Source organism: Ranitomeya variabilis, chromosome 1 (assembly GCF_051348905.1).
Source record: "Ranitomeya variabilis isolate aRanVar5 chromosome 1, aRanVar5.hap1, whole genome shotgun sequence".
Classification (NCBI taxonomy): Eukaryota; Metazoa; Chordata; class Amphibia; order Anura; family Dendrobatidae; genus Ranitomeya; species Ranitomeya variabilis.
In genome coordinates this window covers 706,000,157-706,238,857 of record NC_135232.1, presented here as the reverse complement: position 1 = coordinate 706,238,857, position 238,701 = coordinate 706,000,157, and the positions used below count along the sequence as shown (strand labels likewise).

General features: G+C 44.4%; 1 protein-coding gene across 1 annotated transcript; it reads right to left on the bottom strand.

The window, feature by feature from the left end:
* Positions 1 to 47,852: 47,852 nt before the first annotated feature.
* On the bottom strand, positions 47,853 to 187,299 carry CCDC85C (coiled-coil domain containing 85C). Its single transcript, XM_077267350.1, has 6 exons — positions 186,167 to 187,299; positions 78,552 to 78,628; positions 67,542 to 67,646; positions 58,840 to 58,935; positions 56,949 to 57,047; positions 47,853 to 48,568 (listed from the first exon to the last, which is right to left on the bottom strand). The coding sequence occupies exons 1-6, from the start codon at positions 186,873 to 186,875 to the stop codon at positions 48,479 to 48,481; spliced, it is 1,176 nt and encodes a 391-aa protein (XP_077123465.1). The 5' UTR covers positions 186,876 to 187,299; the 3' UTR covers positions 47,853 to 48,478.
* Positions 187,300 to 238,701: the final 51,402 nt, after the last annotated feature.

The following is a 238,701-nucleotide window of genomic DNA, read 5'->3' as shown; positions in this document are numbered from 1 at the left end:
TGTGCGAAGTGACGACAGAAAACATCTGTGATATATCATTTAAGACCAAGTGCAATCACATCATGAAAAATTGATTATATATAAAGCTACACATAATGTATATCAAATAATGTGCATGTGCAGAAAATAGAAAAATTGGGGAGAAAAGGAGGGGGAAGGAAGGAGAATATTGTCTGGTCACAGAGTGATGATCTAAATATGTGCACAGAAGTGATAGAACACATGTGCCACAGAGACTCCTAAATATATATAATATAAAGGAAATATAGCTGTATATGGGAAGAATTACGACATAAAATGGTGAATGAACAAGTGGTATTAAGCCAGATGCATAGGCAAAAAACAATAGAATACCTGGGTGTATTAGAATCACCGTGTATGGCACACCCTGACGCGCGTTTCGGAAGCATGTTCTTTGTCATGAAGTGTAATAACATGCACGGAGCGGGTACAGATCATTATCCGCACTCCCCAACACTTTGATCAACAGCTCGTGTTTCAATGCATCCGTGTAGAGCGAGCTGTCAACTAAAGTGCCGGGGCGTGCTGTGACTAGAGCCGCTGCTCGCTGTACGGAGCAGTGACTGTAGCCACTCGGGGAACGTTCCAGTGACTGAAAGCCACCGTCTTCCGGGAAGGAAAAAGTGAATTTCTATGCCTGGCAGCATTGCCATGTGGTTTACTTGCAGATTAACCCCATATCTGCAGGTTAATATAATATTCCAAAGTCACGGGTTCCTTTAAATCCACAGCACATGTCAAACCTTCCTCAAAACAGATGAGATTTGTGGAAATCTCATCTTAATACAGTACTGCAATGCAGATTTTCTGCATGCACCTCCTTGCAGAAAGTCTGCAGCAAATATCCAAAAGTGCCAACATATTCTTCCAGTCCTACTAAAAATTCTGGCAACCAGAACATCAATGATACCAGTGACCATATTACAATTTTATTTTATTTTTTTATCGTCCCTCAACAGCTTTTTCAGATTACAGAACAGATAAGAAGATAAGACTCTTACTTCTTCATCATCTTCTTGCTCTTACTTCTTCATGTTAAGTGTCTAGCATACAAGTGTGAAGATCAGAATTAATTACAGAATTGAACGAGTAGGGAACTGAAGGTAACAGGATACAGTCACTGTTTCTGTTTGTGCTCACTCTCACCCCTATAGTCCTTCACCTCCTCCTCAGAACCGTTCCTCAACATACAATCCTCTGTCTCCAAACACAGACAGCCCTCTCCTCCCACCTGCTAACACTTTCTCTGCTCCTCACTGCCGGTGATATTGCTCCAAATCCTGGTCCTCTGTTGTGAATTAGACTTTTTTGGCTCCCTCTAGTGGTTACTAGTGATATGACTCTGGGATTTCCTTCCCTCTGTTTGCACCCAGCTGGGTCGTTACTTCAGGGGTGTTGCTCTATAAACCTCCTGGAACCTTAGTCCAGTGCCTGGCATCGGTGTTATCAGACACATTCTGTTTGCTCCTGTTTGCTGGTCCTAGTTCGTGCTAAATTAAGCTAAGTCTTGCTTCTTTGTTTTTTGGGTTATTTGTTTGCTATCATTTTTGTCCAGCTTGTACTAAATGTGATTCCTGACCTTGCTGGAAGCTCTAGGGGGCTGGTGTTCTCCCCCCGGGCCGTTAGACGGTTCGGGGGTTCTTGAATTTCCAGTGTGGATATTTTTGATAGGATTTTTTGCTGACCATATAAGTTATCTTTCTATATTCTGCTATTAGTTAGTGGGCCTCTCTTTGCTAAATTCCTAGCTCATTCTTATGTTTGTCTTTTCCTCTTACCTCACCGTTATTATTTGTGGGGGGCTTCTATCCAACTTTTTGGGGTATTTCCTCTGGAGGCAAGAAAGGTCTTTCTTTTCCCTTCTAGGGGTAGTTAGCTCTCCGGCTGGCGCGAGACGTCTAGGATCAACGTAGGAACGTTCCCCGGCTGCTGGTATTTGTGGTGCTAGGATTAGTTATATGGTCAGCCCAGTTACCACTGCCCTATGAGCTGGTTTTCTGTATTTACTGACTTAGCATTATTCCTGAGACCCTCTGCCATTGGGGTCATAACAGTCCTCCCTGATACATTCCCACAGTCATTTCTACCTCCCATCCACGCCCTATCACAAATTTCCGTAACCTCTCTAACCTTATACCCATTCACCTAGCCCCCGCTTCCCCAGTCCCACTAAGGGGAGCCCTATGGAATGCTCACTCTGTCTGCAACAAACTGTCCTACATCCATGATCTTTTCATTATTAACAAACTTTCCTTCCTCGCCATCACCGAAACTTGGCTCACCCCCTCTGACACAGCCTCTCCTGCTGCACTCTTGTATGGTGGATTCCACCTTTCCTACACTCCCCGCCCCAGCAGCAAGCATGGTGGAGGGGTTGGTTTTCTCCTGTCAGATAACTGCTCCTTCACTCCAGTCACCACTTGGCTATTTAATTTCCTCTCCGCTAACATCCCCACTATCATCTTGGGCGACTTCAACATCCCCATTGACACTTCCCTCTCAGTTGTCACTAAACGTCTATCACTTCCTCCTTCACCCTCAATCAATGGTCTTCTGCAGCTACCCACAAAGATGGCCACACACTGGACCTCATCTTCACCCGCCTCTGCTCCCTATCTAACCTCTTTAACTCACCTCTTACTCACCACAACCTACTTACATTCTCTGCTCTCTAGGTTCATAATCCCCCACCCCACAAACTTGCAAACCCTCGCAGAAATATTAAACACCTCACTCTCTGAATCCCTTCTCCCTCTTACAGACATAAGTTCCCTACACAACGCGGATGCCGCTCTATATAACACCGCAATAGCTGTAGCTCTGGAATTGGTTGCTCCTCTCACAGATACCAAAGCTCACAAAATCAACAGACAGCCCTGGCACACTAGCCTGACTGTTGTGAACTCTATTTTTAGGCTCCCTCTAGTGTCACAAGCGGTACTGTGTAGTGTTGTCTTTCTGCAGGTTGGCTGCATCAGCTGGTTCGTTATCCTTGGTTGGTTTCCTATTTAGCTCACCTGGATACTCAGTTCCTTGCCTGCTATCAATGTATTCAGTGCTCTTCAGATTCCTTGTGACTACCTTGCTCCCAGTCTCTCCAAGACAAGCTAAGTTTTTGTTTGTTCATTTTTTGATTATCAGCATTCATCATGTTTCTTGTCCAGCTTGCTAAAATGTGATCTCCTCGCTTGCTGGTTGCTCTAGGGGACTGAGTTTCTCCCCCCACACCGTTAGTTGGTGTGGGGGTTCTTGACATCTCAGTGTGGATATTTTGTAAGGGTTTTTTACTGACCGCACAGACCCCTTTTCTATTTTCTGTTATCTAGTATTAGTGGGCCTCATTTGCTGAATCTGTTTTCACCCCTGTGTATGTGCCTTCCTCTTACCTCACCGTTATTACATGTTGGGGGCTTCTATATCTTTGGGGATTATTTCTCTGGAGGCAAGAGAGGTCTTTCTTTCTCTCTAGGGGTAGTTAGTTCCTCAGGCTGGCTCGAGATGTCTAGGATTTTTAGGCACGTTCACCGGCTACCTCTAGTGTGTTTGGATAGGTTCAGTTTTGCGGTCAGTCCAGTTTACCACCTCCCTAGAGCTTGTCCTATGTTTGTTACCTAGCTGGAGTAATTTGTGATCCTCAACCACTAAGGATCATAACACCTGACCAAAGAACGAAGACGGGCTTCCAGGGTTGCTGAGCGGAGATGGAAAAGATCCCACTCCAACGAGGACTTCATCGCATTCAAACAGTCCCTCACTACTTTCAAGGACCTACTCGCTGTAGCAAAACAAACCTACTTCTTATCTCTCATATCCTCCCTGTCTCACAACCGTAAACAGTTATTCAACTTTTTTAATTCCTCTGTCCCCAGCACCTCCTCCATCTCATGAAGATTTTGCCTCGTTTTTCAAGCAGAAGATTGATAACATCAGAGACGGTTTTGGTTGACAACCCCCAGAGCCTTTCCTCCTAACTACTCGGCCCTCCTCCAAAACCAACTTCACAATTACAGAAGTTCGACTCTACTCTCAAGATCACATCTCACCACCTGTGCACTTGAACCGAACCCCAACCCACTTAATCCCAAACCTCAACATAGTCTTCATCCCAACCCTAAACCATCTATTCAAACTATCACTAACAACTGGTGTTTTCCCCTGAATCTTTAAACATGCCTTGATCACACCTATCCTCAAAAAGCCCTCTCTTGACCCATCCTCTGTATCTAGCTATTGCCCTATATCACTTCTCCCCTATGCCTCAAAACTACTGGAACAATACGTCCATCTGGAACTGTCTGCCCACCTCTCTTCTTGCTCCCTCTTCGGCCGCCTACAATCTGGCTTCCGGGCACACCACTCCACAGAAACTGCCCTAACTAAGGTCACCAATGACCTATTAACCGCCAAGTGTCACTACTCTGTCCTCCTCCTCCTGGACCTGTCCTCTGCCTTTGACACAGTGGACAATTCCCTATTACTGCAGACCCTCTCTTGGCATCACAGACTTGGCCCTATGGATCTGCAATATCAAGATAGGTTATTACACTTGGGGCTATTTAGTTTGGAAAAACGAAGGCTAAGGGGTGATCTTATTTTAATGTATAAATATATGAGGGGACAGTACAAATACCTTTTTGATGATCTTTTTAATCATAGACCTGAGACAGGGACAAGGGGGCATCCTCTACGTCTGGAGGAAAGAAGGTTTAAGGATAATAACAGATGCGGGTTCTTTACTGTAAGAGCAGTGAGACTATGGAACTCTCTGCCGTATGATGTTGTAATGAGTGATTCATTACTTAACCCCTTCGCGACATGCGCCGTACTAGTACTGCGCTGCCGGCACTGCATTTGTGCCAGCCGCAGTACTAGTACGGCGCATCGATCACCGCGGTCTCGCGCTGAGCGCCGCGGTGATCGGGTGCGGGTGTCAGCTGTATATGACAACTGACACCCCGCAGCAATGCCCACGATCGGCGCTGTCGCCGATCGCAGGCAAACCCCTCTGATGCCGCTGTCAATAGTGACAGCGGCATAGAGGGGGATCGCGCAGGGACGGGGCTCCCTGCGCTCTCCCACCGGAGCAACGCGATGAGATCGCGCTGCTCCGGTGACCTGGAAGGAGTCCCCGGATCCAAGATGGCCGCGGGACTCCTTCCGGGTCATGAGATGACCCTGCTTGCCGGCGTCTGCTGAGAATTCCTCATAGCAGGCGCCGGCAAGCCTCTGCAATGTGCCTGTCACATCGGTGATCTGACAGAGTGCTGTGCACACTGTCAGATCACCGATCTGTGATGTCCCCCCCTGGGACAAAGTAAAAAAGTAAAAAAAAAAATTTTCCACATGTGTAAAAAAAAATAAAATAAAAAATTCCTAAATAAAGAAAAAAAAAAAAATATTCCCATAAATACATTTCTTTATCTAAATAAAAAAAATCACACAATAAAAGTACACATATTTAGTATCGCCGCGTCCGTAACGACCCCACCTATAAAACTATATCACTAGTTAACCCCTTCAGTGAATACCATAAAAAAAAAAAAAAAAACCGAGGCAAAAAACAACGCTTTATTCTCATACCGCCAAACAAAAAGTGGAATAACACGTGATCAAAAAGACGGATATAAATAACCATGGTACTGCTGAAAACGTCATCTTGTCCCACAAAAAAAAAGCCGCCATACAGCATCATCAGCAGAAAAATAAAAAAGTTATAGTCCTCAGAATAAAGCGATGCAAAAACAATTATTTTTTTATATAAAATAGTTTTTATTGTGTAAAAGCGCCAAAACATAAAAAAATTACATAAATGAGGTATCGCTGTAATCGTACTGACCCGAAGAACAAAACTGCTTTATCCTTTTTACCAAACGCGGAACGGTATAAACGCCCCCCCTAAAAGAATTTCAGGAATTGCTGGTTTTTGTTCATTCCGCCTCCCAAAAATCGGAATAAAAAGCGATCAAAAAATGTCATGTACCCGAAAATGGTAACAGTAAAAACGTCAACTCGTCCTGCAAAAAACAAGATCTCACATGACTCTGTGGACCAAAATATGGAAAAATTATAGCTCTCAAAATGTGGTGATGCAAAAACTATTTTTTGCAATAAAAAGCGTCTTTTAGTGTGTGACGGCTGCCAACCATAAAAATCCGCCCAAAAAACGCTATAAAAGTAAATCAAATCCCCCTTCATCACCCCCTTAGTTAGGGAAAAATAATAAAATTAAAAAATATATATTTATTTCCATTTTCCCGTTAGGCTACTTTCACACTAGCGTCGGTACGGGGCCGTCGCGCTGCGTCGGCCCGACATACCGACGCATACTGTGCAAGCGCCGCACAATGGGGGCAGCGGATGCTGTTTTTCCACGCATCCGCTGCCCCATTGTGAGGTGCGGGGAGGTGGGGGCGGAGTTCCAGCCGGGCATGCGCTGTCGGAAATGGTGGACCGTCGGCACAAAAAAAGTTACATGTAACGTTTTTTGCTGCTGGCGGTCCGCCACAACATGACGCAACCGTCGCACGACGCTTGCGACGTGTGTCAATACGTCGCTAATGTTAGTCTATGGGGAAAAAACGCATCCTGCAGATGACTTTGCAGGATGCGTTTTTTCGCCAAAACGACGCATTGCGACGTATGCAAAAAAACGCTAGTGTGAAAGTAGCGCTAGGGTTAGGACTAGGGTTAGGGCTAGGGTTAGGGTTGGGGCTAGGGTTAGGGCTGGGGTTAGGGTTTCAGTTAGAATTGGGGAGTTTTCACTGTTTAGGCACATCAGGGGCTCTCCAAACGCGACATGGCGTCCAATCTCAACGCGTTTGTTTGCGTTAAAAACGCATGCGTTTTTATAGAAAAAAACCAGAACACACACTGAAAAGTCACCCACCACCATCAAGGTGATAAAGGGATCCAAACCCTAACCCTACCCCTAAACTCACCCCTAACCGTTTAATGAACATTTTCTGACAGTCATAGTGCCACTTATTTCAGTGCCACGTATTTCAGTGCCACGATATTTCAGTGCCACGTATTTCAGTGCCACGATATTTCAGTGCCACGTATTTCAGTGCCACGTATTTCAGTGCCACGATATTTCAGTGCCACGTATTTCAGTGCCACGATATTTCAGTGCCACGTATTTCAGTGCCACGTCTTTCAGTGCCACGATATTTCAGTGCCACGTATTTCAGTGCCACGTATTTAAGTGCCACGATATTTCAGTGAAATACGTGGCACTGAAATATCGTGGCATTTACGTGAAATACGTGGCACTTATATACGTGGCACTTATATACGTGGCCACTGAAATATCGTGGCACTTATATACGTATATACGTATATAAACGTATTTCAGTGCCACGTATTTCAGTGCCACGTACTTCAGTGCCACGTATTTCAAGTTAGGGTTAGGGGTAGGGTTAGGGGTAAGGTTAGGGTTTTTTGGTTTTTTCTTGTTTTCTTGTGTTTTTCTATAAAAACGCATGCGTCTAAAAAACGCATGCGTTTTACCACGTTTACATGCGTTTTTTTCACACATGCGTTTTTTAAAAAACGCATGCAGATAAAAACGCAAGTGTGAAACCAGCCTTACCCTTGGTAAAATAAAAACATGGGGGCTAAAATATAATTTTCATGGAAAAAAATATATTTTTTATTTTCGCGGCTCTGCGTTATAAACTGTAGTGAAGCACTTGGGGGTTCAAAGTTCTCACAACACATCTAGATAAGTTCCGTGGGGGGTCTAGTTTCCAATATGGGGTCACTTGTGGGGGGTTTCTACTGTTTAGGTACATCAGGGGCTCTGCAAATGCAACATGACACCTGCAGACCAATCCATCTAAGTCTGCATTTCAAACGGCGCTCCTTCCCTTCCGAGCTCTGCCGTGCGCCCAAACAGTGGTTCCGCCCAATGTATGAGGTATCAGCGTACTCAGGACAAATTGGACAATAACTTTTGTGGTCCAATTTCTCCTGTTGCCCTTGGGGAAAAAAAAATTGCGGGCTAAAACATCATTTTGTGGAAAGAAAAAATGATTTTTTAATTTTCACAGCGCTACATTCTAAACTTTAGTGAAACAACTGGGGGTTAAAAGTGCTCACCACACATCTAGATAAGTTCCTTAGGGGGTCTTCTTTCCAAAATGGTGTCACTTGTGGGGGTTTCCACTGTTTAGGCACGTCAGGGGCTCTCCAAACATGACATGGGTTCCGATCTCAATTCCAGCCAATTTTGCATTGAAAAGTCAAATGGCGCTCCTTCCCTTCCGAGCTCTGCCATGCGCCTAAACAGTGGTTTATCCCCATATATGAAGTATCAGCTTACTCAGGACAAATTGCACAACAACTTTTGGGGTCCAATTTATCCTGCTACCCTTGGGAAAATAAAAAATTTTGGGCAAAAAGATCATTTTTTGTGAAAATTAATATTAATTTTTTTTACGGCTCTACATTATAAACTTCTGTGAAGCACTTGGAGGTTCAAAGTGCTCACCACACATCTAGATTAGTTCCTTAGAGGGTCTACTTTCCAAAATGGTGTCACTTGTGGGGGTTTCCACTGTTTAGGCACGTCAGGGGCTCTCCAAACACGACATGGGTTCCGATCTCAATTCCAGCCAATTTTGCATTGAAAAGTCAAATGGCGCTCCTTCCCTTCCGAGCTCTGCCATGTGCCCAATCAATGGTTTACCCCAACATGTGGGGTATCGGCGTACTCAGGACAAATTGTACAACAACTTTTTTGGTCCAATTTCTCCTGTTACCCTTGGTAAAATAAAACAAATTGGATCTGAAGTAAAAATTTTGTGAAAAAAAAGTTAAATGTTCAATTTTTTTTAAACATTCCAAAAATTCCTGTGAAGCACCTGAAGGGTTAATAAACTTTTTGAATGTGGTTTTGAGTACCTTGAGGGGTGCAGTTTTTAGAATGGTGTCACTTTTGGGCATTTTCTTTCATATAGACCCCTCAAAGTCACTTCAAGTGTGAGGTGGTCCGTAAAAAAAATGGTTTTGCAAATTTTGTTGCAAAAATGAGAAATCGCTGGTCAACTTTTAACCCTTATAACTCCCTAACAAAAAAAAATTATGTTTCCAAAATTGTGCTGATGTAAAGCAGACATGTGGGAAATGTTGTTTATTAACTATATTATGTGATATAACTCTCTAATTTAAGGGCATAAAAACGAAAAATTTGAAAATTGCTAAATTTTCATAATTTTCGACAAATTTCTGTTTTTTTCACAAATAAATGCAAGTCATATCGAAGAAGTTTTACCACTATCATAAAGTACAATATGTCACGAGAAAACAATCTCAGAATCACCAGGATCCGTTGAAACGTTTCAGAGTTATGACCTCATAAAGTGACAGTGGTCAGAATTGTAAAAATTGGCCGTGTCACTTAGGTGAAAACAGTCTTTGGGGTGAAGGGGTTAAATTTAAGAGGGGACTGGATGCCTTTCTGGAAAAGTATAGTGTTACAGTGTATATATACTAGATTCCTTGTTAGCGTGTTAATCCAGGGAACTAGTCTGATTGCCGTATGTGGAGTCGGGAAGGAATTTTTTTCCCCAATGTGGAGCTTACTCTTTGCCACATGGTTTTTTTTTGCCTTCCTCTGGATCAACATGTTAGGGCATGTTAGGTTAGGCTATGGGTTGAACTACACTCACTGGCCACTTTATTAGGTACACCATGCTAGTAACGGGTTGGACCCCCTTTTGCCATCAGAACTGCCTCAATTCTTCGTGGCATAGATTCAACAAGGTGCTGGAAGCATTCCTCAGAGATTTTGGTCCATATTGACATGATGGCATCACACAGTTGCCGCAGATTTGTCGGCTGCACATCCCTGATGCGAATCTCCCGTTCCACCACATCCCAAAGATTTCATGTTGTTTACGCCAAATTCTGACCCTACCATCCGAATGTCGCAGCAGAAATCGAGACTCATCAGACCAAGCAACGTTTTTCCAATCTTCTACTGTCCAATTTCGATGAGCTTGTGCAAATTGTAGCCTCAGTTTCCTGTTCTTAGCTGAAAGGAGTGGTACCCGGTGTGGTCTTCTGCTGCTGTAGCCCATCTGCCTCAAAGTTCGACGCACTGTGCGTTCAGAGATGCTCTTAGGCCTACCTTGGTTGTAACGGGTGGCGATTTGAGTCACTGTTGCCTTTCTATCAGCTCGAACCAGTCTGCCCATTCTCCTCTGACCTCTGGCATCAACAAGGCATTTCCGCCCACAGAACTGCCGCTCACTGGATTTTTTTTCTTTTTCGGACCATTCTCTGTAAACCCTAGAGATGGTTGTGCGTGAAAATCCCAGTAGATCAGCAGTTTCTGAAATACTCAGACCAGCCCTTCTGGCACCAACAACCATGCCACGTTCAAAGGCACTCAAATCACCTTTCTTCCCCATACTGATGCTCGGTTTGAACTGCAGGAGATTGTCTTGACCATGTCTACATGCCTAAATGCACTGAGTTGCCGCCATGTGATTGGCTGATTAGAAATTAAGTGTTAACAAGAAGTTGGACAGGTGTACCTAATAAAGTGGCCAGTGAGTGTAGATGGACTTCTTCCTTCAACCTTAATTACTATGTTACTATCTTGAATCTCGTAATACCTAACAGACTGGACATTGATCGTCTCCCACTCGCACACCACCTCCTCACCTCGCCCCCTATCTGTCGGAGTCCTGCAAGGTTCAGTCTTAGGGCCCCTCCTCTTCTCCATTTACTCCTTCTGCCTCGGACAGCTCATAGAATCTTACGGCTTTCAGTATTACTTCTATGCTGATGACACATAGATCTACATCTCTGGACCAGATATCACCTCCCTACTAACCAGAATCCCACAATGTCTACCTGCTATTTCATCCTTCTCCGCTAGATTTCTAAAACTTAATATGGACAAAACAGAATTCATCATCTTTCCCCCATCTCACTCGACCCCCCAACGGACCTGTCCATTAAAGTAAATGGCTACCCACCCTCCCCAGTGTCACAAGCTTGCTGCCTCGCTGGGGTAATCCTTGACACTTATCAATCCTTCAAACCACATATCCAAGCCCTTTCCACTTCCTGCTGACTAGAACTCAAAAATATTTCACGGATCCGTACATTCTTCAACCAAGAATCTTCAAAAACCCTAGTCCATGCCCTCATCATCTCCAGCCTTGACTACTGCAACCTCTTGCTCTGTGGCCTCCCCTTTAACACTCTCGCACCCCTCCAATCTATTCTAAACTGCTTCCCCACTAATCCACCTGTCCCCCCCACTATTCCCCGGCCTCTCCTCCCCTCTGTCAATCTCTGCACTGGCTCCCTATTACCTAAAGACTTCAGTTCAAAAGCCTAACCATGACATACAAAGCCATCCACAACCTGTCTCCTCCATACATCTGTGACTTCGTAATCCGGAACTTACCTACACGCAACCTCCGATCCTCACAAATTCTCCTTCTCTACTCCCCTCTTATCTCCTCTTCCCACAATCGCATACAAGATTTCTCCCGCGCATCACCCCACTCTGGAACTCTACCACAACATATCAGACTCTAGCCTGCCATAGAAACCTTCAAAAATAACCTGAAGACCTACCTCTTCCAACAAGCCTACAACCTGTAGTAATCACCGGTCGACCAAGCCACTGCACGACCAGCTCTACCCTCGCCTACTGTATCCTCACCCATCTCTCGTAGATTGTGAGCCCTCGCAGGCAGGGTCCTCTCTCCTCCTGTACCATTGTGACTTGTATTGTTTAAGATTACTGCACTTGCTTTTATTATGTATACCCCTCCTCGCATGTAAAGCACCATGGAATAAATGGTGCTGTAATAATAAATAATAATAATGTTCTGGGCTAAGCTCTACCCCTCGGGGGTCTGATGATTCCTGCAGTTAGGTGGGCACTAACTCATTCTAGGCCTTTTTTGAGATGCACTCTCCCAATGCTTTCATGTGTTTTCTATGGGTAGAGAGGAGTAAGATGCTGCCAAACTCATCTGGCAGTGGCTTATTTGGCCGCAGAATTGAATTAGTAAACCTCGGCACCCCCTATCCGTATTTTCCCCCATATTACACTTAAAGAGCATTGTAAGACCCCACATAGCTTGCGCAATCATCTGAAATCAGGTTCTGAAGATATTAATGCGTATGGAGGGACTCATTACAAGTCTTGGTGTGCGGGGTCCACTTATAGGACTTCCATTTTTAGAGGGGAATCTCAGTGCCAGGGAAATACAGCCATAGTTGCTCAATCCATTTTAGTTCTAATTCCAAATCAATGTTTTTTTATGATTAGACTGACAACTCCTTATATCACCAGACAAGGAGGGACCAAATCCAAATTCTCGCTGGTCTATTGCCCATCATCTTCTAGATATTACAGTCCTCCACCCTGTTCTTCTGCGTGGCTAGAACTACAGTATGTTGGTGCTGTCACTCCATGAGTCGATGAAAATGGGTTCTGAACCAGGAAGTCTTCAGCGAGATTTCTCTACAATGATGAAAACCATTTATAGATCTGTTTGCTAATGGAGTTAATGGAAAATGCAAGCCAGGCTTTCATGGAGCACACCGGAACCATGGGTGAAGTCTACTAGGGCTAAGAACATCTTTAAAAAAAAGAGTTGCTCCTTCCCAGCCTGCTACATATCTGGCCTACTGCCATTAAGCTACTTAATTTAGCTTAGTTAACTCATCAGTAATTGGATGGCAAAAATTATCAGTACAGATAAAGCATACCAGACAAGGGTAACAAGCAACTCTAATTTTTCTTGTAAGAGAAATTTATATACTCAATTGTTTTCTTTTGTCAGTAAAAAATATTCACAAGGCGATAATTCTCAGCATCTCTATTCCATTTCTTTCTTTAAATGTCCTCAAGTTCATCCCTAGTTTTTTTCAAAACATGAATCAATCATATCTTTTGTTTCCAAAGATCTTCACTGAGATGATTTTTACGTTCAACTTCAATGCAAGAAATGTCCTTTACACGATCCTGAATTTCCATTTGATGATATCATGGAGAATGTATTTGATCAGAACATCATATCGAAAGTCTTTCTGGACAATATCAAGAAATTCAAACCGAAACTTCCTACTTTTTATTTGATACCAAAACTTCATGAAAATCCAGCAGACCCTCCCGGACGCCCGATTGTTGCAGGTAATGGCAGGTTATGTGAACTCATTTCGGATGTCATTGATTATTTTTTGAGGCCCTTAGTAGTCTCTCTCCATTCGTATATCAGGGACACCACGTCGGCCCTTCAACGACTGGACCAGTTATCCTTGGACGATAATATGGTAATAGTCACGGCCGACGTGAAGTCCCTGTATACATCTATTAGACATCAAGATGGTTTGGAAGCCGTTAAACTACCGTATTTCTCCTTTCCAGTAATTTGGATGGTCCCCTTGCCAATTTTATTCTTACCCTGTTAGAATTTTTGTTACATCATAATGTGTTTGATTTCAACTCACAGAATTTTCTTCAACAACAGGGTACGGCAATGGGGGCCTCCTGTGCCCCTGCTTATGCTAATCTTTTTCTAGGGGCATGGGAAAGGGGGATTTTTCAAGATGGCCTCATCCAGGAAATGAACTTTGTTCATAACTGGATGAGGTACATAGACGATATTTTGTTCTTTTGGGAGGGAGACACTGAGGGTCTGTACAGTCTGATGTCTAAACTAAATAACAATAACCAAAATATTAAATTAACTTTTGTCTTTGGTAGACAGATTGATTTTTTGGATATTAAGATTTAAACTGACAATGAGGGCAGAATCCAAACGGATATACAGTTAGGTCCATATATATTTGGACAGAGACAACATTTTTCTAATTTTGGTTATAGACATTACCACAATGAATTTAAAACAAAACAATTCAGATGCAGTTGAAGTTCAGACTTTCAGCTTTCATTTGAGGGTATCCACCTTAAATTTGGATGAAGGGTTTAGGAGTTTCAGCTTCTTAAAATGTGCTACCCTGTTTTTAAAGGGACCAAAAGTAATTGGACAGATTCAATAATTTTAAATAAAATGTTCATTTCTAGTACTTGGTTGAAAACCCTTTGTTGGCAATGACTGCCTGAAGTCTTGAACTCATGGACATCACCAGACGCTGTGTTTCCTCCTTTTTGATGCTCTGCCAGGCCTTCACTGCGGTGGTTTTCAGTTGCTGTTTGTTTGTGAGCCTTTCTGTCTGAAGTTTAGTCTTTAACAAGTGAAATGCATGCTCAATTGGGTTGAGATCAGGTGACTGACTTTGCCATTCAAGAATATTCCACTTCTTTGCTTTAATAAACTCCTGGGTTGCTTTGTCTTTATGTTTTGGGTCATTGTCCTTCTGTAGTATGAAATGACGACCAATCAGTTTGGCTGCATTTGGCTGGATCTGAGCACACAGTATGTCTCTGAATACCTCAGAATTCATTCGGCTGCTTCTGTCCTGTGTCACATCATCAATAAACACTAGTGACCCAGTGCCACTGGCAGCCATGCATGCCCAAGCCATCACACTGCCTCCGCCGTGTTTTACAGATGATGTGGTATGCTTTGGATCATGAGCTGTACCACACCTTCCCCATACTTTTCTCTTTCCATCATTCTGGTAGAGGTTGATCTTGGTTTCATCTGTCCAAAGAATGTTCTTCCAGAACTGTGCTGGCTTTTTTAGATGTTTTTTGCAAAGTCCAGTCTAGCCTTTATATTCTTGATGCTTATGAGTGGCTTGCACCGTGCAGTGAACCCTCTATATTTACTTTCATGCAGTCTTCTCTTTATGGTAGATTTGGATATTGATACACCTACCTCCTGGAGAGTGTTGGTCACTTGGTTGGCTGTTGTGAAGGGGTTTCTCTTCACCATGGAGATTATTCTGCGATCATCCACCACTGTTGTCTTCAATGGGCGCCCAGATTTTTTTGCATTGATGAGTTCACCAGTGCTTTCTTTCTTTCTCACGATGGACCAAACTGTAGATTTTGCCACTCCTAATATTGTAGCAATTTCTCGGATGGGTTTTTTCCTGTTTTCGCAGCTTAAGGATGGCTTGTTTCACCTGCATGGAGAGCTCCTTTGACCACATGTTTACTTCACAGCAAAACCTTCCAAATGCAAGCACCACACCTCAAATCAACTCCAGGCCTTTTATCTGCTTAATTGAGAATGACATAGCGAAGGGATTGCCCACACCTGGCCATGAAATAGCCTTGGATTCAATTGTCCAATTACTTTTGGTCCATTTAAAAACAGGGTGGCACATGTTAAGGAGCTGAAACTCCTAAACCCTTCATCCAATTTTAATGTGGATACCCTCAAATGAAAGCTGAAAGTCTGAACTTCAACTGCATCTGAATTGTTATGTTTAAAATTCATTGTGGTAATGTCTATAACCAAAATTAGAAAAATGTTGTCTCTGTCCAAATATATATGGACCTAACTGTATATAGAAAGCCAACAGCCACAAATTCCCTACTCATGGCAGACTCTTCACATCCAAGATCCACAATACGCGGGACCCCAATTGGACAATTTCTAAGAGCAAAAAGAATCTGCTCTAAGGAACAGAGTTTTGAAAAACAATCAGCGGATCTGGCAGTAAGGTTCACCCAAAGGGGTTACAGCAAGAGACTGATAAAAAGAGGATACCTGAGAGCCAAAAAGACTCCACGAGATCAGCTATTATATGGGCTCCCAAACCGCGTTGATCACAAAGAAAAGACAGATCAGGTACGTTTCATATCTACATACAACAACAAGTGGCAAGATCTTAAACATTGGGTTGTACTGATGAGTGACCCCATTTTGAAAAGAATCTTACCTCCAAAACCTTCGTTTGTAGCCAAAAGAGCGGCCAACCTAAGAGATATTTTGGTGTATAGCCACTACGAACCAATGAGGAATGTTAATAAAACAAAAAGAAAGAAATCGAGTTGGCTTTTTTCCTTGTGGTCTATGCAAAGGATACCTTAATCATGTGAAGACCTCTACTTTCACAAACCATGATGGTACTCGTAATTATGATATACGGAGGCATTTAGACTGTACTTCTAAAGGAGTCATTTATCAGGCCAAATGTACCTGTGGGAAAATCTATGTAGGCTTAACAACCAGGGAACTAAAAATAAGAACCCGTGAACATGTTAGGGACATTCAAAAAGCAAAAACCATTGATGACATTAATACCCTCAAGTCTCTCCCAAGACATTTTAAAAAATACCATGGGTGTTCCAGTAATGATCTTACTATTAGAGCCATAGATCAGATAGATCTAGGAATTAGAGGGGGTGATTTGGGTCGGGCTCTGGCACAATTAGAGAGCAAGTGGATTTTTCGGTTGGGAACTATAAGCCCACAGGGACTTAACGAGAATTTAGGATTTGCAGCATTTTAAGAAGTGAGAGGATTAATTTCATCTTATATTATTTGTTTTTAATATGCACATATATATGTTTTCTAATTTGTTTTATTCCTTTTATTAGATGGTTTCTTATGGGTTATTGTACTGGGGTCAACTGTGATGGCTTGCTTCCACTTTTCCGTATGCATCAACAAAATCCGGTTCGTCAATATGTTATCAAAGGATTTCGGCTTTTAGTGAACTGTCTCATTACAGAAGAAAATGACATAAAGAACAAGGACAGAACAATAAGAGGGATGAAGAAAAGCAAGAATATTATTATCAGTATCATCATATTATATTAAAGGGACTGTAATTAGGGCAGTTTAATTTTTAGGCTCATGGTAAATATTATATCTATATTGGCCAATAAGTTTATTCAAAAATAATGCCTATCTATATGAATTGTTTGAAATTTTAGAAATATTAACTTTATGCTTTCCTTTCCTTATTCTTTGGTCATATGATAAATTGGACTGCAAGTAAGGGCATATTTATATTATTATAATAATTTTTCTGGGTTACAGATATTTACACGTATTAAGAATGTATTGTAATCTAACACCTTTTAGTATAGCACTTGGCACTTTATTTTAGAATATATTTTTATTATTAATGGGCACTTTAGCACTTTATAGAGTTCTATTGAACCTTCTATTAATTGAAAATTATTTAAAATATTTTACAGTGTTCACAATTACTATAAATAAAGACACCTATTTTATGCATTGTTTAATCTATTTTGTCACTATTGCACTTTGATATTCAGTCGGCTGCACTATGTATTATCGCACTCAAAGATTGCAATTATTGCACTTTTATACGCGGTCGGCTGCCCCTGTTATTCATATACATAAAGACCTTCTCTTATATGCCTATCTTGCGGAGCGCAGTACATCTCAGGTCCTGGCGCTTCGAGATGCGCTCATAACAGGTAACGCTTGCGTGCCACGCAGCGTTCCATGGAGCGCAGACTCAGAAGCACCTGTTCATCTAGGAATGAGATGGAAGCGGGATGCGCCATGGAGCTTGATTGACATCCGTATTAGTACCTCCCCCTATGATGCACCGCTATTTGGTTGGTTGCATGTCACATAAAAAGCCATCCCTTTTCTCACTGGGTTACGCCCCCGGAAGAAGCTTAATTGCAAAACGCGCGTCGGGGCGCACGTGGAAGGATCAGTGGGCCCTCACCTTATACCGCTGCCTTTTGTGGGTGCTTAGATTTATGTAAGTAACCTATGGATTTGGCATTGTTATAGCCGCATATCATCCTGCTGGGTCTGATATCACAGTTACATGTTTTAGACAGTATTTAATTAGTATAATATCATTGATATCTAGCGGATGTAGGTATGACTTTGTTATATTCTCTGGGATATATATTGTCCTCTAATATATGTGTAATGTATCACAATTAGAGATTCTTAAAGGACACTATTAATGATACCACATTTGGCAGTGATATGTGCATGGATCTAAATTGGACTATATATCAATATTATATATAGGTTTGTGCCTATCTTATCCATTCCATGGACACTTTGTTTGTTTGTTTGGTCTTGTTGAAAAAAGTATTTTTAAATCGGTGTTAAATAAAGAATTAACTTTTACATACATTTCTATGGGTCTCTTCATGCGGCCAATATAATGTAAGTCCGCAATTGGTAGGATATTAATTGGAAGTGCCATAATTGGAGATTTTTTGAGGACTATTTGATAGTATATCGTTTGATTTTGCAGACACACGCTGCAGCTTTGATCCCCCTCACCACCCCTCCTTCTCTCTCTCTCTGCCTGCGTGTGTAATCCTATACTCCTTTCCTCCCTCAAGAATGTGTTAATTAGCAGAACCCAGCTCTTTGTCTGCATCCATGTGCTCCACGTGTGTATAAGAAAGTTATTCAAGATGAAGTAACTCGACCCCAAGTAGCGATATAGGTGTGAAAATTACATGTTTGGGATGCGCAATGATAGCACTACACACAAGTGCTTTTTCTAAGCTCAGCGCCTGGCAGAATTTGAGAAACACATTACTTCTTAACCGAGGCACATAGCCAAGTCATGTTTTGGACTTAAATGAATGCCAATGTCATGCTGAAAAAAAGGATAATTTTGTTGTCCATCTATGAGCCTCACAGACCGAATTAGGATGGCTATGAGCTATTAGAAGGTTTTCCATACCTTTCCAAGGGGGGCGTAACCAGACCCTTAATGAAGTCACTAGCAGAGGGTATAAAATATGGGACCTCATTTTAGTAGTAGCTTTTTGCCTATGAGGTTAGCTAACAGAAACTCTGCAATCTGCCTGATGAATTGGGACATATGCTCCTCCTCCCTGCTGCATGGCTTACCATGGAATGAAATAAGACAAATGTAAGTTTATTTTCATCTTTAATCCCTTTTATTTTGTAATTGTTCTGTACATGCTGTAATTGTCTCATCTTTTAATATCGTTTTTATACCTTTTGTAAACACTGCTTATTTCTTTTTGGAGTAAAAATTATAATGTTTACTAGCTTCGTTTTCCTTGCTCTAAAACGTATCTCCAACATCCTCTGAAGTAAATTACGCTACTGATTGGGATGGCTCTTGACCCGCTATTAATCATAGGAATAGGAGCTGGTGGCAGCAGAGCTTACTGACCTTGTTGGGTATAGCTAGCAGTGACAGAATGGGGTTTATAAGAGTATTGCCCAACTGTGGCAGGGAACAGATATCACCCTCACTGCAGCGTGCCCAATAGCCAGTTCACGACCGGGGCGCCAGAGAGCTGCAAGTTTGAAACCGGAACTGGGAAGTGGGATATAAATAAATCCCTGAAGAAAGAACTGGGGCAACCAAACACCTCTGGTTCATGACAAAGAGGATATGTGCTTCTGTAACATCAGACAGATGTATATCCAGACAGCCAAGCGATTAAAAAAACCAGGACTCTTAACAAGACAGCAGTCAAGACATCATTTCTCCATCATGAGGGACAAGGATTTGACATTCTACAGGATGCCAGCTTAGGGGACCACAGACCCAGCTGAAAGAATACAGATCAGCTCCAATGACCATCACTGAACAATGGATACATTTGGGGTAGTCAGGATTTGGACCCACCAATCACCTGAGCCCCATGGATACGTTTGGGAAAGCTAGAAATGGGACCCACTGGTCACCTGGCTCCATGGAGATGTTCAGAGGAGCCAGGTTTTGACCCTCCGGTCACCTGGCCTTGTACCTCAATGAACTGACATCTTTCTAAGCTTGTCGTTACCTCCTCTCTGTGCGTGCCACATGTGGGGAAAAGTCAGCCCTGGAAGCTCTGAAGTCACAGCTGCTCTTATCCCAGCGAGTCAGTGAAAAGAAGAGACTGTAATTTTGCATCATCTTGTTTTTTTTGCTGGGACTGTTCTAGGTGTTATTTGCCTGTTTTGTGGTACAATAAAGTATTGTTACAGTGTTTTACACTCACTCTGTTGTCTGAGTAGTTCTACACCAATGGTAAAAGGAGAGCGGGCTTTCGATGGTATGATCCCCGGACTTTGCGGTTTTGGCTTGCAGACTAGGGCACCCGCTGACCCTCCCGTGTGTCCGCAAGTGTACTCATTTCTGCTGAGCACTGTACATTTTATGCTTACAAATACACACACACACTGTATATACAAGGTATATATATATTGATAAAAATAATGGTAAATTGTAAAAAACTAAAAAAATTGTAATATATAAGTACAGTATATATAGTGGGATCTCTATAAGCCAGACCTGAGCAAAGTGCGGCCCGTGAGCCACATTCGGCGCTCTGGCTGTTCCAGCCTGGCTGCCGGACCAAGACAGCTGAGGGGCTGAAAACAGTGGCCCATGGTCCGCACTGTGCCCGCCCACTCACCGCTATCTTTATCCACGCTGACTGCATTGGTGGAAAAGGGACCTCCGGCCACTTCCTCCACCAATCAGCGTGTGAAACAGCTGATGCGATGGTGTCATTTCATCGTGTAAGCTGTGTACTGCGGCCGGTTAGCGCACCTGAGACACCGAGACAGGAGACACTTACTGTGAACATGGGGAGACTATGGGGGGTCTTACTGCGAACATGGGGAGGCTATAGGGTACCTACTGTGGACATGTGGAGGCTATGGGGGTCCTACTGTGGACATGAGGAGACTATGGGGGTCTTAATGTGGACATGGGGAGGCTATGGGGGTCTTACTGTGGATATGGGGAGGCTATGGACGGTCTTACTGTGGACATGAGGAGACTATGGGGGTCTTACTGTGGACATGGGGAGGCTATGGTGGTGTTCCTGTGGACATGGGGAGGTTATGGGGGTCTTACTGGGGAGATGAGGAGACTATGGGTATCTTACTGAGGACATGGGGAGGCTATGGGAGTCTTACTGTGGACATGAGGAAGCTATGGGGGTCTTACTGTGAACATAAGGTTATGGGGGTCTTAATGGGGACATGAGGAGGCTATGGGCATCTTACTGTGAACATGGGGAGGCTATGGGGGTCTTACTGTGAACATGGAGAGGCTATGGGGTTCTTACTGTGAGCATGGGGAGGCTATGAGGGTTTTACTGTGGACATGGGCAGACTTTGGGGGTCTTACTCTGGACAGGGGGAGGCTGTGTTGGCCTCATGCTGCAAATAGATAAATGGCTGCACTCAATTTTACTGTGCTAAAGCAAGGAAATGTGCGATACATGAAATGTGAATAGCATAATGGCTTGTGAAATCTATGAAAAAACACATGAGATGCTTAGCACAAGATTTGGCCAAAAAATGTGAGCCCATCCACCAAACATCAAGGTAATCTCAGATTGGATGGGTACCTGACCTGTCTGCCTAGTGTGAACACTTACCTATGGCTAATAACATGGTAAAGCCTGCATTTATAGGAAGGTCGGAACCAACTGTGTTTGGATGTAATTAAAATCACAGCATGGTGAAGGGCGGGGCGTTCAAGTCAGAAAAAATAGTACATAGTAAATATAGGAAAACTGACTGAACAGCAATCTAGTCTAAACTGGTGCATAACCAAAAAAGACATATAGCAAATAGATAAATGGCTGCACTCAATTTTACTGTGCTAAAGCAAGGAAATGTTCGATACATGAAATGTGAATAGCATAATGGCCTGTGAAATTTATGAAAAAACACATGAGATGCTTAGCACAAGATTTGGCCAAAAATTGTGAGCCCATCCACCAAACGTCAAGGTAATCTCAGATCGGATGGGTACCTGACCTGTCTGCCTAGTGTGAACACTTACCTATGGCTAATAACATGGTAAAGCCTCATGCTGGACATGGGAAGGCTGTGTGGGCCTTCAAACGATTTATAGGGGAATGTCGGCATACTTAATTCTGCTCTGTACTTTGTATCTCCCCCACCTCATTGTAGATTGTAAGCTCTCATGAGCAGGGTCGTCTTATTTTGCTTTAATTATTGTATTGTTAATGTTGTTACTTATGACTGTTGTGTTTGAAACTGTTAAACTGTAATGCGCTGTGGAATATGTTGGCGCTATATAAATAAAGATTATTATTATGATTATTACACGGCGACATGAACATATCCAAACAAATAAGGTATACATGACAATAATTACAGATCAATAAAGTAATCACTTAACCGGAACGTGTTTGAGGTACAGGGAAGTCTCTGTGACCCCCTACACTTATCTCGCAGGTACCATAGTGGGTCAGCAGAAAGCACTATGCATTTGAGTCCTGGGTTCAGATCCCTCAGGGAGACGTATGCCAGGAGTTTGCATGTTCTACCTGAGGGGGAGCTTCCCACTTGCTTCAAGGACACGCTGGGCTGTTTTTGACGCATCCTCATACAACGCATGTCCCTGCGTACCCAATGTTAAAGATAGGTACACAGGACTCATGCAGAAGTAGGTGGAGCTTAAAAGAGGATGTACACAGCCATTTGCAGACCAGCCAAACACAAGTGTGAAACCAGCCTAATAGCTTATCCTGAGTTTAGCTTTCAGGTGCCACAGTGACTCAGTGGAAAGCACTGGTTGTTAGGGCTGACGGAACGCACCAAATAATATTAAGGAAGATATAAGGTGCGTTCGCAGCCCAGGGTCCACCATGCAGAGATGACACCTGCTGCTCGGTAATGGCGGACAGTATATGGCGGTGTAATGTGAACACACACGGGTTAGCTTCACCCGGTATGCAAGGAGGTGAACCCTGTTGTGTCACAGGGCCGCAATGCCGCAGAGTGAATGGTAGTGTTTGGTCACAGGACTCAAGCCCAAGGACATGGGGTTAGAGTCCTCCCCAGACCCACTAGTGCTCAGCGCCTCAACTGTGGTGCCAGGGAAAAACTGAATGCTAATAGATTTATAGATTTAGCGCACTAGGTGAGCGCAGCGCCGCTCTGGCGGATGCCACTAACCACCCTAACTAGGGCCTGGAAAGCGCACTAGTTGCGCACGGTGCCGAATGCTGCTGAAATGACGCAGTATTTTGTGCTCTTGTGCTGGATTGCATTATCTGGCGCTAGTCAGCTCCAAACACCCTACCACATACAACAACACTAGGGACGGGGATCATTAGGAGCTTTCACCTGATAACATACACGCACCCACACACACGATATTAGGTTTATACTAGTGCATGGCTGAGCGGCCATGCAAACCTTTTGTACAGTACAGACCAAAAGTTTGGACACACCATTCTTGAAGCTCATCAAGAGAATGCCAAGAGTGTGCAAAGAGTCATCAAAGCAAAAGGTGGCAACTTTGAAGAACCTAGAATATAAGACATATTTTCAGTTGTTTCACACTTTTTTGTTAAGTATATAATTCCACATGTGTTAATTCATAGTTTTGATGCCTCCAGTGTGAATTTACAATTTTCGTAGCCATGAAAATACAGAAAAATCTTTAAATGAGAAGGTGTGTCCAAAGTTTTGGTCTGTACTGTAGATGCAGCTTTGCGGGACCTTCCCAGTGGTCCAATCAGAGCTGCTACAGGACCTGAGCATGTGACCTCCGGCCTCCAATGAGAGGTCATCCCACGGGCATGCTCAGTAGATGAAAAGCAGGACTTGCCGCTGACCAATGCTGGTTACAATGGCTGAACCTGGGATGGCAGCAGTAACCAGACACACAGTATCAGCTTAAACCAGATGCTGGGACCAACATCTCTGCTGAGGAAGAATGGGAGACCATAGAGGACATGGTTCGAGATTCTCCCTGTGCAGTGGCAGGAACTCAACACCTAACATTGACCTCACTACGTTCAAAAGCTGCAATGAGCTGAGGAGCTTGAATGTGCTCAATAGGTTCCCAGGTCTGGTCCTATGGGCCATGACCCTTCCAGTCCACCAGATAGTATTTTTTGCCACGTACCATCTTTCACCCAACAATAGCGTTCACCTCATAATTGTCCATAGAAGAGCCCGATGTCCTCGCAGATGACCGGGACAAGTGAAGGGGTTTTAGGAGGGACACATGAAAGGTGTCGGTGATACCTAGGCATGGAGGAAGGGCCAGACAATAGACCACAGGTTTAACCTGTGCCAGGACCTTGAAGGGACCTACTGTATATAGCGAGGCGCAAACTTAGTGGACTCAACTCGCAGCCTGTTGTTACAAGCGGAGAGCCACACTAAGTCACCAGAAGCAAAGTTCGGAGCAGTGACTTGCGCTGGCGTGTACTCCGGAGGACAGAGAAGGAACTTCAATCCAATATTGCGGCCAGCATGCAGCCAGCGGGTAAGGAAAGGGTGAATCAACCACCTGAAAACCCCGCCCATATGACCCAAAACTGGTCCCACCAAATTCAAGTGGCAGGTTCCCTTTAAGGAGGAATGGGGTCTGCCCAGTAGAATCAGCTACGGCGTTGTTCAGTGCAAACTCTGCCCACGGTAGCAAGGATGCCCAGTCATCCTGCCTGGCCAAAACAAAATGTCGCAGATATGTGACCAGGGTCTGGTTGGCCCTCTCTACCAATCCATTTGTCTCGGGATGGTAAGCTGAAGAGAGATTCAGCTCAATGCTGAGTAGGCGACAAAGCTCTCTCCAGAACCAAGACGCGAACTGGGGATCTCGGTCACTGGCAATTTTGTCAGGCATACCGTGTAGATGAAAAACATGCTGTAGCGAACTAAGAATAAACTAGAGTGGACCCTCTGGACCGTGGGGAGACCTACCCCTGGGCGAGCGGACCTAAGGTGGAAACGACCCCTATACAGGGACCGCAAGGAGCAAGCCCAGAGGTCACTTACCCACGGTGAAGATACCAGGAGGGACGGCTCCAGGAAGGAGGGAAAAAGAGGAGACTGGATACAGGAGGATAATTCGTATATCCGTGGGCGAGTCTGGAGGACAGGGAGGCCGGAACAGAGTAACCGCTGAGGAAACAAACAAAAACAAAAGGAAGGTAAGAACAAAAGCAGGATGAGCAGCAATAGCAAGGTAAAACCAACAGAAGGCAGGGACGGAAGGGACGCGTGTGAACAGACGAAAACGGAGAGAGCACGCTGAGGAGGGAAAATGGAGAGGGCCGGACGCAATAGCAAAAACGCTAAAACAATCAGGCACCAGAGAGCAACAGAACCTACCTCTTATAGTAGAGGCAGGAACGGGATTGGGTAAGAGGAGACTGAACTAATGACCTCAGGAAGAGGTAACAGAGAAGCTGCGCCTGCGCCCCTGGGGAAACCAAGAGCGCCTGCGCAAAGAGAGCGAACCTGCCGAGGACCTGGACACCGGAAGTGCTGGGGAAGCACAGAAGCGCGCGGACCCGGAAATGGATTGCCGGGGACGCGCAGCAGCAGAGGAGGAGGATCCGGCGCTCACAGGGCCAGGAGCAGGACGGGCGGAATCAGACCCCGGGACAGGGCGGTGAGAGCGGCGGACCCCAGACAGAGCAGCGGCGGAGGAGCGACGCAGGAGAGCGGCGTCGGTAACACATGCTTAATGAACAATGCCGCCAAGGCCCATGCAGAAGGTACCCACGGAAGAAGCACCAGGTGCACCATTTTGGAAAAATGGTCGGTGACTACACAAATAACGGGGCAGCTACGAGACTTCGGTAAGCCCACCACAAATTCATCCCGACCATTTCCTGTCCGCCATCGGCAGGGGGTAAAGTAGCCCAGCAGGCGGTTGCCGAGGTGACCTATTTTTGGTGCAAACCAAACAAAAACCTTTCACATAAGACCAAAATACATTAAAAAAATATGTCTTTATTAAATGCATATAGCCATTAAAAACAGGGCAATTACCACAAATACAGGAGACAGAATGGTGGGACACCCACGAAAAGGCCCCCCCCCAAAAAAAAAATAAAAAATTATTGTATACAAAGCATATCATAAAAAAACAGTGACAAATAGAGTGTCAGATATGGTAGTATTACAAAAATACATTAACCAATTTGCCTTCAATATGCAAACCAGAATATCAGAGATATAATAATTGTGCATAAATAAATCAAAATCTAGTGATAATAAAGATACATATCAATAAGTAAAGATATATCTAAGCTGAAGCTGTATCCATGTTTGCACAAGAAGAGCTAAGAGAAATCAGACAACAGTGTCTAATAGTAACCACCAACATATGCATAGATATACAGAACTGTATTGGAATAAACAAGGCATAGTTACCAAGGAGGCGCACCCGGGGATCCCACCACACCCAACACGTGTTTCACACTGAAATGCTTCATCCAGAGGTGACCTATTCTTGGTGCATGAGACACAAGCCCGAATAAAGTCACCGACGTCACAGGCCATATACGGCCACCAGTATGTCCTCGCCAGGAGCTCAGATGTCCTCTTGGTCCCAAATTGTCCACCCACTCTGGACGAGTGTGCCCAAGAGAGAACCTCCGGTCGCAAATTACATGGTACAAAAGTCTTGTCCGGGGGCACAGACTCTAGCGAGACCGGGCCACAGTTCTCAGGCTCTCATAGGGACAATTAGCCGAGGCTCCTCCTCCTCTGATGACACTATGGAGTGGGAGAGAGCGTCGGCACGAATGTTCTCCCCGGAGAGAAAATGGAGGGTGAAGTGGAACCGGGAGAAGAACAAGGACCATCTAGCCTGGCGAGAGTTTAGCCGCTGGTAAGTTTGAAGGTACACCAAAGTCTTGTGGTTGGGGTAAACTTAGAAGGGAAAGCAAGCCCCCTCCAGGAGGTGACTCCACTCTGAGAAGGCCAACTTCATAGCTAGCAAATTCCTGTCTCCGATGGAATAATTCCTCTCCATCTGTGTGAAGGTCTTGGAGAAAAAGAAGCAAGGATGCTTCCGACCTTGAGCATCCTTTTGAAAGAGGACTGCTCCAGCACCGACGGATGAGGCATCCACCTCCATTTTAAATGGTTTATCTACATGGGGGTGATGTAAAATGGGAGCGCTAGCGAAGTGAGACTTGATAGAGAGGAAGGCCTTGGAGACCTCCTCCGATCACAATTTTGGATTTGCTCCCTTCTTGGTGAGGTCTACCAAGGGAGCTACCAAAGTTGAGAAGTGGGGTATGAACTGGCGATAATAGTTAATGAACCCCATAATGCGCTGCACTGCTTTGAGAGAATGGGGTTCCTGCCAGTCCATCACAGCTTGTAGCTTGGCCGGATCCATAGCCTATTCCTGGGCAGAGATGATATAGCCCAGGAAAGGCAAGGACTCCTGCTCAAACACTCACTTCTCCAACTTGGCATAGAGTGAGCTTGCCTGTAGGTTGTCGAAGACTTTGCAAACATCTCTCCAGTGGGAGTCTATATCTGGAGAGTAGATGAGAATATCATCCAGATAGACTACGACCGAGGTGGTGAGCATATCCTAGAAGATATCGTTTACAATGTCCTGGAAATTGGCAGGGGCATTACAGAGCCCTAAGGGCATCATCAGATACTCGTAGTGGCCATCCCTGGAGTTAAATGCCGTCTTCCATTCGCCCCCTTAATGGATGTGAATCAGGTTGTTAGCACCCCGCAGATCAAGCTTAGTAAAAACCCTCGCTCCCCACAACCTATCGAATAGCTCAGATATCAGGGGTAGAGGGTACTTGTTCTTAACGGTGATGGCGTTAAGACCCCTGTAATCTATGCATGGACGCAGTTCTCCATTCTTCTGCACGAAGAACCCCGCCCCTGCAGGAGACACTGACTTCCTAATGAATCATCTTGCCAGATTCTCCTGGATGTACGGAGTCATTGCCTCTGTCTCCGGGAGAGATCGTGGATAGACTTGACCCCGGGGAGGCTCAGCACCAGGCAAGAGGTCAATAGGACAGTCATAGGGGCAGTGAGGTGGAAGGGTCTCCGCAGCCTTCTTGGAGAACACATCAGCATAGGGCCAATAGTGTTTGGGGAGTGAGGAAAGCTCTGCGGGTACCCCTGTAGTAGCAACCTGAACGCGCTCTCTCAGACATCTGCCCTCACAGGATTCACTCCATCAACAAATTTTCCCTGTGGACCACTCTATATGAGGGGAGTGGTAACGTAACCAGGGTATCCCTAACAGGACCTCATCAATTCCCTCGGGAATGACAAGCAGGAAGATTATTTCCTGATGGGACGGTGACATAGAAAGGGTAAATGGGATGGTCTAATGCAGAGGTGTCAAACTGCATTCCTCGAGGACCGCAAACAGGTCATGTTTTCAGGATTTCCTTAGCATTCCACAAGGTGCTGGAATCATTCTGTGCAGGTGATTAAATTATCACCTGTGCAATACAAGGAAATCCTGAAAACATGACCTGTTTGCGGCCCTCGAGGAATGCAGTTTGACACCTCTGGTTTAATGTGTTATCTGTGAGGGCAGTGTCGACCCGTTTACCACTCGTACGGTCACTGGTTTGGTGAGCATCACCAGGGGTATTGCGTGCTGTTGGATGAAGGCAGATTACATGAAGTTGCCCTCCACCCCGGAATCCACGCAAAGCTTTACCGTATGAGTGGATGGACCTATGGTCATTGTCCCCTTGAAGGACAGTTTGGAGGAAAACGCTGCTGTGTCTAGTGAACCACCTCCTATGGTCACTAAACGGGGACGTTTTCCCGACCGCTGAGGACATCTGGAGGCAAGATGTCTTGACTGATGGCAGACATGACAGACCTTGAGTGCACGAGCGGTCCAGGACTTAGATCCCACTCGTGACACCTCTATGGCCTCATGTGGCTCATGCGCCTGGATCGGAGATTCCAGAGGTTTGGCGAAGGTGGGAGCCAGCCGAAACCTCTGCCTACACTGGGCTCGCTCCAACCTTCCCTCGTTAAAATGAAGGTCGATGCGAGTTGATACCGCTATTAGTTCCTCCAGCGTGGCAGAAATCTCCCAAGTGGCCAAAGTGTCCTTCACATGGTCAGCCAGTGCCCTCAAAAATACAGGGATGAGGACTTTATCCTGGCCACTCCAGCTCAGATGCTAAAGTCCGGAAGTGGATGGCAAAATGGCTGACCATGGATGAGCCCTGTGTCAGTGCCAGCAGTTGGAGCGCTGTATCATGGGTGACTCGAGGTCCCAAAAAGACCTGTTTCATGGTGCTCAGAAACCACGGAGCAGTCTGCACCACATGATCACCGCGCTCCCACAGCGGCGTGGCCCATCCAACGCCCTGTCCGACAGGAGGGATATTATGAATCCCACCTTGGCCTGCTCTGAGGGAAAACGTGCAGCCAGGAGCTCAAGGTTTATAGCACACTGGCTCACGAATCTCCAAAATAACTTGCTATCGCCAGGAAACTTACCTGTCAGTGGGAGGCGGGGTAAGGTCAGAACAGGGGTGGCAGTGGACAAACTAGTTGCAGCCACGCTAGCAGCCTGAACAGCAACTGTGGTAACATCCACAGCTGAGGTTGTGTGCTCGAGAGCCGCCAACCTGCCCTCCAGCTGCTGGATGTACCCTTTGCAGTCAGTTACTAGCCAGACCCTGGCGCTGGTATTATGTTAGGGCTGGTGGAAGGCACCAAATAATATTAAGGAAGATATAATGTGCGTTCGCAGCACGGGGTCCACTGTGCAGAGATGACACCTGCTGCTCGGTAATGGCGGACAGTATATGGCGGTATAATGTGAACACACAGGTTAGCTTCACCCGCTATGTAAGGAGGCATACCCTGTTGCATCATAGGGCCGCAATACCGCAGAGTGAACGATAGTGTTTCATCACATGTCTCTACCCCAAGGACACATGGTTAGAGTTCCTCTAGATCCACTAGCGCTCAGCGCCGCAACTGCGATGCCAGGGGAAAACTGAATGCTAATAGATTTAGCGCACTAGGTGCACGCAGCACTGCTCTGGGGGACGCCACTAACCATCCTAACTAGGGCCTGGAAAGCGCACTAGTTGCACAGTGCCGCATTGGCAAACGCTGCTGAAGTGACGCAGTATTTAGTGCTCTTGTGCTGGATTGCACTATCTGGCGCTAGTCAGCTCCAAACACCCAACCGCATACAACACTAGTGAAGGGGATAAAATAGGAACTTTCACCAGATAAGATACACACATCCAAACACACACGATATTAGGTTTATACTAGCGCATGGCCAAGGGGCCATGCGAACCATTTATAGATGCAGCCTTCCGGGACCCTCCCAGTGGTCCAATCAGAGCCGCTACAGGACCTGAGCATGTGACCTCCAGCCTCCAATGAGAGTTCGTCCCACGGGCATGCTCAGTAGAGGAAAAGCAGGACTTAGTCCCTGGAGCATCTGCTTTCCACTGATCAATGCTGGTTACAATGGCTGAACCTGGGACAGCAGCTGTAACCAGATGCACAGTATGAGCTTGAACTAGATGCTGGGACCGATGTCTTTGCTGAGCAGGCTCCACTGTAGCTGGGGAAGAATTGGAGACTGCAGAGGACATGGTTCGAGATTCCCCCTATGCAGCGGTGGGAACTCGACACATATCACTGGTGCTTTGCATCATGGGAGTCCTATGTTCAAAACCCTCATGGGAGACATCTGCAAGTAGTTTGTATGTTCTCCCTGTGCTTTAGGGGGTCTCCTCTTTGCTCTTAGGACACATTGGTCTACTATTTCTAGACCGTCCCATAGGTGCTGAGAGTCATATTAATGAGAGAGAGAGAGACTGAGAGAGACTTTTTCCCAGGGACTTGAAAATCCTTCCGGGCATGCTCAGAGGGGAAAAACGTGATACATCACTGGATTCCTGTGTGTGACGGTCAGCAACGGATCCTGCGCCCATAGGCTTCCATTGTAGCCGACGACAGGCAGCGCAGGATGCGTCGCTGACTGATTTTTCGACGAGCACAAAAAACGTTCCTATGAACGTTTTCTCTGCACGACGGACCGCTATTTTACGATGGATGAAACGGATGACCATCCGTCACAATCCGTTGCTAATACAAGTCTATGGGAAAATGCAGGATCCTGCAAAAAAAATTTGGATTCACAAAAAATGACGGATTGTGACGGATTAAAAAAGAAACAAGTGTGAAAGTAGCCTTAGGCATCTTTCACACTTACGTCTTTCATCTCCCGTCACAATCCATTGAGTTTAGAGAAAACAGGATCCTGCAAATTTTTCTGCAGGATCCTGTTTTTTCTCATAGACTTGTATTAGCGACGGATTGTGACGGATGGCCATCCGTTTCATCCGTCGTGCACTGGATCTGTCGTAAAAAAAAACGTTCCGTCGGGCAGAGAAAACATTCAGAGTAACGTTTTTTCTGCACGTCAGAAAATCGGTCAGCGACGCATCCTGTACTGCCCGTCGTCAGCTATAATAGAAGCCTATGGGTGCAGGATCTGTTGCTGACTGTGAAAAGCAGGAATCCAGCCACGTATCACGTATTTCTGTTCTGAGCATATCTCTCTCTCAAATCTTATACCTGAAAATCCAGGCAGGAAACTCCTTCAACGCAGCCGTCATAACACTGGATGCGTTGCACACGTTTTCCGCTACTTTCACAACATCCGTCGATACGTCGCTTCACTGCATTACGACGCACCCACAGCGACGGAAGATTGAAAGAGGCCTTAGCTGGAAGTCAGCTCTTGTGCACCACAGTAGCTGGTGATTTGCATTATTGGAGTCCTGGGTTCAAATCCCTCTTTGAAGACATCTGTCAAGAGTTTGTATGTTCTCCCTCTGTCTAAGGGAGCTTCCTGTTATGATTCTAGTGACAAGGATCGCAAGTTTGACTAGCTAAGTAACTAAACCGACGACCAGCTCTTGGGGAAGTGGTATCTGGATTGACCGCAACCTGATCCTATCCGCAAACAACTATAGGCAGCCGTGGAACGTTACCTGGAAATCCTAGACGTCTCTTCACGGCCTGAGAAACTACCTATTCCTAGAGGGAAAGTAAAGTCCTTACTTGCCTCAGAGAAATGACCCCAAAGATATAGAAAAGCCCCCCACAAATATTAACGGTGAGTTAAGGGGAAAGCACAAACGCAGAGATGAAATAGATTTAGCAAATGAGGCCCGCTAACACTATATAGCAGAAAATAGGAAGGGAGCTGTGCGGTCAATAGAAAACCCTAAGAAAAATATCCACGCAGAGATTGCTCGAGTGCGGGTGAAGCAACTCCGTACCCCAGAGCTTACCAGCAGCAAGAACTCACATATTAGCAAGCTGGACTAACTCATAATACACTGAAATCATATTGCAGACTGATGAGCAAAAAATAATCAAACAGAAACTTAGCTTCTCCAGAAGAGACTGAAAACGAAGATAATCAGGGGAGATCAGAATAGCACTGAATACATCGACAGCCGGCAACAAGTGGAGGTGAAGCAGAGCTAAATAGGGAACTCCCTAGTGCATAACGAGGCAGCTGATCCAGCCACAGATCCGCAGGATAACAAACAAAGCCACCAGGGGGAGCCCAAAAACAAAACTCACCCAATACCACCCGTGACCACAAGAGGGAGCCCGAGAACAGAGTTCACAACAGTACCGCCCCTTGAGGAGGGGTCACCGAACCCTCATCAAAAACCCCCAGGGCGATCAGGGTGAGCCACATGGAAGGCACGAACCAAATCAGCCGCATGAACATCAGAGGCGACAACCCAGGAATTATCCTCCTGACCATAGCCCTTCCACTTAACCAAATACTGAAGCCTCCGTCTAGAAATACGAGAATCCAAGATCTTCTCCACCACGTATTCCAATTCTCCCTCAACCAGCACAGGGGCAGGAGGCTCAACCGAAGGAACCACAGGCACCACATACCTCCGCAACAACGACCGATGGAACACATTATGAATAGCAAACGATGCTGGGAGGTCCAAATGAAATGACACAGGGTTAAGGACTTCCAAAATCTTAGAAGGACCGATAAACCGAGGCTTGAACTTGGGAGAGGAGACCTTCATAGGAACAAAGCGAGAAGACAACCACACCAAGTCCCCAACGCAAAGTCGGGGACCCACACAGCGACGGCGGTTAGCAAAGCGCTGAGCCTTCTCTTGTGACAGCTTCAAATTGTCCACCACATGATCCCAAATCTGATGCAACCTATCCACAAGATCCACTCCAGGACAGTCAGAAGGCTCCACCTGACCCGAGGAAAAACGAGGATGAAACCCCGAATTACAAAAAAAAGGCAAAACCAAAGTAGCAGAACTAGCCCGATTATTAAGGGCAAATTCGGCCAATGGCAAAAAAGCCACCCAGTCGTCCTGATCAGCAGAAACAAAACATCTTAAATAGGTTTCCAAGGTCTGATTAGTTCGCTCGGTCTGGCCATTCGTCTGAGGATGGAAGGCCGACGAAAAAGACAAATCAATGCCCATCTTAGCACAAAAGGTCCGCCAAAATCTAGACACAAACTGGGATCCTCTGTCGGAAACAATATTCTCAGGGATCCCGTGCAAACGAACCACATTTTGAAAAAACAGCGGAACCAACTCGGAGGAGGAAGGCAACTTAGGCAAGGGCACCAAATGGACCATCTTAGAAAAACGATCACACACCACCCAGATGACAGACATTCTCTGAGAGACAGGGAGATCTGAAATAAAATCCATGGAAATGTGCGTCCAAGGCCTCTTCGGGACAGGCAAAGGTAACAGCAAACCACTGGCACGAGAACAGCAAGGCTTAGCCCGAGCACAAATTCTACAAGACTGCACAAAGGAACGCACATCCCGCGACAAGGAAGGCCACCAAAAGGCCCTGGCCACCAAATCTCTGGTACCAAATATTCCAGGATGGCCTGCCAACACCGAAGAATGAACCTCGGAAATAACTCTGTTGGTCCATCTATCTGGGACAAACAGTCTCTCCGGTGGACAACGGTCAGGTCTATCCACCTGAAGCTCCTGCAGCTCTCGTCGCAAATCTGGGGAGATGGCAGACAAAATCACCCCTTCTCTGAGGACACCAGCCGGCTCAGAATCTCCAGGAGAGTCAGGCACAAAACTCCTAGAAAGAGCATCAGCCTTCACATTCTTCGAACCAGGCAGGTACGAGACCACGAAATCAAAACGAGAGAAAAACAACGACCAACGAGCCTGTCTAGGATTCAGCCGCTTGGCCGACTCGAGATAAATCAGATTTTTGTGATCAGTCAAGACCACCACACGATGCTTAGCTCCCTCGAGCCAATGTCGCCACTCCTCAAATGCCCACTTCATAGCCAACAACTCCCGATTACCGACATCATAATTCCGCTCGGCAGGCGAAAACTTTCTTGAAAAGAAAGCACATGGCTTCATCACAGAGCCATCACAGCTTCTCTGCAACAAAACAGCCCCCGCTCCAATCTCAGAAGCATCAACCTCGACCTGGAAAGGAAGAGAGACATCTGGCTGACATAAGACCGGAGCCGAGGAAAACCGGCGCTTCAGCTCCCGAAAGGCCTCCACAGCCGCAGGAGACCAATTAGTAACATCAGAACCCTTCTTGGTCAAATCCGTCAAAGGCTTAACAACACCAGAAAAATTAGCGATGAAGCGACGGTAAAAATTAGCAAAACCCAAGAACTTCTGAAGACTCTTAACAGATGTAGGCTGAGTCCAGTCATGAATAGCCTGAACCTTGACTGGGTCCATCTCAATAGTAGAAGGGGAAAAAATGAAACCCAAAAAAGAAACCTTCTGGACTCCAAAAAGACATTTTGAGCCCTTCACAAATAAAGCATTGGCACGCAGGACCTGAAACACCATCCTGACCTGCTTAACATGGGACTCCCAATCATCAGAAAAAAACAGAATATCATCCAGATACACAATCATAAATTTATCCAGATACTCGCGGAAGATGTCGTGCATGAAGGACTGAAAGACAGAAGGAGCGTTAGAAAGTCCAAAAGGCATCACCAAGTACTCGAAATGGCCTTCGGGCGTATTAAATGCAGTTTTCCATTCATCACCCTGCTTAATACGCACAAGGTTATACGCACCACGAAGATCTATCTTGGTGAACCAACTAGATCCCCTAATGCGAGCAAACAGATCAGATAACAATGGCAAAGGATACTGAAATTTGACCGTGATTTTATTTAGAAGGCGATAATCAATACAAGGTCTCAGGGAACCATCCTTCTTAGCCACAAAAAAGAATCCCGCACCCAGAGGGGAGGAGGAGGGGCGAATAAGTCCTTTCTCCAAAGACTCCTTTATATAACTCCGCATAGCAGCATGCTCCGGCACTGACAAATTGAAAAGTCGTCTCTTAGGAAACTTACTACCAGGAATCAAATTTATACACAATCACAATCCCTATGAGGAGGTAGAGAACTGAGTTTGGGCTCATCAAATACATCCTGGTTGTCCGACAAAAACGCAGGGACTTCAGAAGGCGTGGATGAAGCAATTGACACCACAGGAGCGTCGCCATGAATTCCCTGGTAACCCCAACTTGACACAGACATTGCTTTCCAATCCAGGACTGGATTATGAGTCTGCAGCCATGGCAGACCCAACACGACAACATCATGCAAACTATGCAGAACAAGAAAGCGAATCACCTCCTGATGAACAGGAGTCATGCACATGGTCACTTGCATCCAGTACTGAGGTTTATTCATAGCCAATGGTGTAGCATCAATACCCCTTAGTGGAATAGGGAATCTTAAAGGCTCCAAAACAAAACCACAGCGCCGGGCAAATGACAAATCCATCAGGCTCAGGGCAGCACCTGAATCTACAAAAGCCATAACCGGGTAAGATGACAGGGAACAAATCAGGGTAACAGACAAAATGAACTTAGGCTGTAAAGTACCGATGGTGACAGATTTATCAATCTTTTTTGTGCGCTTAGAGCATGCTGAGATAACATGAGCTGAGTCACCACAGTAAAACCACAACCCATTTTGCCGTCTATAATTTTGCCGTTCACTTCTGGTCAGAATTCATGACATTGCATAGACTCAGGTGTCTGTTCAGAAGACACCGCCAAATGGTGCGCAGGTTTGCGCTCCCGCAAACGCCGATCAATCTGAATGGCCAGAGTCATTGACTCATTCAGACCTGCAGGCGTAGGGAACCCCACCATGACATTCTTAATGGCTTCAGAAAGACCTTCTCTGAAATTTGCAGCCAGGGCACACTCATTCTATTGAGTAAGCACCGACCATTTCCAAAATTTCTAGCAATACACCTCTGCTTCATCTTGCCCCTGAGAGAGGGCCAACAAAGCTTTTTCAGCCTGGTTCTCAAGATTAGGTTCCTCATAGAGCAATCCAAGGGCCAGAAAAAACGCATCCACACTGAGCAATGCAGGATCCCCTGAGGCCCATGCGAAGGCCCAATCTTGAGGGTCGCCGCGCAAGAAAGAAATAATAATCTTAACTTGCTGAACGGAATCACCAGAGGAACGAGGTTTCAAAGAAAGAAACAATTTGCAATTGTTCTTAAAATTCAGGAACCTAGATCTATCTCCAGAAAACAACTCCGGAATAGGTATTCTAGGCTCTGACATAGGACTGTGAACAACAAAATCCTGAATACTTTGTACCCTTGCAGCAAGATGATCTACACTGGAGGCCAAACTCTGGATATCCATGTCAGCAGCTGAACTCAGAGCCACACCAAGATTAAGAGGAGGAGAGAAGCTAGACACACAGCAGCTAGACACACGGCAGCAAAAAAAAAAAAAAATTCCTCAAGGCTTCTCTTCTCCTGCTTCTGCCATGCAATTAACACTTTATGGGCCGGCTGTACTGTTATGATCCTAGTGGCAAGGATCGCAAGTTTGACTAGCTAAGTAACTAAACCGACAATCAGCTCTTGGGGAAGTGGTATCTGGATTGACCGCAACCTGATCCTATCCGCAAACAACTATAGGCAGCCGTGGAACATTACCTGGAAATCCTAGACGTCTCTTCACGGCCTGAGAAACTACCTATTCCTAGAGGGAAAGAAAGTCCTTACTTGCCTCAGAGAAATGACCCCAAAGATATAGAAAAGCCCCCCACAAATTTTAACGGTGAGTTAAGGGGAAAGCACAAACGCAGAGATGAAATAGATTTAGCAAATGAGGACCGCTAACACTAGATAGCAGAAAATAGGAAGGGAGCTGTGCGGTCAATAGAAAACCCTAAGCAAAATATCCACGCAGAGATTGCTCGAGCCCCCGCACCAACTAACGGTGCGGGGGAAGCAACTCCGTACCCCAGAGCTTACCAGCAGCAAGAACTCACATATTAGCAAGCTGGACTAACTCATAATACACTGAAATCATATTGCAGACTGATGAGCAAAAAATAATCAAACAGAAACTTAGCTTCTCCAGAAGAGACTGAAAACGAAGATAATCAGGGGAGATCAGAATAGCACTGAATACATCGACAGCCGGCAACAAGTGGAGGTGAAGCAGAGCTAAATAGGGAACTCCCTAGTGCATAACGAGGCAGCTGATCCAGCCACAGATCCGCAGGATAACAAACAAAGCCACCAGGGGGAGCCCAAAAACAAAACTCACCCAATACCACCCGTGACCACAAGAGGGATCCCGAAAACAGAGTTCACAACAGCTTCCCCCTTGTTCTAAGGACTCATATATTTTGTTTTTCTAGACCTTCCCATAGGTGCTGGGAGTCCTATTGATGACTAGTTGGAGGATGACCCTCAGGCAGCGCTGTGTCTCACGGGTTATCTCCATGGCACTGGGGTCCTTAACCCCTTCCCGACATTTGACGTACTATCCCGTCGAGGTGGGGTGGGCCCGTATGACCGCCGACCGCTCACGGGGGGAGCGCGGCCGATCGCGGCCGGGTGTCAGCTGCATATCGCAGCTGACATCCGGCACTATGTGCCAGGAGCGGTCATGGACCGCCCCCGGCACATTAACCCCCGGCACACCGCGATCAAACATGATCGCAGTGTACCGGCGGTATAGGGAAGCATCGCGCAGGGAGGGGGCTCCCTGCGGGCTTCCCTGAGACCCCCGGAGCAACGCGATGTGATCGCGTTGCTGCGAGGGTCTCCTACCTCCTTCCTGGCTGCAGGTCCCGGATCCAAGATGGCCGCGGCATCCGGGTCCTGCAGGGAAGGAGGTGGCTTACCGAGTGTCTGCTCAGAGCAGACACTTGGTAAGCCTGCAGCCCTGCACAGCAGATCATCGATCTGGCAGAGTGCTGTGCACACTGCCAGATCAATGATCTGTGATGTCCCCCCCTGGGACAAAGTAAAAAAGTAAAAAAAAAATTTTTCCACATGTGTAAAAAAAAAACAAAAAAAATTCCTAAATAAATAATAAAAAAAAAATATATATTATTCCCATAAATACATTTCTTTATCTAAATAAAAAAAACAAAACAATAAAAGTACACATATTTAGTATCGCCGCGTCCGTAACGACTCAACCTATAAAACTGCCCCACTAGTTAACCCCTTCAGTAAACACCGTAAGAAAAAAAAAAAAAAACGAGGCAAAAAACAACGCTTTATTACCATACCGCCAAACAAAAAGTGGAATAACACGCGATCAAAAAGACTGATATAAATATCCATGGTACCGCTGAAAACGTCATCTTGTCCCGCAAAAAACAAGCCGCCATACAGCATCATCAGCAAAAAAATAAAAAAGTTATAGTCCTGAGAATAAAGCGATACCAAAATAATTATTTTTTCTATATTTTAGTTTTTATCGTATAAAAGAGCCAAAACATAAAAAAATGATATAAATGAGATATCGCTGTAATCGTACTGACCCGAAGAATAAAACTGCTTTATCAATTTTACCAAACGCGGAACGGTATAAACGCCTCCCCCAAAAGAAATTCATGAATAGCTGGTTTTTGGTCATTCTGCCTCACAAAAATCGGAATAAAAAGCGATCAAAAACGGTCACGTGTCCGAAAATGTTACCAATAAAAACGTCAACTCGTCCCGCAAAAAACAAGACCTCACATGACTCTGTGGAGCAAAATGTGGAAAAATTATAGGTCTCAAAATGTGGAGACGCAAAAACTTTTTTGCTATAAAAAGCGTCGCTGGTTTCACACTTGCGTTTTTGTCTGCAGCGTTTTTTGCACAAAAAAACGCATGCGTTTTTTCCCTATATTTAACATTGAAAACGCATGCGTTTTTTTTGTACGCGTTTGGTCGCGTTTTCAAACGCATGCGTTTTTTTTCTGCATGCGTTCATTTTCAGAAATACAACCTGCAGTATTTTCTTGCGTTTTTAAGCACATGCGTTTGTTTGCGTTAAAAACGCATGCATTTTTTCGAAAAAAAACAGAAAACACACTGAAAAGCCACCCACCACCATCAAGGTGATAAAGGGATCCAAACCCTAAGGCCGGCGTCACACTTGGCGTAAGACAATACGCCACGTATTATACGTCCGTACTACGGCCGTAATACGGAGAAATGTTCCCAAAATAGTGATCCGTAGTCAGGGTGTGTCAGCGTATTTTGCGCATGGCATCCTCCGTATGTAATCCGTATGGCATCCGTACTGCGAGATTTTCGCGCAGGCTTGCAAAACCGACATCTAATGGATTTATGTGCTCAAATGTTCGGGAAAACATATATACAGTATATATATATATATATGTCATTGTGACACATATATATATATTCTGTATTTAGATTTCAATCAGCGCGATATCTGTGAACAGCCGGTAATTCAATTGCCGGCTTTTCATTTCTCCTGCACAAACCCGACAGGATATGAGACATGGTTTACATACAGTAAACCATCTCATATCCCCCTTTTTTTTGCATATTCCACACTACTAATGTTAGTAGTGTGTATGTGCAAAATTTCAGCGCTGTAGCTGCTAAAATAAAGGGTTAAATGGCGGAAAAAATTGGCGTGGGCTCCCGCGCAATTTTCTCCGCCAGAGTGGTAAAGCCAGTGACTGAGGGCAGATATTAATAGCCAGGAGAGGGTCCATGGATATTGGCCCCCCCGTGGCTAAAAACATCTGCCCCCAGCCACCCCAGAAAAGGCACATCTGGAAGATGCGCCTATTCTGGCACTTGGCCACTCTCTTCCCACTCCCTGTAGCGGTGGGATATGGGGTAATGAAGGGTTAATGCCACCTTGCTATTGGAAGGTGACATTAAGCCAGATTAATGATGGAGAGGCGTCAATTATGACACCTATCCATTATTAATCCAATTGTAGGAAAGGGTTAAAAAACACACACACACATGATTGAAAAGTATTTTAATGAAATAAACACAGCGGTTGTTGTAATAATTTATTGTTCTCTCAAATCCATTTGCAGTCCCTCGCTTGGCAACATAATAAACGCACAAGATACATACCTTCTGATGTCCTATCACGTCCAACGAGGTAATCCATCTGAAGGGGTTAACTAATATTACAGGCAGGAGCCCTGCTATAATGCAGCTGTGCTCCGTGCTTGTAATTCCCCTGCGAATGAATGAAATGTAGGTCATTGACCTACATTTCATTCATTCGCGGTGAGGCGCCCTCTGGTGGATGTTCTCATGAACTGCAGCCTGGGAACTTTTTCCCACGCTCCAGGTCATATGAGGACATCCACCAGAGGGCGCCTCACCGCGAATGAATGAAATGTAGGTCAATGACCTACATTTCATTCATTCGCAGGGGAATTACAAGCACGGAGCACAGCTGCTGCTATAGCAGGGCTCCTGCCTGTAATATTAGTTAACCCCTTCAGATGGATTACATCGTTGGACCTGACAGTACATCAGAAGGTATGTATCTTGTGCGTTTATTATGTTGCCAAGCGAGGGACTGCAAATGGATTTGAGAGAACAATAAATTATTACAACAACCGCTGTGTTTATTTCATTAAAATACTTTTCAATCATGTGTGTGTGTGTTTTTTAACCCTTTCCTACAATTGGATTAATAATGGATAGGTGTCATAATTGACGCCTCTCCATCATTAATCTGGCTTAATGTCACCTTCCAATAGCAAGGTGGCATTAACCCTTCATTACCCCATATCCCACCGCTACAGGGAGTGGGAAGAGAGTGGCCAAGTGCCAGAATAGGCGCATCTTCCAGATGTGCCTTTTCTGGGGTGGCTGGGGGCAGATGTTTTTAGCCACGGGGGGGCCAATATCCATGGACCCTCTCCTGGCTATTAATATCTGCCCTCAGTCACTGGCTTTACCACTCTGGCGGAGAAAATTGCGCGGGAGCCCACGCCAATTTTTTCCGCCATTTAACCCTTTATTTTAGCAGCTACAGCGCTGAAATTTTGCACATACACACTACTAACATTAGTAGTGTGGAATATGCAAAAAAAAGGGGGATATGAGATGGTTTACTGTATGTAAACCATGTCTCATATCCTGTCGGGTTTGTGCAGGAGAAATGAAAAGCCGGCAATTGAATTACCGACTTTTCACTAACACCGCTGCGTATTTCTCGCAAGTCACTCTGCTGGTCCGTGTGGAATCCGTATTTTTCTCGCCCCCATAGACTTTCATTGGCGATTTTTTTGCGCAGTACGCTGACAAACGCAGCATGCTGCGATTTTGTACGGCCGTAGAAAGCCGTATAATACTGAACCGTAATATACGGCTAATAGGAGCAGTCCCATTGAGAATAATTGTGCCGTATGTTATGCGAGTTTTACGGACGTAGTTTCTGCGCTCTTACGTCCGTAAAACTCGCCAGTGTGAGGCCGGCCTAACCCTAACTCTACCCCTAACCTCACCCCTAACCGTTTAATGAACATTTTCTGACAGTCATAGTGCCACGTATTTCAGTGCCACGTATTTCAGTGCCACGTATTTCAGTGCCACGTATTTCAGTGCCACGTGTTTCAGTGCCACGTATTTCAGTGCCACGTATCACGTATTTCAGTGCCACGTATCACGTATTTCAGTGCCACGTATCACGTATTTCAGTGCCACATATTTCAGTACCACGTATTTCAGTTGCACGTATTTCAGTTGCACGTATTTCAGTGCCACGTATTTCAGTGCCACGTATTTCAGTGCCACGTATCACGTATTTCAGTGCCACGTATCACGTATTTCAGTGCCACGTATCACGTATTTCAGTGCCACATATTTTAGTACCACGTATTTCAGTGCCACGTATTTCAGTGCCACGTATTTCAGTGCCACGTATTTCAGTGCCACGTATTTCAGTGCCACGTATTTCAGTGCCACGTATCACGTATTTCAGTGCCACGTGTTTCAGTGCCATGTATTTAAGTGCCACGTATCACATATTTCAGTGCCACGTATTTCAGTGCCACGTATTTCAGTGCCACGTATTTCAGTGCCACGTATTTCAGTGCCACGTATTTAAGTGCCACGTATCACATATTTCAGTGCCACGTATTTCAGTGCCACGTATTTCAGTGCCACGTATTTCAGTGCCACGTATTTCAGTGCCACATATTTCAGTGCCACGTATTTCAGTGCCACGTATTTCAGTGCCACGTATCACGTATTTCAGTGCCACGTGTTTCAGTGCCACGTATTTAAGTGCCACGTATCACGTATTTCAGTGCCACGTATTTCAGTGCCACGTATTTCAGTGCCACGTATTTCAGTGCCACGTATTTCAGTGCCACGTATTTCAGTGCCACGTATTTCAGTGCCACGTATTTCAGTCACGTTTAGGGTTAGGGTTAGGGCTAGGGTTGGAGGTAAAGTTAGGGTTGGGGCTAAAGTTAGGGTTGGGGCTAAAGTTAGGGTTAGGGTTTGGATTACATTTACGTTTGGATTAGGGTTGGGATTAGAATTATGGGTGTGTCAGGGCTAGGGGTGTGGTTAAGGTTACCGTTGGGATTAGGGTTAGGGGTGTGTTTGGGTTAGGGTTTCAGGTAGAATTGGGGAGTTTCCACTGTCCAGGCACATCAGGGGCTCTCCAAGCGCGACATGGCGTCCAATCTCAATTCCAGCCAATTCTGCGTTGAAAAAGTAAAACAGTGCTCCTTCCCTTCCGAGCTCTCCCGTGCGCCCAAAAAGGGGTTTACCCCAACATATGTGTTATCAGCGTACTCGGGACAAATTGAACAACAACTTCTGGGGTCCAAGTTCTCTTGTTATCCTTAGGAAAATAAAAATTTGGGGGGCTAAAAATCATTTTTGTGGGAAAAAAAAGATGTTTTATTTTCACGGCTCTGCGTTATAAACTGTAGTGAAACACTTGGGGGTTCAAAGTTCTCACAACACATCTAGATAAGTTCCTTGGGAGGTCTAGTTTCCAATATGGGGTCACTTGTGGGGGGTTTGTACTGTTTGGGTACATCAGGGGCTCTGCAAATGCAACGTGACGCCTGCAGACCAATCCATTTAAGGCTGCATTCCAAATGGCGCTCCTTCCCTTCCGAGCTCTGTCATGCACCCAAACAGTGGTTCCCCCCCACATATGGGGTATCAGCGTACTCAGGACAAATTGGACAACAACTTTTGGGGTCTAATTTATCCTGTTACCCTTGTGAAAATACAAAACTGGGGGCTAAAAAATCATTTTTGTGAAAAAAAAAAAGAATTTTTATTTTCACGGCTTTGCGCTATAAACTTTAGTGAAACACTTGGGGGTTCAAAGTTCTCAAAACACATCTAGATAAGTTCCTTGGGAGGTCTAGTTTCCAATATGGGGTCACTTGTGGGGGGTTTGTACTGTTTGGGTACATCAGGGGCTCTGCAAATGCAACGTGACGGCTGCTGACCAATCCATTTAAGTCTGCATTCCAAATGGCGCTCCTTCCCTTCCGAGCTCTGTCATGCGCCCAAACAGTGGTTCCCCCCCACATATGGGGTATCAGCGTACTCAGGACAAATTGGAAAACAAATTTTGGGGTCCAATTTATTCTGTTACCCTTGTAAAAATACAAAGCTGGGTGCTAAAAAATCATTTTTGAGAAAAAAAATAAAAATTATTTTCACGGCTCTGCGTTATAATCTGTAGTGAAACACTTGGGGGTTCAAAGCTCTCAAAACACATCTAGATAAGTTCCTTAGGGGGTCTACTTTCCAAAATGTTGTCACTTGTAGGGAGTTTCAATGTTTAGGCACATCAGGGGCTCTCCAAACGCAACATGGCGTCCCATCTCAATTCCAGTCAATTTTGCATTGAAAAGTCAAATGGCGCTCCTTCCCTTCCAAGCTCTGCCATGCGCCCAAACAATGGTTTACACCCACATATGGGGTATCAGCGTACTCAGGACAAATTGCACAACATTTTTTGGGGTCCAATTTCTTCTCTTACCCTTGGGAAAATAAAAAATTGGGGGCAAAAAGATCATTTTTGTGAAAAAATATGATTTTTTATTTTTACGGCTCTGCATTATAAACTTCTGTGAAGCACTTGGTGGGTCAAAGTGCTCACCACACATCTAGATAAGTTCCTTAGGGGGTCTACTTTCCAAAATGGTGTCACTTGTAGGGAGTTTCAATGTTTAGGCACATCAGGGGCTCTCCAAACGCAACATGGCGTCCCATCTCAATTCCAGTCAATTTTGCATTGAAAAGTCAAATGGCGCTCCTTCCCTTCCAAGCTCTGCCATGCGCCCAAACAATGGTTTACACCCACATATGGGGTATCATCGTACTCAGGACAAATTGCACAACATTTTTTGGGGTCCAATTTCTTCTCTTACCCTTGGGAAAATAAAAAATTGGGGGCAAAAAGATCATTTTTGTGAAAAAATATGATGTTTTATTTTTACGGCTCTGCATTATAAACTTCTGTGAAGCACTTGGTGGGTCAAAGTGCTCACCACACATCTAGATAAGTTCCTTAGGGGGTCTACTTTCCAAAATGGTGTCACTTGTAGGGAGTTTCAATGTTTAGGCACATCAGGGGCTCTCCAAACGCAACATGGCGTCCCATCTCAATTCCAGTCAATTTTGCATTGAAAAGTCAAATGGCGCTCCTTCCCTTCCAAGCTCTGCCATGCGCCCAAACAATGGTTTACACCCACATATGGGGTATCAGCGTACTCAGGACAAATTGCACAACATTTTTTGGGGTCCAATTTCTTCTCTTACCCTTGGGAAAATAAAAAATTGGGGGCAAAAAGATCATTTTTGTGAAAAAATATGATTTTTTATTTTTACGGCTCTGCATTATAAACTTCTGTGAAGCACTTGGTGGGTCAAAGTGCTCACCACACATCAAGATAAGTTCCTTAGGGGGTCTACTTTCCAAAATGGTGTCACTTGTAGGGGGTTTCAGTGTTTAGGCACATCAGGGGCTCTCCAAACGCAACATGGCGTCCCATCTCAATTCCAGTCAATTTTGCATTGAAAAGTCAAATGGCGCTCCTTTCTTTCCGAGCTCTGCCATACGCCCAAACAGTGGTTTACCCTCACATATGGGGTATCAGCGTACTCAGGACAAATTGTACAACAACTTTGGGGGTCCATTTTCTCCTGTTACCCTTGGTAAAATAAAACAAATTGGAGCTGAAATAAATTGTGTGTGAAAAAAAGTTAAATGTTCATTTTTATTTAAACATTCCAAAAATTCCTGTGAAACACCTGAAGGGTTAATAAACTTCTTGAATGTGGTTTTGAGCAGCTTGAGGGTTGCAGTTTTTAGAATGGTGTCACACTTGAGTATTTTCTATCATATAGACCCCTCAAAATGACTTCAAATGAGATGTGGTCCCTAAAAAAAAATGGTGTTGTAAAAATGAGAAATTGCTGGTCAACTTTTAACCCTTATAACTCCGTCACAAAAAAAAATTTTGGTTCCAAAATTGTACTGATGTAAAGTAGACATGTGGGAAATGTTACTTATTAAGTATTTTGCGTGACATATGTCTGTGATTTAAGGGCATAAAAATTCAAAGTTGGAAAATTGCAAAATTTTCAATATTTTCGCCAAATTTCCATTTTTTTCACAAATAAACGCAAGTTATATCGAATAAATTTTACCACTAACATGAAGTACAATATGTCACGAGAAAACAATGTCAGAATCGCCAAGATCCGTCAAAGCGTTCCAGAGTTATAGCCTCATAAAGGGACAGTGGTCAGAATTGTAAAAATTGGCCCGGTCATTAACGTGCAAACCACCCTTGGGGGTGAAGGGGTTAATTCAACTCTGACAGAGGACAATGAGATTCCACCTCCCAGGTTTATATTAGAATTTGCAGAATTTGCAAACAGTAAAAATTTCAATAAAAAGTTTGGAAAAAGAAATTGCAATCAGTAACTGCTCATAACCTGTCTGTGTGTGAAGGGAGTCATATTAATGACCTGGCCATCATGTAACGGTAGCTCAGTGGTTAGCTCTGCTTTGCTAATGTTGGGGTCCTTAGTTCAGTGCTGACTGACATTCAGGAGCCTTCTCCTCTCTGGGATCCTGCTCTTCCTTTCCATGACCATCCCATAGGTGCTGGTGGCATATTTATAACTCAACCTGAAAGTAGCTTTCAAATAGCACAATATTTCAGTGGTTTTCCCCACGGCCTTAGAGTGCTGCGGTTCTTAGGTCAACTTTGACTAAGGCCAATGTGTTGCCACTAGTGATGAGTGAGTGTACTCGTTGCTTGGGTTTTCCCGAGCACGCTCGGGTGGTCTCCGAGAATTTGTTACTGCTCGGAGATTTAGTTTTTGTTGACACAGTTGCATGATTTACAGCTGCTAGCCAGCCTGAGTACATGTGGGGGTTGCCTGGCTGCTAGGGAATCCCCACATGTAATCAAGCTGTCTAGCAGCTGTAAATCATTCAGCTGCGGCGACAAAAACTAAATCTCCGAACACTTGTTTATTTGCAATGCAGTGATTTTAAAAATGTATTTTGTTGGTTTTATACCACCTGATTTTTGTTTTTTCTTTTGGTGGGTGTGGTTTATTCACCATTGTATAAATTGTTGGTCAATTGTGTGTATTGCAGCTTTGACAAAGAACACAGCCCGTGTTCGAAACGTGTAGCTGCGCATTTGGGTGCCATGTAACCATTTTTATGAATTTGGAATAAAGACAAGCCTTTTTTATCAGCTGGACTCATCCTGCTTTTTTCATGTTCATAGAATCCTGGTTGAGACAATCAGGTCACTAGGCCTCGTACATCCATGGACTGTCATCTTCCTAAGCTTGTTGTTACCTCCTCACTGTGGGGGGCCGCCAAAAGTGGGATGCCACTGCTGGGGGTTGTCGGCACTGGAATCCCCAAAGTTGCAGCTACTCTAATACCGGGGAGTCAGCGGAAGAGTAAGACTCTACAATTTGCACTATCTTGGGTATTTGCTGGGACTGTTCTATATGTTATTGTTTGATGGTGTTTCAATAAAATATTGCCACACTGTTTTACCCCCACCCTGTGTTGTCTGAGTAGTATTATGTGCACAGTAAAGGGAGAGCAGGCGTTCAGTGAGATGATCCCTGGTCCATGTGGTTTTGAGCCAGCGAATGAGAGCACCCACGGACACCCCCCCCCCCACATGTCTTCTAGAATACAAACAATATTACCTCCTGTGACATTACACACAGGAGCTCTGTAGCGAATAGCGTAAATGTTCAGGTAACGCACTGATGACATCTCCAATTGAAGAAATTCATTTTCTTCATCTCGTGCAAACGGCAATGAATTCCTGCAGCCAGGACTCGTCTGCAAAATGGATGACAACATCTGTGGCTGATCACTTGTTGAGTGCCCTCGACACTTTCCCCTACTTTTAGACTGTGCTGGATGAAAAAGAAAATTGCAATAGTGCCACCCTGGTGCCCTGACCAGTCAGTGTCCCCAGTCATAAAATGCATTACAGGAGTGATGTCCCTCTTTGTGACCACCTAACAGTAGAAATGTCATCCCTTGGGGCCCCCAACAAAAGTAATGCTCCTTCCCCTGTGTCCCCCATACAGTGGGCACATTTCTGCCCTGAAATAATAACATCCATCTTTTATGCCATTAGTTGTTCCACTCCCGTATTGGCTGCATTGGATGATGTTACCAATGCTCCCTTTGTCATTCCATACATTAGTATTCCCCCTCCATGCATTATACTTGTAATGTCCCCCATTGTGCTCCTCTTCGCTTTTTCTATGCTGTCCAGATGTCAGCCGCTGGTATATGAAATGGTGAAGAAACGACACTTGACAATTCACATATACACAGGTTTTTATATGCCGACATAAAATGAATATATTCTCTACATAATCTAGAACAGCATCGTAACAAAATAGAGATCCGTCCACTTTATATACAGAAATTTAGGAGGAAAAAAACAAACTTATTTTGGTCTTTACATGGATAGAAATCTACAAGTTCCTGAAAAGTTTTACAGTTGTTTTTGTTCTTTTTTTTCTCCTAATACAAATATTGATCAGAATAAAAAGCAATGAAGCAGCTACAATGATGGAAAGTTCATAAAACGTGGGGAGAGGAGCCTCATCTTCTATACAAAAATATCCTGATTTGTTCTCATCCCATTAAATAAAAATCCTCGTTACAAAATTAGAATCCAGTGTGTAATACTAATGGGGTCTAGTTTATGGAGCCCATCCTATGGACCCCGCTGAGAAACCCACCGATCTGAGCTCAAGGATAGTGGTCTATTGCAGGAGGTATCGGAGACGCCTCCACACCAACTATGTATCTACTGTACACAAATCCGCCGTACATCTATATACATCGTATTGCGTCTCCAGCTTATGGATGACCTGGAGTCTCCATATATACATCAGTCTTTTATTTCAAGTGCTTCCGACGCCTTTAGCTCCACTCGCGTCTTTTTACAAGGGTCCTTTAAACTGGTTTCCAGAAAGGTGCTGCCTGATTGAAGGCTTAGAATTCGCTGCGTCTCCAAGTTTCCTCCAAACGACCTGTAGAAGAACGATATTAGAATTATATCTATTTTTTTTCCACAAATATTAATTTGGCACAAAAAAAAAGCATGAGAACAAATGACAACTTCTCCCTTATTCCAGTTCTTACAGGGTTGTCTGGAGGAAGAAGAGGGAGAATGAGAGCACAAGTTTTCCGCAAACACCCCAAACTCATTCGCTAATTTTCCCCTCCAGTTATTAAGACTCTATACTGCAAAGAAGAGATATATATATACTTCATGATCATTTCTTATTTGAGGACCTTTCACCAAAGTTTTAATGCTGAACTGGACACACAATGTAATAGTGGCTGCAAAGCGGGGAAAAAATGTTTCTTTTTACTCTTTTTAATTTTGCAACTCTGGTGCGGAGATATTTGCAATCAAAGTATTTAGCACCTAATAAGATAACTTTCGTTAAGTCCAAGTTGTCGTTATCAGAGTTTTCACTGTGGACATTGTACTTTTCCCTGTATGAGTTGCCCAATCATAAACAGGCTTCAACAGAGGAGAAAAATAACACCCCCCACCATAGCTTATAGCAGGCTTCACAGTGTGTGAGATCCAATGACACAGCTCTGATGTCCTGGTCTCACCTCCTGCAGGATTAGAACTTTCTGGGAAGAGCACTGATGACTCACACCTTTCAGATTAGGTTCCTGTGGGGGAAAGGGGAAGAACAGCGGAGTTTAGCTGTGTCACATTACAAACCCTTCCATCAGCTCTCCTCCTCCCATAACACTGTCACCTATGTTGTAATGCCCCTGTCAGGAAATGTGTCACACACTATGTGCAAAGCAATTTTTGAGCACAAGTGTGACTCCCTCTCTAGACAGGCGCAGTACAACAAAGGTAACTGAGCTATGAGAGGAGAAAAGCTGATAGAAGGGTTTTCAATGTGACACAGAAACTCAGCTGCACAGGTCCTTCCTTCCACAAAGATCATCATCTGAAAGGTGAGAGTCATCTATGCTCTTCCCAGGACTTTCTAATCATGCAGGAGGGGAGACCAGGACATCAGAACTGTAGCCTTATATCTCACACACTGAGAAACTTAAGCTATGGTGGGCGGCGTGTTCTTTTTCTGCCTGCTGATGATTGGGCAACCTGTACAGGGAGAAGAAGTGCACGCCCCTAGGGAAAACTTAGATAACACCCACTTAAATGTCACAAGAGTTAACTCATTAGGTGCCAAATACTTTGATTGCTAATATCTCCGCAACATAGAGTAAAAAAATAGGTATATTCCATTCTACAGCCACTTATACATCGAGTTTAGTTCAACATGAAAACTTTGGTTAAAGGGAACCTGTCACCCCCAAAATCGATGATGAGGTAAGCCCACCCTCATCAGGGGCTTATCTACAGCATTCTGTAATGCTGTAGATAAGCCCCCGATGTTACCTGAAAGAGGAGAAAAAGAGGTTAGATTATACTCACCCAGGGGCGGTCCCGCTGCGGTCCGGGTCCGATGGGCGTCTCAGGTCCGCTCCGGCGCCTTTTATCTTCTCTGACCTTTCTGGCGCCTGCGCACTGCAGTACTTTGCCCTCAACAGGTCAGACAAAGTACGCCGGAGCCGGAGCCGCAGCATGAACACCAGAAGAGGACGTCATGGAATGAAGATGGGAGGCGCTGTACCGGACCTGAGACGCCCATCGGACCGGACCGCCCCTGGGTGAGTATTATCTAATGTCTTTTTCTCCTCTTTCAGGTAACATCGGCTTTACAGAATGCTGTAGATAAGCCCCTGAGACTGTGAGCTTACCTCACCATCGATTTTGGGGGCGACAGGTTCCACTTAAAGGTCTTCTTTAATGCCAGATTAGACCTCTTTATCAGATGTCCATTTTTATCTTTTTAATTGTATTTTGCGTTTGAGAAAAATGAATTGATCATTATTGTCATCTCATAGATTGTAAGCTTGTGAGCAGCACGCCCCGCACTTCTCGTGGTATCTGAATTATGTGTTCGCTAATGTCTTTATTGTCTGTACAAGTCCAATATGAATTGTAAAGTGCTGCGGAATATTTTTTGGTCCATGTCTCCGTTTTTACCATCAGGGTAAGATGCTTTTCTCGCATGAAAAGAAATAAAAATGTTTCCAAGATTCTCCTACTCAATAAACAGTGAAAAACTGAAGTCTGAATGAGGCATTAAAGTAAGGTACAGCCGCACAGGTTGGATTTGCACTGAATTGTGTGGATTTACTGCTGTGAAATTGTTAAAAAAAAAGTCAACAAATTTGAAATCCATAGTTGTGGATATTTGCAGATAATCAATACCAGTTCAAGCTTTTTCTACATAGAAATTGACAAATTAATGTAGATTTTAAAACTTGCTCCGCAAATCAAATTCTGCGCAGAAAACTTTGCATCCACCTTGTGCTGCATTTCCTAACTGTGGAAATTTAGCTTTTTTGAATTGCCACCCAAATTTCATCAATGAATGTTTGTGACTATGCTACGAATCTTTTTATAAATTTACTTTATAAGTTACTAGCTGTACTACCCGGCTTCGCCCGGGTTAATGACTGCTGTTAGCAAAATAGAATGTGTTAACAAAAATTTATTCTGCACACAAAAACCACAAAACAAATAGATAGAAATGTAATTATTAAAAGGCAAAAACTAAGCAAATAGAAGCATTTCACAACATATATTAGCTTTGTTATACTGAGAATGTCTTTGTTGCCTATATTAACCAATCAGAGCTCAGGTTAATTAACTGTAGCAAAATAGAAGCTGAGCTGTGATTGGTTGCTATTGGCAGCCTGATAAATCCCCAGCCAACAGGAAGCCCTCCCCCCTGGCAGTATATATTAGCTCACACATACACATAATAGACAGGTCATGTGACTGACAGCTGCCGTATTTCCTATATGGTACATTTGTTGCTCTTGTAGTTTGCTTATTAATCAGATTTTTATTTTTGAAGGACAATACCAGACTTGTGTGTGTTTTAGGGCGAGTTTTATGTGTCAAGTTGTGTGTGTTGAGTTGCGTGTGGCGACATGCATGTAGCGACTTTTGTGAGATGAGTTTTGTGTGGCGACATGCGTGTAGCAACATTTTGTGTGTTGAGTTGCATGTGACAGGTTAGTGTAGCAAGTTGTGTGCAGCAAGATTTGTGCATGGCGAGTTTTGCGCGTGGCGAGTTTTATGTGTGGTGCATTTTGAGTATGTGCAAGTTTTGTGTGAGGCAACTTTTGCATGTGGTGCAACTTTTGTACATGTGGCAATTTTTCTGTGTGTGCAAGTTTTGCATGAGGTGAGTTTTCCATGAGGTGAGTTTTGCACGTGTGGCGAGTTTTGCGTGAGCCTAGTTTTGCATATGGCGAGTTTTGCATGTAGCGAGTTTTGAGTGGTGACTTTTGTGTTTCGACTTTTATGTGGCGAGGTTGGTGTGTGTGTGTGGTGAAATGTGTGCTGAGGGTGGTATATGTGTTCAAGCACGTGGTAGTGTGTGGCGCATTTTGTGTTTGTGTTCATATCCCCGTGTGTGGTGAGTATCCCATGTCGGGGCCCCACCTTAGCAACTGTACGGTATATACTCTTTGTCGCCATCGCTCTCATTCTTTAAGTCCTCATTGTTCACATCTGGCAGCTGTCAATTTTCCTCCAACACTTTTCCCTTCACTTTTTCCCCATTATGTAGATAGGAGCAAAATTGTTTGGTGAATTGGAACGCGCGGGGTTAAAATTTCACCTCACAACATAGCCTATGACGCTCTCGGGGTCCAGACGTGTGACTGTGCAAAATTTTGTGGCTGTAGCTGCGACGGTACAGATGCCAATCCCGGACATACACACATACATACATACACACATTCAGCTTTATATATTAGATATACCTGTATGTAATCTCCTGTATATAGTATATACCTGTGTGTCATCTCACCTATATATAGTATATATCTGTGTGTCATCTCCTGTATATAGTATATACCTGTATGTCATCTCCTCCTATACATAGCATATACCTGTGTCATCTCCTCCTGTATATACTATATACCTGTAGGTAATCTGCTCCTGTATATAGTATATACCTGTGTGTCATCTCCTCCTGTATATAGTATATACCTGTATGTCATCTCCTCCTGTATGTAGTATGTACCTGTATGTCATCTCCTCCTCTATATAGTATATACCTGTGTGTCATCTCTCCTGTATATAGTATATATCTGTGTGTCATCTCCTCCTGTATATAGTATATACCTGTGTGTCATCTCCCCTGTAAATAGTATATACCTGTGTGTCATCTCCTGTATATAGTATATAGCTGTATGCCATCTCCTCCTGTATTAGCCCTCGTTCACACGTTATTTGGTCAGTATTTTTACCTCAGTATTTGTAAGCTAAAATGGCAGCCTGATAAATCCCCAGCCAACAGTAAGCCCACCCCCTGGCAGTATATATTAGCTCACACATACACATAATAGACTGGTCATGTGACTGACAGCTGCCGGATTCCTATATGGTACATTTGTTGCTCTTGTAGTTTGTCTGCTTATTAATCAGATTTTTATTTTTGAAGGATACCAGACTTGTGTGTGTTTTAGGGCGAGTTTCGTGTGTCAAGTTGTGTGTGTTGAGTTGCGTGTGGCGACATGCATGTAGGGACTTTTGTGAGATGAGTTTTGTGTGGCGACATGCGTGTAGCAACTTTTTGTGTGTCGAGTTGCATGTGACAGGTTAGTGTAGCAAGTTGTGTGCAGCAAGTTTTGCGCATGGCGAGTTTTGCGCGTGGCGAGTTTTATGTGTGGTGCCTTTTGAGTATGTGCAAGTTTTGTGTGAGGCAACTTTTGCATGTGTTGCAACTTTTGTGCATGTGGCAATTTTTCTGCGTGTGGCAATTTTTCTGCGTGTGCAAGTTTTGCGTGTGGCGAGTTTTGCACGTGTGGCGAGTTTTGCATGTGGAGAGTTTTGCGCGTGGCGAGTTTTGAGCGGCGACTTTTGTGTTTCTACTTTTATGTGGCGAGGTTGGTGTATGTGTGGTGAAATGTGCACTGAGGGTGGTATATGTGTTCGAGCACGTGGTAGTGTGTGGCGCATTTTGTGTGTGTGTTCATATCCCCGTGGTGGTGTGATTATCCCATGTTGGGGCCCCACCTTAGCAACTGTACAGTATATACTCTTTGGTGCCATCGCTGTCATTCTTTAAGTCCCCCTTGTTCACATCTGGCAGCTGTTAATTTGCCTCCAACACTTTTCCTTTCATTTTTTCCCCATTATGTAGATAGGGGCAAAATTGTTTGGTGACTTGGAAAGCGCGGGGTTAAAATTTCACCTCACAATATAGCTTTGACGCTCTCAGGGTCCAGACGTGTGACTGTGCAAAATTTTGTGCCTGTAGCTGCGACGCCTCCAACACTTTTCCTTTCACTTTTTCCCCATTATGTAGATAGGGGCAAAATTGTTTGGTGAATTGGAAAGCGCGGGGTTAAAATTTCACCTCACAACATAGCCTATGACGCTCTCGGGGTCCAGACGTGTGACTGTGCAAAATTTTGTGGCTGTAGCTGCTACGGTTCAGATGCCAATCCCGGACATACATACATACATACATACACACACACACACATTCAGCTTTATATATTAGATATACCTGTGTGTCATCTCTCCTGTATATAGTATATATCTGTGTGTCATCTCCTCCTGTATATAGTATATACCTGTGTGTCATCTCCCCTGTAAATAGTATATACCTGTGTGTCATCTCCTGTATATAGTATATAGCTGTATGCCATCTCCTCCTGTATTAGCCCTCGTTCACACGTTATTTGGTCAGTATTTTTACCTCAGTATTTGTAAGCTAAAATGGCAGCCTGATAAATCCCCAGCCAACAGTAAGCCCACCCCCTGGCAGTATATATTAGCTCACACATACACATAATAGACTGGTCATGTGACTGACAGCTGCCGGATTCCTATATGGTACATTTGTTGCTCTTGTAGTTTGTCTGCTTATTAATCAGATTTTTATTTTTGAAGGATACCAGACTTGTGTGTGTTTTAGGGCGAGTTTCGTGTGTCAAGTTGTGTGTGTTGAGTTGCGTGTGGCGACATGCATGTAGGGACTTTTGTGAGATGAGTTTTGTGTGGCGACATGCGTGTAGCAACTTTTTGTGTGTCGAGTTGCATGTGACAGGTTAGTGTAGCAAGTTGTGTGCAGCAAGTTTTGCGCATGGCGAGTTTTGCGCGTGGCGAGTTTTATGTGTGGTGCCTTTTGAGTATGTGCAAGTTTTGTGTGAGGCAACTTTTGCATGTGTTGCAACTTTTGTGCATGTGGCAATTTTTCTGCGTGTGGCAATTTTTCTGCGTGTGCAAGTTTTGCGTGTGGCGAGTTTTGCACGTGTGGCGAGTTTTGCATGTGGAGAGTTTTGCGCGTGGCGAGTTTTGAGCGGCGACTTTTGTGTTTCTACTTTTATGTGGCGAGGTTGGTGTATGTGTGGTGAAATGTGCACTGAGGGTGGTATATGTGTTCGAGCACGTGGTAGTGTGTGGCGCATTTTGTGTGTGTGTTCATATCCCCGTGGTGGTGTGATTATCCCATGTTGGGGCCCCACCTTAGCAACTGTACAGTATATACTCTTTGGTGCCATCGCTGTCATTCTTTAAGTCCCCCTTGTTCACATCTGGCAGCTGTTAATTTGCCTCCAACACTTTTCCTTTCATTTTTTCCCCATTATGTAGATAGGGGCAAAATTGTTTGGTGACTTGGAAAGCGCGGGGTTAAAATTTCACCTCACAATATAGCTTTGACGCTCTCAGGGTCCAGACGTGTGACTGTGCAAAATTTTGTGCCTGTAGCTGCGACGCCTCCAACACTTTTCCTTTCACTTTTTCCCCATTATGTAGATAGGGGCAAAATTGTTTGGTGAATTGGAAAGCGCGGGGTTAAAATTTCACCTCACAACATAGCCTATGACGCTCTCGGGGTCCAGACGTGTGACTGTGCAAAATTTTGTGGCTGTAGCTGCTACGGTTCAGATGCCAATCCCGGACATACATACATACATACATACACACACACACACATTCAGCTTTATATATTAGATTACCTTACTTTCACCACTAGGTGTCGCTCTTGCTCTTGCATTGGTTGGTAATTCTGTAACTAGTGCAGATGAAGCAATTCTTAAATCCAGAAACTTTATTTACCTGCGGATTATTGAGGCAATCTCCAGGTAAATAGTGTTTACATCCTGTGCCGCACTCTATAGTGATCAATAACTAGAAAAAAAGAGGCTGCAGGGAAGATATATCTTATTTTATTCCCTGTAGCCGCTGCTTCCCTAACCTACACATTGTTTTAATGCTAGTCACCTGCAGATTACTCCTATATCTGCAGGTAAATAGAGTTTCCGGATGGGCCAGGCTCCTTTTAAAGGAGTATTCCAGTACAACATTATCATCTATGCACTGGACAGGTGATCACTTCCGAGGTGGTCTAAGAACTAAGACCCCCACTGATCGCCAGAAGGGGCACATTTGTCCAATGTGCAAATACTTGACCTCTGCGCTATTCAGGCGGGTACCAAGTGTCCTGCTCTTGCGGTCAGTTGGGGAATCAAAACCCACCTGAACTGGATGATGCCCCTTTAAGATACACTTCTTATGCCTGGAAAATCCCTTTAAGATACATATGGAATAATAATTTGCACATTTTTATGGGCACTGCGATAAATGTGAACCAGGAGGGGAAATCTACTGGTTCTCCATAGAAGAGTTACAAAATTATCTTCAGGTGGAAACGTTACTTTTTTCAGACCCATAATTAATGGACAATTAGTGACAATTCTCTAGGAATTTATAATGCTATCCTCTGATAGGCCGGGAACATGGTGGGGTCCGAGTGCTCAGAGACCCCCGCTCTGCCCCTCCAGGTGAGCCGTAGACTAATATACTAATAGAATTTGCAAATATAGTCATCATTGAGCAGAGTAACAAATATTAGGACGGTAATGTCACCGATTATCCTGGCGGCACAAAGTTCTCCCCAAAGATAGGAACATTGTTAGATATGATTCATCCACAAAATGCGAGAAACGTCGAGGCTTCGTCTGCTGCAGAAGTTTCCTGTGGAGCGGCGTCTTCCCAGCAGGACTAATAGATGACAATCGTACAATGTTACCGAGTCTGTGAGCGGCAGGAGTCCCGGTGAGATTAAAGGAATTTGCGCCAAAAAGTGGCCTCCTACGTTATTCTCAGCATTAACCCTTTATCTGCTCCCAAAACCCTAATGACGTTATCTGTGTGCTCCACAATGATCTCATTATTATAGACACATACTGCAAATATCAGGACGATTTTACTTCTGATATTAATGGTGTTGCTGTTCCCCAAAGTAGATCCCAACCCAGAAAAGTCGTTCTTACGTTGCACATTTCTCGCACAATCGCCTTTTCCTTCTCGCTCAGATCTTCCTCAAAGCTGTCGGGAGCTTGTCTGTCCAGGTTTTCATGCACCTCCAGAACCTACCCAAGAGAAAATCTGCTGGTTAGACTAATCTACAGCGAAGGGTAAAGTACGACTGCGAGGAAAAATGGCAAATCCATGGACAGAGGCAGCAAACATCTGCACTAAATAGAGCAGGGCAGCAAACCTTGTCTCCATGGAACAGGGCAGCAATCATCGACTCCATGGACTGGACCGGGGCAGCAAACCTCGACTCCATGGACCAGGGCAGCAAACCTCGACTCCATGGACCAGGGCAGCAAACCTTGTCTCCATGGACCAGGGCAGCAAACCTTGTCTCCATGGACCAGGGCAGCAAACCTTGTCTCCATGGACCAGGGCAGCAAACCTTGTCTCCATGGAACAGGGCAGCAATCATCGACTCCATGGACCGGGGCAGCAAACCTTTACTCCATGGACCAGGGCAGCAAACCTCGACTCCATGGACCAGGGCAGCAAACCTCGACTCCATGGACCAGGGCAGCAAACCTTGTCTCCATGGAACAGGGCAGCAATCATCGACTCCATGGACCAGGGCAGCAAACCTCGACTCCTTGGACAGGGACAGCAAACCTCGACTCCATGGACCAGGGCAGCAAACCTCGACTCCATGGACCAGGGCAGCAAACCTCGACTCCATGGACCAGGGCAGCAAACCTCGACTCCATGGACCAGGGCAACAAACCTCGACTCCATGGACCAGGGCAGCAAACCTCGACTCCATGGACCAGGGCAGCAAACCTTGTCTCCATGGAACAGGGCAGCAATCATCGACTCCATGGACCAGGGCAGCAAACCTCGACTCCTTGGACAGGGACAGCAAACCTCGACTCCATGGACCAGGGCAGCAAACCTCGACTCCATGGACCAGGGCAGCAAACCTCGACTCCATGGACCAGGGCAACAAACCTCGACTCCATGGACCAGGGCAGCAAACCTCGACTCCATGGACCAGGGCAGCAAACCTCGACTCCATGGACCAGGGCAGCAAACCTCGACTCCATGGACCAGGGCAGCAAACCTCGACTGCATGGACCAGGGCAGCAAACCTCGACTCCATGGACCAGGGAAGCTAACCTCGACTCCATGGGCCGGTGCAGCAAACCTCGACTCCATGGACCAGGGCAGCAAACCTCGACTCCATGGACCAGGGCAGCAAACCTTGACTCCATGGACCAGGGCAGCAAACCTCGACTCCATGGACCAGGGAAGCAAACCTCAACTCCATGGACCAGGGAAGCAAACCTCAACTCCATGGACCAGGGCAGCAAACCTCGACTCCATGGGCCGGTGCAGCAAACCTCGACTCCATGGACCAGGGCAGCAAACATCGACCCCATGGGCCGGTGCAGAAAACCTCGACTCCATGGACCAGGGCAGCAAACCTCGACTCCATGGACCAGGGAAGCAAACCTCGACTCCATGGACCAGGGCAGCAAACCTCGACTCCATGGACTTAGGCAGCAAATCTCAAACTAGATGGACGGGAGCAACAAATGATTGCAATTCATAGACCCAAGTTTCTGGTCGCCTTACATTGCTCGGCGGAAACATTTTTTCTCCTTTGCTGTGTGGCACAAATAACCTCTTTATTATTAGATGAGTCTAGTTACACATCTAGTGTAGGGGTTAGTAACATTTGTTACAATTAGTTATTTACAAAGAACAGCAACATAAATATCGTTACTTGTAACATAAGAAACAATTACTCTTTTCGGCCAGGATTTTAGTATGTTCACATCCTCCGCTCTGATTTCTGGATTCGATATTTATTGTTATTAAAAAAAAAGTTTTCATAACTTGTAAGCTTACCTTCATAGCATGTACCACAGCTTCCGGCTTCTGCACTACTGGGATGTATCCTGCGGGCGCAGTGGGTGATGGATCAGATATTATCCGCCCCGTGCCCTAAAAATAAATAAATAATGAAAACTGATGTGGTGGGAGATGTAATGGCGGCCATTTGCGCTCCCATTTTCCTATTAAGAAACAGATGAACATTTTGGATTTACACTCTGACATTGTCCCCAAATCCCTTTTGTGGTGTTATTGTATCCATATCTATGAGGCGCTGAGTCCTCGGTAACATTTGTGTAGAATTTGCCCTTTTTTTTCTTTCAGATTCCAAAACATCCTTGGGTTAATAGAGATGGAAAAACGTGTTTGTGTGTAATGAGGACTCCATGTAGTGGATGGGATTGAGGTCTAACACCAGAATAATACAGTTTTGGAGAAGATTTTTTTTTTTTTACTTTTCCACAAGCAAACGCTTAATCCGGAAAAGGAAACATCTGCAACAAGCTGCAATTTCTGCTGTAGAACACGATTAGCGTCTCGGAGGAATCCTGGCACCGAGGGAAGCAAGATCTGTATATAAGATCAGCAGGATCGATTCACATACGGAGGAAGCGTCCTGCGACATATCTGTATAGAAAATAAGGGAAGAGGACGGCAAGGGAAACCGATTCATTGTAGTTAGAATAGCCACAGGTTGTGCTTTCCTCTATAAATGGATGGATCGCTGCAGCCGTCACATGTAAGAAGGGGCGAGTACAGGCAGCAGATGTACCCAGTATATAAGGAACCGGGGGAGCTGACATTAGCCCCGGAGAAGAGTGAACACCATATGCGGAGTTGACGATCCTCTACTAAAGAGAAAGTATCAGAAAATTATATTCGTTAAATCAAGTTTGTCTTTTATTTGTGTTGTAAAAACTAAAAATACAATGAAAAATACAGCAATTTTCACACTGACCACTGGGGCTTTATCAGACTTGTGCTTCCTACTCTTTACAGAAAGGTTTTCAGAAGTCTTAACATCACAGACAGGATTACAGAAAGATCTCAGTATACAGTAGATTACACAGGATCCACCATTCACAATAGGTGATGTCACAGCTCACCTCCTCCTCCTGTACAATGACTGATAACACCTCTATATACAGTAGATAACACAGGATCCACCATTCACAATAGGTGATGTCACACCTCACCTCCTCCTCCTGTACAATGACTGATAACATCTCTATATACAGTAGATAACACAGGATCCACCATTCACAATAGGTGATGTCACAGCTCACCTCCTCCTGTACAATGACTGATAACACCTCTATATACAGTAGGTAACAAAGGATCCACCATTCACAATAGGTGATGTCACAGCTCACCTCCTCCTCCTGTACAATGACTGATAACACCTCTATATACAGTAGATAACAAAGGATCCACCATTCACAATAGGTGATATTACAGCTCACCTCCTCCTCCTCCTCCTGTACAATGACTACTGTATATAGAGCTGTTAGCAGTCATTGTACAGGAGGAGGAGGTGAGCTGTAATATCACCTATTGTGAATGGTGGATCCTTTGTTATCTACTGTATATAGAGGTGTTATCAGTCATTGTACAGGAGGAGGAGGTGAGCTGTGATATCACCTATTGTGAATGGTAGATCCTGTGTTATCTACTGTATATAGAGCTGTTAGCAGATAACACAGGATCCACCATTCACAGTAGGTGATGTCACAACTCACCTCCTTCTCCTGTACAATGACTGATAACACCTCTACTGTATATACAGTAGGTAACAAAGGATCCACCATTCACAATAGGAGATGTCACAGCTCACCTCCTCCTCCTGTACAATGACAGATAACACCTCTATATACAGTAGATAACACAGGATCCACCATTCACAATAGGTGATGTCACAGCTCACCTCCTCCTCCTGTACAATGACTGATAACACCTCTATATACAGTAGGTAACAAAGGATCCACCATTCACAATAGGTGATATTACAGCTCACCTCCTCCTCCTCCTGTACAATGACTGATAACTCCTCTATATACAGTAGATAACACAGGATTCACCATTCACAATAGATGATGTCACAGCTCACCTCCTCCTCCTGTACAATGACTGATAACACCTCTATATACAGTAGATAACACAGGATCCACCATTCACAATAGGTGATATCACAGCTCACCACCTCCTCCTGTACAATGACTGATAACACCTCTATATACAGTAGGTAACACAGGATTCACCATTCACAATAGATGATGTCACAGCTCACCTCCTCCTCCTGTACAATGACTGATAACTCCTCTATATACAGTAGATAACACAGGATTCACCATTCACAATAGATGATGTCACAGCTCACCTCCTCCTCCTGTACAATGACTGATAACACCTCTATATACAGTAGATAACACAGGATTCACCATTCACAATAGATGATGTCACAGCTCACCTCCTCCTGTACAATGACTGATAACACCTCTATATACAGTAGATAACACAGGATTCACCATTCACAATAGGTGATGTCACAGCTCACCTCCTCCTCCTGTACAATGACTGATAACACCTCTATAAACAGTAGATAACACAGGATCCACCATTCACAATAGGTGATGTCACAGCTCACCTCCTCCTCCTGTATAATGACTGATAACACCTCTATATACAGTAGATAACACAGGATCCACCATTCACAATAGATGATGTCACAGCTCACCTCCTCCTCCTGTACAATGACTGATAACACCTCTATATACAGTAGATAACACAGGATTCACCATTCACAATAGATGATGTCACAGTTCACCTCCTCCTCCTGTACAATGACTGATAACACCTCTATATACAGTAGATAACACAGGATTCACCATTCACAATAGATGATGTCACAGCTCACCTCCTCCTGTACAATCACTGATAACACCTCTATATACAGTAGATAACACAGGATCCACCATTCACAATAGGTGATATCACAGCTCACCTCCTCCTCCTGTACAATGACTGATAACACCTCTATATACAGCAGATAACACAGGATCCACCATTCACAGCAGGTAATGTCAAAGCTCACCTCCTCCTCCTGCTGTACAATGACCTTCAACACAATGTGCTTCAATACAAAAAGATAGTGTCGTGGTCTGTTCATTGCTGCTAATGTGCATGTGAATTTCCAGAAACAACTGGAAGTATGAATCTATAAAAGCCCTAGTGGCCAGTATGAGGATTGCAACATTTTGGTTGTTGGTTTTCTTTCTATACAGATCGCTCACTATATGAATAATTAAGTTACCAAAATTGTTTTTACAACATACATGTAATATAAAAACCTGACTTAAAGGGATTGGCCAGGCTTGGGATACAAGTCTGCAGTCACTCTGTGATTGTGTGCACTGTCAGGATTCTCCGGCATCGGGAGAGTGCAGAAATGTGGCCACAATAATGTGATTTGCATACTTCCAACCACATTCTGACTAGATGTTTCCGACCTCACTTGTACTGAGCGAGACCACCTCTCATGTATAGTCGGAATGTGACCTCATGCATGAAAATCGCATATTTGCGGTCATGCGACAACCCGCTACCAGCACAGGAAAATCTTGACAGCGTGCAACACTGCGCGCTATTAGGATCAACAAGTCTGCAGTCACAAAAAATGACTGCAGACTTGTAACCACCTTTAAAGAGAATGTGTCATCAGAATATAACCTACTGTTTAACAGATGTGATTCACATCTCCGTGGGCCCCTCAATGTCCGCGCACCATGCCCTGATTCTTGCTCAGCTCATGTTGGGCTTGTGTTTGTGTACAGTAGCCAACCTAAGGGAGCAGAGCTGCAGTGTAAAGCTGCTATATAACGCTGACCGTCATACCAAGGGCCCCCATTGTTGTCCTACATGGAGCAGTGCTAAAGCAGCAAGGAATGGGGTATCCGAACACCAAGCACCCGCATCAATGATGTCATGAGCCAAGATGCAGGCCCGGACATGGGCAAGAGTCGCGAAAGTAACATTCAAGACATTTCTGCCGCATCTACAAGAATTTCCATTAATGTGGGATATAAATAGCGGCGGGTCTGCAACATTTTCCTGAATATTGCTTCACCCTGTGCATGTTATTATTAGATCGGATGAGCGGAGGTAACCGGATGCAGCCTCTGCCATTCTATATGATTATTCCGCTTTATAGCAGATAGAAGATGTAATATACAAACCTAGAAGATGTAAGCAGCTGAACAACAGCCAAAGCCATATGCCAATTTTTCACATATTTTTTATTAACATATAAAAGTCTGTTTGACAAATGATCCTCTTTAATAAAACTACAAGAACACTAAAATCTAATCAAAATTAGAATATCATCAAACAGTTCATTTATTTCAGTTCTTCAATACAAAAAGTGAAACTCATATATTATAAAGAGTCATTACAGAGTGCTTTATTTCAAGTGTTTATTTCTGTTAATGTTGATGATTATGGCTTACAGCCAATGAAAACCCAAAAGTCATTATCTCAGTAAATTAGAATTAACAAAAACACCTGCAAAGCTTCCTTAGCATTTAAAAAGGTCCCTTAGTCTGTTTCAGTAGGCTCGACAATCATGGGGAAGACTGCTGACTTGACAGATGTCCAGAAGGTAGTCACTGGCACACTCCACAAGGCGGGTAAGCCACAAAAGGTCATTGCTAAAGAAGCTGGTGGAGCGCCCCCAGTAGGGCAATGGGGTACTCGGTACCGGGTCCTTCGGTTCGGGGGATGTCACGGTGGCTGACCCGGTCCGTGGCCCTAGGGATGTCCGTATCCAAAGGGAAAGGTCTTTAAAGGGATAGTGTTCGTGACGCCACCTGTGGTATTCGGTCAGGGTGACCGACGCTGCGGTGAGGGGTCCGCTGAGGTGATGTTATGGCAGCTAGATGGTATACCTTCCCACAGGTGAAGTGTGTCCCCAGGGCTTCCCAGAAGTGTAGGTGGTGATGGTGGAAAATGTAAGGCGCAGAGAATAACAAGGACACAAGGTTGCAGTCTCTTTACCTTTACTGGAAGCTTCAGCATCCACAGTCCAGAGTACGGACCACAGGGCAGGCAGAGTCCAGCCCGTCCGAAGGCAAATCCAGAGTCCCCTATCCAGGTGGAAATCAGTAGCCTTGCTCTAGCGCCTGTGTGTTGTAGTACCTCCCTGCTGAGCTTCTCGGTAAGGTCCTCAACTCTTGTAGATGTTCTAGATGTTATTTCTTCCTCTCTGTCCCCCAGATGGTATGGATAGGACAAACCCATATGACTGATGGCCTGAGGCTTGTTTATAGGGACCCTAGAGACGCCCCAACCCCCACTAGTTGCCACTGTGTCTTCTTAGGTATTAAGGTCGGGCAGCCAACTTGGAATTGACTGTCCTGCCGGTCTCTGGAGCAAGGCTTGGAGACTGTTGCTCCCTCGGTGTTCCGGTCACAGGCTACGCGCCTCAGAAGGAGGCAGCCTTTTGCAGGGCAGAACTCCTTCTGGTGTTATCTCCTTGTGCTATGACTTCGTGTCTCACCCTCTACAACACAATTCTCTTCGTGTCCTTTCTTAGGATGCTGCCACACGTGGGGCAGGCGCAGCTCCGTGTCTTTCTGTCTTGCTAGGCCTCCGACAGGATCCCACCCGTCAGGGACCCTCTGTCTGCAGCTCCGATGTTCCTCCTTTCCCCCTTGTCTGCTTGACAGGTGTTGCCTGGGCAAAGCCCAGTCAGCGTCTCTCTAACTTTTTATCCAGACCACCAGTTTTATCCTTCTGTGAGGAGTGCCCTAGTAGATAGGAGCAAGGCTCCCCCTGGTGGACTGGAGTGTGAAGTGTGGTGTATGGTTTGTGATACCTGGTAGGAAGATCTTTATTGCCATCAGACGTAATATCACTCCCCCTGGTGGAAGAACGACATCACTGCAATGACCAGGACTCTGGGGCGCTGCACTGACTGTTCACAGAGTGTTGTATCCAAGCATATTAATGGAACGTTGAGTGGAAGGAAAAAGTGTGGTAGAAAAAGGTGCACAAGCAACCGGGATAACCGCAGCCTTGAAAGAATTAAGAAAAAGGCCATTCAAAAATTTGGGGGGAGATTCACAAGGAGTGGACTGCTGCTGGAGTAATTGCTTCAAGAGCCACCACATACAGATGTATCCAGGACATGGGCTGCAAGTGTCGCATTCCTTGTGTCAAGCCGCTCATGACCAATAGACAATGCCAGAAGCGTCTTACCTGGGCCAAGGAGAAAAAGAACTGGACTGTTGCTCAGTGTTCCAAGGTGTTGTATTCAGATGAAAGTAAATTTTGCATTTCATTTGGAAATCAAGGTCCCAGAGTCTGGAGGAAGAGTGAAGAGGCCACAATCCAAGCTGCTTGAAGTCTAGTTTGAAGTTTCCACAATCAGTGATGGTTTGGGGAGCCATGTCATCTGCTAGTGTAGGTCCACTGTATTTTATCAAGACCAGAGTCAAGCAGCCGTCTACCAGGAAATTTCAGAGCACTTCATGCTTCCCTCTGCCGACAAGCTTTTTGGAGATGGAAATGTCATTCTCCAGCAGGACTTGGCACCTGTCCACACTGCCAAAAGTACCAATACCTGGTTTAAAAACAACGGTACCACTGTACCTGATTGGCCAGCAAACTCGCCTGACTTTAACCCCACAGAGAATCTATAGGGTATTGTCAAGAGGAAGACGAGAGACACCAGACCCAACAATGCAGACGAGCTGAAAGCTGCTATCAAAGCAACCTGGGCTTCCATAACACCTCAGCAGTACGACAGGCTGATCGCCTCCATGCCACGCCGCATTGATGCAGTAATTGATGCAAAAGGAGCCCCAACCAAGTATTCAGTGCATTTACTGAACATACATTCAGTAGGCCAACATTGCGGATTTTAAAATCATTTTTCAAGCTGGTGTAATAAAGTATTCTAATTTACTGAGATAATGACTTTTGGGTTTTCATTGGCTGTAAGCCATAATCATCAACAGTAACAGAAACACTAAAATAGATCACTCTGTTTGTAATAACTATATAATATATGAGATTCACTTTTTGTATTGAAAAACTGAAATAAATTAACTTTTTGATGATATTCTAATTTTGTGAGAAGCAATTGTATATTACAGTAAGAATTGGCCACTAGGGGCAGATTTGCTTTATTTATCTCATCCCTTTAAGCTACAATATTTACCCGGCGGCTCCTGGGAGATGCAGATGAGTACACTGCTCTTCTGTGCACTAAGCACACTGAGCTTTTATTACATCAAACCATTACAAGATATCTAAAGTGCTATTTGTACATCCCGAAGAAGTACTTTCCAGCAGCGGATATGTAGAGTATCACAGCTGATGGCCTCCTGGAGCCGCTGTAAAGAGTGTCATAATCTTGGATTTGTGCAGAGTAGATGAGACGATCAAATTAAAACCTCCATGATAAAGTGATCATCTTTTAGTGTTTTATTGAATATGAAAAATTGAGAGCTGAAATTTGAAAGGTTCGTACAAGCAACAATGACAATTTTAAAGCTTTGATGTATAAGGCTCATGGGCCCCATGTACAAGAATATAACAACTATAATACTGGTGAAGCAGAAGTCCAGCGTGAGTGATATCCATAAAAAAATACCTTTTATTCCATTTTCATTAAAAGCACATAAGTCCAAAATCCATCTTTATATCCAGAGACACAAAAACGGGTGATTCCTACCAGTGACAGTCACAGGCTTAAAGTGCATTAAAATCATACGCGTTTCAACGGGACTTTTTCTTTTCTACTATAATACTGCTCCTATGTACAAGAATATAACTACTATAATACTGCTGCTATATACAAGAATATAACTAGTATAATACTGCTCCTGTGTACAAGAATATAACTACTATAATACTGCTCCTGTGTGCAAGAATGTAACTACTATAATACTGCTCCTATGTACAAGAATATAACTACTATAATACTGCTGCTATATACAAGAATATAACTAGTATAATACTGCTCCTGTGTACAAGAATATAACTACTATAATACTGCTCCTGTGTGCAAGAATGTAACTACTATAATACTGCTCCTATGTACAAGAATATAACTACTATAATACTGCTGCTATATACAAGAATATAACTAGTATAATACTGCTCCTGTGTACAAGAATATAACTACTATAATACTGCTCCTGTGTGCAAGAATGTAACTACTATAATACTGCTCCTATGTACAAGAATATAACTACTGTAATACTGCTCCTATCTACGAGAATGTAACTACTATAATACTGCTCCTATGTACAAGAATATAACTACTGTAATACTGCTCCTATCTACGAGAATGTAACTACTATAATACTGCTCCTATGTACTATTACTATAATATAACTAATATAACACCCCCAAGAATTAGATCACCTTTACTAGAATATCTTACAGAACATGGGAACCTTCTATGAACCTAGTCAAACAATAAACCAAATGATATCATATAGATTCTCAAGCTGCAAATTAGGTAGGCCTTTGGGGATGAAGTGTTATAAATATTCATGCCCTTTCTCTATTTAGGGGCATAAATCCGTCTCTATTGTATCTACTTATAAATATTCATCTCGATACAGGAGAATGGAGATCCGTCTTTTCCATCTACACACATGCATTTAGGTCTTGTCACCAATAAATGAGAGTGAGTTGAGGGGGTTACTCACATTCTGCAGGGGCTCCTGGTACGGAGACAGTGATGACAGCTGGGATTCTGAGTGGTACGGAGATAAGCCTTTCCGTAATGTCCTTAACTCGCTATGGCTGGAATGCTGAAAATCAGAAGAAAAGTCTGAGCTGAAGCAGAAGTTCTACACTCAGTAGGCCAACATTTTATCAAAACATATTTAAGAAATGTTTGTATCACAAAACACAATGTTTATGTATAGGTAATTGCATACTCAAGGATCGATAACAATACTGTAGACGTTAAGAGACAGTACCATCCAAGAAGTAACTTGGCACTCAAAAATTTTCAAACAAATTACTCTTAAAATTCTAGAAAACTAGAGTGAAATTTTTTGACTAGTTGGCCCGATGTAATGTGTTAGTACATGATATGCATATCACATGCGTAGGATCTCCTAGCTGCATAGTTATGGTGGAGGACTTGGTTGGCTTGAAGCTTATCAAAAATTTAATCATCATCTTCCATGTAGGTGGCCACACAAGTGACACTAAAAATCCAACCATTAGTGATCATGTTCAGGTCTACGGTACCAAGGCATGTGGCTATAAAAAAAGAAAACATCGAATGGATGGAAGCTAAAAATAACAATATTAGGAAATCTTATGGTGGAATATCTGTCCATCTAATCCTGGCATAGTTACAGACTTTGGTGTAACCTGCTCATAGACTGGGGGAATCACCAGAGCTAAAGAAGCAATTTTGAGGCCCCCATGGAGCTGTCAATCTTAATATTTGTGGCCACAGAACAGGGAAAAGTGTTACACACCAACCATCACAGATAAGCGATGGCCAACTGGAAGGTCCCTCCACAACACAGGAATGTTTTACAATATACTTAGATTTTAGGTTTCAGATATTTTTGAGTCAATATCTTCCTGGGGGGGATCTCTACAAGTAATATTCACCTACTTCTCTAGATCCACCTGGTAAGCCATAGTTATTCTGATAATCTTTTGCCTGTCAGGTCCCATTGATAATGGATTAAGGGAATATTTATACATATAGATATATATTTCAGAAGCAAGGTAACCGTATTGTGTTATATGGGTGTAGTTTCGCCTCCTCACACAGCTATACATTGAGCCCCTTATTGTAACAGACATGTCCTTTGTGCACTTTTAATCCATTTTATTTGGCAGGTTGAGTCCAAGTAATCACCAACATGTATAGAGGATGCCCGTTCTAATTATGACACCTGTCAGATGGGGAAGGATTAAAGAAGATCACAGGACAGGGTGGATTTTCTATAACTTTATTAAGCCCTTTGACTCTTTTGAAAACCAGTCCTAAAACTGGAAGAAGCACCTGTCCAAGGGGGTGTATAAACATCACCTAACCACGCATAACCTAACCCACCTCTCATAAACTTCTCAGATCTTCTGCATCATATTACATCACGTACTACAGAACGTCCAGAACACCTTCAAGGACTAATCCTCATATAACAGATAAGATCTGTGTGTCTGAAGGTGACACATACTGAACCCGCACGGAGGAAATATTATATGAAGCCTCTTCAATGTAGGATGAAGTATGAAGGATGATGCAAGTTGTCTCCTAGACCCTGCCTTATGGTCATCATACACTCATCCAAGGACATGGGACCACTTCCCTGATGATACAAAGTTACACCTTCATAGATACATCCCAGGACATGGGACTACTTCCCTCCTGATACAAGCTCATGTCTCCATAGAAAGATCCCAAAACATGGGACCACTTCCCTCCTGATACAAGGTCATGCCTCCACATACAAATCCCAAGAAATGGGATAATCACCCAAAAGTGAAAAGACCATGCCACCATACCTGATAGGGCTACTTCCCTCCTCATATGTATTCATGCCATTTTACACCCATCCTATGCCATGAGGATCACTTCCCACCTAAAACCAGTTCATGGCACCATACACCCATCCCAGTACATGGGACTATTTCTCTCGTAATACAAGGTCATGACTCCACAAGAAACATCTCAGGACATGGAACCACTTTCCTTCTGATACAAGGTCATAGATCTATATAAACATCCAAGGACATAAGACCTATTCCCTCCTGATACAAAGCCATGCCTCCAGAGAAACATCCCATTACATAGCATCACTTCCCTACAGATATAAGATCATGGCTCCACATACAAATCCTAAGAAATGGGATAATCACCCAAAAGTGAAAAGACCATGCCTCCATACCTGATGGGGCTACTTCCCTCCTATCTATTCATGCCATTTTACACCCATCCTATGCCATGAGGATCACTTCCTACCTAAAACCAGTTCATGGCACTATACCCCCAATCCCAGTACATGGGACTATTTCTCTCGTAATACAAGGTCATGACTCCATTGAAACATCCCAGGACATAGCATCACTTCGGTTCAGATACAAGGACATGCCTCCACATACACATCCCAAGAAATAGAACAACCACCCTAAAGCCAAAAGATTATGTCACCATACATGATGGGACCACATCCCTCCTGATATCTATTCATGCCATTTTACCTTCATCATAGGCAATGAGGCTCACTTCAAACCTAAAACCAGTTCATGCCACCATACACCTGCCCGTTGACATGTCGCTATTCCCTAATGATAGCAGATCATAGCATCGTGCATCCCAAAACATGGGTCCACTTCCCTGCTGATGCCACCATACACTCATCAAAGGAAATTGAGTCCACTTCCCTCTTTGTAATCCTCATGTTTTTATTCACTGATAGCAGAACATGGGACCCACTTCCATCCCGGATTCTATTTTATCTCACCACCCCTATCCCACTTTCCCACCCCTTGTGGGAGAGATAGAGAGCACAGTCTAATGCTTGGCCCAATTGACTTGGGACGAAACCAGCAGAAGAAGCTAGAACCCCTGTCCTCTAGGGTGTCTTTCAGCATATAGGAGTCTACATTTCACAACAAACCAGTAGAGTAACAATCCTTGGGGGGCCCAATTTCCAACAGGTCCCCTGAACTATCACAGGTCTTTAATTTTATTGGTCTTCTCATATGGGCCAAAGGGACGTTTTGGTTCCCCATAGGCTTCAGGACATGGGGGTAACTTCACCCTCTGCACCTATTATACTTATGCCCCTGCAACCAATCCAGAAACCAGGCATCAAAGTGTCCTGCAACCGATGGGCCTTCACTTAGCATTGTGGTGCTTGCACACTCAGCATCTATGATTAAGGGGGATAGGGACAACCCTAGCTGTGGCCCCCAATACGTGAGCCCAATATAAGCCCCAGAATGCCTCTGTAGTACTTCTAACCTTACAAATATGGCTTCACCATGAGAAGATAATGAAAAGCAATGCCATAAATCCATGAAAACATATAGTATAGACACTCTGCTGATATTTAATAGATTCAGTCCGATATTCTGCCAACATACACATTTTCTTCCTTTTAGAGGAAATTAAGTTATTAGCGCTAATTGGAAGAAGCGAGAAAACGTTCTGCAGTTGATGAGAACATTGATTCTTTGTCTGCATTTATTAATTAGCAGTTATATAAGATTCTTACATAAAGGTAGAATGCCGCATCATCTCAGGGGAATGGAAAATGTGATCTTTTTTCTTATTTTAGTAGATGTATGGTGAGTTCTATAATACAGTTAGTTGTACGTAAAACTATGCTCAGAAATGGTTATATTTGAGCAACCCTTGCACTGTTTTATTATTATTGTAGGCTTGCAAAAAATAATATTCCATGTATAGGTGCACAGTTTTTAAAGTAGTAAAATAGGTTTTAGTTCTTTTTGTTGCTCATTTAGTCAATATGGCGCCACTATTAAAAAGCCGTGGCCAACCACAGGATTGGTCTACATCAGCATGACTTCTAAGCCCAGTGATTGGCTGCCAAGGTCACATGCTGCAGTCATGACTTCATCTCTGCACCGCTAACAAAGACCACGGACAGCAACGAAAAGGCGGCACTGGATCGGCAGGGGGGTAAGGAAGACTCATTTTGCTATTTTTACACACACTAAGCCTAAGGACTAAAAAAAGTCAAAGGAGGAACAGCCTGTTAAACCAAAAACTAGTGCAAACACGCTGATTATTTTTCATCACATGTATTAGGAGGAAAGTGGAACCAAGTTCATGCCACCATACACTCACTCAAAACTTGGCAAGTTCATGCCATCATAGAAACTATCCCAAGACATGGAGCCCATTACCTTCTCATACAAGTTCAAACTACCATAAACCTATCCCAAGACTTGGAGGCCACTCCCTCCTGATCGCAGTTCATGCCACCATTCACCCATCCCAAGACATGGAGCCCATTCCCTCATGATACCAGTTCATGCCATCACACACCCATCAAAAGAATTAGAGCTTATTCCCTCTTGATCTCAGTTTATGACACCATACACCCACCCAAACACTTGGAGCCCAGTTGCTCCTGATACAAGTTCATGTCAGCATACACCCATCCCAAGAAATGGAGTCCATTCCCTCCTAATACCAGGTCATGCCACCATACACCCAACCCAAGACATGGAGCCCATTTCCTCCCGATACAAGTTCATGTCTCCATACACCTATCCCAAGACTTGGAGCCCATTCCTTTAAGATCCCAGTTCATGTAATTATTTGCGCACTTCCATTATTTTACTGGTGGCCACCATCACATACCATTTGCTGCTCATGAAACCCAGAAGTTTGAAACTGTATAATACTGAAAAACTCCAAAAAAAAAGAGGACAATATCCTGCCAATACATAAAAGTCCTAATGAGCATTTAGAAAAAAACAACCACTTATGACTGCTGAGTACATCTTAGCATGTAAGCCAAATCCACCTGCTTTGGAGACAGAGAAAACAGATAGTTGGGTCTTGTGCATTTGCTAATCCCTTACATATAGGTTACACAGAAGACAAGAGGCCCACTCTTAAGTCAGGAGCAGCTGTCATCTTCAGCATCTCAGGTCACAATCCCAGGATGCTGGAATCAATGCGTCGAGCCTCAATCAACACAGCGAGCCATTGTCTGTCACCTGTACACTGGGGCAGATGGGGGCTGCAGAGCTTCGACACGTTCTCCTGACCTAGAGGAGATGTCCGGTACGTGACTGGTGTGGTCACAGGTCTCTAGACATTGACAAGAAGAATTCTGATTCCTATTCTTGGAAATGAAAGCAGTAGAAAAATCCGCAAGGTCCAACAATAGGGTTGAGAATGTTTCCCAGATCTAAGTACCCACCACAGACCCAAAAGGCCATAATTCTAGTCCGAGCTCATTTAATTAATAAATAAAATCCATTATCCTTCTATGTAAATTAATTACATAGTTCTTAGAAATTTGGATTATATGTTCAGGGTGCGTGCAGGAAAAGCCGTGGCCATTAGATTCTTCTCCTCTGTAAACACATAACGCAGATAGAAAGAGACAAGTCCGGACTTTGCGGGATGAATGTGCTCTATTTTCACTCATCGGAGGTTGACCCAATAATAAGTGTTTGAAGCAGAAGTAATGTGCTGCTATGGTAATAGTCCTCTCTGCCTACTGCCAAACTTCACGTGCAATCAAATCACTTTTCTCTCTCCTTGCCAGGCAAAGCGGAAGATTCTTCAATCCGCTCGTCCTAACTAAAACGAGGAAGAGGCAGAAGCTCGAGATACAATGGGATTCTGTGCTACGGATTCTATAGACCCCATAGACCCAGAGCTTCAGTCAGACTATAGCACACAGGATGCCAGAAGACTAAGTGACGTCTCAAAAGATCTAAAGTACACAATATATAGTTGAACCCTAGCTTCAGTGGATCATTAGGACTCTTTATACCGTAGAGGTGACCCATAGTTTCATTGAGCATACAGGGGCACAATATATCATAGAACTGATCCCCCGGTCTCACACTTTTTACCAGTCAACAATACGGTATAATGTGAAAGACTAGGGGTCAACTCTATGGTATTGACCCCTAGGTTCACTGGACTTATAGGACACAGATCCTCCTCCTTCTTGACCTGTCCTCTGCTTTCGACACAGTCGATCACTGCCTACTGCTACAGATTCTTTCTTCCCTTGGCATCAAAGACCTCGCCCTGTCCTGGATTGCCTCATATCTATCCAACCGCACATTTAGCGTTTCCCACCCCCACACTACCTCCTCATCCCACCCTCTCTCTGTTGGAGTCCCTCAAGGCTCTGTCCTTGGACCCCTACTTTTTTCCATCTATACCCTTGGCCTAGGACAACTCATAAAGTCCCATGGCTTCCAGTACCACCTGTATGCAGACGACACTCAGATCTACCTCTCTGGCCCAGATGTCATCTCCCTGCTGTCCAGAATCCCGAAGTGTCTGTCAGCCATATCCTCCTTCTTCACCTCTCGCTTCCTAAAACTCAATGTAGACAAAACCGAATTCATCATCTTTCCCCCACCTCACGTATCCCCCCTACCCAATCTATCTATTATGGTGAACAGCATCACGCTCTCTCCCGCTCCTGAAATCCGCTGCCTCGGAGTAACTCTTGACTCTGCCCTGTCCTTCAAACCTCACGTCCAAACTCTTGCCACCTCCTGTCGCCTCCAACTCAAAAATATTGCCAGAATCCGTTCCTTCCTCAGTCCACAATCTACCAAAACTCTTGTGCATGCTCTCATCATCTCCCGCCTCGATTACTGCAACACCCTCCTCTGTGGCCTCCCCGCTAACTCTCTTGCACCACTCCAGTCTGTCCTCAACTCTGCTGCCCGCCTAATCCACCTCTCTCCTCGCTACTCCCCTGCTTCTCCCCTCTGCAAATCCCTCCACTGGCTCCCAATCCCCCAACGAATCCAGTTCAAACTACTAACACTGATCTACAAAGCCATCCACAACCTGTCCCCTCCCTATATCTCTGAACTAATCTCCCACTATCTTCCCTCACGTAATCTTCGTTCATCCCAAGACCTCCTACTCTCCTCCACACTTATTCGTTCCTCACACAATCGCCTCCAAGATTTCTCCCGAATATCCCCCATCCTCTGGAATTCCATGCCTCAACACGTCCGATTATCCGCCACCCTCGGATCCTTCAGACGGAACCTGAAAACCCATCTCTTCAGGAAAGCCTACAGCCTACAATAACCGAGCCGCCGCCTCACCACCGCCAGAGCCGCCGCCTCACCCCTACCTTCTGTCTCTTCCCCACTATCCCATAGAATGTAAGTCCGCAAGGACAGGGTCCTCTCCCCTCTGTACCAGTGTGTCACTGTAAACCTGTTTACTGTAAATGATATCTATAACTCTGTATGTAACCCCTTTCTCATGTACAGCACCATGGAATTAATGGTGCTATATAAATAAATAATAATAATAGAGTTAACCCCTAGTTTCACTGGACCTGTAGGACACTTTATACCATAGAAGTGACCCCTAGGTTCAGTGAATAGGACACTGTAGACCATACACCTTACCTGATCCATTGTTTCTATGGTCCTGTAGGACACTATACACTATAGGGTAGGATCATAGCTTTAGTGGACCGACAAGAAACAGTACGATATAGTGCTGACCTATAGTTTCTGTGGGCCTAAGGAATACTATATTCCATGGGTTCACTTATTGTAGGCTCACTGACACTATGACTGTCCCATAGGTCTGGAGAAGCTATGGGTATGCCCTATGGTAGTGCAGCTGTGGGTGAGCCGTATGGTAGGGAGTTTCCTATAGATGCACAAACTATGGCTAACCTGTTATATACGGTGTATAGGGTCACAGAAACTATGAATGGATCCTATGGCACAGAGCATCCTATAGGTCCACTATGGATGTTCCTATAGGGCTACGGTAACTGTACAGGGTGGGCCATTTATATGAATACACCTAAATAAAATGGGAATGGTTGGTGATATCAACTTCCTGTTTCTGGCACATTAGTATATGTGAGGGGGAAAACTTTTCAAGATGGGTGGTGACCATGGTGGCTATTTTGAAGTCGGCCATTTTGGATCCAACTATTTTTTCCAATAGGAAGACGTTCATGTGACACATTATTATTATTTATTATAGCGCCATTTATTCTATGGCACTTTACATGTGAGGAGGGGTATACATAATAAAATCAAGTACAGTACAATACAAGTCACAATGGTACAGGAGAGAGGACCCTGCCCGCGAGGGCTCACAATCTACAAGGGATGAGTGAGGATACAGTAGGCGAGGGTAGAGCTGGTCATGCAGCGGTTTGGTCGAGTGGTGGTTACTGCAGGTTGTAGGCTTGTCGGAAGAGGTAGGTCCTCAGGTTCTTTTTGAAGGTTTTGATGGTAGGTGAGAGTCTGATGTGTTGTGGTAGAGAGTTCCAGAGTAGGGGGATGCGCGGGAGAAATTTTGTATGCGATTGTGGGAAGAAGAGATAAGAGGGAAGTAGAGAAGGAGATCTTGTGAGGATCGGGGGTTGCGTGCAGGTAAGTACCGGGAGACGAGGTCACAGATGTGTGGAGGAGACAGGTTGTGGATGGCTTTGTATGTCATGGTTAGGCTTTTGTACTGGAGTCTCTGGGCAATGAGGAGCCAGTGAAGGGATTGACAGAGGGGAGAGGCCGGGGAATAGCGGGGGGACAGGTGGATTAGTCGGGCAGCAGAGTTTATAATAGATTGGAGGGGTGCGAGAGTGTTAGAGGGGAGGCCACAGAGCAGGAGGTTGAGAATTTCACAAGAAAAACAATGGTGTGCTTAGTTTTAATGTAACTTTATTCTTTCATCAGTTATTTACAAGTTTATGACCACTTATAAAATGTGCTCAAAGTGCTTCCCATTGTGTTGGATTGTGGTGATAACCATCTTGGGTGTCAGGTCCGAGCATTCCTACATGAACAGTTTCCTGGAAAGTGGATTGGTCGTCGTGGGCCAGTTGAATGGCCACCAAGTTCTCCCGATCTGACCTCCTTAGACTTTTATCTTTGGGGTCACCTGAAGGCAATTGTCTATGCTGTGAAGATACGAGATGTGCAGTATCTGAAACGACGGATACTGGAAGCCTGTGCTAGCATTTCTTCCGCGGTGTTGCCATCAGTGTGTCAAGAGTGGGAGAAGATGGCTGCATTGACAATTCAACACAATGGGCAGCACTTTGAACACATTTTATAAGTGGTCATAAACTTGTAAATAACAAGAATAAAGTTACGTTAAACCAAGCACACCATTGTTTTTCTTGTGAAATTCTCAATAAGTTTGATGTGTCGCATGACCCTCTTCCCATTGAAAAAAATAAAGTTGGATCCAAAATGGCCAACTCCAAAATGGCCACCATGGTTACCACCCATCTTGAAAAGTTTCCCCCTCCCTTATAATACAAACAGGAAGTTGATATCACCAACCATTCCCATTTTATTTAGGTGTAGCCATATAAATGGCCCACCCAGTAGATGAACCCTATGGTATAGTGTGTCTCATAAGTCCGCTGTAAATATGCATGGCACATTGCTAATGACCCAAATTGTCAGGGGACCTATAGGACGCAGTCATTGAGTTGACCTACAAGACCTCGATGGACCTATATTACACTATATGACACAGGGCTGAGCTATCGGACATTGTATGATATATTGTGGGCCCATGTGCATATCTCGGGAGGCCATAGGGTGCTTCTTGCAGCGGGTGTCCCCTGGGCACTACTTACCGACACATCAGGAACCTGCAGTTGTAGCGCCGGCATCCTTATGCCCCATTACCCAATGTCGCTGATCTGTGAGTGTCTGCCCTTTGGCTATGTGCAGCCCTTGCTGCAACGATATAACCGTATCCCGAATTATCACTGGTGGGTCTAGCATCCCCAGACACTGGGATGAGCGAACATGATGGATGGATTATTAGGATGGCGCCACAAGACATGACACAAGCCGGTTAATGTAAAACACTAAGAACCGCTCCGTGGGCCATTTATGATTTAATTACCCTATTTCTGCAAAGGAGGGGCACAAACATTTCCCAGCCACATGTAATCCCCCCTGGAGGCAGATGGGACCACTGGTTAATTATCTATACACCTCTATGACCTTCCTACAGTCCATAAAGAGAGACATCAATAATCACAAATCCGTTCGTGATAACCACATGAAATATGGCAGGAGCCCCCCCCCCCGTCTCACGCCATCGTCCTAATGAACCACAACATCATGCGGATCATTACGGAGCTCCGCCATTTATCCAATTACTAAGTCAATAATGCCGCTGGCTGCAAAACAAACCAGGCAAAAAAAAAAATCATAATTAACCCCTTTATAAGGGGTGAATCACAAAATTGAGTTCTTTCTGTTCAGTGAGAACCTCTATTAAGGGCTTTTTTGTTGTTGTTATAAACGCATGTATGTGGGACCAAGAATTATTTCTATAATTAGGTTTCATTACAAATTTTGCACCGTTTTCCTTTTATAGGATTCGTGTTGCACCATGTTTTGCTGACTGTAGAATGAATTAACTGAGAAACAGTCAGCGAGTTCTTACTGACAGGAGTGGGTAAAAGCATTTTATCTGTCTTTTTCCAACCTTCTCTGAGGATTTATGACCACAGACCACAAACAAGTTGTTTTTATGGGTTTCTTGTTTCCTGAATATTGAAACTGTGCAAAAAAAATGGATTCCATACACTGACAGCAAACAGTGATCATGAAAGTAACAAGACAAAGTATTGCAGAAAGTTGCACATTTTCATTATAGATGATCTATGTACAGAAGGAAAGTTCCGCTTGGCTGACAGATAAAAGTACAATGCCTTTTGTGACGCAGAAGAAGCAGGGACATGTCTTGAGACCTTTCGACATCCGTAAGAAAATCTTCAGCACGGAGTCGCCATTTAAAAGCAATTATTCTAACAATTACAAGGGCTCTTAGGGCGAAATTATCTCAAAGAAATTAGATGAGATGCAAAGAAAAAAAATATCAATTTTCATCGGTTTAATTAAAGTAATCCCTATTTGCGATCACACGCAGAGTAATGCGTCGGACGCATCGTTACCACGTCCTAATGTGATTATTATGTTTATTTTTTTCATACCTGCGTCAGAAGTTTATTGTCATCTTCGAGGAGCTTCACTTTGGTCTCTAGTTGTCGGATGTAGTTGGAAGATGTATCTAGAACAAAAAAAAAAAGAGAAAATTAGATTGTAGTATTTATGACCCGGGAGTCTTCATGAGTCATTTTCCATCAAAAAGGGGCATCTAAGCTGGGGATGGTAATTGCATCCAAGTTCTAGTTGCATCCAAACCTACTGAGCACTGATAACAGCTTTATTATTAACCCAGAGAACCAGTCACTTGTCATAAATTTCCATTCCTTTTAATCTGGTGTAATTGCCGCTGTTTTTCTGATTCTGGCGTTGTTTTTCTTTTGTTCCTGCGCCTCTCTGTTCCTGAGATATGGCCCTTTCTTCCTTGTATATAAATCTACTCTTAGCCAAGTAGGCGTTGTCCTCATGAGCATGCCCACAAATCAGAGTTGAGGACCATGCCCATTTGCCAACAAGACTAGGATTTATATACAGGGAAGAGGGTCAGTATCTCAGGAACGGAGAGACGCAGGAACAAAAGAAACATATCATCAGATTCAGGAGAACAGCGGGAGCTAAGACATATAAAGACAATGACATTAATGGAAAGTGACAGGTCCTCTTTACAATAGCCTATTAGAAGCTTCAAAATGCCAGACTCCAAAGCTTTTACACATGGTAGCCCGACTGCAGAGTCTAACAAAGTGATTTCTGATCCAGGCTCATGTTACTACAAGGTTAACAGCCATTGGCAATGGTCCAAGTCATCTTACACAGACTAAGGGTGGTCGTCCTTTTTGGACCACTTCACCAGGTTGAAAAATTGTATCTCAGAAGGATCAACTTAGATATCTTCAAAATCCTGATTAGGAAATACACAGTCATGCAATTAAAACAAAACTTGAGAACATTGTGAGGCTGCACTTTTACAGTAGATCTTTCCACCATCAAGTTCTTGATGGTCTCTGCTGAAGTTTCGGTACAACGCCACTGTCCCACTTATCCCAGTCTTGAAATTACTGAGCTTAAAGGGCTATACCCAGTCAAAATAATCTTCTGATAGGTGATAGATACATGTGAGAAGCTCCCATGGCTTATAAAGTTGGGTAGTGAAAACCCTTTGTATAGAGAATCAAATGTTGGCCCTAAAATCACATAAGTAATCATAACATCAGAACTTTGAAAGGAATATGTCAGTAGGATCTCCCCCCCTAAGCCACCTATGTGGGCATGTAGGTCATAGGAAACTGAATAAAATGATACCTTCATATCTGTGATCTGATGTTTTGTTTCAGAGTAATCCTCATTTTTCTTAATATGTAAATGAGCTGTTAAGATCTATGGGCCGGACATAGATCTCCATGAGAATCTGCCTCCAGAGCTTATTTTAAATAAAAGGGAGGGTTACCAGTGTGAGACATGAAATAACTGACAGTCTTCTCTCTTAATCTACATGTCTCACACTGGTAACTCCTCCTTTCATTTGGAGGCAGATTCACAGGGAGATCTATGTCTGGCCCATAGATATTAACCACTCATTTACATATTGGCAAAAATGTGGATTTCTCTGGAATAAAACATCGGATTGCAGATATCAAGGTATCATGTTATTCAGCTTCCTATGACTTGCATGCTCATATAGACGGCTTAGGAGGGTTCAGATTTAATGAAATACCTCCGCTCCTCGGTAACAGCTTACAACCTCATACAGGACATTGTTATAAAGATCTGGATGTGAGTATAACTAGGAAGAAATCTTACCCAAAAAATGTTAAAGGGGTTCAACTGGACTACAATCCTTTAACTTGGCCATCAAAAATGGATTGGTTGATTCCTGACACCACCACTGAACAGACGACTTACAGATCTGCGGCGATCGCTAAGGTTGTGTCTGATGGTGGCTTGTACCTTTACTAAGCTGATGCCAAGAATCAGACCCTCACTTGTCAAATATAGATGGCTCATTCTAAGGGTACGCCTTGGATACAGCCCAGATAAATGGCTTTTAGGATCAACCATTGCAGATCTGGGGGACTCTATCCTGAGGGTAGCGCCTTCAAGGTCATTGACTAGAGAACTACAAGAAGTGAGGTTGTCAGGGGCCTGGGCAAATTAAACAAAAAAAGTGCACGTCTTCTTCTACCAAGTGCCCACAATGGTCCCGCACCAACTCTATGGTACCAAAGGCTACTCCAGCATACTGAAGGATAGAAGAATTTCTCACCTCGGTCAAGTGCCACCTAAGACACTTTCGTAGAGTAGATAAACAATAAAAATTATGAATGTCCTCCACAATCCAATCAGGATAGGTGCAATGCACCCGGGCCACTCACAGGTCCTTAAAGGGCAATTCCACCCATTCAATATTTTAACATGGATACAATCAAGATCCTATAACACATAGAGCACTAAAGGCGATTCTTTCAAATTAGCCCTCTAAATGCTTTCATAGTCTCCAAAATCAGAACCATGATGCTTTGTGCAGGGTTTTTTTCCCTGTGGACTTGGCTGACTGTGGCCACATTATTCCTGGGAGGGAATAAAGTCCTGGGAATATTCCAGCTAATATTCTCCAACCCCATCCTCGCATCCTTATTGCAGGATAGGCGGAGAAGTGTCAATATTTATTTTAATGGGAGGAATGGATTCTGAAATATACGGAAATGAAACCGTTCAAACTTCTGAAACTACAACGCTGCACCCTTATATATAACTAGCTGAAGAGCCCGACGTTGCCTGGGCATAGTAAATATCTGTGGTTAGTTATAGCACCTCACTTCTCTTATTTTCCCATCACGCCTCTCATTTTCCCCATCACATCTTTCATTTTCCCCCTCACATCTCTCATTTTCTCCCACAGACCTCTCATTTTCCCCCTCACTCCTCTTATTTTCCCCCTCACTCCTCTCATTCCCCCCTAACACTTGTCATTTTGACCTCACATCTGTCATTTTCCGATCACTCCACTATTTTCCCTCACTCCTCTCATTTTGCACTCACACCTTTTCATTTTCACCTCACACCTCTCATTTTCACCTCAGTATATACATGTTTGTCATCTCCTTTATATATAGTATACACCTGTATGTCATCTCCTGTATATAGTATATACCTGTATGTCATCTCCCCTGTATATAGTATATACCTGCTGTGTGTCATCTCCCCTGTATATAGTATATACCTGTATGTCATCTCCTCCTATATATAGTATATACCTGTATGTAATCTCCTCCTGTATATAGTATATACCTGTGTGTCATCTCACCTATATATAGTATATATCTGTGTGTCATCTCCTCCTGTATATAGTATATACCTGTATGTCATCTCCTCCTATACATAGCATATACCTGTATGTCATCTCCTCCTGTATATACTATATACCTGTAGGTAATCTGCTCCTGTATATAGTATATACCTGTGTGTCATCTCCTGTATATAGTATATACCTGTATGTCATCTCCTCCTGTATGTAGTATGTACCTGTATGTCATCTCCTCCTCTATATAGTATATACGTGTATTATCTCTCCTGTATATAGTATATATCTGTGTGTCATCTCCCCTGTAAATAGTATATACCTGTGTCATCTCCTCCTGTATATAGTATATATCTGTATGTCATCTCCTCCTGTATTAGACCTCGTTCACACGTTATTTGGTCAGTATTTTTACCTCAGTATTTGTAAGCTAAATTGGCAGCCTGATATATCCCCAGCCAACAGTAAGCCCACCCCCTGGCAGTATATATTAGCTCACACATACACATAATAGACTGATCATGTGACTGACAGCTGCAGGATTCCCATATGGTACATTTGTTGCTCTTGTAGTTTGTCTGCTTATTAATCAGATTTTTATTTTTGAAGGATAATACCAGACTTGTGTGTGTTTTAGGGCAAGTTTCGTGTGTCAAGTTGTGTGTGTTGAGTTGCGTGTGGCGACATGCATGTAGCGACTTTTGTGAGATGAGTTTTGTGTGGCGACTGCGTGTAGCAACTTTTTGTGTGTCGAGTTGCATGTGACAGGTTAGTGTAGCAAGTTGTGTGCAGGAAGTTTTGCGCATGGCGAGTTTTGCGCGTGGCGAGTTTTATGTGTGGTGCCTTTTGAGTATGTGCAAGTTTTGTGTGAGGCAACTTTTGCATGTGTTGCAACTTTTGTGCATGTGGCAATTTTTCCGCATGTGCAAGTTTTGCGTGTGGCGAGTTTTCCATGAGGTGAGTTTTGCACGTGTGGAGAGTTTTGCATGTGGAGAGTTTTGCGCGTGGCGAGTTTTGAGCGGCGACTTTTGTGTTTCGACTTTTATGTGGCGAGGTTGGTGTATGTGTGGTGAAATGTGCGCTGAGGGTGGTATATGTGTTCGAGCACGTGGTAGTGTGGCGCATTTTGTGTGTGTGTTCATATCCCCGTGGTGGTGTGGTGATTATCACATGTCGGGGCCCCACCTTAGCAACTGTACAGTATATACTCTTTGGCGCCATCGCTGTCATTCTTTAAGTCCCCCTTGTTCACATCTGGCAGCTGTTAATTTGCCTCCAACACTTTTCCTTTCATTTTTCCCCATTATGTAGATAGGGGCAAAATTGTTTGGTGAATTGGAAAGCGCGGGGTTAAAATTTCACCTCACAACATAGCCTATGACGCTCTCGGGGTCCAGACGTGTGACTGTGCAAAATTTTGTGGCTGTAGCTGCGACGGTTCAGATGCCAATCCCGGACATACACACACACATACATACATACATACATACATACATACATACATACACACATACACACATTCAGCTTTATATATTAGATAATGTGAACTTAGTAGCAAAGACACAAAAGACGACTGAAAATCCTCCAAAAATCCAAAAACACAGCTGAAAAGGGGCAGCACCGCTTACCTGCCCAGGTCTCAGAACAAATGCACTACAGGATGCAGCCAGCCCAAGTAGCAAGATGTTGGCAACACAGGTGCAAAATAAAAAATAGACAGTCACTCATATCCTACCCATTCATGGAGGGGGTGACTGCTTAGTATACAGTTAGGTCCATATATATTTGGACAGAGACAACATTTTTCTTATTTTGGTTATAGACATTACCACAATGAATTTTAAACAAAACAATTCAGATGCAGTTGAAGTTCAGACTTTCAGCTTTCATTTGAGGGTATCCACATTAAAATTGGATGAAGGGTTTAGGAGTTTTAGCTCCTTAACATGTGCCACCCTGTTTTTAAAGGGACCAAAAGTAATTGGACAGATTAAATAATTTTAAATAAAATGTTCATTTCTAGTACTTGGTTGAAAACCCTTTGTTGGCAATGACTGCCTGAAGTCTTGAACTCATGGACATCACCAGACGCTGTGTTAACTCCTTTTTGATGCTCTGCCAGGCCTTCACTGTGGTGGTTTTCAGTTGCTGTTTGTTTGTGGGCCTTTCTGTCTGAAGTTTAGTCTTTAACAAGTGAAATGCATGCTCAATTGGGTTGAGATCAGGTGACTGACTTGGCCATTCAGGAATATTCCACTTCTTTGCTTTAATAAACTCCTGGGTTGCTTTGGCTTTATGTTTTGGGTCATTGTCCATCTGTAATATGAAACGACGACCAATCAGTTTGGCTGCATCTGAGCATACAGTATGGCTCTGAATACCTCAGAATTCATTCGGCTGCTTCTGTCCTGTGTCACATCATCAATAAACACTAGTGACCCAGTGCCACTGGCAGCCATGCATGCCCAAGCCATCACATTGCCTCTGCAGTGTTTTACAGATGATGTGGTATGCTTTGGATCATGAGCTGTACCACGCCTTCGCCATTCTTTTCTCTTTCCATCATTCTGGTAGAGGTTGATCTTGGTTTCATCTGTCCAAAGAATGTTCTTCCAGAACTGTGCTGGCTTTTTAGATGTTTTTTACCAAAGTCCAGTCCAGCCTTTTTATTCTTGATGCTTATGAGTGGCTTGCACCGTGCAGTGAACCCTCTGTATTTACTTTCATGCAGTCTTCTCTTTATGGTAGATTTGGATATTGATACGCCGACCTCCTGGAGAGTGTTGTTCACTTGGTTGGCTGTTGTGAAGAGGTTTCCCTTCACCATGGAGATTATTCTGCGATCATCCACCACTGTTGTCTTCCGTGGGCGCCCAGGTTTTTTTGCATTGATGAGTTCACCAGTGCTTTCTTTCTTTCTCAGGATGTACCAATCTGTAGATTTTGCCACTCCTAATATTGTAGCAATTTCTCGGATGCGTTTTTTCTGTTTTCACAGCTTAAGGATGGCTTGTTTCACCTGCATGGAGAGCGCTTTTGACCGCATATTTACTTCACAGCAAAACCTTCCAAATGCAAGCACCACATCTCAAATCAACTCCAGGCCTTTTATCTGCTTAATTGAGAATGACATAATGAAGGGATTGCCCACACCTGTCCATGAAATAGCCTTGGAGTCAATTGTCCAATTACTTTTGGTCCCTTTAAAAACAGGGTGGCACATGTTAAGGAGCTGAAACTCCTAAACCCTTCATCCAATTTTAATGTGGATACCCTCAAATGAAAGCTGAAAGTCTGAACTTCAACTGCATCTGAATAGTTTTGTTTAAAATTCATTGTGGAAATGTCTATAACCAAAATTAGAAAAATGTTGTCTCTGTCCAAATATATATGGACCTAACTGTATATTTGCACAATAGAAACAGTCCAAACTCCGGTATATTCGCGACATAAAACTACGATGCTGCACCCTTATAATATGGCTGCCGTAATGTGCTGGAGGTGCATGCAGCCAAGGGGGCCGAGTGCTGAGGAGCAGACAGCATAACGCTACCAGCGCTCTGCTGACTCCAATACTCCTCTGGTATAACATCAGCACAAACACTGCGCCCCCGCCGGGAGCTTCATGGCCGAGCAGCCGTACATCACCAAGCACAATGCCGAGCGTCGGATGGAGTGGTGTAAAGACTCCACCACTGGACTCTGGAGGAGACGTGTTCTGTGCAGTGATGGATCACACTTCTCTAATGGAGGAGTCTGGGTTTGGAAACTCCAGGAGGACGTTAACCCCTGACAGCATTGTGCCCGCTATACAGTTTAATAATCCTTCACTAATATCTATATCGATGCGTCATAATCTCGACTTGTCAAGAGTCTGGTCCCATTGAAGGCGTTGGCAATTATAGGCTACGTATATCTTGTGGTGGTATTACTGCTGAGTCATGGGGACGGCTCTGATGATATACGAGTTGTTGGTGACATCACAGTCTACGTCCTGGTGCCAAAAGGGACAGTAAATCTCTTCAACCAGAAAGCAGCCAGGTCCACAGTGACAGGACAATAGCAAGGCTGGAAATCCCGCGGGAAATACTGTGCGGTGGTCTTCATGTTTTATATCGACCCTGACATTTAATGGAGAAATAATTATGCACCATCTTGGTGTCTGAAGAGCTTGTCACTATCATTGTCTGAAGTGCCAAGACCTCTCCCATCTAATTTTTATTCCTTTTTTTCTATAATTTTGAATAACATCATTCACCTTCCAATATAAGCTACTGAAAAGCAAAAAAGAAAAATTCCAAGTGGGATAAAAAGGTGTAAATAACAATTTTCCCCCAATTATTATTTTTTTTTTCCTATGACGCTCATTGTGCGGTAAAAATGACCCATCAGCATGATGAAATTAATTCAAAATTTGTACAATTTTTTTTCTATTTTTCATTATTATTATTATTTTCGGCTTTTAAAAAACATTGTGAACTTTGTAAAAAATAGAAAGTTTGGCTTGTGTCCTTATTTTCCGAGACCAAGAACTTTTTCCAGTGATGGAACTATATTAAGGCTTGCTTTTTTCTTTTGAGAGCTGAAGTTTTTATTGGTACCATTTTGGAGCATATACGTTTTGATTCTGCTGTTTTAAAAAAAATTTTCTACATTATTTACAGTACAGGTTAATTAATTTGATATTTTCTTAGTTCTAACTTTTACATACTTGGCGATAAAAAAGGAATTTGGAAAAAATGGAGCAATGTAAACTTATATATATACTAGCTATTGAACCCGTTCTACGCCCGGGTGGCGAGCATTTATATTGGTATATGGTCACCATCCTGGTATGTGCTGCTCCCATCTTGCTCTCCCATCTTGTCATGTGCTGCTCCATCCTGCGGCCCCATCCTGTCATGTGCTGCTCCATCCTGCGCCCCCATCCTGTCATGTGAAGCTCCATCCTGCGTCCCCATCCTGTCATGTGCTCCCATCCTGCGCCCCCATCCTGTCACGTGCTGCTCCATCCTGCGCCCCCATCCTGTCATATGCTGCTCCATCCTACACCCCCATCCTGTCATGTGCTACCATCCTGCGCCCCATCCTGTCATGTGCTCCCATCCTGCACCCCCATCCTGTCATGTGTGCGCCCCCATCGTGCGCAAACATTCTGTCATGTGCTGCTCCCATCCCGCGCCCCCATTCTGCCTGTTCCTGTTTCCATTCTGCCATATGTTGCTCCCATCTTTCTCTCTCCGGCTCTACTGCCAGAGTGCGGCTGTGCTGAGCGCGGGCGGCTGTGCTGAGCGCGGGCGGCTGTGCTGAGCGCGGGCGGCTGTGCTGAGCGCGGGCGGCTGTGCGTGGCTGTGGTGAGTGAGGGCGGCTGTGCGTGGCTGTGGTGAGTGAGGGCGGCTGAGCGTGGCGGTGCTGAGTGCAGGCGGCTGTGCGTGGCGGTGCTGAGTGCGGGCGGCTGTGCGTGGCGGTGCTGAGTGCGGGCGGCTGTGCGTGGCTGTGCTGAGTGCGGGCGGCTGTGTGTGGCTGTGCTGAGTGCGGGCGGCTGTGCGTGGCTCTGGTGAGTGCGGGCGGCTGTGCGTGGCTCTGGTGAGTGCGGGCGGCTGTGCGTGGCTCTGGTGAGTGCGGGCGGCTGTGCGTGGCTCTGGTGAGTGCGGGCGGCTGTGCGTGGCTCTGGTGAGTGCGGGCGGCTGTGCGTGGCTCTGGTGAGTGCGGGCGGCTGTGCGTGGCTGTGCTGAGTGCGGGCGGCTGTGCGTGGCTGTGCTGAGTGCGGGCGGCTGTGCGTGGTTCTGCTGAGTGCAGGCGGCTGTGCGTGGCTCTGCTGAGTGCGGGCGGCTGTGCGTGGCTGTGCTGAGTGCGGGCGGCTGTGCGTGGCTCTGGTGAGTGCGGGCGGCTGTGCGTGGCTCTGGTGAGTGCGGGCGGCTGTGCGTGGCTCTGGTGATTGCGGGCAGCTGTGCGTGGCTGTGCTGAGTGCGGGCGGCTGTGCGTGCCTCTGCTGAGTGCGGGCGGCTCTGCTGAGTGCGGGCGGCTGTGCATGGCTCTGCTGAGTGCGGGCGGCTGTGCTGAGTGCGGGCGGCTGTGCGTGGCTCTGGTGAGTGCGGGCGGCTGTGCGTGGCTCTGGTGAGTGCGGGCGGCTGTGCGTGGCTCTGGTGAGTGCGGGCGGCTGTGCGTGGCTCTGGTGAGTGCGGGCGGCTGTGCGTGGCTGTGGTGAGTGCGGGCGGCTGTGCGTGGCTGTGCTGAGTGCGGGCGGCTGTGCGTGGCTGTGCTGAGTGCGGGCGGCTGTGCGTGGCTCTGGTGAGTGCGGGCGGCTGTGCGTGGCTCTGGTGAGTGCGGGCAGCTGTGCGTGGCTCTGCTGAGTGCGGGCGGCTGTGCTGAGTGCGGGCGGCTGTGCTGAGTGCGGGCGGCTGTGCATGGCTCTGCTGAGTGCGGGCGGCTGTGCGTGGCTCTGCTGAGTGCGGGCGGCTGTGCGTGGCTCTGCTGAGTGCGGGCGGCTGTGCATGGCTCTGCTGAGTGCGGGCGGCTGTGCGTGGCTCTGGTGAGTGCGGGCGGCTGTGCGTGGCTCTGGTGAGTGCGGGCGGCTGTGCGTGGCTCTGGTGAGTGCGGGCGGCTGTGCGTGGCTCTGGTGAGTGCGGGCGGCTGTGCGTGGCTCTGGTGAGTGCGGGCGGCTGTGCGTGGCTCTGGTGAGTGCAGGCGGCTGTGCGTGGCTCTGGTGAGTGCGGGCGGCTGTGCGTGGCTGTGCTGAGTGCCGGCGCTTGCGCTTGCGCAGTCTATAAAGGCTTCGGACAGAGTGACGCTCCCAGCGTTATATTATAGATTTATTTTTATTTTTTTCCTAAACTTTTAACTTACTTTTTTTCTTAGACTTACAGGCATCTTGACCAGTGATCGTTTGATACAATTGCAGTATGTAGCTAAAACATAACGACTGCCTAGGACTGGGATTCAATGGAGCGCCAATATGGTGGCGAGTCCCCATAATTGAGTTACAGGGGGGCCGATGGGTGCATAAACGGATACCCACAGCTTTTCAAAATATTGAAAATGGCACTGTTCAAGATTGACCAATAGTTAAACAGCAGCGATCAAAGTTAGCTCTGGTCGCTGCTGTTAAGAGGCTGATGCAAGCTGTATAACACAACAAGCACCTGCCTTGTATGATGGCATCCGCTCCAAACACCCGCTGCCAACCTGGGCCATACATGCCCAACAAAACCCCCTTGGCGTAAATAATAGGACCTGCTAACCCATGTTATAGCATTAGCATTCGTTAAATGTAGCCTTCATGCAATTACAAAAATGTAAAAAAAAAAAATCAATAGCCATCTCATAGCCACTAATGACATGAGGCCTCATCCATCCTGCAATGACACTTTAATATCAGTAGGGAACCTTCCATGATTCTGGTTGAAGGCTGGGAGATGTCAAGGAAATTTAGACAACTCTCCATAAAGTAGAGTTGATTCCTGGCCATCTAGGTGGAGACAGAGAAGGATTAGTGCCCTCATGGGAATCTTATCTTGACCTCTATGTTATCTATGATCCTATTCCCATCTCTTCCGATCATGAAGACCACCCATTCGGAAAGCAAAACTAATCTTGTTGATTTATGGTCTGAGGGGTTCTGAATCTACAATGGAGATAAGGTACCTTCACACTGAACAACTTAACAACGATATCGCTAGCAATCCGTGACGTTGCAGCGTCCTGGATAGCGATATCGTTGTGTTTGACAGGCAGCAGCGATCTGGATCCTGCTGTGATGTCATTGGTCGGAGCTAGGAGGCCAGCACCTTATTTCGTCGCTGGATCTCCCGCAGACATCGCTGGATCGGTGTGTGTGACGCCGATCCAGCGATGTCTTCACTGGTAACCAGGGTAAACATCGAGTTACTAAGCGCAGGGCCGCGCTGCTTTCCGGCCGCTGTGCTTACATAGTACAGAGAAGCAGAACGCCGGGGGACAGACAGCGGAATGTAAGTATGTACTGTTTGTTTGTTTTTTTACTTTTACGCTGGTAACCAGGGTAAACATCGGGTTACTAAGCGCGGCCCTGCGCTTAGTAACCCGATGTTTACCCTGGTTACCCGGGGACCTCGGCATCGTTGGTCGCTGGAGAGCTGTCTGTGTGACAGCTCTCCAGCGACCAAACAGCGACGCTGCAGCGATCGGGATCGTTGTCTGTATCGCTGCAGCGTCGCTAAGTGTGACGGTACCTTTAGGTCTAGGTTTGGCTAATTTGGTCCTTGAGTTATGCTGATGGCTCAGTCCTAATAGAAGGACAAGTCCAAACTCACATAGAACAAGAAACCCCAGGTACCTCTGATATCCACACCCCAGAGCCTCTCACCTAGCCAAATCAGTTCTCATGCTTCGCACTGACGAGGGCCAACAGCCCGAAACACCGTGTCTGCGAATTGAGATACTGATTTGGCCTTTATCCTAAGTCATATTGCACGACTCGTTAAAGGGTTGATTGTGACTTGTAGGATCGCTACTTCCAACAGGTGGCGCTATAGAGTTTAAGTCCTCTTTTTTCTCAGAAGAGGCAATTTGCATATTATATTTCCCAGAGGAGCATTGCACGGCGAATAAGCCTCCTTACCTTGACAAGCCAGAGATGGTATGTCACTCTCCATAAGGAGAAACGATACCCCTTAGACCCCACACCCCTACAGAGACCTCCAGAGGCACCCTGATGCCCCCAATGCTTCACACCCCTCACCTAAGAGACTGTCTCTCTCAATTAGAAATAGACTTTGTTCAATTTAAGGAAGAACATCTAAGAAGCCTTGATGACAGAAATGCAAATGATCAAGTAATTAAAGAGACAAACAAACCGAAAATGTGGATTCAGGTCGGCTCTGCAGGAAATAGGTGCAATATGTGAACTGAACTCTGCTCCTTTCACATGTAAAGCGCCATGGAATAATGGCGCTATAAAATGAATAATAATAATAATAATAATAATAATAATAATAATAATAATAAACTGAAGCAAGAAAATGCCAGACTAAGGGTACTGTCACACAGTACCATTTTGATTGCTACGACGGTACGATCCGTGACGTTCCAGCGATATCCATACGATATCGCTGTGTCTGACACGCAGCAGCGATCAGGGATCCTGCTGAGAATCGTACGTCGTAGCAGATCGTTTGGAACTTTCTTTCGTCGCTTGATCACCCGCTGTCATCGCTGGATCGTTGTGTGTGACAGCGATCCAGCGATGCGTTCGCTTGTAACCAGGGTAAACATCAGGTAACTAAGCGCAGGGCCGCGCTTAGTAACCCGATGTTTACCGTGGTTACCAGCGTAAAGGTAAAAAAAAACAAACAGTACATACTCACATTCCGGTGTCTGTCCTCCGGCGTCTCAGCTTCTCTGCACTGTGAGCGCCTGCCGGCCGGAAAGCGAGCACAGCGGTGACGTCACCGCTGTGCTTTCCGGCTATGGTGCTTACACAGTGCAGAGAAGCAGAACGCCGGGGGACAGACACCGGAATGTGAGTATGTACTGTTTGTTTTTTTTACGTTTACACTGGTAACCAGGGTAAACATCGGGTTACTAAGCGCGGCCCTGCGCTTAGTAACCCGATGTTTACCCTGGTTACCCGGGGACTTCGGCATCGCTCCAGCGCCGTGATTGCAACGTGTGACCGCAGTCTACGACGCTGGAGCGATAATAATACGATCGCTGCGACGTCACGGATCGTGCCGTCGTAGCGATTAAAATGGTACTGTGTGACGGTACCCTAAGGCTAGGTTCACATTTGCATTCAGGAGGGCTGTGGATGGCTGCGTACTTCCTCCCTTCTTCCTCCCTGAAGCTCCGCCTACTTCTGTATGTGTCCTGCGTTTCCCTGCGTACCTATCTTTAACATTGGGTACGCAGGGACATGCATTGTATGCAGATGCGTCGGCATGCGGCGATTTGACGTGTGCAGTGACCGCACAAAGACGCAAAATTTTGAATACAAGGCGTCTTTTCCCAGATAAAAGGATCAATAAAATCCGCTCTGCAACTATTGAACAGGTGGCAGGGGTTATCAATAATCCACAGTTTACCAACCCAAACCATATTATTATACACACAGGTACAAACAATCTACCAGAGCAGCACCAGCAGATCTCAGGACAACTGACCCAACTAGCAAGGACGGAAAAACTAAAATTCCCAGACAGCAAAATCATTCTGTCATCTCTGCTCCGAAGAAAGGATGTATTCAGTAAAACCACCCAGAGCATCAACATGGACCTCACAGCAAGAATAGTTGGGGCCAGACGTTACCCTGGCACAACACCCCTCCATAAATCACCATCACCTGTATGGCAGCAAGCATCTGAACAAACAAGGGGTAAGCCTAAGTTCTGGCCAAAGAGCTGAAGGACATCGTACAAAACAGAGACCTCCGGCCTCCATCCAACAGCAACCAAAATCCCATAGAAATCCCCCAACAATGAAAAGGCAGGCAAATTTATCACAGGAAGCCCTTCACCCAAAATGGGGACATCAGATGGGGAGGCCACAATGGAGGAGACCACGGACTTCACATGCAGAGCAGAGATTTGGAGGAGATAAAGACCCTGCTCAGCACATTGTGCAGGAAACTAATGTGACTGGATGGAACCAACATCATTAATAAACCAGTCAGAAATCCAGTGTGTCCTACACAGCCACACTCATTACAAGGTATATACACAAAGTATATAGAAGAAAAAAAATGACTTCACTTACAATCAGCAGCTGGAACATCCAAGGCCTGAACAACTCGGCCTTTGGTTGTAAAACAAATGACCCTGACTTTATATAAAGACTGAAAAATAAAGACATTCAGATCCTCCTGGAAAAGTAGACAAGAAACAAATCCCTGGTACCCATTGGATACAGGGAAATCTAAATAAAACAGAGCCGCTGCTCAGGAGGAATATTGATCTGGTATAAAGAAAAGCTCCACCAGTACATCAAACCGGTGAAGAGAGGAGACAGCCACTTATGGATCAGAATCAGCAGCTCCATCCTCACCTCTCAGTCTGATGTCTACTTCTGCACCACCTACATACCACCACCAGAGTCACCCTACTTCAATCCAGACAGCTTTGCGATCTTACAAGGAGAAGCCATCCATTATCAGGCCCTGGGCAATGTTCTCATCTTTGAAGAACTCAATGCAAAAACAGAGAAAGAAAAAGACTTTTTGACCACGGATGGAAGCATCTACATATTTGGAGCAGAGACTGACGGCCACGATGAATCAGTACACACGGAGAGAAACAGCTGACAGTACAGTCAACAAAAACTTATGTAGAAGTTTAGGAATTTATATTTAGCGGCCGCACCAAGGGAGACTCCCTAGGAAGGTGTACACTAAACTCCCATGTAGGAAGGAGTGTAGTAGACCATGCCATTACAGATATGGACCTTGTAAGTATCGGCACCTCTATAGTCACCTCACAAAGTCACATGTCAGATCACGTCCAATTTCTTCTGTACATTAATCTACAAAGAAACCATCCAAACAAAACCTCAGCCGAGCGGCCTCTGCAACCTGCCTCCATGCTATGAATGGTCCAAGGCGTCGGCATTAAAATATAAAGCGGTTCCAAGCAGACCCGAAATACAGAGGATGCTCCACCACTTCTACAACTACGAGCACAAGAGTAACTTAGAAGGAGCTGAGTCAAGCTGCAGAAGACCTCAACGATATATTCTACACCATGGCCAGATCGTTAGACCTTACAAAAGTCAACTACAAGAGGACAAAAGAAAAACACATCAATGGTTGGTTTGACAGAGAATGCAAAGCTGTACGGAAGATCCAGAGAACAGCCTCACACAAGAAACACAGAGACCCCAACCACCCAGGTCTGAGGGAGGCCTATGACACCATACAAAAGAAGTAGAAGGCTATGTGCGCACGTTGAGTATTTGCTTGCAGAAAGTTCTGCATGGTTTCTGCATCTCTTGGCAGCAAAAACGCCGCGGTTTTGTATGCTGTTTTTTTTAGCTAAATAAAGATATTTAAAAAAAATGTTTTGTGATGTAATTTCTTGGATCAACACCTTCTTTTTCATTCTAAAAACTGTAATTTAGTAATGAAGAGGTGTCAGCCAGACACCCTCATTACTAAACTGGTTAGTAAATAGTTAAATAAACACATACACACACATTGTCTCAAAGAAAGAACGATAAATACATCCACTTTCCATCTACCAGGCGAGTAGGATGAATAGTCTTTATGTATATCCGTCTGCTGCAGTCAGTGATGGTGACCGCGCTGTACGATATTATATTTTAGTGCCGGTTGTCATGGCGACATGTTACTAGATTCACCACTTTCTACAACACCGGTTATTTGGCCACTACTGGTTCCTTCCATTAGTAGAACAGCAGATCCATAGAACATTCCAGAAATTTCTCATTATATTTAACTCCCGTAGATATTTGACAGAGTAATTGAATAGACTCTTTTTAAAGTGACCCCGACAGCTGATTCATGGGGTCCGAATCACGGCAGCAAGAGTCAGAGTCCGGTTCCATCATTTCTGCCAGGTCTGTTTTCTTCTGACACCATAGACGACGTGCACTGACAAGTGGTTTGAGTGACCAGTCCTGGAGGATGTTCCCCACCTCGCTCCCCTCAGTGTCAGGTGTCTCCCTACAAGTGTGAATGTGTCAGGTTCACTTTAAGAAAGATTATTTTGATGCATATTGGCACTTTGTGGGCGTGAGCTAATTTGCATACTTATCCTTCCGCAGAATAAGTACTTTCCTCCAAATGAAGGCGGCGAGGCCAGCAAAATATAAATGATCAATGGAGTCACATTCCTCACTTAGTGATTCAGTTGATGCATGGACATGTCCAATGTCTGCAAAAAAAATGGCTGCCGTGACGGTTCATACAGCTATACACTATAGGACCCCAAACGTATTATGAATTTTGCTACTTTAAACAGCCAATCAGGTGATTGGAAATTTGCTCATAACAGATGCTCCTCCCCATATGAGATCTCTCAGCCACTCAGCAGAGCTAATAACAAGTCACATGATGTCCCGCTACAGACCTGACTCCCGGCCCGAAGAGAAAGCTTCTCTTTATCTGTCCTACTGGGACAAAATAAGCCTATGGGGGTGTACTTTATAGTGGGCTATGGTCTTCTAGTTTAGTATTTAAGTGATGCCATCATTTTACACTATTTTGTCCTGGTGAAATTTCCCCCTTTAAATTATAATTTGCATACCACAGGCAAAAAAACAAAATGGAGGAGCAAGCTCGTCTACACCATAGGACACAGACATTGGGGTGAAATATCGACACGTATGAGTGACAGAAATAGGGGGCGACACAACCCCCTTTTGCCAGAAGGCATGAAGCAGCGTGTGGGAGTCAATAGACACTTGGATAAAGATGAAAGATTCTGGGAATTTCACAAAACAGGTAAAACAGGAAAAACATGGAACCCGCAGCCCGGACAACAAACAGATTGTGTGTCTAGGCGAGAAATGCGTCACAAGAACACAAACTGTAAAACAGAAAGACGACAACACAGACGATGGCGCCATCTGCTAAACAACGCACATGGCTGCCAAGCGAGCAGCCGAGACCACTCCTCCTACACAACTCCAGGAATAAAATGAGACCTGGCTTCCTCATCCAACCAAAAAAGCTAAAATATGATGGAAGGGTTAAAAAAATAAATAAAGGAACGTGTTAACGACCAATCCGGATATAAAGTGAAAAGGATCTGACTGGTTAATGTGGCAACAACGCAGCACGTCCTACGCACCAGTCTCCATGTAAATGATCCTTCTCATATGAAACGCAAGATATTAAAGGGGTATTCCCATCTCCAAGATACTATCACAGCATGTAGTAGGCGTAATAATAATAATAACAACAAATACCTCCAATTAGAAATGTAATATAGCTCTTCTCTCCATGGCAAGGGCATTGCAGTAGCTTGGGTATCCATAGTTGTAAAACTGTCAGCTTGTGTCTTTTGAGGTCGTCTATTGAGGATTTTGCTGTGTGTTTAGGATCATTATGTATTTGTAGAAGCCATCCTCTTTTCAACTTCTGCTTTTTTACAGGTGTTGTTGTTTGTTGAAATGTCATTGAATCCATTCTTCCCTCTACCTGTGAATTGTTCCCTGTGCCATTGGCTGCAGCACAACCCCAAAGCATGATTGATCCATCCCCATGCTTAATGGTTAGCGACACATTCCTTTCCTGAAATTCTGTGCCCTTTTATCTCCACACATACCCTTGATCATTGTGGCCAAAGAGTTCTAATTTAACCTTATTGATCCACAGGACTTGTTTCCGAAATACATCAGACTTGTTTAGCTGTTCTTTTGCATACTTCTGACGTTGAATTTTATGGTGAGGATGCAGGAGAGGTTTTCTTATGATGACTCTTCCATGAAGGACATGTTTGTGCAGGTGTCTCTGAACAGTAGAACAATGTACCACAACTCCAGACTTTGCTGAATCTTTCTGAAGGTCTTTTACAGTCAAGCTGGTTTTCTGATTTGCCTCTCTAGCAATTCTACGATCAGCTCTCGCAAAAATTTTGCTTGCTCTTCCAAACCTTATCTTGACCTCCACTGTTCCTGTTAGCTGCCATTTCTTAATTACATTTCAACTGAGGAAAGTGCAACTTGAAAACGCTTTGCTATCTTCTTACAGCCTTTGTGGGCCTCCACCATTTTCATTTTCAGAGTGCTAGGCAGCTGCTTAGAAGAACCCATGGCTCCTGTTTTTGGCACAGAGGAGATTGGGTGTTTATAAAGCTGTAAAGTTTGCATCACCTGGCCTTTCCTAATGATGACAGTGAACAAACCATAACCTTAACAGGCTAATAAAGGTCTGAAACCTTGGTCAAAGTTATCTGAGCACACAAATCTCCAAGGGTGCACAAACTTTTGCATAGATCCATTTTCCTTTTTCCAATTTTAAAATGTAAAACAAGTCAATATTTTTCTTTTTTGCCTAAAATACAAAGGAAATTTGTGCTCTTTAACTTTAGCCCTTTTAGAGATAATTTCATCTCCAACTTGCTTAACTGTTCATAATAACAGTAATTTTGACCAGTGGTGCCCAAACTTTTACATAACACTGTACTAAATATTGGGATAGGATCTTTCTAGATGAGAATACCCCTTTAATAATGCTGAGCCAGAAAGGAAGGGGTCTCAACGTGACCACTGTGACTGATAGGAAGCCAAATGGGACTAGAGGGGTATTTACACCGGTCTGAGGTCCGAGGCTCCCGATGCCTCCGCTAATGCGATTATAATCATATGACTCATCTGGAAAATATTAGAACACTCGCACTTCTCTTATGTTCAAGGCCGATCAAAGGAGACGCCCAGGCAAGAAGATTCCTATTAGGAATGTGGGAAAATAAGAATGTGACATTCTTAAAGATTAGAGTGGAGGATTCTGGGTAATCCGGAGTTCTGAATTATCCCCCACCTACCTCCCCAAATAATGTTCTCTATTGTAAAACTAATGGCAATCTTAATCAGACTATTATCAGAACAATTAACTGTTGTAGTCAGTGATGGAAGATTTGTGGATTATGTCCGCGCTGCTAGCCAATTTGAAGCCAGACGTAGTGAAGGAATTTATGGTGGTTTATTCAACGTGTTTCAGAGTCTATATGACTCTTTCTTCAGGAAATACCACATCAACATCAACATTTTTATTACTAGTCAGTGATGTAGAGATGGATAGGTAGGTAGATAAATAGATAGATAGATAGATAGATAGATAGATAGATAGATAGATAGATAGATAGATAGACAGATAATATAGAGAGACAACATATGGATCATAGATAGATAATAAATAGATGATAGATAATAGATGGATAGATGATAGATAGATAATAGATCTATATATAGATAATAGATAGATAATAAGATACATAATATATAGATGATAGATAAATATATAGATGATAGATAATAGATTCCGTATATAGATAGATAATAAATAGATAGATGATAGATAGATAAATAAATATTAGATAGATAAATAATAGATAGATAATAGATAGATGATGGATAAATATATAGATGATAGATAGATAAATAGATAGATAATAGATAAATAATAAATATATAGATATATAATAGATAGATAATAAATATTTAGATGATAGATAATAGATAGATGATAGATAGATATATAGATAAATATATAGATGATAGATAAATAATAGATAGATAGATAATAGATAAATATTTAGATGATAGATAATAGATAGATGATAGATAGATAATAGATAGATAAATATATAGATGATAGATAGATCTAACATTGACAAACTCAGCTCTACTTCATCGGTCACTAGATCCAGACCCCCACCGCTGTGCTACTGTTTGCATTATCACTTTCAGTTGTGCCATATAATAAACTCAACTCTGCCACAACTGCTAAAATAAAATACAGTGACCCCACCCACCGATTCATCATTCTTAACTTTTATTTTTTTTTCTTGATTTTTTTGTTTGATGAAAAGAGGCAAAATCAAAGATTTTATTTGACTCTCGCTTCTATGCGGCCTTTTAGATAAAAAAAAAAAGTTATGCGATTATTTAAAATGTCGCATATTCGCTTTCGACTGTGCAAAAAAAAAAAAGAATACAGATTTTGCTCTCCACTAGAATACTGGAGCAGAATTGTGCTGAAAGTTTAGAAAAGATGCAAAAATGATGAATTGGGGAAAAACATCTGGATATTTAAAATCAGACCCATAATATGATCATAGAAAAAAAATATAATAATACAACAGCAAGTGACATTGAACGCACAAATGAAATAATGAAGAAGTTCAAAATAAAAAAATTAACTATTGGAACCATTTTTGAGCTAGAAAAAAAAAGAGCAAAAACAACAATGAATGATGAGCTACAGCCGAGAACGAAGGGTTAACAGAACGCCCGGTCGGCTCATACTGGCACCATTAAGCCTCTTTGTGTCTCTTGTGCTACTTTAATCCAGTCAACATGTGGCGGCACCAAGTCACATGACCCAGCGGCTCAGCCAAGCCGATTACTGGCTCCTGGTAGTCAAGTCTAGGGTACTGTGCTCTATACCATGGCGCGGCCTCATTGTCTGCCCGCGTGCCCTCACCACCTGTAACTGCTAATACACTGGTGGGGGATAAGCTCTCGCTTGGTGAAGCACAAACTCATTAAGCGCGTCCGGCTGTATGAGCTCCTGGGGCAAAAAAAATAATATAATGTTAGCTCAATTACAACCATAAAATTCAGAGCCTGGTGGAAATTATCCTGTGCGCCCGCCTGAGCGTGTACCCCAGGAAATCACATCGCTGGCTCAGATTTGCTAAAACCTTGTGTTGATTTTTCCATCAGTAACTTCAACTGGAAATGTATGAATTGACAACTGGGCGTGATCGCTCCCATTGTCAATGGGGTGTGACTACACAGTCTGCACTGATTGGACAGTCAGCATGTGTAAACGGACCCTTACTGATGAGAGGAGGAGTAAGTATATTTCCAGGAGGAATTACAGAGGAATGGCACCCTGCAGATTTCTATAAGGGCCATGAATTATTAGTGTCTATTTATTAAACCATACTTCCAACTTTGTAAAAGTGGCATCTGGCGGAGGAGTGCTGTGCATGCTGCGTGAGATTTATTAGCCTGAGACAATATCCATCTTAAAGGCCATGACATCATGCCTGTAACCCGCCCACCACATACCCAAACTCTGCCCCTTACATGCTTCTGGACCAACTTTTTTAAGGCAATGGTCCAGAAGAATCCTTTCATAAGTTCAGGTTTTCATCTATCTATTCATCTATCCAAAATAGCTATCCTTCTACCTATGCTTTCCATCCATCTATCAGACCCATACAACCATCTATCCAACCATTCATTCATCAATCCATTCGTCTATTAATCCTTCCACTCCCCATCCATCAATTCATCGATCTGTCCATTCATTCAACTATCTATCCACCCACCTACCCATCCATCCATTTATCGGTTCATCCACCTTTCTGCTCATCCATCCATCCAGCCATGCATCAATCTATCCGCTCATCCATCCACCTATCCATCTACCTGCTTAACCATTCATCTATCAACCCATCCATTCAACCATCTATTTGCCCATCTATCCATTAGTGCATCCATCCATATATCCGCCCGCCAATCCATTCATTTACCCACCCATCCATCTATCCATCCACCCTTTCATCTTTCTGTCCATTCATCTATCTTCCCATCCTTCCATCTATCGACCCATCATCCATCCATTCATCCATCCATTCGTCCATCCATTCATCTATTGGCCCATCCATCTGCTCCTGCATCCATCCACCCATCTATCTACCAAGGTCTCCACTTTTCCTGTGACTCTCCTGACCACTCTGGTTGGGTTAACCTGTATGGAGTAAATCAGACAGATCCTCTACTTGAAGCTAATGTAACCACGGCCTTTGTGCCATTTTGAGCTTGGCTCCAATTTTTATGGCAATGCTATAGGTGACATCTTTAATTCTTCTATCTTCTATGATTTTTATGACCCTCCAATATGGCCGCCACTATCCATTTTTTTGTGAATGGTCTCCAATGGCAACCATCAGGATGGTGAAGGCTTCTGACTGAATGTGGAGAATTTCTTGCACGTCATTAGATATCAGACGAGTTCTCTGAAGAATTAATATTAGAGTCATCTCTCAATTTATTTGTTTTAAAGGAAATCTCAGAAACATGTAATTTATGAGGTAAATATTGTGTTCCCGCCACTTACTGCATGCAGAAAGGCAACGGGGTAATTACACGTGGCGTCGATTAATGAGACCTCATTGTACAATGCGGCTAATTACTGCTTGCGCTAACGACGCCAGGCCTCTGTGCAAATTATTCTTACTGCTCAGAGTGCGGAGAGACAACATGGCAGCCGCAGGAGCGAGAGGGAAACAGGCAGATCGCCAGAAAGGACAAGGCACCTAGAGCTCAGAGGCCTGTCATTCAGGCCACATCAGATTAATGGCCGATCAACTGCAGGAAAACCTATGTACACTCATCACATCTCATTTATCTATCTATATAGGTACCAACATCTATCTACATAATAATATCTAGCGATAGACATATAGAAGGTTTATAGATATAATATAGGTACATAACCATCCATCTAAAGGTATATAACTGCATCTATCTCTGTCTATGTTATCGACTGTCTAATTATCTACACGACTATAGAGGAATGGATAGATATGTCTATCTATGTGTCCATCTAATTATCTATGTGTCCATTGATACACTGATCCATGACTATCCATGTATCCATACATCATTTCTCTCTATGGAAAGACATACTGTAGAGATGGACACACACTACCGTTCAAAAGTTTAGGGGAACTTAGAAATTTCCATATTTTTTAAAGAAAAGCACAGTTTTTCCCAATGAAGCTAACATGAAATGATTCAGAATTACATTCTATACATTGTTAATATAGTAAATGACTATTCTACCTGCAAACGTCTGGTTTGTAATGCAATATCTTCATAGGTGTATAGAGGCCCATTTCCAACAACCATCACTCCAGTGTTCTTATGGTACTTTGTGTTTGCTAACTGTGTAAGAAGGCTAATGGATGGTTAGAATACCCTTGTTCAAGTATGTTAGCACAGCTGAAAACAGTCTGGCTGATTAGAGAACCTATAAACCTGACCTTCCTTTGAGCTAGTTGAGAATCAGGAGCATTACATTTGTTGGTTCCTTTAAACTCTCAAAATGGCCAGAAAAAAAGAACTTTCATGTGAAACTCGACAGTCTATTCTTGTTCTTAGAAATGAAGGCTATTCAATGCGAGAAATTGCCAAGAAACTGAAGATTTCCTACAACGGTGTGTACTACTCCTTTCAGAGGAGAGCACAAACAGGCTCTAACTAGAGTAGGAAGAGAAGTGTGAGGCCCCGCTGCACAACTGAGCAACAAGACCAGTACATTAGAGTCTGTAGTTTGATAAATCGACGGCTCACAGGCCCTCAACTGGCAGCTTCATTAAATAGTACATGCAAAATGCCAGTGTCAACGTCTACAATGAAGAGGCAACTCTGGGATACTGGCCTTCAGGGCAGAGTGGGAAATAAAAGCCATATCTGAGACTGGCTAATAAAAGGAAAAGATTAATATGGGCAAAAGAACACAGACATTGCACAGAGGAAGATGGGGAAAAAAGTGTTATGGACGGACGAATTGAAGTTTGAGGTGTTAGGATCACACAGAAGAACATTTGTGAGACGCAGAACAACTGAAAAGATGCTGGAAGAGTGAGTGACGCCATCTGTCAAGCATGGTGGGGGTAATGTGATGGTCTGGGGTTCCTTGGTGCTGATAAAGTGGGAGATTTGTACAAGGTAAAAGGAATTTTGAATAAGGAAGGCTATCACTCCATTTTGCAACGCCATGCCATACCCTGTGTACAGCGCTTGATTGGAGCCAATTTCATCCTACAACAGGACAATGACCCAAAGCACACCTCCAAATTCTGCAAGAACTATTAGGGAAGAAGCAGGCAGCTGGTATTCTATCAGTAATGGAGTGGCCAGCGCAGTCACCAGATCTCAACCCCACTGAGCTGTTGTGGGAGCAGCTTGACTGTATGGTCCGTAAAAAGTGCCCATCAAGCCAAACCAACTTGTGGGAGGGGCTTGTGGAAGCATGGGGTGAAATTTCTTCAGATTACATCAGCAAATTAATGCTGTAAATTATTATTTCAAATAAAAATCTTTTTTTTCGAACCTTGTCAGTGTGTGAACTAGATTTTCAATTCATTTGGCAACTCATTTGATTACTAAAAGTATTAGTTTTCATGGAAAACACAAAAATGTCTGGGTGACCCTAAACTTTTGAACGGTAGTGTAGATAATTAGACAGCGACAACCTGTCGACAACATAGACAGATAATTAAACATACAGTGTTCTATTCATTTATCCGTCCACGTTGTCGACTAATTATCTATGTATCCATCTTTTGTCTATCCATAGATATTGTTTTGTACACAGTTATACACACACATATATCTATCTATCCCTCTATCTATGTGTATACCTATCTAATTATCTCTGCAGCTGTGTGATAATATCTATAAATGTGACGAAACGAGTGCTGGGGGGATACAGATATTCCCCAACCATCACCAATCGGTGACGGAGCTTACACAGTCACAGCTCTCTGGCACCCACCTTACCCTCAGGTCAGTCAGGGAACTGCACCTAGGATAAGTAGTCGCCGGAGAGGCTGCCCTGTCACCTACTGGTTATCGGGGCACTCTGCAGTGAGGGCAATATATATATGTCACCAGTCCCAGGCCTGGAATATAGATAGATAGATAGATAGATAGATAGATAGATAGATAGATAGATAGATAGATAAAAAAGAACACAGCATCTATCAGCATTATCTATATGATGCAGTTTGCAGCTTGCACGTGTTCACATTAGGAGTGCTGGTTGGCTTTTTTTTTCTCTCTCTCTCTATAAACCTCCAGTCCGTCACTGCCAGGATCCCCCAATAACACCAGAACGGCATGCTGCCACTAGTTCCTCGTTAGATATAAGCTCGGTCCATTAACAAGCTTATATGGGGTCAGAAACCAACCCCAGGTAGCGTAGAAGTACTAGCCAGACTCACAGACGTGGGAAATCGGGATCTGAGATAAAAAGAGCCTGCAGTACATCTGAGTACAAATGTTGTCTTTTTTAAAAAATAATAATAATAAAAAAAAATAATAATTACGGTAATACGCATTTAAAGCTTGTGTCCAAAATATCTGGAAATGCTACATTGCCGTAAAAATCAGAAAACTAACAAAACAAAAAAAGACAACTTTAAAAAAGGTGCAAATTGTTTGAAGAATTTGGCGCAAATCAATAAGGCAGTAATTGAGAGGTTATAAAAAAAACTGTCGGAAATGCAATGACTAATAAAGACACATAATGACGGACAGTGATCTGTCCATCTACTGACACATCTATGCATCTATGTATATCGTATTGATCTATCTATGGATAGACATATAGATGGACACACAGATAATTGGTGTACACATATAGATAAAGGATAACCAACCATCTGTATAATGATCTATGGATCTGTCTGTCCATCATCTATCCATGTACCGTACATTGTGCCCCCGGTCGCCCTCTCCTGTCTCTGTGGCATCACTGGCATCAGCCTGTGGAGAAGTCACTTTCCTCGGCTGTCAGTCACGCCTGACTTATCGCTGGTGCACGGATTAAGACTACAGTCAAGGGCAGGTTGGCTGACTTGGCATCTCCCCAACTGTGCCGTGGGCAAGGAGGAGTTTTCACTTCTATGTCACAATGAGGAGCTATCCGTCTGACAGAAGCGGCACAGACAAGAGTAGACACCGTGCTGACGTGGCTTCTTAGAAAGTGGCACAGGAGCGCACAAGGTGCCTTATAGCTGTGCCCACTGTACCAGTCTCCAAATCCGTCTGTAGAGGAGCCTGCACTCGGTTACATGCCATGAACCACAATAAAATATTACATACCGCACCTAATAAAATAAGGTATAATGTTACATGATAAAATAATGATGCAACGCAACACAATCCCTCCACGTAAACCCAGATCATTCAGATCTGTCCGGATCCTGTGGAATCGGTCACAGCTGATCACCTCAATCTCAATTATCATTATTTTTTACTTGGCTTATTTTTTAATATGTCCCTAAATATTATTTACATACAGTGCCCAAATATTACTACCATATGGTAGCTAAACCAAAATAAAAAAGTGCTCAAATAACACTACCATATAGTAAACTAGGAATACTACCAAGTAGTGCTCAAATAATACTGCCATATAGTGCACAAGGAATACTATACTACCAAGTAGTGCTCAAATAACACTGCCATATAGTGAACAAGGAACAATACCACATAGTGCTCAAATAACAATCCATATAGTGAACAAGGAATACTACCACGTAGTGCTCAAATAACACTGCCATATAGTGCACAAGGAATACTACCACGTAGTGCTCAAATAACACTACCATTCATATGGTGCTCAAATCACACAGCCATATAGTGCTCAAAGAACACCGTCATATAGTGCTCAAAGAACACCGACATATAGTGCTCAAAGAACACCGTCATATAGTGATCAAAGAACACTGCCATATGGTGCTCAAATAACACCGCTATACAGTGCTCAAATAACACCGCCACATACTGCTCATAGAACACTGCCATAGAGTGCTCAAATAACACTGCCACTTAGTGCTAAAATAACACTGCCATATAGTGGTAAAATAACACTCCCATAGAGTGCCTAAATAATACTGCCACATAATACTAATAACACTGCCACACAGTGCTCAAATAATATTGCCATGATTTAAGTGATTTAAAAACACTGCCATCTAGTGTTCAACAACACCGACATGTATAATCAAATACTGACATATCGTGCTGAGACAACACTGCTATTTAGGTACGATGTATCAGTTATTTGAGCACTATATGTCAGTGTAATTTAATCATTCTAATCAGTATTAGCTGAGAGCTAAATGTCAGTGTATGAGCAGAATATAACAGCACCATAAAAGTGCCTAACCTACCGCCATATAGTGCACAATAATTATGTTATTATAGCCGCTGTTGTACCTATACAATAAGTACTGATCTATAACAGAGAAAGCAGCAATCCTGAGGTTACAGAGATCCAGATTCTAGACTGTGGATTTGGATTATTCAGAGAATTTCTGGCTCAGTCAGTCACATCCTGAATAATACAAGGTTTTGTCTGCACAAGAATCCGCCGGCAGTCACCGGAGCCGGTCTCCCCGAGCCGCATCGCCCTGTAAGTGATACCTGCAATGGATCTGGTGAGACACAAACCAACCTGCACATCCATCAGGTGCAGCAACCACAGCATTATAGCAGCACAGGCTCATTTACGTGTACATTTTGCATACTATTTTTGCAGCTTTACAACCCTCCAACCCATCAGTTACTGGGGGCCTCCGAGCAGGCAGGGGCTCCCTCCTGGTGCGAGTTACTCGCCCTGTCCACCTTGCAGAAGGAAGGGTCACTCAGGTCCATTTTCCTCTCCTCCTGTGGAGTCTAGGATTGATTTGCGCCCTCTTTCTTTATGTCTGTATTCCGCCATCGTATGTATGCCCTTACTCCAGCAATTGCTGGCAGACAGTAAGTGACATTGACGGAAGCCTGTCTGCTGCAGTTAGGCAGAATACAGGCTGCACCAGGAGGGCATTACAGAAAAACAAAAATTCCTGCTCAAGAATTGGGCAACTCAGGTATCAGGTTACAATTTATAACACGGATTTTATGTCCCAGGGTGGAGTTTTGCATTAATGCTTCTCCATCCCAAAACAATCAAGTCATCCCTTATCCTAGGGGACACCTAGCTGATCGCTGGAGGTCTAACTACTGGGACCCCAAGATCCAGAGAAATGGTCCTGAAAAAAGTGGAAGTGCACAAGGGCTGCAATTCATGGTCTATGGGACTGTTTAGCACTCTGCTATTTCCGGCAGTCCCAAAGACAATGAAGGTCAAACATGCTCACCTCCTCCCATTCCGGATGCCCCATTCTTAGGGTTCCACAGCTCCGTTTTCCGGATTGCTGGGTGTCCCAGTAGTCATACTTCCAGCGATCAACAAGTTATTCCCGATCCAATGGCAATGGGAGAAGCTGATTTTTTGGGGAATAACCCTTTAAGTATTTATATAATAATAAGAAGGGTCCTGAAACTGTATGGGAATAGGTTCCATTCGCTGTAACAAGCAGAGATGTGGGGAAATGGAAATCAATCACAATGTATCAGTCTGGGTAAATCCTCCTTGATCTACAAACAGCACCTGTTACATTTAAAGGGGTATCCTATCTAAAGAGGGGCTGGCATTTTGCCATCAGACTTCCGACACCCTCGCTGATCCTAAAAATGGGGAGGATGCAGTGATGGATAGGGCTGGCCGCAGTTCCCTGCACAAAGTCTGAGATATCTGGAAGGTGGCGCGGTGACACTGACTTTGTTCGCGGTTCAGCTCCACGAAGCTGCTGTGTAGAGATAGCGAGAACAGAGGTTATTACATTCAGCCCTTTAGACCGGGGGACGCTCCTCAGAGACTCATGTGACATATTACATCGCTAGTACTCTACATCACCGTCAAATAACAAGTCCCAGGACAATGGATGACACGTATGGCGGCGTTATCTCCTCGTTATGGCCGCAGGAGCGTATATTGAGGAGCCATGTTGTGGCCTGATAGATCTCTTTCTGTAACTGGGAAAACAAGCTGAGAACAGGCTGACCCAATGATTGCACCTCAAGGGATCAATTTCCCTACAGCACCCCCACAGGAGAAATGAAGCATTACATAATTTCTACTGAAATCAATGGGTTATTTGTGCTAGGCTGAGTCCTCCAGAGCATTCATCATTGCAAATATTCTTCATTTCAGCTTATGTTGACAGGGTCCTCCATATTTGACTCACGTTAATGCAGAATTAATATGGCTTTTAAAAATACATTTTCTAAATCAAACATATCTCATAAGCAAGTAAATCCAGGGCTAACTTGTAGGGTAATATTGTTTTCCTTTCAAAGAAGCCCTCTGTAAAAAGGAATTTCCATGTGACGATCAACTGCAAGCAATTAGTTTCCCTACAGCACCCCCACAGGAAAAGTGAAGTATTACATAATTTCTATTGTAATCAATGGTTTGTCTGTCTAATGCTGGGTCCTCCAGACCATTCATCTTTGTATAAATTTTTCATTCCACTAATACTGGTGGGGTACTTTATATTTGACACTCGTTAACGCAGAATTAGTAGGGTTTTTAAAGGTACATTTTCTAAACCAGACATCCCTTATAAGAAAGTAAATCCAGGTCTAACTTATCGGGTAATATTGGTTTCTTTCCAAAGATGCCCTTTGTAAAAAAGGATTTCCCATCTGAAAATCAGCTGCAAGTAATCAATTTCCCTACAGTGCCTCCAGAGGAGAAGTGAAGTATTACACAGGTCACATGAGTTGTCTGTGTAATGCATGGACATGCTGGGTCCTCCAGCAAGAGACACATTTTTGCAGCTTCACTCCATTGGAGAATTACTATTTTTTTTTTTTTAGATTAAACTAAAAAAAATCCTTAGAAAAAGGAATTAAACCCGTGGCTAGCTTGTAGGAGAATATTGTTTGTTTGTTTTTTCCTTCCCACTTACGTTGCCTCCATCACCTGTGCATTTCCCGCCTTCAGCTTTTATAAACATTGATTTGTTTTTTTCTCTCCTTTTGTTTAGTGTTGTCTGGCTCAGTTTATTTTTTCCTGCCCTTGGATATGACACAGGCCTGCTGTGCTTTATGCTTTTACTATAAGGGGGCTGCGACAGGGTCAACACAAATAAACAGCTCTCACCGCTTCAATACAAACTTATAATAAGCAAATAATGAAACGTGTTGTTTTTAAAGTTGCAAAAGGCGGCAAAAAATAAAGTGATCTGGAACGGATTATCTGCGCAGAAACAGCACTGTGTGATTTGTGCGATTTTACGGCTCCGGATTATTTAAGGTATCTGTGCTCTCCGCCTGCCGCCTCATTGAAGTAATGGCCCCTGATTTACCTCCTAATGTGTTCTTTGGCATCATTTTGCTTTGTTCCTCTCCTGATAAATCTGCGGCGGCTCAGACGAACCATCCAGGAAAGAAGGAAGACCCATAAATAAAGAATTTTATGGCCTAATTAGCAGAACATCTGCATTTCCATCGTTGTGCCACTTCCAGCTCTAAATAAGAGACATTTCTTGAACATTTCAGATCAAATCCTAGAAAGACTCGTCTGAAGCCGTCGGCCATCTAAATCTGACAAGGCACGAAGGCGGCCCCCAAGATGGCGGATTTGGTATTCCAAAGAAACAATGCCATAATTGGCCCTAAACACAGAAATAAAAGACAAACAAAACAATGATGGCAACCCAATGGCAAAAAGGTGACAGGTTGTCGGGGACTATTATCTCATAGGTAGGATAGGTCGTCAATATCAGGTGGGGGCTGACACCCGGCACCCCCAACAATCTGCTATTACTAGGTATACACAATATACAGAAATCGGAGAGCATAGCGCTGCATGGTGGTAGTTCTCAGGTACTGCAGTTCAGGTCACATTCACTTTAAGAGGAGACGAGCTGCAGTACCTTGGTTGGCCACTGTACAGTGTACGGAGCAGGGGTGAAAAGTTCCACTTTCACACAATGGCCAACCAAAGCCACAAGCTTTCTTTGAAGATCGGGCAGAGGGGAGAGGCTCCTGCTGCAGCAAGATTAGGAGGAGGGCGGACATGGCTCTATCTATCTATCTATCTATCTATCTATCTATCTATCTATCTATCTATCTATCTATCTATCTATATTATGTTTGAGATATTTTTAATGTCAACAATGGGTCCTTCAATTCTCCCAAGAATTAAGCTGCCAGTGGGATCTTGAGCGTCTTAAGCCCCCATACACATTAGTCAAATGTCGGTTGCACCCACGGATATTGATGGGTTCGGCCAACACTTTAATATTCATGGAGGTGCTGGTAACTGATTGTCGGGGAAGATGTTGATCCGGCACATCCAATTTCAGACTGGCAATCACTTTGTTCTCCCAGAGATAAGCCACCGGCTGAAGTGCCTGTTGGAGGCTTTTGCATAGAGACACAGGATCACTCGATCGAACAAGCTTTCCGGTACATGGGAGAGACGGCTATTGGCCAAATGATCATCCGGCAGCCATCTAATATGTATGGCCGCCATACTACCCCCTAATGAACGGGCATGAGTATGTCTGGGCACGTTGAGAAAGAAATATTGGAGTTATCGAAAAAAAAAGTTTTAATCCTGGATGAGACTTGTTTGTTATCATGGAGTCATGTAGTTCTGCATAGGAGCTGTGGACACAAAACGGCAGGAAATATATAATAAACGATATTATTATTATTAGTTGTAAAGTTATTTTTCTATTTCAAGGCAACTGAGAAATAAAAAGGACTTTGTTGAGAAGTTTCCATTAGATATATTGTATCTGTCAATCAGGTGATAGCCCCCCACTGATGGAGGCATCGGGAGAACACACTTAGTGGCCATCCATTATGGGCAGCGCACAGCCCACTGTTCACCATCCACCCCAAATCTATAGGCGTGAATACTTATCAGCTCTCATTCACAAATTCCACCGATCCCAAACATTACACCCCTCACTCCGAGGGTAAAATATCTGAGGAAGGAGAGAATGAACCGATGTCTGCATATTAGGCAAATCTCCTAGGAGATGATAGAAGAGGTGACCCTCCGAGTGGGGGCTTCTATCTATTCACAGGTACAGCGTGGATATGTAGTTGAGGCTTCTAGATAATCGGGAAACTCATTACCCGGATCACAGAAAGATGTGAGACCCCACAGTGCACGAGAGAGAGCCCCCCGTGTGTCTCCGGCCCGGCAACCTGTCATTACACCAGACAATCTCCCCAGCTACACAGGTGCATTTGTGCCCAGTTTTCTTCCATCTGTAGAACATCCATTACATATCTATCTCCGGTATCACTTTTCTATCCATCGTTCTCTCATGTCACAGGTCTCTCTAATTCCTATACATCAATTACAGATCAATTACAGATCTCTCTAATTCCTATACATCAATTACAGATCAATTACAGATCTCCCGAGCGCAGTCACATTTATCTTCCAATCTCTTATCTCTCAATCCATTTATTCCAGATCTCGCTCATTTCTAATTCTTAGGGTACCGTCACACAGTGCCATTTTCATCGCTACGATGGCACGATCCGTGACGTTGCAGCGTCGTATGATTATCGCTCCAGCGTCGTAGACTGCGGTCACACGTTGCAATACACGGCGCTGGAGTGATAATTTCATGACGTATTTGCGATGTAGAAGCCGTTGGTTACTGTGCGCACATCGTATACAACCTGTGTCACACGATGCAATCATGCCGCCACAGCGGGACACTAGACGACGAAAGAAAGTTTCAAACAATCTGCTACGACGTACGATTCTCAGCGGGGATCCGGATCGCAGTAGCGTGTCAGACACAACGATATCGTAACGATATCGCTAGAACGTCACGAATCGTGCCGTCGTAGAGATGAAAATGCCACTGTGTGACGGTACCCTTACTCTCATATCCAAGAATGGCACATCTGTGTGATATCTATCTCATATCTATCGTTCCATGTTCTGTCTACCCATCCATCCGTCTGACATTTTGCTCATTTCTATCCATCTATGACCTATCTCTCTCCTATCCATCCATCTTCCCATGTCCTATTTATCTATCAATATATCCATCTATCTACCTATCGCTCTATCCGTCCATGTGTCCATGCCCAATTTATCCATCTTTTATTGTTGATGTATCTGACATATCGCTCATATCTATCTAGATCGATCTACATGTCCATGACCTATCTATCTTTATCTAATATCCATCATATATCTATTATCTATCTATCTATCATATATCTATCTATTATCTATAATCTATCATCTATCAATCATCTATCAATCATCTATCAATCTATCATATATCTATCATTATTATCTATCTAATATCTCTCTATTATCTATCTATCATATTTATTATCTATTATCTAGCAATGATCTATCATATATCTATCTATCTATTATCTATCACAGGGACAAGGGGGCATCCTCTATGTCTGGAGGAAAGAAGGTTTAAGCATAATAACAGATGCGGATTCTTTACTGTAAGAGCAGTGAGACTATGGAACTCTCTGCCGTATGATGTTGTAATGAGTGATTCATTACTTAAATTTAAGAGGGGACTGGATGCCTTTCTGGAAAAGTATAATGTTACAGGTTACAGTATATATACTAGATTCCTTGATAAGGCGTTGCTCCAGGGAACTAGTCTGATTGCCGTATGTGGAGTCGGGAAGGAATTTTTTTCCCCAATGTGGAGCTTACTCTTTGCCACATGGTTTTTTTTTGCCTTCCTCTGGATCAACATGTTAGGGCATGTTAGGTTAGGCTATGGGTTGAACTAGATGGACTTAAAGTCTTCCTTCAACCTTAATAACTAACTATGTTACTATATCCTATTTTTCCATCTTTTCTCACTCTCGGTAAATAGGATTAGTTTTTTCGTACTTTTCTCATTATTACCAGACATTTCCAGCTTTCCCATGGATTCTAGTTTGATCCGATATACCCTGGTAGAAGACGGTAAGATGGCAGCACTGTGAGAGCCGCGTCCCCAGCACACATCTGCTATTCTAAGTCTAGTGGTAAATCCCCCATCCCCAGCCTATGGGGAGGTGCCAATATTGCCCCAGTACACTACGGCTGCCCGGCGCCATCGATAGGACCGGTATAGTAAGATGGTGCTGGTATTAGCTGTGGTCCTGCAGATCCCCACACAGGGCGATGGATGTATCATCCCCAGCTAATCCCTGTCTCTCGGAGAGTGCAGGCCGTCATTCTCAGGTCTCTTTGTCCGCCACACAATGGCACGGCACAGATGGCACGGATGTGTGAATCGCATGCCTTGCACTAATTGTTCATCTTCGCCAAAGACAGCGGGAATCTTGGAAACACACAGACAAGACTGTGCATCCACAAATGATCCAGAGATGGCGGCATCTGCTCCCATCCAGGCCCTTGACCGAGCTTGGCTCAGAGTGGGCACTAAATTATACCCGCCATGTCACATCGCCTCTGCTTCCTATTCAGCACCTTATCAAAGACTTCGGTGGGAAACCATCAGCGGCTTGTTCACAAGACACACTCACAAAAACACAAAAGATGACTCCGGGTGACGATGGTCGATGTGCACTGACTCATGTCCCTCCACCCCATGTAGTTGGCTTTAGCATTTGTGAGGGGCCGTTAGCCAGGGCAGCGCTCTTTTAATGAACTTTCCTGCTCCACCAGTGAAATTGGCAGCGTAAAAACTGCAAAGGCCAAAAAGGCCGACAGCTTTCACATGGAGGATCGCCTGGGGGGCGGCTGAAGCCCAGAAGGAAGAACGTAAAAGTGACCAGAAAAATTAGTGTTTATGGTAAATGGACGTTTTTCTTACTACTTTTTAAATCAAGATTGTTCTCTATAATAAAAAATGTAGCAAATCATTTTTACATTCGCCCCTTATGTCCTGTTTGTCAAATGGGAATTGTCAGAAATAGTTTGATTCGGACCCTTTGAAAGCAGCATAAGCTGGGCATGCTCTAATCAAATCAAAGGTCATTGTGAAGGGAGGAGGAGGTGAGCTGTGACATCACCTATTGTGAATGGTGGATCCTGTGCTATCTACTGTATATAGAGGTGTTTTCAGTCATTGTACAGAAGGAGGAGGAGGTGAGCTGTGACATCACCTATTGTGAATGGTGGACCCTGTGTTATCTACTGTATATAGAGGTGTTATCAGTCATTGTACAGGAGGAGGAGGTGAGCTGTGACATCACCTATTGTGAATGGTGGATCCTGTGTTATCTGTTGTATATAGAGGTGTTATCAGTCATTGTACAGGAGGAGGTGAGCTGTGACATCACCTATTGTGAATGGTGGACCCTGTGTTATCTGCTGTATATAGAGGTGTTATCAGTCATTGTATAGGAGGAGGAGGTGAGCTGTGACATCACCTATTGTGAATGGTGGACCCTGTGTTATCTGCTGTATATAGAGGTGTTATCAGTCATTGTACAGGAGGAGGTGAGCTGTGACATCACCTATTGTGAATGGTGGACCCTGTGTTATCTGCTGTATATAGAGGTGTTATCAGTCATTGTATAGGAGGAGGAGGTGAGCTGTGACATCACCTATTGTGAATGGTGCATCCTGTGTTATCTGCTGTATATAGAGGTGTTATCAGTCATTGTACAGGAGGAGGTGAGCTGTGACATCACCTATTGTGGATGGTGGATCCTGTGTTATCTACTGTATATAGAGGTGTTATCAGACATTGTACAGGAGGAGGAGGAGGTGAGCTGTGACATCACCTATTGTGAATGGTGGATCCTGTGTTATCTACTGTATATAGAGGTGTTATCAGTCATTGTACAGGAGGAGGAGGAGGTGAGCTGTGACATCACCTATTGTGAATGGTGGATCCTGTGTTATCTACTGTATATAGAGGTTTTATCAGTCATTGCACAGGAGGAGTAGGTGGTGAGCTGTGATGTCACCTATTGTGAATGGTGGATCCTGTGTTATCTAATCTATATAGAGGTGTTATCAGTCATTGCACAGGAGGAGGAGTAGGAGGTGAGCTGTGACATAACCTATTGTGAATGGTGGATCCTGTGATATCAACTCTATATAGGAGGTGTTATCAGTCACGGTACTGGAGGAGGAGGTGAGCTGTGACATCACCTATTGTGAATGGTGGATCCTGTGTTATCTACTGTATATAGAGGTGTTATCAGTCATTGTACAGGAGGAGGTGAGCTGTGAAATCACCTATTGTGAATGGTGGATCCTGTGTTATCTACTGTATATAGAGGTGTTATCAGTCATTGTACAGGAGGAGGTGAGCTGTGACATCACCTATTGTGAATGGTGGATCCTGTGTTTTCTACTGTATATAGACATGTTATCAGTCATTGTACAGGAGGAGGTGAGCTGTGACATCACCTATTGTGAATGGTGGATCCTGTGTTATCTACTGTATATAGAGGTGTTATCAGTCATTGTACAGGAGGAGGTGAGCTGTGACATCACCTATTGTAAATGGTGTATTCTGTGTAATCTACTGTATATAGAGGTGTTATCAGTCATTGTACAGGAGGAGGAGGTGAGCTGTGACATCACCTATTGTGAATGGTGGATCCTGTGTTATCTACTGTATATAGAGGTGTTATCAGTCATTGTACAGGAGGAGGTGAGCTGTGAAATCAACGATTGTGAATGGTGGATCCTGTGTTATCTACTGTATATAGAGGTGTTATCAGTCATTGTACAGGAGGAGGAGGTGAGCTGTGACATCACCTATTGTGAATGGTGTATTCTGTGTAATCTACTGTATATAGAGGTGTTATCAGTCATTGTACAGGAGGAGGAGGTGAGCTGTGACATCACCTATTGTGAATGGTGGATCCTGTGTTATCTACTGTATATAGAGGTGCTATCAGTCATTGTACAGGAGGAGGTGAGCTGTGAAATCAACGATTGTGAATGGTGGATCCTGTGTTATCTACTGTATATAGAGGTGTTATCAGTCATTGTACAGGAGGAGGAGGTGAGCTGTGACATCACCTATTGTGAATGGTGCATCCTGTGTTATCTGCTGTATATAGAGGTGTTATCAGTCATTGTACAGGAGGAGGTGAGCTGTGACATCACCTATTGTGGATGGTGGATCCTGTGTTATCTACTGTATATAGAGGTGTTATCAGTCATTGTACAGGAGGAGGAGGAGGTGAGCTGTGACATCACCTATTGTGAATGGTGGATCCTGTGTTATCTACTGTATATAGAGGTGTTATCAGTCATTGTACAGGAGGAGGAGGAGGTGAGCTGTGACATCACCTATTGTGAATGGTGGATCCTGTGTTATCTACTGTATATAGAGGTTTTATCAGTCATTGCACAGGAGGAGGAGGAGGTGAGCTGTGACATCACCTATTGTGAATGGTGGATCCTGTGTTATCTACTGTATATAGAGGTGTTAGTAGTCATTGTACAGATGGAGGAAGGGGTGAGCTTTGACATAACACAGGATCCATTAATAATAGGTTATGTGAATGGTGGATCCTGTGTTATCTAATGTATATAGAGGTCTTATTGTAATCTTGTCAGTGATGATTATGAGACTGCTGAAAATTCATCTGTACAGAACAAGAAGTGTCTAGTATTAGGTATAGTGGCTACAGTGAAAATTATGAAATGTCTCTTTTGTTTAATATAGATTATGATAAAGGGAATTATAAATTATTTTTTAAACTTCTTTAAGTGCTTCGGTGTACCAAAAGGCTCCCGTTGGAAGTTGTTTTTTGCATAGTCCCTGGTATGCAGTGGCTATGTGCTGCAGCTCTAGAGTCCAGTAGTTTCTAACCATAGAGATTAAGAGTCCAGCAATGTGGTGGCCTTATTCACGTGTTCAGTGCCCCAATCCCTGCAGTCCTGTGGCTTATTTCCCCAATTCTTAGTGTTCGGTTTTTCAATGTCACAGTTCCAGAAGTCATATTTTTGGTGCCACAATCCTGCCTACTTTTGAGCAATTTTCCATGGCAGAGAAAGTTCAAAGACCCCATTTCAAAATCTGTAATGGGCCCTCACTTAACCCGTGCCATTTATATAAGTGGTAGTCTTCTAAGTGGCAGAGTGTCTTTTGGACTCTTCTTAGGCTGGTTTCACATTTGCGATTTTTGCCGCTGCGTTTTAGCGCAAAAAAAGCATGCGTTTTTTTCCCTATATTTAACATTAAAAACGCATGCGTTTTTTTGTATGCGTTTTGACGCGTTTGACGACGCATGCGTCTTTTCTATGCTTGCGTTTTGTTGCAGAAATGCAACGTAGTAATTTCTAGAGGCGTTTTTTTGCCGCAAAAAAAAACGCATGCGTTTTTTTTCGGCAAAAAAACTTATTGCTGTCTATGTAAACGCATGCGTTTTTAAGCACATGCGTCTGGTTGTGTTTTAAACGCATGCGTTTCAATAGAAAAAAACAAGAATACACACTGATAATCTTCGCTCCAAAGTCGGATTTTGTATATATATATATGTGTATATATATATGTGTATATATATATATATATATATATATATATATATATATATATATATATATATATATATATATATATATATATATATATATATATATATATATATATATATATATATATATACAGTGGGGCAAAAAAGTATTTAGTCAGTCAGCCATAGTGCAAGTTCCACCACTTAAAAAGATGAGAGGCGTCTGTAATTTACATCATAGGTAGACCTCAACTATGGGAGACAAACTGAGAAAAAAAAAAACAGAAAATCACATTGTCTGTTTTTTTATCATTTTATTTGCATATTATGGTGGAAAATAAGTATTTGGTCAGAAACATAATTTCATCTCAATACTTTGTAATATATCCTTTGTTGGCAATGACAGAGGTCAAACGTTTTCTGTAAGTCTTCACAAGGTTGCCACACACTGTTGTTGGTATGTTGGCCCATTCCTCCATGCAGATCTCCTCTAGAGCAGTGATGTTTTTGGCTTTTCGCTTGGCAACACGGACTTTCAACTCCCTCCAAAGGTTTTCTATAGGGTTGAGATCTGGAGACTGGCTAGGCCACTCCAGGACCTTGAAATGCTTCTTACGAAGCCACTCCTTCGTTGCCATGGCGGTGTGCTTTGGATCATTGTCATGTTGAAAGACCCAGCCACGTTTCATCTTCAATGCCCTTGCTGATGGAAGGAGGTTTGCACTCAAAATCTCACGATACATGGCCCCATTCATTCTTTCATGTACCCGGACCAGTCGTCCTGGCCCCTTTGCAGAGAAACAGCCCCAAAGCATGATGTTTCCACCACCATGCTTTACAGTAGGTATGGTGTTTGATGGATGCAACTCAGTATTCTTTTTCCTCCAAACACGACAAGTTGTGTTTCTACCAAACAGTTCCAGTTTGGTTTCATCAGACCATAGGACATTCTCCCAAAACTCCTCTGGATCATCCAAATGCTCTCTAGCAAACTTCAGACGGGCCCGGACATGTACTGGCTTAAGCAGTGGGACACGTCTGGCACTGCAGGATCTGAGTCCATGGTGGCGTAGTGTGTTACTTATGGTAGGCCTTGTTACATTGGTCCCAGCTCTCTGCAGTTCATTCACTAGGTCCCCCCGCGTGGTTCTGGGATTTTTGCTCACCGTTCTTGTGATCATTCTGACCCCACGGGGTGGGATTTTGCGTGGAGCCCCAGATAGAGGGAGATTATCAGTGGTCTTGAATGTCTTCCATTTTCTAATTATTGCTCCCACTGTTGATTTCTTCACTCCAAGCTGGTTGGCTATTGCAGATTCAGTCTTCCCAGCCTGGTGCAGGGCTACAATTTTGTTTCTGGTGTCCTTTGACAGCTCTTTGGTCTTCACCATAGTGGAGTTTGGAGTCAGACTGTTTGAGGGTGTGCACAGGTGTCTTTTTATACTGATAACAAGTTTAAACAGGTGCCATTACTACAGGTAATGAGTGGAGAAAAGAGGAGACTCTTAAAGAAGAAGTTACAGGTCTGTGAGAGCCAGAAATCTTGTTTGTTTGTTTCTGACCAAATACTTATTTTCCACCATAATATGCAAATAAAATGATAAAAAAACAGACAATGTGATTTTCTGGATTTTTTTTTCTCAGTTTGTCTCCCATAGTTGAGGTCCACCTATGATGTAAATTACAGACGCCTCTCATCTTTTTAAGTGGTGGAACTTGCACTATTGCTGACTGACTAAATACTTTTTTGCCCCACTGTATATATATATATATATACTCTTATACTTATATTTACTTCAGCGCGATAGATCAGAAAAGCCGGTAATTCAATTGCCGGCTTTTCATTTCTCCTACATAAACCCGACATGATATGAGACATGGTTTACATACAGTAAACCATGTCATATCCCCCTTTTTTTTGCATATTCCACACTACTAATGTTAGTATTGTGCATGTGCAAAATTTCGACGCTGTAGCTATTAAATTTAAGGGTTAAATCGCGGAAAAAATTGACGTGGGCTCCCGCGCAATTTTCTCCGCCAGAGTGGTAAAGCCAGTGACTGAGGGCAGATATTAATAGCCTGGAGAGGGTCCATGGTTATTGGCCCCCCTGGCTAAAAACATCTGCCCCCAGCCACAACAGAAAAGGCACATCTGGAAGATGCGCCTATTCTGGCACTTGGCCACTCTCTTCCCACTCCCGTGTAGCGGTGGGATATGGGGTAATGAAGGGTTAATGTCACCTTGCTATTGTAAGGTGACATTAAGCCAGATTAATAATGGAGAGGCGTCAATTATGACACCTATCCATTATTAATACAATTGTATGAAATGGTTAAAAAAAAACACACACAATATTGGAAAGTATTTTAATGAAATAAACACCCAGGTTGTTGTAATATTTTATTGCTCTCTCAATCCACCTGAAGACCCTCGTTCTGTAACAAATTAAAAATAATAAACCAACAATATACATACCTTCCGTAGATCTGTAATGTCCCACAATGTAAATCCATCTGAAGGGGTTAAAATATTTTACAGGCAGGAGCTCTGCTATAATGCAGCTGTGCTCGTGCCTGTAAAACCCCAGGGAATGAAGGTAATGTAGGTCAATGACCTATAGTTACCTTCAGTCGCGGTGATGCGCCCTCTGCTGGATGTCCTCATATGACATCGAGCATGGGAAAAAGTTCCCAGGCTCCAGTTCATGAGGACATCCAGCAGAGGGCGCATCACCGCGACTGAAGGTAACTATAGGTCATTGACCTACATTACCTTCATTCACCGGGGTTTTACAGGCACGAGCACAGCTGCATTATAGCAGAGCTCCTGCCAGTAAAATATTTTAACCCCTTCAGATGGATTTACATCATGGGACGTTACAGATCTACGGAAGGTATGTATATATGTATATTGTTGGTTTATTATTTTTAATTTGTTACAGAACGAGGGTCTTCAGGTGGATTGAGAGAGCAATAAAATATTACAACAACCTGTCGGTTTATTTCATTAAAATACTTTGCAATATTGTGTGTGTGTTTTTTTTAACCATTTCATACAATTGGATTAATAATTGATAGGTGTCATAATTGACGCCTCTCCATTATTAATCTGGCTTAATGTCACCTTACAATAGCAAGGTGACATTAACCCTTCATTACCCCATATCCCACCGCTACACGGGAGTGGGAAGAGAGTGGCCAAGTGCCAGAATAGGCGCATCTTCCAGATGTGCCTTTTCTGGGGTGGCTGGGGGCAGATGTTTTTAGCCAGGGGGGGCCAATAACCATGGACCTTCTCCAGGCTATTAATATCTGCCCTCAGTCACTGGCTTTACCACTCTGGTGGAGAAAATTGCGCAGAAGCCCACGCCAATTTTTTTCCGCGATTTAACCCTTAAATTTAATAGCTACAGCGCCGAAATTTTGCACATACACACTACTAACATTAGTAGTGTGGAATATGCAAAAAAAAGGGGGATATGACATGGTTTACTGTATGTAAACCATGTCTCATATCATGTCGGGTTTATGTAGGAGAAATGAAAAGCCGGCAATTGAATTACCGGCTTTTCAGATATATCGCGCTGATGTAAATATAGCTTTTTCTATTTATATTGGGCTTTCTAGATGATTTTGATGATTGGCAGCTGTCACACACTTCTCAGCATGCGTTTCAAAAACGCAAATGCAGGAAAAAACGCATGTAAACGCGTCAAAACGCCGCGTTTTTTTTACCGCATGAGAAAAACGCATGCGTCTAAAAAACCCAGCGTTTGCACGCGTTTTTTCAACACCTGCGTTTGCGTTTTAAACGCTGCGTTTTTAAACGCAAATGTGAAACTAGCCTTACCCGAGTTCGGGTGTGACTTCTGCTCCTGCTGTGGCCTTGTCTGGTATTTGACACAGATGGATAAATATGATAAAACCCTTAATCCCTTTCCATCTCAGCCGGTTTATTACCCAAATCGCCCCATTAGCAACAGACTATAGATTTACCCATCGATTCAGGAGCAATCGGAAGAAATCTCATTACAGCCAACTGTCTCCGACCCTTGCCCTTGAGCCAGTCACGAGGTTGCAACCAGTGAGTCAAAACTTCATTAAGAAGCAATTTTTACAATTTGTGCAAAAGTTGAAGCTGCAAACTTTTAGAGGTTGCCATGTCTTTGAGCGCGGGAAGGTATCAAGGAAAATTAACAGTGGGATCCAACTTCACAGTCTGCGCGGAGCCTTAGAAGGATTAGGCTTCTCGAGTGACTGGAATGAGAAAACAGTGTGAGGGCAGCTTTCAAGCCGTGCCTTCTATTCACAGCCCAAATTCATTTTTGTATCAAGGGTGACCTGCCGCAGCCTAGACTTCCCTCCCTCCACCTCAACAAGTCAACTTTTCTTTTTCATTTACAAAAAGCTACAAAATTCTCATTAAAAAGGAAGACCCTGGTGAAGTTACGCGTACGGTTGAAGACTTCGGTGGTAAGGAAACAGTGTAAGGAATAATGAACGCCGAGAAATAAATGGAAAGCAAGAGGTTACGGGAAAGAGATTTATACTGAATTGGTACCGCTAATGGTGTGGAAAGGGTAAAAGGTCATCAGAAGCCATAACAGTCCACCAATCTCCGTGTAATATGCCGTTGTGCATGGCCAGTTTCTGACACCTCGGATAAAGGAAACGCTGACTCAGCTGGTGCTCCGCAGTCGAAGACTTTCATTAATTTCACATAAAGAATTGAACAAAATAAAAAAAATTCCTTTGCCTCCAGATTATTCTTGGGAGTTCCGTGGAATGTTACATGTGAGAGTTAATGATTTCCATTCCCGAGTCACTCGGACCTTTGTGTTACCCATATGGTCGTCATTACTCTGGTCTGAACACTCTGCAGAAAACTCTACAAGTGCATATAGAATTTATTTCGGCCTCATGCACTTGGCATATTTCTGGCTCCTCTGCAAAATCAATGGCACCGTTTTATATCTCCAAGGGCCAATATAGTTCCATTGGCTGCATGTAGAAAAGCCGCGGAGACACCATCACGTGTTTCTCAACGCAAGCAATGAATAGCCTGGTCTTTCACCGGGAAGGAACAACCACGGGAAGGGCAGCATCCAATAAAAGAAAACCACCTATGCCAAAACATGGTATCCATCCACAGACAGCTGTTTCGGGGTATTTGCCCCTCATCAGTGTGGAGTAGGAAACTGGCTATTAGGAGCAGTGCCTAGTGAAAAGACTATGAGGGGCAAATACCCCTCTCAAATGTAGGCAACACAGGTTTCATAACACACAGAATTCGGTATCCTATAGACTTGAAAGTTTTTTTGCCACAAAAATGTAAAAATTTGAGAAGAGGAAATCTGAAGGTTTTTTAATCTTTATCCTTACGCTGTGACATCCGATAATCCAGAATATTTGATAATCCGGCACCTATGAGCATGCGCCTGGCCACAAAAGGACTCCTAGGCTCCACCACAAAAGAGCAACTATAATCAGTAAGGGCGACTGACAAGATCAAAAAGCGGCAGAAAAAAAAGAGATAAGCGGCAGGGGGACATGCAGGAGCGACAGTTCTCTGAAACATTAACATGACAGCTCCTTTACTTGCTGAATCTCTATTTTCTTTTTTTTTTTTGCAGTTCCCATTAAATCTTTGCTCTCAGATCGGCAGCTCCCTGGAATTTCAATTTGAAATTGGATTTTCAATTCTTTCCACTTTGCAAAGAGTAAAAGCAAAACCACAGAAAGTCAGCACCCAACTGTGATCACTTCAGCTCCACTCACTGCAAGGAGCGCGGACTTAACCCTTTCTGCAGCCTCGATTAATTTGCTCTAACCTTAATACTCCTTGTGTATGTATTATTTCAAGATTTTGACTTTATTAAATATCAACCTCTATTCTTTACTTTCGGGGGATTAAAGTCTGTTCTAGTCAAATGATAGACTCACAGGTGCAAGAGTTGTACTATAATAGGATCACACAAGTGATCCTTTAATAGGACAAGATAATTGCAGGTCTGTGCTAGGACTTTATTTACATTACATTACTGATCCTGTATTATCCTCACTATTCGGCTGCTGCAGTCACTGTGTACATACATTACATTACTTATCCTGTACTGATCCTGAATTACATCTTGTATTATACTCCAGAGCTGCACTCACTAATCTGCTGGTGCAGTCACCGTGTGCATACATTACATTACTGATCCTGTTCTGATCTTGAGTTACATCTTGTATTATACTCCAGAGCTGCACTCACTATTCTGCTGGTGCAGTCACTGTGTACATACATTACATTACTGATCCTGAGTTACATCCTGTATTATACTCCAGAGCTGCACTCCCTATTCTGCTGGTGCAGCCACTGTGTACATACATTACATTACTGATCCTGATTTACATCCTGTATTATACCCCAGAGCTGCACTCACTAATCTGCTGGTGCAGTCACTGTGTACATACATTACATTACTGATCCTGATTTACATCCTGTATTATACCCCAGAGCTGCACTCACTAATCTGCTGGTGCAGTCACTGTGTACATACATTACATTACTGATCCTGAGTTATATCCTGTGTTATACTCCAGAGCTGCACTCACTATTCTGGTGGTGCAGTCACTGTGTACACACATTACTGATCCTGAGTTAAATCCTGTATTATACCCCAGAGCTGCACTCTCTATTCTGCTGGTGCAGCCACTGTGTACATACATTACATTACTGATCCTGATTTACATCCTGTATTATACCCCAGAGCTGCACTCTCTATTCTGCTGGTGCAGCCACTGTGTACATACATTACATTACTGATCCTGAGTTACATCCTGTATTATACTCCAGAGCTGCACTCCCTATTCTGCTGGTGCAGTCACTGTGTACACACATTACATTACTGATCCTGAGTTACATCCTGTATTATACTTCAGAGCTGCACTCACTATTCTTCTGGTGGAATCACTGTGTGCATACATTGCATTACTGATCCTGAGTTACATCCTGTATTATACACCAGAGCTGCACTCACTATTCTGCTGGTGCAGTCACTGTGTACATACATTAGATTACTGATCCTGAGTTACATCCTGTATTATACCCCAGAGCTGCACTCACTCTTCTGCTGGTGCAGTCACTGTGTACATACATTACATTACTGATCCTGATTTACATCCTGTATTATACCCCAGAGCTGCACTCACTAATCTGCTGGTGCAGTCACTGTGTACATACATTACATTACTGATCCTGAGTTACATCCTGTATTATACACCAGAGCTGCACTCACTATTCTGCTGGTGCAGTCACTGTGTACATACATTAGATTACTGATCCTGAGTTACATCCTGTATTATACCCCAGAGCTGCACTCACTCTTCTGCTGGTGCAGTCACTGTGTACATAAATTACATTACTGATCCTGAGTTACATCCTGTATTATCCTCCAGAGCTGCACTCACTATTCTGCTGGTGCAGCCACTGTGTACATACATTACATTACTGATCCTGAGTTACATCTTGTATTATACTTCAGAGCTGTGCTCACTATTTTGCTGGTGGAGTTACTGTGTACATACATTACATTACTGATCCTGTACTGATCCTGAGTTACATCCTGTATTATACCCCAGAGCTGCACTCAGTATTCTGCTGGTGCAGTCACTGTGTACATACATTACATTACTGATCCTGAGTTACATCTTGTATTATACCTCAGAGCTGTGCTCACTATTTTGCTGGTGGAGTTACTGTGTACATACATTACATTACTGATCCTGTACTGATCCTGAGTTACATCCTGTATTATCCTCCAGAGCTGCACTCACTATTCTGCTGGTGCAGTCACTGTGTACACACATTACATTACTGATCCTGAGTTACATCCTGTATTCTATTCCAGAGCAGCACTCACTATTCTGCTGGTGCAGTCACTGTGTACATACATTACATTACTGATCCTGAGTTACATCCTGTATTATACTCCAGAGCTGCACTCACTATTCTGCTGGTGCAGTCACTGTGTACATACAGTACATTACTGATCCTGAGTTACATCCTGTATTATCCTCCAGAGCTGCACTCACTATTCTGCTGGTGCAGTCACTGTGTACATACATTACATTACTGATCCTGAGTTACAGCTTGTATTATACCTCAGAGCTGTGCTCACTATTTTGTTGGTGGTGTTACTGTGTACATACATTACATTACTGATCCTGTACTGATCCTGAGTTACATCCTGTATTATCCTCCAGAGCTGCACTCACTATTCTGCGGGTGCAGTCACTGTGTACATACATTACATTACTGATCCGGAGTTACATCCTGTATTATACTTTAGAGCTGTACTCACTATTCTGCTGGTGCAGTCACTGTGTACATACATTACATTACTGATCCGGAGTTACATCCTGTATTATACTCCAGAGCTGAACTCACTATTCTGCTGGTGCAGTCACTGTGTACATACATTACTGATCCTGAGTTACATCCTGTATTATACCCCAGAGCTGCACTCACTATTCTGCTGGTGCAGTCACTGTGTACATACATTACATTACTTATCCTGTACTGATCCTGACTTACATCTTGTATTATACTCCAGAGCTGCACTCACTATTCTGCTGGTGCAGTCACTGTGTACATACATTACATTACTGATCCTGAGTTACATCCTGTATTATACTCCAGAGCTGCACTCACTATTCTGCTGGTGCAGTCACTGTGTACATACATTACATTACTGATCCTGAGTTACATCCTGTATTATACCCCAGAGCTGCACTCACTATTCTGCTGGTACAGTCACTGTGTACATACATTACTGATCCTGATTTACATCCTGTATTTTACCCCAGAGCTGCACTCACTATTCTGCTGGTGCGGTCACTGTGTACATATATTACATTACTGATCCTGAGTTACATCCTGTATTATACCCCAGAGCTGCACTCACTATTCTGCTGGTACAGTCACTGTGTACATACATTACTGATCCTGATTTACATCCTGTATTTTACCCCAGAGCTGCACTCACTATTCTGCTGGTGCAGTCACTGTGTACATATATTACATTACTGATCCTGAGTTACATCCTGTATTATACCCCAGAGCTGCACTCACTATTCTGCTGGTGCAGTCACTGTGTACATATATTACATTACTGATCCTGAGTTCCATCCTGTATTATACTCCAGAGCTGCACTCACTATTCTGCTGATGCAGTCACTGTGTACATACATTACATTACTGATCCTGAGTTACATCCTGTATTATATCCCAGAGCTGCACTCACTATTCTGCTGGTGCAGTCACTGTGTACATATATTACATTACTGATCCTGAGTTCCATCCTGTATTATACTCCAGAGCTGCACTCACTATTCTGCTGATGCAGTCACTGTGTACATACATTACATTACTGATCCTGAGTTACATCCTGTATTATACCCCAGAGCTGCACTCACTATTCTGCTGGTGCAGTCACTGTGTACATACATTACATTACTGATCCTGAGTTACATCCTGTATTATACCCCAGAGCTGCACTCACTATTCTGCTGGTGCACTCACTGTGTACATACATTACTGATCCTGCACTCTCTCTGAGATATGTATGCACATAGTTTGAGGCGATGTCTGATGACTAAGTGCTCGGCTGTCTGCTGTGTGAGGAGTGATGATGTAACACTCACAAATATTTATGTAAACATTTCCGTACAGGAATGTGTGAATTGTGTGTCCCCGGGGGACAATATTCACCTTTGCTCTCTGTACTTCCTCCTCCACCCTCCTACTTAGCAAGTGCATTTATTATAGTTATCACATGTCAAACTTTCATGCTTTAAAGTTAGAATAACCCCATTTATCCCATCATTACCCTTTTCCTTCATAGACTTTTCTGCTTCCCAATATTCATGTACTTGACTCCGGCATATGTAGCTGTTCCTTCAGATATTGTTTATTTCTTGGGTGCAGATAGCATTTTAAAGGGGGTGAATTTTATTTATTTTTTTACATTTTTAGGGGTCCCCTTAGATTGGCTTCTGTTCTTGCTTACACAAATTGTTTGCTACACAGGCATTTATCATGGCAGACATGTAATACCACAGTTCACCTGTAGAGGCGCTGCAGGATAAATGCTTGTCTGTTCCTGACTTAGCCAGGCAAGAATTTGCCAGGAGAAGGACCCACTGAGATTGGGTGATTGAGGTTGTCTTAAAGGGATATTCCAGTCTGCAAAAATGATGGCCTTGCTAGGCTCAGCTATCTCCGCAAGGGGTATTGGTATTCAATAGGAGGGCATGACACTTTCAGAATGTCCCTTTAAGATTAACTAAAGGTTAAAACTAACCAGTCTGTAGCTCTGGTTTCGCTTCCTGAATATACATTTTAGAAAGATCCCTTTAACCCACCTTGGCTGCGTGCTCCCGCCCCGCTGGCGCCTTCCCCAGGTTCCTCTCCATCATTGTTCTTTTATACTGGTCTATATTGAATATAGGAAAATCAATAATTAAAAAGTATAGTACAGTACAATAGCAAACACCTCGTGAGGGCAGATAAATATTCAGCGTCAATGAAACCCTGGAGAAAGTGATTACTGCAAGGCATTTACCATAACACTACCCAGCCCCACGAGAGCTGAACAAGATGGATGGGACCAATCCTAGATCTTTAAAGGTTATTAGCGGTAAGTAAAACGCTAGAGAGAGCGCCAAGCATCTGTCACGCCGGTGAGTAAAAGATCTAATCAGCATAGCGTCGGCGGCAGATGTAAGTGCAGCCCTCTACAACATAGCAGTACAAGCTTATACCAAGAATTATATGAAGACTGTCTCAAAATGGCCCCAAAACATTAATATGTGCCAATTTCCTAAAATATCCTTTTTCTCCTTTGGTTTCGTCGAGAACTACCTAAGTTATGTGGAGGTTAGAAGATGAGCTTATATTACTGGGAATGATACAGACAACACATCCAGACTATATTACTGAGAGTTACAGATATCACATCCAGCCTATATTACTGGGAGTGACCAGACATCACATCCAGCCTATATTACTGGGAGTGACCAGACATTACATCCAGACTATATTACTGGGAGTGGCCAGACATCACATCCAGCCTATATTACTGGGAGTGACCAGACATCACATCCAGCCTATATTACTGGGAGTGACCAGACATCACATCCAGCCTATATTACTGGGAGTGACAGAGACATCACATCCAGCCTATATTACTGAGAGTGACCAGACATTACATCCAGACTATATTACTGGGAGTGACCAGACATCACATCCAGCCTATATTACTGGGAGTGACAGAGACCACATCCAGCCTATATTACTGGGAGTGACCAGACATTACATCCAGACTATATTACTGGGAGTGACACAGACATCACATCCAGCCTATATTACTGGGAGTGACAGAGACCACATCCAGCCTATATTACTGGGAGTGACCAGACATTACATCCAGACTATATTACTGGGAGTGACACAGACATCACATCCAGCCTATATTACTGGGAGTGACAGCGACCACATCCAGCCTATATTACTGGGAGTGACCAGACATTACATCCAGACTATATTACTGGGAGTGACCAGACATCACATCCAGCCTATATTACTGGGAGTGACAGAGACCACATCCAGCCTATATTACTGGGAGTGACATAGACCACATCCAGCCTATATTACTGGGAGTGACAGAGACCACATCCAGCCTATATTACTGGGAGTGACAGAGACCACATCCAGCCTATATTACTGGGAGTGACCAGACATTACATCCAGACTATATTACTGGGAGTGACCAGACATCACATCCAGCCTATATTACTGGGAGTGACAGAGACCACATCCAGCCTATATTACTGGGAGTGACCAGACATTACATCCAGACTATATTACTGGGAGTGACCAGACATCACTTCCAGCCTATATTACTAGAAGTGACACAGACATCACATGCAGACTATATTACTAGAAGTGACACAGACATCACATGCAGCCTATATTACTGGAAGTGACAGAGAGATCACATCCAGCCTATATTACTGGGAGTGACAGATCACATCCAGCCTATATTACTGGGAGCGACACAGACATCACATCCTTCCTATATTACTGAGAGCTACACAGACATCACATCCTGCCTATATTACTGGGAGTGACACAGACATCACATCCAGCCTATATTACTGGGAGTGACACAGACATCACATCCAGCCTATATTACTGGGAGTGACACAGACATCACATCCAGCCTATATTACTGGGAGTGACACAGACATCACATCCAGCCTATATTACTGGGAGTGACACAGACATCACATCCAGCCTATATTACTGGGAGTGACACAGACATCACATCCAGCCTTTTTTACTGGGAGTGACACAGACATGACATCCAGCCTATATTACTGGGAGTGACGCAGACACCACATCCAGCCTTTTTTACTGGGAGTGACACAGACATCACATCCATCATACTGTATATTACTGGGAGAGACACTCTCCCAATAGAAAAATCTGACACTAAAATCAAGATACAATATGTGTATCCTATGTGCAAGGTTGAGCAATTTTCTAAATAGTCTTAATTAAAAAAAATCTAACATTTTGCTGCTGCAGAGAATCTACAAGTCCTTTATGACAGTAGCAATGCCCCTATACATGGCAGCAGCAATGCCCCTATACATGGCAGCAGCAATGCCCTTATACCTGGCATCAGCAACGCCCCGATACATGGCAGCAGCAATGCCCCTATACATGGCAGCAGCAATGCCCCTATACATGGCAGCAGCAATGCCTCATATATGGCAGCAGCAATACCCCTATACATGGCATCAGCAATGCCCCTATACATGGCATCAGCAATGCCTCTATACATGGTAGCAGCAATGTCCCTATACATGGCAGCAACAATGCCCCTATACATGGCATCAGCAATGCCCCTATACATGGCAGCAACAATGCCCCTATACATGGCATCAGCAATGTCTCTATACATGGCAGCAGCAATGTCCCTATACATGGCAGCAACAATGCCCCTATACATGGCATCAGCAATGCCCCTATACATGGCTGCAACAATGCCTCTATACATGGCAGCAGCAATGCCTCTATACATGGTAGCAGCAATGCCCCTATACATGACATCAGCAATGCCTCTGTACATGGCAGCAGCAATACCCCTATACATGGCAGCAGCAATGCCTCTATACATGGCATCAGCAATGCCTCTATACATGGCATCAGCAATGCCTCTGTACATGGCAGCAGCAATGCCCCTATACATGGCAGCAGCAATGCCTCTATACATGGCAGCAGCAATGCCCCTATACATGGTAGCAGCAATGTCCCTATACATGGCATCAGCAATGCCTCTATACATGGCATCAGCAATGCCTCTGTACATGGCAGCAGCAATGCTCCTATACATGGCAGCAGCAATGCCCCTATACATGGCAGCAGCAATGCCCCTAGACATGGCAGCAGCAGTACCCCTATACATGGCAGCAGAAATGCCCCTATACCTGGCAGCAGCAATGCCCCTATACCTGGCAGAACCATATAATATCTGTTAGGTTTTATTAATATAGATATTTACATCTTCCCCAAAATTGTAATATAGTGAATGGCAGTACTACAGTGCCTTAGGAAAGTATTCGGCTCCCTGGAACTTTTCAACCTTTCCCACATATCATGCTTCAAACATAAAGATATCAAATGTAAATTTTTGGTGAAGAATCTACAACAAGTGGAACACAATTGTGAAGTTGAACGAAATTTATTGGTTATTTTAAATTTTTGTGGAAATTCAAAAACTGAAAAGTGGGGCGTGCAATATTATTCGTCCCCTTAAATTTAATACTTTGTTGCGCCACTTTTTGCTGTGATTACAGCTGCAGTCACTTGGGGTATGTCTCTATCAGTTTTGTACATCGAGAGACTGAAATTCTTGCCCATTCTTCCTTGGCAAACAGCTCGAGCTCAGTGAGGTTTGATGGAGATCGTTTGTGAACAGCAGTTTTCAGCTCTTTCCACAGATTCTCGATTGGATTGAGGTCTGGACTTTGACTTGGCCATTCTAACACCTGGATACATTTATTTGTGAACCATTCCATTGTAGATTTTGCTTTATGTTTGGAATCATTGTCTTGTGGGAAGACAAATCTCCGTCCCAGTCTCAGGTCTTTTGCAGACTCCAACAGGTTTTCTTCAAGAATGGTCCTGTATTTGGCTCCATCCATCTTCCCATCAATTTTAACCATCTTCCCTGTCCCTGCTGAAGAAAAGCAGGCCCAAACCAGGATGCTGCCACCACCATGTTTGACAGTGAGGATGGTGTGTTCACAGTCATGAGCTGTGTTGCCTTTACGCCAAACATATCATTTGGCATTGTTGCCAAAAAAGTTTGATTTTGGTCTCATCTGACCAGAGCACCTTCTTCCGCATGTTTGGTGTGTCTCCCAGGTGGCTTGTTGCAAACTTTAAACAACACTTTTTATGGATATCTTTGAGAAATGGCTTTATTCTTGCCACTCTTCCATAAAGGCCAGATTTGTGCAGTGTACGACTCATTGTTGTCCTATGGACAGACTGTTCCACCTCAGCTGTAGATTTCTGCAGTTCATCCTGAGTGATCATGGGCCTCTTGGCTGCATCTCTGATCAGTCTTCTGCTTGTTTGAGATGAAATTTTAGAGGGACGGACGGATCTTGGTAGATTTGCAGTGGTAGGATACTCCTTCCATTTCAATATGATAGCTTGCACAGTGCTCTTTGGGATGTTTAAAGTTTTGGAAATCATTTTGTATCCAAATCCGGCTTTAAACTTCTCCACAACAGTATCACGGACCTGCCTGTTGTGTTCCTTGGTCTTCATGATGCTCTCTGTGCTTCAAACAGAACCCTGAGACTATCACAGAGCAGGTGCATTATACGGAGACTTGATTACACACAGGTGGATTATATTTATCATCACTAGGCATTTAGGACAACACTGGATCATTCAGAGATCCACAATGAACTTCTGGAGTGAGTTTGCTGCACTGAAAGTAAAGGGGCCGAATAATATTGCACGCCCCACTTTTCAGTTTTTGAATTTCCACAAAAATTTAAAATAACCAATAAATTTCATTCAACTTCACAATTGTGTTCCACTTGTTGTTGATTCTTCATCAAAAATTTACATTTGGTATATTTATGTTTGAAGCATGATATATGGGAAAAGGTTCAAAAGTTCCAGGGGAACGAATACTTTCACAAGGCACTGTATGTAATTTCTGGCATATCTGTGTAATATTACATATCTAAGGCTTTAGTAATATAGATCATTTAGTGACCTATTCCCAGAGATTTTTGTATTGTGAATAACACAGTTATCAAGAAGCCATACTGTGACTATCTGCCTATAGGTTACAGCAGCACTGCCCCTAGAGGCAAAACTATGTAATTTCTGAAAGTCTTTAGTAATATAGATAATTACAATGATTTCTTTCCAGATATTTTAGTATAGTAATTAATATAGTAATGACAGAGTGACAAAGTGACCATTGCCTCTAGCAGCCTAACGTCATTTCAGGTATATACAGTGGGTACGGAAAGTATTCAGACCCCTTTACATTTTTCTCTCTTTGTTTCATTGCAGTCATTTGGTAAATTCAAAACAGTTATTTTTTTCTCATTAATGAACACTCAGCACCCCATCTTGGCTGAAAAAAACAGAAATGTAGTAATTTTGGCAAATGTAATAAATAAGAAAAACTGAAATATCACATGGTCATAAGTATTCAGACCCTTTGCTCAGACACTCATATTTAAGTCACATGCTGTCCATTTCCTTGTGATCCTCCTTGAGATGATTCTACTCCTTCATTGGAGCCCAGCTGTGTTGAATTAAACTGATAGGACCTGATTTGGAAAGGCACACACCTGTCTATATCAGACCTCACAGCGCATGTCAGACCAAATGAGGATCATGAGGTCAAAGGAACTGGCCAAGGAGCTCGGAGACAGAATTGCGGCGAGGCACAGATCTGGCCAAGGTTACAAAAGAATTTCTGCAGTACTCAAGGTTCCTAATAGCACAGTGGCATCCATAATCCTTAAATGGAAGAAGTTTGGGACCACCAGAAGTCTTCCTAGACCTGGCCATCCAGGCAAACTGAGCAATCGTGGGAGAAGAGCCTTGGTGAGAGAGGTAAAGAGCAACCCCAAGATCACTGTGGCTGAGCTCCAGAGATGTAGTAGGGAGATGGGAGAAAGTTCCACAAAGTCAACTATCACTGCAGCCCTCCACCAGTTGGGCCTTTATGGCAGAGTGGCCCGACGGAAACCTCTCCTCAGTGCAAGACATATGAAAGCCTGCATAGAGTTTGCAAAAAAAACACATGAAGGTCTCCCAGACTATGAGAAATAAGATTCTCTGGTCTGATGAGACAAAGATAGACCTTTTTGGTGATAATTCTAAGCGATATGTGTGGAGAAAACCAGGCACTGCTCATCACCTGCCCAATACAATCCCAACAGTGAAACATGGTGGTGGCAGCATCATGCTATGGCTGTGTTTTTTAGCTGCAGGGACAAGATGACTGGTTGTCATTGAAGGAAACATGAATGCAGCCAAGTACAGAGATATCTTGGATGAAAACCTCTTCCAGAGTGCTCTGGACCTCAGACTTGGCTGAATGCTCACCTTCCAACAAGACAATGACCATAAGCACACAGCTAAAATAACAAAGGAGTGGCTTCAGAACAACTCTGTGACAATTTTTGACTGGCCCAGCCAGAGCCCTGACCTAAACCCAATTGAGCATCTCTGGAGAGACCTGAAAACGGCTGTCCACCAACGTTCACCATCCAACCTGATAAAACTGGAGAGGATCTGCAAGGAAGAATGGCAGAGGATCCCCAAATCCAGGTGTGGAAAACTTGTTGTCATGTCGGACGCTGTTCACAGGGCGTCCGACAGTCAGCGGTAATTCCTCATTTGTCCACTATATGCTCAGTGGCGCCGGTTAGATTTGATCCAGATTATCCAGGGTTAATCTGGCTGGTACTCGGGTTGAAGGCCAAGTCACGCCCTCTGCCTTTAAATAGTTTTGCTGGGCTTTGGGCGTCGCCGATTATAGCTTCTGTCTAGTGCTTGGTTATCTCGGTCTGGAGTGGTGGTCTAGGAGTAGGAGTATCGTATCTGGTGGTGTATTTCCCTTTGTCTTATTTTCTCCTTCCTATATTTGTATTGTTTTGCCCTGCGCATTTATAGTGTATTCCTGAGTGACTGCGGCGTGGTGCATATTTTCTGTTATCCTTGTCTGTGCTTACTGTGGGTATTGGTGTATGGTCTCTTCACTGGGTGGTGGTTTCAGCCTAGGGTTGAAACAGGAGACAGGGTGAGGGTGGAGGCCCAGACATGCACACCATCAGTGTAAACTCTGGGAGAGGGTCAGTCAGGGTTTCCTTAGTCTAAGGTAAATCGCAGGGGCCCGGGTTATTAGCTCTCGCTCACCTAGTCTCCCCGTGACACTTGTTGCCTCATTCCCAAGTAGACTCATGGCTGTACTAGCTCAAAAGGGTGATTCTACTCAATACTGAGCAAAGGGTCTGAATACTTATGACCATGTGATATTTCAGTTTTTCTTTTTTAATACATTTGCAAAAATTACTACATTTCTGTTTTTTTCAGTCAGGATGGGGCGCAGAGTGTACACTAATGAGAAAAAATGAACTTTTTTGAATGTACCATATGGCTGCAATGAAACAAAGAGTGAAAAATTTTAAAAAGGGGTCTGTATACTTTCTGTACCCACTGTATGTGGAATGTACATAATCATTTTTGGTACAGATCTGAGGCTTTAGTAATATAGATAATTACTGTGATATGTTCCCAGGGATGTAAGTTTCATTGTGTATTTAAGTGATTGGCTTCTGTCGGCACACAGCACTAAAATCCACTGCCTTTACCAAAGACTGCCTGACCTCTCTGTCCTCCCAGCCGTGATGGATGTGTGATGCCTCCTTCCATAGGGGGCTCTGTGTCTTCTCAGTTTATGTTTATATAACCTCTCCTCCGCATTGTCCCAAGTCTCCACCTAAGATCAGACTGAAGAGATTTTACGCCTGAGAGTTTTACAATCCATGAAAGGTCAAAGGCCCAAGTCCAAATGTGGGATGACGCCACCCAGAGCCTGGCTCATGGTTTATGTCAGGGCCAGTAAAACTTTTTGATGATCTACTATGTACTGTTATCTCACTCAATGGAGTGTCAGGAAGGACTTCCAGGTCTTACAAGGATTACTATTATTCTAATAGGGAGAATTATTCTCTAAAATTAAAAAAAAAAAGTTCCTATCCTGGAACTTTTTGGGGGGAATTCCATTTTGCAATTTATCTCTATATCTTTTTCATGAAAAAAGTTGGGTGTAGTTATACGATTCCATAGGAAATCAAGCACCCGGCTTTCTCATGTTCCTGAGTGGCAAATATGGCCAATTATACCTGGATACTGATATTAAATAAGGCAGATATGTCATTCTCAAAGCAAAATGGCTATTAGAACACACAGCTTTCCCCAAAATACCTTTTTTAATCATTGAAAGGGGTATTCCCATTTCAGTCATATATGAGATATTCACTTCAGGTCATTTTTTGTACATTTCGGACAACCCCTTTAAACAAACAAAAAGTTGTAATTCAGGAGTTCGCTGTAATGACGGCCATATTAGTGCTTGGATTGAACTGGATCCATTCCCGAGTTGTCCCTATTGTATGGAGGGTGACCTCCTCCCCCGGGGATTCTGGATGACGGGATTATGTCGGCCTTTACTTTCTGCTTTATCATCATTTTAGGTCGCTTTTCACATTGTGAGATCTTCCCATCCGGCCTGACCTCAAAACTCCTGGTCCAAAATCGCTTGGATCAATCAAAACCCAAAATCCAATTAAGGTCATAAAAGGCTTTGGGGCCCCCCGAGCGGGCTCACAGGAGCTGGCGACCTGCACCAGCCAAAAATCCCACACAAATGCGGCCTTTGTCTTACGCAGCTATTGTTGTGCATTCTCCCACATCCCGGCATAAAGCGCTCACGGAGAGGAATTTATGAATGGAGCCTGATTGCTGCCGAGGCTGATATTCAGCATCCGTCCTAATCCGCAGTGACAAGAGGAATTAGAATGTATATAATTATGCAGCAATATGAAAGTGCGGAACGTATCACTATATTCAGTACTCGAGGAAAGAGTCTCAGCTTAAAAGGGAGCTGTGATAATGGCCAAATGAGGCTTCATCGAGCTTTTCCCGATACAACTAAAAAAAGCCTCAAAGTCATAATCATAGAGAATGATAAAGTGTCCTGCCCTGAATGTTGTTATAATGTATCGTTATAGCAAACAAATGTGAATGATGCAATTTTATCTTCCCCATTGTCACCACTAGGGGGAGCGCAGGAGCTTATATTTATCATTGAGTTCAATATCAGCTCCCCCTAGTGGGGACTGCACGCAGACAGAAATGTTATCATGTGGTTTAACCATGTGATTCCAAGCAATTGAAGAGGATGTAGAGCTAAAACCAAGCTCTGATCCTTATAATGATACATTGCTTATACAAACTTTGCAATCAATAGAACAAAAAATATAAAAAAATTTGTAATATATGTTGTCATAGCTATATCCTTCTTTTTCCACCTATGAGCATCTTCATTTCCTCCCCCTGTCACATGAAGTCATTAGTCACTCTGAAAAAAGCTGTTTTGGTCAGTGAGGGATCAGGTTACAGTTGCCTGTTGAAATATGTGGGAGAGATGTAAGATCCACGCTACATCTTTCTATTAAGTGTTTATGTGAACCCAGCGCTGGATTGATAGTTACACACTGCTCAGAAAATGCTGTATAATGCCATCGATGGAGTTGAATTTCAGTGTTTATCTTATCCCAGAGCTGTACGCACAGCTACACTGCTCAGTACTGCTATATCATGTCGTCCATGTTACTGCTTTCTATTAAATGTTTACCTCACTCCCAAAACAGGACTCACAGCTACACTGCTCAGTAATGCTATATAATTCTATCCATGTAGCTGCATTCTATTGTTTATCTTACCCCAGAGCTGTAGTCACAGCTACACTGTTCAGTACTGCTATATCATGTCATCCATGTGACCGCTTTCCAGTAAACGTTTACCACACTACCAAAACAGGACTTACAGCTACACTGCTCAGTAATGCTATATAATGCTATCCATGTAGCCGCATTCTAGTGTTTATCTTATCCCAGAGATGTTCTCACAGCTACACTCTTTAGTACTGCTGTATAACAACACTCACCTGGCTGCTTTCTTGTCTATAGCTTACCCCAGAGCTGATCTCACAGCTACACTACTCAGTAGTGCTGCTGTACAATGCTGGCCATGTAGCTGCTTTCTAATAAGTGTGTATCTTACCCCAGAGCTAGACTCACAGCTACACTGTTCAGTCTCTCATTTTGCTGCTGCCAATGAACATGTAATACATATAGACAGGAGAGCAGGAATCCCCCATGGGAGACATCTCCACCCACTTGCTTAGAGACAACAGAAAATTAGATATAAAGCCTGTGGATGGGAAAACTGCTGGAAAATGTAGAATGCAAGTCATCACTTGGCCTAAACAGTCACCTGAAAGGGCAGGTACACGCTAAGAAACTCTTCAGCACAGGACATCAGATTAAAATAAAATGGGCAGACATTAAATTCCCTGAACTCGATCTGTATTTCATTCTTCTCTCATTTTGTCTCAATCTCTCCCCACATTATTTGTGCTTCACATTTCCACTGAGCAGCAGAGGAATGTTCGCATCTGGTTACAATGTTTGCTTACAGTCGGTTCTGTCATTTTTCCCATAATATAAATGCTGTGGGATAGGTTGGGGCTATAACACTGGTGCCACCTTGCCATCCTGTGCGCCGCAGCTTCCTCCCACGCTGCGGATAGATTTACCTTTAGCATGATATCAAATGGAGTTATCATCGTTTTTTGTGGGATGGACAGTTGTGCAGCTTACTTGCGGACGGTTTCCAGATCCTGCTTGTTGACGCCATTCATTAGGGAACCGTCAGGGACAAAGGAAAACCCTTTCTTATTAGGATTGGTGAGGGTCCTAAAGGTCATACCCCCATGATTAAGTCTTGGCCTCTCCTTGGGATATGCAGTCAGCCACTCAGATGGAAAACCCCTTTAATATATAAATCTAACCACATTCTGGAAACTCATGGGTAACTCCTATAAGAAGTGGGCCATAAAGTTTGCATGTATGTTACGAGGGGTCATGGGACTGTCATGGGTCACCACGCTTAGTAGATAACTTCAAAGAACTACATAAGTTATTGGGAAGAGTCAGAGAAAGCAATTAAACCATTGTAGGCAATAACAATGTGGGAAAGCGCTTCCTGTGGGCGACCATAGCTTGTAAATGGCTGAGTGATCTGGGTGTGTGTTTATGTAGGGGAACAGCCAGGTATATCCAGTATTACAATATATAGGTGTATGAAAGGTCCATTGTTTGGCACCTCCATCAATCAACCGGAGAGGAGGGGTCTACAAACCACATCTCTATGTCTGGAGGAGCCAACTTATCCATTCATTGTTAGGACATCCTAGGGCTTGTAATGATCTGTCTCCCTTGAGGGGGCGCTGCAAGCAAACAGAACTCTGCTGGAACCTTGGTACACAAATTTCATCTGCTTGCATTTTGCAAAAGAGTATTGGAAGAAGTAAAACAACCACTTTCTTATTCTGAGGGGCTAAACAATACAAGCATCAACATGACAATGATAGTAGATGACATAAGACTCTGGGACCATCATTCCTTTCGCATCTATAAGCCACTGTGCAGAGACAACATAAAATCTGCTACAACTCTGCCATTCCAGCTCTGCAGTATCTGTCATCTAGTACAATAATTTGTCTGTTCCAGCGGGTCAAGTACCACCACTCTGTTGCTCCAGCTCTGCTGCATCAACTCCGCCCTTCCGGATCGGCAGTATCTGGCTTCTAGTGCTATAATTTGTCTGTTCCAGCAGGTCAAGTACCACCACTCTGTTGCCCCAGCTCTGCTACATCTGGTCTCCACTAGAACAACTTTAATGATCCTACTCCAACATCAGGGCTCTTCTGCATCAACTCCGCCGTTCCGGATCTGCAGTATCTGGCATCTAGTACTATAATTTGGCTGTTCCAGCACGTTAAGTACCAATACTCTCCTGCATATAGTCTCCACTAGAACAACGTTAATGATCCAGCTCCAACATCACGGCTCTTGAACATCAACTTTTCCGTTTCAGATCTACAGTATCTGGCATCTAGTACAATAATTTGCCTGTTCTAGCCAGTCAAATACCACCACTCTGCTGTTCCAGCTCTGCTGCATCTGGTCTACACTACAACAACTTTAATGATCCAGCTTCAACATCAGGGCTCTACTACATCAACTCCACCATTCCAGATCTACAGTATCTGGCATGTAGTACAAAAATTTGGCTGTTCTAGCCAGTCAAATACCACCACTCTGTTGTTCCAGCTCTGGTGCATCTGGTCTCCACTACAACTTTAATGATCCAGCTCCAACATCAGGGCTCTACTACATCAACTCCGCTGTTCCAGTTCAGTTTCTCTAGCGCAGCTCACAACATCTTTGACACTGATGTGTACTGGATCATCCATCCTGCTTCACCAACTTCACCTCTCCGTGCTGAAGATTATCTTCTAATCTGGACCAGAGGCTTCAAGGATCCACCACCCCAGGTGAGACATTAAAAGGTAATTCTACAAGCACATGATCCCATGCAGCAGAACTCCTGCTCATTCAGTTGTGGCTCTCCATTGGAAATCATAGGTTTACAAATGATTGCCTATATCTGTAACAATCATATCTTTGTGCACAGGAGGCAGAATTACATTTTTTGAGATGTTACTTTTTTGTTTGACCTAGGAACGTCCTAGACTAGGGCTCCGGTGCGTTAAGGGAGTGGCCATGCACATGTCATGGTAAAATTGCTTAACTGCTGCGACTCATGGACAAGACACAATGGCCACAGTTCCAGCAACTGTCGCAAGTCTTGCTTATTTGGAGACTTCATATAAATGTAAATTTCCGCGCACAGTGGAATTATACCGGCAACTTAAGCTAAAAAACATCTCGCTTCATGACTACAATGAGCGCACTGTCACCGCGTCCCATGCATAAACAAATGACGATTGTCCGAGCCAAAGAGTATTCATCTCGCTTCAATGAGATTTCCAAATTTACAGGACTACCGGGGGATAGAAATGAAAAACTGTCACTCCTTTGTTACATCCGTTATTGGGAAAGTCTCCACTATGCCCCTGAATGGCACACAGACCCCCAATTCCCATACTGCTGCACCTGTACACAGATATGGCATGTAAAAAATGCTCAGTAGTCAAGATCTTAGCACCTGGACTGTGGATAGTATAATAGCCTCTGTAGCCAGTAGGTGAAGATGGCACCAATGCTGGGCGCCGGGAGCAGTTTCCCAGCGTGCCATGTGCTGCAGACAGGTAACTTGCACTCTTTGCTCCTGTATAATTTAGTGGCCAGCTACTCTGCTCAGTCATTTGGAAACCTATTCTGCCTGGTGCAGTTATTTAACAAGTGACCTCTCTCTCACCCCCAATACCTCGGTTCCAGCTCTGCAGCCATCACAGTGCTGACCACAACACACTGCTCCGCCTGAGAGCGTCGCAACAATGGACAGGCCTGTAATGTGTAAATATATCCTTTTATAAAAGATAATACTAGATTTAGGGGCGTCCAAGGGCAAGCTTTAGAGGCCGCCCACACTGACTATGGGCCACTCTTTATATGGAGTACCAAACACCCTCTGGTTCAAGGGACAACCTTTTGAAATATGGAAGGCATGCAATCCTACTTGTAGATCTTAAAGAAGACTTGTCACTTGCCAATAATATGTAATATTTGTATCTGGTGTGAATGCCGCTGTTCTCCTGAATCCGGCGCTGTTTTTCTTTTGTTCCTGCGCCTCTCCGTTCCTGAGATATGGCCCTTTATTTTCTGTAGCTAACTATAGTCTTGTTAGCCAAGTGGGCGATGTCTTCATGAACACACCCACAGAAGAGCTGATGGCCACGCCCACTTAAGTAACAAGACTTGACATAAATTCAGAGAAGATGGGGTCATATCTCAGTAATGGAGAGTCGCAGAAACAAAAGAAAAACAGCGCCGGATTCAGGAGAACAGCAGCTTTTACACTATATAAAACAAACATATTATAAGCAAGTGACAGCTCTTCTTTAAAGGGTTGACCAGAATAAGAAAAACATGGCTTTCTCCCGAAAACTGTGTCAGACAGTCCATAGGTTGTGTGCGCGAGATTGTTTCCCCATTTATGTCAGGGGCAGTGGTATTTCTTCTTTTTTAATTGTATTGATTGTCCAAAAATATAGATTTTTTAAAAACTTTTCTGTTCCAAACCCCTCATCTATCATTTTTGTGGTACCCATCCGAATAATGTGGCATGCTGCAATTTTTATACAAGTTGTGATTCGAAAATCCACATTAGAGAAATAAAAAATTGCCAATGCACTAAAATGGATATATGTTGCTCAAAAAGTAATCACCACGGGGTCAAAGAACCAGGGTGGTCAATCATTACATGCTCTTCCCTACATCATCAGGGAGGTCTGTCGTTCTCACACCATGTCTTGCAGTAAAGGCAGATAACAGAACAGTGATCCAATATGGCATCTGAGCACTGAAGAGAGATAAGGCGGAAAAAAATGAAGTCACCAATCTTAACCATTATTATATTTGCCAACTCTCCAGAAAACTAGAGACTTCAAACACTCCAGGAAGAGTCAGAAAATATTCGTTACCCTGTCAAAAATGCCGAAATCTGAAGGTTTTTTTATGCCCCTACAAGGAAATAAGGACTGACTCGTGGGTTGCAGAAAATGGACAGTGAGCAGCGTGGTTTGCGGCAAAAATGTTTGCGTTCCCCATTTTTGGCTTCAGCCCTAACCGGAGTGACCATTTTATGTCTATTCTCACCACTTACCAGAAAGACTCTTCTTCAGAGTGTTCATTGTAGTTACTGTCATGGCGTCTAGGGGTTAGGAGCGGAGCAGCTCCTGAATCCGGCCTTTGTTCTCAATTTCCGAATAGGAAGTTATTAAAGCGAGTCAAAATGTAAAAACAGCTAAAGTCAAAGTCGTAGCGTACGTGAATGTGGAGGACGATGAGCTGCCCCTGTCAGTAAGAGGAGGAAAACGTTCTCCTGAATATGGCCATACAACACAGCTTGTTCTCCTCCCAGCCATTACTCCCAATCCCCCACATACACATGCACGCTCATCTCCGCTGAGCATCCTCCTCCCAGCCATTACTCCCAATCCCCCACATACAAATGCACGCTCATCTCCGCTGAGCATTCTCCTGCCAGCCATTACTCCCAATCCCCCACATACACATTGCACGCTCATCTCCACTGAGTATTCTCCTGCCAGCCATTACTCCCAATCCCCCACATACACATGCACGCTCATCTCTGCTGAGCATTCTCCTGCCAGCCATTACTCCCAATCCCCCACATACAAATGCACGCTCATCTCCGCTGAGCATTCTCCTGCCAGCCATTACTCCCAATCCCCCACATACACATTGCACGCTCATCTCCACTGAGTATTCTCCTGCCAGCCATTACTCCCAATCCCCCACATACACATGCACGCTCATCTCTGCTGAGCATTCTCCTGCCAGCCATTACTCCCAATCCCCCACATACACATGCACGCTCATCTCCGCTGAGTATTCTCCTCCCAGCCATTACTCCAAATCCCCCACATACACATTGCATGCTCATGTCCGCTGAGTATTCTCCTGCCAGCCATTACTCCCAATCCCCCACATACACATGCACGCTCATCTCCGCTGAGCATTCTCCTCCCAGCCATTACTCCCAATCCCCCACATACACATGTACGCTCATCTCCGCTGAGCATTCTCCTGCCAGCCATTACTCCCAATCCCCCACATACACATGCACGCTCATCTCCGCTGAGTATTCTCCTGCCAACCATTACTCCCAATCCCCCACATACACATTGCACGCTCATCTCCGCTGAGTATTCTCCTGCCAGCCATTATCCCAATCCCCCACATACACATGCACACTCATCTCCGCTGAGCATTCTCCTGCCAGCCATTACTCCCAATCCCCCACATACACATGCACGCTCATCTCCGCTGAGTATTCTCCTGCCAGCCATTACTCCCAATCCCCCACATACACATGCACGCTCATCTCCGCTGAGTATTCTCCTGCCAACCATTACTCCCAATCCCCCACATACACATTGCACGCTCATCTCCGCTGAGTATTCTCCTGCCAGCCATTACTCCCAATCCACCACATACACATGCACACTCATCTCCGCTGAGCATTCTCTTCCCAGCCATTACTCCCAATCCCCCACATACACATGCACGCTCATCTCCGCTGAGTATTCTCCTCCCAGCCATTACTCCCAATCCCCCACATACACATGCACGCTCATCTCTGCTGAGCATTCTCCTGCCAGCCATTACTCCCAATCCCCCACATACACATGCACGCTCATCTCCGCTGAGTATTCTCCTCCCAGCCATTACTCCCAATCCCCCACATACACATGCACGCTCATCTCTGCTGAGCATTCTCCTCCCAGCCATTATCCCAATCCCCCACATACACATGCACACTCATCTCCGCTGAGTATTCTCCTGCCAGCCATTATCCCAATCCCCCACATACACATGCACACTCATCTCCGCTGAGCATTCTCCTGCCAGCCATTACTCCCAATCCCCCACATACACATGCACGCTCATCTCCGCTGAGTATTCTCCTGCCAGCCATTACTCCCAATCCCCCACATACACATGCACGCTCATCTCCGCTGAGTATTCTCCTGCCAGCCATTACTCCCAATCCCTCACATACACATTGCACGCTCATCTCCGCTGAGTATTCTCCTGCCAGCCATTACTCCCAATCCACCACATACACATGCACTCATCTCCGCTGAGCATTCTCTTCCCAGCCATTACTCCCAATCCCCCACATACACATGCACGCTCATCTCCGCTGAGTATTCTCCTCCCAGCCATTACTCCCAATCCCCCACATACACATGCACGCTCATCTCTGCTGAGCATTCTCCTGCCAGCCATTACTCCCAATCCCCCACATACACATGCACGCTCATCTCCGCTGAGTATTCTCCTCCCAGCCATTACTCCCAATCCCCCACATACACATGCACGCTCATCTCCGCTGAGTATTCTCCTCCCAGCCATTACTCCAAATCCCCCACATACACATGCACACTCATCTCCGCTGAGTATTCTCCTCCCAGCCATTACTCCAAATCCCCCACATACACATGCACGCTCATCTCCGCTGAGTATTCTCCTCCCAGCCATTACTCCAAATCCCCCACATACACATGCACACTCATCTCCGCTGAGCATTCTCCTGCCAGCCATTACTCCCAATCCCCCACATACACATGCACGCTCATCTCTGCTGAGCATTCTCCTGCCAGCCATTACTCCCAATCCCCCACATACACATGCACGCTCATCTCCGCTGAGCATTCTCCTCCCAGCCATTATCCCAATCCCCCACATACACATGCACACTCATCTCTGCTGAGCATTCTCCTGCCAGCCATTACTCCCAATCCCCCACATACACATGCACGCTCATCTCCGCTGAGCATTCTCCTCCCAGCCATTACTCCCAATCCCCCACATACACATGCACACTCATCTCCGCTGAGCATTCTCCTTCCAGCCATTACTGACAATCCCCCACATACACATGCACGCTCATCTCCGCTGAGCATTCTCCTGCCAGCTCTTACTTCCAATCCCCCACATACACATGCACGCTCATCTCCGCTGAGCATTCTCCTGCCAGCTCTTACTTCCAATCCCCCACATACACATGCACGCTCATCTCCGCTGAGCATGCATATACTCTTAATGTGGAGTGGAATAAACCATTCTTTGGAGGAGGTTGATTTCATGTGAGAACGGAGGATCCAGTACCAATGAGTCCATCCACAGCCTCATCAGAGTGTTTGGCCCACACTTATTTGATACTTTCTTGTTCCGTTACTGCTCTTCTCCAAAAGTGGGTAACACCATAAAGTGTACAAACTAATAATGGGGCAACGTCATTCCCAAAATACTGCCATACAGTGCGAAATACCAACATACCATGACCTTATAGCAGCTCCACGCAAAATCATACATGCCGACTTTCCAAAATTTTCCTGCGGGAGTGTGGCTGCAAAGTGTACCATTGAAAAATTTCTTTGCCTAAACATGCCTCCTTGCACATACTCTTTCCTTGTACTAAGCCCCTTAACCCTAAAAACACACACTCCTATCCCCCTTCTCTGGAGTCATCAAGCGTAGACTAAAGGGAGGCATCCCAGCTCCACCATGTACCGGGAAGTCTCTGCAGAGCCCCTCTTGCCCTTACTGGGACGTTCCAGGAGGCTTCTGTGATGTCCTGGAGATTTGTCAGCTCATCCAGGAGCCTCCCGGACATTGCAGAAGAGTCAGCAATATATGTAGATGGTTTCCATGTTGAATCAATATCATTTCTTCCAATGTAAGCAGCGGAGGACGGAGCAGACTGTTTATCCAGTAACAATGACAATTTCCTGCCAAATGCAGCAAAAATAACACAAGAGACCGAGACAGAAAATTAGAACCGACTCCAACACACAGATTGGAAGCTTTTATCTGTTATCTTATATATTGGAGCTCTTCATTTTTATTTTTTTGCAGATCTATAAAACACTGAAATAATACAAGCTTCTACCATAAAACCCTTTGACTCAGATGGTGGGCTCACTAGTAGTTATTCTTCCCCTCCGATAAACTGATATAGTTAGTCCATAGGCCAAACATTGGAGCCTCTAATAAATCAGGACAAGTACAACGGTAAAGTTGTAACTTTGATAATTCCGCCATAAAACCTCTCGACTCAGATGTTGGGCTCACTAGTAGTTACTCTTCCCCTCCGATAAACTGATATAATTAGTCCATAAACCAAAAATTGGAGCAACTTATAAAAAATTGCAATGATAAAATTGAAACTTTGATAATTCTGCCATAAAACCATTTAACTCCGATGGTGGGCTCACTAGTAGCTTCCCTTCCCCTCTTATTAAGCAATACAAGATAGCCTGTAAGACAAAAATTGAAGCCGCAAGTAAATCAAGACATAAACAAGGATTACATTCTAACTTTGATAATTTTGCCATAAAATCACATTTAAACTTTCATTATGCAATTCTATAAAATTAAAAGTTGCCTAAAGGTGGAGCGTAACTTGAAATTACACCAAAGTGAATAATTCAGAAGGCTGTTTACAAATCAGATATTACAGGGGTGCAGAAACCAACAGATCAATGGGAAGAAGTAACTAATGAGAAGGCGGCATTAATTTTTTACTGTCTTCTTGATCCGTTCCCTTTTAAAAGTCAGGCGTGAAAAGAAATGACTCATTAGTTTTCAGCTGAAATGAAAACGATGTGAGAAGTTCAACAGCGAACGAAAATAGAAGCGTTTCACGTGGATTTCGGAATCAGTCCTGCAGGGGATGCGAATGATGTGAGCAGGACGTGCGGGTGGAGAAACGTCCTACAGAGGTGACACTTCTTAGTACGAGTATGAGAGAGGGTGGTGGGCATATAAATGGCTGGAGAACGGACAGAATGGCCAGGACTGGGATAAAGGAAAGGATAAATGTGCAGAGCTGCCCAGTGCAGAACATAAGCATTCAATAGGGAAGATCAGGGATAAGCAGACAGCACAGGGCACTGAGGAACAGGGTGCAATTGATTTTCAGGGATGGATGAAAGGGCATAGAATTAGGAAGACGGAGGCTTGCACGTAGGAAAGAAGGTGTCGAAGACTAGGGAGGACAGAGAGAGGGGTGCATCGGCGAGGAGGTGGGGAGGCAGGACGATATCACACATTTGAGAAGATTTGAGGGTGGACAAGGATTGGGAGAAGAGTAATGCACAGGGTTCTGAAAGGTAATGATGATAGTTCTTTTCAATGGACTCAGGATTTACACCAAGGGAGACTGGGAGTTCATTGGTTGTGGAAGATTGTGGGTGCACAATACTGGGAAAAGGGGATTGCATGAATTGAAGGAAAAGGTACACAAACCAGAGGAGTTGTGGAGTGCACAGGACTGGGGAGGTGTGTGGGGGAGGCACAGGAGCGGCAAGGTGGTTGGGGAGGTACAGGATCGGCAAGGTGGTTGGGGAGGCACAGGACCGGCAAGGTGGTTGGGGAGGCACAGGACCGGCAAAGTGCATAGGGAGGCCCAGGACCGGCAAGGTGGTTCAGGGAGGCACAGGACCGGCAAGGTGGTTGGGGAGGCACAGGACCGGCAAGGTGCATAGGGAGGCCCAGGACCGGCAAGGTGGTTCAGGGAGGCACAGGACCGGCAAGGTGCATAGGGAGGCCCAGGACCGGCAAGGTGGTTCAGGGAGGCACAGGACCGGCAAGGTGCATAGGGAGGCCCAGGACCGGCAAGGTGCATATGGAGGCCCAGGACCGGCAAGGTGGTTCAGGGAGGCACAGGACCGGCAAGGTGGTTGGGGAGGTACAGGACCGGCAAGGTGCATATGGAGGCCCAGGACCGGCAAGGTGGTTGGGGAGGTACAGGACCGGCAAGGTGCATATGGAGGCCCAGGACCGGCAAGGTGGTTCAGGGAGGCACAGGACAAGCAAGGTGGTTCAGGGAGGCACAGGACAAGCAAGGTGGTTGGGGAGGCACAGGACAAGCAAGGTGGTTCAGGGAGGCACAGGACCAGCAAGGTGCATGGAGAGACACAGGACCAGCAAGGTGGTTCAGGGAGGCACAGGAACAAGAAGGTAGTTAAGGGAGGAACAGGACTGAGAAGGCAGTTAGGGGAGGCACAGGACAGAGGTGATGTGTAAGGAGGCATAGGACCAATAAGATGGGTGGGGGAAGTACAGGACCAAGAAGGTGTTTAGAGGAGGCACAGCACAGAGGTGATGTGTAGGGAGGCACAGGTCCGAGAAAATGGTTAGGAAAGGCACAAAACCAGCAAAGTGTGTGGACAGATGTGCTGTGTGTGGAGGTCAAGGACAGATGTGCTGTGTGGGGAGGCCCAGGACAGATGTGCTGTGTGGGGAGGCCCAGGACAGATGTGCTGTGTGGGGGGGGCACAGGACAGATGTAGTATGTGGGGAGGCACATGACAGAGGTGCTGTGCGTGGAAGCACAAGACAGAGGTGCTGTGTGGGGGGCACAGGACAGATGTAGTATGTGGGGAGGCCCAGGACAGATGTGCTGTGTGGGGAGGCCCAGGACAGATGTGCTGTGTGGGGGGGGCACAGGACAGATGTGGTGTGTGGGGAGGCACATGACAGAGGTGCTGTGCGTGGAAGCACAAGACAGAGGTGCTGTGTGGGGGGCACAGGACAGATGTAGTATGTGGGGAGGAACAGGACAGATGTGCTGTGGGGGGGTACAGGACAGATGTAGTATGTGGGGAGGAACAGGATAGATGTGGTGTGTTGGGAGGCACAGGACAGAGGTGCTGTGTGGGGAGGCACAGGACAGATGTAGTATGTGGGGAGGAACAGGACAGATGTGGTGTGTGGGGAGGCACAGGACAGATGTAGTATGTGGGGAGGAACAGGACAGATGTGGTGTGTGGGGAGGCACAGGACAGATGTGGTGTGTGGGGAGGCACAGAACAGAGGTGCTGTGTGGGGAGGCCCGGGACAGACATGCTGTGTGTGGGGGCACAGGAGGGATGTGCTGTGTGTGGAGGCACAGGACATATGTAGTATGTGGGGAGGACCAGGACAGATGTGGTGTGTGGACAGGCACAGTGCTGTAGTTTTTCAGTTAACATCTGACCCTTCATAGCCGGGTCAATAATAATTTCACATTAATAGACATTAGTTCATATAGTGAGATGTGTATGCTCTCCATCACCAGGATGTCAGTCTCAGGTTGTTCTGATTGACAGCTCTGTAATCCATTATCTTATCTGCTCAGCAGGGGAGGAGGGAAACACTAGGAAATGGGAATAGTTTACAGTGCCATAAAGGGCTTACATAGCAGTGCCCTAAACATTACACTGCCACAGTGTGCACCAGTGCCATACAGACAGCACATTACACGCCCATCGTATAAAAGCTCATTTCAACTGGCCGATTTCTACCAATAAAGCGGCACTGGTCGTTTTGTCCTAACACAGAGTGCAATTTGTCAGCAGCACATTTCGTGTTCACACAGGACAATATTATACCACCAACCAACTACGTCTAATAGATATGAACACTTTAAGTGAAATGTTATTTTCTACTTAAATCAATGTATTTTTGCCCTAAGATACACTTTCAAAATAGGTTTAATTAAAAAGTTTTCACCACTTTCCTTCTATAGTCTCTGTATTGTACTTCAGATTGAGATAACTGAAAATCCATCAGTGAGCTCATTCATCATAGAAGATAAAGAAAGCAAATTGAGATTTTTTTTTTATTAAATCCAATTGCAAATACAATTTTTAGCCACAAATAAATGCAGGTAACATAAGAAGGATAGAGAAAATGAGAGGGAGAAAAAGAGAGAAAGGAGAGAGAGAGAGAGAGAGAGAGAGAAAGGGAGAGGAAGAAAGGAAGAGGAAGAGAGAGAGAACAAGAGAGAGAGGAAGAGAAATAGAAAGAGAAAAAAGAGAGGAAGAGAGGGAGCGAGACAGAGAAGAAGAGAGAGAGAACAAGAGTAAGAGGGAGAAAAAAAAGGAAGAGAGAGAACAAGAGAGAGCGGAAGAGAGAGAAATAGAGAGATGGAGTGGAAGAGATAGAGATAGAGAGGAAGAAGGAAAAATAGGGAGAGAAAGAGGTAGAGATAATGAGAACAAGAGAGAGAGGAAGAGAAAGAGAGAAGTAGAGAGATAAAGGAAGAGAAAAAGAGATAGAGAAGGGAAGAGAAAGAGAGAAAGAAGATGAGAGGAAGAGAGAGAAAGAGAGGAAGGGAGAGAAAGGAACAGAAAAAGAGAAAGAAAAAAACTCAAAAGTTGTCAATATGGTTAGTGGCCAGCATAATGATCAGCTTATGTAGATGTGTTTTGCTCTTGATAATTGGGAAGGAACTTTTCTTGTGAAGGGATATTTGCAGATTATCAGACATTGGAAATCGGACACTGGCAGCACCACAGGTGGCACATGTAATGCCACAGACCGCCCCAGTGAACTACCAAAAAAGATAAGTAGCACATGGTGAGGATGCATTGGAGGACGCCTCTAAATGGTTGCCGCCTGAGGACATTGCTTGAGCTTTATCCTTTTAGAGTGCACGAGGGCAAATCAATGAAAGTCATTTCTTACAATAGTCATTTATCCCCTATCTATTCTGAATGGTGCAAGAGCCGAACGACAGAGGTTCCGCTCAAAGGGACTAATGGAGGCTGAGCCGACTGAGGCGAGGTACCAACCCCTATGTGGGATGTATGGCAGGAAATGCCACAAGCCTGTGATCGTCCCCGCTGTACCCCACCAGTCTACACAATCAAGGCTTTATACAGGTAGATGAAAGTGGAGGCCACAGTTCCTTCTCTGGCCAAGAAGCCATCATCAGGGCAATTAGGGCGATGAAAGATAACTCAAAATTTAGCCTCATTTCGATGCAAATACTGGAAAGCTGTGACCCAGGGCGCCAGGGGACAAAGGCCTGGATACAATAGACAATGGCCGACGTTGCATCGTGTAGGACCCGTTCCTCACAGCTACCCGCTCTGTGGAGTGACAAGGTTGTAAGAATGCGCCGGCTTTCTGTTTCATCCCCAGTCCAAGATATGGGAGCGAGCAAAGAAAGCCGAAGACAATGGCCGCCATTCTCTGCATCTGAAATGATACCTGTGAAACAAGCGAGCAATGATAGCGATCCAGTGGCGAAGGGGATCTATCACTGCCGCAGACAGGTGACCTGCCCTCTGTTTTCCTAGAAGTTCCCTCTGTCCATCCATCGCAGGAACAATTAGACGATTCACGTCGGAGGGGTTAGAGGCTTTGAATAAACCTGCCCGATGAATTGAAGGACAGGAAAGGGTCTTGTTTCCCCGAGAGGAGATATTGGGTAAAACTATTCGCCATGGTACATGATAACATGGTAAGGACGAAGATTGGGGGGTAATAAGTCAAGCATTCCAAAGCAAAAAGTTCTGTAACTTTATCATATACTTTGTGTTTCAGTGTCTCATCATCTGTAAGATTTCTGCTTGCTGCCAGTGAACGGAAACACATTCCGTTACATGCAGAGGAAATTTGCAAAGGAAAACTATCCATCCCCAAGCGGCAGATTTACGACGATGGCCTGAATACAATTGTTACAAAACTTCAGCTGTGAGAAACAGAAAGGATTGAGTTTCATCTAACCAGATGACAACCTGGACTGTTAAATTGATTTTTTTAGTTCATTTTTCTAAATAATGCCACAGGAACCTGATCATTGCTCTTTGGCTGCATTTTTTCATTCTTTTTCTCCTTTATATTTTTTTTCACGATTTCTTATGCACTTTCCAGCTACCCTGTAAAGGAACGAAGAAATAACGCACAGCAAAATATTGAAGCTTTTTTTTAAAAAATTCACAGTGGGCAAAAGGTTGCAGGAGCCCTACTGCAATATGGCGATTTTCCACACCCTGAGGGTATCACAGAAAAACTGCAAAAATCACCGTGATATCTGCAGCTGAAATTACTGCGGCAGATCTCTCTCCCGAAAAATAAGCCGTGGCAATCTGCTGATTATTGTGGGGGGGGGGGGGGGGTTTTGCTAAATTTTTCCCACTTTTTTATTGATTTTAGATGAATTTTTTATTTTTCTTCTCTGTGCTTAAAAACACAATGGGAGGGAGGGGGGTGAGAGCACGTAACTTTAGAATAAGCGAAAATGTCCATGTTTTTAGGGGCTTAGGTTGGAGTTACACATTTGTGTGTTGCAATCTAAGCATGGGGTGCAAGGTAAAGACCGGTGGTGGGTCTCAATACCCAAAATCAACAGCCTTATAGGCACATAAGAGTTCTTCTATCTACACAGAATAATGGGTGCAGCTATTAGCCTCAACGCATTAACCTAACTATCCCTGTGTGGCCTATTAAAAATAGAAAAAAAACAAAACACATAATCAGGTTCCTTGCATCATGTTCTCATACACTTTATGCAGTTAATAGCCTCTGTGTCTGTACTGCTACATACTTAGGCTGTTAACTGGTTCATGCAGCTTTACATGAACACCCGAGCCTTACACTATGGCTGGTCCAAATAACTAAAGCAATTGTTACCATCCACCTCTCGTGTCTCCCCTTTTCCTCATAGTTTGTAAGCTTGCGAGCAGGGCCCTCATTCCTCCTGGTATCTGTTTTGAACTGTGATTTCTGTTATGCTGTAATGTCTATTGTCTGTACAAGTCCCCTCTATAAGTTGTAAAGCGCTGCGGAATATGTTGGCGCTATATAAATAAAAATTATTATTATTATTATTATTATTATTAGCAGATTTGCAAATCAGGGTTCTACACAAAGTTTGGTGAGCACCCCGGAGGATGGGGCAATATCCTGATGCACAATAGTCACTTAGTATATAACTATATTTACGGAATATTCTACATTTACCAAGAACGCCCCATTTCCCCGGAGGGCATCAAATTTAGGTCAAAGACTTTTGGCTGCAGCTCGGCAGCACGATCCAGCGCACAGCGACGGGGAGGAGATGTGATCACGCTATACATAGTACATTATGGGGTTTTTACAGCAGTATAACATGAAAACAGTAATGAAAGGAGACGTGTCTGGGTGCACAGTACGGGGACGGAGCCTAGACCGTCTCACAAGACCATTTCTGTTGCTATGGAAGAAGACGGCACATTAGGAAATATTCTCCAGAATTGAAATTCCCTTAGATAAGGGATCACTAGATCCTCGGAGCAGGTGCAGGAAAGAGCCTGTGACATGTGGCAAAACGCCTTACTAAGGAAAATCAGATTTAGGGTATGTGCACACGATGCGGAAAACGCTGCGGATCCGCAGCGGTTTCCCATGAGTTTACAGTTCAATGTAAACCTATGGGAAACCAAAAACGCTGTGCACATGCTGCGGAAAAGCAGCGGTTTACATTCCGCAGCATGTCACTTCTTTCTGCGGATTCCACAGCGGTTTTACAGCTGCTCTAATAGAAAACCGCAGTTGTAAAACCGCAGTCAAAACCGCAGAAAAAAACGCGGTAAATCCGTGATAAATCTGCAGCAAAAATGCTGCGTTTTTGCCCTGCAGATTTATCAAATCTGCTGCAGAAAAATCCGCAGTGGACAAGAATACGTGTGCACATAGCCCACCAGATACAGAGCTCCAAATCCCCAGCAGAAGTCCGTTATTAAGTAAACCTCCAGCTGCATGAAGCCTCCACTAGAGGGAGCTCTCGAGCTGATCGTAGACTCAGTCTCTAAGACATGGCTTCACGTGGCTTCAGTCCAAATGTAGGTCCCAGGAACCCAGTGATCTCTAGAAGGAAGATGCAGCAATGCGGGATTTCAGCTCATAACTTGTACGCTTCCAGATCTGGCAAAACCAAACTTTTGGGGATTTGATTCCCCTGAATTCAGAAAAAAAGCAGCCAATCAGATCTAATACTTTTCACAGCAGCACGTTAAAGGGGTATTCTCCCACTAGGATAGGCCATCGCTTTCTGACTAGTAAGGGTCTGACATCCTGAAAATGAAGTGGTCGCGGTACTAGTTTAACCTGGGAATGCAGGGATAGGTAGAGCTGCCCTCCATTTACCAGGACTCCATACCCTTTAATCTCCGGTTCAATATGGGTCTCAGAGGTCAGACCCCAACCAATCATAAATGAGAATGGGGATACCCCTATGAATCTAAACAAGCCTCGAAGGGCTAAGCCGTCTGTTACACTGTACCAAGATTTGTGTTGCCGATGTACCAAATGATTGTCAGGACTGGATATAACTGTAGCAAAGCCAACACAAATAAAAACAGTCCTATTCAATGTCAGCAAGGACAGGTCCTGAAAATGGAGAGAAATCGCCTCTGGGTGTAAAAAAAAGTTAGATGGAGAAAAGTTTAATAATAAATGTATAATTCTTCACAGTTTTATTTAAAACCACAAGGCGTTTCGCCTGCGAACATCCTTCCTCAGGTGTCTTGCATGGCCAAATCCTGTTGCATACAAAAGCAACTAAGGATTATTTTCAAAATCTCAGCTTGCTGTCAGTGAAAAGAACCATTCTTATATTCAGAGGCAATTTCTGGACACTTTTCGGATATCCGATTGTTGACTGCAAATGGGATTTTTTTCTTTTATTTTACATCTTTTCATCGTGTTAAAGATGTCTGATTGCTGTCAGTAACAGAGCACATTCACTTTTCATAGCCAGAGGAAACATTTCACCACTTTTAAGGTCTGACATTGCCGACAGGTAATGCGGACATTGTGTTAACATGAGTACATCTATCACCTTTAGTGAGAGCTTAAATAAAAAGGTGGCAAATCCAAATGGAAAAAATGGTCCAAAATTTGCACAAATTTAAATTTTTTATGTCAGTTATAGTCTGAGTGTGTCTGAGGGTCAAACGTCCCCATACATTGGGAAATGGATATGTCTTGTCACTGCAGCTACGCTTTAAGAAGAATATCAGGAAGAAGGGGATATTCACGCACTGCACCTACTGCGGTATGAATGCAGCTCTGAAGTATCTGGGATTTGCAGTGTTTCTGGGAGGATTAGTAATACGCACAATACACTTTCTTTTTCCTTATTTGACCATAAGAGAAGCGGCTGTCATGTTCTATGATACATTCAAGGTTACTTCTCGCTAATGCTAACCCCGTCCTGTAACTCATCTACCATTCAGCTATTTTTCTTCTCCGAGTTCCAAAGGTCGATATAGTAATGCTTCCAATGGGAGCGGTACGCAGAGAGGGTGTGGGCGAAGGGTGACCTAAGCCGTACAGTATATCGGGCTGTCCCAGCAACAACAGAGCAAAGCACAAGAAACTGCACACAGTCAGAACTGTGACCACACAGAATGTCTGGATTTCAATGATTAATGATTATGTGGCTGTATTACAGTAGTTATAGTCTTGTACATAGGGGGCAGTATTATAATAGTTATAGTCTTGTACATAGGGGACAGTATTATAGTAGTTACTAGATGGTGGCTCGATTCTAACGCATCGGGTATTCTAGAATATGTATGTATGTACATAGCAGCCACATAGTATATAGCACAGGCCACGTAGTATATAGGAGCCATGTAGTATATAGCAGACAAATAGTACGTGGCCTGTGTTATATACTATGTGGCTGCTATATACATACATACATACATATTGTAGAACACCCAATGCGTTAATACAGGCCACGCAGTATATAACAGTGGCCACGCAGTATATAACACAGCCCAACCAGTATATAACACAGCCCACGTACTATATAACAAAGCCCACGCAGTATGTAGCAGCCATGTAGTATATAACACAGGGCACGTAGTATATTGCACAGCCCACGCAGTATATCACACATGCCACGCAGTATATCACACAGCCCACGCAGTATATAATACTGCCCATGTAGTATATAGCAGCCACGCGGTATATAACACAGCCCATGCGATATCCCTGTTAAAAAAAATTATTAAAATAAAAAATAGCTATATATTCACCCGCCGGGATCCAGCGAAGCTCTGGCGATGTGCGCGCGGCTGCCGCCATCTTCCGTTCCCAGGATGCATTGCAAAATTACCCAGATGACTTAGCGGTCTCGCGAGACCGCTAAGTCTTCTGGGTAATTTTGCAATGCATCTCTGGGAACGGCAGATGGCAGCCGACGCGAGCGCATCGTCGGACGACGGAAGGTGAGAATAGCAGTTTTTTGTTTTTTTTTATTATTTCTAACATTACATCTTTTTACTATTGATGCTGCATAGGCAGCATCAATAGTAAAAAGTTGGGGACACACAGGGTTAATAGCAGCAGTAACAGAATGCGTTACACCGCGGCATAACGCGGCCCGTTACCACTGGCATTAACCCTGTGTGAGCGGTGACCGGAGGGCAGTATGGAGCGGGCGCTGGGCACTGACTGCAGGGGAGTAGGGAGGGACTAATCGGACTGTGCCCGTCGCTGATTGGTCACGGCAGCCATGACAGGCAGCTGGTGAGACCAATCAGTGACGCAGGATTTCCGTGACGGAAGTTGCCGACAGAAAGACGGAAGTACCCCTTAGACAATTATATATATACTAGACTGTGGCCCGATTCTAATGCATCGGGTATTCTAGAATATGCATGTCCCCGTAGTATATGGACAATGATGATTCCAGAATTCGCGGCAGACTGTGCCCGTCGCTGATTGGTCGAGGCAACCTTTATGACATCATCGTCACCATGGCAACCATTATGACATCTACGTCGATACTGTGCCCGTCGCTGATTGGTCGAGGCGAATTCGCGGCAGACTGTGCCCGTCGCTGATTGGTCGAGGCAACCTTTATGACATCATCGTCGCCATGCTGTGCCCGTCGCTGATTGGTCGAGGCCTGGCGGCCTCGACCAATCAGAGACGCGGGATTTCCAGGACAGACAGACAGAAAAACCCTTAGACAATTATATATATAGATATATATATAGATATTCTTGTACATATGGGCAGTATTATAGTAGTTATATTCTTGTACATAGGAGCAGTATTATAGTAGTTATATTCTTGTACATGGGGCAGTATTATAGTAGTCATATTTTTGTAAATAGGAGCAGTATTATAGTAGTTATATTCTTGTACATAGGAGCAGTATTATAGTAGTTATATTCTTGTATCTAGGGGGCTCTATTAGGGTATGTGCACACGTTGTGGATTTTGCTGCGAATCCGCAGCGGTTTGGCCACTGCAGATTCGTAGCAGATTTCCATGCGTTTAACAGTACAATGTAAACCTATGGAAAACAAAAAATGCTGTGCCCATGCTGCAGAAAAAAAAGTGCGGAAATGCTGCGTTGTTTATTCCGCAGCATGTCAATTCTTTGTGCGGATTCCGCAGCGGTTCACACCTGCTCCTCTATAGGAATCCGCAGGTGTAAAACCGCAGGTGGAATCCGCACAAAATCCACAAAGAAAACGCGGTAAATCCGCGGTAATTCAGCAGGTAATCCGCAGTGCTGTTTACCTGCGGATGTACAAAAACAGGTGTGGAAAAATCCGCAGAGATTGAATCTACGTGTGCACATACCCGTATAGTAGTTATATTCTTGTACATAGGGGCAGTATTATAGTAGTTATATTCTTGTACATAGGGGGCAGTATTATAGTAGTTATATTCTTGTACATAGGAGCAGTATTAAAGTAGTTATATTATTGTACATAGGAGCAGTATTATACTAGTTATATTCTTGTACATAGGGGGCAGTATTATAGTAGTTATATTTTTGCACATAGGGGCAGTATTATAGTAGTTATATTCTTGTACATGGGGGCAGTATTATAGTAGTTATATCCTTGTATATAGGGGCAGTATTATAGTAGTTATATTCTTGTACATAGTGGCAGTATTATAGTAGTTATATCCTTGTATATAGGGGCAGTATTATAGTAGTTATATTCTTGTACATAGGGGCAGTATTATAGTAGTTATATCCTTGTATATAGGGGCAGTATTATAGTAGTTATATTCTTGTACATAGTGGCAGTATTATAGTAGTTATATCCTTGTACATAGGGGCTGTATTATAGTAGCTATATTCTTGTACATAGTGGCAGTATTATAGTAGTTATATCCTTGTACATAGGGGCAGTATTATTGTAGTTATAATCTGGTATATATGGACAGTATTATAGTAATTATATTCTTGCACATAGGGGCAGTACTATAGTAGTTATATCCTTGTATATAGGGGCAGTATTATAGTAGTTATATTCTTGTACATAAGGAGCAGTATTATAGTAGTTATATTCTTGTACATAGGGGCTGTATTATAGTAGCTATATTCTTGTACATAGTGGCAGTATTATAGTAGTTATATCCTTGTACATAGGGGCAGTATTATTGTAGTTATAATCTGGTATATATGGACAGTATTATAGTAATTATATTCTTGCACATAGGGGCAGTACTATAGTAGTTATATCCTTGTATATAGGGGCAGTATTATAGTAGTTATATTCTTGTACATAAGGGGCAGTATTATAGTAGTTATATTCTTGTTAGTGGACCTTATTGCCATTTTATAAAGCAGGTGACATTTATACTCTAGTATAATATAAAAGGTGAAGGAAGTGGCCCTCAGAAAACAGCAAAGCAAAAACAGCGAAACTCCATTATCCTATCAACCGTATCAACACAGAGTCCCACATGCGATATACACTACACTATTAAACTACAAGTACCAGCACCAACCGCAAGATCTGGAACAAAGAAGTGTAACGTACACATAGGTCCTGGCCTTAGTGTAACCTGTAATTACAGGCCGTAGTAGATGCCGGCTCAGTAGTAGGATGTCAGCAGGTTATGGCTCTCACACATATAGAAGTACTATTGTTATGTTTACTTATAAAAAAAATACTTCCGTCAGGAACACAATGCGAGCAGTGAAACAATGCAGGAAACTTGACTTTCTGGATTCCAGGAATGAGACCCGCAGAGCTCAGTGCACAGACTGGCGACACTCTACTGTCCGGAGAAACCTCATGTCAGACAAAGTACAGATACCATCAGCTTCACCTGGATGCTGATCTGCAACCACCATTACAGAAACCTAAAAGATTTTCTTTTCTTTTTTTTTTTTTTTATCTCATTTGCATTTCTTAAAAGATATAGTAAAGTAAATGAAGAGTTTCCGCTCCAAAAACTCTGTGTGCACATACCCTTGGGCTATGTTCACAAAGAGGTTTTGGGGAGGAAAAATCCTCTAAAATCCTCCTAAAAAATAAAATGCAAAAATGAGACATTGACTTTACTATTACGTATCAGGAGTTTTTAGCTTTATTTATTTTTTTGTTTCTTGATGAGGTTTAAAAAAAGAAAAAAAAAAGTGCATATCACTACTGTGAAACTAATCCTGAAGGAAACATCCAATCAATAGGCTGGGAAGAACACTTCAAGAACCTGTCGAGTTTTTCGAGGCTAAGACGCTTCGGGAACCTCAGGAGTCTTTCTTCTGAAGCATCTTTTGAATTGTTTTTCCATTCGTTTCCACGGTGTTTTTCCTACGTTTTTGACTGCTGACTTTTTTGGGGTAAGGTTTTATTTTGGAGTTTGTGAATTATTTTTTACTGTCGTGTTTTGCTCCACTTTTTTCACCCTATTAAATACTGATTAAACCGCTAGCCTTTTTTTTTTTTTTTAGCAAAAATAGTGGCAAAAAAGGTAAAAATAAAAGTCTGAAAACAGTTAAAAGATGCTTGAAACCTGAACATATGAGCAGCATAGAAAGGCAAATGCTCATTACTTTATTTTGATCTTTTTCTGATCACTTTTTCACTAGGTTTCCTTGAAGGAATCCGCCTGAAGAAGACATTGGGCCGGCGTTGGAGGTGTGCTGGAGTCAGACGCTCCTGATTCGTGAAGAGGAGTACACCTCTCGTGCGCCCTGCCACAAATCCTACTTTCTGGAATAAAAATTGAGGCATAGCGAGTGCTGCTCGTCATGAATTTAATGAATGGTGGGCACTAGGGTTGAGCGACTTTCATTTTTTTAAGATCGAGTAGGGTTTTGGGAAACCCGATTTTGTCCAGAGTCGAGTCGAGTGCAGTCGGCCGATTATCGCTAAAAGTCGGGGATCGACCGAAACACGAAACCCAATGCAAGTCAATGGGGAAGCATAGTCGGCAGTGAGTGGAGGCCAGGAAAACACCTACAGTGCCCATTTTAATGCCAAAAACATCCATTCTTGTTTCTGAAGCTTGTCAATCTTAATTAACTTTATAATAATAGTTGGGCATAGGGAATTGGGGGTCATTTGGCAAAAGTTGTGGGGGGAGTAGGGCCGGCTCAAGTTTTTCGTGGGCCCAGGAAATGCGGACTACGTCACGGCGGTGTTGCAGGGAAAGGTAATTATTTAAAAGTTGCAAGTGCTGTGATCCTGAGCAAGCAGGGGGGGGGCCCACTCGTTCGCATTGCCACTGGCACAGGGCCCCTCAAAGTACGGCGGTGTGTTTGCATGGCGGGGGCGCCTCCCACCAGCAGCGACACTTTTGCGTACTCTGAGGGGCCCTGTGCCAGTGACGTCGCCAACGAGTATGCCCCCCCACCTGATGAAGGAACCTGCACTTTCATCTGCACCTTCCTCTTTGTCCCTGTGTAAGGTGGTATAACATGCGGGAAGGGGAACCTTACTTTCAGCAGGGACAGATTCTGGCTGTGTAGAGTACAAGGGGAATGTAGTGGTCTCGGTCAATGTACCAGCAGACTCATTTAGCAGTGGCTGGGCAATGGGCAGGATGAGGAGGAAACAGATATAGGGCCAAAGAATAAAGTAGGCTACATGCAGTTCAAAATTGGTAACAGGACTAAACAGGCGGCATTGCTTTGTTCAGTGGAGTAGCAAACCCAAGAGCAGCAGACACTGTTTCAAGGGCCTAACCACACTAGTAGGCCAAATGCAGTTTAATATCTGATAGTATAGGGCGAAAGCCAGAATGTGGAAGCTCAGCTTTGTTCAGTTGAGGACAACACCAGGGAGGGGCAGACACCTTTAGTAGGCCGGAAAAGCCTATTGCATTTTTTAAAATGGTAATTTGGAGCAGAAGGTTGAAGCTCAGCTTTATTTAGTTGAGGGCAACACCAGGGAGGGGCAGAAGCCGTTAGTAGGCCCTAACCACCATTATTTTTTTAAAACCACTTAATGAGAGCCGGAAGGTTGAAGCTCAGCTTTATTTAGTTGAGGACAACACCAGGGAGGGGCAGAAGCCGTTAGTAGGCCCTAACCACCATTTTTTTTTTTTAAAACCACATAATGAGAGCCGGAAGGTTGAAGCTCAGCTTTATTTAGTTGAGGACAACACCAGGGAGGGGCAGAAGCCGTTAGTAGGCCCTAACCACCTTTTTTTTTTTAAAACCACATAATGAGAGCCGGAAGGTTGAAGCTCAGCTTTATTTAGTTGAGGACAACACCAGGGAGGGGCAGAAGCCGTTAGTAGGCCCTAACCACCTTTTTTTTTTTTAAAACCACATAATGAGAGCCGGAAGGTTGAAGCTCAGCTTTATTTAGTTGAGGACAACACCAGGGAGGGGCAGAAGCCGTTAGTAGGCCCTAACCACCTTTTTTTTTTTTAAAACCACATAATGAGAGCCGGAAGGTTGAAGCTCAGCTTTATTTAGTTGAGGACAACACCAGGGAGGGGCAGAAGCCGTTAGTAGGCCCTAACCACCTTTTTTTTTTTTAAAACCACATAATGAGAGCCGGAAGGTTGAAGCTCAGCTTTATTTAGTTGAGGACAACACCAGGGAGGGGCAGAAGCCGTTAGTAGGCCCTAACCACCTTTTTTTTTTTTAAAACCACATAATGAGAGCCGGAAGGTTGAAGCTCAGCTTTATTTAGTTGAGGACAACACCAGGGAGGGGCAGAAGCCGTTAGTAGGCCCTAACCACCTTTTTTTTTTTTAAAACCACATAATGAGAGCCGGAAGGTTGAAGCTCAGCTTTATTTAGTTGAGGACAACACCAGGGAGGGGCAGAAGCCGTTAGTAGGCCCTAACCACCATTTTTTTTTTTAAAACCACATAATGAGAGCCGGAAGGTTGAAGCTCAGCTTTATTTAGTTGAGGACAACACCAGGGAGGGGCAGAAGCCGTTAGTAGGCCCTAACCACCTTTTTTTTTTTTAAAACCACATAATGAGAGCCGGAAGGTTGAAGCTCAGCTTTATTTAGTTGAGGACAACACCAGGGAGGGGCAGAAGCCGTTAGTAGGCCCTAACCACCTTTTTTTTTTTTAAAACCACATAATGAGAGCCGGAAGGTTGAAGCTCAGCTTTATTTAGTTGAGGACAACACCAGGGAGGGGCAGAAGCCGTTAGTAGGCCCTAACCACCATTTTTTTTTTTAAAACCACATAATGAGAGCCGGAAGGTTGAAGCTCAGCTTTATTTAGTTGAGGACAACACCAGGGAGGGGCAGAAGCCGTTAGTAGGCCCTAACCACCATTTTTTTTTTTAAAACCACATAATGAGAGCCGGAAGGTTGAAGCTCAGCTTTATTTAGTTGAGGACAACACCAGGGAGGGGCAGAAGCCGTTAGTAGGCCCTAACCACCTTTTTTTTTTTTAAAACCACATAATGAGAGCCGGAAGGTTGAAGCTCAGCTTTATTTAGTTGAGGACAACACCAGGGAGGGGCAGAAGCCGTTAGTAGGCCCTAACCACCATTTTTTTTTTTAAAACCACATAATGAGAGCCGGAAGGTTGAAGCTCAGCTTTATTTAGTTGAGGACAACACCAGGGAGGGGCAGAAGCCGTTAGTAGGCCCTAACCACCTTTTTTTTTTTTAAAACCACATAATGAGAGCCGGAAGGTTGAAGCTCAGCTTTATTTAGTTGAGGACAACACCAGGGAGGGGCAGAAGCCGTTAGTAGGCCCTAACCACCTTTTTTTTTTTTAAAACCACATAATGAGAGCCGGAAGGTTGAAGCTCAGCTTTATTTAGTTGAGGACAACACCAGGGAGGGGCAGAAGCCGTTAGTAGGCCCTAACCACCTTTTTTTTTTTTAAAACCACATAATGAGAGCCGGAAGGTTGAAGCTCAGCTTTATTTAGTTGAGGACAACACCAGGGAGGGGCAGAAGCCGTTAGTAGGCCCTAACCACCTTTTTTTTTTTTAAAACCACATAATGAGAGCCGGAAGGTTGAAGCTCAGCTTTATTTAGTTGAGGACAACACCAGGGAGGGGCACACAGACAGACTCCTTTAGTAGGCCTGAAAAGCCTATTGCATTTTTCAAAATGGTAATTTGGAGCAGAAGGTTGAAGCTCAGCTTTATTTAGTTGAGGGCAACACCAGGGAGGGGCAGAAGCCGTTAGTAGGCCCTAACCAAAGTTGAAGGCCAAATGCAGTTTAATTTCTGATACTATAGGCCGAAAGCCAGAAGGTGGAAGTTCCGATTTAGACAGTGGAGCACAATTTGAATTAGGGACTGCAGACAGACTTAGTAGGCTGTCCCCTGTGGACCATGCATCCACCACATTAACCCATTGCGCCGTAATGGACACGTAATCTTCCGTGGCCATGCCTACAGGTCCATGCGTCTGTTGTCAGGTGCACCTTTGTACTCACAGATTGCCAGAGTGCATGGACAATGCGGTCTTCTACATGCTGGTGGAGGGTTGGGATGGCTTTTCTCGCAAAAGAAGTGTCGACTGGTTAGCTTGTAGCGTGGTACAGCGTAGTCCATCATGGCCTTATTAATAGTAAATAAAATATATAACTAGGCTCTATGAACTTTTAAATAGGTTCCAGGGGTACACGGGCAGCATTGGTGTGGTCAGTGGAGGAGTATTGCAAGTAGGGGCTGCAGACAGGCTATCAAAGGCCTAAAATAACAAACAGTAGGCAGTCATGGCAGTTTTACATCGGTTACATGGATACACAGGCAGGCACTCCAGGCAGCATTGTGGTCAGTGGAGGAGTATTGCAAGTAGGGGCCGCAGACAGGCTATCAAAGGCCTAAAATAACAAACAATAGGCTCATTGCAGTTTTACAGCGGTTACATGGATAGACGGGCAGGCAGCTTGGTGGTGGTGAGTGGAGGAGTATTTAAAGTAGGGACCGCAGACAGGCTTCAAAGGCCTAACATAAGAAAATGGGCTGGCTGTAGGCACTTTATAATTGGTTCCAGGGGTACACGGGCAGCAGTGGTCTGGTCAGTGGAGGAGTATTTAAAGTAGGGACCGCAGACAGGCTTCAAAGGCCTAACATAAGAAAATGGGCTGGCTGTAGGCACTTTATAATTGGTTCCAGGGGTACACGGGCAGCAGTGGTCTGGTCAGTGGAGGAGTATTTAAAGTAGGGACCGCAGACAGGCTATCAAAGGCCTAACATAACAAACAATAGGCTCATGATGGCAGTTTCACAGCGGTTACATGGATACACGGGCAGGCAGCTTGGTGGTGAGTGGAGGAGTATTTAAAGTAGGGACCGCAGACAGGCTATCAAAGGCCTAAAATAACAAACAATAGGCTCATGGCAGTTTCACAGCGGTTACATGGATACACGGGCAGGCAGCTTGGTGGTGGTGAGTGGAGGAGTATTTAAAGTAGGGACCGCAGACAGGCTTCAAAGGCCTAACATAAGAAAATGGGCTGGCTGTAGGCACTTTATAATTGGTTCCAGGGGTACACGGGCAGCAGTGGTCTGGTCAGTGGAGGAGTATTTAAAGTAGGGACCGCAGACAGGCTTCAAAGGCCTAACATAAGAAAATGGGCTGGCTGTAGGCACTTTATAATTGGTTCCAGGGGTACACGGGCAGCAGTGGTCTGGTCAGTGGAGGAGTATTTAAAGTAGGGACCGCAGACAGGCTATCAAAGGCCTAACATAACAAACAATAGGCTCATGATGGCAGTTTCACAGCGGTTACATGGATACACGGGCAGGCAGCTTGGTGGTGAGTGGAGGAGTATTTAAAGTAGGGACCGCAGACAGGCTATCAAAGGCCTAACATAAGAAAATGGGCTGGCTGTAGGCACTTTATAATTGGTTCCAGGGGTACACGGGCAGCAGTGGTCTGGTCAGTGGAGGAGTATTTAAAGTAGGGACCGCAGACAGGCTATCAAAGGCCTAACATAACAAACAATAGGCTCATGATGGCAGTTTCACAGCGGTTACATGGATACACAGGCAGCTTGGTGGTGAGTGGAGGAGTATTTAAAGTAGGGACCGCAGACAGGCTATCAAAGGCCTAAAATAACAAACAATAGGCTCATGGCAGTTTCACAGCGGTTACATGGATACACGGGCAGGCAGCTTGGTGGTGGTGAGTGGAGGAGTATTTAAAGTAGGGACCGCAGAAAGGCTTCAAAGGCCTAACATAAGAAAATGGGCTGGCTGTAGGCACTTTATAATTGGTTCCAGGGGTACACGGGCAGCAGTGGTCTGGTCAGTGGAGGAGTATTTAAAGTAGGGACCGCAGACAGGCTTCAAAGGCCTAACATAAGAAAATGGGCTGGCTGTAGGCACTTTATAATTGGTTCCAGGGGTACACGGGCAGCAGTGGTCTGGTCAGTGGAGGAGTATTTAAAGTAGGGACCGCAGACAGGCTATCAAAGGCCTAACATAACAAACAATAGGCTCATGGCAGTTTCACAGCGGTTACATGGATACACGGGCAGGCAGCTTGGTGGTCAGTGGAGGAGTATTTAAAGTAGGGACCGCAGACAGGCTATCAAAGGCCTAAAATAACAAACAATAGGCTCATGGCAGTTTTACAGCGGTTACATGGATACACAGGCAGCTTGGTGGTGAGTGGAGGAGTAGTGCAAGGAGTGTCTGTCCCAGTACTCCCAAAATATAAATAGATGTTAATGTCTCGCAAAACAACCAAAACAAAAAAAAAAGGTGGCATACTTAGGTACAGGGGTGGGCTCATCTACTGAGTTTCTGACATTGTAATTTGGCAGTAACTATTTAATGGTGCCAATATAGGACACAGACACAGACTACTTTAAGTTGCATCATAGATGTCTACAAATTTGTATTGTCAGTGCCAGACATTGAATGATGTCAGCGAATAGACTAAAGATTGGTGGAGCTGTGCGACATAATTTTGCACGTGGTAGAGCACATTTTGAGCTGGGGTAGGGGGGAACTCTCTTGAGGCCGGCGGGACCGCCCCAGGGCCCCTCATGTTACAACGGTGTGTCTGACGTTGGGTGCGCACCACCACCGCCAGAGACACTACATTGTACTATGAGGGACCCAGTAGCAATGCCGTCAACCAAAAGCGAGCACACCCACCTCTTCAGACAAACAGCAGTCTCACGGGTGCTTGCGCCAAGTCGCGATACCACGGCCCCGTGTGGGGAGTTTTGCCATTTAGGGAGGTGTAAACATGTCGTATGCTGTACAATCAGCTGCAGCAAATTAGACATTAGAAAAGTAATTCACAGGCAAGAGCTTTTCATAGGAAAGCTAGGTGTCGGCCGGGCAAGGTGGGGCAAAAGATTTCGAAATCCAGTTGTGGTTCATTTTAATGAATGTTAGATCGTCAACATTTTGGGTAGCCAGACGAGTCCTTTTTTCGGTTAATATTGAACCTGCAGCACTGAATACTCTTTCTGATAGGACACTTGCTGCCGGGCAAGCAAGCTCCTGCAATGCATATTCTGCCAATTCTGGCCAGGTGTCTAATTTGGAGGCCCAGTAATCAAATGGGAATGACGGTTGAGGGAGAACATCGATAAGGGATGAAAAATAGTTAGTAACCATACTGGACAAATGTTGTCTCCTGTCACTTTCAATTGATGCAGCAGTACCTGTCCTGTCTGCGGTCATAGCAAAATCACTCCACAACCTGGTCAGAAAACCCCTCTGTCCAACGCCACTTCTGATGTGTGCACCCCTAACACTCCTAGTCTGCTGCCCCCTGGAGCTTGTGTGAGAATGATCACGTGCGCTGTGTGCTGGGAATGCCTGAAGCAAACGGTCAACAAGAGTTGATTGTTTGGTTGCTAATATTAGTTCCAAGTTCTCATGTGGCATAATATTTTGCAATTTGCCTTTATAGCGTGGATCAAGGAGGCAGGCCAACCAGTAATCGTCATCGTTCATCATTTTCGTAATGCGTGTGTCCCTTTTTAGGATACGTAAGGCATAATCCGCCATGTGGGCCAAAGTTCCAGTTGTCAAATCTCCGGTTGTGATTGGTTGAGGGGCAGTTGCAGGCAAATCTACGTCACTTGTGTCCCTCAAAAAACCAGAACCCGGCCGTGACACGCAACCAATTTCCTGTGCCCCCGTGAAAGTTTCCGCATTAAAAATATACTCATCCCCATCATCCTCCTCGTCCTCCACCTCCTCTTCGCCCGCTACCTCGTCCTGTACACTGCCCTGACCAGACAATGGCTGACTGTCATCAAGGCTTCCCTCTTCCTCTGGTGCAGACGCCTGCTCCTTTATGTGCGTCAAACTTTGCATCAGCAGACGCATTAGGGGGATGCTCATGCTTATTACGGCGTTGTCTGCACTAACCAGCCGTGTGCATTCCTCAAAACACTGAAGGACTTGACACATGTCTTGTATCTTCGACCACTGCACACCTGACAACTCCATGTCTGCCATCCTACTGCCTGCCCGTGTATCCTCCCACAAATAAATAACAGCACGCCTCTGTTCGCACAGTCTCTGAAGCATGTGCAGTGTTGAGTTCCACCTTGTTGCAACGTCTATGATTAGGCGATGCTGGGGAAGGTTCAAAGACCGCTGATAGGTCTGCATACGGCTGGCGTGTACAGGCGAACGTCGGATATGTGAGCAAAGTGCACGCACTTTGAGGAGCAGGTCGGAGAACCCAGGATAAGTTTTCAATAAGCACTGCACCACCAGGTTTAAGGTGTGAGCCAGGCAAGGAATGTGTTTCAGTTGGGAAAGGGAGATGGCAGCCATGAAATTCCTTCCGTTATCACTCACTACCTTGCCTGCCTCAAGATCTACTGTGCCCAGCCACGACTGCGTTTCTTGTTGCAAGAACTCGGACAGAACTTCCGCGGTGTGTCTGTTGTCGCCCAAACACTTCATAGCCAATACAGCCTGCTGACGCTTGGCAGTAGCTGGCCCATAATGGGACAACTGGTGTGCAACAGTGTCATCTGCCGATGGAGTGGTTGGCCGACTGCGTTCTGTGGAAGAGCTGTAGCTTCTGCAGGAGGACGAGGAGGAGGAGGAGGGGGTGCGAACGCCTACAGCCAACTGTTTCCTAGACCGTGGGCTAGGCACAACTGTCCCTAAATTGATGTCGCCTGTGGACCCTGCATCCACCACATTCACCCAGTGTGCCGTGATGGACACATAACGTCCCTGGCCATGCCTACTGGTCCATGCATCTGTAGTCAGGTGCACCTTTGTACTCACAGATTGCCTAAGTGCATGGACGATGCGCTGTTTAACATGCTGGTGCAGGGCTGGGATGGCTTTTCTGGAAAAAAAGTGTCGACTAGGTAGCTCGTATCGTGGTTCAGCGTACTCCATCAGGGCTTTAAAAGCTTCGCTTTCAACTAAACGGTAGGGCATCATCTCTAACGAGATTAGTCTAGCTATGTGGGCGTTAAAACCCTGTGTACGCGGATGCGAGGATAAGTACTTCCTTTTTCTAACCAGAGTCTCATGTAGGGTGAGCTGGACTGGAGAGCAGGAGATCGTGGAACTTTCGGGTGTGCCGGTGTACATGGCAGACTGAGAGACGGTTGGAGACGGTATTGTTTCCGCCGGTGCCCTAGATGCAATATTTCCTCCTACTAAACTGGTGATTCCCTGACCCTGACTGCTTTTGGCTGGCAAAGAAACCTGCACAGATACTGCCGGTGGTGCGGAAAATGGTGGCCTTACAGTGACGGAAGGGATGTTGCGTTGCTGACTAGCTTCATTGGCCGAGGGTGCTACAACCTTAAGGGACGTTTGGTAGTTAGTCCAGGCTTGAAAATGCATGGTGGTTAAGTGTCTATGCATGCAACTAGTATTTAGACTTTTCAGATTCTGACCTCTGCTTAAGCTAGTTGAACATTTTTGACAGATGACTTTGCGCTGATCAGTTGGATGTTGTTTAAAAAAATGCCAGACTGCACTCTTCCTAGACTCGGATCCCTTTTCAGGGATTGCAGACTGAGCTTTAACCGGATGGCCACGCTGTCCTCCAACAGGTTTTGGCTTTGACACGCGTTTTGGGCCAGATACGGGCCCGGCAGATGGAACCTGTTGCGATGTTGATGCCTGCTGCGGCCCCTCCTCCACCTCCGCTTCTGAACTACTGCCGCCTGCACCCTGTTCCCCCAATGGCTGCCAATCGGGGTCAATAACTGGGTCATCTATTACCTCCTCTTCGAGCTCGTGTGCAACTTCGTCTGTGTCACTGTGTCGGTCGGTGGTATAGCGTTCGTGGCGGGGCAACATAGTCTCATCAGGGTCTGATTGTGGATCTGTACCCTGAGAGGGCAATGTGGTGGTCTGAGTCAAAGGAGCAGCATAGTACTCTGGCTGTGGCTGTGCATCAGTGCACTCCATGTCAGAATCTACTTGTAATGGGCATGGCCTGTTAAATGTTTCACTTTCTAAGCCAGGGACGGTATGTGTAAAGAGCTCCATGGAGTGACCCGTTGTGTCGCCTGCTGCATCCTTCTCTCTTGTTGTAGTTTTTGCTGAGGAGGACAAGGAAGCGACTTGTCCCTGACCGTGAACATCCACAAGCGACGCGCTGCTTTTACATTTACCAGTTTCGGAAGAGGAGGCAAAAGAGCTAGAGGCTGAGTCTGCAATGTAAGCCAAAACTTGCTGTTGCTGCTCAGCCTTTAAAAGCGGTTTTCCTACTCCCAGAAAAGAGAGCGTTCGAGGCCTTGTGTAGCCTGACGACGAAACTGGCTCCACAGCTCCAGACTTAGGTGGAATATTTTTATCCCCACGACCACCTGATGCTCCACTACCACTACCATCATTACCAGCTGACAATGAACGCCCACGACGACCTCTTGCACCAGACTTCCTCATTGTTTAAAAATCGTAACCAAACTAACTTTATTTGTTGCTGTCAAACAACTTACACGGTGAGCTATAACTTCAGTATGATTTCAATATCCCTTAACAGGTTGGTGAGACCACAAGGAAAATCAGGCACAATGTTACACACTCTGTTTTCTGTGACACCAAATCACAGAGATGACACACACGCAGGACTGTCACTCAAGCACTAATGTCAATATTAATCTCCCACCTAATTTATTTTTTTTTTTTTCTCTGTGAGACTTTAGAAACCAAATAATATTTAAAAAAAAAACAAAAAAACAAGGCTTTCTATGGCCCACTGAATGAGAGATGGCACGCACAGGAGTGGCACACAAGCCCTGACTGAGGCCAATATTTTTCTCCCACTGATTGATGTAGTGTTTTTGTGTTGAGGTTGATTTTAAAACACAAATGAAGGAAAAAAATAAAAAGGCTTTCTATGGCCCACAATTAGAGAGAGAGGTGGCACACCCAGGAGTCAAGACTGGCACACAAGCTGAAATGGCAATATTACTCTCCCACTGTTTTTTTATGTATTTTTTTTTTATTTTCAGGGAGACTTTAGAAACCAAATAATATTTAAAAAAAAAAAAAAAAACAAGGCTTTCTATGGCCCACTGAATGAGAGGGACAGAGGTGGCACACCCAGGAGTCAAGACTGGCACACAAGCTGAAATGGCAATATTACTCTCCCACTGTTTTTTTATGTATTTTTTTTTTTTATTTTCAGGGAGACTTTAGAAACCAAATAATATTAAAAAAACCAAAAAATAAATAGGCTTTCTATGGCCCACTGAATGAAAGGGAGAGAGGTGGCACACCCAGGAGTCAAGACTGGCACACAAGCTGAAAGGGCAATATTACTCTCCCACTGTTTTTTTATGTATTTTTTTTTTTTATTTTCAGGGAGACTTTAGAAACCAAATAATATTAAAAAAACCAAAAAATAAATAGGCTTTCTATGGCCCACAATTAGAGAGAGAGGTGGCACACCCAGGAGTCAAGACTGGCACACAAGCTGAAATGGCAATATTACTCTCCCACTGTTTTTTTATGTTTTTTTTTTTTATTTTCAGGGAGACTTTAGAAACCAAATAATATTAAAAAAAAAACAAAAAAACAAGGCTTTCTATGGCCCACTGAATGAGAGGGAGAGAGGTGGCACACCCAGGAGTCAAGACTGGCACACAAGCTGAAATGGCAATATTACTCTCCCACTGTTTTTTTATGTATTTTTTTTTTTTATTTTCAGGGAGACTTTAGAAACCAAATAATATTAAAAAAACCAAAAAATAAATAGGCTTTCTATGGCCCACTGAATGAAAGGGAGAGAGGTGGCACACCCAGGAGTCAAGACTGGCACACAAGCTGAAAGGGCAATATTACTCTCCCACTGTTTTTTTATGTATTTTTTTTTTTTATTTTCAGGGAGACTTTAGAAACCAAATAATATTAAAAAAACCAAAAAATAAATAGGCTTTCTATGGCCCACTGAATGAAAGGGAGAGAGGTGGCACACCCAGGAGTCAAGACTGGCACACAAGCTGAAAGGGCAATATTACTCTCCCACTGTTTTTTTATGTATTTTTTTTTTTTATTTTCAGGGAGACTTTAGAAACCAAATAATATTAAAAAAACCAAAAAATAAATAGGCTTTCTATGGCCCACAATTAGAGAGAGAGGTGGCACACCCAGGAGTCAAGACTGGCACACAAGCTGAAATGGCAATATTACTCTCCCACTGTTTTTTTATGTTTTTTTTTTTTATTTTCAGGGAGACTTTAGAAACCAAATAATATTAAAAAAAAAACAAAAAAACAAGGCTTTCTATGGCCCACTGAATGAGAGGGAGAGAGGTGGCACACCCAGGAGTCAAGACTGGCACACAAGCTGAAATGGCAATATTACTCTCCCACTGTTTTTTTATGTATTTTTTTTTTTTATTTTCAGGGAGACTTTAGAAACCAAATAATATTAAAAAAACCAAAAAATAAATAGGCTTTCTATGGCCCACTGAATGAAAGGGAGAGAGGTGGCACACCCAGGAGTCAAGACTGGCACACAAGCTGAAAGGGCAATATTACTCTCCCACTGTTTTTTTATGTATTTTTTTTTTTTATTTTCAGGGAGACTTTAGAAACCAAATAATATTAAAAAAACCAAAAAATAAATAGGCTTTCTATGGCCCACAATTAGAGAGAGAGGTGGCACACCCAGGAGTCAAGACTGGCACACAAGCTGAAATGGCAATATTACTCTCCCACTGTTTTTTTATGTTTTTTTTTTTTATTTTCAGGGAGACTTTAGAAACCAAATAATATTAAAAAAAAAACAAAAAAACAAGGCTTTCTATGGCCCACTGAATGAGAGGGAGAGAGGTGGCACACCCAGGAGTCAAGACTGGCACACAAGCTGAAAGGGCAATATTACTCTCCCACTGTTTTTTTATGTATTTTTTTTTTTTATTTTCAGGGAGACTTTAGAAACCAAATAATATTAAAAAAACCAAAAAATAAATAGGCTTTCTATGGCCCACTGAATGAAAGGGAGAGAGGTGGCACACCCAGGAGTCAAGACTGGCACACAAGCTGAAAGGGCAATATTACTCTCCCACTGTTTTTTTATGTATTTTTTTTTTTTATTTTCAGGGAGACTTTAGAAACCAAATAATATTAAAAAAACCAAAAAATAAATAGGCTTTCTATGGCCCACAATTAGAGAGAGAGGTGGCACACCCAGGAGTCAAGACTGGCACACAAGCTGAAATGGCAATATTACTCTCCCACTGTTTTTTTATGTTTTTTTTTTTTATTTTCAGGGAGACTTTAGAAACCAAATAATATTAAAAAAACCAAAAAATAAATAGGCTTTCTATGGCCCACTGAATGAAAGGGAGAGAGGTGGCACACCCAGGAGTCAAGACTGGCACACAAGCTGAAAGGGCAATATTACTCTCCCACTGTTTTTTTATGTATTTTTTTTTTTTATTTTCAGGGAGACTTTAGAAACCAAATAATATTAAAAAAACCAAAAAATAAATAGGCTTTCTATGGCCCACTGAATGAAAGGGAGAGAGGTGGCACACCCAGGAGTCAAGACTGGCACACAAGCTGAAAGGGCAATATTACTCTCCCACTGTTTTTTTATGTATTTTTTTTTTTTATTTTCAGGGAGACTTTAGAAACCAAATAATATTAAAAAAACCAAAAAATAAATAGGCTTTCTATGGCCCACAATTAGAGAGAGAGGTGGCACACCCAGGAGTCAAGACTGGCACACAAGCTGAAATGGCAATATTACTCTCCCACTGTTTTTTTATGTTTTTTTTTTTTATTTTCAGGGAGACTTTAGAAACCAAATAATATTAAAAAAAAAACAAAAAAACAAGGCTTTCTATGGCCCACTGAATGAGAGGGAGAGAGGTGGCACACCCAGGAGTCAAGACTGGCACACAAGCTGAAATGGCAATATTACTCTCCCACTGTTTTTTTATGTATTTTTTTTTTTTATTTTCAGGGAGACTTTAGAAACCAAATAATATTAAAAAAACCAAAAAATAAATAGGCTTTCTATGGCCCACTGAATGAAAGGGAGAGAGGTGGCACACCCAGGAGTCAAGACTGGCACACAAGCTGAAAGGGCAATATTACTCTCCCACTGTTTTTTTATGTATTTTTTTTTTTTATTTTCAGGGAGACTTTAGAAACCAAATAATATTAAAAAAACCAAAAAATAAATAGGCTTTCTATGGCCCACTGAATGAAAGGGAGAGAGGTGGCACACCCAGGAGTCAAGACTGGCACACAAGCTGAAAGGGCAATATTACTCTCCCACTGTTTTTTTATGTATTTTTTTTTTTTATTTTCAGGGAGACTTTAGAAACCAAATAATATTAAAAAAACCAAAAAATAAATAGGCTTTCTATGGCCCACAATTAGAGAGAGAGGTGGCACACCCAGGAGTCAAGACTGGCACACAAGCTGAAATGGCAATATTACTCTCCCACTGTTTTTTTATGTTTTTTTTTTTTATTTTCAGGGAGACTTTAGAAACCAAATAATATTAAAAAAAAAACAAAAAAACAAGGCTTTCTATGGCCCACTGAATGAGAGGGAGAGAGGTGGCACACCCAGGAGTCAAGACTGGCACACAAGCTGAAATGGCAATATTACTCTCCCACTGTTTTTTTATGTATTTTTTTTTTTTATTTTCAGGGAGACTTTAGAAACCAAATAATATTAAAAAAACCAAAAAATAAATAGGCTTTCTATGGCCCACTGAATGAAAGGGAGAGAGGTGGCACACCCAGGAGTCAAGACTGGCACACAAGCTGAAAGGGCAATATTACTCTCCCACTGTTTTTTTATGTATTTTTTTTTTTTATTTTCAGGGAGACTTTAGAAACCAAATAATATTAAAAAAACCAAAAAATAAATAGGCTTTCTATGGCCCACAATTAGAGAGAGAGGTGGCACACCCAGGAGTCAAGACTGGCACACAAGCTGAAATGGCAATATTACTCTCCCACTGTTTTTTTATGTTTTTTTTTTTTATTTTCAGGGAGACTTTAGAAACCAAATAATATTAAAAAAAAAACAAAAAAACAAGGCTTTCTATGGCCCACTGAATGAGAGGGAGAGAGGTGGCACACCCAGGAGTCAAGACTGGCACACAAGCTGAAAGGGCAATATTACTCTCCCACTGTTTTTTTATGTATTTTTTTTTTTTATTTTCAGGGAGACTTTAGAAACCAAATAATATTAAAAAAACCAAAAAATAAATAGGCTTTCTATGGCCCACTGAATGAAAGGGAGAGAGGTGGCACACCCAGGAGTCAAGACTGGCACACAAGCTGAAAGGGCAATATTACTCTCCCACTGTTTTTTTATGTATTTTTTTTTTTTATTTTCAGGGAGACTTTAGAAACCAAATAATATTAAAAAAACCAAAAAATAAATAGGCTTTCTATGGCCCACAATTAGAGAGAGAGGTGGCACACCCAGGAGTCAAGACTGGCACACAAGCTGAAATGGCAATATTACTCTCCCACTGTTTTTTTATGTTTTTTTTTTTTATTTTCAGGGAGACTTTAGAAACCAAATAATATTAAAAAAAAAACAAAAAAACAAGGCTTTCTATGGCCCACTGAATGAGAGGGAGAGAGGTGGCACACCCAGGAGTCAAGACTGGCACACAAGCTGAAATGGCAATATTACTCTCCCACTGTTTTTTTATGTATTTTTTTTTTTTATTTTCAGGGAGACTTTAGAAACCAAATAATATTAAAAAAACCAAAAAATAAATAGGCTTTCTATGGCCCACTGAATGAAAGGGAGAGAGGTGGCACACCCAGGAGTCAAGACTGGCACACAAGCTGAAAGGGCAATATTACTCTCCCACTGTTTTTTTATGTTTTTTTTTTTTTTTCAGGGAGACTTTAGAAACCAAATAATATTAAAAAAAAAAAAAAAAAAAAAAATAGGCTTGCTATAGCCCACTGAATGAGAGATAGCACACACAGCAGTGGCACACAAGCCCTGACTGAGGCCAATATTTTTCTCCCACTGATTGATGTAGTGTTTTTGTGTTGAGGTAGATTTTAGAACACAAATCACGGAAAAAATAAATAGGCTTTCTATGGCCCACTGAATGAAAGGGAGAGAGGTGGCACACCCAGGAGTCAAGACTGGCACACAAGCTGAAAGGGCAATATTACTCTCCCACTGTTTTTTTATGTATTTTTTGTTTTTTCAGGGAGACTTTAGAAACCCAATAATATTTAAAAAAAAAAATAAATAGGCTTTCTATGGCCCACTGAATGAGAGGGAGAGAGGTGGCACACCCAGGAGTCAAGACTGGCACACAAGCTGAAAGGGCAATATTATTCTCCCACTGTTTTTTTAGGTTTTTTTTTTTTTTTTCAGGGAGAATTAGAAACCAAATAATATTAAAAAAAAAAAAAAAAAATAGGCTTGCTATAGCCCACTGAATGAGAGATAGCACACACAGCAGTGGCACACAAGCCCTGACTGAGGCCAATATTTTTCTCCCACTGATTGATGTACTGTTTTTGTGTTGAGGTAGATTTTAGAACACAAATCACGGAAAAAATAAATAGGCTTTCTATGGCCCACTCAGTGAGAGATGGCACACACAGGGATGGCACTGTAGCAGAAATGCCAATCTTAATCTCCCACAAAAAAAAAAAAAAAAAAAAAAAAAAAAACTGTCCTACAATTACTATCTCCCTGCAGTAATGTAAGCCAGGTATGGCAGGCAGCAATAGGAGTGGACTGATGCACAAATTAAATAAAAAGTGTGGAAAAACAGAAAAGATAGCTGTGCAGAAAGGAAGGAACAAGAGGATATGTGCTTTGAAAAAAGCAGTTGGTTTCCACAGTGGCGTACACACAGCAAAAAAAACCAAAAAATAAATAGGCTTTCTATGGCCCACAATTAGAGAGAGAGGTGGCACACCCAGGAGTCAAGACTGGCACACAAGCTGAAATGGCAATATTACTCTCCCACTGTTTTTTTATGTTTTTTTTTTTTATTTTCAGGGAGACTTTAGAAACCAAATAATATTAAAAAAAAAACAAAAAAACAAGGCTTTCTATGGCCCACTGAATGAGAGGGAGAGAGGTGGCACACCCAGGAGTCAAGACTGGCACACAAGCTGAAATGGCAATATTACTCTCCCACTGTTTTTTTATGTATTTTTTTTTTTTATTTTCAGGGAGACTTTAGAAACCAAATAATATTAAAAAAACCAAAAAATAAATAGGCTTTCTATGGCCCACTGAATGAAAGGGAGAGAGGTGGCACACCCAGGAGTCAAGACTGGCACACAAGCTGAAAGGGCAATATTACTCTCCCACTGTTTTTTTATGTATTTTTTTTTTTTATTTTCAGGGAGACTTTAGAAACCAAATAATATTAAAAAAACCAAAAAATAAATAGGCTTTCTATGGCCCACAATTAGAGAGAGAGGTGGCACACCCAGGAGTCAAGACTGGCACACAAGCTGAAATGGCAATATTACTCTCCCACTGTTTTTTTATGTATTTTTTTTTTTTATTTTCAGGGAGACTTTAGAAACCAAATAATATTAAAAAAAACAAAAAATAAATAGGCTTTCTATGGCCCACAATTAGAGAGAGAGGTGGCACACCCAGGAGTCAAGACTGGCACACAAGCTGAAATGGCAATATTACTCTCCCACTGTTTTTTTATGTTTTTTTTTTTTATTTTCAGGGAGACTTTAGAAACCAAATAATATTAAAAAAACCAAAAAATAAATAGGCTTTCTATGGCCCACTGAATGAAAGGGAGAGAGGTGGCACACCCAGGAGTCAAGACTGGCACACAAGCTGAAAGGGCAATATTACTCTCCCACTGTTTTTTTATGTATTTTTTTTTTTTATTTTCAGGGAGACTTTAGAAACCAAATAATATTAAAAAAACCAAAAAATAAATAGGCTTTCTATGGCCCACTGAATGAAAGGGAGAGAGGTGGCACACCCAGGAGTCAAGACTGGCACACAAGCTGAAAGGGCAATATTACTCTCCCACTGTTTTTTTATGTATTTTTTTTTTTTATTTTCAGGGAGACTTTAGAAACCAAATAATATTAAAAAAACCAAAAAATAAATAGGCTTTCTATGGCCCACAATTAGAGAGAGAGGTGGCACACCCAGGAGTCAAGACTGGCACACAAGCTGAAATGGCAATATTACTCTCCCACTGTTTTTTTATGTTTTTTTTTTTTATTTTCAGGGAGACTTTAGAAACCAAATAATATTAAAAAAAAAACAAAAAAACAAGGCTTTCTATGGCCCACTGAATGAGAGGGAGAGAGGTGGCACACCCAGGAGTCAAGACTGGCACACAAGCTGAAATGGCAATATTACTCTCCCACTGTTTTTTTATGTATTTTTTTTTTTTATTTTCAGGGAGACTTTAGAAACCAAATAATATTAAAAAAACCAAAAAATAAATAGGCTTTCTATGGCCCACTGAATGAAAGGGAGAGAGGTGGCACACCCAGGAGTCAAGACTGGCACACAAGCTGAAAGGGCAATATTACTCTCCCACTGTTTTTTTATGTATTTTTTTTTTTTATTTTCAGGGAGACTTTAGAAACCAAATAATATTAAAAAAACCAAAAAATAAATAGGCTTTCTATGGCCCACTGAATGAAAGGGAGAGAGGTGGCACACCCAGGAGTCAAGACTGGCACACAAGCTGAAAGGGCAATATTACTCTCCCACTGTTTTTTTATGTATTTTTTTTTTTTATTTTCAGGGAGACTTTAGAAACCAAATAATATTAAAAAAACCAAAAAATAAATAGGCTTTCTATGGCCCACAATTAGAGAGAGAGGTGGCACACCCAGGAGTCAAGACTGGCACACAAGCTGAAATGGCAATATTACTCTCCCACTGTTTTTTTATGTTTTTTTTTTTTATTTTCAGGGAGACTTTAGAAACCAAATAATATTAAAAAAAAAACAAAAAAACAAGGCTTTCTATGGCCCACTGAATGAGAGGGAGAGAGGTGGCACACCCAGGAGTCAAGACTGGCACACAAGCTGAAATGGCAATATTACTCTCCCACTGTTTTTTTATGTATTTTTTTTTTTTATTTTCAGGGAGACTTTAGAAACCAAATAATATTAAAAAAACCAAAAAATAAATAGGCTTTCTATGGCCCACTGAATGAAAGGGAGAGAGGTGGCACACCCAGGAGTCAAGACTGGCACACAAGCTGAAAGGGCAATATTACTCTCCCACTGTTTTTTTATGTATTTTTTTTTTTTATTTTCAGGGAGACTTTAGAAACCAAATAATATTAAAAAAACCAAAAAATAAATAGGCTTTCTATGGCCCACAATTAGAGAGAGAGGTGGCACACCCAGGAGTCAAGACTGGCACACAAGCTGAAATGGCAATATTACTCTCCCACTGTTTTTTTATGTTTTTTTTTTTTATTTTCAGGGAGACTTTAGAAACCAAATAATATTAAAAAAAAAACAAAAAAACAAGGCTTTCTATGGCCCACTGAATGAGAGGGAGAGAGGTGGCACACCCAGGAGTCAAGACTGGCACACAAGCTGAAAGGGCAATATTACTCTCCCACTGTTTTTTTATGTATTTTTTTTTTTTATTTTCAGGGAGACTTTAGAAACCAAATAATATTAAAAAAACCAAAAAATAAATAGGCTTTCTATGGCCCACTGAATGAAAGGGAGAGAGGTGGCACACCCAGGAGTCAAGACTGGCACACAAGCTGAAAGGGCAATATTACTCTCCCACTGTTTTTTTATGTATTTTTTTTTTTTATTTTCAGGGAGACTTTAGAAACCAAATAATATTAAAAAAACCAAAAAATAAATAGGCTTTCTATGGCCCACAATTAGAGAGAGAGGTGGCACACCCAGGAGTCAAGACTGGCACACAAGCTGAAATGGCAATATTACTCTCCCACTGTTTTTTTATGTTTTTTTTTTTTATTTTCAGGGAGACTTTAGAAACCAAATAATATTAAAAAAAAAACAAAAAAACAAGGCTTTCTATGGCCCACTGAATGAGAGGGAGAGAGGTGGCACACCCAGGAGTCAAGACTGGCACACAAGCTGAAATGGCAATATTACTCTCCCACTGTTTTTTTATGTATTTTTTTTTTTTATTTTCAGGGAGACTTTAGAAACCAAATAATATTAAAAAAACCAAAAAATAAATAGGCTTTCTATGGCCCACTGAATGAAAGGGAGAGAGGTGGCACACCCAGGAGTCAAGACTGGCACACAAGCTGAAAGGGCAATATTACTCTCCCACTGTTTTTTTATGTTTTTTTTTTTTTTTCAGGGAGACTTTAGAAACCAAATAATATTAAAAAAAAAAAAAAAAAAAAAAATAGGCTTGCTATAGCCCACTGAATGAGAGATAGCACACACAGCAGTGGCACACAAGCCCTGACTGAGGCCAATATTTTTCTCCCACTGATTGATGTAGTGTTTTTGTGTTGAGGTAGATTTTAGAACACAAATCACGGAAAAAATAAATAGGCTTTCTATGGCCCACTGAATGAAAGGGAGAGAGGTGGCACACCCAGGAGTCAAGACTGGCACACAAGCTGAAAGGGCAATATTACTCTCCCACTGTTTTTTTATGTATTTTTTGTTTTTTCAGGGAGACTTTAGAAACCCAATAATATTTAAAAAAAAAAATAAATAGGCTTTCTATGGCCCACTGAATGAGAGGGAGAGAGGTGGCACACCCAGGAGTCAAGACTGGCACACAAGCTGAAAGGGCAATATTATTCTCCCACTGTTTTTTTAGGTTTTTTTTTTTTTTTTCAGGGAGAATTAGAAACCAAATAATATTAAAAAAAAAAAAAAAAAATAGGCTTGCTATAGCCCACTGAATGAGAGATAGCACACACAGCAGTGGCACACAAGCCCTGACTGAGGCCAATATTTTTCTCCCACTGATTGATGTACTGTTTTTGTGTTGAGGTAGATTTTAGAACACAAATCACGGAAAAAATAAATAGGCTTTCTATGGCCCACTCAGTGAGAGATGGCACACACAGGGATGGCACTGTAGCAGAAATGCCAATCTTAATCTCCCACAAAAAAAAAAAAAAAAAAAAAAAAAAAAACTGTCCTACAATTACTATCTCCCTGCAGTAATGTAAGCCAGGTATGGCAGGCAGCAATAGGAGTGGACTGATGCACAAATTAAATAAAAAGTGTGGAAAAACAGAAAAGATAGCTGTGCAGAAAGGAAGGAACAAGAGGATATGTGCTTTGAAAAAAGCAGTTGGTTTCCACAGTGGCGTACACACAGCAATACAGCTATCACGGAGCCTTCTAGGGCAGCCCAATGAGCTACAGCGCTGAGGGGAAAAAAAAAAAAAAATAGCTTCCACAGTCCCTGCACACCGAAGGTGGTGTTGGACAGTGGAAATCGCTGCAGCACAAGCGGTTTGGTGGTTAGTGGACCCTGCCTAACGCTCTCCCTGCTTCTGACGAAGCGGCAGCAACCTGTCCCTAAGCTCAGATCAGCAGCAGTAAGATGGCGGTCGGCGGGAACGCCCCTTTATAGCCCCTGTGACGCCGCAGACAGCAAGCCAATCACTGCAATGCCCTTCTCTAAGATGGTGGGGACCAGGATCTATGTCATCACGCTGCCCACACTCTGCGTTCACCTTCATTGGCTGAGAAATGGCGCTTTTCGCGTCATTGAAACGCGACTTTGGCGCGAAAGTCGCGTACCGCATGGCCGACAAGCACAGGGGTCGGATCGGGTTTCATGAGACGCCGACTTAGCCAAAAGTCGGCGACTTTTGAAAATGATCGACCCGTTTCGCTCAACCCTAGTGGGCACCATGACTCCTTTCTGCCCCAGTTTCGCCCATTTTGTCAGATCTTGAAGCCGAAGCCAAAGCCAAAAGCCAGAATTCTGGTGTGAACATTTTGATGCACTGGACCCATTGTGTGCACATCATAGTCTAAAAAAAAACTAAATCTCATCCCTAAAAAAAAGCGTTTCCTGAATCAGTTTTAAAAAATTGGTCATTTTTTAATGCCTCAAAAAAAAAAATTACGTGTGAACATTGCCTTAAGGAACACAACAGAATGAAATTTGCGCCAGGGTTCGATCCTTCTCAATCACCAGTATACTAGGAAAGACAGACGGACTACTAGTAGACCCCAGTAAGTTGGTGCTTTGGGGAGTTTTCTGAAAAATTAACTTTCAAACATAACAAGGCAGTTCCTCCGACACACCAGCTTCGCTCACTTCAGCTTTGGGAGAGGAGCAGGAATGGTGGCAACAAGGTTATGGATATCTTCTGGATTGCCGGCACGATCGGCAGGTTTCGGTAGATGCGCCGTCACTGGTCCTACTCATCTCCTGATGCGAACAAAGACGGAATACCTCTTCAATGCCAACTTTATGGAAAGCAGCTAACCAAACTTCTAGCCAGCACTTCCATCAGATTTATGCATGAGGAAGATAATTTGCCTCCTCTGGATTTTTTATATTTTTCCAAACTATCCTCCCATTATATGGGCACTGACTCCAGAGGTTAGCATCCTGATGATGATGGTACCTCTATAGATAGTCACTGACATTCAGGATGTATTTTACAGCTGCCAGTTAAAAAAAAAAAAAAAACAAGCCTGCAGAGATGGAACATGACCGGGCAGGTAAATTCAGTCTCTTTTGTGAAAGGTTTTATTTGACATGTACTGAAATATAGAAAGGAGAGCGGAAGATACAATGGACTTCCAACTGCAACATGGGACAAAGACGATGCCAGGGTTTGAATAAAAACTATTATCCCCCCTCAGTAACGATAAGGAGTCCGTGTTAACTGTTTTTCTTTTTGTTGAATCCAAAGATGGGCAGCGCATTTGCTTAAAGGGAATCTGTCACCAGTTTTTTGGGCTACCAGGTAAAAATACCATTCAATTCAGTGCCCCCATTACACAAGTACTTCTGATACCCCCTGACTCCCCACATATGATCCATAAATACCTTTTTTATTCCTCTTGCGTTGTATGTTAATATGATTAGTGTCTGTCTCTCCCCCCTCCTCGCTTGCTTCTACGCATTCCTTGCGGTGAATTTCGGCGATTGCGTAGTTTTCACACGTGCGCATTCCAAAGGCATCTCGCGCGTGGGCAGTATGCTTTGCCCAACAGTGGGCAAAGCAGAAAAGCTGTATTGTGCATGCGCCGGCTACGCAATCATAGATGCCGTTACAGTTGAAAGCAATAATGGCGGAGAGGGCGTCAGATGACGCTGCCTCTCCCATCATTCCTCTCTGCCTCTGACACAGCAGGTGCGCGATGGCGTCACTTCATCACGTACCCGCTGTGTATCGGGTAGACTGCAGTGCATGCAACTGCTGTTACCTGAGCATAGCCGGAATCAGCGAGGGAACGAGGAGGTGAGGTGAGTATTATGTTTGTTATATATGAGTGAGTCCTGGTTGCATTATACTATATGAGGGGGGCAGCATTATACCCTATGAGGGGGGCAGCATTACACCCTATGAGGGGGGCTGCATTATACCCTATAAGGGAGGGCAGCATTATACCCTATGAGGGGGCTGCATTATACCCTATGACGGGGGCAACATTATACCCTATGAGGGGGGCTGCATTATACCCTATGAGGGGGCTACATTATATTCTATGGGGGGCTGCATTATACTCTGAGGGAGGCTACATTATATTCTATGGGGGCAGCATTATACCCTATGAGGGAGCTGCATTTTACTTTATGAGGGGGCTAAATTGTATTCTATGGGGGGCTGAATTATACCTTTTGAGGGGGTTGCATTATACTCTGAGGGGGCAACATTATACACCATGAGGCTGGCTGCATTATATACTATGAGGGGATCTGCATTATATTATACGAGGGGGCTGCATTATATTCTATCAAGGGGCTACTTTATATTCTATGAGGGGGCTACTTTGTAATCTATGAGGGGGCTGCATTATATTCTATGAGGGGGCTACATTATATTCTATGAGGGGACTACTTTATATTCTATTAGAGGGCTGCATTATATTTTATGAGAGGGCTACTTTATATTCTATGAGGAGGCTACATTATATTCTATGAGGGGGCTACATTACATTCTATGAGGGGGCTGCATTATATTCTATGAGAGGGCTACCCCAACCCCTGCTATATCATTAAGACGTGTATTACCTTATATTATGCCCTGATATTAGCGCGTTTTACCACACAATCGGTGGTCTTGTATTTATTTCTATGTAGCTACATAGTGGGCCCCAAGAATGATTTTCTCTGGTGGGCCCAAGGTGCTCCAGTCCGATGCTGTGTCCGCTGTGTCCAAAGCGCTGCCGTCTATTGAATGCAGGTGAATCCACTTGTGTTCATTGAACCGTACGGATTCACCATGTCTAATACATTGAAAGGGTGAAATTTATCTTGTGGAGACTCGAGTCTCTGCAAGAGACATTGACATGCTGTGGTCTGGGAAGATGAGCTGCATGTCCATCTCCGTGGGTGAGCTGCGGGCATCTGTGGGCGCATAGTGGAAATGAGATTTCTTGAACTCCCATCCACTATGCTGTAACATCTGAATGCTGCGCAAGTACGCAACATCCAACCCGTAGCGTTTACTGACCGTGTGCACATACCCTTACAGATACTTGCTGCAGTTCAAAGCAGCTATTAAAAGTGCACAAACTAGTTAGTTAAAACAGGACATTCATCAAGTAGTTTGAGAGACAAAAAGCAAAATAAATTAATAAAGAACATTAAAAAGATTATTAACTTTGCAAAAGCTAAACAACAATTAAAATATGCAAAAAAAAGTTTAGTTACTCTTTAAATTCACAGTAAGCATGCATTCTTTAGGGCCAATACACACAGCCAAGCATTCAGTTCCATATCATACCACCATATGGTGCCTCTTTGAAGCTCAGTATTGTGCATAAAAGAATCCGATGGAATAAATTAGGGGTGCATAGAGGTATAACATGGGTCTGTAGTCACTAGAATTTAATTTCAAGATTTCCCAAAAAATATTTTTCTTCAACTGCTGTGTACTCAAGTGCAGCCTTAAGAATGCAGCAATCACAAAAGCTTCTCGGCTTCCTCATGTGGTATGTACATTGCACACTACTTATCTTCTGTATTGACACCAAGCAAATATCAACAGACTCTTGGAAAGGAAATTCACAGAACAACTCAGTCATCCCACAAGATCTACAGTCACAAAAAAAAGGCCGCATTACGTCACTGGTAACAACTTCAGAAAATATGGCTACGGGAGTTTTTGACAGTTGTCCTCAATAATGCATGTCGGAGTCCAGACCTAAAACATCAGGTGTGATTATAGTTGACTTATAGTCCATGAAGAGGACACCTGAGGAGCTGTTAGGTAAAGCCGGCAGATCTGATACGGCAGGGCCATGGCAGTCACTGGTGAATTGCTTTGTAGGATAGCTGGTCATTGCGTGCGGACAGCCCAACAGATGGACCAAATTTATTAAGGAGTCATGATCCTCTTAATAAAGTTAGCAAATCTTATCCTGTTCTTTTTTTTTTTTTTTAACTGGTCAAAAAGTATTTGGAACCGGTAAATCATCCATTACCTAAATCACCGGTGACCACCGATGTACCCGCCAGCAACAGCTGAGGCTACTCTACATTTTCAGGTACCCCCAGCAGCTATAGTTTTTCTTCGACATGTGCCCCATAAGGGAATGAGCACCACTGGTTCCCTAGAATGAAGGAGTCACTTCACCTGTATGCCACTTTACTGAAGCTAATGCTAAGTGCAATCAAGGCACTGCAATTTACGGTAAGTGAAGCCTGAAGGAGCATGACACTCTGGAGATAACTGAGGTTCCTTCATTCTAACAATTATTGGGCAGTCTGGGCTCATGAGTCTCCACCACTAATATCTTCAGTTATGACTCTGACTGTGAACCCCCAACAACCACAAGAACAAAAGATCCTTCATGCCCCTTTGGTTCTCGTTGGCCTCTCTCGGGACTCTGGAGAGACAAAGAAGAGCCCAAGGATATTGTCCTTCTCGCGAGAAGACATGTCTTTCTTCCACCATAGAGCAACCCTATGGTCACAAAATTAGTCGAAGACAACACTGGAGACAACCCATCCAAGAAAAATCATTGTCAGCTTTGGAAATCATCTCTGTTGACATCAACGGATGCAAAACTTCCTGCTGTGGGTGGACTATGGTGTGAACTCATCTTCTACATAAATCCCATTGTCATCACAGGAGTGTAGCTTTAATTATACATGAGTTGTGTCATGGGTATAATATCTATCTTATATGACTGATTTATGGTTCATTCTCATAAATCCACTCATTATTTTACATCACTCTTTCGACATATCATCCAGTCTTTACGACAAGACAATGGACAACTATAATGACCACAGCTGTCAGACGCTTGCTTTACTGCCACATCCTATTAACAAGTTACTCCCAAAAGTTTCTGATCGAATGAAATGCAATGTAACATTTCTACATTGCCCAACCTATTTTAGTTCAAGGTCCATCAATGTCAAGCTCTTTGGAGTTAGATGGGATCAACCCTAGGAGAACCTGAAGAAAAATTCTTTGTGGTCCTACAACCTTCACAGCTCACTCAATAAATTGGAAAATCCTGACTACAGAAGCAGAATTAACATATGAGGATCCTCAATACAAGTCAAGGAGGTTTTGGACAGTCCAGGTCCCATATTGTCTACATTGTACTTAGCATTTAAGAAGTATTGATGCATTAGAAGTTGGGTGTTTTTGACATTTTCTGAAATATTAAAACCCAGGTCATTACAAAGGTCAAATAGGAGGAGAAGGAATATCAGAAATACATAAGTGAGAAATCTAAAGACCCCAAAACAAGATGTTCTGGAGAAACATCATGTCCATAAAGACCAGTTTTCAGAAAGCCTAAGGGGAATCTTACATGGCCCTCAAGTCTGATGAGGGTTTATTACATGAAGGTTAGGAAAAATGTCTTAAGACAAGAATCTAGAAGAAGTCCATTTTACCCCTCATTTTTTTCCCGACGGTACCTAGAAAGCGGCCAATATCCTACTCCTACTAGTAGAACACATGTCTAGATACATATAGATACAATGTATTTGCTTCCTGGATATTTTTTCCTCCCCCTTTAGCTCTGCTGCTTCTGATTAAATTGCATATTATCTGAACACTTCACAAACAAATCACCAGATAGGAAGCCAAGGACTTACCATTCAAACCATTAGGAATACTTCTGTGATGGGGAAGGGTGGAAAGGTCATCTGCAGATCTCCTGATGGTCCCAGTTTTATTCTCCACTGGCTTGGGGTGATGAGGATGATGGTGATGGTCAGGACTGCCTGCGCTGCCAGTACTTGATGTGCTGCTGCCATCCCCTACATCCCTTGCCCCAGAGCTTCCATTCAAATTGGTCAGACTGTTTTGGCTATCAATGGAGCTCCTAGACCCTGCTCCATTCCTCTCCTCATCCAGCATGACGACTATCTCCTTCAGCTCCAAGTTATCTCTAATGAGAGCCTCCTGCTTGGCTTCCAGCTCCTTTAGCTTTTGCTGATATGACCCTACCTCCTTCCACATCACACTGGCAGTGTGTCTCCCAAATCTCTGCCATTCCCTGGAAAGCTTTTTCCCCTTTTGCCTATCATCATCCAGAAAGCAACACAGCTCCCTGAGCTCCTGGTTGTCATCTTGAAGTTTCTGGTTGACTTCCTTCAACCCCCTGATCTCATGAAGATGGACCTGCAGCCTCCTGTTTACATCCTTCATTAAATTGCCATGTTCCACCATCAGATTCATCTTCTCAATCTCCACTTTCCTCAGCCTCTTGACAAGGTCCTCCTTGCTCCACCTGAGAAGCTCCTCATCTGAGGTCGTGTTCAGGTCTTCTGCTGACCCTGTTCCTTGGGGAAGCTTTGCCATGACAAGTCTTCAGGGATGCAAAAAAAGAGGGAATTAGAATTCAATCAAACTCCCCTTAATGTGCAAAACTAGCATTCCTGAGCTGCTGCTATACAGCAGATTCCTGCATCAGCCATGGTGCAGAGGTCTCATGCATCGCAGGTGAGAACTTGTGCAGAAGCAGAAGGTGTAATCCAATAGTGTCCAGCCTCAGACCCCCTCCGGAGAGGCGCTGCAGGCAGTCATTTGTAGCGGAGCCTCCTGCACAGTCCGGGCTCGGTCCCGCAGCTCTGCTGTCTCCGGCTCCTCTGCCTCCTCCTCCCCTCCTGCTGCTGCCTGTCCTCCACTCACTGAGCGCTTTTTTTTCTTCTCTGAATCAAACAAGCTTTACTGACAAATGCATTGCCTGACAACACGATTCAAACTGGGTCAACGTTCTAAGGCTACAGTACTTTCACACATCAGGTTTTCACTGTCAGGCTCAATCCGGCTAAATTTAAAAAAAACGGATCCAGCGAATGTTGTCGCCGGATCTGTTTTTTTTTTCCCATAGACTTGTATTAGTGCCAGATGGCGCCGGATGACATTGCGTTTCGTCCGTTTTTTGACGGATCCGGAAAATCTGCCGTTTCCGGTTTCTGGAAAAAACGTCCATAGCAACGTTTTTTGTCTCCGGCGAAAAAGCTAAAATGGAAGCCTATGGGAGCCGGAAGGTTCTGGATCCAGAAAATAACGGATTTCGGCGCCGGATTCCGGTTTTTTAAACTGAGCATGCTCCAATTTTTTTTTATCCAATAATCTAGATATGCTAGCCGGATCTGTCGAAAAAACGGATTCGTTGCATCAGTTTTTCCACAATCTGCGCCGGATCCGGTTTTTCCAACATTCGCCAGATTGTGCTTGATGCAAAAAACCTGATGTGTGAAAGTAGCCTAAGAGAAACAGAGTAACAATAGCAAGTGGAGGGGGCCAGAAGCAGAGGAGAGGGGTGCGCGGTGCCGACCGAAGATAGGTGCCGGCCACACAGGAGAGGGGGTCTGGCCGAAGAGGGGTGCCGGCCACAGAGGAGAATGGGTCTGGTCAAAGAGGGGTGCCGGCCACACAGGAGGGGGTCTGGCTGAAGAGGGGTAACGGCCACAGAGGAGAGTGGGTCTGGTCAAAGAGGGGTGCCGGCCACACAGGAGGGGGTCTGGCTGAAGAGGGGTAACGACCACAGAGGAGAGTGGGTCTGGCCAAAGAGGGGTGCCGGCCACAGAGGAGAGTGGGTCTGGCCAAAGAGGGGTGCCGGCCACAGAGGAGAGTGGGTCCAGCCGAAGAGGGGTGCCGGCTACAGAGGAGAGTGGGTCTGGCCAAAGAGGGGTGCCGGCTACAGAGGAGAGTGGATCCGGCCAAAGAGGGGTGCTGGCCACAGAGGAGAATGGGTCTGGCCAAAGAGGGGTGCCGGCCACAGAGGAGAGTGGGTCCGGCCAAAGAGGGGTGCCATCTACAGGAGAGGGGGTCCGGCCAAAGAGGGGTGCCGGCTACAGAGGAGAGTGGATCCGGCCAAAGAGGGGTGCTGGCCACAGAGGAGAATGGGTCTGGCCAAAGAGGGGTGCCGGCCACAGAGGAGAGTGGGTCTGGCCAAAGAGGGGTGCCGGCCACAGAGGAGAGTGGGTCTGGCCAAAGAGGGGTGCCGGCCACAGAGGAGAGTGGGTCCAGCCGAAGAGGGGTGCCGGCTACAGAGGAGAGTGGGTCTGGCCAAAGAGGGGTGCCGGCTACAGAGGAGAGTGGATCCGGCCAAAGAGGGGTGCTGGCCACAGAGGAGAATGGGTCTGGCCAAAGAGGGGTGCCGGCCACAGAGGAGAGTGGGTCCGGCCAAAGAGGGGTGCCATCTACAGGAGAGGGGGTCCGGCCAAAGAGGGGTGCCGGCTACAGAGGAGAGTGGATCCGGCCAAAGAGGGGTGCTGGCCACAGAGGAGAATGGGTCTGGCCAAAGAGGGGTGCCGGCCACAGAGGAGAGTGGGTCCGGCCAAAGAGGGGTGCCGGCCACAGAGGAGAGTGGGTCCGGCCAAAGAGGGGTGCCGGCCACAGAGGAGAATGAGTCTGGCCAAAGAGGGGTCCAGGCTACAGAGGAGAGTGGGTCCGGCCAAAGAGGGGTGCTGGCCACAGAGGAGAGTGGGTCCGACCAAAGAGGTGCCGGCCACAGAGGAGAGTGGGTCCGGCCAAAGAGGGGTGCCATCTACAGGAGAGGGGGTCCGGCCAAAGAGGGGTGCCGGCCACAGAGGAGAATGGGTCTGGCCAAAGAGGGGTGCCGGCCACAGAGGAGAGTGGGTCCAGCCGAAGAGGGGTGCCGGCTACAGAGGAGAGTGGATCCGGCCAAAGAGGGGTGCTGGCCACAGAGGAGAATGGGTCTGGCCAAAGAGGGGTGCCGGCCACAGAGGAGAGTGGGTCCGGCCAAAGAGGGGTGCCGGCCACAGAGGAGAGTGGGTCTGGCCAAAGAGGGGTCCAGGCTACAGAGGAGAGTGGGTCCGGCCAAAGAGGGGTGCTGGCCACAGAGGAGAGTGGGTTCGACCAAAGAGGTGCCGGCCACAGAGGAGAGTGGGTCCGGCCAAAGAGGGGTGCCATCTACAGGAGAGGGGGTCCGGCCAAAGAGGGGTGCCGGCCACAGAGGAGAATGAGTCTGGCCAAAGAGGGGTGCCGGCCACAGAGGAGAGTGGGTCCAGCCAAAGAGGGGTGCCATCTACAGAGGAGAGGGGGTCTGGCCGAAAAGGGGTGCCGGCTACAGAGGAGAAGGTCTGGCTGAAGAGAAGTGCCGGCCACAGAGAAGAGTGGGTCTGGGCAAAGAGGGGTGCTGGCCACAGAGAAGAGTGGGCTTGGCCAAAGAGGGGTGCTTGCTGCAAGGGAGAGGGGGTTTGGCAGAAGAGTGGTGCTGGATACAAGGAGAGGGGTGCCGGCCGCAATTAAGAGGAATGCCGGCTGCAAAGGAGGAGGGGTGCTGGCAACAGAAGAGAGGGGTCCCGGCAGCAGAGGAGAGGGATACCATCCGCAAAAGAGAGGGGTGCTGTCCGCATTCCGCAAAGGAGTGGGGTTCTGGTGAAAGAGGAAAGGGGTGACAGCCACAAGGAGAGGGATGCTGACTGCAAGGAGAAGGATGCCGGCCACATAGGAGAGGGGTGCTCACCACAGAGAGGAGTGCCGGCTGAAGACGGGTGCCAGCTACAAGGAAAGGGATGCAAGGGAGAGGGGGTCCGGCCGAAGAGGGGTGCTGGCCAAAGGAGAGGGGTGCCGACCGCAAGGGAGAGGGGTCCGGCCGAAGAGGGATGCTGGCCACAATGAGAGGAGTGCTGACCACAAATAGAGGGGTGTCAGCTGCAGAGGAGAAGGGTGCCAGCCACAAGGAGAGGGGTGCCGGCCACAAGGAAAGGGGTGTCACCGGCAGAGAAGAGGGATGCCGGGGTAAGATTAGAAGGGTTCCGGCCGCAGAGGAGAGGTGTGCCGGCGGCAGAGGAGAGGAAAGGGGTGCTGGCCCAAGGAGGGTGCAGTCTGCAAAGGAGAGGGGTACCGGCCGCAAAGGAGAGGGGTGATGGCTGCAGGTGTGGGGGACCTGCCACAAAGAAGAGGGTCCGGATCTAAATACCATTGAACACCTGTGAAGAGAGATCTTTAATTACTGTTGGGAGAAGGTGCCTTCAAATATGAGAGGCCTGGGGCAGTTTGCAAAAGAAGAAAGCTCCAAAATTCTAGTTGAGCAGTACGAAGCTCGTTGATGGTTATAGGAAGCAAGTGATTGCAGTTATTTATTCCAAATTTTGTCTGGTCCATCTTTGTTTTCTGTGTGAAATTATGTCCAGTTTGACTTTTTTCTCTATTTTTTCGTGTTGTTCCAGTACACACAAGGGAAATAAATGTGTATAATAAAACACTTGTAATTGCAATAATATTCTGGGAGAAATACGTCATTTCTGGAACAATTTCAATGGTGCCAACACTTTTGGCGATGACTGTAAAATAAGAAATAACAATGAATAATAATAAAGCCATGGAGTATAGAGACACAAGTAGGTAGATATATGCAAGAGTTTTAATAGCTAATAGATGATACAGTAGATAGATACATAGATAATGTATCCATCTGTATCACGTCGATACCGAAAAATAATAGACATAGTACAGATGGATGATAGATGTATAGCCAGAATGATCACACTGTAGACCAAGGGTCTCAAACACGCGGCGGTGCACGCTAGAAGAGAGGAGGCGGCACAGAGCTCTGGGAGTTTCGCAGCTGCTGGAGAGCCGCCCACAATGCAGGACGCGTCGCCATGGATACACAGAGTGACTTCCGACTGTCCTGTGCGCGGAGAATGAGCTGCGCGTCGCCAAGCAGGAAGTCGAGCAGCAGTGTGCAGCACCTGTGACGTGAAAGTGAATGAGTCTTCCTTCCTGGAGGCTGGAGCAAAGCATTGCGGGGGGATACAGAGCCTGGCTGGGAGGATCTACTACATGGGCTGTTGTATACTACGTGGGCTGTTATATAGTACGTGGGCTGTTATATACTACATGGGCTGTCATAAACTACGTGGGCTGTTATATACTACGTGGGATGTTATATACTACATGGGCTGCTATATACTATGTGGGCTGTGTTATATACTATGAGGGCTTTTATACACTACGTGGGCTATTATATACTACGTGTGCTGTTATATTCTACGTGGCTGTGTTATATACTATGTGGGCTGTGTTATATACTACGTGGGTTGTGCTATATTCTACGTGGATGTTATATACTGCGTGGGCTGTGTTATATACTAGGTGGGCTGTTATATACTACGTGGGCTGTTATATACTACGTAGGCTGTTATATACTACGTGGGCTGTTATATACTACGTGGGCTGTGTTATATACTACGTGGGCTGTGTTATATACTATGAGGGCTGTAATATACTACGTGGGCTGTTATATACTATGTGGGCTGTGTTATATACTATGTGGGCTGTGTTATATACTACGTGGGCTGTTATATACTACGTGGGCTGTGCTATATTCTACGTGGCTGTTATATACTGCGTGGGCTGTTATACACTATGTGGCTGTGCTATATACTATGCGTGGCTGTGCTATATACTATGTGGTCTGTGTTGTATACTATGTGGCTGTGTTATATACTATGTGTGCTTTTATATTCTATGTGGCTGTGTTATATACTACGTGGGCTGTGTTATATACTACAAGGGCTGTTATATACTATGTGCGCTGTTATATACTATGAGGGCTGTTATATACTACGTGGGCTGTGTTATATACTATGTGTGCTGTTATATTCTACGTGGCTGTTATATACTACGTGGGCTGTGTTATACAGTTATATGAAAAAGTTTTGGCACCCCTATTAATCTTAAGCTTAATGTTTTATAAAAATTGGTTTTTTTTGCAACAGCTATTTCAGTTTCATATATCTAATAACTGTTGGACACAGTAATGTTTCTGCCTTGAAATGAGGTTTATTGTACTAACAGAAAATGTGCAATCTGCATTCAAACAAAATTTGAGAGGTGCATAAGTATGGGCACCCTTATCATTTTCTTGTTTAAAATACTCCTACCTACTTTTTACTGACTTATTAAAGAACTTTTTTTGGTTTTGTAACCTCATTGAGCTTTGAACTTCATAGCCAGGTGTATGCAATCATGAGAAAAGCTACTTAAAGTGGCCACTTGCAAGTTGTTCTCCTGTTTGAATCTCCTCTGAAGAGTGGCTTCATGGGCTCCTCAAAACAACTGTCAAATGATCTGAAAACAAAGATTATTCAACATAGTTGTTCAGGGGAAGGATACAAAAAGCTGTCTAAGAGATTTAACCTGTCAATTTCCACTGTGAGGAACATAGTAAGGAAATGGTAGAACACAGGTACAGTTCTTGTTAAGGCCAGAAGTGGCAGGCCAAGAAAAACATCAGAAAGGCAGAGAAGAAGAATGGTGAGATCAGTCAAGGACAATCCTCAGACCACCTCCAGAGAGCTGCAGCATCAACTTGCTGCAGATGGTGTCACTGTGCATCAGTCAACTATACAACGCACTTTGCACAAGGAGAAGCTGTATGGGAGAGTGATGCGAAAGAAGCCATTTCTGCAAGCACGCCACAAACAGAGTCGGCTGAGGTATGCAAAAGCACATTTGGAGAAGCCAATTTCTTTTTGGAAGAAGGTCCTGTGGACTGATGAAACCAAGATTGAGTTGTTTGGTCATACAAAAAGGCGTTATGCATGGCGGCAAAAAACACAGCATTCCAAGAAAAACACTTGCTACCCACAGTAAAATTTGGTGGAGGTTCCATCATGCTTTGGGGCTGTGTGGCCAATGCCGGCACCGGGAATCTTGTTAAAGTTGAGGGACACATGAATTCCTCTCAGTATCAGCAGATTCTTGACAATAATGTTCATGAATCAGTGACAAAGTTGAAGTTATGCAGGGGATGGATCTTTCAGCAAGACAATGATCCAAAACACCGCTCCAAATCTACTCAGGCATTCATGCAGAGGAACAATTACACTGTTCTGGAATGGCCATCCCAGTCCCCAGACCTGAATATCATTGAACATCTGTGGGATAATTTGAAGAGGGCTGTCCATGCTCAGCAACCATCAAACTTAACTGAACTGGAATTGTTTTGTAAAGAGGAATGGTCAAAAATACCTTCATCCAGGATCCAGGAACTCATTAAAAGCTAAAGGAAGCGACTAGAGGCTGTTATTTTTGCAAAAGGAGGATCTACTAAATATTAATGTCACTTTTCTGGTGAGGTGCCCATACTTATGCACCTGTCAAATTTTGTTTGAATGCAGATTGCACATTTTCTGTTAGTACAATAAACCTCATTTCAAGGCAGAAACATTACTGTGTCCAACAGTTATTAGATATAGGAAACTGAAATAGCTGTTGCAAAAAAAACAATTTTTATAAAACATTAAGCTTAAGATTAATAGGGGTGCCCAAACTTTTTCATATAACTGTATACTATGTGGGCTGTGCTATATTCTACATGGCTGTTATATACTACATGGGCTGTGCTATATTTTGCGTGGCTGTGTTATATACTGCGTGGGCTGTGTTATATACTACGTGGCTGTGCTATACACTATGCGTGGCTGTGCTATATACTACGTGGTCTGTGTTATATACTATGTGTGCTTTTATATTCTACATGGCTCCCCCATACACAGGACCTCTCGTGTTCTCTATGAGAAAGTAGCTGAAAGATATATTTATTATTATTATTTATTGTTATAGCGCCATTTATTCCATGGCGCTTTACATGTAAGGAGGGGTATACATAATAAAAACAAGTACAATAATCTTAAACAATACAAGTCATAACTGGTACAGGAGGAGAGAGGACCCTGCCCACGAGGGCTCACAATCTACAAGGGATGGGTGAGAATACAGTAGGTGAGGGTAGAGCTGGTCATGCAGCGGTTTGGTCGATCGGTGGTTACTGCAGGTTGTAGGCTTGTCGGAAGAGGTTGGTCTTCAGGCTCTTTTTGAAGGTTTCGATGGTAGGCGAGAGTCTGACGTGTTGTGGTAGAGGGTTCCAGAGTAGGGGTGATACGCGAGAGAAATCTTGTATACGATTGTGGGAAGAGGAGGTGAGTGGAGTAGAGAAGGAGATCTTGTGAGGATCGGAGGTTGCGTGTAGTAAGTACCGGGAGACGAGGTCACAGATGTATGGAGGAGACAGGTTGTGGATGGCTTTGTACGTCATGGTTAGGGTTTTGTACTGGAGTCTCTGGGCAATGGGGAGCCAGTGAAGGGATTGACAGAGGGGAGAGGCCGGGGAATAGCGGGGGGACAGGTGGATTAGTCGGGCAGCAGAGTTTAGAATAGATTGGAGGGGTGCGAGAGTGTTAGAGGGGAGGCCACAGAGCAGGAGGTTGCAGTAGTCAAGGCGAGAGATGCTGAGGGCATGGACTAGGGTTTTTGCAGATTCTTGGTTGAGGAATGTACGGATCCATGAAATATTTTTGAGTTGAAGTCGGCAGGAAGTGGAAAGGGCTTGGATATGTGGTTTGAAGGAGAGATCAGCGTCAAGGATTACCCCGAGGCAGCGAGCTTGTGGGACTGGGGAGAGTGGGCAGCCGTTTACTGTAATGGATAGGTTCGTTGGGGGGGTCGCGTGAGATGGGGGAAAGATGATGAATTCTGTTTTGTCCATGTTAAGTTTCAGAAATCTAGCAGAGAAGAAGGATGAAATAGCGGACAGACATTGAGGGATTCTGGTTAGTAGGGTGGTGATATCTGGTCCAGAGATGTAGATCTGTGTGTCATCAGCATAGAGGTGATACTGAAAGCCATGAGATTCTATGAGCTGTCCCAGGCCAAAGGTGTAAATGGAGAAGAGCAGGGGCCCAAGGACTGAACCTTGTGGGACTCTGACAGATGGGGGGCAAGGTGAGGAGGTGGTGTGTGAGTGGGAGACGCTGAATGTCCGGTCAGTTAGGTATGATGAGATCCAGGATAGGGCCAAGTCTGTGATGCCAAGGGATGAGAGGGTTTGTAATAATAGGGAATGGTCCACTGTGTCAAAGGCAGCCGACTGGTCGAGGAGGAGGAGGAGGACAGAGTAGAGTCGCTTGCTCTTGGCGGTTAAGAGGTCATTGGTGATGGCATGTGACAGTCCGAAACTGAACTCAGTGGGCCGAACCCATAAATATCGGCAGCTGCAGCCAACATTAGTCTAGTGTGTATGGGGGCTTAACAGGCAGTCAATCTGATCATAAAGAAAGCTGAAAACAATGGTCAGTGATTACCAGGTGTGATTAGGATTGAGTCCTGGTTACCTCAAGTGCCAGATCCCACTGGTGATCAACAGTATAACTGCAGGAAGAAATCACGTGTCCGCCGTCGTACACATTTTATTTGATTAAAAATATGAATTCAAATTATCCATTACAAAAACTAAATAACATGTTGAAGAAAATAAAGCAAATTCATATTTTCACACAAGCGGACGCTCGGCGGACCTTTGTTATCTCCCAGTTTGGTCATACACGTTCATCAATGTTTGTCTTATCTGATCCCTGGGTTCTGACTTTAAACAAAGTGGAATATGATGCTTGAATTTAACGATCCAGGACATTTTCTACGGACATGATGATAGCTGTGGTTATAGTATTCTGGCCATGTTGAGACCTCGGAAACCAAATTACTGGATTGGAAAAAAAATGATAACAGGGTTAGGGAACGCTGCTGAATATTTTGTTATTATTTTGTATCAAATTATTTTGTTTTTGAATATTTTTACTATTAATAGTTAACAAGGTTTTCAATTTTTTTTTACATTATTGTTCTTTTTATAACATTTTCATTACATTTTGAATATAGCAAAAAACAAAGTTTCACAACTTTCAGAAGTTTTTTTTTCTTTTCTCACTCTTGTGAGAGTTGGTTGGAGAGTGCAAATTCCATGAGTTTCCTAGTGAATGAGAATTGTGCCTTCATGTCAGCTCTTTGTGAAGTCTGAATTCTTGTTCGGAGGGGGGTGGTCTTCTCTCATCATGCCCCCAGTGGGAAAGATAACATGAAGTCCCTTTTATTTCTGCAGCTCTTCTCCGGCCACCTGGGCTTTCTCCTCTGAAGCTAAAATCCATTACAAATAGTGATTACTTCCTACACAATGTTATCACCTTTCAAAGGATTTGTTACAATTATTATAAAATGTGATATTTGCTTGGAATGCGTTCTTTGAATATTCCCTCCACCCCCAAAAAAGCTAAATATCTATTAGTTATATAAGTAACACATAGGTTTGTATTGTTTTCTGACAGCCTTCACTGACTGTATAGCATGATGGAATATCATCATCCACTATTTCCCATAGACACAGTAGATCACCACGCCAAGGAAATACTGCCACCTAGTGGTGACATCCCATATGTCTTCATTTGTGGGGTCATTTTCTGGTGAAAAGTGGATTGTAAAAAGTGCAAAGGTCCCACAGCCCCAGAATTTAACATTACAGGGGTAATGCACATCATGACATCACAGCACAGGTAGAATGATGTCACCGTGCAGGTGACACAGTACAAGACTAATGCAAAAGGGGATTTAAAAAAAAAAAAAAAAAAAGTGGACGATAAATGAATGTATACACTATGTTAGAAACTTGCAAGTATCCCCAGATTTCAGCACCACACCATTTTGCCATTTTTAGATTAACTTCTAATACAAAGCTCCAAATCCCCATCATAGTCAGAGTAACAAGATAGAATTCTGTATGCCAGAAGCCACCACTAGGGGGAGCTTATGACTGTTTTACACCTAACCCCCTGCTGTTATGGCTGAGAACTAAGCGTACTGCGCCTCCAATAGGTGAACATTCAGCCAGTGTCAGCGGTTTACTATATCTCCAAGATTTTATCACTGAAAATGTCAACTCGACCCCAAAAAAACAGACCTCCATATTGCACTGTCTCCAGAAAAATATAAAAGATGGTATAGACAGAGGAATTCTTTGAGGGATTAGTTTCCAAAATAGTGACATTTGTGGTGGGGGGTTCTAAATTTCATAACAAATTTTGGGGTCCATTTAATCCTATGAACCCTTGAAAAATGAAATATTTGGGCTAAAGCGCCAGTGAAGTGCCTAAATGGTTACCTAATTTCTTGACAGGAATAAATACTTTGAGGACAAAGGTTTTTTTTTCTGGCTATCATTTTTGGGGTATTTCCAAATCTTAGGTCCCTCAAAGTCACTTCAAAACTGCATAGATCCAAGGCTTCAGGTCCTAGGCAGGGAGCTCCCCCTAGTGGTGGCTGCGGACAGGATCTTATGTATCTATGTATACAGGGTGCTCCCCCTAGTGGTGGCTGCAGACAGGATCTTATCATGTATCTCTGTATACAGGGAGCTCCCCCTAGCTGTGGCTGCAGACAGGATCTTATCATGTATCTCTGTATACAGGGTGCTCCCCCTAGTGGTGGCTGCAGACAGGATCTTATCATGTATCTCTGTATACAGGGCACCCAAAGACTGCAGACAGGATCTTATCATGTATCTCTGTATACAGGGAGCTCCCCCTAGTGGTGACTGCAGACAGGATTTTATCATGTATCGCTGTATACAGGGAGCTCCCCCTAGTGGTGGCTGCCGACAGGATCTTATCATGTATCTCTGTATACAGGGTGCTCCCCCTAGTGGTGGCTGCGGACAGGATCTTATGTATCTATGTATACAGGGCGCTCCCCCTAGTGGTGGCTGCAGACAGGATCTTATCATGTATCTCTGTATACAGGGAGCTCCCCCTAGTGGTGGCTGCAGACAGGATTTTATCATGTATCGCTGTATACAGGGAGCTCCCCCTAGTGGTGGCTGCCGACAGGATCTTATCATGTATCTCTGTATACAGGGTGCTCCCCCTAGTGGTGGCTGCGGACAGGATCTTATGTATCTATGTATACAGGGCGCTCCCCCTAGTGGTGGCTGCAGACAGGATCTTATCATGTATCACTGTATACAGGGCGCTCAAAGACTGCAGACAGGATCTTATCATGTATCTCTGTATACAGGCAGCTCCCCCTAGTGGTGGCTGCAGACAGGATTTTATCATGTATCACTGTATACAGGGAGCTCCCCCTAGTGGTGGCTGCAGACAGAATCTTATCATGTATCTCTGTATATAGGGAGCTCCCCCTAGTGGTGGCAGCAGACAGGATCTTATCATGTATCTCTGTATACAGGGAGCTCCCCCTAGTGGTGGCTGCAGACAGAATCTTATCATGTATCTCTGTATACAGGGAGCTCTCCCTAGTGGTGGCTGCAGAAATAATCTTATCATGTATCTCTGTATACAGGGAGTTCCCCCTAGTGGTGGCTGCAGACAGGATCTTATCACGTATCTCTGTATACAGGGAGCTCCCCCTAGTGGTGGCTGCAGACATAATCTTATCATATATCTCTGTATACAGGCAGCTCCCTCTAGTGGTGACTGCAGACAGAATCTTACCATGCATCTCTGTATACAGGGAGCTCTCCTAGTGGTGGCTGCAGAAATAATCTTATCATGTATCTTTGTATACAGGGAGCTCCCCCTAGTGGTGGCTACAGAACTGATCTTATAACGTATCTCTGTATACAAGGAGCTCCCCCTCGTGGTGGCTGCAGACAGGATCTTATCATGTATCTCTGTATACAGGGAGCTCCCCTTAGTGATGGCTGCAGACAGGATCTTATCATGTATCTCTGTATACAGGCAGCTCCCCCTAGTGGTAGCTGCAGACAGGATTTTATCATGTATCTCTGTATACAGGGAGCTCCCCCTGGTGGTGGCTGCAGACAGAATCTTATCATGTATCTCTGTATACAGGGAGCTCCCCCTAGTGGTGGCTGCAGACAGGATCTTACCATGTATCTCTGTATACAGGGAGCTTCCCCTAGTGGTGACTGCAGACAGAATCTTATAATGTATCTCTGTATAAAGGGAGCTCCCCCTAGTGGTGGCTGCAGACAGAATCTTATCATGTATCTCTGTATACAGGGAGCTCCCCCTAGTGGTGGCTGCAGACAGGATCTTATCATGTATCTCTGTATACAGGGACCTCTCCCTAGTGGTGGCTGCAGAAATAATCTTATCATGTATCTCTGTATACAGGGAGCTCCCCCTAGTGGTGGCTGCAGACAGGATCTTATCATGTATCTCTGTATACAGGGAGCTCCCCCTAGTGGTGGCTGCAGACAGAATCTTATCATGTATCGCTGTATACAGGGAGCTCCCCCTAGTGGTGGCTGCAGACAGGATCTTATCATGTATCTCTGTATACAGGCAGCTCCCCCTAGTGGTGGCTGCGGACAGGATCTTATGTATCTATGTATACAGGGCGCTCCCCCTAGTGGTGGCTGCAGACAGGATCTTATCATGTATCACTGTATACAGGGCGCTCAAAGACTGCAGACAGGATCTTATCATGTATCTCTGTATACAGGCAGCTCCCCCTAGTGGTGGCTGCAGACAGGATTTTATCATGTATCGCTGTATACAGGGAGCTCCCCCTAGTGGTGGCTGCAGACAGAATCTTATCATGTATCTCTGTATATAGGGAGCTCCCCCTAGTGGTGGCAGCAGTCAGGATCTTATCATGTATCTCTGTATACAGGGAGCTCCCCCTAGTGGTGGCTGCAGACAGAATCTTATCATGTATCTCTGTATACAGGGAGCTCTCCCTAGTGGTGGCTGCAGAAATAATCTTATCATGTATCTCTGTATACAGGGAGTTCCCCCTAGTGGTGGCTGCAGACAGGATCTTATCACGTATCTCTGTATACAGGGAGCTCCCCCTAGTGGTGGCTGCAGACATAATCTTATCATATATCTCTGTATACAGGCAGCTCCCTCTAGTGGTGACTGCAGACAGAATCTTACCATGCATCTCTGTATACAGGGAGCTCTCCCTAGTGGTGGCTGCAGAAATAATCTTATCATGTATCTTTGTATACAGGGAGCTCCCCCTAGTGGTGGCTACAGAACTGATCTTATAACGTATCTCTGTATACAAGGAGCTCCCCCTGGTGGTGGCTGCAGACAGGATCTTATCATGTATCTCTGTATACAGGGAGCTCCCCTTAGTGATGGCTGCAGACAGGATCTTATCATGTATCTCTGTATACAGGCAGCTCCCCCTAGTGGTAGCTGCAGACAGGATTTTATCATGTATCTCTGTATACAGGGAGCTCCCCCTGGTGGTGGCTGCAGACAGAATCTTATCATGTATCTCTGTGTGTACAGGGAGCTCCCCCTAGTGGTGGCTGCAGACAGGATCTTACCATGTATCTCTGTATACAGGGAGCTTCCCCTAGTGGTGACTGCAGACAGAATCTTATCATGTATCTCTGTATAAAGGGAGCTCCCCCTAGTGGTGGCTGCAGACAGAATCTTATCATGTATCTCTGTATACAGGGAGCTCTCCCTAGCGGTGGCTGCAGACAGGATCTTATCATGTATCTCTGTATACAGGGAGTTCCCCCTAGTGGTGGCAGCAGACAGGATTGTACCATGTATCTCTGTATACAAGGAGCTCCCCCTGGTGGTGGCTGCAGACAGGATCTTATCATGTATCTCTGTATACAGGGAGCTCTCCCTAGTGGTGGCTGCAGAAATAATCTTATCATGTATCTCTGTATACAGGGAGCTCTCCCTAGCGGTGGCTGCAGACAGAATCTTATCATGTATCTCTGTATACAGGGAGCTCCCCCTAGTGGTGGCTGCAGACAGAATCTTATCATGTATCTCTGTATACAGGGAGCTCCCCCTAGTGGTGGCTGCAGACAGGACCTTATCATGTATCTCTGTATACAGGGAGCTCCCCCTAGTGGTGGCTGCAGACAGGATCTTATCATGTATCTCTGTATACAGGGAGCTCTCCCTAGTGGTGGCTGCAGAAATAATCTTATCATGTATCTCTGTATACAGGGAGCTCTCCCTAGCGGTGGCTGCAGACAGGATCTTATCATGTATCTCTGTATACAGGGAGTTCCCCCTAGTGGTGGCAGCAGACAGGATTGTATCATGTATCTCTGTATACAAGGAGCTCCCCCTGGTGGTGGCTGCAGACAGGATCTTATCATGTATCTCTGTATACAGTGAGCTCTCCCTAGTGGTGGCTGCAAACACAATCTTATCATGTATCTCTGTATACAGTGAGCTCTCCCTAGTGGTGGCTGCAAACACAATCTTATCATGTATCTCTATAGACATTGAGCTTCCCCTAGTGGTGGCTGCAGACAGAATATTATCATGTATCTCTGTTTACAGTGAATTACCCCTAGTGGTGGCTGTGGCCAGGATGTTATGTATCTATGTATACAGGGAGCTCCCCGAGTGGTGGCTGCGGACAGGATGTTATGTATCTATGTATACAGGGAGCTCCGCTTAGTGGTGGCTTCAGATAGGATCTTATCATGTATCACTGTATACAGGGAGTTCCCCCTAGTGGTGGCTGCAGACAGAATCTTATCATGTATCGCTGTATACAGGGAGCTCTCCCTAGTGGTGGCTGCAGAAATAATCTTATCATGTATCTCTGTATACAGGGAGTTCCCCCTAGTGGTGGCTGCAGACAGGATCTTATCACGTATCTCTGTATACAGGGAGCTCCCCCTAGTGGTGGCTGCAGACATAATCTTATCATATATCTCTGTATACAGGCAGCTCCCTCTAGTGGTGACTGCAGACAGAATCTTACCATGCATCTCTGTATACAGGGAGCTCTCCTAGTGGTGGCTGCAGAAATAATCTTATCATGTATCTTTGTATACAGGGAGCTCCCCCTAGTGGTGGCTACAGAACTGATCTTATAACGTATCTCTGTATACAAGGAGCTCCCCCTCGTGGTGGCTGCAGACAGGATCTTATCATGTATCTCTGTATACAGGGAGCTCCCCTTAGTGATGGCTGCAGACAGGATCTTATCATGTATCTCTGTATACAGGCAGCTCCCCCTAGTGGTAGCTGCAGACAGGATTTTATCATGTATCTCTGTATACAGGGAGCTCCCCCTGGTGGTGGCTGCAGACAGAATCTTATCATGTATCTCTGTATACAGGGAGCTCCCCCTAGTGGTGGCTGCAGACAGGATCTTACCATGTATCTCTGTATACAGGGAGCTTCCCCTAGTGGTGACTGCAGACAGAATCTTATAATGTATCTCTGTATAAAGGGAGCTCCCCCTAGTGGTGGCTGCAGACAGAATCTTATCATGTATCTCTGTATACAGGGAGCTCCCCCTAGTGGTGGCTGCAGACAGGATCTTATCATGTATCTCTGTATACAGGGACCTCTCCCTAGTGGTGGCTGCAGAAATAATCTTATCATGTATCTCTGTATACAGGGAGCTCCCCCTAGTGGTGGCTGCAGACAGGATCTTATCATGTATCTCTGTATACAGGGAGCTCCCCCTAGTGGTGGCTGCAGACAGAATCTTATCATGTATCGCTGTATACAGGGAGCTCCCCCTAGTGGTGGCTGTGGCCAGGATGTTATGTATCTATGTATACAGGGAGCTCCCCGAGTGGTGGCTGCGGACAGGATGTTATGTATCTATGTATACAGGGAGCTCCGCTTAGTGGTGGCTTCAGATAGGATCTTATCATGTATCACTGTATACAGGGAGTTCCCCCTAGTGGTGGCTGCAGACAGGATCTTATCATGTACAGTCATGGCCAAAAGTATTCACACCCCTGCAATTCTGTCAGATAATACTCAGTTTCTTCTTGAAAATGATTGTAAACACAAATTCTTTGGTATTATTATCTTCATTTAATTTGTCTTAAATGAAAAAACACAAAAGAGAATGAAGCAAAAAGCAAAACATTGATCATTTCACACAAAACTCCAAAAATGGGCCAGACAAAAGTATTGGCACCCTCAGCCTAATACTTGGTTGCACAACCTTTAGCCAAAATAACTGCGACCAACCGCTTCCGGTAACCATCAATGAGTTTATTACAATGCTCTGCTGGAATTTTAGATCATTCTTCTTTGGCAAACTGCTCAAGGTCCCTGATATGTGAAGGGTGCCTTCTCCAAACTGCCATTTTTAGATCTCTCCACAGGTGTTCTATGGGATTCAGGTCTGGACTCATTGTTGGCCACCTTAGAAGTCTCCAGTGCTTTCTCTCAAACCATGTTCTAGTGCTTTTTGAAGTGTGTTTTGGGTCATTGTCCTGCTGGAAGACCCATGACCTCTGAGGGAGACCCAGCTTTCTCACACTGGGCCCTACATTATGCTGCAAAATTTGTTGGTAGTCTTCAGACTTCATAATGCCATGCACACGGTCAAGCAGTCCAGTGCCAGAGGCAGCAAAGCAACCCCAAAACATCAGGGAACCTCCGCCATGTTTGACTGTAGGGACCGTGTTCTTTTCTTTGAATGCCTCTTTTTTTCTCCAGTAAACTCTATGTTGATGCCTTTGCCCAAAAAGCTCTACTTTTGTCTCATCTGACCAGAGAACATTCTTCCAAAACGTTTTAGGCTTTTTCAGGTAAGTTTTGGCAAACTCCAGCCTGGCTTTTTTATGTCTCGGGGTAAGAAGTGGGGTCTTCCTGGGTTTCCTAACATACAGTCCCTTTTCATTCAGACGCCGACGGATAGTACGGGTTGACACTGTTGTATCCTCGAACTGCAGGGCAGCTTGAACTTGTTTGGATGTTAGTCGAGGTTCTTTATCCAACATCCGCACAATCTTGCGTTGAAATCTCGTGTCAATTTTTCTTTTCCGTCCACATCTGGGGAGGTTAGCCACAGTGCCATGGGCTTTAAACTTCTTGATGACACTGCGCACAGTAGACACAGGAACATTCAGGTCTTTGGAGATGGACTTGTAGCCTTGAGATTGCTCATGCTTCCTCACAATTTGGTTTCTCAAGTCCTCGGACAGTTCTTTGGTCTTCTTTCTTTTCTCCATGCTCAATGTGGTACACACAAGGACACAGGACAGAGGTTGAGTCAACTTTAATCCATGTCAACTGGCTGCAAGTGTGATTTAGTTATTGCCAACACCTGTTAGGTGCCACAGGTAAGTTACAGGTGCTGTTAATTACACAAATTAGAGAAGCATCACATGATTTTTCGAACAGTGCCAATACTTTTGTCCACCCCCTTTTTTATGTTTGGTGTGGAATTACAGTATATCCAATTTGGCTTTAGAACAATTCTTTTTGTGTTTTTTTCATTTAAGTCAAATTAAATGAAGATAATAATACCAAAGAATTTGTGTTTGCAATCATTTTCAGGAAGAAACTGAGTATTATCTGACAGAATTGCAGGGGTGTGAATACTTTTGGCCATGACTGTATCTCTGTATACAGGGAGCTGCCCATAGTGGTGGCTGCAGACAGGATCTTATCATGTATCTCTGTTTACAGTGATATCCCCCTAGTGGTGGCTGCAGACAGGATCTTACGCATCTCTGTATACAGTGAGCTCCCCCTAGTGGTGGCTGCAGACAGACACAATCTTATCATATATCTCTGTATACATTGAGCTCCCCCTACTGGTGAATGTAGACAGTATCTTATCATGTATCTCTGTATACAGGGAGTTCCCCCTAGTGGTGGCTGCAGACAGGATCTTATGTGTCTTTGTATATAGGGAGCTCTCCATAGTGATAGCTGCAGACAGAATTGTATTATATATCTCTGTATACAGGGAGCTCCCCATAGTGGTGGCTGCAGACAGAATTCTATAGTGCATCTCTGTATATAGCTAGCTTCCCCTAGAGGTGGCTGCATACAAACAGAATCTGATTATGTATCTCTGCATACAGGGAGCTCCTTCCCCTAGTGGTGGCTGCATACAAACAGAATCTGATCATGTATCTCTGTATATAGGTAGCTTCCCCTAGTGGTGGCTGCATACAAACAGAATCTGATCATATATCTCTGTATACAGGCAGCTCCCTCTAGTGGTGGCTGCAGACAGAATCCTATCATGCATCTCTATATAGGGAGCTCCCCCTAGTGGTGGCTACAGACAGACACAATATTATCATGTATCTCTATAGTCAGGAGTCTCTTAGATGATCATTCCACCGGAATTGTCAGGTTGGGCTGACTTATCTACTGTGTGTGGCTGTCCTTAATCTTACAAACTGTGATCTGTAACCTAAGGGTATGTGCACACGTTGCGGATTTCTTGCAGAAATTTCCTGAAGAAAACCGGAAATTTTCTGCAAGAAATCCGCATTTTTTTTTTTGCGTTTTTTTTCCGTTTTTTTCGCGTTTTTTTAGCATTCTGCAAGCGTAATTAGCTTGCAGAATGCTAAAGTTTTCCAAGCGATCTGTAGCATCGCTTGGAAAACTGACTGACAAGTTGGTCACACTTGTCAAACATAGTGTTTGACAAGTGTGACCAACTTTTTACTATAGATGCAGCTTATGCCGCATCTATAGTAAAAGATAGAATGTTTAAAAATAATAAAAAAAATAAAAAAATGCTTATACTCACCCAGACATCTCATCAGCGGCGTCCGTTCCTCTTCCTAGCTGGTCTGTGCGCACAGGACCTTCCGTGACGTCACGGTCACGTGAGCGGTCACATGACCGCTCACGACCAATCACAGGACAGTGACGTCATCGGCGAGGTCCTTCAGCGTACATCAGCTACAGGAACCGAACGGCAGCGTGCAGTGGAGGCGGGAAGACATCGAGGGTGAGTATAGGACTATTTTTTATTTTAATTCTTATTTTTTGACCACTTATATGGTGCCCAGTGCGTGGAGGAGAGTCTCCTCTCCTCCACCCTGGGTACCAACCGCACATAATCTGCTTACTTCCCGCATCGTGGGCACAGCCCCGTGTGGGAAGTAAGCAGATCAATGGACCCCTAGGTGTGCGGAATCCCCTGCAATTCCGCATTTTAATGAACATGTTGCTTTTTTTTCCGCTATGCGATTTTTTCGCGGAAAAAAAGGCTACATTTGCACAAAAAATGCGGAATACACTTAAAATAATAGGAGGCATATGTAAGCGTTTTTTTCGCGTTTTTATCACGTTTTTATAGCGAAAAAACGCGGAAAAAAACGCGAAAAATACTTAACGTGTGCACATGGCCTAAGGCCATGTGCACACGTTCAGGATTTTTCGCGTTTTTTTCGCGTTTTTTCGCAATAAAAACGTGATAAAAACGCAAAAAAAACGCTTACATATGCCTCCTATTATTTACAGGGTATTCCGCATTTTTTGTGCAAATGTTGCATTTTTTTCCGCAAAAAAATCGCATCGCGGAAAAAAAAGCAACATGTTCATTAAAAATGCGGAATTGCGGGGATTCCGCACACCTAGGAGTGCATTGATCTGCTTACTTCCCACACGGGGCTGTGCACACCATGCGGGAAGTAAGCAGATTATGTGCGGTTGGTACCAGGGTGGAGGAGAGGAGACTCTCCTCCACGGACTGGGCACCATATAATTGGTAAAAAAAAAAAGAATTAAAATAAAAAATAGTGATATACTCACCCTCTGATGGCCCCCGAAGTGTTCCCGCCTCTCCGGTGCATGCTCTCTCTTCCGTTCCTATAGATGGTGTGGTTCAGAACCTGTGATGACGTCACTGTCTTGTGATTGGTCGCGTGACCGTTCATGTGACTCACGCGACCAATCACAAGCCGCGACGTCATCGAAAGTCCTGAACCACACCGGCATCTATAGGAACGGACGCCGCTGAGGAGATTGGCTGTCTGCAGAGGGTGAGTATAACCATTTTTTTTATTTTTTTTATTTTTTTTAAACATTCTATCTTTTACTATAGGTGCTGCATAAGCAGCATCTATAGTAAAAAGTTGGTCACACTTGTCAAACAGTATGTTTGACAAGTGTGACCAACTTGTCAGTCAGTTTTCCAAGCGATGCTACAGATCGCTTGGAAAACTTTAGCATTCTGCAAGCTAATTACGCTTGCAGAATGCTAAAAAAAACGCAAAAAAAAAAACGGAAAAAAAACCGCAAAAAAAAATGCGGATTTCTTGCAGAAAATTTCCGGTTTTCTTCAGGAAATTTCTGCAAGAAATCCGGACGTGTGCACATACCCTTAATGCACCATCACCTAGAAAGGTGCGGCTGCTAGAGCTGAGAAGCACTGCAGGGGGTGCCGGAGGGGAATCCATAATGCTGATCTTCTCTTCTAGATAGGACAGTCAGATAAGGTAAATACCAGCACTTAGCAGGGTATTGTCTCCATATAAAGACTAAGCTTCCCCATAGAAAGCCATCTGTAAAGTGAGACTTAAAGAAATGGGACAGTAACGTGAGGATGAACGTGAAGATAAGGAGTGAAAGAGGTGACATAATGGGAAGGCAAAGAAAGGGGAATCGCTGACATCCTTCCCATTCAGCCTTCTGGTTTGCCTACTTATCTCCATTTATAGACCTCAAGCTTTGGAGAGCAAACATGGAAACACTAAACCACAAGGGAAGATCCTCAAGATACTCCGCTGTGTGAGGGAGAAGCATACTGAGGAGGGGTAGTCCATGGAGATAGTCCAACAAAGCTCAATAAGGGAAGAACTCACCCGAGGTCATTAGAATATAAGGTGCATATCTCTATGGCCTTGGAGTGGATGTTTTGTAGGAATCAATCCCTTGTAAGGTCTCCTTCTGGTAAGATGATTACAGGGTGTCTTGCTGCTTGGACCCCCATACACACTAGACTAGAATGTCGACTGACCCCATCGATATCAGCAGGTGCAGTCGACATTAATGTCTATGGGGGACCCAGACAAACAATTGTCGGGGAGGTTAACTATATGACATGCTTGATTTCAGACCGATGATCCTTTTGTTCTCCTGGAGGTAGGCCACCAGGGCCAGCTCCAGGTTTTCGTGGGCCCCGGGGCGAAATAAAGGGGCCACTCAGACTAACACATACCACAATTCATGATGCACAGATACGGCAGAGAAATATAGGTATAGTACAATGTCAAATATTTCACTTACTTCTTACATTACATGAGTGATATCAATAGTGCTCCATACAGAATAATGAGCCTCATATATTTCTCCATACAACAGTATTATGGATACCACATAGTGCTCCATATAGTATTATAGGCACCAAATAGTGCTCCAAACAGTATTGGCCCCATGTATTGCTCCATACAGAATAATAAGCCCCATATATTGCTCTATACAGTATTATGGGCACCACATAGCGCTCCATACAGAATAATGAGGGCCATATATTGCTCCATACAGTATTATGGGCACCACATAGCACTCGATACAGAATAACGAGGGCCATATATTGCTCCATACAGTATTATGGACACCACAGTGCTCCATACAGAATAACGAGCCACATAAATTGCTCCATACAGAATAGTGGAGTCCATATAATGTTCCATACAGTATAATGAGCCCCATATATTGTTCCATATAATGTAATGAGCCCCATATATTACTCCATACAGAGTAATGAGCTCCATGCATACTGGGCCCCATATAATGCTCCAAACAGTATATGATGGGCCCCATATAATACTCCAGTATATGCTGGGTCCCCTAAATTGCTTCAGTATATATTGGGCCCCAATATAATGCTCCAGTATATTATGGGCCCCATTTAATGCTCCAATATATGATGAGCCCCATATAATGCTCCACAATATGCTGGGCCTCATATAATGCTCCAGTATATGCTGGTCCCCATATAATGTTCCAGGATATGCTGGGACCCATATAATGCTCCAGCATATGATGGACCCCATATAAATGCTCCACTATATGCTGGGTCCCATATAAATGTTCCAGTATATGATCGGCACGATATAATGCTTCAGATATAATGGGCCCCATATAATGCTCCATCATATAGTGATGTCGTCGCTCCCTTTTGACCTGAAATGTCACAGAGTCAAAAAATGAAGACGCTGCAGCGGAGGAATGGGGAGTGGAAAGTATTGCCTTTACCGGGGCCTTGAGCAAGCTGAGGGGCCCACTCACAGGCGCTGGCACTGGGCCCCATAACGCGCCAGTGTCCCCGACGGCAAGTGAGCCCCCTCGCCTGCTCAGAGCCCTGTGTATGGGGTAGCCGGCCAATAAGGCTTCTGCCTGAACAATCAGCTGAAGCATCGGTTGATAGTTACCTTATGTGGATGGCAGGCTTAAGTACAGTTGTACAAATAGATTTCCCTGCAGCACCCCCACAGGTGAAATGAAGCATTGCACATTGAAATCAATCAATCCCAGAGCAGAAGATGTGGGTCCTGTGGGTTCACGATCCTGTGGGTTCACGAGAGATGGTGATTTCTCCTTCAATGGAAGTCTTCCAACAGAGGCTGGACAGACATCTGGCTGAGATGGTTTAGTGAGTCCTGCACTGAGCAGGCGGTTGGACACGATGAAACTGGAGGTCTCTTCCAACATCGTATATCCCTAGGATTCCCTTATAGGGTATATTAAAGTTTTTTCAACCAGACCAAGTGGTCACAACTTTATGCAACAGGTCCAGATTTATGGCTTCTTGTAGGATAACTGGGCAACAAGGAACATGGTCATCACCTGGTTTACCCATAAGCTTTCCTAGATGCACGTGGGGCATGTATACCTAAATTTTATATCATTCTATTCACTACAATGGATAAAGGCCAAAATGACATCAAAGTTTAAATTGTGAAGGTATCACTGGTACATCATGAGGCAGCAGAGGTCACCTTTTACTTTCACAAGGTGCACCACAAAACACAATGCTGTTACCTATACATAGAACTACTGGAATACGTCCATTGATATAACTGTTCACATGAATATTGGTTCCCCAATCCATTTTTGGATCATGCAGTGGCCATTGGTGTAGCTCCTGTGAATTTGTGTGTACCGGTACCTATCGTTCTGTGGATTACCACAGCAGTTATATGAGACCACTCCTCATCAGACACAATTGTACTCTAACAGATCCACGTGGTGATCTACCATCATATTCAGTAGCCAATCACAATACAGCACCACGGTTCAGGTTATCCCTCTCCTTTAACCCTTTTACTGCAGACACTCAGAGGATTCAGGTGAATGCATTTCGTGGCAACAGATTGTTCTCCTTGCTGGAATCCTTGGCACATCACAATCCTGTCTTGGACGTAAGAAGTACCGGTGTCTGGCACGTGATGCTTGAGTCATTATTGCACTGGTCTACTGTTTGGTGTTTTTAGCCTCTTTCATTTGTGCCCCTTTGTCCATGCGTTCTCCTGTTTGTCTGCTTTTTTTTTTTTTTTTTTAATGTTAGCCATTATGGACACGGTTTGGAGTTTCCAGATGTTTTCCAACAGATTCCTCAATGTTGTTTTTTTTTTTTTAAGTTAAAAATATTGTGTGCCGATGTCCTCCAGCTTTCCCAATGATGTTATGCAAATCTGTTATTTTTTCAATATTTTAGCTGATTGTGCTAAATTTCGGGTAATATTTATTGACCACTTTGAAGAATTTGCAGCATGTTATTTCTGGTGACAGGTTCTCTTTAAGTGCAGATTAAATTCCCCAAAAATAAAACCTCATCATATTGCACATGGCATGGCAGTACACAAACCGGAAAGCTGAAAGCCCCGGGCCATGGTATGACCTTGAATATAAAAATAAAGAAAGATGGAAAAAAATGACTAAATAAGCACACAGGTAAATTGTTATTACTGGGTCAAAAACATTGTTTCCATGGAAACCCAGCGAGTTACATTGTCACTTTCCACAATAATATCCTGAATGATTCAGACACCACAGGCTGCGATATTTGGAAATGTCTTTATATAGATACAAAAAAAAGAATTCTATTCTTACATACAAAATGTAAAAGCTTCAGAGGAAGCACAAATGTCAACGTTTTCCACCCACGAGAAGAAGGAACAAGAGCAGACTTAGTGACAAGAATTGGAAAGGTGAGAAGGATACTTGTGTGAGAGAGAAGAATATTGTACACACAGCTGTATTATGTATGGAGCCGAAAACAGTAACCAGGTGTGACCTTCATACATATATTCAACCGAGAGGCTAAAATGAGAAACTTTGCCCTTTAATTTGCCTTCTTTGGTATTGTGTACAGTAAAAAAGATTGATCTCACCAAACAGAACACCAAAGAAATGAAAAATTATATTTGGAGAGAAACCTGACAGGATGTCAACCGAGAGCGTAACATGATGTAATATGTGCCCATTCTTCCCTTCTCTCTTCCACCCATTCTACCTTCCACCAATCGATCCTTCCTCCCTTCCACCAATCCCTCCTGCCTCCCTCCCTTCCTCCAATCCATCCATCATTCCTCCCTTCCACCTATCCACCCATCCTTCCTCCCTTCCACCAATCCATCCATCCTGCCTCCCTTCCACCAATCCATCCTGCCTCACTCCCTTCCACAAATCCGCTCCCTTCCATCCATCCTTCCTCCCTTTCACCAATCCAGCCATCCTTCCTAACTTCCTCCAATCCATCCATCCTTCCTAGCTTCCACCAATCCATGCATCCTTCCTCCTTTCCACCCATCCTTCCTCCCTTCCACAAATCCATCCTGCATTCCTCCCTTCCACCAATCCATCCTTCCTCCCACAAATTCTCTCCCTTCCAGCAATCCATCCATCATTCCTCAATTCCACCAATCCATCCATCATTCCTCCCTTCCACCAATCCATCCTGCATCCCTCCCTTCCACCAATCCATCCATCCTTCCTCACTTCCATTTATCCTCTCACTTCTACCAATCCATCCATCCTTCAACCCTTTCATCAATCCATCCATCCTTCCTACCTTCCACCAATCTATCCATCCTTCCTCCCTCCTACCAATCCATCCATCCATCCTTCCTCCCTTCCACCAATCCGTCCATCCATCCTTCCTCCTTTCTACCAATCCATCTATCCTCCCTTCCACCAATCCAGCCATCCTTCCTCCCTTCCACCAATCCATCCTGCCTCACTCCCTTCCACCAATCCTCTCCCACCAATCCATCCATCCTTCCTCCACCAATCCATCCATCCTTCCTCACTTCCACCAATCCATCCATCCTAGCTTCCACCAATCCATCCATCCTTCCTCTCTTCCACCAATCCATCCTACCTTGCTCCCTTCCACCAATCCTCTCCCTTCCACCAATCTATCCATCCTTCCTCCCTTCCACTAATCCATTCATCCTTCCTTCCAAATCATCCATCCTTCCTCCCATCCACCAATCCATCCATCCATCCTCCCACCAATCCATCCATCCTTATTCCCTTCCACCAATCTACCCATCCTTCCTCCCTTCCACCAATCCATCCATCCTTCTCTCTTCCACCAATCCATCCATCTTTCCTCTCTTTCACCAATCCATCCATCCTTCTTCCCTTCCACCAATCCATCCTGCCTCACTTTCTTCCACCAATCCTCTCCCTTCCACCAATCCATCCATAATTCTTCCCTTCCACCAATCCATCCATAATTCCTCCCTTCCCCCAATCCATCATCCTCCCTCCCTTCCACCAATCCATCCATCCTTCCTAGCTTCCACCAATCGATCCATTCTCCCACCAATCCATCCTTCCTCCTTTCCACCAATCCATCCATCCTCTCTCCCTTCCACCTATCCATCTTTCCTCTCTTCCACCAATCCATCCTGCCTCACTTTCTTCCACCAATCCTCTCCCTTCCAATCCATCCATCCATCCTTCCATCCATGCTTCCTCCCTTCCACCAATGCATCCATCTTTCCTCCCTTCCACCAATCCATCATCCTCCCTCCCTCCTACCAATCCATCCTTCCTTCCTAGCTTCCACTAATCCATCCATTCTCCCTTCCACCAATCCATCATCCTCCCTCCCTTCCACCAATCCATCCATCTTTCCTCCCTTCCACCAATCCATCCTGCCTCACTTTCTTCCACCAATCTTCTCCCTTCTATCAATCCATCCATCCTCCCTTCCACCAATCCATCCGTGCTTCCTCCCTTTCAGCAATGCCTCCAAATTCTTCCCCTTCCACCAATCAATCTATCTTTCCTAGCTTCCATCAATCCATCCATCCTCCCTTCCACCAATCCATCCTCCCTTCCACCAATCTGTCCATCCTCCCTCCCTTCCACCAATCCATCCATCCATCCATCCTCCCTCCCTTCCACCTATCCATCCTCCCTTCCACCTATCCATCCTCCCTTCCACCTATCCATCCTCCCTTTCACCTATCCTTCCTCCCTTCCACCTATCCATCCTTCCTCCCTTCCACCAATCCATCCATCCTCCCTTCCACCAATCCATCCATCCTTCCTCCCTTCCACCAATCGATCCATCCTCCCTTCCACCAATCCATCCTGCCTCCATTCCTCCTATCCATCCTTACTCCCTTCCATCAATCCATCCAACCTTCCTCCCTTCCACCAATCCATCCTGCCTCCCTCCCTTCCTTCCTTCCACCAATCTGTCCATCCTTCCCTTCCACCTATCCATCCTTCCTCCCTTCCATCAATCCATCCAACCTTCCTCCCTTCCACCAATCCATCCTGCCTCCCTCCCTTCCTTCCTTCCACCAATCTGTCCATCCTTCCCTTCCACCTATCCATCCTTCCTCCCTTCCACCAAGCCATCCATCCTTCCTCCTTTACCCCAATCCTTCCTCCCTTCAACCAATCCATCCATCCTTACTGCCTTCCACCAATCCATTCAATCAATACAGAGGAGGACAATTTTATATTACAGGATGATTTATGTAAACTAGAAGCTTGGGCTGATAAATGGCAAATGAGCTTTAATGGGGATAAATGTAAGGTCATGCACTTGGGTAGAAGTAATAACTATGTGCTTAAATCTAAAACTCTGGGCAAAACCGTCAATGAAAAAGACCTGGGTGTATGGGTGGATGACAGGCTCACATTTAGTGGCCAGTGTCAGCCAGCTGCTACAAAGGCAAATAAAATAATGGGATGCATTAGAAGAGGCATAGATGCTCATGAGGAGAACATCATTTTACCTTTATATAAGTCACTAGTTCGACCACACTTAAAATACTGTATACAGTTCTGGTCTCCGGTGTATAAGAAAGACATAGCTGAACTGGAACGGGTGCAGAGAAGAGCGACCAAGTTTATTAGAAGACTGGGGGGTCTGCAATACCAAGATAGGTTATTACACTTGGGGCTATTTAGTTTGGAAAAACGAAGGCTAAGGGGTGATCTTATTTTAATGTATAAATATATGAGGGGACAGTGCAAAGACCTTTCTGATGATCTTTTTAATCATAGACCTGAGACAGGGACAAGGGGGCATCCTCTACGTCTGGAGGAAAGAAGGTTTAAGGATAATAACAGACGCGGATTCTTTACTGTAAGAGCAGTGAGACTATGGAACTCTCTGCTGTATGATGTTGTAATGAGTGATTCATTACTTAAATTTAAGAGGGAACTGGATGCCTTTCTTGAAAAGTATAATGTTACAGGGTATATACACTCACCGGCCACTTTATTAGGTACACCATGCTAGTAACGGGTTGGACCCCCTTTTGCCTTCAGAACTGCCTCAATTCTTCGTGGCATAGATTCAACAAGGTGCTGGAAGCATTCCTCAGAGATTTTGGTCCATATTGACATGATGGCATCACACAGTTGCCGCAGATTTGTCGGCTGCACATCCCAAAGATGCTCCATACAAGGCAGGATGGATCCATGCTTTCATGTTGTTTACGCCAAATTCTGACCCTACCATCCGAATGTCGCAGCAGAAATCGAGACTCATCAGACCAAGCAACGTTTTTCCAATCTTCTACTGTCCAATTTCGATGAGCTTGTACAAATTGTAGCCTCAGTTTCCTGTTCTTAGCTGAAAGGAGTGGTACCCGGTGTGGTCTTCTGCTGCTGTAGCCCATCTGCCTCAAAGTTCGACGCACTGTGCGTTCAGAGATGCTCTTAGGCCTACCTTGGTTGTAACGGGTGGCGATTTGAGTCACTGTTGCCTTTCTATCAGCTCGAACCAGTCTGCCCATTCTCCTCTGACCTCTGGCATCAACAAGGCATTTCCGCCCACAGAACTGCCGCTCACTGGATTTTTTTTCTTTTTCGGACCATTCTCTGTAAACCCTAGAGATGGTTGTGCGTGAAAATCCCAGTAGATCAGCAGTTTCTGAAATACTCAGACCAGCCCTTCTGGCACCAACAACCATGCCACGTTCAAAGGCACTCAAATCACCTTTCTTCCCCATACTGATGCTCGGTTTGAACTGCAGGAGATTGTCTTGACCATGTCTACATGCCTAAATGCACTGAGTTGCCGCCATGTGATTGGCTGATTAGAAATTAAGTGTTAACAAGAAGTTGGACAGGTGTACCTAATAAAGTGGCCGGTGAGTGTATACTAGATTCCTTGTTAGGGTGTTGATCTAGGGAACTAGTCTGATTGCGGTATGTGGAGTCGGGAAGAAATTTTTTTTCCCCAATGTGGAGCTTACTCTTTGCCACATGGTTTTTTTTTGCCTTCCTCTGGATCAACATGATAGGGCATGTTAGGTTAGGCTATGGGTTGAACTAGATGGACTTAAAGTCTTCTTTTAACCTTAATTACTATGTTACTATTCTTCCCCATCCCTTCCTCCTATCCATCCTGCCTCCCTTCAACCTATCCATCCTCCCTTCCACCAATCCATCCTTCCTCCAATGCATCCTGCTTCACTTTCTTCCACCAATCTTCTCCCATCCACCAATCCATCCATCCTTCCTCCCATCCACCTATCCATCCATCCTGTCTTCTACCAATCCATCCTGTCTTCCTTCCACCTATCCAGCCTGCATCCCTTCCACCTATCCATCCATCCTTCCACCAATCCATTCTGCCTCCCTTCCACCTATCCATCCATCCTCCCTTCCACCTATCCATCCTCCCTCCCTTCCACCTATCCATCCTTCCATCTATCCATACATCCTGTCTTCCACCAATCCATCCTGACTCCCTTCCACCTATCCATCCTGCATCCCTTCCACCTATCCATCTAGCCTTCCTCCTTTCCACCAATCCATCCTGCCTCCCTTCCACCTATCCATCCATCCATCCTTCCTACCTTCCATCAATCCATCCAACCTTACTCCTTTCCACAATCCATCCTGCTTCCCTCCCTTCCACGCACCAATCTTCTTTCTTCCACCAATCTATCCATCCTTCCTCCCTTCCACCAATCCATTCATCCTTCCTCTTTTACATCAATCCTTCCTCCCTTCCACCAATCCATCCATCCTTACTACCTGCCTTCCACCATTCCATCTTGGCTCCATCCCTTCCATCAATCCATCCTGCCTCCCTCCTTTCCACCAATCCATCCATTCTTCCTTCCTTCCTTCCACAAATCCATCCATGCATACTCCCTTCCACCAATCCATCCTGCCTCCCTCCCATTAATCCATCCTGCCTCCCTCCCTTCTATCAATCCATCCTGCTTCCCTCCCTTCCACCAATCCATCCTGCCTCCCTCCCATTAATCCATCCTGCCTCCCTCCCATCAATCCATCCTGCTTCCCTCCTTTCCACCAATCCATCCTGCTTCCCTCCCTTCCACTAATCCATCCTGCCTCCCTCTTTTAAACATATCTATCCAGCCTCCCATCCACCTATTCATCCTTCCACCCCTATCCATCATTCTTCATTTCTTTCTTCCACCTATCCATCATCCCTTCCTTTCATCAGTTCATCCTTCTTCTCTTCCACCTATCCATAATTTTTCTCTTCCACCTATCCAGCCTTGCTTTCACCTATTCATCCTTCCATCTATTCATCCCAGGTCTGTTTTCTTAATTTACAGTGGATATGGAAAGTATTCAGACCCCTTTAAATTTTTTACTCTGTTTCATTGCAGCCATTCGGTAAATTCAAAAAAGTTCATTTTTTTCACATTAATGTACACTCTGCACCCCATCTTGACTGAAAAAAACAGAAATGTAGACATTTTTGCATATTTATCAAAAAAGAAAAACGGAAATATCACATGGTCATAAGTATTCAGACCCCTTGCTCAGACACTCATATTTAAGTCACATGCTGTCCATTTCCTTGTGATCCTCCTTGAGATGGTTCTACTCCTTCATTGGAGGCCAGCTATGTTTAATTAAACTGATAGGACTTGATTTGGAAAGGCACTGTCTATATAAGACCTCACAGCTCACAGTGTATGTCAGACCAAATGAGAATCATGAGGTCAAAGGAACAGGCCAAGGAGCTCAGAGACAGAATTGTGGCAAGGCACAGATCTGGCCAAGGTTACAACAGAATTTCTGCAGTACTCAAGGTTCCTAAGAGCACAGTGGCCTCCATAATCCTTAAATGGAAGAAGTTTGGGACCACCAGAAGTCTTCCTAGACCTGGCCATCCAGCCAAACTGAGCAATAGTGGGAGAACAGCCTTGGTGAGAGAGGTAAAGAAGAACCCCAAATCACTGTGGCTGAGCTCCAGAGATGAAGTAGGGAGATGGGAGAAAGTTCCACAAAGTCAGCTATCACTGCAGCCTCTCCTCAGTGCAAGACATATGAAAGCCCGCGTAGAGTTTGCTAAAAAAAAAAACACATGAAGGACTCCCAGACTATGAGAAATAAGATTCTCTGGTCTGATCAGATGAAGATAGACTTTTTTGGTGATAATTCTAAGTGGTATGTGTCGAGAAAACCAGGCACTGCTCATGATCTGCCCAATACAATCCTTAGAATTGAGAGTCCTCAGTGGTTGATACCTTTTAATGGCTAACTGAAAAGATGGTAACAAATTGCAAGCTTTCGAGACTACATACGTCTCTTCATCAGGCAAAGACTAAAACAAATTCTGAAGAATCACATATTTATGCACAACATAGTATAGAAAAAAAAAAAAAAAAGGGGAAAAAAACCATGGATAAGCCAGGTGACATGAAGCAGAATTACCATGGGGTTTTTTTTTTTCTATACTGATTTTTTATTCTAGACTGATAAGTGTTCTTTTCTCAAGAAATCTTGCTTACTTCTGTTACACTGTTTGACTCCCATATTTTTGCACTGTTTTATTGCTAGTTATTTTCCATTGCTTCCTCCCTGCGAGGAGAACCTGATTCCTGTTATTAAACCCCTCAACTGTTGGTCTGTCTGTTCCATGGTGACATACTCAGTACCTGCATACTATTAAATTTGGTGTAGTCGGCAGGATGTCACACGGTAGCGCGGACAGGGCAGACCAAGCAGCTGGGGAAGTTCCCAGGTCTAGCATTTCCCTGGGAGCCATGTTGAATAATTTGCCAAGGTTCACTGGGAACAATGTAATGTTGTGGATTTGGACGGAGCGTATCCGGGGAATGATGCGGATGCATCCCATGACACCAGCCCTGGAGGCAGAAATTGCATTGATGGTTCTGGAGGGGTGGCGCGGGATTCTGTCATGCATAGGTCCCCCCGGGAGAGAGATACCCTGGACAAAGTGCTGCACATACTTGAGGAGACGCATGCGACTGTTTCACAGGGTACGACGGGAGGGGGAGACCATGACCCAATTCATGAACGCCCTACAAGAGCTTCACACTGCTATCAGACGAAAGGATGGCGTAGGGGTTGGGTCAGTTGATGTGGTGCTCAGAGATCAGCTGGTGACGGGACTGCGTGACGCAATGATGAAACAGGCACTGCGAGAGCGCATGCGAGTAAAGCCAGACATGACTTTCTCTGAGGTTGGCAGTGAGGCGCGTGTGCGAGAACAAGAACAGGGAGTGACGGGGCTGGTGGGAAGGGTGCAGAGCGGGGAGGTAACCACCACCGCAGACAATATCCCCAGTGGGTGGAGGACCTGAGAATGGAGATTAGCGTGAAGAACAGAGGAGGAGAAGTAAAAGTTCCCACAGCCTTGTTTCCAAGTGCCCTCTGGTCTGGGCAGAAATCAATGGAAGAGCAGTGCGGTGCTTGATAGACACCGGCTCACAAGTGACTACCATGCCTGAGAGATATATCTGCCGTCAATTCACAGAGGTGCTATGGCCCGAATGGGGCCTGTGATCAAACTTATGGCGGCCAATCACTTGCCCATCCCGGTCGTAGGGGTGGTATGGATGAACATAGGAGGTCTGCGGAAAAGACCTCGGGAGAAGAGGAGTGGTACTGGTGGATGGAGAGGTAGCTAAAGACCATACCGTGACCCTGGGCATGAATGTGTTAAAAGACCTCAGAAGCCTGGTTTTCAACGAGTCCCCGGAACAGTTCCTGCAACAATGAAGCGACCAAACCCCCCAGAGAAGGGTCTTTCAACAACTGATACGGACCGCCCAGGTCCGGGAAGCACACAGCGATGGAAAGGAACTCGGCAAAGTCATCGCTCCCCGCCTCAGTCAATCGAGTGTTGCCCCCTGGGCAGATGGTGCTTCCCCTGCCTATACGTGCCGGCATCCCGCTGGAAGAGGTCGAAGTACAAATTGAGCCCAGCAGAGCCGACCAGCTGCCATCAGGAATATTGGTCGCGCGGTCCCTGGCTACTGTGTGGGATGGAACTGTGCTTGTGCGCTGCATAAATTTGGGAGTGACCGATACAACTTTGCCCCCTAGAAGCGAAGTCGCCCAAGTCCTGGGCCTCCCAGACGAGTTGGTCCCAACTGAGGCAGTACAGCTGACCGCAAGGCCAGAAGATCCGTGGCTGGTGACCGTCAAAGCGGAGGCAGCTCCGGACCCCAGATTACTGCAAAAGGGTGCCAGATACTGGAACGCATGAGGGCGGAGCTCTCAGAACTTACTCCGCAGCAGGTACCTCAGGTGGAAGCCGTATTGGGGAAATTTCAGGAGGTGTTCGTCAAGGATGAAGATGACTTTGGACGTACCACGGCCATCACCCACGAGATACCCACCGGGGATGCGGCACCAATCCGGGAACGTTACCGTCAAATACCCCCACAGATGTACCAGGAGGTGAAGGGAATGCTATCACACATGCTGAAGAAGGGAGTTATACGCGAGAGTCAGAGCCCGTGGGCTGCCCCTATAGTCTTGGTGAGAAAGAAAAACGGGTCCTTGCGGTTCTGTGTGGACTATCGCCGGCTCAACGCTTGCACAGTGCGGGACTCGTAACCACTGCCCAGGACAGAGGAGTCCCTGACGGCACTAGGGAATGGCAGATATTTCTCCACGTTAGACCTGGCCAGCAGCTACTGGCAGGTGCCCATGTCTGAGCAAGACCGAGCCAAGACGGCTTTCATCCTTCCGATGGGACTGTATGAGTTCAACCGGATGCCCTTTGGCCTAGCAAACGCCCCAGGAACATTTCAGCGACTCATGGAGAGATGTCTGGGAGACCTGAACTTTGAAGCCACTTTGATTTACTTGGATGATATCATCGTCTTTGCCCCCACCTTTGAGGAGCATCTGCAGAGACTAGAGCAAGTTCTGAGTCGGCTAAAGAAGTATGGCTTGAAAGTGAAACCCCAGAAATGTCACCTCTTCCGTACCGAGATTGAATACTTGGGACACGTTGTCTCCGCTGAGGGGGTGAGGCCTTCCCAGGAGAAGATCGCTGCGGTACAAGAGTGGCCAACTCCAAAAACTGTGAAAGATGTGTGTGCATTCCTGGGACTCACAGGATACTTCAGACGCTTCGTAAAAGACTTTACCCGCCTTGCTAATCCACTCCAGGAGTTGTTGAGGGGAGTGCCCTCTTGCGCCAAAAACAGGAACATTCAGTGGGGGAAGCGTCAGGAGGAGGAGGCATTCAAGGCTTTGAAGAAGGCTTTGACGGAGGCCCCCATGCTGGCTGTTGTGAATTAGACTTTTTGGCTCCCTCTTGTGGTCACTAGTGGTATGACTCTGGGATTGTCTTTTTTCTGTTTGGCACTCACCTGGGTCGTTAGTCCAGGGGTGTCGCTATATTAACTTCCTGGATCCTTAGTCCAGTGCCTGGCATCGTTGTAATCAGATCCTTCTGTTGCTCCTGTCTGCTGGTCCTGGCTCTTGCAAAATTAAGCTAAGTCTTGCTTCTTTGTTTTTGAGTTACTTGCTTTGCTACTATTTTTGTCCAGCTTGTACTAAATGTGATTTCTGACCTTGCTGGAAGCTCTAGGGGGCTGGTGTTCTCCCCCCGGCCGTTAGACGGTTCGGGGGTTCTTGAATATCCGGCGTGGATATTTTAATAGGGTTTTTGCTGACCATCTTACTATTTTCTGCTATTAGCTAGTGGGCCTCTCTTTGCTAAATTCCTAGCTCATTCTTATGTTTGTCTTTTCCTCTTACCTCACCGTTATTATTTGTTGGGGGCTTGTATCCAACTTTTGGGGTCTTTTCTCTGGAGGCAAGAAAGGTCTTTCTTTTCCCTTCTAGGGTTAGTTAGTTCTCCGGCTGGCGCGAGACGTCTAGAACCAACGTAGGCACGTTCCCCGGCTACTTCTATTTGTGGTGCTAGGATTAGATATATGGTCAGCCCAGTTACCACTGCCCTATGAGCTGGTTTTTTGTGTTTGCAGACTTGGTATTGATTCCTGAGACCCTCTGCCATTGGGGTCATAACAGTATGCCAGGCCAACATTGAATGTTTAATGCATTGCAGAAGTGGGATATAAGAAAGGAAATTCTGAATTTTTTTTTTTTTCCTCTCTTCCTCCCCTTTACCTCTGAGTGGCTTGAGCTTGCTGCAGACATGAATGTCCAGACCTTGATTACAAGTGTGGACCAGCTTGCTGCTCGTGTGCAAAGCATACAAGATTTTGTTACCAGTAGTCCTATGTCTGAACCTAAAATACCTATTCCTGAACTGTTTTCTGGAGACCGATTTAAGTTTAGGAATTTCAGGGATAATTGTAAATTGTTTCTATCTCTGAGACCCCGTTCATCTGGAGACTCAGTTCAGCAAGTTAAAATTGTTATCTCTTTTTTACAGGGCGACCCTCAGGATTGGGCTTTCTCGCTAGCGCCAGGAGATCCGGCATTGGCAAATATTGATGCGTTTTTTCTGGCGCTCGGATTGCTTTACGAGGAACCCAATCTTGAGGTTCAGGCAGAAAAAGCCTTGCTGGCTATTTCTCAGGGCCAGGATGAAGCTGAAGTGTATTGCCAAAAATTTCGGAAATGGTCCGTGCTTACTCAGTGGAATGAGTGTGCTCTGGCCGCAAACTTCAGAAATGGCCTTTCTGAAGCCATTAAGAATGTGATGGTGGGTTTCTCCATTCCTACAAGTCTGAATGATTCCATGGCGCTGGCTATTCAAATTGACCGGCGTTTGCGGGAGCGCAAAACCGCTAATCCTCTGGTGGTGTTGTCTAAACAAACACCTGATTTGATGCAATGTGATAGAATTCAGACCAGAAATGAGCGGAAAAATCATAGACGTCAGAATGGGTTGTGTTTTTACTGTGGTGATTCTACACATGTTATATCAGCATGCTCTAAACGCCTAACAAGGGTTGTTAGTCCCGTCGCTATTGGTAATTTGCAACCTAAATTTATTTTGTCTGTGACTTTAATTTGCTCATTGTCCTCTTACCCTGTTATGGCGTTTGTGGATTCAGGTGCTGCCCTGAGTCTTATGGATCTGTCATTTGCCAAGCGCTGTGGTTTTGTTCTTGAGCCGTTGGTTAATCCTATCCCTCTGAGGGGTATTGATGCTACGCCATTGGCGGAAAATAAACCGCAGTTTTGGACACAGGTAACCATGTGCATGACTCCTGAACATCGGGAGGTGATTCGTTTTCTTGTTCTGCATAAAATGCATGATTTGGTCGTTTTGGGTTTGCCATGGTTACAGACTCATAATCCAGTCTTGGATTGGAAGGCAATGTCTGTGTCAAGTTGGGGCTGTCAGGGTATTCATGGTGATTCCCCGCCGGTGTCTATTGCTTCCTCTACTCCTTCGGAAGTTCCTGAGTATTTGTCTAATTATCAGGATGTGTTCAGCGAGTCCAGGTCCAGTGTTCTGCCTCCTCATAGGGACTGTGACTGCGCCATAGATTTGATTCCAGGTAGCAAATTTCCTAAGGGAAGACTATTTAATCTGTCTGTACCTGAGCATACCGCAATGCGTTCGTATATCAAGGAATCTCTGGAGAAGGGGCATATCCGTCCTTCCTCTTCCCCTCTTGGTGCGGGATTCTTTTTTGTGGCCAAGAAGGACGGATCTTTGAGACCTTGTATTGACTATCGGCTTTTGAATAAAATCACTGTTAAATTTCAGTATCCTTTGCCTCTGTTGTCAGACTTGTTTGCCCGAATTAAAGGTGCCAAGTGGTTCACCAAGATAGATCTTCGTGGTGCGTACAACCTTGTGCGCATTAAGCGAGGAGATGAATGGAAAACCGCGTTTAATACGCCCGAAGGTCATTTTGAGTACTTGGTGATGCCTTTTGGGCTCTCTAATGCTCCTTCAGTGTTTCAGTCCTTTATGCATGATATTTTCCGGAAGTATCTGGATAAATTTATGATCGTTTATCTGGATGATATTCTGTTTTTTTCTGATGACTGGGACTCGCATGTAGAGCAGGTCAGGATGGTGTTTCAGGTTTTGCGTGAGAATGCTTTATTTGTTAAGGGCTCAAAGTGTCTCTTTGGAGTACAGAAGGTTCCCTTTTTGGGGTTTATTTTTTCCCCTTCTGCGGTGGAGATGGACCCAGTCAAGGTCCGTGCTATTCATGATTGGACTCAACCCACGTCAGTTAAGAGTCTTCAGAAGTTCTTGGGTTTTGCTAACTTCTACCGTCGTTTTATTGCTAATTTTTCTAGCATTGCTAAACCTTTGACGGATATGACCAAGAAAGGTTCTGATGTTGCTAACTGGGCTCCTGCAGCCGTGGAGGCTTTCCAGGAGTTGAAGCGCCGGTTTACTTCGGCGCCTGTTGTGTGCCAGCCTGATGTCTCACTTCCCTTTCAGGTTGAAGTGGATGCTTCTGAGATTGGGGCAGGGGCCGTTTTGTCGCAGAGAGGCCCTGGTTGCTCTGTGATGAGACCTTGTGCCTTTTTCTCGAGGAAGTTTTCGCCTGCTGAGCGGAATTATGATGTTGGCAATCGGGAGTTGTTGGCCATGAAGTGGGCATTTGAGGAGTGGCGTCATTGGCTCGAGGGTGCTAAGCATCGTGTGGTGGTCTTGACTGATCACAAAAATCTGATGTATCTCGAGTCTGCTAAACGCCTGAATCCTAGACAGGCCCGCTGGTCATTGTTTTTCTCCCGTTTTGACTTTGTGGTCTCGTATTTACCAGGTTCAAAGAATGTGAAGGCTGATGCTCTTTCAAGGAGCTTTGTGCCTGACTCTCCGGGAGTCGCAGAACCAGTTGGTATTCTTAACCCCTTCCCGACCCATGACGCCACGTAGGCGTCATGAAAGTTGGTGCCAATCCGACCTGTGACGCCTATGTGGCGTCATGGAATGATCATGTCCCTGCAGATCGGGTGCAAGGGTTAACTCCAATTTCACCCGATCTGCAGTGACAGGGGGAGTGGTACTCCACCCCCCCCCCCCCCCCGTGGCTACGATTGCTCTGATTGTCTGTTTCACTTTCAACAGCCAATCAGAGCGATTTGTAATATTTCACCTATGAAAAAGGTGAAATATTACAATCCAGCCATGGCCGATAATGCAATATCATCGGCCATGGCTGGAAAACCTAATCTGCCCCCACCGCCACCGATCGCCTCCCCAGTCCTCCTTTCTGCCCCGTACTCCCCTCCGTTCGCCTGCCCGCTCCCCCGTCCTCCGTCTGCTCCCCCCGTGCTTCGATCCACCCCCCCGTGCTCCGATCCCCCCCTCATACTTACCGAGCCTCGCGGTGTCCGTCCGTCTTCTTCATGGGTGCCGCCATCTTCCAAAATGGCGGGCGCATGTGGAGTGTGCCCGCCGAATCTGCCGGCCGGCAGATTCGTTCCAAGTACATTTTGATCACTGTGATAAAACCTATCACAGTGATCAAAATAAAAAAAATAGTAAATTAACCCCCCCTTTATCACCTCCATAGGTAGGGACAATAATAAAAATAAAGAAAATATATATATATTTTTTTTTTCTTACCCCACTAGGGTTAGGGTTTGGGTTAGGCCATGTGCACACGTTGCGGATTCTGCTGCGGATTTTTCCGCAGCGGATTTGGAAAATCCGCAGTGCAAAACCACTGCAGTTTTCACTGCGGATTTTCTCGCGGTTTCTTCTGCGGATTCCTCTGCGGGTTTTCAACTGCACTTTCCTATTGGTGCAGGTTGAAAACCGCTGAGGAATCCGCAGAAAGAATTGACATGCTGCGGAAAATAATCTGCTGCGTTTCCGCGCGGATTTTTCCGCAGCATGTGCACAGCGTTTTTTTTTTCCCATAGGACTACATGGTACTGTAAACTTTGGGAAAACTGCTGCGGATACGCAGCGTCAAATCCGCTGCGGATCCGCAGCAAAATCCGCAGCGTGTGCACATGGCCTTAGGGTTACATTAGACTGTGCACACATGGTGCGGATTTGGCTGTGGATCCGCAGCAGTACCATGTAAACCTACTGAAAACCAAATCCGCTGTGCCCATGGTGCGGAAACGCTGTGTTGTATTTTCCGCAGCATGTCAATTTTTTGTGCGGATTCCGTTTTACACCTGCTCCTCAATAGGAATCCGCAGGTGAAATCCGCACTAAAACACTGGAAATCTGCAGTAAATGCGCAGGTAAAACGCAGTGCCTTTTACCTGCGGATTTTTCAAAAATGGTGCGGAAAAATCTCATACGAATCCGCAATGTGGGCACATAGCCTTAGGGTTAGGGTTGGAATTAGAGTTAGGGTTGGAATTAGGCCTAGGGTTGGAAATATGGTTAAGATTAGGCTTGTGGTTAGGGTTATGGTTGGGATTAGGGTTAGGGGTGTGTTGGGTTAGGGGTGTGTTGGGTTAGGGTTGTGGTTAGGGGTGTATTGGGGTTAGGGTTATATCTAGAGTTGGGATTAGGGTTTGGGTTGTGTTGGGGTTAGTGTTGGAGTTAGAATTGAGGGGTTTCCACTGTTTAGGCACATCAGGGGTCTTCAAACGCAACATGGAGCAACCATTGATTCCAGCCAATCTTGCGCTCAAAAAGTCAAATGGTGCTCCCTCCCTTCCAAGCCCCGACGTGCGCCCAAACAGTGGTTTATCCCCACATATGGGGTACCAGCATACTCAGAGCAAACTGGGCAACAATTATTGCGGTCCAATTTCTCCTGTTACCCTTGCGAAAATAAAAAATTGCTTACTAAAACAATTTTAGAGGAATGAAAAATTATTTTTTATTTTCACGGCTCTGCGTTATAAACTTCTGTGAAGCACTTGGGGGTTCAAAGTGCTCACCACACATCTAGATAAGTTCCTTGGGGGGGTCTAGTTTCCAAAATGGGGTCACTTGTGGGGGGGTTCTACTCTTTAGGCACATCAGGGGCTCTGCAAATGCAACGTGACAACCGCAGACCATTCCATCAAAATCTGCATTTCAAAACGTCACTGCTTCCCTTCTGAGCCCCGACGTGTGCCCAAACAGTGGTTTACCCCCACATATGGGGTATCGGCGTACTCAGGACAAACTGGGCAACAACTGTTGGGGTCATATTTCTCCTGTTACCCTTGGGAAAATTAAAAAATTCTGGGCTAAAAAAATATTTTTGAGGAAAGAAAGCACATTTATTTTTTTCACGGCTCTGCGTTATAAACATCTGTGAAGCACTTGGGGGTTCAAAGTGCTCACCACACATCTAGATTAACTCCTTGGGAGGTCTAGTTTCCAAAATGGGGTCACTTGTGGGGGAGCTCCAGTGTTTAGGCACACAGGGGCTCTCCAAACACAACATGGTGTCCGCTAATGATTGGAGCTAATTTTCCATTCAAAAAGCCAAATGGCGTGCCTTCCCTTCCGAGCCCTGCCGTGCGCCCAAACAGTGGTTTACCGCCACATATGGGGTATCATCGTACTTAGGACAAACTGGACAACAACATTTGGGGTCCAATTTCTCCTGTTACCCTTGGGAAAATAAAAAATTCCAGGCTAAAAATCATTTTTGAGGAAAGAAAAATTATTTTTTATTTTCACGGCTCTGCGTTCTAAACTTCTGTGCAGCATCTGGGGGTTTAAAGTGCTCACTATGCATCTAGATAAGTTCCTTGGGGGGTCTACTTTCCAAAATGGGGTCACTTGTAGGGGAGCTCCAATGTTTAGGCACACAGGGGCTCTCCAAACGCGACATGGTGTCCGCTAACGATTGGAGCTAATTTTCCATTCAAAAAGTCAAATGGCGCGCCTTCCCTTCCGAGCCTTGCCGTGCACCCAAACAGTGGTTTACTCCTACATATGAGGTATCGACGTACTCAGGAGAAATTTCCCAACAAATTTTATGATCTATTTTATCCTGTTGCTCATGTGAAAATGAAAAAATTGAGGCTAAAATAAATTTTGTGTGAAAAAAAAAGTACTTTTTCATTTTTACGGATCAATTTGTGAAGCACCTGAGGGTTTAAAGTGCTCACTATGCTTCTAGATAAGTTCCTTGGGGGGTCTAGTTTCCAAAATGGGGTCACTTGTGGGGGAGCTCCAATGTTTAGGCACACGGGGGCTCTCCAAACGCGACATGGTGTCCGCTAAAGATTGGAGCCAATTTTTCATTCAAAAAGTCAAATGGCGCTCCTTCCCTTCCGAGCCCTGCCGTGCGCCCAAACAGTGGTTAACCTCCACATATGAGGTATCAGCGTACTCAGGACAAATTGGACAACATCGTTCGTTGTCCAGTTTCTCCTTTTATCCTTGGGAAAATAAAAAAATTGTTGCTAAAAGATCATTTTTGTGACTAAAAAGTTAAATGTTCATTTTTTCCTTCCATGTTGCTTCTGCTGCTGTGAAACACCTGAAGGGTTAATAAACTTCTTCAATGTGGTTTTGAACACCTTGAGGGGTGCAGTTTTTAGAATGGTGTCACTTTAGGGTATTTTCAGCCATATAGACCCCTCAAACTGACTTCAAATGTGAGGTGGTCCCTAAAAAAAATGGTTTTGTAAATTTTGTTGTAAAAATGAGAAATCACTGGTCAAATTTTAACCCTTATAACTTCCTAGCAAAAAAAAAAATTGTTTCCAAAATTGTGCTGATGTAAAGTAGACATGTGGGAAATGTTATTTATTAACTATTTTGTGTCACATAACTCTCTGGTTTAACAGAATAAAAATTCAAAATGTGAAAATTGCGAAATTTTCAAAATTTTCGCCAGATTTCTGTTTTTTTTCACAAATAAACTCAGAAATTATCGACCTAAATTTACCACTAACATGAAGCCCAATATATCACGAAAAAACAATCTCAGAATCGCAAGGATCCGTTGAAGCGTTCCTGAGTTATTACCTCATAAAGGGACACTGGTCAGAATTGCAAAAAACGGCAAGGTCATTAAGGCCAAAATAGGCTGGGTCATGAAGGGGTTAAAGAGGGAGTTATCTTGTCAGCCATTTCTCCTGATTTGTGACGTGTGTTGCAGAGATTTCAGGCTGGTAGACCTGACTCTTGTTCACCTGACAGACTGTTTGTTCCTGATAAGTGGACCAGCAGAGTCATTTCCGAGGTTCATTCCTCGGTGTTGGCAGGGCATCCGGGAATTTTTTGGCACCAGAGATCTGGTGGCTAGGTCCTTTTGGTGGCCTTTCTTGTCACGGGATGTGCGGTCGTTTGTGCAGTCCTGTGGGACTTGTGCTCGAGCTAAGCCTTGCTGTTCGCGTGCCAGCGGGTTGCTCTTGCCCTTGCCTGTCCCGAAGAGGCCTTGGACACACATTTCCATGGATTTCATTTCAGATCTCCCGGTGTCTCAGGGCATGTCTGTCATCTGGGTGGTATGTGATCGCTTTTCTAAGATGGTCCATTTGGTACCTTTGCCTAAGCTGCCTTCCTCTTCCGATCTGGTTCCTGTGTTCTTTCAGAATGTGGTTCGTTTACACGGCATTCCTGAGAATATTGTGTCTGACAGAGGATCCCAGTTTGTTTCCAGGTTCTGGCGATCCTTTTGTGCTAGGATGGGCATTGAGTTGTCGTTTTCGTCTGCCTTTCATCCTCAGACTAATGGACAAACGGAGCGAACTAATCAGACTCTGGAGGCTTATTTGAGGTGTTTTGTTTCTGCGGATCAGGATGATTGGGTGACCTTCTTGCCGTTGGCTGAGTTTGCCCTTAATAATCGGGCTAGTTCCGCTACATTGGTTTCGCCATTTTTCTGCAACTCTGGTTTCCATCCTCGTTTTTCCTCGGGACATGTGGAGCCTTCTGACTGTCCTGGGGTAGATTCTGTGGTGGATAGGTTGCAGCAGATCTGGAATCATGTGGTGGACAACTTAAAGTTGTCACAAGAGAAGGCTCAGCGTTTTGCCAACCGCCGCCGCGGTGTGGGTCCCCGACTTCGTGTTGGGGATTTGGTATGGCTGTCTTCTCGATTTGTTCCTATGAAGGTCTCCTCTCCTAAATTTAAGCCTCGCTTCATTGGTCCTTACAAGATATTGGAAATCCTTAATCCTGTGTCCTTTCGCTTGGATCTTCCTGTGTCGTTTGCCATTCACAACGTGTTCCATAGGTCTTTGTTGCGGCGGTACGTTGTACCTGTGGTTCCTTCTGTTGAGGCTCCTGCTCCGGTGTTGGTTGAGGGCGAGTTGGAGTATGTGGTGGAGAAGATCTTGGATTCTCGTCTCTCCAGGCGGAGGCTTCAGTATCTGGTCAAGTGGAAGGGCTATGGTCAGGAGGATAATTCCTGGGTGGTTGCCTCTGATGTGCATGCGGCCGATTTAGTTCGTGCCTTTCACGCTGCTCATCCTGATCGCCCTGGTGGTCTTGGTGAGGGTTCGGTGACCCCTCCTTAAGGGGGGGGTACTGTTGTGAATTAGACTTTTTGGCTCCCTCTTGTGGTCACTAGTGGTATGACTCTGGGATTGTCTTTTTTCTGTTTGGCACTCACCTGGGTCGTTAGTCCAGGGGTGTCGCTATATTAACTTCCTGGATCCTTAGTCCAGTGCCTGGCATCGTTGTAATCAGATCCTTCTGTTGCTCCTGTCTGCTGGTCCTGGCTCTTGCAAAATTAAGCTAAGTCTTGCTTCTTTGTTTTTGAGTTACTTGCTTTGCTACTATTTTTGTCCAGCTTGTACTAAATGTGATTTCTGACCTTGCTGGAAGCTCTAGGGGGCTGGTGTTCTCCCCCCGGCCGTTAGACGGTTCGGGGGTTCTTGAATATCCAGCGTGGATATTTTAATAGGGTTTTTGCTGACCATATAAACCATCTTACTATATTCTGCTATTAGCTAGTGGGCCTCTCTTTGCTAAATTCCTAGCTCATTCTTATGTTTGTCTTTTCCTCTTACCTCACCGTTATTATTTGTTGGGGGCTTGTATCTAACTTTTGGGGTCTTTTCTCTGGAGGCAAGAAAGGTCTTTCTTTTCCCTTCTAGGGTTAGTTAGTTCTCCGGCTGGCGCGAGACGTCTAGAACCAACGTAGGCACGTTCCCCGGCTACTTCTATTTGTGGTGCTAGGATTAGATATATGGTCAGCCCAGTTACCACTGCCCTATGAGCTGGTTTTTTGTGTTTGCAGACTTGGTATTGATTCCTGAGACCCTCTGCCATTGGGGTCATAACAGCTGGCCTACGCTGACTTCACACAACCGTTCATCTTGCACACTGATGGGAGCCTGCAGGGCCTCGGGGCCGTACTATTGCAGATGCAGGATGGGAAAGAGCGCGTCATCGCATACGCCAGTCGGTCTTTGCATGACAAGGAAAAGAATCCAGAAAACTACAGTTCGTTTAAGCTGGAGTTGTTGGCGCTGGTGTGGGCAATCACTGAGAAGTTCGCGGAATATCTGGCTGGCTTAGAAGTTCATGTACGCACCGATAACAATCCGTTGGCCCATCTCGAGAATGCCAAGTTAGGGGCCCTAGAACAATGTTGGGTAGCCCAAATGGCCAAGTTCCGATACAGAATTTCGTATAAAAGAGGAGCTGAGAATATTCATGCGGATGCCCTCTCCCGAGTAAACTATTGCAAACCAGCACCCAGCCAGGATGAAGAACTGGAAGATGTGGAGGTTCCAGGTTTTGGAGAGACTGCCAGGATGGTGGCAGCAAAGCAGGAAATTGAACAGGAAGAGGCCTGTGTGAATTTGCTGGAGCACCCCGCGATGAATGGGTCCGATTGCAGCAGGAGGATCCGGAGCTAGCTCAGTTGAGAAGGTGGGTCGTGTCTGAACAAATGCCCAATCGGCATGAGAGGAGGTCCATGTCACCTGAAGTACTGAAGATGCTATGCCAGTGGGAGAGGCTCCAGTTGCGGAATGGTATCCTGTACTGGAAGGTATTCCTGCAAACAGAACTCAGTCTTGTATGGCAGACGGTGATTCCCTCGTCCTTGATAGATCAGGTGGCTAAGGAAGCACATGAGAAAGGAGCACACTTTGGGCCAGAAAAAAACTTTCCAGTGGTTACAGCGCCTATTTTATCATCCCAACTTAAGGAACATTGTGGAGAAAGTATGTCAGCAATGCAGAAGTTGTGAGCTGGTCAAACCACCAAAACAACGAGCCCCCACAGAGACGGTGAGGTCTTCTGGCCCCATGGACCTACTGGCAATATATTACTTGACAATTGGACCAGCACACCAAGGCTATGAGCATTGTTTAGTGATGATAGACCACTTTACTAAATTTGCTGTAGTGTCGCCCACGCGGGATCAGACTGCCGAGTCTGCTGCCCACGCAATTTGCAAACACTTCATACAGGTGTACGGGTGTCCCAAGCGCATCCATTCTGATCAAGGGACCTGCTTCCTCGGAAGAGTGATGGAGGAGCTGCACCAGCTGTACAAAATCGATAAGTCCTGGACCACCCCTTATTATCCACAGGGGAATGGGGCTTGTGAAAGATTTAACCGCACTCTGATTCAAATGCTGAAGACCCTGGAAGAGGACCAGAAGGCGAAGTGGACTGAGTCCGTCCCTGACTTGGTGTGGGCATATAACAATTGGAAACACAGCACCACCAGATTCACCTCCTAATCTTTGTTCTTTGGCCGACCCGGGAAGGGGCTGGCAGAGCTGGAGCTGGAACCCGAGAACTACCCACGGACGGGGTGTACTCCTGGGTTCAAGAACATCGTCGTCGACTGCGGACAATTCAACGTCTAGTGCAGAACCGGCTGCAAGAATTGGAGCATCCCCAGGTAGCTCCTCAAAAGGGGACAGCCCTGCGGCCTGGAGACCGAGTCTTAGTGAGGGAAAAGCGCCCACACAACAAACTAGACTACCGGTGGGAGAAAAGGCCGTACCGGGTGAAGCGGCGGCTCAGCAACGGGGGTCCCATTTATGAGGTCCAGCCTAAAACGAATAGGGGACTCCCACCCGCACACTGCACAGGAATATGTTGCGTCCCTGTTAGTCTCGAGATTCTGAATCAGTCCAATTAACTCCAGAGCCCCCACCGGCTGCCCCAGTGATCAATGTAGATGTGCAAGACGAGGAAGACTCCCAATCTCTCCCAGGGAACCCAGAAACAGGGCTGGTGCCTGAAACTACCAACGTATCGGAGGAAACCTCGACTCCTCCCACAGCAGTTGACACCACCGCCCCAGCTGATTTGAGACGCTCTGGAAGTTCAACGGCTGGTGTACCCCCTGCTCGCTACAATCAGGATGAGTTCATCTGGCAGCAGATTCTGCAAGAACTGGAAGATTGCCAACAGGAACTCCTGAAAATCTCGCTCGTGGAATGGCGAGCAGAAAGAGAGGGGGAATGTAAGGAGGGAAAGCACAAGAAGAGCCCGGGGGAGGTTACCTTCTCGGCTCTGTGCCTGAAGCCATTGAGCTGTGCTACAGGTTCCTCAGGGGGCAGACTTAGAGACTGGGACAGGAAGGAAGCTGGGCAGAGAGCGGGAAAGGCACGCGCGCAAGGAACAGAGCAGCGTGAGCAGCGGTCAGAGGTGGGTGCAGCTGCGCTCCGGGAGAGAGAGAGCTCCCAGTCAGAGGACAAATACAGGGAGATTGCCCAGAAAGACTGCATCTTGTGAGTACATGAAAGCGGACTCTGCTGTGACTGGAGAGGGGCGCTTTGAGACCCGTGTAGAGACATTGGCCCTTGCAGAGACTGCGACCCCCTGGCACCTGTGGTATCAGTACAGAGACTGTGACCCCTGGTACCCACGGTATCAGTGCAGAGCCCCTGATTCCTGGTGAGAGACTTAATAATAGACTGACCATCGTTTTCCCGGGATAGGCTGCGCTGTAAAAGCTAAAGACTCGGAGCCTGTGCATATCACATTAACTCCCTAAACCCCAGATTAACACATGTGGAATTATATACTTAACAAAAAAGTGTGAAACAACTGAAATTATGTCTTATATTCTAGGTTCTTCAAAGTAGCCACCTTTTGCTTTGATGACTGCTTTGCACACTCTTGGCATTCTCTTGATGAGCTTCAAGAAGTAGTCACCGGGAATGGTTTTCACTTCACAGGTGTGCCCTGTCAGGTTTAATAAGTGGGATTTCGTGCCTTATAAATGGGGTTGGGACCATCAGTTGTGTTGTGCAGAAGTCTGGTGGATACACAGCTGATAGTCCTACTGAATAGACTGTTAGAATTTGTATTATGGCAAGAAAAAACAGCTAAGTAAAGAAAAACAAGTGGCCATCATTACTTTAAGAAATGAAGGTCAGTCAGTCCAAAAAATTGGAAAAACTTTGAAAGTGTCCCCAAGTGCAGTGGCAAAAACCATCAAGCGCTACAAAGAAACTGGCTCACATGAGGATCGCACCAGGAAAGGAAGACCTAGAGTCACCTCTGCTTCTGAGGATAAGTTTATCCGAGTCACCAGCCTCAGAAATCGCAGGATAACAGCAGCTCAGATAAGAGACCAGTTCAATGCCACACAGAGTTCTAGCAGCAGACACATCTCTACAACAACTGTTAAGAGGAGACTTTGTGCAGCTGGCCTTCATGGTAAAATAGCTGCTAGGAAACCACTGCTAAGGACAGGCAACAAGCAGAAGAGACTTGTTTGGGCTAAAGAACACAAGGAATGGACATTAGACCAGTGGAAATCTGTGCTTTGGTCTGATGAGTCCAAATTTGAGATCTTTGGTTCCAACCACAGTGTCTTTGTGCGACGCAGAAAATGTGAACAGATGGACTCTACATGCCTGGTTCCCACCGTGAAGCATGGAGGAGGAGGTGTGATGTGTGGGGGTGCTTTGCTGGTTACACTGTTGGGGATTTATTCAAAATTGAAGGAATACTGAACCAGCATGACTACCACAGCATCTTGCAGCGGCATGCTATTCCATCTGGTTTGCGTTTAGTTGGACCATCATTTATTTTTCAACAGGACAATGACCCCAAACACACCTCCAGGCTGTGTAAGGGCTATCTGACCAAGAAGGAGAGTGATGGGGTGCTACGCCAGATGACCTGGCCTCCACAGTCACCAGACCTGAACCCAATCGAGATGGTTTGGGGTGAGCTGGACCGCAGAGTGAAGGCAAAAGGGCCAACAAGTGCTAAGCATCTCTGGGAACTCCTTCAAGATTGTTGGAAGACCATTCCCGGTGACTACCTCTTGAAGCTCATCAAGAGAATGCCAAGAGTGTGCAAAGCAGTCATCAAAGCAAAAGGTGGCTACTTTGAAGAACCTAGAATATAATACATAATTTCAGTTGTTTCACACTTTTTTGTTAAGTATATAATTCCACATGTGTTAATTCATAGTTTTGATGCCTTCAGTGTGAATGTACAATTTTCATAGTCAGGAAAAAACAGAAAAATCTTTAAATGAGAAGGTGTGTCCAAACTTTTGGTCTGTACTGTAGATTCTGTGCAAACCTGTTTTGAGATAAGGAATTCATGTAGTAATCAGGTCCGTTACGGAACAGATGCAAACAATCAGAAGGGTCCCATTGACTGTAATAAGGTCTGATTTTTATTTTGTGCCTTTTTTGTAAACATAATGACGTTTTGTTCTGTTCAAAAAATGGCAACAAAATGGAAATCAGCCAGATCCCATTATATCCACTGAGACAGGCAAGTTAATGTGCTAGTTAGCACGTGACTTCAACAAATCAAATCGCTTACTTGAGGCAACATGAACACTGTAAGGATTCAGCCATCTTTGTTTTAGCCTTGAAAATTCCCTTCAGTTTTATTATAGTTTCCAATTTGTTACATTTTAGGCTATTTTCACACTAGCATTAACTGCATTCCGTCACAATGCGTCGTTTTGCCGAAAAAACGCATCCTGCAAAAGTGTTTGCAGGATGCGTTTTTTCACCATTGATTAACATGAAGCGACGCATTGTGACGGATTGCCACACGTCGCACCCGTCGTGCGACGGATGCGTCGTGCAGTGGCGGACCGTCGGGAGCAAAAAACGTTACATGTAACGTTTTTTGCTCACGACGGTCCGCTTTTTCCGACCACGCATGCGCGTCCGGAACTCCGCCCCCACCTCCCCGCACTTCCCCGCACCTCACAATGGGGCAGCGGATGCGCTGGAAAAATGCATCCGCTGCCCCCGTTGTGCGGCGGAGACAACGCTAGCGTCGGGAACCTCAGCCCGACGCACAGCGACGGGCCGAGCCCGACGCTAGTGTGAAAGAAGCCTTAGTTGTTATTTTGATAAACAAATAGATGGAGTTTTTTTTTCTTTTCTTCTTCACTTTCTTACAGTGGTCCTGAAATAATTGCGTTTATAAGGCTAGGTTCACATTTGCGGTTGAGTCCACAGCGTTTCGTATGCGACTGCAAACACATGATAACGCTGCGTTTTTTATCCGCATTAACTTACGCATGACGGGTAAAAAAACGCAACGTTTGCACCCGTTTGCATGCGTTTTTGCATGCGTTCGCATTTTAATGCACATGCGTTTGATAGGAAAAAGATTTTCCAGGAGAATTTCCTTGACACAAGCCACGCCAAATGGGCATGTCTCATGGGATTTCTGCATATAAAACCTTGTGCAAACGCAAGCCAATGCATGTCCTTGCGTTCCTATGCGTTCCCATAGACTGTAATGCATTGTTTTGACACACTCCTTCCGCAAGCGTCTGCATGCATATGGCGGCGGAAATTTGCCACAAAAACTCTAACATGGTGCAAACGCATGCACCTGCGTCTACAATGTAAAAGATATGAAATCAAGGCGCATGCGGATGTATGCGTCAATCGCTGCGGACACAACCGGAAATGTGAAACCAGCCTAAGACAAAAACCCAAATACTTACATAATATAGATATGGAGCGCCCCCACACCGCCGCAGGGCCGAGGGGCACCCGGAGCCGGGCCTCTAGGTCTCAGTCTTAAGGTTGTCACGGTGGCTGGACCCGGTCCGTGGCCCTGTCCGTCAGTGGGGGACGTCCAGTGAAATAAGTAGTGTTGTAACGGTGCAGTTGTGGGGTGCAGGTCGCGGTAAATAACGAGGACACCAGGTTGCAGTCTCTTTACCTCTTTACTGGAGATCTCTGAGTCCTCAGTCCAGAGTACGGCTCACCAGGCTGCGCAAGTCCGGCCGGTCCAATGGCACCTCCAGAGTCCTCTTCACAGGTGGAAATCGGTGCCTTCCTTCTTAGCGCTATGTGTTGTAGTTCTCCCCTGCTGTGCTTACGGAAAGTACCCCACAACTGTTGTGTCTGTTTCTTAAGTTCCCTCACAACTCGATTAAATGATGTTCTTCTAATCGTCCGTCCCTCCCTGATGTTACGGTTAGAACGGCACCCGTTTGTCGGGTAGGCCTGGAGTTCTTCCGGGACCCTAGAGACGCCCCTCTCCCGCAATAGCCTCCCAAGACTTCATAGGTGATATGTGTTAGACAGCCCGCCTGAGACTGACTGCCCTGCCGCTGTTTAGAGTATTGCTTGAAGCTGAATGTTATAATACTCCCTCGGCGTTCCGGCCACCGGTAGTGCGCCTCAGTAGGGTGTTGCTTCGGTCTTACAGCACGACCCCTGCTGGAATTCTCCTATCGCTTGATCTCGTTTCTCACTCAGCACAATCTATCTCGCTTCTAGTCCTTTCTTGGGTCCCGCCGCTTCCCGGTGCTGGCGCGGACCCGTTACGTTCTCTCCAATGCCAAGCCTCTGTCAGGATCCCACCCCTGACAGAGACCCTACTGTCTCTTCCTCCACAACACCCTCTGCCACTAGGTGTTGCTTCGTCCAATCCAGTCAGCTTTCTGATCTAACTTCCTGCCTGGCCCCCGGTTTACCCACTATGGTGGGGAGTGGCCTAATGAATAGCACCCTTAGCTCCCCCCGGAGGCCCAGCTGTGAAATGTATTGGTGTCTGTGATACCTGATCAGATGAACTCCTTCAGTGCCATCGGACGCACCATGGCTCCCCATAGTGGCGGAGCCACAGTACTGCAACGACCAGGACTCTGGGGCGCTGCACTCCCCCCTGGTTAAACACAGTACTCCGGGACTGGGAAGAAAACAACAATACAAGTTAGCAAAAAGACATACAATTTTTTTTTGTTGAGTGTAATAACAACAAGCATATTTGAACAGGCTTCCCTTTATGGGAGGTGAGGACACTTGAACGTTACAAACATGGCAAAAATATCATAGCAACATGCTATATTTAGCTTTACTTACCCAACCGGGTATTCTACTAAGTGCAAACATTATTGAACAATAATTTAACTTTGCCTTTAAGGACATACACTCTTAATCCACTAAAGACCTTCCTATAATCACATTATAAGGTAATTTAACTTTCTCATTCTCCTTCTTTAAATCTGCAGGACCGCCTGTCCTATCGGCACCAGACCTTCTGCCTCTCCTTTCTGTTACAGGACCGCCCCGTTCAGCCAGGGCCTACTGCCTTTTCAACTACTATACACAGTATAGAACATAACATTACTTTCAGTTTTAGAAGCACTGAGCCATCTACGTATGGCTCCTAAGAGGACTCACTACCTAACCCCTACGGGTTCACTTTCTGTCCTCTGCAACACATTTTTAACTCTTTCTTTACAATGAACTGGCTTTCTACGGAGGACTCAGGGTTTACCTTCTATCCCCATTTTCTATCAACATTACCAAACATTTTCTTAGAGCATTAACTTCTATCTTTACTTTCTTGCTAACAACTATGCAGGACACTATGTCTGCCCCTACGGGTCGACTGCATCTTTCCAATAATTACTTTATCTCAGACCACATTATTAAACACTTCTTTCTTTCAACAATTTAGTTACATACAACTTGTACATATCAGCAGCATCATTAACTTTCATTTTAGAGCAACATCATTCTCTAAGTACCATCAGTGAACATCCCCTTTAAGAGGGGACCAAGTCTCTATGAGGTAGTGCAACTCCTCAAGCTGCAAGTCTGTTTGTAATAAGGACTCCAGTGATGTTTTAAAAAACAATATCTTCGCAAAGTGTCCTTTCTTCATATAGAACCAGTAGATAGCACCTTTAAGAAGG

Excerpts from the sequence above, each read along its gene's own strand:
- CCDC85C (XM_077267350.1), bottom strand. The coding sequence starts at position 186,875 with ATGGCAAAGCTTCCCCAAGGAACAGGGTCAGCAGAAGACCTGAACACG. Across the intron at positions 78,629-186,166 it reads TATTCCTAATGGTTTGAATG|ATACATCTTCCAACTACATC; the intron begins GTAAGTCCTTGG and ends TTTTTGTTCTAG. Across the intron at positions 57,048-58,839 it reads CTGTGGTACATGCTATGAAG|GTTCTGGAGGTGCATGAAAA; the intron begins GTAAGCTTACAA and ends TCTCTTGGGTAG.